Genomic DNA, 288,358 nt, shown 5'->3' on the forward strand with positions numbered 1-288,358 from the left:
TAACCCTAACCTCCCCCATCCCGTACCCTAACCTCCCCTCTCTGCAGCCTAACCCTAACCCCCCTCTCTGCAGCCTAACCCTAACCTCCCTCTCTGCAGCCTAACCCCCCTCTCTGCAGCCTAACCCTAACCTCCCTCTCTGCAGCCTAACCCTAATCCCCCTCTCTGCAGCCTAACGCTAAACTCCCTCTCTGCAGCCTAACCCTAACCCCCCTCTCTCTGCAGCCTAACCCTAACCTCCCCTCTCTCTGCAGCCTAACCCTAACCTCCCTCTCTGCAGCCTAACCCTAACCCCCCTCTCTGCAGCCTAACCCTAACCTCCCTCTCTGCAGCCTAACCCTAACCTCCCTCTCTGCAGCCTAACCCTAACCCCCCCTCTGCAGCCTAACCCTAACCTCCCTCTCTGCAGCCTAACCCTAACCCCCCCTCTCTGCAGCCTAACCCTAACCCCCCTCTCTGCAGCCTAACCCTAACCCCCCCTCTCTGCAGCCTAACCCTATCCTCCCTCTCTCTGCAGCCTAACCCTAACCCCCCTCTCTGCAGCCAAACCCTAACCTCCCCTCTCTGCAGCCTAACCCTAACCCCCCCTCTCTGCAGCCTAACCCTAACCTCCCCCATCCCGTACCCTAACCCCCCCTCTCTGCAGCCTAACCCCCCCTCTCTGCAGCCTAACCCTAACCCCCCCTCTCTGCAGCCTAACCCTAACCCCCCCTCTCTGCAGCCTAACCCTAACCCCCCCCCTCTCTGCAGCCTCTCTGCAGCCTAACCCTAACCCCCCTCTCTGCAGCCTAACCCTAACCCCCCTCTCTGCAGCCTAACCCTAACCCCCCTCTTTGCAGCCTAACCCTAACCTCCCTCTCTGCAGCCTAACCCTAACCCCCCTCTCTGCAGCCTAACCCTAACCCCCCTCTTTGCAGCCTAACCCTAACCTCCCTCTCTGCAGCCTAACCCTAACCCCCCTCTCTGCAGCCTAACCCTAACCCCCCTCTCTGCAGCCTAACCCTAACCTTTCTCTCTGCAGCCTAACCCTAACCTCCCTCTCTGCAGCCTAACCCTAACCCCCCTCTCTGCAGCCTAACCCTAACCCCCCTCTCTGCAGCCTAAGCCTGACCTCCCCCATCCCGTACCCTAACCCTAACCTTCCCGAAGTGTGCCTAAACCTAACCCCCCTCCCGCACGCTTAACCTACGCCGTCAGTACATACTTACCTTCGGGACCCTGACTGTCGGGATATCATCATCGGGATCCTGACCTCCTCTGTATTCCTGTGACAGTATTCTGGCAGCTGGCGGGATTCCGGCGTCTGTATGGCTGCCAGGATCCTGAGCGCATACCCCCCTGAGATGTGCTCACTGTACACATCTCAGGGATGCAGGTTAGTGCATTTGCGTGAAGCGATTGCATATTGTTTTGCTAATATCGCACCCAGATTGCGTTGTATATATAAGCAATGATAAATAGGCCCCTTAAACAATTTTAAATGTCTATACTGTCAGCAAAACAGACACGATCTAGGGTATAACTGCAATTTATCTTATTACCCATAAAGCACAGCTCCCCCGTATACTCGCATCCCAGGCTAGCCCCCCCATCCCGCCATTCCGCATCCAAGGCAATTTTGCTAGTACTTTATAATAAATTGCATCTCAGCTGGTTTCAGGACCTTGTACCTTTAAAAGGCAAAGCAGATGCTGTGCCCCCCTCTGTCACCCTCCTCTACCCTCCCCTCCTCCTCCTCCTCCTCCTCTCCTTGTCTCCAGCCGGAAGGGGGATGTGATGCAAAATCACAGTCAAACTTTTGGAAGATCTCTCAGGTTATTACAGAAAGCGAAGAAAGGAACTTAACAGACCAAAAACAAATACAAAAAGGCGCTTTGAGGACCACTAAAGCCCAAATCCATACAGAGAAGTCACAGACAGGACTTGTGGAGATCCCCAGGACATCTGAACTCCGCTTTCAGGTCAGTTTTCCAAGTTTTTGCGGCTGCCTTGGTGCTGCTGTGTGATCAGGATGACAAACACTGATCTGTGTGCGGGGACAGGGCAATGTGGAACAATGGTCAGGGTGGAATCAAACAACAATTGTTAAGAGTAACAAAAAGTAACATGCTGGATTTTTCTGCGGAAAGTTGAATTCTTTGGTCCATTTTCTTTTTTCTTGGTGGGTAAAAGTTTTTGCTGTTAGACCTCTAAGGTTCTGTACAGGAGAAACCTGGAGAGCGAGCGTTTATTATATACATGCACTTGGATGTACGATATAACTTTCTGCGAAACATATGTTGGAAATGGGGGGGGGGGGGGGGTGCTGTGTTGTGTTTAGCACAGTAATGACAATTGTGTTACCTGTGGCTGTGTGCTGTATTTGGAACCTGGGGGAATACAGTATGCATTGTATAGCAAGATTATGCCTTTGTTTATCAACGAGTGATAAATTTCACTGTGAGTGATACATTGCACCAGCCAATCAGCTCCTAGCTTCCATATCACAGGCTGGGTTTGAAAAATGACAGTTAGGAGCAGATTGGCTGGTGCAATTTATCACTCACAGTGAAATTTATCACTCATTGATAAATAACGGCATTAATCTTCAATTATGTCCCATATAGTATATATCTGATTGATGGGGCCTTATTCTGGGATCTGTGAGTTACAACGGCCACTCGCAGGCTGATCTTGCGCACTACGGGCGAGCACCGGCAGGCACCGTGATTGGCCACAGATGGTGTGATTGTAGCTTGTGAGAGACCAACTGTGGTCATTGCATGGCGGCACAGTGGTTAGCTTTGCTGCCTCAGAGCACAGAGGTCATAGGTTAGAGTCCAACCAGTTTGTGATATGTGTGGAGTTTGTATGTTCTTCCTGTGTCTGCATGAGTTGACTCCAGGTGCTTCACTTTGCTCCCGCTAACCCAAAGCATACTGGTGGATGAATTGGCTTTTGGAAAAAATTAACCCAAGTGTATGTGTACACGTGGTAGGGAATATAGATTGTAAGCTCCTTTGGGGCAGAGGTTTAAAAATAAAAAAATCCCTGTAGCAGCGAAACTGTTTGCTCTGTGGCGTATCTCTGACGCAAATGAGTAAAGACTTTTGCGCCTGTCTACCTTATAGACGGCAGCCAATCAGGATCGCTCTTTCATTACATTTATTCTATTCGTATTGTAAAATCGCTGAAAAATACGCCACAAAGTGGTGACTTGACCATGTCGCACTCTAGTAAGTTCCCCTCTGAGCGTCTGCGTTATTCCAGAAATGGTTAAATATGATTTATTTTGGCAGGAAATGGGCTGAATGCCAATCTACGTCCCGGACATATAATGTTCCCTGGCAATGGGAAAAGGACTTCACATGATTTTTATACACTACAAAATGACCTGTGTAAACAATACCGCGCTGAGGTAGTGAGGAAGAGAGGAGGAAGCCTGAGGATCTGAGAGACAGTGAGGGCAGGAAGGAGGGCATCTGTGAGAGGATACTCATGAGCATTGCAAGGAGTAAATAGATGAGGGATAATCGTAACAATGATTGGGAGCAGGGTTAGGGCTGATCATGGTCACATAATTTGCAACGCGGTGCTTCTCTGCAGAGCAAATGAACCGCAAATGCACTAGGCCAAAGGAGGGGACCGACCACTTCCAGGTCGGCCGATGACCTCACACAGGGCCCTGATGGTGTTGACGGCCCAGGGTTGTTGCTGTGAGCTCACAAGTCTTGCAGATGGACCCAGCCATCCAAGCTCTGGGGTTGGACACAATTGGCATATACAGTAGATAAAACAGACACTAATATATGAGGTTATCGTCGTTGCTAGTATCAGGAATACAGCCTGAAATGACTGGGCCTCGACGCAGCGTCATCAGTGGTCTCTGACAATGCTCCATGGAAACACACAGCAGTTCAACTACATGCAGATCTGGCAGCCATCTTTACGGGCATTTATCTAGTACGTTTTGGATTCTGTAAAATGATAGGTAGAAGTTTATTGGTTGCTATAGACAACTTCGCCACATGTGCATAGGTTTGAAACATCTCCCCCTAGGTGTTCACAGTAGTAACTGCACCTAAGAGCAGGGACATGACCAGCATAGTGGATGATGGGGCAGAGCTAGGCCCCAATCATTTATGTGCCCAATAGTCAACGCAACTGTTGCGATGGCTACAATTCCGCCAATGCATGTACTAATAATTGCAATTTATAAATATAGTGAATATTGGCATTCAGGTCAAATAGGAACTGTTAAGTGTTATGATGGGCGCTTTATGGCATGTGTCATGTAGTACAGTATGTTATGAGGTAAATGATTGGTTGCTATGGGCAACTTCTTCACCTGTCCTCTTTAGATGGTTTGATACATCTCCTCCACGATATTGTATAATCATTCTGGGCGGGATGTACTAATGTACATCGCCGCCCTGCGCCACGATGCTGATCGCATATGTACTAACATATGCGATCAGCATTGCGGAGGACAGCTCTTCCGATAAGAGCTGTCCTCCGCGATGCGCAGCGGCAGCCTGACTTCCGGGATTCGTCCCCAGGAGTCAGTCTGCGCATGCGCGGGGTGACGGGGACGGCCGCAGGGCATGCTGGGAGGGATCCGATCGGATCCCTCACACAGCGCCGCGGAGAGAAGCCCATAGGCTTCTATGGACGTACGCCAGCTAAAGCTGGCGTACCCCGCCGCGGCGCTGTCCTGCCGGCCGGGGGTTAGTACATCAGGAAAATGCGGTAAACAGGGAGTTTACCGCATTTTCCGCTTAGTACATCCCGCCCTCAGTTCCTAGTTTCGTGTGGATTGGAAGAGAAACCTAAAAAATGCGCCTGGCGGAAAAGTTTAAAGTTCTACATGAAAGATATGGACCATAGATGACAATTAGTCTTGTGCATTTCAATTTAGTGGTAAGGCTGGGGCCACACAGTGCGGTACAGCGCGTCCCACTCGGCAGGAAGGAGCCAGCACATGGACCCCTATCCGGCCACCCACACATAGGCGGCGGTGCATGCTGCGGTTGAGCCGGATGACAGGAGGACCTGATTTCAAGGAGAACACATACATTTGAATGTATGTGTTCACACAGTGCGGCTGTGCCGCACTGTGTTCTCCTTTAAATCCGGTCGTGGCACTGGCCGGGTGCCGTTCTGCGGCATCCGGCGAAAAGTGTGAATCCACATAGCGTTTTTTCGATGCACCCGGGTCCTGCAAAACGGGTCCTGAGAAAAAACCCTATATGTGGCCCAAGCCTAAATACTTTATGGTAATTTGCTGACAGGCGGCACTATTACGTTGCAGCCAGCGCAGCGTGTTTTACAAAGCAATTAAAATCTGTGTGCAGAATCGTTCCTGTCCATGTTTACAATATATGGGGTATATTCAATAAGAGTCGGGTCCATTACGACATGCAGCTGTCAGCGGCTGTGGGGGGAGCAGCGGGGAGAGCAGCGGAGGAGGAGGAGATGGAGCGGAAGAGAGGAGGAGACGGGGGAGGAGAGGAGAAGACGGGGGAGCAGCGGCTGCAGCAGCGTAACTGGAGGCTCACGGCAGCATCCACCCGTCTCCAGCAAGCGGAAACGGGGCTAAAACCTGTCAGGTTTGGCCCCCGCTTCCGGCAATGCACGCTGATCGGCGGCTTCAGCGCGCATTCCGACAAGTCGGGTTTCCCGACTTGTTGGAAAAAACAGGGCCGTAATGAATAGGTCGGAACCCCTTCCGACCTAAAACTGTCGGAAGCTGACGTCTTTCTGACAAGACGGCAGCTTCCGACAGTTATTGAATATACCCAATAAACTTGGAAAATATATACCCAGCTTATAAATCATTGTAAGGTCTCTTTTAATAGCGCAGATAAGTTTGGAATCTGGACATATTGTCCTACCTGCCAGGACTAACACGGTTCCCCTGGGAGGACTCAGCCACTTCCCTCTGCTGACACATAACTCAGTGCAGCCACCACAACCATCCAGGGCTGTAATCTGAGTGAATGGAAACCTGTCCCCCTCTGCCAGCTGCTTAGGTCAGGCATTTTAACAAGGCCACAAGCCTAAAGTGGTGAAGATAGACGCTAACTGAGAGCCTCTATCTCATCCAGGGACGGTCTGGCAGCAATCAGCCGCCGAGGTTTTGTATGGAATGTAACAGTCCCGATTGCTTAATAAATAGTAAAATGCCTTTTTCTAAAAATAAAAAAAACAAGTCAATAAGCATTTTATGTTAATCGCATATAAAGTTAATTCTCCCATGGCGTTCCCTTTGTGCCTGTCCACCTTATTGCAACACTGCTATTCCAGACTAGTCGCTGACTAACGGCTTACTGAAGGTTGCAAGCTACTGGCCTATTAAAATGAGCAATCAAGGAACCAATAGCGCCTTTCTAAACTAAACGATAATATCGCTACTTGTAGTGTCATTCTGCGGATTTGCTGACAGGAAGTCTGCGGTGCGTTGGGAAATAAATTCCCCTAAACTAATATTTTTATTCATATGCTTCTGAAGCAAACCTAAATGTAAATGCATTTACCCTATCATGTCAGTAGTTCTTTTGGATATGCCAACCTGTCGTCTTACATTAGCCGTCCATTATTGGTCAGAACTGGTTGTCCCATCTTTAGCCTTTGAGTGATAAAACTAATTGTGAATGATAAAACTTGCATATGCAAAATGGTGCTCCAGCCAGTCAGCTCCCAGTTGTCATTTTTCAAACATGACAGGAGCTGAACACCTGACAGTTAAGAGCTGATTGGCCGAGGCACCATTTATCGTACGCAACACGTTTTATTATTCACAACGAGTTTTAGCACTGGTTGATAAATGAGCCCCATCGTGTATGATAAAAGGTACGCAGACCAATCATCTCCTAACTATTATGTGTTTGAAAAATGACAGTTGGAAGCTGATTGACTGGAACACCATTTATCATATGCAACGCAACTGCCACTGGCAAGGAAGTCCAGGAACAGAGCATTTTGTACCTAATGGAATGGGTCGTGTTGGAGAGTATGTTGCTATGGGAAACGCCTCCACTTGTCCTTTTTAGCAGGTCTGATACATCTCCCCCGCCCCCTCCCCCCCAAAGTCTGACTTAAAATTGCATGCATATAGCAGAGTGGACAGGCCCCCATCTGACTTACGGCAACCCTATATAGTATGCGTAAAACTGTTTCCATGACAACAGAGATACTTTTCTGTGACCAATTATTCAACTCATGGCAGCCATTGCTCATACTTGCTCTGAGTGCACCAGTTATTTGTATAGCGCCAGCATCTGCCGTTGCGCTTTACAGTTGGGAACCAAACTAATAAAACGAGACTGGGAAATAACACAGACAGACAGTGAGGTAAGAGGGCCTTTCCCAAAAGCTCACGATCTATAGAAAGTGCAGCTATTCCATTCTTTAGCGTAATAGACAGAGCCTGGATTACTGACAGACCAGTAAGTGCCTGTAGCCGCAGTCCCAGCATTCCTGCAGCACTTTCTCTCATTTGATGAACACTCGGACTTGCTGTGCACCTGAGAAGTACCTCAGGATGACTGGAATACGTTAAATTTTTTTGAATGCATTTATTTGTTAAGCCCCACTGTGAGCCCCGGCTGCCGGTGCTTTCTTTCCTTTTGTCCTGAGTCCAGGAGCTTTTGTGTCAGGGGGAGGCGGAGGGGGAGAAGTCCTGGATGACTGAACACAGAACTAAGCTGATGATCTGGTCAGCACGGAGAGTTCAGGCCTGGTACAGGACACTAAAGACTACAAGCACTTCAACAGCGTGACCATTTCTGCACAGTGTGGTGGTGAAGTTCCAGAACTACCCGGTCGAATCACATTATTATGACCACTTGACGTCGGCAGCGCGTAGCCCATGAAGTATGTCACGTGTCGTGCGCTGGCTTGGTGGGTATATAAGGTGTGCGATAGGCAGACGTTGCTGATTAATGGGGCGATTTATCCAAGATGCAAAAGGGGGTGATTATCGGCTTTCTGGCCAAGGGCGGCGGTATTTCTGACACATCGCAGTGTGTGACCTGTCCGCGTACTGCTGCGGTGAAGATGTATCGTGACTGGACAAATGGCACCATTGTGAATCACCGACGTGGAAACTGCGGAGCACCACGTGCCGTTGATGTGAGAGGTGAAATGTCGGCTACGAAGGTGCGTGAGGGCCAACCGACACGCTACGGTGGAGCAGCTCACCGTCAGAATGAACCTGGGGGCTACCAGACGTGCGTCTAATACGACAGTTCAGCCGTCTAGCTGCTGTCCGTGCGGCACACGGCGGTTACTCTGGCTATTAGCTGGTGGTCATAATAATGTGACTCCACCGTGTACATCAACATTCTGCAAACTTATTATAGTCAGTCATTGATGAAATACTTGGTGCAGCCAATAATAAATAGTATATGTTATTCATGAGGGGTGTGGTATGGAAGGTAGATAGTAACTAGGTCAACAGTGTCTAGGTCGACCACTATTTGTCGACAGTAACTAGGTCGACAGGGTCTCTAGGTCGACAGGGTTCTTAGGTCAACATGGTCTAAGTCGACAGGTCAAAAGGTCAACATGAGTTTTTTATGGGGGGTTTGTGTCGTTTTCTTCGTAGAGTGACCGGGAACTCCAATTAGTGCACCGTGTCCCCTCGCATGGCAAGCGAACTTCGGGCAAGGTGCCTCGCTACGCTCGGCACAGATTACCGTTCCCAATTGTAGTCCACGTGGATCGTTAAGTATGAAAAGGTTAAAAAAAAAGAAAAAAATTGTGAAAAACTCATGTCGACCTTCTGACCTGTCGACCTAGAACATGTCGACCTAAAAACCCTGTCGACCTAGTAACCATCGACCAATAGTGGTCGACCTAGATAGTGTCGACCTAGTTACTGTCGACCTAGAGACCGGACCCCAGTCATGAGATATTGTATAAGGAGACACAGGTGTAATTCACAGGATGGTTCCTAGCCATGGCACGATGGGGGTCTGGTCTTGCGCCCTGGCCCTTGTAGGCAGTGCAGCGCCTCTCAACCCCCTGCAAAACAGGCCGAATGTCCTAATCGTGTCTCCAAAAATTGGGACTGTTCTGACAAAAGCAGGACAGCTACATAGGGGTCCATTTATAAAAAAATATTTGCGGCTGGGTGTTTTTGGGGGGATTAGCTGCAGATTGATCAATTTCCGCAATGCGGATCCCCGTAGCTACTGCTATGTGAAGATGGCGGTCGTCCGTTGTAGCCTATGGAACCATCCCCGGAAATGTCCAATGTGCGGTGGGCGGTGCCGGCGGGTCGGGGGATCGGGTATTGCTGTGCCAGATGTTCACGTGTTCCCGGAACACTGACACGGATTCAGCTTCAGTGTATGACCGCAATCCCGCATAGCAAAGACAGACAATAAATCTTCTATCTTTATTATTCGGGGACGATCACTGAATCCCGGACATAACCCCCAGCTGAAAGGATTTGACCTTATTTTCTTTAACCCTCGATGTGATGGCCTTACAGACGTCTGGAGTGTAAACTTTTAACCACTAGGTACATGCACACACAAGCAGTTAAAATTCACACTGTTTATTATAAAGTTAACAAGAGTATATAAGACAATGCATATGGGTGGAACTGACAAGTGTAAAAGGGCTCATTGGCTTAGGGGTAGGTGCCTGGGTGGGGTACGTAGGGGTGGTTAATACTTGACATAACATAATTGGATATAGCAGTTGCCAGGCAGATGTTATATATGTTGCATCAGGCGAAACTTAACAAAGGATCTTTTAGTAACACACAGAAGTAGAAAAAGCAGGTTTCATCTAGTAGAGAGCTGACCTTGGATGCCAGACCCACACAAGCCTGGTATCTGTATGAGAGACAAAGGCATCTAACACAGGGCAGCAGCATCCATTGCAAACACATAAGAGTTCATAAAGCATGTTTTAACCCTTCACTAGGGAAATAGAAATATTCACTTTTACACTGTAATTATTATAAGGAAACTGATCATATAAAAAGTAATATGTACAAAGACAGAAGAGGTAACCCTTCAATCCCCTCTTAGAATCATGATTATTATATGACATGATTCTTGAGTGAGGCTCCTTTCTTGTTTCTCCAGTTCTTGAGATATTGGACATAATCGTCGGGTCCCTTACTATCAGAGGAGGTGACAGGACTGGTGGTTATGTCATAATACATCAGGGCCTTATCAATGCCTTTGGAGGTAAGTTTCTTTCCACAGGGAATTACACAATAAACTATAATGCCTACAAGAATTAAAGTTACAAGTATGAATATGCTTATTTGCACAAGAGCCAGTTTCCAATTTTCAAACCATCCAAAATATTGGCTCCATGGGTTATCAATACCTGAATTTTTCTTAAGTTCTATGGATAAGGTTTCTAACTTGTTTATGGCTAAAGTAACCTTACCATTGGGACCAGTGTTGTCAGGAATATATGTACAACAGCCTTCCACCTTACTAATGTAAACACATGTACCGCCTTTTTCTGCTAGGATCATGTCAAGGGCCATTCTATTTTGGAATGTCATTTGGGAAGTGGCTTCTAGCTGTTCAGCTATACCTTTAAGAGCATCTTTGGTATCATTAACAAATCTTTGTTGATTATAATATATATAATTAATCCAGGCTACGTTTTTATTTACAGTTTCCCACATATGTAATAAATGTCGCCTAATGATCTAGTTTGGTTGACTAAAACAGTTGTTCTTTTATTTGCACAATACCCTGGTGGGAAGGTTTTTAAATTTCTCCCTGTTGTGGTGTTAGATGTATAACAAGTGTAGTTTCCAGGATATATGGTTATGGTGCTTCCTGGGTTGGGATTTTTTGACAATATGGGATATTCCCTTTTCCACATTTCGCACTGACTGTCATTTGTTTTGGTGTCATTAAAAAGGCTGAAAAAAACAATTTTCTTGTTCTAGGGGTATATTAAGGGGCACTGTACCTAGGTGGGGCCTAGATTTGCCACAGACATAACAGTTGCTTTTATTGTGTTTGTTAGCACTATACTTCATCCATTCCAACCAAAAATTAATGTCAGAGAAACCAGTTTCAATAGCTAGGGTGTCTTCAAAGGTAGGGTTAGTAATAGCCACCATATCTTTAAAAGTGGCAATATGGGGCTTTAAAGGTTTGTTTTGGGGAGCAATTTTAGGCTGGTATTTTGGGTTTTTATACATATCCCATAAATAAAACATTTGCCTTGCACTATAATACCCTGCTTGCCACCATATACCAAGTACATAAGTCTCATTGTCGCTTCTGCTAGGGTTCACTATGTTTAGTCTAAACCTGTATGAATTTGGGCCTTCATCCATCTTATGAATGGATAGTCTAGAAAGTAGGGGTACTCCATATTTGCTCCATCTATTCTTTGCAAACGATGGGCCATATTTCCAATCTACTCCTGTATTCCACCCCACAGCTTCCCAGGAATTACAATTAGATCCATAATATCTATTGTCATAGTACCATTCGTCAGTAACACAAATATATACTGTCTCAGACATTCCTGATTTCCTCCTTTGTTGTATATAATATTTGTCATCAGCAATTTTGGGGAACATAAAATAGTCAAGGATATATGTGGCTACGTGTGTATTGGAGGAATTGTACCACAAGGTGGGGATCCCATTAGTCTGTGTAATATCAACCTCACATATTGTGTGGTGAGTGAGGGCCAGTAGGGCTATCAAGGTAGTCCCCAGGATAAAGATAGGGGACAGGTTCCTCATCTTCTTCTGTTCTTCTTTCTTCGCTAGGTGGGAGGTCAGGGCTGTCTGCCCCGGTTCGTACCTCACTGGAATCACTTGCTTCCCTCTCTAGGTCTGGTCTAGGAACCTTTTTTTTTACTCGGGATGCATGGATCCAGGTAGGACTTTCCTCTGTCAGGACTGCTGTTCGGGTAACTGCTACGACCTCTGTCTCTGGACCATAGGTGAAGTCTCCTGGGCTCTTGTTCCTGGGGAGCACCTTCACCACGACTCTGTCTCCGACTTTAAAGGGGTGTGTAGGTTCCTGTGGATTCAAAGGGTTTTTACAAACAACCTCATGTTCAATTTCATTCAGTTTTGTTATCAGGGACCTGACATACTCTTCTCTGATGAGTTCTAGATCTCCCTCCTGTATTACTAGTGGTTTCTTAGCCCAGGGTGTAGGAAAAGGCCTGCCCATTAGTATTTTAAATGGGGAGTAACCTAGAGTTTTCTGTGGGGTATTCAAGATGCTGGTGTTTAGCTTTATTAGGGTTGTTCCTGAGGCAAGTGATGCATCTGCTAACATACTGGTCCACAAGTGATTTGGCATTAGTAACATAAAAATCACTGGTTAGTAGGAGGAGTGTTGTGGCTTCACCACGGTGACCAACACCACGGCACTGGGCAACGAGCAAAGGGGCACTGGACTGGGGTATACAGGGTTTCCCCTCTTTGCAGATTAATCCTGATTTAGGATTTTTTCTGCAGAATTGGGTAAGTCCAGTCGGAGAGATCAGTATTAGTCGCAGCAGCTTGAAGTTGAGTGAGCAGATGGACGTTGTCAAGGGAGGGACATGCTCTAGTGAGTGCAATGAGTTCTGCAGCTTGCGCGGACTGATAAGGTATTGGTAGGGTTTCCAACACAGTATCAGGGAGGGTGACAATGGCATAGCCAGCCTGGTATGTATTGTCATTGGGCCTACTACAGGAGTCGTCAACAAAAACAATGTCTGCGCCTGGTATGGGAACGGGAGACATGTCAAGTCTGGGAGAAGTTTCAGCTTCAATGGAAGCAGCACAGTCATGTAGGTCGGGTGGTTCATCCTCGGGACCTTTCAAGCCTAAAAGGGCATTGAGAATGGGTGCAGGGCCAGAAGAACCAGCAGTGTACTTAATGGTAAGGGTAGGGTTACTCAAAAGGAGTACTTCATATCCACTAAGGCGTTGTGCTGACATGTGCTGTGTGTAAGCCTTTAAGTATTGCCAGGACATCATGTGTGGTGTGGAGTACTGTGATGTGGCCTAAAGTGAGGGTAGTGGCCATTTCTGCAACCATTGCACAGGCTGCCAAAGCCCTGAGGCAGGCAGGCATACCTTGTACAGACACTGGCATGACTTTGGAAAAAAAATGCCACGGGGCGCAACTTCCCTCCATGAAACTGTGTGAGCACCCCCGCCATGGTTTTACAATTGTCCCTTGCATATAGATGGAAAGGTAGTACATAACTGGGGAGGCCAAGTGCCGGACTTTTCATCAACATACATTTTAAACTTTCATATGCAGTTAACATTTCTTGTGACCATTGTACAGTTTTAGGTTTGTCCTTCAGTGTGGCTTGTCTCAAAATGTTATCACAATAAGAGCAATCAGATATCCACTGTCTGCAGTAATTTACCATACCCAGGAAGGACAGTAGTTCCTTCTGGGTAGTTGGGGTGACCAGGCCCAATACAGACTGTATGCATTGTGGACTGACTTTTCTCTCTCCCTGAGTGAGCACAAAACCTAAGTAATCAACATGCTTTTTACACCATTGCATTTTTATTTTGGACACCTTGTGTCCACATTCACAAAGCCAGTTTAGTAATGAAACACCATCCTCTCGGCAGGCCTCCTCAGTTTTACTACAGAGCAGCAGATCATCTGCATACTGTAGCAGGACTGAACCATGGTGAGGTTGCCAGGGCCTCAATGTGGCCTGGAGACAACAGGTGCGTCAATAATCTGCACCAGGTAAGTTGTTTACCCTCAAAAGAAAAGGCAAAAGTAATTGTGTCTGTGAATCTACAGGTATGCTGAAAAAAAAGGCATTCTTCAACACTCAGAAAATCTGTAAGAGAAGAACGCAGCATCTGCAGGGATTGCAGAAATGAGTGAGTTTACATCTGGAACAATTGGTGCAATTGGGACAATTAACTGATTGATCGCTCTGAGATCCTGTACAAATCCCAAACTACCATCAGCTTTGGCAACAGGGTTCACAGGAGTACATCCCTGTATAAGTCAGAACACAAAACACTGGCTGCTGCACCGCTGTCCACTAAAAAGGGAATTTTACTTCCATTTATAATAAGTGGCAGCAGAGGTGAATCTCACTATGACGGGAGAGTTGAATAAAGGCTGGGATACCCTCCTCCGGGCCCCGTCAGTGCGCGGGGTCTTTGGAATGTTCCCTGACTGCGGGGTTGGTTCTGTCTGTCAAAGCGTCTGGAGCTCTGATAGTTATGAGTGGGCGCAGGTTTCTTTTTACAAGCTACAGCGACAGGCAAAAAAAACACAGGCAAAAAAAACTTCCTTCATATGTGTATAGCTGCGTCCTTTGCAAGTTTTGCGTAAATAAGATATACAGCCATCGAGGGTAATGGTGGGCTTGGGACAGTGTTTTACTATTATCTAAACTCTGGGTTATTGGTGCGTTAGGGATAGAGCTAGTGGACGCACCCTCCAGCAGTGAAGTTGGAAGCGATCCCATTTAGTGTGAAAGGGTTACTGCTGCCAAGAGATCTGTGTCTCTGAGCGCAGGATACATTGGAATGCAAAAGGGGGGGGGGGGCGAGAGGGATTTCAAAGACTTACAATTCCTCTGCAGCTTCGCTTCTGTGCTATTGGAAACTGACATTTTTTCTTAAATCTCCATATAGAAAAGGTAATTACTGCCTTCCCGTAGGAATGGGTCCCGTCCTGCTTTCTCTGTCCATCCCGCTAAATTATCCACCCATGGGTTAACTAAATAATACTCTGAGGTAGAGTTACGGGCAACATACATCCTGCATGTCTCACCAGGGAGGGGCGGGGGATATGCAGTTTTTTTACTCTGACTAGAGCCCATTGTCAGACAGTAATATAAATCAACAGTACAACTTTTAAAAGAAAATTATCTAAAATATACGACACTCTACTTATACATAGGTCCCTCCCATAGTAAAAATGCAATCTACACCAGCTTTCTACGCAATTTCCACAACAACCCACAACTGTCTATGCAATATCACAACAAAAATGCAGTTTACAAAAAAAACCTTCTATGCAATTTCACAACAAAAAGACTTTCTATGAAATTTCACAACAAAAAAAATGCAATTTACAAAAACTTTCTATGCATGCATTAGCTAACACCAGTTAATTAGTCGTTGACAATATCACAATATTATCTGTATAATGAGAACATGAAATCTTTTGACGGGTACGCTTACCTTCGTACAAGATGTCAGAAAAAATACAGCGTTTTAGACAGGAAGCAAGAAAAGTGTTTGAGTAAAGATATCTGGCAGACGAAAACTTACCAGCCGTCTGGACCAAATATAAGAACTTATCTCACTACAAACATACAAAAATATATATAGGCGATCAAATCGGGGTATTCTCTACGTTACGTATAGACTCCCAGGTCTATTTTAAGTATCCCAGATACTAACGTCTTTGGAGAAGTGCGCTCGGACCCCTGGTCCCTTCTCAGACGTATCTTTAAGTCCCAGACATTAAAGATTCTATGGTATCCCTGATACCTGTTTTAAAAACTTCGTAATATTAAGTCCCGGACTTAAATATTACCTTGTCACGTGTTCCCGGAACACTGACACGGATTCAGCTTCAGTGTATGACCGCAATCCCGCATAGCAAAGACAGACAATAAATCTTCTATCTTTATTATTCGGGGACGATCACTGAATCCCGGACATAACCCCCAGCTGAAAGGATTTGACCTTATTTTCTTTAACCCTCGATGTGATGGCCTTACAGACGTCTGGAGTGTAAACTTTTAACCACTAGGTACATGCACACACAAGCAGTTAAAATTCACACTGTTTATTATAAAGTTAACAAGAGTATATAAGACAATGCATATGGGTGGAACTGACAAGTGTAAAAGGGCTCATTGGCTTAGGGGTAGGTGCCTGGGTGGGGTACGTAGGGGTGGTTAATACTTGACATAACATAATTGGATATAGCAGTTGCCAGGCAGATGTTATATATGTTGCATCAGGCGAAACTTAACAAAGGATCTTTTAGTAACACACAGAAGTAGAAAAAGCAGGTTTCATCTAGTAGAGAGCTGACCTTGGATGCCAGACCCACACAAGCCTGGTATCTGTATGAGAGACAAAGGCATCTAACACAGGGCAGCAGCATCCATTGCAAACACATAAGAGTTCATAAAGCATGTTTTAACCCTTCACTAGGGAAATAGAAATATTCACTTTTACACTGTAATTATTATAAGGAAACTGATCATATAAAAAGTAATATGTACAAAGACAGAAGAGGTAACCCTTCAGGGGGCCATAGAATATAATGGATTCCTACAGAAACCTATGGGGACGACATTTGCTAACATAAACAGGAGAACCTTAGTGGTTATCTCCGATAACCGCTGTGGTGCCCCATTACTAAATAGCCCAAAAGTGCAGCAGTTCCTCAGAAATGGCTGATTTCTGTGGCTCTCCTGCTTTCTTGGGCCTTATAAACAGCCCCCTCTGTCCTCAATATGTTCAAGAGGCTGGATCCCATCTCTTTCCTGCCTCTTGACCTTGTTTGCATGTTTTGGTGAGGATGTCTGGCTTGGGGAGGGGATTCCTGTGGTTAAGGGGGTCATCTGGGGAGCTTGTTAATCTGCTGTGTCCTTGTGTAAGTGCCTCACCCCCTATCCTGTACACAGACAGCGTTCGCCTACTTCCAGATGTCCTTCATCCCTGATAAATTCCTTGGTGCCACAAGGCCCACATGTAAGAGCGTTGCTGAAGCTGCATGGTAAGGGGCCTGGCAGGCGTTGCAGACCCATCGGGCCCACGTCAGAGCTCAGGCCATCATGTGACATTGGGCGGGTACACCTCTCCAGCTGATGAATGCAGCCATGGCATCAGGCATAATTGTACACATTACGATTTGGCACTGAGGTAGTTATTAGTCTAACCCAGTTTTATTCATATGTTTTGCTCCCACTCCACCCCTCCGGTCTGTGGGGAGTGAAGGATTTGATTAATAAGTGAATATCTTATTGTTTGCATAGCTCATGTCCTAACCTCATGTGTGGACTGTGCATTCCATACATTGTGGGAGTGTCCAGAAGTGAAAGGGTTACATCCACGCAAAAGCCTATTTGTTACCCTACTGTCTCCCAAGCATCATGTGGAAACGACAGAGATATTTTGTGCGTTAGACAAACTAGCGCTGCAGACAGCATTCCCCATTATTATTAATGAGGACTAATGGTCAGGTCATGTTGGGTTGTAGTGTCCTATGTCTGTATAGGGTGTAATAGATGTATTATGGTCATGGCCAGTGGTCAGGTCATGTTGGGGGTGTAGTGTCCTATGTCTGTATAGGGTGTAATAGATGTATTATGGTCATGGCCAGTGGTCAGGTCATGTTGGGGGTGTAGTGTCCTATGTCTGTATAGGGTGTAATAGATATATTATGGTCATGGCCAGTGGTCAGGTCATGTTGGGGGTGTAGTGTCCTATGTCTGTATAGGGTGTAATAGATGTATTATGGTCATGGACAGCGGTCAGGTCATGTTGGGGGTGTAGTGTCCTGTGTCTGTATAGGGTGTAATAGATGTATTATGGACATGACCAGTGGTCAGGTCATGTTGGGGGTGTAGTGTCCTATGTCTGTATAGGGTGTAATAGATGTATTATGGTCATGTCCAGTGGTCAGGTCATGTTGGGGGTGTAGTGTCCTATGTCTGTATAAAGTGTAATAGATGTATTATTTTCATGGCCAGTGGTCAGGTCATGTTGGTGGTGTAGTGTCCTATGTCTGTATAGGGTGTAATAGATGTATTATGGTCATGGCCTGCGGTCAGGTCATGTTGGGGGTGTAGTGTCCTATGTCTGTATAGGGTGTATTAGATGTACTATGGTCATGGCCAGTGGTCAGGTCATGTTGGGGGTGTAGTGTCCTATGTCTGTATAGGGTGTATTAGATGTACTATGGTCATGGCCAGCGGTCAGGTCATGTTGGGGGTGTAGTGTCCTGTGTCTGTATAGGGTGTAATAGATGTACTATGGTCATGGCCAGCGGTCAGGTCATGTTGGGGGTGTAGTGTCCTATGTCTGTATAGGGTGTAATAGATGTATTATGGTGATGGCCAGTGGTCAGGTCATGTTGGGGGTGTAGTGTCCTATGTCTGTATAGGGTGTAATAGATGTATTATGGTCATGGCCAGTGGTCAGGTCATGTTGGGGGTGTAGTGTCCTATGTCTGTATGGGGTGTAATAGATGTATAATGGTCATGGCCAGTGGTCAGGTCATGTTGGGGGTGTAGTGTCCTGTGTCTGTATAGTGTAATAGATATATTATGGTCATGGCCAGTGGTCAGGTCATGTTGGGGGTGTAGTGTCCTATGTCTGTATAGGGTGTAATAGATGTATTATGGTCATGGGCAGTGGTCAGGTCATGTTGGGGGTGTTCAGTGGTCAGGTCATGTTGGGGTTGTAGTGTCCTATATCTGTATAGGGTGTAATAGATGTATTATGGTCATGGACAGCGGTCAGGTCATGTTGGGGTGTAGTGTCCTGTGTCTGTATAGTGTAATAGATATATTATGGTCATGGCCAGTGGTCAGGTCATGTTGGGGTTGTAGTGTCCTGTGTCTGTATAGGGTGTAATAGATGTATTATGGTCATGGCCAGTAGACAGGACATGTTGGGGTGTAGTGTTCTATGTCTGTATAGGGTGTAATAGATGTATTATGGTGATGGCCAGTGGTCAGGTCATGTTGGGGATGTAGTGTCCTATGTCTGTACAGGGTGTAATAGATGTATTATGGTCATTGTCAGTGGTCAGGTCATGTTGGGGGTGTAGTGTCCTATGTCTGTATAGGGTGTAATAGATGTATTATGGTCATGGCCAGAGGTCAGGTCATGTTGGGGGTGTAGTGTCCTATGTCTGTATAGTGTGTAATAGATGTATTATGGTCATGGCCAGCGGTCATGTCATGTTGGGGGTGTAGTGTCCTATGTCTGTATAGGGTCTAATAGATGTATTATGGTCATGGCCAGTGGTCAGGTCATGTTGGGGGTGTAGTGTCCTATGTCTGTATAGAGTGTAATAGATGTATTATGGTCATGTCCAGTGGTCAGGTCATGTTGGCGGTGTGGTGTCCTATGTCTGTATATGGTGTAATAGATGTATTATAGTTATGGCCAGTGGTCAGGTCATGTTGGGGTGTAGTGTCCTATATCTGTATAGGGTGTAATAGATGTATTATGGTCATTGTCAGTGGTCAGGTCATGTTGGGGATGTAGTGTCCTATGTCTGTATAGGGTGTAATAGATGTATTATGGTCATTGTCAGTGGTCAGGTCATGTTGGGGGTGTAGTGTCCTATGTCTGTATAGGATATAATAGATGTATTATGGTCATGGCCAGTGGTCAGGTCATGTTGGGGTGTAGTGTCCTATGTCTGTATAGTGTGTAATAGATGTATTATGGTCATGGCCAGCGGTCATGTCATGTTGGGGGTGTAGTGTCCTATGTCTGTATAGGGTGTAATAGATGTATTATGGTCATGGCCAGTGGTCAGGTCATGTTGGGGGTGTAGTGTCCTGTGTCTGTATAGTGTGTAATAGATGTATTATGGTCATGGCCAGCGGTCATGTCATGTTGGGGGTGTAGTGTCCTATGTCTGTATAGGGTGTAATAGATGTATTATGGTCATGGCCAGTGGTCAGGTCATGTTGGGGGTGTAGTGTCCTATGTCTGTATAGGGTGTAATAGATGTATTATGGTCATGGCCAGTGGTCAGGTCATGTTGGGGGTGTAGTGTCCTGTGTCTGTATAGGATATAATAGATGTATTATGGTCATGGTCAGTGGTCAGGTCATGTTGGGGGTGTAGTGCCCTATGTCTGTATAGGGTGTAATAGATGTATTATGGTCATGGCCAGTGGTCAGGTCATGTTGGGGGTGTAGTGTCCTATGTCTGTATAGGGTGTAATAGATGTATTATAGTTATGGCCAGTGGTCAGGTCATGTTGGGGTGTAGTGTCCTATATCTGTATAGGGTGTAATAGATGTATTATGGTCATTGTCAGTGGTCAGGTCATGTTGGGGATGTAGTGTCCTATGTCTGTATAGGGTGTAATAGATGTATTATGGTCATGGCCAGTGGTCAGGTCATGTTGGGGGTGTAGTGTCCTATGTCTGTATAGGGTGTAATAGATGTATTATGGTCATGGCCAGTGGTCAGGTCATGTTGTTGTGTAGTGTCCTTTGTCTGTATAGGGTGTAATAGATGTATTATGGTCATGGCCAGTGGTCAGGTCATGTTGGGGGTGTAGTGTCCTATGTCTGTATAGGGTGTAATAGATGTATAATGGTCATGGCCAGCGGTCAGGTCATGTTGGCGGTGTGGTGTCCTATGTCTGTATATGGTGTAATAGATGTATTATAGTTATGGCCAGTGGTCAGGTCATGTTGGGGTGTAGTGTCCTATGTCTGTATAGGGAGTAATAGATATATTATGGTCATGGCCAGCAGTCAGGTCATGTTGGGGGTGTAGTGTCCTATGTCTGTATAGGGTGTAATAGATGTATTATGGTCATGGCCAGCGGTCAGGTCATGTTGGGGGTGTAGTGTCCTATGTCTGTATAGGGTGTAATAGATGTATTATGGTCATGGCCAGTGGTCAGGTCATGTTGGGGGTGTAGTGTCCTATGTCTGTATAGGGTGTAATAGATGTATTATGGTCATGGCCAGCGGTCAGGTCATGTTGGGGGTGTAGTGTCCTGTGTCTGTATAGGTGTATTATGGTCATTATAGGTGTATTATGGTGTATTATGGTCATGTTGGGGGTGTTGTGTCCTATGTCTGTATAGGGTGTAATAGATGTATTATGGGCATGTCCAGTGGTCAGGTCATGTTGGCGGTGTGGTGTCCTGTGTCTGTATATGGTGTAGTAGATGTATTATAGTTATGGCCAGTGGTCAGGTCATGTTGGGGTGTAGTGTCCTATGTCTGTATAGGGAGTAATAGATATATTATGGTCATTGCCAGCAGTCAGGTCATGTTGGGGGTGTAGTGTCCTATGTCTGTATAGGGTGTAATAGATGTATTATGGTCATGGCCAGCGGTCAGGTCATGTTGGGGGTGTAGTGTCCTATGTCTGTATAGGGTGTAATAGATGTATTATGGTCATGGCCAGTGGTCAGGTCATGTTGGGGGTGTAGTGTCCTATGTCTGTATAGGGTGTAATAGATAGATGTATAATGGTCATGGCCAGCGGTCAGGTCATGTTGGGGGTGTAGTGTCCTATGTCTGTATAGGGTGTAATAGATGTATTATGGTCATGGCCAGTGGTCAGGTCATGTTGTTGTGTAGTGTCCTTTGTCTGTATAGGGTGTAATAGATGTATTATGATCATGTGTAGTGTCAGGCCATGTTGGGGGTTGTAATAGCTGCCTTAAATCCTTGATGTCTCCGGATCTTGCATCATGGTACCCATGGCATGTACTGTATGAATGATAAGCAGATAATTCCTTATAAAGAACTTCTAGACCAGACCAACAAATATTCTGATAGCACCTGAGGGCATGGCATGGAGAAATAGGATTTCCGCACAGGACACAGCTCTGAGGGCAGACAGCCTTCCCAAGTGTTTATTGCCTCTGCAGTAATTGTCATGATTAATGGTGTACACTGTACCCCATAGGCATTTTACCAGAGGACAGGGCCTGTTCCACAATCTACTATGAAGACTCCGATTCCACATTTCCTACTACAGGAAAATGGTGGTGGCGCCATTTTCTCAGTGATCTCTGCAGCATTAGCAAAAAGGTAAGTATAGTAGTGTAGGGGTGAGTAGTGTGGTCCCCACTTGACTCAGGGGCCCCTTTGTTCACCGCTCACCCTACTCCCATTATAGGTACGCTCCTGGTGGGTGTAGTATGTTATGCCGGCGGTCGGGTTCCCAGCAGCCAGCATACCGGCACCGGAATTCCGACCGCCGGCATACCGACAGCTGGTCGAGCGCAAATGAGCCCCTTGCGGGCTCGCTGCACTCGCCACGCTGCGGGCACAGTGGCGCAATACGCGCATCACGCTATCTATTCTACCTCCAGGGGGGTCGTGGACCCCCAAGAGATAGAAAAGCTGTCAGGTGAGGGGTGATGGTGCTGGGAAAGGGGTGCAGGGTCAGAGGCGGAACTAGCGGTGGTGCTAGGGAGCACCAGCTAAAATCTTGCCTAGGGCATCATATTGGTTAGAGCCGGCTCTGCCCTACCCCCCACCCCCCCACCCCCACTCCCGGCATTTTGACCTTTTGGGATCCATCCACCAGTATTGTAAATGTCTGGGTTCTGACCGTCACTTCAGCACTTGTTCTCTTCAAAAGCGTTGATACACTTCCCCCAGTGACAGCTGAGTGCTTATATTAGCTTGTACGCACTTGTCCCCAGTTGGTTACTGTCAGGCCCGCCATTATGTTCCAGGCCCTGGTAGTAGAGGAGACGTATCTGCTGCCCGTTGCTAATGCCAATGTCCTCTGCCTCACTCCGGGGGAGATTTTTTCAAAGCTTGGAAAGAGGTAAAGCTGAGAGAGATAAAGGGGGGTATCCAATGCTGCGAAGAAGCAATTTTTCATGATGTTTCTCCGATGTTTCACCCTTTTTCACATTTTTTTTAAATAAATAATGTTAATACATTTGAAAAATGACAGTTAAGAGCTGATTAGTTGGCACTGTATCTCTCACAACTTTATCTCTCTCCAAACTCCACCCACCTTTTGCACAAAGCATAGAAATGGGGCGTGTTCACGTTCCGGGGGTGTGGTCATACATCATGGTGCGCTGCTACCTTCTCGATTCAAATACCCTGGGCACAGTCAAGATGGAGGGACAGAACCCTCAAATCTGGATGGACCCCATTGTATGGGCAGATGGGATTTAGGACATTTTTTACCTCAATAACACACTTTTATATTCACATATGAACCATAAAGGGGAACGATCAATATCTACTAATCAGTCCTGGGTTACTCAGCTTGGTCCTCAAGGAACCGAACAGTCCAGGTTTTAGCTTAAGCACATGTGACTTACTGTCATTAAAACCTCACTCAGTTTGATTATACATCTGAGCTCAAGCATGGACTTCCTTAAAACCTGGACTGTTAGGGAGCCTTGAGGACTGGCCAAAAGCTACCAATAAGCTTTGAGGAAGCATTTATCATGTACACTCTATAACAGAGGTTCTCAAACTCGGTCCTCGGGGGCACACACAGTGCATGTTTTGCAGGTCTCCTCACAGAATCGCAAGTGAAATAATTAGCTCCACCTGTGGACCTTTTAAAATGTGTCAGTGAGTAATTAATACACCTGTGCACCTGCTGGGTTACCTGCAAAACATGCACTGTGTGTGCCCCCGAGGACCGAGTTTGAGAACCTCTGCTCTATAACATGGTAGGTAGTTTCTGATTGGTTGCTACAGGCAACGGCTCCAGTGGTCCACTTCTCCACTCTTTTCACTGCTTGGTACTTCAACCCCAAATTTTGGGAAACCCCTAAATCAATCCAATTTTGGATGCGTGTATTTCTGTTTCAACCGTTTGTGGGGCAGAAGGATAAAATAAGTGACGGGAATTATATTTCTGCACTGTACTATTTCATTCATTCCCTTTATATGGTGATGTGAGACCTAAGTATGTTTGCAAAGCAGAAATCCCTCAGCTAGCAAATAAAGACACTGCAGCAAATCCGATGACTTCATCTATTATTACCGCCTCCTCTCCCCCGTCTGCCCGATTATTTCCCCCGCAGACTTCAAATGTAAATGGACCCTAATAACTTTACGAATGCAGTGAGAAAACAAAGAGAGCGACCACAATATGAAATGCCAGCTCCGTACACTAGCACTTCTTGAGTGCCTTCCAAGATCGTCTAATCCTGCACACGGAATACTCTGGGAGCACATTCTTTGTATTCAATACGTTTTCTGCTCTGACAAATATGTGTCTCTAAATAAACGCCATACAGATACACCATACAGATTTTTGGTTATCGCCGGAACGTCGCTACTCTCCTCTTCCACTCAATTTTCACGGAACTGTGCTCATCTCAACTAAAATCCCTTGATAATATCTCAGGGCTGTAACTAGGGGGGAAGCGAGCGATTCTGTAGCCCAGGGTACCAGTTCTTGGCTTGCAGATACCCTGCAGCCAGTACTCCTGCACCCTGAAGCCTGTACATCCTAAGGACGCTCCAGGCAGTGCTGTACCTCCTGGTGGCAGTACATGTTTGGGGTGAAGGGGGCACAAAATTGCCCTGCTCCGGCACTGTGATAGCTTTGTGGCGCAGTGACCTTGCATTCATTAATATAATAAATCATATTAAATATTACAGATCGCATTAAGGATCAAGATATTTTGCTAAACTCATATACAGTAACTGAAGTGACGGCATGTGTGCAGGAGGTGGGGGTTTAGGTGCAGCTTAGTCTGATGCAAGCCCTACTGGTAACGTACAGCTACAGAGCAGGACGCAGACATATCTGGTTTTCTGAGCCACCACAGAGCATGGAAATCATGCTTCCAAAAACCACAGTCATTTTTTTTTTTATATTACCTCTGTCTCTTTTAGATTCCCTGTTACATTTTTTCACCCCTTCCCTATAACGCAGGACGGAGCGATGGACGAAGATCTATTTGCCACGGGAGATTCCATTTCCGTGGTAACTATCGTTACGTATCGCTGCACATCACTGCGATGGGCGTAGTTTACCATTCTCAGCTTCAGTACAAGCCTCGGCGAAAACACTGCTCCTGATCAGAGGTTTTCTTCCGCCCACTTCCGGTGAAGGGTTAAAGTATAATGTTGGAAGATAGTCATGATGATTTGGCCCAGAGGTGATCCAGGAAAGCCATTTATAGCAAACCTAACACCATCCTAAGATGGCGTTACCAAGCCTTCCAATAGACTTTGAATTATCAGAAAATAGCATTAATCTGTTTTTCACCTCACACAGACGTGATAGGGGCTCATTTATCAAACGTTATTTGCGGCTATGTCCCTGAAAACACCCGTTTTGGGGGGCTATCCGCAAATACCATGTATCCCTCCATTTCTGCCCGCAGTCGCATCCCGCATAGGTTTCTATGGGGGATGCGATGCTGCCTGATGTATCGTGCCAAGGCTAACCGTGCATGCGCAGAAGGCCAGACGCGCACTCTGCACATCACAGAGACTGGTTCCTTTCAGAGCCTGTGCCGGGTGATACTTATAACCGAAGTGATTACATTCTGCAATGCGATCCTGGGCGCTAATATCGTGCACAGATCACGCTGCAAATGCGATCATGTAATGCGCACGCAATGGCCCAAATGAGGCTTTTAAAATTGTGCACATAGGAATTTGCCCCGTGGATTCAATTGTGTGCAGTGCAAAGGGCAGTGAACAGAAACCTTAGCTTGACATCGCAGACTGCTAAATAAACTTGAAAGTGTGGGGGTGGATTATAAAATAGTTAAATGGATAAGAACCTGGTTGCAGGATATGAAACAGACAGTTGTAGTAAATGGAGTGCAATCTATGGAGGGAAATGTTACCAGTGGAGTACCCCAGGGATCTGTACTCGTACCAGTTCTCTTTAATATCTTTGTAAGTGACATTGCAAATGGTATTGAAGGGAAAGTATGCCTTTTTGCAGATGATACAAAGATATGCAACAGGGTAGACACACCAGGAGGGGTCAAACAAATGATTGATGACTGTTAGGGTCTCCTGCCCTTTGCTGCCACGTCGTCATGGCAACCGGGAGACAAGTGCTAGCGGAGTAACCTGAGCACAGCTGATACTCCGGTTCGGGTCTTTTGCTGTGCAGTGGTTACAGGCTTTGTGCACGGCAGGGGATCCAGTGCTGGTTTTTGTGCTCACAGTCTGTGAGGTCTGAGTGGGGCGTGGACAGCACCTGCTATATAAACCCTCTTCTCAGGTTAAGCAGATGCTGCTGAATCTTTGTTTGTTAGTCAGTTCCTGAAAGTTAGCCAGTACTGTGTAGCTTTGTATTTGTTTGTTGCTTACTGCAAATAGGCCTTGGGATTTGGTACTACACTCTGCCAATCCAGACCTAGCAGTAAGACTGGAGTCAGTCGTTTAACTTGCTGGGGTTCTTTTGCTACTCTGTGAACTTAGCAAGTTTGCGGCTGTATTCTCAGACTTGCCTGCCAAAATCCTTTCTCACTGTGCAAGGTGTTCAGGTGTCAGTTTAGTGGCAGTAAGCTGAACCAGTGCACTGCAAGTGAGGACTAGGATTGTGGAGACTCTCCTTGTGTCTATTATTCCATCTCTGACCAAGGAGTTTACTGCCACACCCGTTGGTAACCCTTTAGGGTTTTGCTGTTGCCCTTAGCAACAGCATTTCGGGTTCTCTACGTATTAAAACACAACATCTCGCTTCTTTCCATCTGAGCATTCCTAATACTAGGGAGACACCCAGTTTCTTAGCCTCTGGGCTTCTCTGTTCACTTTGTGTTGATTTTGTTACCCTATCACCTTCTGTGTACGTAATGTCATATTCCCCAGTCTGTCTGTGAGTTCATTTGTTTTGCATCCCTCTCCATTCAGACACCAGTACATTCCTGCAGGCACTGGTGTGCATAACAATGACCTACTGTAGCTAGGCTTGAAAAATGGTCAAGAACATGGCAACTACAGTTTAATGCTAAAAAAATGCCAAATCATGCACTTGGATCTCAAAAACCCAAAGGCTGAATATACTTGCCTACTTTTGAAAAAGCATTTCTGGGAGATTGTGAAAGTAACAACTAAAAGCGTGGGCGCGTACTGCTACATTGGAGAGGCGTGTTATGAAAATGACTTATATCCAAATGTTAATAGCCCCAAACTTAGTAATATCTGTTTGCTGAAGAAAAGACACTGATATTTTGCAGGATTTGTTTGTGTATTGTGTTTTACGAGAGGTTCCGTATACTGTAAGTGGCCTCAAGAAACCTTATTTAAAAAGCATGTAGCCATAGGGATCATTGTGCCTTATACCAAATGCAGGGAAATGGCGCTGACTATCCCATTTGAATGTATGTAACTCTGATTTATTTTTTCCTCCAAGAATGTAACAGCTACATACTGGTGGTAAGGTGTAATCAGGGAGATTGCTGGTCTATTCAGGGAGTGAGGGAGATTGCTACTATTTCAGGGAGTCTCCTGCACAATGAGGGAGGGTAGGCAACTATGTATCAAGGGTACTATAATGGAAACTACTGAGGAGGAAAGGGATTTAGGAGTCACTATTTCAAGCAACTTAAAGGCAGGAAAGCAATGCAACAAAGCAATGAGAAAGGCAAGTCAGATGCTTGGTTGCATAGGGCGAGGAATCAGTAGTAGGAAAAAAGAAGTGATAATGCCACTGTATAGGTCATTGGTACGGCCCCATCTGGAATACTGTGTCCAGTTCTGGAGACCCTATCTCCAGAAGGATATAAATACATTAGAGCAGGGGTGTCAAACTCAAATTCATCGGGGGCCGCATCAGCAGTTTGGTCCCCATCAAAGGGCCGGTTGTATCTGTAGGTCTATCCAAAATTTACCGCTCCACCTGCCTTATATGTGCCCAGCCATCTGCCCCCTTTTAAAGTGCCCAGCCATGTGCCCCCTTTTATAGTGCCCAGCCATGTGCCCCCTTTTATAGTGCACAGGTCCCCATTTTACACATTGCGGCAGGCACAGGTCCCCATTTTACACATTGCGGCAGGCACAGGTCCCCATTTTACACATAGCGGCAGGTACAGGTCCCCATTTTACACATTGTGACAGGCACAGGTCCCCATTTTACACATAGCGGCAGGTACAGGTCCCCATTTTACACATTGTGGCAGGCACAGGTCCCCATTTTACACATTGTGACAGGCACAGGTCCCCATTTTACACATAGCGGCAGGTACAGGTCCCCATTTTACACATTGTGGCAGGCACAGGTCCCCATTTTACACATTGTGGCAGGCACAGGTCCCCATTTTACACATAGCGGCAGGTACAGGTCCCCATTTTACACATTGTGACAGGCACAGGTCCCCATTTTACACATAGCGGCAGGTACAGGTCCCCATTTTACACATTGTGGCAGGCACAGGTCCCCATTTTACACATTGTGGCAGGCACAGGTCCCCATTTTACACATTGTGGCAGGCACAGGTCCCCATTTTACACATAGCGGCAGGTACAGGTCCCCATTTTACACATTGTGACAGGCACAGGTCCCCATTTTACACATAGCGGCAGGTACAGGTCCCCATTTTACACATTGTGGCAGGCACAGGTCCCCATTTTACACATTGTGGCAGGCACAGGTCCCCATTTTACACATTGTGGCAGGCACAGGTCCCCATTTTACACATTGTGGCAGGCACAGGTCCCCATTTTACACATTGTGGCAGGCACAGGTCCCCATTTTACACATTGTGGCAGGCACAGGTCCCCATTTTACACATAGCGGCAGGTACAGGTCCCCATTTTACACATTGTGACAGGCACAGGTCCCCATTTTACACATAGCGGCAGGTACAGGTCCCCATTTTACACATTGTGGCAGGCACAGGTCCCCATTTTACACATTGTGGCAGGCACAGGTCCCCATTTTACACATAGCGGCAGGTACAGGTCCCCATTTTACACATTGTGGCAGGCACAGGTCCCCATTTTACACATTGTGGCAGGCACAGGTCCCCATTTTACACATTGTGGCAGGCACAGGTCCCCATTTTACACATTGTGGCAGGCACAGGTCCCCATTTTACACATAGCGGCAGGTACAGGTCCCCATTTTACACATTGTGACAGGCACAGGTCCCCATTTTACACATAGCGGCAGGTACAGGTCCCCATTTTACACATTGTGGCAGGCACAGGTCCCCATTTTACACATTGTGGCAGGCACAGGTCCCCATTTTACACATTGTGGCAGGCACAGGTCCCCATTTTACACATAGCGGCAGGTACAGGTCCCCATTTTACACATTGCGGCAGGTGGTGGAAGGAGGGAGAGAGAGAGAAAGAGAGGAAGGGAGAGGGGCTGACTTACATTTGAAGCAGTTCTCGACGCTCTTCAGCCGCCTCTCCCTCCTCGTCTGCGCGGCTCCCTTCTCCCTCCTCCGACGGGGTTTCGTTGAATGACGCGTTTGCGCCGTGACGTCACGACGCAATCGCGTCATTCCGCGAAACCCCGCCCCCCCCGAGCTGGGCACTCGGGAGAAGGGGGTTTCATGGCGGCGGCACCGCGGGCCATCAGACGAGGTCTGGCGGGCCGGATTTGGCCCGCGGGCCTTGTCTTTGACACCCCTGCATTAGAGAGTGTACAAAGAAGGGCAACTAAAATGGTGCATGGCCTACATCACACAACATACCCAGAAAGGCTAAAAGATCTTAACATGTATAGTTTGGAGGAGAGAAGGGAAAGGGGGGACATGATAGAAACTTTCAAATATACCAAAGGTTTTAACAAAGTTCAGGAGGGAAACATTCTTCAAAGGAAGAGAAGTATTAGAACTCGAGGACATACACTGAGACTGGAGGGGGGGAGGTTCAGGGGAAATTTAAAGAAAAATTACTTCACAGAAAGTGTAGCGGATAAGTGGAATAGCCTCCCATCAGCTAAGACTGTAGAGCAATTTAAACATGCTTGGGATAGACATATTAATTAGAGATGAGCGCCTGAAATTTTTCGGGTTTTGTGTTTTGGTTTTGGGTTCGGTTCCGCGGCCGTGTTTTGGGTTCGAACGCGTTTTGGCAAAACCTCACCGAATTATTTTTGTCGGATTCGGGTGTGTTTTGGATTCGGGTGTTTTTTTCAAAAAACCCTAAAAAACAGCTTAAATCATAGAATTTGGGGGTAATTTTGATCCCAAAGTATTATTAACCTCAAAAAACATAATTTACACTCATTTTCAGCCTATTCTGAACACATCACACCTCACAATATTATTTTTAGTCCTAAAATTTGCACCGAGGTCGCTGTGTGAGTAAGATAAGCGACCCTAGTGGCCGACACAAACACCGGGCCCATCTAGGAGTGGCACTGCAGTGTCACGCAGGATGTCCCTTCCAAAAAACCCTCCCCAAACAGCACATGACGCAAAGAAAAAAAGAGGCGCAATGAGGTAGCTGACTGTGTGAGAAAGATAAGCGACCCTAGTGGCCGACACAAACACCGGGCCCATCTAGGAGTGGCACTGCAGTGTCACGCAGGATGTCCCTTCCAAAAAACCCTCCCCAAACAGCACATGACGCAAAGAAAAAAAGAGGCGCAATGAGGTAGCTGTGTGAGAAAGATAAGCGACCCTAGTGGCCGACACAAACACCGGGCCCATCTAGGAGTGGCACTGCAGTGTCACGCAGGATGTCCCTTCCAAAAAACCCTCCCCAAACAGCACATGACGCAAAGAAAAAAAGAGGCGCAATGAGGTAGCTGTGTGAGTAAGATTAGCGACCCTAGTGGCCGACACAAACACCGGGCCCATCTAGGAGTGGCACTGCAGTGTCACGCAGGATGGCCCTTCCAAAAAACCCTCCCCAAACAGCACATGACGCAAAGAAAAAAAGAGGCGCAATGAGGTAGCTGACTGTGTGAGTAAGATTAGCGACCCTAGTGGCCGACACAAACACCGGGCACATCTAGGAGTGGCACTGCAGTGTCACGCAGGATGTCCCTTCCAAAAAACCCTCCCCAAACAGCACATGACGCAAAGAAAAAAAGAGGCGCAATGAGGTAGCTGACTGTGTGAGAAAGATAAGCGACCCTAGTGGCCGACACAAACACCGGGCCCATCTAGGAGTGGCACTGCAGTGTCACGCAGGATGTCCCTTCCAAAAAACCCTCCCCAATCAGCACATGATGCAAAGAAAAAGAAAAGAAAAAAGAGGTGCAAGATGGAATTATCCTTGGGCCCTCCCACCCACCCTTATGTTGTATAAACAAAACAGGACATGCACACTTTAACCAACCCATCATTTCAGTGACAGGGTCTGCCACACGACTGTGACTGATATGACGGGTTGGTTTGGACCCCCCCCAAAAAAGAAGCAATTAATCTCTCCTTGCACAAACTGGCTCTACAGAGGCAAGATGTCCACCTCATCTTCACCCTCCGATATATCACCGTGTACATCCCCCTCCTCACAGATTATCAATTCGTCCCCACTGGAATCCACCATCTCAGCTCCCTGTGTACTTTGTGGAGGCAATTGCTGCTGGTCAATGTCTCCGCGGAGGAATTGATTATAATTCATTTTAATGAACATCATCTTCTCCACATTTTCTGGATGTAACCTCGTACGCCGATTGCTGACAAGGTGAGCGGCGGCACTAAACACTCTTTCGGAGTACACACTTGTGGGAGGGCAACTTAGGTAGAATAAAGCCAGTTTGTGCAAGGGCCTCCAAATTGCCTCTTTTTCCTGCCAGTATAAGTACGGACTGTGTGACGTGCCTACTTGGATGCGGTCACTCATATAATCCTCCACCATTCTATCAATGTTGAGAGAATCATATGCAGTGACAGTAGACGACATGTCCGTAATCGTTGTCAGGTCCTTCAGTCCGGACCAGATGTCAGCATCAGCAGTCGCTCCAGACTGCCCTGCATCACCGCCAGCGGGTGGGCTCGGAATTCTGAGCCTTTTCCTCGCACCCCCAGTTGCGGGAGAATGTGAAGGAGGAGATGTTGACAGGTCGCGTTCCGCTTGACTTGACAATTTTGTCACCAGCAGGTCTTTCAACCCCAGCAGACCTGTGTCTGCCGGAAAGAGAGATCCAAGGTAGGCTTTAAATCTAGGATCGAGCACGGTGGCCAAAATGTAGTGCTCTGATTTCAACAGATTGACCACCCGTGAATCCTTGTTAAGCGAATTAAGGGCTGCATCCACAAGTCCCACATGCCTAGCGGAATCGCTCCGTGTTAGCTCCTTCTTCAATGCCTCCAGCTTCTTCTGCAAAAGCCTGATGAGGGGAATGACCTGACTCAGGCTGGCAGTGTCTGAACTGACTTCACGTGTGGCAAGTTCAAAGGGCATCAGAACCTTGCACAACGTTGAAATCATTCTCCACTGCACTTGAGACAGGTGCATTCCATCTCCTATATCGTGCTCAATTGTATAGGCTTGAATGGCCTTTTGCTGCTCCTCCAACCTCTGAAGCATATAGAGGGTTGAATTCCACCTCGTTACCACTTCTTGCTTCAGATGATGGCAGGGCAGGTTCAGTAGTTTTTGGTGGTGCTCCAGTCTTCTGTACGTGGTGCCTGTACGCCGAAAGTGTCCCGCAATTTTTCTGGCCACCGACAGCATCTCTTGCACGCCCCTGTCGTTTTTTAAAAAATTCTGCACCACCAAATTCAAGGTATGTGCAAAACATGGGACGTGCTGGAATTTGCCCATATTTAATGCACACACAATATTGCTGGCGTTGTCCGATGCCACAAATCCACAGGAGAGTCCAATTGGGGTAAGCCATTCCGCGATGATCTTCCTCAGTTGCCGTAAGAGGTTTTCAGCTGTGTGCGTATTCTGGAAAGCGGTGATACAAAGCGTAGCCTGCCTAGGAAAGAGTTGGCGTTTGCGAGATGCTGCTACTGGTGCCGCCGCTGCTGTTCTTGCGGCGGGAGTCCATACATCTACCCAGTGGGCTGTCACAGTCATATAGTCCTGACCCTGCCCTGCTCCACTTGTCCACATGTCCGTGGTTAAGTGGACATTGGGTACAACTGCATTTTTTAGGACACTGGTGAGTCTTTTTCTGACGTCCGTGTACATTCTCGGTATCGCCTGCCTAGAGAAGTGGAACCTAGATGGTATTTGGTAACGGGGGCACACTGCCTCAATAAATTGTCTAGTTCCCTGTGAACTAACGGCGGATACCGGACGCACGTCTAACACCAACATAGTTGTCAAGGACTCAGTTATCCGCTTTGCAGTAGGATGACTGCTGTGATATTTCATCTTCCTCGCAAAGGACTGTTGAACAGTCAATTGCTTACTGGAAGTAGTACAAGTGGGCTTAAGACTTCCCCTCTGGGATGACCATCGACTCCCAGCGGCAACAACAGCAGCGCCAGCAGCAGTAGGCGTTACACGCAAGGATGCATCGGAGGAATCCCAGGCAGGAGAGGACTCGTCAGACTTGCCAGTGACATGGCCTGCAGGACTATTGGCATTCCTGGGGAAGGAGGAAATTGACACTGAGGGAGTTGGTGGGGTGGTTTGCGTGAGCTTGGTTACAAGAGGAAGGGATTTACTGGTCAGTGGACTGCTTCCGCTGTCACCCAAAGTTTTTGAACTTGTCACTGACTTATTATGAATGCGCTGCAGGTGACGTATAAGGGAGGATGTTCCGAGGTGGTTAACGTCCTTACCCCTACTTATTACAGCTTGACAAAGGGAACACACGGCTTGACACCTGTTGTCCGCATTTCTGGTGAAATACCTCCACACCGAAGAGCTGATTTTTTTTGGTATTTTCACCTGGCATGTCAACGGCCATATTCCTCCCACGGACAACAGGTGTCTCCCCGGGTGCCTGACTTAAACAAACCACCTCACCATCAGAATCCTCCTGGTCAATTTCCTCCCCAGCGCCAGCAACACCCATATCCTCCTCATCCTGGTGTACTTCAACACTGACATCTTCAATCTGACTATCAGGAACTGGACTGCGGGTGCTCCTTCCAGCACTTGCAGGGGGCATGCAAATAGTGGAAGGCGCATGCTCTTCACGTCCAGTGTTGGGAAGGTCAGGCATCGCAAACGACACAATTGGACTCTCCTTGTGGATTTGGGATTTCAAAGAACGCACAGTTCTTTGCGGTGCTTTTGCCAGCTTGAGTCTTTTCAGTTTTCTAGCGAGAGGCTGAGTGCTTCCATCCTCATGTGAAGCTGAACCACTAGCCATGAACATAGGCCAGGGCCTCAGCCGTTCCTTGCCACTCCGTGTGGTAAATGGCATATTGGCAAGTTTACGCTTCTCCTCCGACAATTTTATTTTAGGTTTTGGAGTCCTTTTTTTTCTGATATTTGGTGTTTTGGATTTGACATGCTCTGTACTATGACATTGGGCATCGGCCTTGGCAGACGACGTTGCTGGCATTTCATCGTCTCGGCCATGACTAGTGGCAGCAGCTTCAGCACGAGGTGGAAGTGGATCTTGATCTTTCCCTAATTTTGGAACCTCAACTTTTTTGTTCTCCATATTTTATAGGCAGAACTAAAAGGCACCTCAGGTAAACAATGGAGATGGATGGATTGGATACTAGTATACAATTATGGACGGACTGCCACGGTTAGGTGGTATAAAAAAACCACGGTTAGGTGGTATATATTATAATAATAATACAATTATGGATGGACGGACTGCCTGCCGACTGCCGACACAGAGGTAGCCACAGCCGTGAACTACCGCACTGTACACTGGTTGATAAAGAGATAGTAGTATACTCGTAACAACTAGTATGACACTATGACGACGGTATAAAGAATGAAAAAAAAACCACGGTTAGGTGGTATATATTATAATAATAATACAATTATGGATGGACGGACTGCCTGCCGACTGCCGACACAGAGGTAGCCACAGCCGTGAACTACCGCACTGTACACTGGTTGATAAAGAGATAGTAGTATACTCGTAACAACTAGTATGACACTATGACGACGGTATAAAGAATGAAAAAATAACCACGGTTAGGTGGTATATATTATAATAATAATACAATTATGGATGGACGGACTGCCTGCCGACTGCCGACACAGAGGTAGCCACAGCCGTGAACTACCGCACTGTACACTGGTTGATAAAGAGATAGTAGTATACTCGTAACAACTAGTATGACACTATGACGGTATAAAGAATGAAAAAAAAACCACGGTTAGGTGGTATATATTATAATAATAATACAATTATGGATGGACGGACTGCCTGCCGACTGCCGACACAGAGGTAGCCACAGCCGTGAACTACCGCACTGTACACTGGTTGATAAAGAGATAGTAGTATACTCGTAACAACTAGTATGACACTATGACGGTATAAAGAATGGAAAAAAAACCACGGTTAGGTGGTATATATTATAATAATAATACAATTATGGATGGACGGACTGCCTGCCGACTGCCGACACAGAGGTAGCCACAGCCGTGAACTACCGCACTGTACACTGGTTGATAAAGAGATAGTAGTATACTCGTAACAACTAGTATGACACTATGACGACGGTATAAAGAAAGAAAAAAAAATACCACAGTTAGGTGGTATATATTATAATAATAATACAATTATGGATGGACGGACTGCCTGCCGACTGCCGACACAGAGGTAGCCACAGCCGTGAACTACCGCACTGTACACTGGTTGATAAAGAGATAGTAGTATACTCGTAACAACTAGTATGACACTATGACGACGGTATAAAGAATGAAAAAAAAACCACGGTTAGGTGGTATATATTATAATAATAATACAATTATGGATGGACGGACTGCCTGCCGACTGCCGACACAGAGGTAGCCACAGCCGTGAACTACCGCACTGTACACTGGTTGATAAAGAGATAGTAGTATACTCGTAACAACTAGTATGACACTATGACGACGGTATAAAGAATGAAAAAAAAACCACGGTTAGGTGGTATATATTATAATAATAATACAATTATGGATGGACGGACTGCCTGCCGACTGCCGACACAGAGGTAGCCACAGCCGTGAACTACCGCACTGTACACTGGTTGATAAAGAGATAGTAGTATACTCGTAACAACTAGTATGACACTATGACGACGGTATAAAGAATGAAAAAAAAACCACGGTTAGGTGGTATATATTATAATAATAATACAATTATGGATGGACGGACTGCCTGCCGACTGCCGACACAGAGGTAGCCACAGCCGTGAACTACCGCACTGTACACTGGTTGATAAAGAGATAGTAGTATACTCGTAACAACTAGTATGACACTATGACGGTATAAAGAATGAAAAAAAAACCACGGTTAGGTGGTATATATTATAATAATAATACAATTATGGATGGACGGACTGCCTGCCGACTGCCGACACAGAGGTAGCCACAGCCGTGAACTACCGCACTGTACACTGGTTGATAAAGAGATAGTAGTATACTCGTAACAACTAGTATGACACTATGACGACGGTATAAAGAAAGAAAAAAAAATACCACGGTTAGGTGGTATATATTGTAATACAATTATGGATGGACGGACTGCCTGCCGAGTTCCGACTGCCGACACAGAGGTAGCCACAGCCGTGAACTACCGCACTGTACTGTGTCTGCTGCTAATATAGACTGGTTGATAAAGAGATAGTATACAATACATACAACAATATACTACTATACTGGTGGTCAGGCACTGGTCACCACTAGTCACACTGGCAGTGGCACTCCTGCAGCAAAAGTGTGCACTGTTTAATTTTAAATTAATATAATATTATGTACTCCTGGGGGCTCCTGCTATAACAACCTGCAGTGCTCCCCAGTCTCCCCCACAATTATTATAAGCTTTGCCTTTTATACATTGATGTGCAGCACACTGGGCTGAGCTGAGTGCACACAGACTGAGTCACACTGTGTGACTGGCTGCTGCTGTGTATCGTTTTTTTTCAGGCAGAGAACGGATATAGCAGAGAACGGATATATTATATTAAAATAAATAAAAGTTAACTAACAACAACTGCACTGGTCACTGTGGTAAACTCTGTCTGACTCTGCACAATCTCTCTCTCTCTTCTAATCTAATTTCTAATGGAGAGGACGCCAGCCACGTCCTCTCCCTATCAATCTCAATGCACGTGTGAAAATGGCGGCGACGCGCGGCTCCTTATATAGAATCCGAGTCTCGCGAGAATCCGACAGCGTCATGATGACGTTCGGGCGCGCTCGGGTTAACCGAGCAAGGCGGGAGGATCCGAGTCTGCTCGGACCCGTGAAAAAAACATGAAGTTCGTGCGGGTTCGGTTTCAGAGAAACCGAACCCGCTCATCTCTAATATTAATATCAATACTAAGAATTAAGGTTCAAAAAGGGTTGAGATTACCTAAAGGATAGACTAGATGGGCCAAGTGGTTCTTATCTGCCGTCAAATTCTATGTTTCTATGTTTCTACTTTCTATGCTATAAAGACGTGGTGGGAGAGCACGGAATAACAGTATGCCTAAGCTAATACATAAAAGTGATAGAAAGGTTGGAAAACTTTTTTTAAAATTTAAACTGCACGATTTTATTTTAGATTTAATTTCCGCCGTGCGGTTTTACAGGAGCAGACAAAAGAAGGAGCCGCTGCTCTCTCTCTCCAAACTGCTTATCCATCTGTAATTGCATCACCCTCTCCTGTAACAATGGCCTCTTTCAAGTAACCTTTAATGAAATAAATCCAAAACTAAGTTTGTGTTGCCAGTAGATGGTGTAATTAATAGAAGTGATAGAATGTAATCTGAGGCTGGTTTCCTTCCTGTGCCATGCCAACCATCATTCACAGCCATTGTGTTCTTCTCCTCATGTCTGTAGCGGTCTTACTTATAAATGGCTGTAGTAACAGATAACCACTACTACGGGGCAAAGGCTTCTGGGAAACAGGATAATAAACGTGTGTGCCCTCAGGATGTGAACGAGATCCTGTCTATAGTGGAACAATGCAGATACGTGTCAGACCTACAGTACGTGACATTCTGGCTGCACTGTAATATAACAGACAGGGCATATGATATTTCTGTACATGGGCATTTATCATTCCGTGAAGATATATAGGGGCACAGTGGCGTAACTAGAAATTTTTCTCCCCCAAGCCAAAAAATCCTTCGGCGCCCCTTCCCCCATACACCCCGTAAGTGGCACTAGCAAAGGTAGAAAAATGCGCGCGCCACAGGCGCGCGCTGACAAAAAGGGGTGTGGCTTTGTTGAAATGGGCGTGGCTTTGCGTGGAGGGCGTGGCATTGCAGGAAAAGACTACCTTATACCCCAGTTTTGCAACCTGCACGCCCAGACGTTGGCCACCACAGGAAAGAAAAATAATCCTGATTCATGCCCCTTACATTATTTGTCATTTTTCCTCCTTATAGTAATGCCCAGTGTACATTATTCCACATACTGCAATGGCCCTTAGACATTATGCCACACACAATCAGTGATCGCGCTGAGCCAAAAAAAAAGTGGGTCCCAGGGACCCTTCACTTTTAAAAATTGGGGTCCTACCGGTCTTTTTCTGGGTCCCATCGGAATGAAGGTTCTTATTAATTTTAATCTTGTTTGGACACTACAAAAGTGTTGCAAGATGGGGGGGATGGGGTGACAATGCTGCTGGGCTGTGTAGCATGCAGGACACCCTGCACCAGAGCTGTAACTAGACATTTTGGTGCCCTTAGGCAGAAAGTGAATTGGTGTTAGACCACTTAGACCATAAAGAACAGGTAGTGCGCGCCGTAGGCGCGCTGCAAAATTTTAGGGGCGTGGCTTCATAGGGAAGGGGCGTGGCCACATAACAGTGTCAATTCACATTACACCACACAGTAGTGGCGCTTATACACATTGCACCAGGTAGAACCTCCTATGCACACTGATCCAGGTAGATCACGTCATACACTTTGCTCCAGGTACAGCACGTCATACACTTTGCTCCAGGTACAGCACGTCATACACTTTGCACCAGGTACAGCACGTCATACACTTTGCACCAGGTACAGCACGTCATACACTTTGCACCAGGTACAGCACGTCATACACTTTGCACCAGGTACAGCACGTCATACACTTTGCACCAGGTAGAGCACGTTATCATACACATTGCCGCTAGGTAGAGCAAGTTATCATACACATTGCGTCAGGTAGAACACGTTATTATACACAATGCGCCTGGTAGAGCACGTTATTATACACAATGCGCCTGGTAGAACACGTTATTATACACAATGCGCCTGGTAGAGCACGTTATAATACACATTGCACTAGGTAGAACACGTTATTATACACAATGCGCCTGGTAGAGCACGTTATTATACACATTGCACTAGGTAGAGCACGTTATCATACACATTACGCCTGGTAGAGCACGTTATTATACACATTGCACCAGGTAGAGCACGTTATCATACACATTGCGCCAGGTAGAACACGTTATCATACACATTGCGCCAGGTAGAACACGTTATCATACACATTGCGCCAGGTAGAACACGTTATCATACACATTGCGCCAGGTAGAGCACGTTATCATACACATTGCGGCAGGTAGAACACGTTATTATACACATTGCGCCAGGTAGAACACTGAGGCACATTGCAGTAACCACTCACTTATCACCTCCAGTTGCACGAAGGGGCCGTTTGACACAAGTGGCTTCGCCCCCAGCAGCTACTCACTGACACTTACCATTTTTTCTGACAGCACAGTGCAGTGAGTGCACTGGCACAAGTAGCCAGCCTGCGCCTGTAGTAGCCGCAGCCTGGAGGAGCTCTATGTGAAATCGCAAGCAGAGGCTGTTCTCTGGCAAGAAGGAGCTCGTCCAATCGCTTCCCCTGACGGGCTGGCCACTGCTAAATATACCGATAATCAGTTCCAACTGTGTCAAAGTAGTGGAGCCCCAGGTGCAATGGGAAAGTCAGTGTCACTGCACAGTTGTACTGATTACTGGTATATTTAGCAGTGGCCAGCCCGTCAGGGGAAGCGATCGGAGGAGCTCCTTCTTGCCAGCCTCTGCTTGCGATTTCACAGATAGCTCCTTCATGCTGCGGCGCCGGCTGGCTACTTGTGCCAGTGCACTCACTGCACTGTGCTGTCAGAAAAATGGTGTCAGTGAGGCCCTGACACTCTGAGCGGCCTCACATTGCACACACGGAGCTTGCAGCCCCCGGACATCCCGCATCTGCACCAGCTACTCCAGGTGAAGCGGGGCGATGCAGCACTGTCTACTGCTTACCTACAGCGGGAGCTGTGCAGCCCGGCCGGCTCCTGCTGGAAGGTAGTTGTCGGGTCTCGGTGGGGCGTTGAGCGGGTCCCGGGTAGGGGGGTGGCGGCGGGCAGCACCGGAGCTGTACTCCCAGTCGCAGAGGAGGGTGCTGGCGGCAGAGCGGCAGTGGAGCCGGATGAGCGGGGCCAGTCTGTCAGCCCTGCAGCACAGATTCATGTGCTGGCGGGAGCAGGATTCAAAGCGGAAGATGCTGCAGGCTGTGATTGGATGGAGACTACAGGAGGTGATTGGCCGAGGAAACAGCCAGTCACCTCCTGCATTCCGCTGATAGGCTTAACACATGCAAACACATATTCAGATGAGCGCGTCCTGTGGGACCCGCTCATCTTCTAAATGTGAGTCCCGGGCGGCTGTTTCTGGGTAAAATACGCGCCATAGCGCGTTTTTGTGATCACTGACAATAATGCACATGACACAATATGCACACACCGTAATGCCCCCTACACATTATGCCACACACCGTAATGCCCCCGACACATTATGCCACACACCGTAATGCCCCCGACACATTATGCCACACACCGTAATGCCTGTGACACATTATGACAGGAATCGCAATGCCCGTTATACATTATGCTACACACTGCTATGCCCCTGATACATTATAGCACATACAATGTCTGTGACACAATATGACACACACCACAATGATCCTGAGACATTATACCACATACTACAATGCCCGTGACATAGTATACAACACACCGTAATGCCAGATACATTATGACACACACTGCAATGTCCGTGATACATTATGCCACACACCGTAATGCCCATTACACATTAAGTTCTACAGTAAGGCTTCCAATTACTTTTAAATTACCTGCTCGTTGCCAGGGGTTTCATGCTCTTGGTTCCATGCACGGTGCCAGGATGTCATGCTCGTTGCCAGGGGTTTCATGCACTGGGTGTCATGCTCGTTGCTAGGGGGTAGTGCTTGTTGCTAGGGCCGTGCTCCCAGTGCCACATATGCTCCCAGTGCCAGATATTCCCCCACAGTGCCAGGTATATGCACCCAGTGCCAGATATTCCCCCACAGTGCCAGGTATATGCACCCAGTGCCAGATATTCCCCCACAGTGCCTGCTTCCCCCCCCAGTGCCAGGTATATGCCCCCCCAGTCCCGGGTATATGCCCCCAGTGCCGGGTATATGCCCCCCCAGTGCCAGGTATATTCCCCCAGTGCCAGGTATATGCCCCCCCAGTGCCAGGTATATGCCCCCCCAGTGCCAGGTATATGCCCCCAGTGCCAGGTATATGCCCCCCCAGTGCCAGATATTCTCCCACAGTGCCAGATATTCCCCCCCAGTGCCAGGTATATGCCCCCAGTGCCAGGTATATGCCCCCAGTGCCATGTATATGCCCCCAGTGCCAGGTACATGCCCCCCCAGTGCCAGGTATATGCCCCCAGTGCCAGATATCCCCCCCAGTGCCAGATATCCCCCCCAGTGCCTGGTATATGCCCCCAGTGCCGGGTATATGCCCCCCCAGTGCCAGGTATATGCCCCCAGTGCCAGGTATATGCCCCCCCAGTGCCGGGTATATGCCCCCAGTGCCAGGTACATGCCCCCAGTGCCAGATATTCCCCCCCAGTGCCTGCTTCCCCCCCAGTGCCAGGTATATGCCTCCAGTGCCAGGTATATGCCCCCCCAGTGCCAGGTATATGCCCCCCCAGTGCCGGGTATATGCCCCCAGTGCCAGGTACATGCCCCCCAGTGCCGGGTATATGCCCCCCCAGTGCCAGGTATATGCCCCCAGTGCCAGGTATATGCCCTCAGTGCCAGGTACATGCCCTCAGTGCCAGGTATATGGCCCCCCAGTGCCAGGTATATGTCCCCAGTGCCGGGTATATGCCCCAGTGCCTGCTCCTCCGGCCCCCCCCCTATGTGTTGGAGGGACACGAGCGCATCGCGCGTCTCTCCTGTGTCCCTCCTGGCTCTCCCCCAGCTGTCTAATAAAGGAAGTGCCGTTCGTGAGCCAATCAGAGCTCACGAACGGCACTTGCTTTGTTAGACCGGCCGGGGGAGAGCCAGGAGGGACACAGGAGAGACGCGCGATGCGCTCGTGTCCCTCCAACACATAGGGGGGGGGGCCGGGGGAGCAGGCACCGCAGGGAGGGAGAGCCGGAGAGGAGATCGCAGATTGACATGCGGACGCTCGTCCGCATGTCAATCTGTTCTAAATCAGTGGCGCCCCCGCAGCTCCTCGCCCCCAAGCCACCGCGAGGACTGCGGGGGCAGTAGTTACGCCACTGTAGGGGCATAAGAATGGCAAGAAGCGATGTGTTCTCCTCAACTGAAAACAGTACATGTATGTAATGTGCAACATTGTATGGGGCGGGTGGTCTTCAGTATCCCGACAGCCGGCATACCGACACTTTTTCTCCCTCGTGGGGGTCCACGCCCCCCCTGGAGGGAGAATAAACCGTGCCCGCAAGGGGCTCATTTGCGCTTGCCACACTGTCGGTATGCCGGCGGTCGGGCTCCCGGCACCGGTATGCTGGTCGCCGGGAGCTCGGCCGCCGGCATACCATACTACACCCGTATGGAGCACGCACACATCAGCAAGCCATATCTCCCAACTCAACTGGAATAGGGACAAAGTTATTGATTTGTTGCACAGATGGAAGATATGTTATAAATACTGCGTGCAAAGAGATATGAACTTCCTGCTACCTCCATTCCCCTCCTCACATCATGTCACTGCACATGCAGCCCTGTCCTCACTAACACATAACTCATCTCACCTCCTGATATACTCTGTGCTGCTGGAGGAGCCTGCTCCTCCTACTATATAACTCTCAGTCTGTGGCTTCCTGCTGCCTCCATTCCCCTCCTCACATCATGTCACTGCCCCTGTCACATGCAGCCCTGTCTTCACTAACACATCACCCATCTCCTGATACACTCTGTGCTGCTGGGTGACCCTGGTCCTCCCACTATATAACTCTCAGTCTGTGGCTTCCTGCTGCCTCCATTCCCCTCCTCACATCATGTCACTGCCCCTGTCACATGCAGCCCTGTCTTCACTAACACATCACTCATCTCCTGATACACTCTGTGCTGCTGGGTGACCCTGGTCCTCCCACTATATAACTCTCAGTCTGTGGCTTCCTGCTGCCTCCATTCCCCTCCTCACATCATGTCACTGCCCCTGTCACATGCAGCCCTGTCCTCACTAACACATCACTCATCTCCTGATATACTGTGTGCTGCTGGGGACCCTGCTCCTCCCACTATATAACTCTCAGTCTGTGGCTTCCTGCTGCCTCCATTCCCCTCCTCACATCATGTCACTGCCCCTGTCACATGCAGCCCTGTCCTCATTGACACATCACTCATCTCCTGATATACTCTGTGCTGCTGGACACCCTGCTCCCCCCACTATATAACTCTCAGTCTGTGGCTTCCTGCTGCCTCCATTCCCCTCCTCACATCATGTCACTGCCCCTGTCACATGCAGCCCTGTCCTCACTGACACATCCCTCATCTCCTGATATACTCTGTACTGCTGGGGACCCTGCTCCTCCCACTATATAACTCTCAGTCTGTGGCTTCCTGCTGCCTCCATTCCCCTCCTCACATCATGTCACTGCCCCTGTCACATGCAGCCCTGTCCTCATTGACACATCACTCATCTCCTGATATACTCTGTGCTGCTGGACACCCTGCTCCCCCACTATATAACTCTCAGTCTGTGGCTTCCTGCTGCCTCCATTCCCCTCCTCACATCATGTCACTGCCCCTGTCACATGCAGCCCTGTCCTCACTGACACATCCCTCATCTCCTGATATACTCTGTACTGCTGGGGACCCTGCTCCTCCCACTATATAACTCTCAGTCTGTGGCTTCCTGCTGCCTCCATTCCCCTCCTCACATCATGTCACTGCCCCTGTCACATGCAGCCCTGTCCTCATTGACACATCACTCATCTCCTGATATACTCTGTGCTGCTGGACACCCTGCTCCCCCACTATATAACTCTCAGTCTGTGGCTTCCTGCTGCCTCCATTCCCCTCCTCACATCCTGTCACCGCCCCTTTGTGCTTCTGTGTGCTGTGAGCAGGTGTGTGCAGGAGAGTTCCATCAGTGGTAGCTGTGATATCGTGCTACAGGGAGTTTCCCTGCTGGCTTCCCCAGGGGATGGATCCTCCTGGGGGAGAGAGCTCCCAGAGTGCAGGCCATGGCTCAGGCCCTAAACCAGCAGCCAGACTAAAGACTTCCGGTGCCCTGACAGATTGTGCGGCTGGCCAGTCGGGGACATCCAGAAGAGGCAGCAGTGGCAGTGCTAATGGTGCGGATTCAGTGAGGCAACTGAAGTCACAGTCAGTTCCCCATAACATACCGGAGGGTGCTGCTCTCCTGTGTGAGGAAGCACAGGATCGAGCGGTGGCGGCTGCTACCTGCCCTGTTGGTGTGGCTCTAGTGAAGGAACTAGAGCCTTCAAATCCCCCCAAACTGTCCGAGGGTGCTCCCCCATGTGCCGTAACATGGGGTGGAGTGGCAGCAGCCGCTGTCTGCCCTATGGACAGTGAAGTAGTGGGGGAGGGGATGAAGCCCTTTGATGCCAAAGAGAATGTGCCTGAGTCTCCTGGAAGTACTGATGATGAGGAAGAGACTTTTGACAGCCTCAGTGTGGAGGAGCTGCAGAAAGAATCAAAAAGAATAAGTGCAAGAATCGCTGATAAGAAAAAGAGAAGATACTCTTGCTTTAAATGGGAAAGACCTGTGCTGAGAGAAGCCATCAAGTCACTTTCTAAAGACCTGGAAAAGGTAAAAAGCAAGATGCATGAAAAGCGGCAAGAGAGAAAAGACAAAGAAATGGCAGCACAAGCAGCAGTGCAAGGGTTACCTGACCAAGCAGCAGAGCATGAGTTACCTGATCAAGCTGCAGCTCAGGTGTTGCAAGTGTCTATGCAGATGAGCTCTCAGGAAGCAGACGGGTGTGGTGTCCAGAGCATGATCACAGAGGCTCCAGTGCAGACAGAAAGCAGTGCACACCCCGGCCTACTGACTGATCTGGAGACTGACAGTGGTGTGCAGGAGAATGCAGGTTTGCCGGTCCATGCGGGATCAGAGGTGCCTACCACATCAGCAGCAGCTCAGCTTGGTCCTGCTCCCCCAGCAGTGGGGCCTCCTTCTGTAGTGATGGCTGCCATGGATGAGCTTGAGGAAGAGGAAAAGCGCACAGACTTCCAATTGCGCATGGAGGTAATTAAAGCAGAACTAATGTTGGCCACAAATGCAGAGAAAATAAAGTTAAAGGTTGGTGTACAAAGTAAATTGGCAAATGTCAGTAATGTGCCAGTGACTGGGGAGGCTCTGGGGGTTAATGCTGGTGGGGACACTGTGCAATCCTGCAGTACAGCACAGGGTATGCCAGCACTAGATAAAAATACTCTATCAGACGGTGGTAAAGACATTATTCAGTCTGTATATGGACAGATGGCTGCCCCAGCCAGGGTCAAGGCTGCTGCTGAATTGATTAGCCAGGAACAAAAGAGGCGCGAAGGGTTAAGCAATATAAATGTGGTTAATGCAAATGCTATTGGAAATGTGAATGAACAGCCTGTTCCCGGTACAATGTCTTATTCTAACGTGGCTGCAAGGCCAAATGTTATTAATAATGTGTCACCTGTAATGGTCGGGCCTGGTCAGGTCAGTAAAAGAAGAAATCTGTTACAGTTTAAATGGGCAGGAACAGGTGAAGTTCCCACTAAAGAAGTGTTCCTACAAATGATTTTCAGCCTTGGGTTCCATGCCTCGGATCTGTATGCCTGCATCCATCCAGTTAAGACGCCAGATTTTGATGTGAGCTTCCAGTCCTATCAGGGACTGCAGACGTTTTGGACGAAGTGGCAGGCATGCAGATCCGTGGCACCCTACAGTAGTTACAAAACAAACTTGGTCACTAAACAGGATAAAGTTAAACTGACAATCTTGGTTAGGAACGAGTCAATTCCAGCCCAGGATATATTGTTCTGGTTATCCAGATTCTGTACTGTACAGTCCAACTTGATCAAGGTTGGTTTTACAATGGGAGTTTGGGGGGGAGCGTGGTCAGCCATGGTCCAATTAAAAAGTACAGACAGAGGTTTTATACATGTGCCTTCTGCTGCGTATATAGGCCGAGACCGAGTTCAATGTTTTTATTCAGGGCAACCCCGCACCTGCTTCAAATGCGGGGATTTTCGACACATGAGCAGTGATTGTAATGTTACCAAATGTACATTATGTGGGAAAATCGGACATGTTTCCAGGGATTGCAGTAATGTTAAATGTAATTTGTGTGGTGAGGATGGCCATCCTTACAGCAGGTGCCCCTGGGAAAGTCACAATATGGAAAGTGAGAGAGAGCAGAGTGAGGAAACAACTAGGAATAAGAATGAAGGTCAGGGAAAAGAACAGGGACCAGTTTTTGTGGGAGTAAGGACACGGAGTTCTGTAGACAAGGAAGATGCCTTTCAAATGGTGAAAAACGGTAACAATAAAAAAAAGAGAAAAGGTGATGATGAGCAGGTAATCCTTACTAACAGATTTGATGTGCTTTCCACTGATGAGGAAGAGGAGGGTGAGGTGGCAAGGAATGGTGGGGAACCAATTTTTGTACCCAGAGTGAGTAAAAGAAAAGCAAAACAGAATAAAAAAACATCTGAAGGGGTAACTATTGAAAAGGGTAAAAGTAAAAGAAGGAAAAAGAAAAAACAAGTACTGGTAGAAGATGATAGTGGAGAAAGCGGAGGAGAGGAGGTACAGGAGGGTCTAGAATGGGACCCCATGGGCACAGAGTTGGTGGAAAAAGAGGTGGCCAAGGATTCAGAAGTTGGAAACGGGCATACTCCTATTGATGAAATGGTAATAGAGGAGACTCAAGAGGTAGAGGAAGAAGAGATTAACATGGACTCTTCTGGTTCAATAATTAAGCCGAGTGGGGCACCTGCATGTGATTCACTGGGGGTTCCAGGCTTGACACACAGGTCTGAGCGTAAACCACCAGATCCTGGACCCTCACAGAGTAAGGATGGCCTGTCCCAAGGGTTAGGCAAGGGGGATGGCATGTTGGGTGTCATTGGGGAGAGGGAAACCCCTCCCAAAGGGAAAGAGACACAAGGGTCCGGGTCTTCAAATATGGGGTCAGGGAAAGATGTAAAGGAAAAGTGAGCAAGGTTCTGCTTCTATAACCAAAAGAAACATGGATCCCCAACCCATACGATGTGCCACCATTAATGTGGCTTCCGTAATTTCCGAACGTGCTCGTTTTCTGGCCTTTGATTTTTTCAATACGATTGAGATTGACTTTTTATTTTTGCAAGAGACTAGAATTACTAAGTTGGACACTCTCCATAAGGTGAAGCGTGAGTGGAGGCGTGGGCCTTCTTACTGGTCTCTTGCGGCCGAGCCGTACGGTGGGGTGGCAGTACTTTTTACTGGTATGGTAACCGTGCACAAGGTTATAGAATTACAGGCAGGTAGGTGTATGATTTTGGATGTCAACCTGAGGGGACATGACCTGAGACTCAATAACATTTATGGGCCACAGTCTTCATGGGACAGGAAATGTCTCTTCAGGGAGATAAAACCGTTCCTTTTTACGGCCCAGCAGATTGTCTTTGGAGGTGATTTCAACACCATTATCAGGCCAAAAGACAGGGGAGGTTCAAGGACAACACTGGGTCCTGATTCCAATTTTTTAGTTAGCATGGTTAGACAGGCCGGTCTGGTGGATGTGCATGTTCGCCATTTCCCAGACCTCACGGGTTACACCTATTTTAGTGGTAGTCGTAGGTCTAGGATAGATAGGTTTTTTGTTAAGGGAACTTCGAAAACTTTGCCTCCAGAGGTAAAGCTAGTAGAGTTCTCTGATCACGCTTTTCTCTCTATTACTTTGAATGCTTCAAAAGCTACTCAGAAAGGACGGGGCCTATGGCGCTTGAGCTCTGAGCTCCTAAAGGAAGAAAGGGTTAGACAATCCTTTAGAGACTTCTTTCAATCCCAGGAAACACTTTTGGAGGCGGGTTGGAGTAGATCTGAGTGGTGGGAAGATACTAAAAAGAGAATTCGGAGACTCTTCAGTAGGCTGGTAGCAAAAAAGAACTTGATAAGACGGAATATCTATCAGAACCTGAGAAGGAAATTAGATTTCTTAATCTCTGAGTGTGGAGATAGTGGGGAAATCTCCCAGGTGAAGGCTCAGATGAAGGAATATCAGTATAACCGGCTGGATTCCTTGGTTCTGGAGAGGGATTTTGGAAAGTACCACTCACCTGATCCCTACCAGAGCTGTGGAAAATCAGTTGAGGTGAAGGAGGTGAGGGGTCTGTATGACAGACAGGGTGTCCTTCAAGAGGACAAGGAAGGCATCCTGAATGTTATTGGATCCTATTACTCCGATCTTTTGTCTGAGCAGCCACTTATCAGAGAGAGGATGGAAACATTTCTAAGGGAGACTCCTGATCTTCGTAACCCAGATGCCTCTTTTGAAACTTTGGGTAATAATGTGACAGCAGAGGAAATCAGGAAGGCGATTGATGGGTTAAATTTAAAGAAGTCTCCAGGCCCAGATGGGTTAACATCTGAGTTTTATATAGCTTTTGCAGACCTCTTGATTCCCCGCCTTGTAGAAGTATATAATGAGTGCCTGGACGAGGGAATTCTCCCTCCTTCTATGAGGTTATCTGCTCTCATATTGTTGTCCAAAGGTAAGGATCCATCTCGCATTGAGAACTGGCGCCCCATCGCCCTTCTCAATACAGATAGAAAGATTTTGGCAAAAGTACTTTTTAATAGGTTGTTGGAATTTTCTGAACAACTGCTTTCTCCATCTCAGCACTGTACTGTGAAGGGCCGCAGCACCTTTAGTGCAGTCCTTGGCGTCCGGGAGGCCATAGAGCGGTGCCGTGCTGAGAAATGGGGAAAGTACTTGCTGGCATTAGATCAGTCTAAGGCTTTTGACCGAGTAAATCATGAGTACCTGTGGGCCTTGCTTGAAAGGTATGGTTTTCCAGTCAGGATGGTGAATTGGCTAAGAACAATATACAGTCAGGCCGAGAGCTTCCCACTTGTTAATGGTTGGGTGGGTCCTACCTTTGGCGTGAGCTCTGGTGTTCGTCAGGGATGCCCCCTGAGCCCCCTTCTATATGTATTCGCGATCGATCCCTTCATCAGAAGGGTAGAGAACGGTGCAGTGGGAGGAGTGCAGCTGGGACCGGAGTTCCCTCTGAAGGTAGTGGCTTACGCAGATGATGTCACAGTGGTTCTGTCATCAGTGGCAGAGGCACGTGAAGTAGAAAATCTCATCTGTGAATACTCTGAAGCTTCATGCTCCAGAATAAACCATGAGAAGTGTGACGTTTTCTGGATGGGGGAGGAAGGCGAGGAATTCTGCCTTCCGGACAGCCTCCCCCTGGCCAGTTCACAGATAAAGATTTTAGGCATCTGTTTCGACCATGGTGACTATGCCACTCTAAATTGGGAGAGAACTCTGGAAAATGCTGCCCGGAAAGTAGAGAGCTGGAAGAGATGGAAATTCTCTTACAGGGAAAAGGTTGACTTGTGCAAAACCTACCTGATCCCGATCTTTCTGTACGTCAGCTATGTGTGCTTCTTGCCTCAATCTTTATGGACCAAATTGAACTCTCTGTTCTTTATGTTACTTTGGGGGAACAGAATAAATATCGTCAAGAGGGGCATCACTTATAAGTCGAGGAAAGACGGGGGTTTGAGTATGGTCAACCCTGTGGTCTTTTTTGTAACAACCTTTGTAAAACTTAATTTTGGGAGCCTACTGTTAGAGACTCCCCCTCGATGGGCAAGTGGCTTTGAGATCTGGGTGTCTCCCTTCCTCAGGTTTTGGTTAGAAGGGGGCCAAGTGAAGAGTCCCCAAATTCGGCATGGGTATCTCCCGATCTACGTTATCCAGTGCTTGAAAGTGATAAAGCGTTGGGGACTGGAAGTGGGGGAAGTCAAAAGTCTTTCCAGGAAGGAGTTGGGGGAGAGGATTTTGCGAACCCACTTTCATGTTCCGCTGTCACTAAGGGATTGCCCGAGTGATGTCGCTTCAGCAGGGTTGGCTCTGATTAATTCGGAGAGAATACCGCTGAAGTTCAGAGATATTGCTTGGCTTTCTTTCCACGGGAAGCTTTACGTAAAGGGGAACATGATGTGGAGAAATGCCAGTGATCGTGGTTGTCCACGGGAGGAATGTCTAGGGGAGGTGGAGACAATGGACCATTTCTTCATCAGGTGCCCCTTTAACGTAGAAATTTACAAGAGAGTTTCAAGAGCTTTACGTATCCCGTGCCTTTCGGGGCTTAGTTACCCTGAGTGGGCTTATGGAGCATTCAAAAGATATGGTAGATTTAATTTGACCACCATTTTTTTAGTCAGTTTAGCAGTTAGATATCACACTTGGATGGCACGGTGTCAGGTGTCCATAAGAAATAAAGTCCTTCCCTGTGAAGTGGTGGTGGATTTAATTCTGCACGAGGTGGAAAGGATGATGGTCCTGGATAAGGAGAGGATGGATGCTGTCAGCTGGTCTCGTTGGTGGGGCCACCTGAAACCCCCTTGAGTGGGTGGTAGAAGTCCTCTCTAAATCTAGCTTTAGGGTCTTTTCTTCCTTTCACATCCCATAGATTTTGAGTACTTTCATGTTTTGTGGAATAGGTTTGCATACATTTAACTAGATTTGCTCAGTTTTTCTTAAACATAAGTGTGTAGATTTGGGTGGAGTGTTGGTGAGGGTGGTGGTTGGTTTGGAGTATTATTTCTGAATATTTATATATACAGTGTATATTATTTATTCAAGGGATGTAAATTTGAGTTGTTTGTTAATCATCATTATTATTATTATTATTATTATTATTTTGTATAATGTATTTATATATTTGTTTTATTCTGTATATATTGTAAATTTTGATGCAAGTTTTAAATAAAAAACATTTCCTGATATACTCTGTGCTGCTGGACACCCTGCTCCCCCACTATATAACTCTCAGTCTGTGGCTTCCTGCTGCCTCCATTCCCCTCCTCACATCATGTCACTGCCCCTGTCACATGCAGCCCTGTCCTCATTGACACATCACTCATCTCCTGATACACTCTGTGCTGCTGGACACCCTGCTCCCCCCACTATATAACTCTCAGTCTGTGGCTTCCTGCTGCCTCCATTCCCCTCCTCACATCATGTCACTGCCCCTGTCACATGCAGCCCTGTCCTCACTGACACATCCCTCATCTCCTGATATACTCTGTACTGCTGGGGACCCTGCTCCTCCCACTATATAACTCTCAGTCTGTGGCTTCCTGCTGCCTCCATTCCCCTCCTCACATCATGTCACTGCCCCTGTCACATGCAGCCCTGTTTTCACTAACACATCACTCATCTCCTGATACACTCTGTGCTGCTGGGTGACCCTGGTCCTCCCACTATATAACTCTCAGTCTGTGGCTTCCTGCTGCCTCCATTCTCCTCCTCACATCATGTCACTGCCCGTCACATGCAGCCCTGTCCTCACTGACACGTCACTCATCTCCTGATATACTCTGTGCTGCTGGGGACCCTGCTCCTCCCACTATATAACTCTGTCTGTGGCTTCCTGCTGCCCCCATTCCCCTCCTCACATCATGTCACTGCCCCTGTCACATGCAGCCCTGTCCTCACTGACACGTCACTCATCTCCTGATATACTCTGTGCTGCTGGGGACCCTGCTCCTCCCACTATATAACTCTCAGTCTGTGGCTTCCTGCTGCCCCCATTCTCCTCCTCACATCATGTCACTGCCCGTCACATGCAGCCCTGTCCTCATTGACGCATCACTCATCTCCTGATATACTCTGTGCTGCTGGGGACCCTGCTCCTCCCACTATATAACTCTCAGTCTGTGGCTTCCTGCTGCCCCCATTCCCCTCCTCACGTCATGTCACTGCCCCTGTCACATGCAGCCCTATGGGGCCCATTTATCAATAATCACATTGGCAATGTGATCTGGCCACAATATTAGCGCCCAAAATGACATTGCAGGATGCGATTATACCGCCCAGATGCACACGGAGGGATAGGGGCTCATCTCCGCAATGTGTTCACTTCAGTCCCACGACTCCTGCTCATGCGCGGTGGCCAATGCCGGTATTGTTTGTGAATTGTAGCCCATAGGCTACAACAGACTAACGTCATCGTAAAATGATTCGTATTATTATTAAAGCAGATCTGTAAGAATGTTATATACAGTAATCCGTTTATATAAGACAAATAGAGAGGAAAGGTGTTGTGTCTGTTATATATACAGATTTGTCCTTTTACATTGTGGCTTTAGTCACGCCAAATAGCCCCTCTCGGAACGCCAGGCCCTGGGCGACTCGGTTGCACCAAAAGTCTTTCTTGCTCAAAATGTGCGTCTTATTCTTATTTAAAAAAAAAAACGAATGTGAGTGACAAAACTGTACATGACAATATAATAAATGGTGCTCCGGTCGATCTGCTTCCAACTGTCACTTTTCAAACACATGCCAGTTAGGAGCTGATATGGCTGGGGCACCATTTATCATACCCAATGAGTTTTATCATTCACAACGAGTTTTGTCACTTGTTGATAAATGAGCCCCTAAATCTGTGTAAGAAGTGCTCCGATGCAGCTGTGAGAGGGCAGCGGGTTGCGGGGGACGGGGGCAGTTGCTTGCCCCCACTCCCTCGGTCGGCGGCGGCATTGCGGCGGGTCCCGAGTGCGGAGGGGCTTGCATCCGTTGGGATTCAAGCCCCTCCAATCGCGGCACGGAGCGGCGCCGGGCGGGAGCCAATCAGGACATGCCGCGACGAGCCAATCGAGGCTCGTCGCGTCATAGCTCCGCCCCCTCCCAGCGTCTTATAACAGACGCGGCGGAGCGGGAGCAGTCAGTCGGCGCCGGGGACGGAGCAGAGAAGAGCTCCAGAAGAAAAAGAAGAAAGAAGACGGCGGCGGTGCCCGGGAAGCGGCAGAAGCGGCGGCGGCGGCGACGACGACGACGACGAGAGCGGCCCGGAAGCGGCAAAAGAAGACAGAAGAGGTCACAGCTGGAAGAACCTGTCTACGCCCGGAAAGAGGACGAAGACGTCGGAACGGCCAGGACAGAGGAGCCCACCGGAAGTCCCGGCGGAGAGTGCCGCGGTGTGTGGGAAGCGAAAGAGCTAACGAAGCTCCCCACCGCGGCCTCTCCCAACGGCCCGGTAAGCGGCCTCGCGCCGAGCCTCCTACCACTAGACCACCGGGTGTTCGGGCACTAGGCCCGTGGGCATGGTCAGGCCCTCTCGGCCTGTGGGTAGTTAGTCGGGCCCCTCCGGCCCGTGGGCACCGAGTCGGGTCCTCCTGGCCCGTGGGGCATATTGTTGAGTCCTTGTGGCCAAGTGGGACGAATAAGGTGACCCTGGGTATTAGGCCCAGGTCACCCAACGGGCGCCAGTTAGGCGGGCACTAGGCCCGGGGCGCAAGCCAGGCACTAGGCCTGTGGGGCATTAGGGTATTACAAGGTGACCCGGTAACAGACCCACCAGGGGAGGAGAACACCATCGGGCTGTTGACCTAATAGGTGGAACCCCGTGCCTTGCGTACCTCGACGAGTGTGCTGTGCGGCCGCTCGGCGGGGTGCGCTGTAGGTGAGGCGCGGAGGGTCGGCTGACCCTCGCGTCGGGTGTACGCTCCCAGGTGGGTAAGGACCGTGGGGAGTGGGGCCTCACCAGGAGGGGCAGCAGAACCTGTGACGGACCGGATGACAAGGTACTCCTCATAATAAATGTATTCGCATTTGAACTTGCACTTGCTTGACCTGTTAGTGATTAGGAGACGTAGCCGGCCCAATAAGTTGTAGTTTCTAACAATTAGGCTCAGTTTGTTGTTAGCCATTGTTTAGTTGTAGGGAGGTTGCTGTCGTCCTTTTTCCCCAGGAGCGGAGGGGCGCTTCAAGCAAGCTGACAAGATTGCCTGCGTAAGTACTAATTGTGAGTTGTGTATTTGTCCGTGTCGAGCGCCGGTTGCAGGATCCCGCTAGGCCTAGCGGACCCGCTCACACCTCGGTGCGCAAGTGCCAATAGGTGATGATTGGGTAGCTGAGGCCCACGGGCCGATGATGACATTCACCTAATCGGTGGACGTCGCAGCTGCCCCGGTGTGCCACCTATTCCCTGGAGGGAACCAGTGGCCCCGCAGTAAGACTGTTTCTTGTCCTTTTCTAGCCGTCGAGTTCCGGCTGGGCCACGGCGGGGAGGGCTCCGAAGAAGCGACCCCAGAAGCCCAGGTTGAGGGCAGCGCATAAGACGTATACAGAGGTAAGCAGGGATTTACTTGCACGGGCGCAGACTTCGTACCATATACTGATCCGCTTACACAGCGGCTGCGGCTTTTCCTCACGCCAAGTCCTATTGTGCTTCAAACCAATTCCTGTACAGTCATAGTCGCAGCCCGGCGTCCCTGGTAGACTGTGAGCGGCTTTTCAATGATTATGCGATGTGTATAACACACGGTAAGCGTCTCAATGGCACCGGGCGCCTCGCGGCGTATGGCCACTTATCCTGGACAAGTCTTCAGCTACCACACATGTTGTGCTGGATTTCTGTTCGCACTGGTGCGCGGAGAAGGCGCAGAGAGTCTCCGTACCCCCCACCCCTCCGCATTCACACAGTGTTGTCACGGAAACGGCAACAGAGCAAATCGTAACTTCCAATCTGTCTTTCCAGAGGTCTTTTGTAACAGAATCTGTCTTGGCGTCAGTCCCCGGTATTCATTTCTCTCCTGTGCCTAATGTGGTTACTCTGACCTGCTCTGAACCGCCGCCTCGCTGCGCCTCGCAGATAAAGCCTGTTATTCCTGTCTCTCCTCCCCTCACTGCGCCTAATGGCTGGACTCGTTACCCAGTAATTCATTAACAACCCACCCATGTGATGTGTGAGAGAAAGTCGGGCCTGTCTTCATATTACAGCCTGTCTCACATCTCCAGGGTTTAATGATTTGTCTGGATATGTCCCAGTTTTTTTAGTACTGACCTACTGTGAGGTAAAATCTCCCTGTTGTCGCTGGAAAATATATAATTACGCTGGCAAGAGGAAATGATAATACTTTATGTCATTTCATATAACTGGTGTGAGGGAAATGTACCACCCAATCAGCCCCTGTCATGTAACAGGCTGTGTTTGAAAATGACAAGAGCTGATTGGTCGGTACTTTATCTCTGTCTACTTTATCTCCATCCAAAGTTTATTAAATAGACCCCGTAGTCTGTAAACTGATAGTTAGGAGCTGATTGGCTGGTACTTTATCTCTCTCCCATTTTATCACTCTCCAAGCTTTGAGAAATCTGCTCCTTAACAGAACATGAATATAAAAACATATTATATGGCTGCACGTTGCAGATCCTTGTATGCTAGTAAACTGCCTTTCCCAGGTAGTGTCTGTGTACCAGTCTCATGTGGTACCCAATGGTATCTCAGTATATACCAGTGTCCTCTGGTACTCTGGAGACTCCTATACCAATGCTACACAAAAAAAAGCCATATGTGTCGACTATTGCCACGTTGACCTTTTGACCTGTCTGCCTTTCACATGTAGACCTTTTGACACTGTCGACATTTTTCATCCTGCCGACCTGCTGACTGTCTATGTAGACAGTGTCTCTCCTAGTCCGGATGCCCATCGTTCCTGTGTACCCATTAGTATAATGGTGGTGGATGTCATCTGTACAGGGTCGGCACCCGGGCTGTGTCGCTGGCTGTAATGCAGGCAGCACCGGGGAACTACTGTGCTACTCTCTGATTGGCTGAGAAAATGACAGGGCTCTGTAGCGAGTCTCCAGGGACGCAGTAAACTGAACTTAGGGGGTCATTCCGACCCGTTTGCACACTGCAATTTCTCGCAGCCGTGCGACCGGGTCTGAACTGCGCATGCACGCGGGCGACAATGCGCAGGCGCGTCGGGCGACGCCCGTCGCCGTGGAGCGACGGACCTTACGAAGAAGCCGTTTGCAGCCACGAACGCAAGAAGATTGGCGGACTTGGGCGGCAACTCACCGTTTTCGAGGAGTGTCCCAGCCGTTGAAGAGGAGGGTACCTGACGCCAGCTCCAAGCCGTCACATCGCAGCGGGCAAGTAAGTCCTGAGCTGTGCAGAGACTGCTCTCTGCACAAGCGATCGCTCTCCTGCACAGCGATTACCCCCTCCCCCTGTAGGCGGCGATTACCTGTTCGCAGCAGTGCAAAAATAAGAATTTACTTACCGATAATTCTATTTCTCGGAGTCCGTAGTGGATGCTGGGGTTCCTGATAGGACCATGGGGAATAGCGGCTCCGCAGGAGACAGGGCACAAAAGTAAAGCTTTCCGATCAGGTGGTGTGCACTGGCTCCTCCCCCTATGACCCTCCTCCAAGCCAGTTAGGTACTGTGCCCGGACGAGCGTACACAATAAGGGAGGAATTTTGAATCCCGGGTAAGACTCATACCAGCCACACCAATCACACCGTACAACTTGTGATCAAACCCAGTTAACAGTATGATAACAGAGGAGCCTCTGAAAGATGGCTTCCTAAACAATAACCCGAATTAGTTAACAATAACTATGTACAATTATTGCAGATAATCCGCACTTGGGATGGGCGCCCAGCATCCACTACGGACTCCGAGAAATAGAATTATCGGTAAGTAAATTCTTATTTTCTCTATCGTCCTAGTGGATGCTGGGGTTCCTGAAAGGACCATGGGGATTATACCAAAGCTCCCAAACGGGCGGGAGAGTGCGGATAACTCTGCAGCACCGAATGAGAGAACTCCAGGTCCTCCTTAGCCAGAGTATCAAATTTGTAAAATTTTACAAACGTGTTCTCCCCTGACCACGTAGCTGCTCGGCAAAGTTGTAATGCCGAGACCCCTCGGGCAGCCGCCCAAGATGAGCCCACCTTCCTTGTGGAGTGGGCCTTTACAGATTTAGGCTGTGGCAGGCCTGCCACAGAATGTGCAAGTTGGATTGTGCTACAGATCCAACGAGCAATCGTCTGCTTAGACGCAGGAGCACCCATCTTGTTGGGTGCATACAATATAAACAACGAGTCAGATTTTCTGACTCCAGCTGTCCTTGCAATATATATTTTTAATGCTCTGACAACGTCCAGTAACTTGGAGTCCTCCAAGTCACTTGTAGCCGCAGGCACTACAATAGGCTGGTTCAGATGAAATGCTGACACCACCTTAGGGAGAAAATGCGGACGAGTCCGCAGTTCTGCCCTGTCCGAATGGAAAATCAGATATGGGCTTTTGTAAGATAAAGCTGCCAGTTCTGACACTCTCCTGGCCGAAGCCAGGGCTAGTAACATGGTCACTTTCCATGTGAGATATTTTAAATCCACCTTTTTTAGTGGTTCAAACCAATGAGATTTTAGAAATTCCAAAACCACATTGAGATCCCACGGTGCCACTGGAGGCACCCAGGAGGCTGTATATGCAGCACTCCCTTAACAAAAGTCTGGACTTCAGGAACTGAAGCCAATTCTTATTGAAAGAAAATCGACAGGGCCGAAATTTGAACCTTAATAGATCCCAATTTGAGACCCATAGACAATCCTGATTGCAGGAAATGTAGGAATCGACCCAGTTGAAATTCCTCCGTCGGAGCACTCCGATCCTCGCACCACGCAACATATCTTCGCCAAATGCGGTGATAGTGTTGCACGGTTACTTCCTTCCTTGCTTTAATCAAAGTAGGAATGACTTCTTCCGGCATGCCTTTTTCCTTTAGGATCCGGCGTTCAACCGCCATGCCGTCAAACGCAGCCGCGGTAAGTCTTGAAACAGACAGGGACCCTGCTGAAGCAAGTCCCTCCTTAGAGGTAGAGGCCACGGATCTTCCGTGATCATCTCTTGAAGTTCCGGGTACCAAGTCCTTCTTGGCCAATCCGGAACCACTAGTATCGTTCTTACGCCTCTTTGCCGTATAATTCTCAATACTTTTGGTATGAGAGGCAGAGGAGGAAACACATACACCGACTGGTACACCCAAGGCGTTACCAGCGCGTCCACAGCTATTGCCTGCGGATCTCTTGACCTGGCGCAATACCTGTCCAGTTTTTTGTTGAGGCGAGACGCCATCATGTCCACCATTGGTCTTTCCCAACGGGTTACCAGCATGTGGAAGACTTCCGGATGAAGTCCCCACTCTCCCGGGTGAAGGTCGTGTCTGCTGAGGAAGTCTGCTTCCCAGTTGTCCACTCCCGGGATGAACACTGCTGACAGTGCTATCACATGATTCTCTGCCCAGCGAAGAATCCTTGCAGCTTCTGCCATTGCACTCCTGCTTCTTGTGCCGCCCTGTCTGTTTACATGGGCGACTGCCGTGATGTTGTCCGACTGGATCAACACCGGTTTTCCTTGAAGCAGAGGTTCTGCCTGGCTTAGAGCATTGTAGATTGCTCTTAGTTCCAGAATGTTTATGTGAAGAGACGTTTCCAGGCTCGTCCACACTCCCTGGAAGTTTCTTCCTTGTGTGACTGCTCCCCAGCCTCTCAGGCTGGCGTCCGTGGTCACCAGGATCCAATCCTGTATGCCGAATCTGCGGCCCTCCAATAGATGAGCACTCTGCAACCACCACAGAAGAGATACCCTTGTCCTTGGAGACAGGGTTATCCGCTGGTGCATCTGAAGATGCGACCCTGACCATTTGTCTAACAGATCCCTCTGGAAAATTCGTGCATGGAATCTGCCGAATGGAATTGCTTCGTAAGAAGCCACCATTTTTCCCAGGACTCTTGTGCATTGATGTACAGACACCTTTCCTGGTTTTAGGAGGTTCCTGACAAGCTCGGACAACTCCGTGGCTTTTTCCTCCGGGAGAAAAACCTTTTTCTGGACCGTGTCCAGAATCATCCCTAGGAACAGCAGACGAGTTGTCGGCATTAACTGGGATTTTGGAATATTCAGAATCCAGCCGTGCTGTTTTAGCACTTCTTGAGACAGTGCTAATCCCCTCTCTAGCTGTTCTCTGGACCTTGCCCTTATTAGGAGATCGTCCAAGTATGGGATAATTAATACGCCTTTTCTTCGAAGAAGAATCATCATCTCGGCCATTACCTTTGTAAAGACCCGAGGTGCCGTGGACAATCCGAACGGCAGCGTCTGAAACTGATAGTGACAGTTTTGTACAACGAACCTGAGGTACCCCTGGTGTGAGGGGTAAATTGGAACGTGGAGGTACGCATCCTTGATGTCCAAGGACACCATAAAGTCCCCTTCTTCCAGGTTCGCTATCACTGCTCTGAGTGACTCCATTTTGAACTTGAACTTCTTTATGTACAGGTTCAAGGACTTCAGATTTAGAATAGGTCTTACCGAGCCGTCCGGCTTCGGTACCACAAATAGAGTGGAATAATACCCCTTTCCCTGTTGTAGAAGAGGTACCTTGACTATCACCTGCTGAGAGTACAGCTTGTGAATGGCTTCCAAAACCGTCTCCCTTTCGGAGGGGGACGTTGGTAAAGCAGACTTCAGGAAACGGCGAGGCGGATCTGTCTCTAGTTCCAACCTGTACCCCTGAGATATTATCTGCAGGATCCAGGGATCTACCTGCGAGTGAGCCCACTGCGCGCTGAAATTCTTGAGACGACCGCCCACCGCCCCGAGTCCGCTTGAGAAGCCCCAGCGTCATGCTGAGGCTTTTGTAGAAGCGGGGGAGGGCTTCTGTTCCTGGGAAGGAGCTGCCTGTTGGTGTCTCTTCCCCCTTCCTCTGCCTCGTGGCAGATATGAATATCCCTTTGCTCTCTTGTTTTTAAAGGAACGAAAGGGCTGCGGTTGAAAAGTCGGTGTCTTTTTCTGTTGGGGAGTAGCTTGAGGTAAAAAGGTGGATTTCCCGGCTGTAGCCGTGGCCACCAAATCTGATAGACCGACTCCAAATAACTCCTCCCCTTTATACGGCAAAACTTCCATATGCCGTTTTGAGTTCGCATCGCCTGACCACTGTCGCGTCCATAAACTTCTTCTGGCCGAAATGGACATAGCACTTACCCGTGATGCCAGTGTGCAGATATCCCTCTGTGCATCACGCATATAAAGAAATGCATCCTTTATTTGCTCTAAAGACAGTAAAACATTGTCCCTATCCAGGGTATCAATATTTTCAATCAGGGACTCTGACCAAACTACTCCAGCACTGCACATCCAGGCTGACGCTATAGCTGGTCGTAGTATAACACCTGTATGTGTGTATATACTTTTTTGGATATTTTCCATCCTCCTATCTGTTGGATCTTTAAGTGCGGCCGTCTCAGGAGAGGGTAACGCCACTTGTTTAGATAAGCGTGTGAGCGCCTTATCCACCCTAGGAGGTGTTTCCCAGCGCGCCCTAACCTCTGACGGGAAAGGGTATAAAGCTAATAACTTCTTTGAAATTAGCATCTTTTTATCGGGGGCAACCCACGCTTCATCACATACATCATTTAGTTCTTCTGATTCAGGAAAAACTATAGGTAGTTTTTTCACACCCCACATAATACCCTGTTTAGTGGTACCTGTAGTATCAGCTAAATGTAACGCCTCCTTCATTGCCAAAATCATATAACGTGTGGCCCTACTGGAAAATACGGTTGATTCGTCACCGTCGCCACTGGAATCAGTGCCTGTGTCTGGGTCTGTGTCGACCGACTGAGGCAAAGGGCGTTTTACAGCCCCTGACGGTGTTTGAGGCGCCTGGACAGGCACTAACTGATTGTCCGGCCGTCTCATGTCGTCAAACGACTGCTTTAGCGTGTTGACACTATCCCGTAATTCCATAAATAAAGGCATCCATTCTGGTGTCGACCCCCTAGGAGGTGACATCCCCATATTTGGCAATTGCTCCGCCTCCACACCAATATCGTCCTCATACATGTCGACACACACGTACCGACACACAGCAGACACACAGGGAATGCTCTTAACGAAGACAGGACCCCACTAGCCCTTTGGGGAGACAGAGGGAGAGTTTGCCAGCACACACCAAAAGCGCTATATATGACAGGGATAGCCTTATAACAAGTGCTCCCTGTATAGCTGCTTTATAATATAATTTTTTGCCACTATTTTGCCCCCCCTCTCTTGTTTTACCCTGTTTCTGTAGTGCAGTGCAGGGGAGAGACCTGGGAGCCGTCCTGACCAGCGGAGCTGTGTAAGGAAAATGGCGCTGTGTGCTGAGGAGATAGGCCCCGCCCCTTTTCCGGCGGGCTCGTCTCCCGCTCTTTAGTGTATTCTGGCAGGGGTTAAATATCTCCATATAGCCCCGGAGGCTATATGTGAGGTATTTTTTTAGCCAAATAGGTTTTCATTTTGCCTCCCAGGGCGCTCCCCTCCCAGCGCCCTGCACCCTCAGTGACTGCCGTGTGAAGTGTGCTGAGAGGAAAATGGCGCACAGCTGCAGTGCTGTGCGCTACCTTTAGAAGACTGAGGAGTCTTCTGCCGCCGATTCTGGACCTCTTCATGTTTCAGCATCTGCAAGGGGGCCGGCGGCGAGGCTCCGGTGACCATCCAGGCTGTACCTGTGATCGTCCCTCTGGAGCTGATGTCCAGTAGCCAAGAAGCCAATCCATCCTGCACGCAGGTGAGTTCACTTCTTCTCCCCTCTGTCCCTCGTTGCAGTGATCCTGTTGCCAGCAGGACTCACTGTAAAATAAAAAACCTAAGCTAAACTTTCTCTAAGCAGCTCTTTAGGAGAGCCACCTAGATTGCACCCTTCTCGGCCGGGCACAAAAATCTAACTGGCTTGGAGGAGGGTCATAGGGGGAGGAGCCAGTGCACACCACCTGATCGGAAAGCTTTACTTTTGTGCCCTGTCTCCTGCGGAGCCGCTATTCCCCATGGTCCTATCAGGAACCCCAGCATCCACTAGGACGATAGAGAAAAATAGGTGCAACCAGGTCGGAATGACCCCCCCCCCCCCGCCCCCTTAATCAGCTCTCTCCCTTTTCAGTGGGGAGGGATCGCGGTGGGAGATGGTGCAGTGGGTACGTGTTCGTCTGTGTGGGTTGGCAGGGCTGAATGGTCTCCGTTGTCTCTGGAGAGGTGCCAGGCTGAGGAGTGGCGCATTATTCGTCGCTCCCTACGGCAGTTAGCAAAACAAAGACTTGTCTAATTCTAAAACCAATTCTGTCTCCGGCGCGATAATCGTCTCTCTAAATACAGTGTAAGAGCCAGGGGCGGCCATTTATCATATCCCGCAGTTTAAATTAGATTATCAACTAAATTCACATAGAGATAATGGAAATTTTCACTCAAATGTAATATAGCTCTCAAGTGTTGAATAGCTAGACTTTTTTTGCAGCTCACTAACGCCATCTTGAGATGGCATTACCTATGCCCAGCAATGGGAGACCACCAAGTCGGGCAAATCTTGGTGTGCCTATTACTGGGTCCCCTAGCAAGGAGCGTATGGCTGCCGGTGATAGGGAGAAAAGGGATGTAGTCATGTGACCGCCGGTCACATTACCGACCCCTACATCCCACCCGCTCCAAATCCCGACAGTCGGGACTATTTCCACTTGTGGGTGTCCACGACACTTGTAGAGTGGGAATAGAACCTGCAGTGTGGCTAGCACAGCGAGCCCGCAAGGGGGCTTCGCTGCGCTCGCCCCACCCTGCCGTCATTCTGCAGCCGGGATCTTGGCGTCGGGATGCTGACCGCTGTGATCCCGTCCGCGGGTAAAGCCATACCCAACCCCTGTGACATGCGGCGATACAGAACAGACCCATGACCCACTGAACCACCTGATGCAGTTTGCTCATTGATCTTAGTAACCTGAGTTGTGGGACGAACATTTTCAAACTTATGGCAGAATGTTGTGAGCAACCTCTCAATGATTTTCAGACTCTGCAGAGCCATTTTGACACTCAAGGAAAGGTAACATGACACACCCTCTACATATTTCTGTCCAGTGCCATTTCTAACGACTACATGTTACGGATTGGGTTCGGGTGACCGGCGTTTGGGATCCCGCTGGTCACCATACCCCCAGCCGGGATCCAGATTACCTGTGAGGGGGGGGGGGGGCGAGCGGAATGAAGCCCCTTGCGGGCTCGCCACAGGTTCCTTTCCCACTCTATGGGTGTCGTGGACCCCCACGAGTGGAAATAGTCCCTGTTAGTCAGGCTGTGGAGCGATCAGGATTCCGACATCACTATAGCCCCCATCTCCTATATAATAGCCCAGATCTGTGACTCTGTGCCTGTGTGTATAACGTTGGGCGTGGCTAGGAGCTCTCATTGGGTTAGCAGCAGGTCTATCACACCCAGTCCACAGCTGATTGGGCGAGAAACGCCCTCCCACACAGGTTACATCCAATGGGAGGCTCTGCCCTTTGGCTGCTGTGTGTTCCCAGAGCAGGATTACCAATGGGGCTGATGGAGCTGCAGCTCCAGGCCCACACCCCAAAATAGGCCCACTGCATCTGCAGCAACATACCCTCCAACAATCTACACATAAAAATCGCTACAAATTCGGAAAAGGGGCGTGGCCACTGGTTAATTGGCATGGTCACGCCCCTTTTCTATACTTTCAATGGAAGTTTTGAGAGCCACAAATCTGTACAGACCATAAAAAAAAGGGACTGTACCTGCCAAAAAGGTGCAGCTGGAGGGTATGCCACTGCATCTGCTGTAGATAGGGGGAAGTAAAATCCCTTTACTGCAGTGTCCTATGTCCTGCTGCCAGTCCACCTGCCCCCTCCGCCATCAACAATCCCCACTCCCTAGCCGCGGCGCAGGTGGAACAAAAGCTGCTGCGGCCACCGGCATAGATGTGTATGAAAGCGGCGCAGCGGAAGGCTTTCATAGTCCTCCCTGCGCCGCATACTCTCTGAGCCCCGGAGCCTCCTCTGCGCGTGATGTCACAGAACTGCCTCCCCGCCACAGCCGCGCCCAGATCCCCAGAGGCCCTGACTCCACAACACAGCACCTGGGCTGCCGGCCTGGAAGCCCCGAGATGGCTAATTTAACGGATAGAGTGGGTGATATCGCGGAGGGTAATGTCTGGACGCTGAATCAATGTAAAAGGTGACAGTGCTGTGCAGTGCAGTGGGTGTGCAGTGTCACTGACACTGCACAGCACTCTCACCTTTTACATTGATTCAGCGAGTCAGTCAGTTCTGCCAGCCAGTCACTATTGTTAGCGCCGGTGTCCCAACGCGCTGTATTACAGGGAAGTACATGCACTGAATAAACTACAGCTCTCAGCAGCCCTTAGCGCCGAAGCATTCCGGCACTAAGGGCTGCTGGGAGCTGTAGTTTATTGAGTGCATCTTCCCTGCAATGCGGCGCGTTGGGACACCGGCGCTAACAATAGTGACTGGCTGCTGTGCGACTCTCCGGGAGAGCCACTGCCAAAGGGAGGACAGCAGCTTAGCTGCTTCCAGGAGGAGAAGCAGGAGAAGCATTACCCGCCCCTCCCCCACTCACAGTACCTCCAGGCCCCATCCGCCGCACCCCCACACCATCCCTCCAGCACCCGCGGTGTCTCCGGACCGCCTCCCCCATCCGCAGCACCCCACCCCTCCCCCATCTGCCGCACCAGCGCACCCGCCCCTCCCCCACCCGCGGCACCCCCGCAACCGCTCCTCCCCCACCCGTGGTGGCTCCGGAACCCAACCGCGGCACCCACCCACCCTCCCCCACCCGCGGCACCACCGCACCAACCCCTCTCGCACCCGCAGCACCCCCACAACCGCCCCACCTGCGGCACCCCCGGACCCCGTCCGCGTCTCCCCGCACCCGCCACTCCTCCAACCACAGCACCTACTAGGTGATTCATCAGGCCCTGCGTGCGCTGTTCACGCCGTTGCAAGGGGCTTTGACCCCTTAACCATTGCACGCCCTATGTCCGTGTAATATTTAACCACTCACACAATTATGATTGAAGGTAATACTCCATATAATACAAATATTGCACGCCACAAGGGCATGCAAGGGTTAAGGGGGCGTAGCCCCTTATGACGGTGTGAAGAGCGCCCGTAGGGCGTGATGAATCACCTAGTATAACAATATTAGCTAAAACACTGAAGACGAGACAGAACAACCAGAAGTCATGTCTCCGGGTGATGGACGTGGCTGTGACAGGGACACATTTGTCCTCTGCTGGACCACACATGGAAAGGAACGATCTGACTTTGTGTAATGTGCCCCTGACCAGAGAATTCCTTCATACGACAATAATAATAACATTGCAGTTGTTTATATGAGCTGAATAAACTCATTCATTTGTTGATAGAATAGCGACGTCCGGGAACAGCTACATAAATGTTTTATGCCTGTCCTTTTGTAAACACACAAGCCGCGACTGTGCGCGGATTATTGCAGCCGCCCGGGTCCCGGGAGCACATTGTCCTGTCCTGATATTTCACCCAGCAGCAATATAAATGAACAGCAGAAAGCCGTATACACCCATAGAAGGCTATGCAGCTACAGTGCTGTGATACCGCTGCCAAAGCAGCCACAGTCAACAGACCTTTAATTGCATGGCAACCTTCTGCGCAGGCCGAAGCCTCAGCCGGATTGATGAGGCCACTGTTCCACGTACAGTCATTAAGCGGTGATACTCAGCCGCAGACATGGCGGGTGCATATACTGTAGCTGCGACCATTGCTTGGTATGTTTTCTCTCTTGCCTGGCCTCTTTGTAGGAACTGCGGCAGGCCGGTTTGCGTGACCCCAGGGGGTGGCTAATTAAGTATGCAAAGTGGTCAGTCCTCTGGAAATAAATAGTAGGCCGCCCAAGATGGCTGCCTCACCTGGTGCTCTAATGGGCTGGGAGAGCAATCTGTGGAAGGAGCAATGCTGTATTGTGTATTGGCCCTCATTCCGAGTTGTTCACTCGTTCTTTTCCTTCGCATCGGTGCGATTTTCCGCTAACTGCGCATGCGCAATGTTCACACTGCGGCTGCGCCAAGTAAATTTGCTAAGAAGTTTGGTATTTTACTCACGGCATTACGAGGTTTTTTCTTCGTTCTGGTGATCGTAGTGTGATTGACAGGAAGTGGGTGTTTCTGGGCGGAAACTGGACGTTTTCTGGGAGTGTGTGAAAAAACGCTGCAGTTTCTGGGAAAAACGCGGGAGTGGCTGGAGATACGGAGGAGTGTCTGGGCGAACGCTGGGTGTGTTTGTGACGTCAAACCAGGAACGAAACTGACTGAACTGATCGCAGTGGCAGAGTAAGTGTCGAGCTACTCAGAAACTGCTAAGAAGTGTCTATTCGCAATTCTGCTAATCTTTCGTTCGCAATTCTGCTAAGCTAAGATTCACTCCCAGTAGGCGGCGGCTTAGCGTGTGCAATGCTGCTAAAAGCAGCTTGCGAGCGAACAACTCGGAATGAGGGCCATTGTCTGTATCTGCAGGGGTGTGGTGCAAAATGGCCGCATTCAGTCAACATGGAGTCACTATATTTGACAATGTCAACATTTCGTCCATGTTGATATTCTGAATGTCGACATTCAGACCATGCCAGCATTCTGGTGCCGACATTTTGACAGTATATATATACATCCAAGATTACTATTTTTTCTCAGTTATTACTATTTTTACTTATTATTATTATTATAATTATTTTATTGTTATTAGTAAAATAAAAAATAGAACAAACTCTAAATTAATGTATATTGTAAAATATACCGTCGTAGTATATTCTTTTCCTCATACTAGCCTACTTTTGGGATCCTCTTGGGGCGATCCATATGACAAGCGCAGTGGGCGTGGTGAGCGATTTGTGTCACCATGATGCTGGTATCACCCAGTGGGATGAACCCAATCGCCCTAAATCAGATGCTGACGCAAAGCGACCATTGTACGCACATTGGTCGATTTTTTTTTTTTTACATCGCATGCATCTGACCCATAGTGCGCAGGTGCAGCGGTTGAATTGCAATGGTGGTTGCACCGAAGAATTAGTCACAAAGTGGGTGTCCCTATGCTCAACTTAGCTTCTGCCCATATTAGCATATAATCGCAATTGCGTACGGCAAAGGACAGCCACGAACAACCGCACCTCAAACAGGCCCCATGTGCAGCAGTGTTGTTAAGCCCCCCGGTTTAAGTCGTTCCGCAGTACTTTGCTGACTCCCAGCTAGCACACTGTGGGGTAAATTTACTAAGGTGGGAGTTTTTAAGAACTGGTGATGTTGCCCAGAGCAACCAATCAGATTCTACTTAACATTTATCTAGCTGCTTTTAGAAGATAATAGATAGAATCTGATTGGTTGCTATGGGCAACATCACAGTTCTAAAAAAAACTCCCACCTTAGTAAATTTACCCCTGTGTGTGTACCAATGCCCATGCTGGCCGGTACACCGCCAGTGCTGAGCGTAATGACACATGCAGAGTTCTTTCTGACAGGATCCATCTCCGACACCCACTTTCTGCTCGCTAGTTAATGAGCGGCTGAAGTTTCATGAAACGCTGCCATTAGGGGATTAGAGTAACATCTTATATAAGATATCGGATGGGAGCAGATTTATTAGCCGGATTAGCAGTGAGCTTTGCACTATGGCCCTCATTCCGAGTTGTTCGCTCGGTAATTTTCATCGCATCGCAGTGAAATTCCGCTTAGTACGCATGCGCAATATTCGCACTGCGACTGCGCCAAGTAATTTTACAATGAAGATAGTATTTTTACTCACGGCTTTTTCTTCGCTCCGGCGAACGTAGTGTGATTGACAGGAAATGGGTGTTACTGGGCGGAAACACGGCGTTTTAGGGGCGTGTGGATAAAAACGCTACCGTTTCCGGAAAAAACGCAGGAGTGGCCGGAGAAACGGGGGAGTGTCTGGGTGAACGCTGGGTGTGTTTATGACGTCAAACCAGGAACGACAAGCACTGAACTGATCGCAGATGCCGAGTAAGTGTGGAGCTACTCTGAAACTGCTAAGTAGTTTGTAATCGCAATATTGCGAATACATCGGTCGCAATTTTAAGATGCTAAGATACACTCCCAGTAGGCGGTGGCTTAGCGTGAGCAACTCTGCTAAAATCGCCTTGCGAGCGATCAACTCGGAATGAGGGCCCATGTACTTCAGAGGCCCAGCGCTTTCCTGCACGAGAGCAAAAAGGTTCCTCTCCTGGCTCTCACATCATTGATCCTTTGCAGTCAGCGAGAGGCTGCTCCGGCCGGTGGCGTGATACAGAGATAGACGCAGAACAGACTGCGTCTTTGGACGCAGCAGCGTTGTGTAAAAATGCTAATGCAGCACCTGCCATGCGAGTTCTGCGTCCGAATACGCAGCATTGGATCACCATGGCGACCATCGGTGCTGTAGGCGAGACAGGTCAGGCTGCAGGGTGCAGGTATGCTTTTATCAGTGACCCCGGCTGTGTAAACACAGGACAGCTGCCAAGTCCTCATGTCAGGAGGGGGTAAGAAACCTCAAGAATGTTTGTATTGGACAGCTGAGGCCGCCTGATATAACCACTGAGCGGGGTGTATCTGAGTGTACACAGTGTGAGTCTGGGGGAAAGTGACTGCCATGTTATCCTGCCGGCCACACACCGTCACGCATCATGCAGCTTGCCCAATATTGCTGCGTGTGTGGCAGACGGGCACTGACGATGTTGCCTGTCACATCTATGTACACGCTGGGGTTCATTTGTGTTGTCATCAGCCCAGTCTCCTACCAGTATGTGTTTGGAGCGTGGGAGAAAACGAAGCACACAGAGGAAACCCACTCAAACACCGGGAGAACGTGCAAACTCCACACAGATAGGGAATTGGTCAGGAACTGGGCCACTGCACCAACCGATCTGCACTGGGCGGTTTAAGAGAGGAGGGGCCCGTGTCCAGTCTCCGTGTGGGCCCCTCCTCTTCAGCAGCAGCGCTGAAGACTCCTGCAGCTGGCTTTGGGCTACACTTTACTGCGCATGCGCAGGGCTCCAGGAAAATGGCGCCCGCGCTTTGTTCCCGGGACATTGCTACTGTGCAAATCACCAGGAAAATGGCGGCCACTCCATTTTCCCTGTGATTTCTGTCTCATACATGCCGACATCCTGGCTGTTCTCTCCGGGAGAGAGCAGCCGGGTCGGCTCAGCAGGGGAGCGGGGCAGGGCTAAGACATGCATAGGGGGTGGAGCGGACGCAGGGCGTGGGTGGGGTTAGTAATGCACATCATTTAAGCCACGCCTCCTGCTCTGTAATGCCGCGATTACCGGCATTATACAGCAGGGGGCGTGGCTATGATGACGCGATTCAGCAAGAATCGCGCCATCGACTGCCGGGACTTCCCACTTTACTAAGTGAGCGGCCGGGCAGGGGGGCACCTGAAAAATCGGGAGACTTGCCTGCCCTTCCGGGGGGCTGGGAGGGTCACCCGATTTTCGGGAGCCTCCCGATCGTTCCGGGAGAGTAGGCATGTATGTTCTGTCTGCAGTGCTGGCAGGGACTCCGGGGTATAATTATATGGATGCAGGGTGTGCCCTCCAGGAGCACATCCAGCACTCATCATAGATACGCCAACTTGTTTTGTTTGCTTTACTTACAAACATGAATCTGGCCCTGTGTCACATGACAGGCGCTGTATACCGCACCACATGGTGACTAGCCATTGGACACCTATCCAGGAACACGTCCATAGATATTTCTCCCCGTCAGGGCCCCGTTTCCTGGAGCTGAGTGATGGGCTGTGCTGTGGCTTGACTCAGTTATATCCAAGCTTACTTTCCTTTGTCTTTATGACGGGCTTCCAGCTGAGCCCAGGCCCGACGCCAGCCGGACTCTGCAGAGCTGGGATGGGAACCTCCTGGCTTGTCCTGTGTGAGTTACAGGTCTCTTCGCCATAAGGGCGGTGCCATGGGCTGCGGTTATGCAGGTTACAGCACCTGTTTTACATTCTGGAACAGAACAGGCGCCAAGGCCAAAGGTCAAATGAGTTTTTCTATCAAACAGAAAAAATATCGATTTTAATATGCTTTTAATAAGAAAAAAATTATAAATATTGTTTTTCTTATTTATTGCATCTTCTATTCCCATCCTGAGATGGCGATAGTATGGTCAGGCAGCCAGGCTTTGTACGTAGAAGTGATCACCCTATAGCCCGAGGCCGAGCCATGGCTAGCAATGGCAATACCCGGCAGTAGCCATTGTAGGCTGAGGGAGTCGTGGTAAATTCGTGAGAAACCCTATCCTATGGGGAACATTTACTAAACAGTGATAAGAGTGGAGAAGTGAGCCAGTGGAGAAGTTGCACCTATCAACCAATCAGCAGCTCTGTACTCTGTATCATTTTATAGTATGCAAATTATAGATGTTACTTCAGTGCTGATTGGTTGCCATGGGCAACTTCTCCACTGGCTCACTTCTCCGCTCTTATCACTGCTTAGTAAATGTCCCCCATATGTCACTGGATTCAGGTCTCTGCTGCCCTGCATCAATAGGCCCCTGACCGTTGAATCTGAACTTTGTTGCTGTAGACATCTGAGTGCTTTGGTAAATAAGCTGGAGAGGGCACATAAGCGCATGGGCTTGTGGGTAATGGACAGACTGGTGGATAAGAGGTGAAGAAGTAGATCATTCCTTGATTGACAACATCGTTTCTGCAAGGTAGCCTATCAGGGTAGAGGGGAGGGAATAGTGGGATTAGTATAGTCAGGAAAGAGGGTGGGTCCCGGAGTTACTCGCCTTTCCTCCCTCACGCCCCTTTTTTGTCTGCCTTGCTTGGCGTGTCTGTGTTGTTTGTAGTTTGACGCTGGCCTTGTGTTTGTGGGATAGCATTGCTTAATTTCAGGATTGTGAGGCATCTTCCCTGTTGTAGTAGTGCGAGGGGTCCTGCTCTTGTGAGGGGATAAAGGCAGTGTCGCTGAGCATCGTCCATCTGGCTCAGCAAGGAGAGGTGTACTGTTTTACTAGATGAAATGACCTTTAACTGCCAATTGTTGTATTGTTGTTTTAGTTGGAAAGGGTATGGGCGGGGGTAAGAAAGTAAAACCTCATTTGGGGGTATTGTTAGTTAGACCAAGCCATGCAGAAGTTATCAGCTGATTTGTGGCTTAAGAGAATGCACAACATATGTACTGAGGGCTGTAATTAGTGGTGAGCGAGCGTTGCCACCATCCAGGGCCAGGACCTAGGGGGATGTACTGTCGCTGGCTAGTTGCACCTGCATTTGGCACGCTCCAGATGGCCAACTTCTCCCTGGTCCAAGTGGCAAGCTGCTGCAGAGCTGTCTGGTATGTGTTTTGGACGCTCCAATAGCTCAGCTACTCCCTGGTCAGGGGGCACCGTCCCTTGTTTGACATCATGACATCACATGTTTGGGGGAAGGGCCGGCAGAGGGCACATCTTTGCCCTGCCACGGACCTGTATGTATGTACCAGGTATTGCATGGTTAATGTGGTTCCTTAACATAAATCAGCAGCAAAACCCAAAAGTGGAAATGTTTAGTCACACACCTGCCGCATTTCCCTTATAGCCGTTGGCCATCTCCAGTACTTTTGTGCTATTTATACATGCCACGCTCTGTCCTATCTTAAATCCATCGTGCAGATTAATGTGGCCGCGAATTCCATTCTGCGCATATCACATAATATTTTCATGAAGCGAGCTCCCGTTTCCTGTAGAAACAGCATTGTGCCGATGTTGGTGGTCATTCCGAGTTGTTCGCTCGGTAATTTTCTTCGCATCGCAGCGATTTTCCGCTAATTGCGCATGCGCAATGTTCGCACTGCGACTGCGCCAAGTAAATTTGCTATGCAGTTAGGAATTTTACTCACGGCATTACAAGGTTTCTCTATCGTCCTAGTGGATACTGGGGTTCCTGAAAGGACCATGGGGAATAGCGGCTCCGCAGGAGACAGGGCACAAAAAGTAAAGCTTTAGGATCAGGTGGTGTGCACTGGCTCCTCCCCCTATGACCCTCCTCCAAGCCTCAGTTAGGTTTTTGTGCCCGGCCGAGAAGGGTGCAATCTAGGTGGCTCTCCTAAAGAGCTGCTTAGAAAAGTTTAGCTTAGGTTTTTTATTTTACAGTGAGTCCTGCTGGCAACAGGATCACTGCAACGAGGGACTTAGGGGAGAAGAAGTGAACTCACCTGCGTGCAGGATGGATTGGCTTCTTTGGCTACTGGACATTAGCTCCAGAGGGACGATCACAGGTACAGCCTGGATGGTCACCGGAGCCTCGCCGCCGGCCCCCTTGCAGATGCTGAAAAGAGAAGAAGGTCCAGAATCGGCGGCAGAAGACTCCTCAGTCTTCTTAAGGTAGCGCACAGCACTGCAGCTGTGCGCCATTGCTCTCAGCACACTTCACACGGCAGTCACTGAGGGTGCAGGGCGCTGGGGGGGGGCGCCCTGGGAAGCAATGTAAACCTATTTTTTGGCTTAAAATACCTCACATATAGCCTCCGGGGGCTATATGGAGATATTTAACCCCTGCCAGAATCCGTTAAAGAGCGGGAGACGAGCCCGCCGAAAAAGGGGCGGGGCCTATCTCCTCAGCACACAGCGCCATTTCCTCACACAGTTCCGCTGGTCAGGAAGGCTCCCAGGCTCTCCCCTGCACTGCACTACAGAAACAGGGTTAAATCAAGAGAGGGGGGGCAAAATTTGGCGAAATTGTGATTTTATAAAAGCAGCTATAAGGGAGCACTTATTATAAGGCTATCCCTGTAAAATATAGCGCTTTGGTGTGTGCTGGCAAACTCTCCCTCTGTCTCCCCAAGGGGCTAGTGGGGTCCTGTCCTCTATCAGAGCATTCCCTGTGTGTGTGTGCTATATGTCGGTACGTGTGTGTCGACATGTATGAGGACGATGTTGGTGAGGAGGCGGAGCAAATTGCCTGTAATGGTGATGTCACTCTCTAGGGAGTCGACACCGGAATGGATGGCTTATTTATGGAATTACGTGATAATGTCAACACGCTGCAAGGTCGGTTGGCGACATGAGACGGCTGGCAAACAAATTAGTACCTGTCCAGGCGTCTCAAACACCGTCAGGGGCGTTAAAACGTCCTTTTACCTCAGTCGGTCGACAGACACAGACACGGACACTGATTTCAGTGTCGACGGTGAAGAAACAAACGTATTTCCCTTTAGGGCCACACGTTACATGTTAAGGGCAATGAAGGAGGTGTTACATATTTCTGATACTACAAGTACCACAAAAGAGGGTATTATGTGGGATGTGAAAAAACTACCTGTAGTTTTTCCTGAATCAGATAAATTAAAGGAAGTGTGTGATGATGCGTGGGTTCCCCCCGATAGAAAATTATTGGCGGTATACCCTTTCCCGCCAGAAGTTAGGGCGCGTTGGGAAACACCCCTTAGGGTGGATAAGGCGCTCACACGCTTATCAAAACAAGTGGCGGTACCGTCTATAGATAGGGCCGTCCTCAAGGAGCCAGCTGACAGGAGGCTGGAAAATATCATAAAAAGTATATACACACATACTGGTGTTATACTGCGACCAGCGATCGCCTCAGCCTGGGTGTGCAGAGCTGGGGTGGCTTGGTCGGATTCCCTGACTAAAAATATTGATACCCTTGACAGGGACAGTATTTTATTGACTATAGAGCATTTAAAGGATGCATTTCTATATATACGAGATGCACAGAGGGATATTTGCACTCTGGCATCAAGAGTAAGTGCGATGTCCATATCTGCCACAAGATGTTTATGGACACGACAGTGGTCAGGTGATGCAGATTCCAAACGGCACAAAGGTGTATTGCCGTATAAAGGAAGAGGAGTTATTTGGGGTCGGTCCATCGGACCTGGTGGCCACGGCAACTGCTGGAAAATCCACCGTTTTTACCCTAAGTCACATCTCTGCAGAAAAAGACACCGTCTTTTCAGCCTCAGTCCTTTCGTCCCTATAAGAGTCATATCTGCCCAGGGATAGAGGAAAGGGAAGAAGACTGCAGCAGGCAGCCCATTCCCAGGAACAGAAGCCTTCCACCGCTTCTGCCAAGCTCTCAGCATGACGCTGGGACCGTACAGGACCCCTGGATCCTACAAGTAGTATCCCAGGGGTACAGATTGGAATGTCGAGACGTTGCCCCCTCGCAGGCTCCTGAAGTCTGCTTTACCAAGGTCTCCCTCCGACAAGGAGGCAGTATGGGAAACAATTCACAAGCTGTATTCCCAGCAGGTGATAATCAAATTACCCCTCCTACAACAAGGAAAGGGGTATTATTCCACACTATATTGTGGTACTGAAGCCAGAAGGCTAGGTGAGACCTATTCTAAATCTAAAAAAAAATTTGAACACTTACAAAGGTTCAAATCAAGATGGAGTCACTCAGAGCAGTGATAACGAACCAGGAAGAAGGGGACTATATAGTGTCCCGGGACATCAGGGATGCTTACCTCCATGTCCCAAATTTGCCCTTCTCACTAAGGGTACTTCAGGTTCGTGGTACAGAACTGTCACTATCAGTTTCAGACGCTGCCGTTTGGATTGTCCACGGCACCCCGGGTCTTTACCAAGGTAATGGCCGAAATGATGATTCTTCTTCAAAGAAAAGGCGTCTTAATTATCCCTTACTTGGACGATCTCCTGATAAGGGCAAAGTCCAGGGAACAGTTGGAGGTCGGAGTAGCACTATCTCGGATACTGCTACAACAGCACGGGTGGATTCTAAATATTCCAAAATCGCAGCTGTTCCCGACGACACGTCTGCTGTGCCTAGGGATGATTCTGGACACAGTCCAGAAAAAGGTGTTTCTCCCGGAAGAGAAAGCCAGGGAGTTATCCGAGCTAGTCAGGAACTTCCTAAAACCAGGAAAAGAGGCTTCCTACGAAGCAATTCCATTCGGCAGATTTCACGCAAGAACTTTTCAGTGGGATCTGCTGGACAAATGGTCCGGATCGCATCTTCAGATGCATCAGCGGATAACCCTATATCCAAGGACAAGGGTGTCTCTCCTGTGGTGGTTACAGAGTGCTCATCTTCTAGAGGGCCGCAGATTCGGCATTCAGGATTGGATGCTGGTGACCACGGAGGCCAGCCCGAGAGGCTGGGGAGCAGTCACACAAGGAAAAAATTTCCAGGGAGTGTGATCAAGTCTGGAGATTTTTCTCCACATAAATATACTGGAGCTAAGGGTAATTTTATAATGCTCTAAGCTTAGCAAGACCTCTGCTTCAAGGTCAGCCGGTATTGATCCAGTGGGAAAAACATCACGGCAGTCGCCCACGTAAACAGACAGGGCGGCACAAGAAGCAGGAGGGCAATGGCAAAAACTGCAAGGACTTTTCGCTGGGCGGAAAATCATGTGATAGCACTGTCAGCAGTGTTTCATTCCGGGAATGGAAACTGGGAAGCAGACTTCCTCAGCAGGCACGACCTCCACCCGGGAGAGTGGAAACTTCATCGGGAAGTTTTTCCACATGATTGTGAACCGTTGGGAAATACCAAAGGTGGACATGATGGCGTCCCGTCTGAACAAAAAACGGGACAGGTATTGCGCCAGGTCAAGAGACCCTCAGGCAATAGCTGTGGACGTTCTGGTAACACCGTGGGTGTACCAGTCGGTGTATGTGTTCCCTCCTCTGCTTCTCATACCTAAGGTACTGAGAATTATAAGACGTAGAGGAGTAAGAACTATACTCATGGCTCCGGATTGGCCAAGAAGGACTTGGTACCCGGAACTTCAAGAGATGCTCACAGAGGACTTATGGCCTCTGCCGCTAAGAAGGGACTTGCTTCAGCAAGTACCATGTCTGTTCCAAGATTTACCGCAGCTGCGTTTGACGGCATGGCGGTGGAACGCCGGATCCTAAGGGAAAAAGGCATTCCGGAAGAGGTCATTCCTACCCTGGTCAAAGCCAGGAAGGAGGTGACCGCACAGCATTATCGCCACATGGGGCGAAAATATGTTGCGTGGTGTGAGGCCAGGAAGGCCCCACGAGGAAATTTCAACTCGGTCGATTCCTGCATTTCCTGCAAACAGGAGTGTCTATGGGCCTCAAATTGGGGTCCATTAAGGTTCAAATTTCGGCCCTGTCGATTTTCTTCCAGAAAGAATTGGCTTCAGTTCCTGAAGTCCAGAAGTTTGTCAAGGGAGTATTGCATATACAACCCCCTTTTGTGCCTCCAGTGGCACTGTGGGATCTCAACGTAGTTCTGGGATTCCTCAGATCACATTGGTTTACAACCAGTCAAATCTGTGGATTTGAAGCATCTCACATGAAAAGTGACCATGCTCTTGGCCCTGGCCTGGGCCAGGCGAGTGTCAAATTGGTGGTTTTTTTCTCAAAAAAGCCCATATCTGTTTGTCCATTCGGACAGGGCAGAGCTGCGGACTCGTCCCCAGTTCTCTCCCTAAGGTGGTGTCAGTGTTTCACCTGAACCAGCTTATTGTGGTGCCTTGCGCCTACTAAGGACTTGGAGGACTCCAAGTTGCTAGATGTTGTCAGGGCCCTGAAAATATAGGTTCCAGGACGGCTGGAGTCAGGAAAAATGACTTGCTGTTATCCTGTATGCACCCAACAAACTGGGTGCTCTTGCTTCTAAGCAGACTATTGCTAGTTGGATGTGTAATACAATTCAGCTTGCACATTCTGTGGCAGGCCTGCCACAGCCAAAATATGTAAATGCCCATTCCACAAGGAAGGTGGGCTCATCTTGGGCGGCTGCCCGAGGGGTCTCGGCTTTACAACTTTGCCGAGCGGCTACTTAGTCAGGGGCAAACACGTTTGTAAAATCCTACAAATTTGATACCCTGGCTAAGGAGGACCTGGAGTTCTCTCATTCGGTGCTGCAGAGTCATCCGCACTCTCCCGCCCGTTTGGGAGCTTTGGTATAATCCCCATGGTCCTTTCAGGAACCCCAGCATCCACTAGGACGATAGAGAAAATAAGAATTTACTTACCGATAATTCTATTTCTCGGAGTCCGTAGTGGATGCTGGGCGCCCATCCCAAGTGCGGATTATCTGCAATACTTGTACATAGTTACAAAAATCGGGTTATTATTGTTGTGAGCCATCTTTTCAGAGGCTCCGCTGTTATCATACTGTTAACTGGGTTCAGATCACAGGTTGTACAGTGTGATTGGTGTGGCTGGTATGAGTCTTACCCGGGATTCAAAATCCTTCCTTATTGTGTACGCTCGTCCGGGCACAGTATCCTAACTGAGGCTTGGAGGAGGGTCATAGGGGGAGGAGCCAGTGCACACCACCTGATCCTAAAGCTTTACTTTTTGTGCCCTGTCTACTGCGGAGCCGCTATTCCCCATGGTCCTTTCAGGAACCCCAGCATCCACTACGGACTCCGAGAAATAGAATTATCGGTAAGTAAATTCTTATTTTTTTCTTCGTTCTGGTGATCGTAATGTGATTGACAGGAAGTGGGTGTTTCTGGGCGGAAACTGGCCGTTTTATGGGTGTGTGTGAAAAAACGCTGCCGTTTCTGGGAAAAACGCGGAAGTGTCTGAAGAAACGGGGGAGTGTCTGGGCGAACGCTGGGAGTGTTTGTGACGTCAAACCAGGAACGAGACTGACTGAACTGATCGCAGTTGCCGAGTAAGTGTGGAGCTACTCAGAAACTGCTAAGAAGTGTCTATTCGCAATTCTGCTAATCTTTCGTTCGCAATTTTACTATGCTAAGATACACTCCCAGTAGGCGGCGGCTTAGCGTGTGCAAAGCTGCTAAAAGCAGCTTGCGAGCGAACAACTCTGAATGAGGGCCGTTATGTGCTAATTCTGATATCATCCTGAAACCCCCAAAAAAATTACAACTAAGGTAGCAGGACAGTGCAGGAGGCTTTTAGTGGCCATCCAAGTATTGGAGCCTGCTAAACGGTATCCAGTGGTTGATTTTTGCAGGTTATATAGATGATGGATATTGACAGCCAGCAGGTGTATTTCAGCAAATAAAAGTGTCTATTAAAGTGTATCTATAGTGATTTTTAGCGTGTATATGTTAATTTGTAAAAAGTAGAAGGTTAGAATTCCCTTCCCTATTAATACAACACCCAACACACATGTCCCTCATCATTATAACCCTTTCCCAACAATAAAACACTCAATATACAGGTCCCTCATCATTACACCCTTTTCCCATCAATACAACACTCAATATACATGTCCCCCATCATTACACACCTTTCACATCAATACTGCACCCAACATACATGTCCCTCATCATTACACCACTTTCCCATCATTACAACACCCAACATACACGTCCCACATCATTACACCCCTTTGCCATCAATACATCACCCAACATACATGCCCCCCATCATTACACCCCTTTCCCATCAATACAACACTCAACGTACATATCCCTCATTATTACACCCCTTTGCCATCACTACAACACCCAGCATACATGTCCCTCAACATTACACCCCTTTCCCATCACTACGACACCCAACATACATGTCCCACATCATTACACCCCTTTCCTATCACTACAACACACAACATACATGTCCCTCATCATTACACCCCTTTCCCATCACTACAACACCCAACATACATGTCCCACATCATTACACCCCTTTCCTATCACCACAACACCCAACATACATGTACCTCACCATTACACCCCTTTCCCATCACTACAACACCCAACATACATGGTCCTCATCATTACACCCCTTTCCCATCACTACAACACCCAACATACATGTCCCTCATCACTACACCCCTTTCCCAACACTACATCACCCAACATACATGTCCCTCATCAATACACACCTTTCCCATCATTACATCACCCAACATACATGTCCCTCATCATTACACCCCTTTCCCATCACTACAACACCAAGCATACATGTCCCTCATCATTACACCCCTTTCCCATCATTACATCACCCAACATACATGTCCCTCATCATTACACCCCTTTCCCATCACTACATCACCCAACATACATGTCCATCATCATTACACCCCTCTCCAATCATTACATCACCCAACATACAGTACATGACCCCCATCATTACACCCCTTTCCCATCAATACTACACCCAACATACATGTCCCTCATTACACCCCTTTCTCATCAATATAACACCCAACATACATGTCCCACATCATTGCACCCCTTTCCCATCACTACAACACTCAATATACATGTTCCCCATCATTACACCCCTTTCCCATCAATACAACACTCAATATACATGCCCCCATCATTACACCCCTTTCCCATCAATACAACACTCAATATACATGCCCCCCATCATTACACCCCTTTCCCATCAATACAACACTCAATATACATGGCCCCATCATTACACCCCTTTCCCATCAATACAACACTCAATACACATGTCCCTCATCATTACACCCCTTTCCCATCAATACAACACTCAGTACACATGTCCCTCATCATTACACCTCTTTTCCATCATTACATCACCCAACATATAGTACATGTCCCACATCATTACACCCCTTTCCCATCAATACAACACTCAATATACATGTCCCCCATCATTACACCCCTTTTCCATCATTACATCACCCAACATACATGTCCCCCATCATTACACCCCTTTCACATCAATACAACATTCAATATACATGTCCAACATCAGTACACCCCTTCTCCATCATTACATCACCCAACCTACATGTCACCCATCATTACACTCCTTTTCCATCAATACATCACCCAACATACATGGCTCTCATCATTCCCCCCCTTTCCCATCGATACTACACCTAACATACATGTCCCACATCATTACACCCCTTCCCCATCAATACAACACCCAACATACATGTCCCTCATCATTACACCCCTTTCCCATCATTACATCACCCAACTTACAGTACATGTCCCTCATCATTACACCCCTTTCCCATCAATACATCACCCAACATACATGTCCCCCATCATTACACCCCTTTCCTATCAATACTACACCCAACATACATGTCCCTCATCATTACACCCCTTTCCTATCATTACATCACCCAACATACATGTTCCTCATCATTACACCCCTTTCCCATCAACACAACATCCAACATACATGTCTCTCATTTTTACACCCCTTTCCCATCAATACTACACCCAACATACATGTCCCTCATCATTACACCGCTTTCCCATCAATACAACACCCAACATCCATGTCCCTCATCATTACACCCCTTTCCCATCAATACATCACCCAACATACATGTCCCTCATCATTACACCCCTTTCCCATCAATACAACACTCAATATACATGTTCCCCATCATTACACCCCTTTCCCGTCAATACAACATTCAATATACATTTCCCACATCATTACACCTCTTTTCCATCATTACATCACCCAACATACAGTACATGTCCCCCATCATTACACCCCTTTCACATCAGTACAACACTGAACATACATGTCAAACATCATTACACCCCTTTCCCATCAATACAACACCCAACATACATTTCCCTCATCATTACACACCTTTCCCATCAATACAACACTCAATATACATGTCCCTCATTATTACACCCCTTTCCCATCAATACAACACTCAATATACATGTCCCCCATCATTACACCCTTTTCCCATCAATACAACACTCAATATACATGTCCCCCATCATTACACCCCTTTCCCATCAATACAACATTCAATATACATGTCCCACATCATTACACCTCTTTTCCATCATTACATCACCCAACATACAGTACATGTCCCACATCATTACACCCCTTTCACATCAATACAACACTCAATATAAATGTCAAACATCATTACACCCCTTCCCCATCATTACATCACCCAACCTACATGTCCCCCATCATTACACCATTTTCCCATCAATACATCACCCAACATACATGGCTCTGATCATTACACCCCTTTCCCATCATTACATCCCCCAATATACATGTCCCTTATCATTACACCCCTTTCCCATCAATACAACACCCAACATACATGTCCCACATCATTATATCCCTTTCCTATCAATACTACACCCAACATACATGTCCCTCATCATGACACCCCTTTCCCATTATTACATCACCCAACATACATGTTCCTCATCATTACACCCCTTTCCCATCAATACAACATCCAACATACAGTACATGTCCCTCATCATTACACTTCTTTCCCATCAATACTACACCCAACATACATGTCCCTCATCATTGCACCCCTTTTCCATCATTACATCACCCAACATACATGTTCCTCACCATTACACCCCTTTCCCATTATTACATCACCCAACATACATGTCTCTCATTATTACACCCCTTTCCCATCAATACTACACCCAACATACATATCCCTCATCATTACACCCCTTTTCCATTAATACTACACCCAACATACATGTTCCTCATCATTATACCCCTTTCCCATCAATACAACACCCAACATACATGTCCCTCATCATTACACCCCTGTCCCATCACTACAACACCCAACATACATGTCCCTCATCATTACACCCCTTTTCTATTAATACTACACCCAACATACATGTTCCTCATCATTACACCCCTTTCCCATCACTACAACACCCAACATACATGTCCCACATCATTACACCCCTTTCCTATCACTACAACACCCAACATACATGTACCTCACCATTACACCCCTTTCCCATCACTACAACACCCAACATACATGGTCCTCATCATTACACCCCTTTCCCATCACTACAACACCCAACATACATGTCCCTCATCACTACACCCCTTTCCCAACACTACATCACCCAACATACATGTCCCTTATCAATACACACCTTTCCCATCATTACATCACCCAACATACATGTCCCTCATCATTACACCCCTTTCCCATCACTACATCACCCAACATAAATGTCCCTCATCATTACACCCCTTTCCCATCACTACATCACCCAACATACACGTCCCACATCATTACACCCCTTTGCCATCAATACATCACCCAACATACATTTCCCTCATCATTACACCCCTTTCCCATCAATACATCACCCAACATACATGTCCCTCATCATTACACCCCTTTCCCATGACTACAACACACAACATACATGTCCCTCATCATTACACCCCTTTCCCATGACTACAAAACCCAACATACATGTCCCTCATCATAACACTCCTTTCCCATCAATACAACACTCGACATACATGTCCCCCATCATTACACCCCCTTTCCTATCAATATAGCACTCAACATACATGTCCCCCATCATTACACCCCTTTCCTATCAATATAACACTCAATATACATGTCCCCCATCATTACACCCCTTCCCATCAATACATCACCCAACATACATGTCCCTCATCATTACACCCCTTTCCCATCACTACAACACCCAACATACATGTCCCTCATCATTACACCCCTTTCCCATCATTACATCACCCAACATACATGTCCCTCATCATTACACCCCTTTCCCATCATTACATCACCCAACATACAGTACATGTCCCCCATCATTACACCCCTTTCCCATCAATACTACACCCAACATACATGTCCATCATCATTACACCCCTTTCTCATCAATATAACACCCAACATACATGTCCCACATCATTACACCTCTTTCCCATCACTACAACACTCAATATACATGTTACCCATCATTACACCCCTTTCCCATCACTACAACACCCAACATAAATGTCCCTCATCATTATACCCCTTTCCCATCACTACATCACCCAACATCCATGTCCCTCATCATTACACCCCTTTCCCATCACTACATCACCCAACATACATGTCCTTCATCATTACACCCCTTTCCCATCACTACATCACCCAACATACATGTCCCTCATCATTACACCCCTTTCCCATCATTACATCACCCAACATACAGTACATGTCCCCCATCATTACACCCCTTTCCCATTAATACTACACCCAACATACATGTCCCTCATCATTACACCCCTTTCTCATCAATATAACACCCAACATACATGTCCCACATCATTACACCCCTTTCCCATCACTACAACACTCCACATACATTTCTCACATCATTACACCCCTTTCCCATCACTACAACACTCAATATACATGTCCCTCATCATTACACCCCTTTCCCATCAATACAACACTCAATATACATGCCCCCCATCATTACACCCCTTTCCCATCAATACAACACTCAATATACATGTCCCTCATCATTACACCCCTTTCCCATCAATACAACACTCAATATACATGCCCCCATCATTACACCCCTTTCTCTATCGTCCTAGTGGATGCTGGGGTTCCTGAAAGGACCATGGGGGATAGCGGCTCCGCAGGAGACAGGGCACAAAAAGTAAAGCTTTAGGATCAGGTGGTGTGCACTGGCTCCTCCCCCTATGACCCTCCTCCAAGCCTCAGTTAGGTTTTTGTGCCCGGCCGAGAAGGGTGCAATCTAGGTGGCTCTCCTAAAGAGCTGCTTAGAAAAGTTTAGCTTAGGTTTTTTATTTTACAGTGAGTCCTGCTGGCAACAGGATCACTGCAACGAGGGACTTAGGGGAGAAGAAGTGAACTCACCTGCGTGCAGGATGGATTGGCTTCTTTGGCTACTGGACATTAGCTCCAGAGGGACGATCACAGGTACAGCCTGGATGGTCACCGGAGCCTCGCCGCCGGCCCCCTTGCAGATGCTGAAAAGAGAAGAAGGTCCAGAATCGGCGGCAGAAGACTCCTCAGTCTTCTTAAGGTAGCGCACAGCACTGCAGCTGTGCGCCATTGCTCTCAGCACACTTCACACGGCAGTCACTGAGGGTGCAGGGCGCTGGGAGGGGGGCGCCCTGGGAGGCAATGTAAACCTATTTTTTGGCAAAAAATACCTCACATATAGCCTCCGGGGGCTATATGGAGATATTTAACGCCTGCCAGAATCCGTTGAAGAGCGGGAGACGAGCCCGCCGAAAAAGGGGCGGGGCCTATCTCCTCAGCACACAGCGCCATTTTCCCTCACAGAAAGGCTGGAGGGAAGGCTCCCAGGCTCTCCCCTGCACTGCACTACAGAAACAGGGTTAAAACAGAGAGGGGGGGCACTAATTTGGCGTTAGAAATATATAAAAAGATGCTATAAGGGAAAACACTTATATAAGGTTGTCCCTATATAATTATAGCGTTTTTTGGTGTGTGCTGGCAAACTCTCCCTCTGTCTCTCCAAAGGGCTAGTGGGTCCTGTCCTCTATCAGAGCATTCCCTGTGTGTGTGCTGTGTGTCGGTACGTGTGTGTCGACATGTATGAGGACGATGTTGGTGAGGAGGCGGAGCAATTGCCTGTAATGGTGATGTCACTCTCTAGGGAGTCGACACCGGAATGGATGGCTTATTTAGGGAATTACGTGATAATGTCAACACGCTGCAAGGTCGGTTGACGACATGAGACGGCCGACAAACAATTAGTACCGGTCCAGACGTCTCAAAAACACCGTCAGGGGTTTTAAAACGCCCGTTTACCTTAGTCGGTCGACACAGACACAGACAAGGACACTGAATCCAGTGTCGACGGTGAATAAACAAACGTATTCCTTATTAGGGCCACACGTTAAGGGCAATGAAGGAGGTGTTACATATTTCTGATACTACAAGTACCACAAAAGAGGGTATTATGTGGGATGTGAAAAAACTACCTGTAGTTTTTCCTGAATCAGATAAATTAAATGAAGTGTGTGATGATGCGTGGGTTCCCCCCGATAGAAAATTATTGGCGGTATACCCTTTCCCCGCCAGAAGTTAGGGCGCGTTGGGAAACACCCCTTAGGGTGGATAAGGCGCTCACACGCTTATCAAAAAAAATATCATATAAAAGTATATACACACATACTGGTGTTATACTGCGACCAGCGATCGCCTCAGCCTGGATGTGCAGAGCTGGGATGGCTTGGTCGGATTCCCTGACTAAAAATATTGATACCCTTGACAGGGACAGTATTTTATTGACTATAGGCCCTCATTCCGAGTTGTTCGCTCGTTCTTTTTCATCGCATCGCAGTGAAAATCTGCTTAGTACGCATGCGCAAAGTTCGCACTGCGACTGCGCCAAGTAACTTTACTATGAAGAAAGTATTTTTACTCACGGCTTTTTCTTCGCTCCGGCGAACGTAATGTGATTGACAGGAAATGGGTGTTACTGGGCGGAAACACGGCGTTTTAGGGGCGTGTGGCTGAAAACGCTACCGTTTCCGGAAAAAACGCAGGAGTGGCTGGAGAAACGGTGGGAGTGCCTGGGCGAACGCTGGGTGTGTTTGTGACGTCAACCAGGAACGACAAGCACTGAACTGATCGCACAGGCAGAGTAAGTCTGGAGCTACTCTGAAACTGCGAAGTAGTTTGTAATAGCAATATTGCGAATACATCGGTCGCAATTTTAAGAAGCTAAGATTCACTCCCAGTAGGCGGCGGCTTAGCGTGAGCAACTCTGCTAAATTCGCCTTGCGACCGACCAACTCGGAATGAGGGCCATAGAGCATTTAAAGGATGCATTTCTATATATGCGAGATGCACAGAGGGATATTTGCACTCTGGCATCAAGAGTAAGCGCGATGTCCATATCTGCCAGAAGATGTTTATGGACACGACAGTGGTCAGGTGATGCAGATTCCAGACGGCACAAAGGTGTATTGCCGTATAAAGGAAGAGGAGTTATTTGGGGTCGGTCCATCGGACCTGGTGGCCACGGCAACTGCTGGAAAATCCACCGTTTTTACCCTAAGTCACATCTCTGCAGAAAAAGACACCGTCTTTTCAGCCTCAGTCCTTTCGTCCCTATAAGAGTCATATTTGCCCAGGGATAGAGGAAAGGGAAGAAGACTGCAGCAGGCAGCCCATTCCCAGGAACAGAAGCTTTCCACCGCTTCTGCCAAGCTCTCAGCATGACGCTGGGAACGTACAGGACCCCTGGATCCTACAAGTAGTATCCCAGGGGTACAGATTGGAATGTCGAAACGTTTCCCCCTCGCAGGCTCCTGAAGTCTGCTTTACCAAGGTATCCCTCCGACAAGGAGGCAGTATGGGAAAAAATTCACAAGCTGTATTCCCAGCAGGTGATAATCAAATTACCCCTCCTACAACAAGGAAAGGGGTATTATTCCACACTATATTGTGGTACTGAAGCCAGAAGGCTAGGTGAGACCTATTCTAAATCTAAAAAAATTTGAACACTTACAAAGGTTCAAATCAAGATGGAGTCACTCAGAGCAGTGATAACGAACCAGGAAGAAGGGGACTATATAGTGTCCCGGGACATCAGGGATGCTTACCTCCATGTCCCAAATTTGCCCTTCTCACTAAGGGTACCTCAGGTTCGTGGTATAGAACTGTCACTGTCAGTTTCAGACGCTGCCGTTTGGATTGTCCAAGGCACCCCGGGTCTTTACCAAGGTAATGGCCGAAATGATGATTATTCTTCGAAGAAAAGGCGTCTTAATTACCCCTTACTTGGACGATCTCCTGATAAGGGCAAAGTCCAGGGAACAGTTGTAGGTCGGAGTAGCACTATCTCGGATACTGCTACAACAGCACGGATGTATTCTAAATATTCCAAAATCGCAGCTGATCCTGACGACACGTCTGCTGTGCCTAGGGATGATTCTGGACACAGTCCAGAAAAAGGTGTTTCTCCCGGAAGAGAAAGCCAGGGAGTTATCCGAGCTAGTCAAGAACCTCCTAAAACCAGGAAAAGTGTCAGTGCATCATTGCACAAGGGTCCTGGTAAAAATGGTGGCTTCCTACGAAGCAATTCCATTCGGCAGATTTCACGCAAGAACTTTTCAGTGGGATCTGCTGGACAAATGGTCCGGATCGCATCTTCAGATGCATCAGCGGATAACCCTATATCCAAGGACAAGGGTGTCTCTCCTGTGGTGGTTACAGAGTGCTCATCTTCTAGAGGGCCGCAGATTCGGCATTCAGGATTGGATGCTGGTGACCACGGAGGCCAGCCCGAGAGGCTGGGGAGCAGTCACACAAGGAAAAAATTTCCAGGGAGTGTGATCAAGTCTGGAGACTTTTCTCCACATAAATATACTGGAGCTAAGGGTAAATTTATAATGCTCTAAGCTTAGCAAGACCTCTGCTTCAAGGTCAGCCGGTATTGATCCAGTGGGAAAAACATCACGGCAGTCGCCCACGTAAACAGACAGGGCGGCACAAGAAGCAGGAGGGCAATGGCAAAAACTGCAAGGACTTTTCGCTGGGCGGAAAATCATGTGATAGCACTGTCAGCAGTGTTTCATTCCGGGAGTGGAAACTGGGAAGCAGACTTCCTCAGCAGGCACGACCTCCACCCGGGAGAGTGGAAACTTCATCGGGAAGTTTTTCCACATGATTGTGAACCGTTGGGAAATACCAAAGGTGGACATGATGGCGTCCCGTCTGAACAAAAAATGGGACAGGTATTGCGCCAGGTCAAGAGACCCTCAGGCAATAGCTGTGGACGTTCTGGTAACACCGTGGGTGTACCAGTCGGTGTATGTGTTCCCTCCTCTGCTTCTCATACCTAAGGTACTGAGAATTATAAGACGTAGAGGAGTAAGAACTATACTCATGGCTCCGGATTGGCCAAGAAGGACTTGGTACCCGGAACTTCAAGAGATGCTCACAGAGGACTTATGGCCTCTGCCGCTAAGAAGGGACTTGTTTCAGCAAGTACCATGTCTGTTCCAAGACTTACCGCAGCTGCGTTTGACGGCATGGCGGTGGAACGCCGGATCCTAAGGGAAAAGGCATTCCGGAAGAGGTCATTCCTACCCTGGTCAAAGCCAGGAAGGAGGTGACCGCACAACATTATCACCACATGTGGCGAAAATATGTTGCGTGGTGTGAGGCCAGGAAGGCCCCACGAAGAAATTTCAACTCGGTCGATTCCTGCATTTCCTGCAAACAGGAGTGTCTATGGGCCTCAAATTTCGGCCCTGTCGATTTTCTTCCAGAAAGAATTGGCTTCAGTTCCTGAAGTCCAGAAGGTTGTCAAGGGAGTATTGCATATACAACCCCCTTTTGTGCCTCCAGTGGCACTGTGGGATCTCAACGTAGTTCTGGGATTCTTCAAATCACATTGGTTTAATACCAGTCAAATCTGTGGATTTGAAGCATTTCACATGAAAAGTGACCATGCTCTTGGCCCTGGCCTGGGCCAGGCGAGTGTCAAATTGGTGGGTTTTTTCTCAAAAAAAGCCCATATCTGTTTGTCCATTCGGACAGGGCAGAGCTGCGGACTCGTCCCCAGTTCTCTCCCTAAGGTGGTGTCAGTGTTTCACCTGAACCAGCTTATTGTGGTGCCTTGCGCCTACTAGGGACTTGGAGGACTCCAAGTTGCTGGATGTTGTCAGGGCCCTGAAAGTATAGGTTCCAGGACGGCTGGAGTCAGGAAAACTGACTTGCTGTTATCCTGTATGCACCCAACAAACTGGGTGCTCTTGCTTCTAAGCAGACTATTGCTAGTTGGATGTGTAATACAATTCAGCTTGCACATTCTGTGGCAGGCCTGCCACAGCCAAAATATGTAAATGCCCATTCCACAAGGAAGGTGGGCTCATCTTGGGCGGCTGCCCGAGGGGTCTCGGCTTTACAACTTTGCCGAGCGGCTATTTAGTCAGGGGCAAACACGTTTGTAAAATCCTACAAATTTGATACCCTGGCTAAGGAGGACCTGGAGTTCTCTCATTCGGTGCTGCAGAGTCATCCGCACTCTCCCGCCCGTTTGGGAGCTTTGGTATAATCCCCATGGTCCTTTCAGGAACCCCAGCATCCACTAGGACGATAGAGAAAATAAGAATTTACTTACCGATAATTCTATTTCTCGGAGTCCGTAGTGGATGCTGGGCGCCCATCCCAAGTGCGGATTATCTGCATTACTTGTACATAGTTACAAAAATCGGGTTATTATTGTTGTGAGCCATCTTTTCAGAGGCTCCGCTGTTATCATACTGTTAACTGGGTTCAGATCACAGGTTGTACAGTGTGATTGGTGTGGCTGGTATGAGTCTTACCCGTGATTCAAAATCCTTCCTTATTGTGTACGCTCGTCCGGGCACAGTATCCTAACTGAGGCTTGGAGGAGGGTCAAAGGGGGAGGAGCCAGTGCACACCACCTGATCCTAAAGCTTTACTTTTTGTGCCCTGTCTCCTGCGGAGCCGCTATCCCCCATGGTCCTTTCAGGAACCCCAGCATCCACTACGGACTCCGAGAAATAGAATTATCGGTAAGTAAATTCTTATTTTCCCATCAATACAACACTCAATACACATGTCCCTCATCATTACACCCCTTTCCCATCAATACAACACTCAATACACATGTCCCTCATCATTACACCCCTTTCCCATCAATACAACACTCAATACACATGTCCCTCATCATTACACCTCTTTTCCATCATTACATCACCCAACATATAGTACATGTCCCCCATCATTATACCCCTTTCCCATCAATATAACACCCAACATACATGTCCCTCATCATTACACCCCTTTCCCATCAATATAACACCCAACATACATGTCCCACTTCATTACACCCCTTTCCCATCAATGCAACACTCAATATACATGTCCCCCATCATTACACCCCTTTTCCATCATTACATCACCAAATATACATGTCCCTCATCATTACACCCCTTTCCCATCAATACTACACCTAACATACATGTCCCTCATCATTACACCCCTTTCCCATCATTACATCACCCAACATACAGTACATGTTCCTCATCATTACACCCCTTTCACATCAATACAACACTCAACATACACGTCCCCCATCATTACACCCCTTTCCTATCAATATAGCACTCAACATACATGTCCCCCATCATTACACCCCTTTCCTATCAATATAACACTCAATATACATGTCCCCCATCATTACACCCCTTTCCCATCAATACATCACCCAACATACATGTCCCTCATCATTACACCCCTTTCCCATCACTACAACACCCAGCATACATGTCCCTCATCATTACACCCCTCTCCAATCATTACATCACCCAACATACAGTACATGACCCCCATCATTACACCCCTTTCCCATCAATACTACACCCAACATACATGTCCCTCATCATTACACCCCTTTCTCATCAATATAACACCCAACATACATGTCCCACATCATTACACCCCTTTCCCATCACTACAACACTCAATATACATGTTCCCCATCATTACACCCCTTTCCCATCAATACAACACTCAATATACATGCCCCCATCATTACACCCCTTTCCCATCAATACAACACTCAATATACATGCCCCCCATCATTACACCCCTTTCCCATCAATACAACACTCAATATACATGGCCCCATCATTACACCCCTTTCCCATCAATACAACACTCAATATACATGTCCCCCATCATTACACCCCTTTTCCATCATTACATCACCCAACATACATGTCCCCCATCATTACACCCCTTTCACATCAATACAACATTCAATATACATGTCCAACATCAGTACACCCCTTCTCCATCATTACATCACCCAACCTACATGTCACCCATCATTACACTCCTTTTCCATCAATACATCACCCAACATACATGTCTCTCATCATTACACCCATTTCCCATCATTACATCACCCAATATACATGTCCCTCATCATTCCCCCCCTTTCCCATCGATACTACACCTAACATACATGTCCCACATATTACACCCCTTCCCCATCAATACAACACCCAACATACATGTCCCTCATCATTACACCCCTTTCCCATCATTACATCACCCAACTTACAGTACATGTCCCTCATCATTACACCCCTTTCCCATCAATACATCACCCAACATACATGTCCCCCATCATTACACCCCTTTCCTATCAATACTACACCCAACATACATGTCCCTCATCATTACACCCCTTTCCTATCATTACATCACCCAACATACATGTTCCTCATCATTACACCCCTTTCCCATCAACACAACATCCAACATACATGTCTCTCATTTTTACACCCCTTTCCCATCAATACTACACCCAACATACATGTCCCTCATCATTACACCCCTTTCCCATCAATACAACACCCAACATCCATGTCCCTCATCATTACACCCCTTTCCCATCAATACATCACCCAACATACATGTCCCTCATCATTACACCCCTTTCCCATCAATACAACACTCAATATACATGTTCCCCATCATTACACCCCTTTCCCGTCAATACAACATTCAATATACATTTCCCACATCATTACACCTCTTTTCCATCATTACATCACCCAACATACAGTACATGTCCCCCATCATTACACCCCTTTCACATCAGTACAACACTGAACATACATGTCAAACATCATTACACCCCTTTCCCATCAATACAACACCCAAAATCCATGTCCCTCATCATTACACCCCTTTCCCATCAATACATCACCCAACATACATGTCCCTCATCATTACACCCCTTTCCCATCAATACAACACTCAATATACATGTCCCTCATTATTACACCCCTTTCCCATCAATACAACACTCAATATACATGTCCCCCATCATTACACCCTTTTCCCATCAATACAACACTCAATATACATGTCCCCCATCATTACACCCCTTTCCCATCAATACAACATTCAATATACATGTCCCACATCATTACACCTCTTTTCCATCATTACATCACCCAACATACAGTACATGTCCCACATCATTACACCCCTTTCACATCAATACAACACTCAATATAAATGTCAAACATCATTACACCCCTTCCCCATCAATACAACACCCAACATACATGTCCCTCATCATTACACCCCTTTCCCATCATTACATCACCCAACATACAGTACATGTTCCTCATCATTACACCCCTTTCACATCAATACAACACTCAACATACACGTCCCCCATCATTACACCCCTTTCCTATCAATATAGCACTCAACATACATGTCCCCCATCATTACACCCCTTTCCTATCAATATAACACTCAATATACATGTCCCCCATCATTACACCCCTTTCCCATCAATACATCACCCAACATACATGTCCCTCATCATTACACCCCTTTCCCATCACTACAACACCCAGCATACATGTCCCTCATCATTACACCCCTTTCCCATCAATACATCACCCAACATACATGGCTCTGATCATTACACCCCTTTCCCATCATTACATCCCCCAATATACATGTCCCTTATCATTACACCCCTTTCCCATCAATACAACACCCAACATACATGTCCCACATCATTACATCCCTTTCCTATCAATACTACACCCAACATACATGTCCCTCATCATGACACCCCTTTCCCATTATTACATCACCCAACATACATGTTCCTCATCATTACACCCCTTTCCCATCAATACAACATCCAACATACAGTACATGTCCCTCATCATTACACTCCTTTCCCATCAATACTACACCCAACATATATGTCCCTCATCATTGCACCCCTTTTCCATCATTACATCACCCAACATACATGTTCCTCACCATTACACCCCTTTCCCATTATTACATCACCCAACATACATGTCTCTCATTATTACACCCCTTTTCCATCTATACTACACCCAACATACATATCCCTCATCATTACACCCCTTTTCCATTAATACTACACCCAACATACATGTTCCTCATCATTACACCCCTTTCCCATCAATACAACCCCCAACATACATGTCCCTCATCATTATACCCCTTTCCCATCAATACAACACCCAACATACATGTCCCTCATCATTACACCCCTTTCCCATCAATACAACACCCAACATACATGTCCCTCATCATTACACCCCTTTCCCATCAATACAACACCCAACATACATGTCCCTCGTCATTACACCCCTTTCCTATCACTACATCACCCAACATACATTTCCCTCATTATTACACCCCTTTCCAATCAATACAACACCCAACATACATGTCCCTCATCATTACCCCCCTTTCCCATCACTACAACACCCAACATACATGTCCCTCATCATTACACCCCTTTCCCATCAATACAACACCCAACATACATGCACCTCATCATTGCACCACTTTCCCATCACTACATCACCCAACATACATGCACCTCATCATTACACCACTTTCCCATAACTACATCACCCAACATACATGTCCCTCATCATTACACCCCTTTCCCATCAATACAACACCCAACATACATGTCCCTCATCATTACACCTCTTTCCTATCACTACATCACCCAACATACATGCACCTCATCATTACACCACTTTCCCATCACTACATCACCCAACATACATGTCCCTCATCATTACACCCCTTTCCCATCAATACAACACCCAACATACATGTCCCTCATCATTACACCCCTTTCCTATCACTACATCACCCAACATACATGTCCCTCATCATTACACCCCTTTCCCATCAATACAACACCCAACATACATGCACCTCATCATTACACCACTTTCCCATCACTACATCACCCAACATACATGTTCCTCATCATTACACCACTTTCCCATCACTACATCACCCAACATACATGTCCCTCATCATTACACCCCTTTCCCATCAATACAACACCCAACATACATGTCCCTCATCATTACACCCCTTTCCTATCACTACATCACCCAACATACATGTCCCTCATCATTACACCCCTTTCCCATCAATACAACACCCAACATACATGCACCTCATCATTACACCACTTTCCCATCACTACATCACCCAACATACATGTTCCTCATCATTACACCACTTTCCCATCACTACATCACCCAACATACATGTCCCACATCATTACACCTCTTTCCCATCAATACTACACCCAACATACATGTCCCTCATCATTACAGCCCTTTCCCATCAATACAACACCCAACATACATGTCCCTCATCATTACACCCCTTTCCCATCACTACATCACCCAACATACATGTCCCTCATCATTACACCCCTTTCCCCTCACTACATCACCCAACATACATGTCCCTAATCATTACACCCCTTTCCCGTCACTACATCACCCAACATACATGTCCCTCATTATTCATTACCAGTTCCGGGCAATATGTTGACATCCATTGTCACTTGAATCTGTCGACCTTTTGACCAAAAGGCCGACTGGTTGAAATAGCTGACATGACAATGGTCAACACAACATACAATCAACACAAGTTTTTTTTTTTTTTTTTAAGGGGGTGGGTTCTACTTTTTCATACTTTACCATCCATGTGGACTACAATTGGGAATGGTAACCCGTGCCAAGCGCAGCGGGTAGCTGAGCCATGCCCCTTGCCTGAAGCATGGTGAGTGAATGCAGTACACCCACTGGGCTTTCTTCTGCTGAAACCTACAAACTGACACCACAAAAAAATACAAGGCTTGTGTCAACCTTTTCATGTGTCACCCATTTACGTGTGTCGCCCATTTGTGTTTGTGTCGACCCTTTTCCCATTTCAACTTTGTGCATGTCCAACATTTGGGATCCACTTAGACATTGTCGAACTTTTCATTGTCGACCTATTATATGGGAAGCGATAGGTTGTTCCCATGGGTGGATATACCTGCTTGTCTTACAGAGTATGTGGAAGAGGGTGGGGCTTAGTGTCTCGTCAGGGGAGGAGCTAAGGTCCGTTCCCCCTGCATCAGCTAAAAACAGACAACATTGCTGAGTCTGCCGCCGAGGGCTGAGACCCATCAGATATCTGCCATTGGTGGCAAACCATCGATGGTTGTTATCCACAAAGTGCCACCCCTAATTCATAGACTTGACATTATCTTCAAGCTTGAACTACACTGATAAAACCCAACTTCTGGTTGGTTACTGTGTTCACATCAAGCTACAATCTTGGTATAATAAGGATAAAAAATGCAATATTTATTACTTGAAATGATTTATTGCATTTTCTTGTGTTCCCTATAAGGTGGATATGTGCTGAGCTACGGGTTCCAGTGGTGATGGTGACCCTGTGGTTTAGCTGATGATTGGTTCCACCTTTAAGAGCAGTGTTTATTTGTTCCTCTTACAATCAGCCTTTACTACATGCTCTTGGTATTCTACGTATTCACAGGGACAGAAACATACTGGGAATATTTCTGTGAAATTATCGTTCATTAATCATTGCCTGCAGCTGTTTACCATTAAACAGTGAGTACAAGCTACCTTGTAGCTACTCCGGGGCCCCTGTGTAGAAGACTTCAAGCTTGTTCCATGGTCCCAGCATCTATCTGTTTTGTTTATGCCATTATATTTGTATGCCGTAATATAGGGGGTCATTCCGAGTTGATAGCTCGCTAGCTGTTTTTAGCAGCCGTGTAAACACTATGCCGCCACCCACTGGGAGTGTATAGTAGCTTAGCAGAAGTGCGAACGAAAGGATCACAGAGCGGCTACAAAATAATTCTGTGCAGTTTCAGAGTAGCTTCAGACCAACTCAGCGCTTGCGATTACTTCAGACTGTTTAGTTCCTGTTTTGATGTCACGAACACGCCCTGCGTTCGCCAAGCCACGCCTGCGTTTTTCCTGGCACGCCTGCGTTTTTTCGAACACTCCCTGAAAACGGTCAGTTGACACCCAGAGACGCCCACTTCATGTCAATCACTCTGCGGCCAGCAGTGCGACTGAAAAGCTTCGCTAGACCTTGTGTGAAACTACATCGTCCGTTGTGAAAGTACGTAGCACGTGCGCATTGCGCCGCATACGCATGTGCAGAAGTGACGTTTTCTGGCATCATCGCTGCGCAGCGATCATTTTCATCTAACGATCAACTTGGAATGACTCCCATAACCCATATTGCATGGCTAAGGGGAGTATACTGTTAGATGCGATAATCCACTTTAGCGCGAAAAACCGGACTTTTACCGCAAATCACCATACCATTAGCAGAGAAAACTTTTCCCACAATAATTTATCACAAATTACACTTCACCTACTCTGAGCAGGTGATAAAGTTGGGGAAAATCCCTATTTTAAGGTAAAAATGGCGGACTTTGGTTCAAAACCCCCGGGACACCTCCCCCCCTCCCCTTCCTAATGACTAATTTTTAATTGGACAATAATGACGTCCGTTTTGGAGTGAAAAAGTGATGGAATTTGGGGTTCAAGGTATAGGATAGATAGATTGGGGTGTTTTGTGATTGGGACAAGTGTTTTTAGGCTTGCAGGTGGGAGTAGTCGGTCTGTTTTACATTTTGTTTTTTTAAAGTCCCATAAAATTACCCAAATATATACTTATACCCATTTTTATGTACTCCGAATACAATTTGAGAACTTATTTTGCTGAAAAAAACTTGCTTTTATATTTCCATTAAAAAAAAAAATGCATTTAACAAGCATGTGACCGAATTTAAGTACCCCAAACATATTTAATATGACCTATAATACACTTCTATACTGTTGTCCTATGCTAGTTTAGCATTTTTTGAGGTACAGGCTGATTACCCCATTTTGACCCTGATTTCACACTTCTTTTTTTTTCCGCTCGTGTCACGTTTTCGCACCGTGGCTGCAGATCATCAGCATCATCAATGCGCGTTCTACACGAGGGTCCGCAGGAAAACATGAGATAGTCTTCCTGCAGGCGCATATTCTTGTGCATTCAGGTCTACATGAACCCTTCTACCGGTGTGTCCTCGCTAACTGTTACTTAAGTCGGCTTAAACAGCCCTTCTCGGCGTGCAAAGGTCCTGCGCAACTCAGCCGACGAAAATGTGCATCTTATTCACATAATTATAACACAGAGAAGTGACAGCGCTACGTTGCTAGCGTGCACTGATCAACGCTGTGTGCGACTTTTGTACATGTGTGCGCGGCTGAGTCTATAGGGGGACAGTGATAAAAGTGGAGAAGTGAGTCAGCGGAGAAGTTGCCCATGGCAACCAATCAGCTGGTCTGTATACGTTTTATAGTATGCAAATTATAAATGTTACGTCAATGCTGATTGGTTGCCATGGGCAACTTCTCCAGTGGCTCACTTCTCCACTTTTATCACTGCTTAGTACATGTAAGGCGCAAAATGTATAGAAAAATACGGGGCCTAATTCAGATTTGATCGCTGGGCAGCCATTTTTGCAGTCCTGCAATCAGATAGTCGCCGCCTACAGGGGGAGTGATTTTTCGCTGTGCAAGTGTGCGGTCGCATGTGTAGCAGAGCTGATTTTGTGCAGTCTCTGCGCAGCCCAGGACGTACTCTGCCAGTGCGATCACGTCAGGCTGATCGGGGGCCGGAGCTGACGTCAGACACCTTCCCTGAAAACGCTTGATCCCGCCTGCGTTTTTCCGGAAACTCCCTGAAAACGGTCAGTTGCCACCCACAAACAGCCTCTTCCTGTCAATCTCCTTGCGAAAAGCCCGTGCAGTGCGGTGCATACGCATGCGCAGTGTAAAAACGCACAGCAGCAATCGGTTCTGAATGACCCCCACGGTCCGCTACTCATCTCAGAGACATGCCGGACGTTTCTTGCCATTTGATGTACGGACAATCAAGAAGCGGTAATGCGCCATCTGAAATCAGTCACGTAACTGACAGGCTCCCCTGCACGACTGCAATGTTACTCTCAGAGGGGGTATGTGTTCCCTGGCTCCAGATGTTATAAAGGCCTGGTTTAATTGGTGTCCAACATATAAAGGAAAAATCAGCCGCATTAACACGCTTTAGCCGTGCCGTAAGTGAGGCATCTAGTCAAGTCCTGCAAGTTATGTCTTTAGCTTGGCGCAGGGGCACTGCGTGTGCCAGCGGGTGGACAGCAGGCACCAATTTTCATATAACAGCCTTGTTCTCATACATTGGCGTATATATCAAGCCTGGGAGAGAGATAAGGCGGAGAGAGGTAAAGTACCAGCCAATCAGCTCCTGGTTGTCATGGTTTGAAAAATGACAGGAGCTGATTGGTTGGTACTTTATCTCTCTCCACATCATCTCTATCCCAGGCTTGATACATCTTCCCCTGTATAGAGTCCCGGCATTCTATGGAGTGCATGGATTTACACTGTCATTTCCGTACAGTCGGAGGTATTCATACAACGAGTGCACTCGTCAGCTGTGTTGTTGCCCCAAGTGACGAATCAGATCTCAGCTGCCATTATTGTAGTGCGTTTTTTGGAAAATGAAAGCCCACATCTGATTTGTTGAGCAACACAGGGTTCCTGCGTACCCACTTTCATTAAGGTCCACCACGGTTAACCCAGGAACTAGATGGTAAAGGCGTGGAAACATGAAATACTGAGGGCCAGGGCCTTCATTGTACAGAGACTGTTCTGAGGAGAGCACAGATGTCTTTTTGGTTTATAAATCCCATGTTTTCTGTAATTAAAATGTGATGTCCAGATTTATGATAATCAGGCCCCTCAGTTTCCCCAGCAAAACCATCCCTGGAACTACTTATCTCCACCAGATGGACAGCAAGGAGCGGAGCTGATTGGAGACACCGGGAGATGCACATCTGGTCATCATAACACATTATACAGCAGATGGCCATTACTGACCTCAGCCTGTGACCCGCATCAGTCACTGTGCAATCGGTCTTCTCGCTACCTGGGGAGACCAAGTAGAGGTTATGACGCTACTGAGGCATGAGGCACTTGCGGAGTATTGGTTTAGCCTCCGTCACATTTCAATGCTATCTTTCCACAGATAGTAAAAAAAAAATTGGACCATTCTTCCTAACATTTTGGACCCCCTCTTCGGGAGATCTTGGAGGAGAAGTCCAAAGGGCCCTACACACTTAAAGATATAAATGAACGATATGAACGTTCTCATTCATTAATGAATGAGAACTCGTTCATATCGTTCAGTGTGTGTAGGCACCAACGGTGAACGATGCGCGGCCCCGCGCTCGTTCATCGTTGGTGCCGGGTCACTTATGCATGCAGGATAATATGGACAATCTCGTCCATATAAGCATGCACTGCTATGGAGCCGGGTGATGGGGGGAGTGAAGAAACTTCACTCCCCCCGTCACCTCCCCCCGCCGCCGGGTAGCCCTTCGGCCGTATCCGCCGTCGGGCAGCTCGGTGAATGTGTAGGGGGCACAAGTGTGGGGGATGTGATGGAGCTATTCATGTCATTACGGTACTTGCATCCCGCCTCACAGCAGGGTTAGGTCCATGACTGCATAACTGTCTTCATCAGGCCTCACCCACCATCACCCAATTACAGATTTAGTGTCTTTTACACAGCAGAGGTGTGGCCTGATGACACAAATTACCTCATCATCGCTCCGCCTACCTCACAAGAATGGATCCGGGACTGGGGGCGGACAAACAAATATTGATTGGGCCACAACACGGCAAAATACTGGTTGTAGATGAGGCCCAATCAAAACAATTTAAACAAAGATATATCTTTCACTAAATGACTTCCTCTTATAAATGGAAAATGTTTTTGGTTTTTTTAATTATACCTAACGCACTGTGCCTTTTTTATATTAAGGGGGACATGTACTAAGCAGTGATAAAAGTGGTGAAGTGAGACAGTGGAGAAGTTGCCCATGGCAACCAATCAGCTGCTCTGTATACTTTTATAGTATGCAAATTATAAATGTTACGTTAATGCTGATTGGTTGCCATTGGCAACTTCTCCACTGGCTCACTTCTTTATTTTTATCACTGCTTAGTACATCTCCCCCTATATGCCAAATTTAGGCTTCCACATACAGTGGCATGGATTTTCAATAAACACGAGTGGATACTCAGCATATGGCAATACCTAAGCTGCGGCGGGAAAACAGACAGGCGGCCGCGGATGCGTCCAATTTATAATCTGGCCCACTGTGCGTATAAGTGAACAACGCACAAAGCAAGCTGCTGAGCGTTAGGCTGGATTGCTGTTTAATAGCGCATTCTGCTACATGCTAAGAGGCTTAAGAACACATTCTGTGCACAGATGTCTGTCAGGTTTCTCTTACAAGAGTTTAGGATAGGGATGTAGTTATAATATAGGCACAGAAAGGTTAGAGGTTACGGAGGCAACTAAACACGGCAGCGCATAGGAAGCATGTTCATTATATGATCAGTTTACTGATGCATGTCGGCCTTTTTACGGCTCAGGTGCCTTTGCTCCCTGTCTCTCCCGCTACACACACGGTACCGAGCGAATGTCTGAAGCTTCTCTTATTAGCCGTATAAAGAATCCCAACTATGGGCCTGAAACAAATGTGCGCGCAACCAGGGGCGGATGGGAACTGAAAGTGGCCCTGGAAAAATTTGTAGATGTGTCCTCACAAGGGCTGCACTAGAGTTATACCATGTAACCATGGTGGCGGCACCACCCTTCACATGTGAACAAACAAAACAGGCCCCGCTTGCCCATCAGCCCACCGGGAATCTTTATTAAGTTTCACCTAGTGATATACTGAGTGGTTTATATATTTTTATTTTACACATTTTTAATCTATTGGAAAACTAATTTGGCAGCGCTAGATTCTGCATCAAGTGACCTGACTACATGTCCCATCCAGTAAGTCCAGGTCCTGTCAGCCGAGGCCCCCAAAGAGATCTATCTACAGCTCTGACGAAGGCTCCTCTTACGATGCAGCTCTGCAGGCCGATGGAAACTGATGTAATCCTGTAATACAACACGTACTTATATTCCAAATTGTTTTGACAGCTGAAAGGCATGACGTTATTCTCCGTCCACGGGTTTCCAGAGCTCACCCTGGCACGGCCGCCACACCCCTTATCCCAGGGCCACCAGGATAAGACAACCATTTCTACTATCAATAATCCCATTCAGCAATTGCACAAAGACTCCATCTTGGTTAGCCATGAGGGACATATACAGGCGTTGTTGGACAGTGGTACCTGCTGGCATAGACATCATTTCTACCTAGCTACTGATTGCAACTGCTCAATTGGGGAGGTGGTTAAGCTGGACCGAGATACAGTAGGTATAGAGTAGACCTTCCTTCCCCCACTCTTAGCCCACCTCAGCAGTCTAATCCCAACTGCTCCCCCAAATGGCCATATCCAAGCAGACCATTAACTCATTTCCTGAAGACTAGCCTCAACCCGACTCCCTGCAGCCTAACCGCAGCCCAACATAACCCAACCTACCTCACGCCAAGCAGACTAACCAAAACTTCCCCCCTTAGCCAAAACACCAACTTCTTGACCTGCCCCACCACTATTCCTGGCTAACCTTACTCAGCATGCCAACTCAAACCGCTGCAGCGGGCAATACCCTAGTCAAACCTACCTTGCCACCAAGCAACCTAAAACCACCTCCGCCAAAATAGCCAAACGGCAGTTCCTAATAGCTGTAACCTAACCCACTCCACAGTATCTCGAGCACATTCCCAGCAGCCAAACCTTCCCCACCACTAGAGGCCTAATACCTACCAAACACCACCAACCTCATTCTTACCCCTTGCAGCAGACAAAACCCAACCCAATAGCTTGAACTTGTTAAGGAGGAAATATCTGAATTCACTTAAACACATATAATATTTAACATCGGTGATCATTGTCCGATTTCCTTTACCTCATTAGCATATCGTTGCAGTTACTGGCAAGCAGTCGCCCACATGTAAACGTTACAAATGAATCAAAAATAGTAAATTTTATTCTTGATTGAATAATGATGCAAAATATAGAACTATTTGGGTAATTAACGGGAAACATATGAGTGCTGGTATTCTAACGAACTTTGTCGTTCCAGTGGTCCCTGTCAGTGGATGATGGCTGGAACGGCCAGCCTGAGCCTGCGTGCAGCAGGAAGTATATTTTTCTCTAACGTCCTAGTGGATGCTGGGGACTCCGTCAGGACCATGGGGATTAGCGGCTCCGCAGGAGACAGGGCACAAAAATAAAGCTTTAGGATCAGGTGGTGTGCACTGGCTCCTCCCCCTATGACCCTCCTCCAAGCCTCAGTTAGGTTTTTGTGCCCGTCCAAGCAGGGTGCAATCTAGGTGGCTCTCCTAAAGAGCTGCTTAGAAAAAGTTTTTAGGTTTTTTATTTTCAGTGAGTCCTGCTGGCAACAGGCTCACTGCAACGAGGGACTTAGGGGAGAAGAAGTGAACTCACCTGCGTGCAGGATGGATTGGCTTCTTAGGCTACTGGACACCATTAGCTCCAGAGGGATCGAACACAGGCCCAGCCATGGAGTCCGGTCCCGGAGCCGCGCCGCCGACCCCCTTACAGATGCCGAAAAGCGAAGAGGTCCAGAAACCGGCGGCAGAAGACTTTTCAGTCTTCATGAGGTAGCGCACAGCACTGCAGCTGTGCGCCATTGTTGTCACACACTTCACACCAGCGGTCACGGAGGGTGCAGGGCGCTGCAGGGGGCGCCCTGGGCAGCAATGAGAATACCTTGTTCTGGCTAAAAAATACATCACATATAGCCCCTGGGGCTATATGGATGTATTTAACCCCTGCCAGGTCTCAGAAAAACGGGAGAAGAAGCCCGCCGAAAAGGGTGCGGAGCCTATTCTCCTCAGCACACAGCGCCATTTTCCCTCACAGAAATGCTGGTGGGAAGGCTCCCAGGCTCTTCCCTGCACTGCACTACAGAAACAGGGTTAAAACAGAGAGGGGGGGGCACTTATTTGGCGATATGATTATATATATTAAGATGCTATAAGGGAAAAACACTTATATAAAGGTTGTCCCTGTATAATTATAGCGTTTTGGTGTGTGCTGGCAAACTCTCCCTCTGTCTCCCCAAAGGGCTAGTGGGGTCCTGTCCTCTATCAGAGCATTCCCTGTGTGTGTGCTGTGTGTCGGTACGTGTGTGTCGACATGTATGAGGACGATGTTGGTGAGGAGGCGGAGCAATTGCCTGTAATGGTGATGTCACTCTCTAGGGAGTCGACACCGGAATGGATGGCTTATTTAGGGAATTACGTGATAATGTCAACACGCTGCAAGGTCGGTTGACGACATGAGACGGCCGGCAAACCAATTAGTACCTGTCCAGGCGTCTCAAACACCGTCAGGGGCTTTAAAACGCCCATTTCTCTGACGTCCTAGTGGATGCTGGGAACTCCGTAAGGACCATGGGGAATAGCGGCTCCGCAGGAGACTGGGCACATCTAAAGAAAGCTTTAGGATCACCTGGTGTGCACTGGCTCCTCCCCCTATGACCCTCCTCCAAGCCTCAGTTAGATTTTCTGTGCCCGACGAGAAGGGTGCACACTAGGGGCTCTCCTGAGCTCTTTGTGAAAGTTTTAGTTTAGGTTTATTTTTTTCAGTGAGACCTGCTGGCAACAGGCTCACTGCATCGAGGGACTAAGGGGAGAAGAAGCGAACTCACCTGCGTGCAGAGTGGATTGGGCTTCTTAGGCTACTGGACATTAGCTCCAGAGGGACGATCACAGGTTCAGCCTGGATGGGTCACCGGAGCCGCGCCGCCGTCCCCCTTACAGAGCCAGAAGAGCGAAGAGGTCCGGAAAAATCGGCGGCAGAAGACGATCCTGTCTTCAGATAAGGTAGCGCACAGCACCGCAGCTGTGCGCCATTGCTCTCAGCACACTTCACACTCCGGTCACTGAGGGTGCAGGGCGCTGGGGGGGGGCAGCGCCCTGAGACGCAATAAATCGATAAAAAAACCTTATATGGCTAAAATAAATGCATCACATATAACTCCTGGGCTATATGGATGCATTTAACCCCTGCCAAAACATACAGAAAAAGGATGATAAGGACGCCGAGAAAGGGGCGGAGCCTATCTCCTCAGCACACTGGCGCCATTTTCCCTCACAGCTCAGTTGGAGGGAAGCTCCCTGGCTCTCCCCTGCAGTCACTACACTACAGAAAGGGGTTAAAAAAGAGAGGGGGGCACAAATTAGGCGCAGTATATAACAATACAGCAGCTATAAAGGGAAAAACACTTATATAAGGTTATCCCTGTATATATATAGCGCTCTGGTGTGTGCTGGCAAACTCTCCCTCTGTCTCCCCAAAGGGCTAATGGGGTCCTGTCCTCTATCAGAGCATTCCCTGTGTGTGTGCTGTGTGTCGGTACGTTGGTGTCGACATGTATGAGGAGAAAAATGATGAGGAGACGGAGTAGAGTGTCTGAAATAGTGTTGTCACCCCCTAGGGGGTCGACACCTGAGTGGATGTACTGTTGAAATTGCGTGACAGTGTCAGCTTTGTATAAAAGACAGTGGTTGACATGAGACAGCCGGCTACTCAGCTTGTGCATGTCCAGACGTCTCATACAGGGGCCCTAAAGCGCCCGTTACCTCAGATACAGACGCCGACAGGGGTACTGACTCCTGTGTCGACGGTGAAGAGACAACCGTGATTTCCAATAGGGCCACACATTGCATGATTGAGGCAATGGAAAAAGTTTACACTTTTCTGATAATATGAATTCCACCAAAAAAAAAGGGGTATTATGTTTGGTGAGGAAAAACTTCCTGTAGTTTTCCTGAATCTGAGAAATAAAATGAGGTGTGTGATGATGCGTGGGTTTCCCCCCGATAACAATTGATATTTTCTAAAAAGTTATTGGCAGTATACCTTTTCCCGCCAGAGGTTAGGGTGCGTTGGGAAACACCCCCTAGGGTGGATAAAGCGCTCACACGCTTGTAAAAACAAGGGCTCTACCCTCTCCTGAGATGGCCGCCCTTAAGGATCCTGCTGATAGAAAGCAGGAGCGTATCCTAAAATGTATTTACACACATACTGGTGTTATACTGCGACCAGCAATCGCCTCAGCCTGGATGTGCAGTGCTGGGTTGGCGTGGTCGGATTCCCTGACTGGAAATATGATATAGATAAGGACAGTATATTATTGCCTATAGAGCAATTAAAAGATGCATTTCTATATATGCAGGATGCACAGCGGAATATTTGCCGACTGGCATCAAGTATAAGTGCGTTGTCCAATTATTCCAGTAAAGTGGTCAGGTGATGCGGATTCCAAACGGCATTTGGAAGTATTGCCTTAAAAGAGGGGATGTACCCCAGGTCGCCTCTCAAAATAAGACGCCGTATTATCAGGCGCAGTCCTGGTTGGCAAGCGGACAAAAGGGTTCCTCTTTTCTGCTCGTGACAGAGGGAGAGGAAAATGGCTGCAGAGATCAGCCAGTTCCAAGGAACAGAAACCCTTTTCCGCCGCTGCCAAGCCCTCAGTATGACGCTAGGGCTTTACAAGTTCAGGCACGGTGGGGTCCCGTTCTCAGTGAATTTCAATGCGCAGTGGGCTCACTCGCAAGTAGACCCCTGGATCCTTCAGATAATATTTCAGGGGTACAAATTGGAATTCGAGACGTATTCCCCTCGCCGTTTCCAAAAGTCTGTTTTACCGACGTCTCCCGCTGACAGGGAGGCAGTTTTGGAAGCCATTCACAAGCTGTATTCCCAGCAGGTGATAATCAAGGTACCCCTCCTGCAACAGGGAACGGGGTATTATTCCACACTATTGTGGTACCGAAGCCAGACGGCTCGGTGAGACCGATTTTAAAATCTAAAATCTAAAATCTTTGAACACTTGCATACAGAGGTTCAAATTCAAAATTGAGTCACTCAGAGCAGTGATTGCAAACCTGGAAGAAGGGGACTACATGATGTCTCGGGACATCAAGGAGGCTTACCTTCATGTCAAAATTTACCCTTCTCACCAAGGGTATTTCAGGTTATGGTACAGAACTGTATCAGTTCGGACGCTGCCGTAGGGATGGTCCACGGCACCCCGGGTCTTTACTGAAGTAATGACCGAAATGATGATATTCCTTCGAAGGAAGGGAATTTTAGTTATCCTTTACTTGGACGATTCCCTGATAAGGGTAAGATCCAGGGAACAGTTGGAGATCGGTGTAGCACTATATCAGGTAGTGTTGCGGCAGCACGATTGGATTTTCAATATTCCAAAATCGCAGCTGGTTCCGACGACTTGTCTTCTGTTCCTAGGGATGATTCTGGACATAGTCCAGAAAGAAGGTGCTTCTCCCGGAGGAGAAAGCCAGGGAGTTATCCGAGCTAGTCAGGAACCTCCTAAAACCGAACCAAGTCTCAGTGCATCAATGCACAAGGGTTCTGAAAAAAATAAAAAAAAATAAAAAATGGTGGCTTCCTACGAAGCAATCCCATTTGGCAGATTCCACGCACAGTGGAACCTTCTGGACAAATGGTCCGGGTCGCATCTTCAGATGCTTCAGCGGATAACCCTGTCACCAGGGACAAGGGTATCCCTCCTGTGGTGGTTGCAGAGTGCTCATCTTCTAGAGGGCCGCAGATTCGGCATTCGGGACTGGGTCCTGGTGGCCACGGATGCCAGCCTGCGAGGCTGGGGAGCAGTCACACAGGGAAGGAATTTCCAGGGCTTATGGTCAAGCCTGGAGACATCTCTTCATATAAACATTCTGGAACTAAGGGCCATTTACAATGCCCTAAGTCAAGCGAAACCCCTGCTTCAGGGTCAGGCGGTATTGATCCAATCGGACAACATCACGTCAGTCGCCCACGTAAACAGACAGGGCGGCACGAGAAGCAGGAGGGCAATGGCAGAAGCTGCAAGGATTTTCGCTGGGCGGAAAATCATGTGATAGCACTGTCAGCAGTGTTCATTCCGGGAGTGGACAACTGGGAAGCAGACTTCCTCAGCAGACACGACCTTCACCCGGGAGAGTGGGGACTTCACCCAGAAGTCTTCCACCTGATTGTAAACCGTTGGGAAAAACAAAAGGTGGACATAATGGCGTCCCGTCTAAACAAAAACTAGACAGATATTGCGCCAGGTCAAGGGACCCTCAGGCAATAGCGGTGGACGCTCTGGTAACACCGTGGGTGTACCAGTCAGTGTATGTGTTCCCTCCTCTGCCCCTCATACCAAAAGTACTGAGAATCATAAGAAGGAGAGGAGTAAGAACTATACTCGTGGTTCCGGATTGGCCAAGAAGGACTTGGTATCCGGAACTTCAAGAGATGCTCACGGACGAGCCGTGGCCTCTACCTCTAAGAAGGGACCTGCTCCAGCGGGGGCCTTGTCTGTTCCAAGACTTACCGCGGCTGCGTTTGACGGCATGGCGGTTGAACGCCGGATCCTGAAGATCCCTACCCTGGTCAAGGCCAGGAAAGACGTAACCGCAAAACATTATCACCGCATTTGGCGAAAATATGTTGCGTGGGGTGAGGCCAAGAAGGCCCCTACAGAGGAATTTCAACTGGGTCGTTTCCTCCATTTCCTGCAAACAGGACTGTCAATGGACCCTAATTTTAGGCCCATAAAGGTTCAAATTTCGGCCCTGTCGATATTCTTCCAAAAAGAACTGGCTTCAGTGCCTGAAGTTCAGACATTTGTAAAAGGGGTACTGCATATACAGTCTCCTTTTGTGCCTCCAGTGGCACCTTGGGGATCTCAATGTTGTGTTGAGTTTCCTAAAGTCACATTGGTTTGAACCGCACTCACCACTGTGGACTTAAAATATCTCACATGGAAGTGACGAGTTAGCCCTGGTTTCAGCCAGGCGGGTGTCAGAATTGGCGGCTTTATCATAAAAAAGCCCTTACTTAATATTTCATTCTGAAAGGGCAGAATTGAGGACTCGTCCTCAAATTTTCTACCTAAGGTGGTTTCTGCATTTCACATGAACCAACCTATTGTGGTACCTGCGGCTACTAAGGACTTGGAGGATTCCAAGTTGCTTGACGTGGTCAGGACCCTGAAAATACATGTTTCCAGGACGGCTGGAGTCAGAAAATCTGACTCGCTGTTTATCCTGTATGCACCCAACAAACTGGGTGCTCCTGCTTCTAAGCAGACGATTGCTCGTTGGATTTGTAGTACAATTCAGCTTGCACATTCTGTGGCAGGCCTGCCACAGCCAAAAATCTTAAAATGCCCACTCCACAAGGAAGGTGGGCTCATCTTGGGCAGCTGCCCGAGGGGTCTCGGCTTTACAACTTTGCCGAGCAGTTACTTGGTCAGGAGCAAATACGTTTGTAAAATTCTACAAATTTGATATCTTGGCTGAGGAGGACCTGGAGTTCTCTCATTCGGTGCTGCAGAGTCATCCGCACTCTCCCGCCCGTTTGGGAGCTTTGGTATAATCCCCATGGTCCTTACGGAGTTCCCAGCATCCACTAGGACGTCAGAGAAAATAAGAATTTACTTACCGATAATTCTATTTCTCGTAGTCCGTAGTGGATGCTGGGCGCCCATCCCAAGTGCGGATTGTCTGCAATACTGGTACATAATTATTGTTACCAAAAAAAAATTCGGGTTATTGTTGTAGTGAGCCATCTTTTCTAGAGGCTCCTCTATTATCATGCTGTTAACTGGGTTCAGATCACAAGTTGTACAGTGTGATTGGTGTGGCTGGTATGAGTCTTACCCGGGATTCAAAATCCTTCCTTATTGTGTACGCTCGTCCGGGCACAGTATCCTAACTGAGGCTTGGAGGAGGGTCATAGGGGGAGGAGCCAGTGCACACCAGGTGATCCTAAAGCTTTCTTTAGATGTGCCCAGTCTCCTGCGGAGCCGCTATTCCCCATGGTCCTTACGGAGTTCCCAGCATCCACTACGGACTACGAGAAATAGAATTATCGGTAAGTAAATTCTTATTTTACCTCAGTCGGTCGACACAGACACGGACACTGACTCCAGTGTCGACGGTGAAGAAACAAACGTATTTTCCATTTGGGCCACACGTTACATGTTAAGGGCAATGAAGGAGGTGTTACATATTTCTGATACTACAAGTACCACAAAAGAGGGTATTATGTGGGGTGTGAAAAAACTACCTGTAGTTTTTCCTGAATCAGATAAATTAAATGAAGTGTGTGATGATGCGTGGGTTTTCCCCGATAGAAAATTATTGGCGTTATACCCTTTCCCGGCAGAAGTTAGGGCGCGTTGGGAAACACCCCTTAGGGTGGATAAGGCGCTCACACGCTTATCAAAACAAGTGGCGTTACCGTCTCCAGATACGGCCGCCCTCAAGGAGCCAGCTGATAGGAGGCTGGAAAATATCCTAAAAAGTATATACACACATACTGGTGTTATACTGCGACCAGCGATCGCCTCAGCCTGGATGTGCAGCGCTGGGGTGGCTTGGTCGGATTCCCTGACTGAAAATATTGATACCCTTGACAGGGACAGTATTTTATTGACTATAGAGCATTTAAAGGATGCATTTCTATATATGCGAGATGCACAGAGGGATATTTGCACTCTGGCATCAAGAGTAAGTGCGATGTCCATATCTGCCAGAAGATGTTTATGGACACGACAGTGGTCAGGTGATGCAGATTCCAAACGGCACATGGAAGTATTGCCGTATAAAGGGGAGGAGTTATTTGGGGTCGGTCCATCGGACCTGGTGGCCACGGCAACACCTGGAAAATCCACCTTTTTTACCCCAAGTCACATCTCAGCAGAAAAAGACACCGTCTTTTCAGCCTCAGTCCTTTCGTCCCCATAAGGGCAAGCAGGCAAAAGGCCAGTCATATCTGCCCAGGGATAGAGGAAAGGGAAGAAGACTGCAGCAGGCAGCCCATTCCCAGGAACAGAAGCCCTCCACCGCTTTTGCCAAGTCCTCAGCATGACGCTGGGGCCGTACAAACAGCTGCGGTGGGGGGTCGTCTCAAGAGTTTCAGTGCGCAGTGGGCTCACTCGCAAGTGGACCCCTGGATCCTACAAGTAGTATCCCAGGGGTACAGATTGGAAGTTCGAGACGTCTCCCCCTCGCAGGTTCCTGAAGTCTGTTTTACCAACGTCTCCCTCCGACAGGGAGGCAGTATTGGAAACAATTCACAAGCTGTATTCCCAGCAGGTGATAATCAAAGTACCCCTCCTACAACAAGGAAAGGGGTACTATTCCACACTATATTGTGGTACTGAAGCCAGACGGCTCGGTGAGACCTATTCTAAATCTGAAATATTTGAACGCTTACATACAAAGGTTCAAATCAAGATGGAGTCACTCAGAGCAGTGATAGCGAACCAGGAAGGGGACTATATGGTGTCCCTGGACATCAAGGATGCTTACCTCCATGTCCCAATTTGCCCTTCTCACAAGGGTACCTCAGGTTCGTGGTACAAAACTGTCACTATCAGTTTCAGACGCTGCCGTTTGGATTGTCCACGGCACCCCGGGTCTTTACCTAGGTAATGGCCGAAATGATGATTCTTCTTCAAAGAAAAGGCGTCTTAATTATCCCTTACTTGGACGATCTCCTGATAAGGGCAAGGTCCAGAGAACAGTTGGAGGTCGGAGTAGCACTATCTCAAGTAGTTCTACGACAGCACGGGTGGATTCTAAATATTCCAAAATCGCAGCTGTCTCCGACGACACGTCTGCTGTTCCTAGGGATGATTCTGGACACAGTCCAGAAAAAGGTGTTTCTCCCGGAGGAGAAAGCCAGGGAGTTATCCGAGCTAGTCAGGAACCTCCTAAAACCAGGAAAAGTGTCAGTGCATCATTGCACAAGGGTCCTGGGAAAAATGGTGGCTTCTTACGAAGCGATTCCATTCGGCAGATTTCACGCAAGAACTTTTCAGTGGGATCTGCTGGAAAAATGGTCCGGATCGCATCTTCAGATGCATCAGCGGATAACCCTATCTCCAAGGACAAGGGTGTCTCTTCTGTGGTGGCTGCAGAGTGCTCATCTACTAAAGGGCCACAGATTCGGCATTCAGGACTGGGTCCTGGTGACCACGGATGCCAGCCTGAACGGCTGGGGAGCAGTCACACAAGGAAAAAATTTCCAGGGAGTGTGATCAAGTCTGGAGACTTCTCTCCACATAAATATACTGGAGCTAAGAGCAATTTACAATGCTCTAAGTTTAGCAAGACCTCTGCTTCAAGGTCAGCCGGTATTGATCCAGTGGGACAACATCACGGCAGTCGCCCACGTAAACAGACTGGGCGGCACAAGAAGCAGGAGGGCAATGGCAGAAACTGCAAGGATTCTTCGCTGGGCGGAAAATCATGTGTTAGCACTGTCAGCAGTGTTCATTCCGGGAGTGGACAACTGGGAAGCAGACTTCCTCAGCACGACCTCCACCCGGGAGAGTGGGGACTTCATCGGGAAGTCTTCCACATGATTGTGAACCGTTGGGAAAGACCAAAGGTGGACATGATGGCGTCCCGCCTGAACAAAAAACTGGACAGGTATTGCGCCAGGTCAAGAGACCCTCAGGCAATAGCTGTGGACGTTCTGGTAACACCGTGGGTGTACCAGTCGGTGTATGTGTTCCCTCCTCTGCTTCTCATACCTAAGGTACTGAGAATTATAAGACGTAGAGGAGTAAGAACTATACTCGTGGCTCCGGATTGGCCAAGAAGGACTTGGTACCCGGAACTTCAAGAGATGCTCACAGAGGACTCATGGCCTCTGCCGCTAAGAAGGGACTTGCTTCAGCAAGTACCATGTCTGTTCCAAGACTTACCGCGGCTGCGTTTGACGGCATGGCGGTTGAACGCCGGATCCTAAGGGAAAAAGGCATTCCGGAAGAGGTCATTCCTACCCTGGTCAAAGCCAGGAAGGAGGTGACCGCACAACATTATCACCACATGTGGCAAAAATATGTTGCGTGGTGTGAGGCCAGGAAGGCCCCACGAAGAAATTTCAACTCGGTCGATTCCTGCATTTCCTGCAAACAGGAGTGTCTATGGGCCTCAAATTGGGGTCCATTAAGGTTCAAATTTCGGCCCTGTCGATTTTCTTCCAGAAAGAATTGGCTTCAGTTCCTGAAGTCCAGAAGTTTGTCAAGGGAGTACTGCATATACAACCCCCTTTTGTGCCTCCAGTGGCACTGTGGGATCTCAACGTAGTTCTGGGATTCCTCAAATCACATTGGTTTAAACCGCTCAAATCTGTGGATTTGAAATATTTAACATGGAAAGTGACCATGATGTTGGCCCTGGCCTCGGCCAGGCGAGTGTCAGAATTGGCGGCTTTGTCTCACAAAAGCCCATATCTGATTGTCCATTCGGACAGGGCAGAGCTGCGGACTCGTCCCCAGTTTCTCCATAAGGTGGTGTCAGCGTTTCACCTGAACCAGCTTATTGTGGTACCTGCGGCTACTAGGGACTTGGAGGACTCCAAGTTGCTAGATGTTGTCAGGGCCCTGAAAATATAGGTTTCCAGGACGGCTGGAGTCAGGAAAACTGACTTGCTGTTATCCTGTATGCACCCAACAAACTGGGTGCTCTTGCTTCTAAGCAGACGATTTCTAGTTGGATGTGTAGTACAATTCAGCTTGCACATTCTGTGGCAGGCCTGCCACAGCCAAAATATGTAAATGCCCATTCCACAAGGAAGGTGGGCTCATCTTGGGCGGCTGCCCGAGGGGTCTCGGCTTTACAACTTTGCCGAGCTGCTACTTGGTCAGGGGCACACCCTGGCTGAGGAGGACCTGGAGTTCTCTCACTCGGTGCTGGAGAGTCATCCGCACTCTCCCGCCCGTTTGGGAGCTTTGGTATAATCCCCATGGTCCTGACTGAGTCCCCAGCATCCACTAGGACGTTAGAGAAAATAAGATTTTACTTACCGATAAATCTATTTCTCGTAGTCCGTAGTGGATGCTGGGCGCCCATCCCAAGTGCGGATTGTCTGCAATACTTGTACATAGTTATTGTTACAAAGAAATCGGGTTGTTATTGTTGTGAGCCGTCTGTTCAGAGGCTCCTACGTTGTCATACTGTTAACTGGGTTCAGATCACAAGTTGTACGGTGTGATTGGTGTGGCTGGTATGAGTCTTACCCGGGATTCAAAATCCTTCCTTATTGTGTACGCTCGTCCGGGCACAGTATCCTAACTGAGGCTTGGAGGAGGATCATAGGGGGAGGAGCCAGTGCACACCACCTGATCCTAAAGCTTTATTTTTGTGCCCTGTCTCCTGCGGAGCCGCTAATCCCCATGGTCCTGACGGAGTCCCCAGCATCCACTACGGACTACGAGAAATAGATTTATCGGTAAGTAAAATCTTATTATAATGAATATAGGCCCAGATTTATCAATGCTTGGAGAGTGATAAATAGCAAATACTCCTTATTTTGTGGGATGAAAAAGGTCGACAGTGTCAAAAGGTCAACAGGTTCGAAAATGTCGACATGGCAATGGGCAACACGTGTTTTTTTAGGGGTTTCACATTTTTTCCAACTTTTGCTTGGTTTATCAGCCACGTGGACTACGATTGGGAATAGTAACCTGTGCGAAGCATGGCGAGTCGTGCGAGGGGATACAGTGTACAAATTTTGGTTCTCGTCACTTTACGAAGATAACAACATAAAAAAAACCTCGAAAAAACTCACGTCGACCTTTTTCCATGTCAACCTATTTCAGGTGTCGACCTAGTCACTGTCGACCAATAGTGGTCGACCTAGTTACTGTTGACCCAATGATCCACACCCTTGTGGGATTGGTAGGACTGAGCTCTGTGGGACAGTTGTTACCAAAATAAAGAAAACTCTGTCAGGTTTCGTGCTGGTGTGACGAAGTGGCTGGCCCACCTTCCCGCCTTATCCACGGAGACCCACCTGAAGGAAATGGCGCCTTCTAATACATTCAGTCAGTCAGGGAGCATTTGTGGGAGGTAACGTGGGAGTGGCGACTCCAACGCAGGGAGTGTCACAGCTTTTACTGCCAGCGGCCATGTTTTGACTCATAAATCCTATCTTTAAAAATAAAAACAACAGCACAATATCTTAACAACAACAAAAAAATAACCAGAGTGACAGCTTTTGTGTGACAGATTGTTGTGCAAGTACAAACATTTCATAATACCTCAGTATTTCAACATCTGCTTGCTAATGAGTGCCAGCTGCATAATATGTAAGGAATACTCACAGTTCTGGTTTATGTGACATCTGCGGGTGTAGGAGAAAACAGCTAAAATGGAGGACGCTCCCGCGTCTAAGTTATGTTATGACCTGTAAAATCCTCCTGATTGCATCATGTCACACTCAGCGGCCTCTGCCCCTGGAATCTATGGACTGTGAGAGACAGAAGAGCGGACGCACAGCAGTGTTCTGTAAGATGCCGCAGTGTAATATCTGAGTGAAGAAAAGGGGAATGAAGCCGAGAAGCCGAAGATATATGGAGAGAGATAAAGTGCCAGCCAATCAGCTCCTAGCTTAGGCTGTGTTTAAAAAATGACAGAAGTTGGTTGGTACTGTACTTTATCTCTCTCCAAGGCTTAGTAAATAGACCCCATAGAACAAATATAGTATATGAATTGGGGGTCTATTCATGAAGCAGTGAAAAGTGTGGATAAGTGAGCCAGTGGAGAAGTTGCTTATGGCAACCAATCAGTGTTGAGGTAACATTTATAAAGTGCATTCTATGCAATTATACGTAGCAGCTGATTGGTTTCCATGGGCAACTTTTCCACTGGCTCACTTCTCCACACTTTTCACTGCTTCATGAATAGACCCCTAACTGGGAAATACAGTATAGACTTAACTGTATCGCTGTACGGTATGGATTGGGTATAACCTTATATGCACTGGCGTATATATAATTGGTTGAGTGTATACAGGCCCATGAGCCAAGGTGGGTCCCCTGTGCCACACACTCTCCACCCAGAGCAAACTAAGGTGCTGGCAGCTCCATCTTTATTGATGTCTTCAGAAAGATGGCTTTTTCATACTTAACGATCCACGCGGACTACGAGCTGTGCAAGGGGACACGGTGCACTAATTGAGGTTCCCGGTCACTGTACGGAGAAAACAACACAAAAAAAACATAAACTCATGTCGACCTATTGACTTGTCGACCTATAACAAGTCGACCTAAAGACCCTGTCGACCTACTTACTGTCGACCAATAGTGGTCAACCTAAACATTGTCGGCCTAGTTACCATCGACCTTACATACCACAACCGTGCTTTTTTTGTATAAACAATTGGGAAAGCTGACCTTAATTTTGGTGGCTTCAGATGTTAGACATATAGTAGAATCCGGATCTAGGGGGGTAATTCACAGTTGCTCGTAGCTGTGCTAAAGCACACTGACATGAGGGGGACGCCCAGCACAAGGCTAGTCCGCCCCGCATGTCAGTCCCTGCCCCGTCGCAGAAGTACAAAAGCATCGCACAGTGGCGATGCTTTTGCACTTCAGGAGTAGCTCCCTACCAGCACTGCTCCTGCGTGCTGGCCGGGAGCTACTCGTCACCCCCGGCACGGTCCGGCCACGCCTGCATTGGCCGGACCGCGCCCCCTAAACGGCGGCTTAACGCCGCCGTCCCACCCAGCAACCGCCTCTGCCTGTCAATCAGGCAGAGGCAATCACTAGCTAAAGACAGCTGTTGGCTGTCTGGCATGCGCCGGCGCACTGTGGCGCCCTCGCATGCACAGTCAGACCCGATCGCTCCTGTGCGAAAACGCACAGCAGCGATCGGGTCTGAATTAGGCGCTAGGTCAGTGGTTCCCCAACTGTGTGCTGTGTCACCCTGAGGTGCCTCAGGAGTCAGGACACTTGCAGGGGTGCCCCGGGTTACTGGTCCAAGACAAATTCAAATTATTTATGGTCAATGTAATAGGAAAAAAACAGTGCTGGTGGCTTCCGATCAGACAATAGGTGGACAAACAGAAGTGAATCCTGTCCCTCACAACACAACTGAACATTACTTTGGTTTGAATTTATTTTTTTTCCCTGAATTTCTCAATAACAAACTTTTGGCCTAGGGGTGCCCTGAAATAAAATTGTGAGGGGTATATTTACTAAAGGTCGATTTTGTGTTTTCCACCGATATTTGGTCGATTTTCATAGACAAACGCAGGGGGAAGGGGGTTCCGGTTGCCTGGAAACCCCCCCTCCTCTTGGCAAGTGGCTCAAAGTATGACAATAATAGAAATAGTATATAAAACGATTACTAGAGCTGCCACCACATCATGTAGTTTAAGGGACAGAGTAGAGCTGCTGTACATGCCCAGTCGTAGCAGCTTCTTCAACTATGTTTACTGTGTGTGTGGGTTTTGAGCCCTCATTCAGTGCACTGGACCAGAGAGCAGCTACCAAGAAAAAGAGACAGGAGCCTTACTATGATGTGGGAGAATGTGTGCTTAGAAAGTGCAGTACTGGTTCTATTATGTTTGTGCATTTATTTATTATAGTATGTTTAACCTTTTCCAGACCACTTATCTTATTTATATTGAAATATGTTTGATACAGCCTATACTATAGATCACCTATACTGTATTCCATATTCCGATGAGTGGGATATTGCAGATTGCATTTGGAAACCTCCCTCTAGAAATCCTGCGTTTGCCACTGATTTTGCATATTGGCGATTTACTAGGTAAAATTCGACCAAAAAATAGATTTTTGGTAAATATGGTATTTTTCCAGGTTGATGTTGGTCGATTTTACATAGATTTTCAGCAAATATTCCCCAGATACTCTAGGGCTTCCATAATTCCATAATGCTCTACAATCGAGAACTGAACTTACTGTATGACCTCAGTACTGTGATGCAGTAATACTAACCACTACGCCGTCTGCACTTGTAGTGTGATTATTGTGGAAATATAGAACTGTTTGTTGTAGTTGTAGTAGAGCTGACCGCATGCTCTTCTTAGTTATCAGGTATTTTTTGTGAAAGGAGACTCGAAGGGGGATCTAGTATCTACCATGTCCTACAGTGGGATTACTATCATGGAGTCCACTGGGAAATATACCTCTTTCTCCCTATCATAATCACATACTTATCATATATCGCCTATTCTAATACTTTTGGAAGGAAGTTTGACATCTGAGCTGATGTAATATTGTGATGTTAAGTCGTTTTATCATATATATATATATATATATATATATATATACTGTTATCTAATGTTGTTCTCTTTTTTTTTTTTTTTTTTTTTTTTTTTTTTTTTTTAGGAAGTCCCCAGATCAAAGTATTGGTTGGCAAACGTTACGGTTTCCCATCAGATCTATCCCAGCGAAGTGATCTTTATTATGAAGATGAGGAACTAACAAGAGAAAAAGGTATGTATGATGTTCAGGCTGCTGGCAACACCTGGTTCAAAATCTGAATAGATGGCACTGCCAGGTTAGAGGACAGAAGATATCGAGATATACAGCTAAGAGAAGACATACTGTGTTTGGCAATTTTGCCGTATTCTACCTGAGAGCCTGTTATTATATTTGTGTGTGCCATCCTCGGTTGTCAAAATTGAAAAGAGAGCTTATAATGCCCACCTCGGATAAGAAGGACATTAAAGTAATGACCAGCTAGAGGACATGTTGTAGTTGGTTATGAAAGAGAGAGATACTGTAAAAAGAGGAAACGAGAGAGTGACACCTTACCAAGTGGCCAGTCAGAGGACATGGGAGCTGGTTGTAGTTGGTTAGTTGAAGTCTCAGGCAAAGAGGAAGAATATTTGAGATGGTAACACGAGAAAGATAGAGAAGAGAACCTACTAAGTGGCCAGTCAGTGGCATCACTGGGCAGTTTGACCCAGCACTGTCTTATTTCCCTCACCACCAGATTGCTGTGGTTTGTACCTGTGAATTACTACTATCATTACCTGTGTACTGGGCCGGCCAAACCTTGATCACGTTTCTGCTCACATTCCTTTGCCATCATTTTGGCTTGTTTGCCTGTGCTCCACTTCTGCCTGCACTGACCATTGCTTGTTTCTGGTTCCTTCCCCTCTGGCACCAACTTATCTGGTACCAGATCCTCCACAGAATAATCAGGACCTTGGAGACCACAATTGCAGCTTCTGTTCTGACTTTGTCGGTTATTCCTTTGAGGCAAAACCTGGACTCTTCAGGTTATAAAAGTTCTCCAATATCAGGTTCAGGATCTGACCAGCTATGTCTGCAGTTGAACATATGAAAACATAGATATACAGCAGAAAATACAAGAATTGTATGTCTATCCTGACCCTCCTGTTACTCCTACTTATCACTGTATCCATACTTCAGCAGCAACTAATGGGGTTCCTGAACTAGTGTGGTTCCCACTATACTCTTCCTGTTTCTCCTCTGAGATAAAGTGTGTTGGATGGTTCTGATGTTCACAGATGGGGCTATGGCCTGGGCACCCACTTTTTTTGTACAAGACAGCCAGAACTGGATTAAGGTGTATGTATGGGGTTGCACATGGGGCAAGAACCCACAACATCATTTCTGGATGATCTCATTGAGGGAGTCATTTCTGGAGACAGACAAAGACAATGCTCTGAAGCTCTGTCCTGACAATGTCAACAGCACAATGCTAAACCTCAGGTCTCAGAAGATAAACTCATCAAGAGACTTGCGCAATAAATGTATCATCAATCAATGTACTTCATCGTATCACACAACCTCCACTCCACATTGTAGCAACATAAAGATAAGATGGCCGTGATTCATCCCCACCCTTCTCTGGTGGTAATAATTGTATACATTTAAAGTATGCAAGTTACAACCACATCCTGACCAGGTCCACAGCATCACCTACTATGTTGGAAGCTGCTGGCGGTTCACCTCTCAGTTATGGCCCCTCTTAGTTGCAGCCCCATCACTTTTGAGACAGAAGAATCTCTTTTCATCTGATCTCTTCCCACACAGTTTCCAGGTTCTAGTTGGCAATCCTTGGCTTATTACTCAGATTCCCACCACTGATTGGAAGACAAAGGCTTGGAAATCTCCTTCAGTATCCCACCACCAAATGTGTCATCATGGCAGAAATTGATAGACTGCCTCCTCATCATGAGTACCAAGATGTCCACCGTAAGAAAATTTCCAATCAGTTATCTCACCAATGACCTTATAACTAGAGATGAGCGGGTTCGGTTTCTCTGAATCCGAACCCGCACGAACTTCATGTTTTTTTTCACGGGTCCGAGCGACTCGGATCTTCCCGCCTTGCTCGGTTAACCCGAGCGCGCCCGAACGTCATCATGACGCTGTCGGATTCTCGCGAGACTCGGATTCTATATAAGGAGCCGCGCGTCGCCGCCATTTTCACACGTGCATTGAGATTGATAGGGAGAGGACGTGGCTGGCGTCCTCTCCATTTAGATTAGGAGAGAGAGAGAGAGATTGACCTGAGGCTGATACTGTAGAAGAGAGTGCAGAGTTTAGTGACTGACCACAGTGACCACCAGCAGTGCAGTTGTTTTATTTAATATATCCGTTCTCTGCCTGAAAAAAACGGTACACACAGTGACTCAGTCACATACCATATCTGTGTGCACTGCTCAGCCCAGTGTGCTGCATGCCTGCATCATCTATGTATATATTATATATCTGACTGTGCTCAGCTCACACAGCTTATAATTGTGGGGGAGACTGGGGAGCACTGCAGTGCCAGTTATAGGTTATAGCAGGAGCCAGGAGTACAAGACAGTCACATACCATATCTGTGTGCACTGCTCAGCCCAGTGTGCTGCATCATCTATGTATATATTATATATCTGACTGTGCTCAGCTCACACAGCTTATAATTGTGGGGGAGACTGGGGAGCACTGCAGTGCCAGTTATAGGTTATAGCAGGAGCCAGGAGTACATATTATATTAAAATTAAACAGTGCACACTTTTGCTGCAGGAGTGCCACTGCCAGTGTGACTGACCAGTGACCTGACCACACTGACCACCAGTATAGTTAGTAGTATACTATATTGTGATTGCCTGAAAAAGTTAAACACTCGTCGTGTGACTTCACTTGTGTGGTGTTTTTTTTTTTTATTCTATAAAAAACTCATTCTGCTGACAGACAGTGTCCAGCAGGTCCGTCATTATATAATATATATACCTGTCCGGCTGCAGTAGTGATATATATATATATATTTTTATATCATTATTTATCATCCAGTCGCAGCAGACACAGTACGGTAGTTCACGGCTGTAGCTACCTCTGTGTCGGCACTCGGCAGTCCATCCATAATTGTATACCACCTACCCGTGGTTTTTTTTTCTTTCTTCTTTATACATACATACTACTACATCTCTTTATCAACCAGTCTATATTAGCAGCAGACACAGTACAGTACGGTAGTTCACGGCTGTGGCTACCTCTGTGTCGGCACTCGGCAGTCCGTCCATAATTGTATACCACCTAACCGTGGTTTTTTTTTCTTTCTTCTTCATACATACATACTACGACATCTCTTTATCAACCAGTCTATATTAGCAGCAGACACAGTACAGTACGGTAGTTCACGGCTGTGGCTACCTCTGTGTCGGCACTCGGCAGTCCGTCCATAATTGTATACCACCTACCCGTGGTTTTTTTTTTCTTTCTTCTTTATACATACATACTACTACATCTCTTTATCAACCAGTCTATATTAGCAGCAGACACAGTACAGTACGGTAGTTCACGGCTGTGGCTACCTCTGTGTCGGCACTCGGCAGTCCGTCCATAATTGTATACCACCTAACCGTGGTTTTTTTTTCTTTCTTCTTCATACATACATACTACGACATCTCTTTATCAAGCAGTCTATATTAGCAGCAGACACAGTACGGTAGTTCACGGCTGTAGCTACCTCTGTGTCGGCACTCGGCAGTCCGTCCATAATTGTATACTAGTATCCATCCATCTCCATTGTTTACCTGAGGTGCCTTTTAGTTGTGCCTATTAAAATATGGAGAACAAAAATGTTGAGGTTCCAAAATTAGGGAAAGATCAAGATCCACTTCCACCTCGTGCTGAAGCTGCTGCCACTAGTCATGGCCGAGACGATGAAATGCCAGCAACGTCGTCTGCCAAGGCCGATGCCCAATGTCATAGTACAGAGCATGTCAAATCCAAAACACCAAATATCAGTAAAAAAAGGACTCCAAAACCTAAAATAAAATTGTCGGAGGAGAAGCGTAAACTTGCCAATATGCCATTTACCACACGGAGTGGCAAGGAACGGCTGAGGCCCTGGCCTATGTTCATGGCTAGTGGTTCAGCTTCACATGAGGATGGAGGCACTCAGCCTCTCGCTAGAAAAATGAAAAGACTCAAGCTGGCAAAAGCAGTAGCACCGCAAAGAACTGTGCGTTCTTCGAAATCCCAAATCCACAAGGAGAGTCCAATTGTGTCGGTTGCGATGCCTGACCTTCCCAACACTGGACGTGAAGAGCATGCGCCTTCCACCATTTGCACGCCCCCTGCAAGTGCTGGAAGGAGCACCCGCAGTCCAGTTCCTGATAGTCAGATTGAAGATGTCAGTGTTGAAGTACACCAGGATGAGGAGGATATGGGTGTTGCTGGCGCTGGGGAGGAAATTGACCAGGAGGATTCTGATGGTGAGGTGGTTTGTTTAAGTCAGGCACCCGGGGAGACACCTGTTGTCCGTGGGAGGAATATGGCCGTTGACATGCCTGGTGAAAATACCAAAAAAATCAGCTCTTCGGTGTGGAACTATTTCAACAGAAATGCGGACAACAGGTGTCAAGCCGTGTGTTCCCTTTGTCAAGCTGTAATAAGTAGGGGTAAGGACGTTAACCACCTCGGAACATCCTCCCTTATACGTCACCTGCAGCGCATTCATAATAAGTCAGTGACAAGTTCAAAAACTTTGGGTGACAGCGGAAGCAGTCCACTGACCAGTAAATCCCTTCCTCTTGTAACCAAGCTCACGCAAACCACCCCACCAACTCCCTCGGTGTCAATTTCCTCCTTCCCCAGGAATGCCAATAGTCCTGCAGGCCATGTCACTGGCAATTCTGACGAGTCCTCTCCTGCCTGGGATTCCTCCGATGCATCCTTGCGTGTAACGCCTACTGCTGCTGGCGCTGCTGTTGTTGCTGCTGGGAGTCGATGGTCATCCCAGAGGGGAAGTCGTAAGCCCACTTGTACTACTTCCAGTAAGCAATTGACTGTTCAACAGTCCTTTGCGAGGAAGATGAAATATCACAGCAGTCATCCTGCTGCAAAGCGGATAACTGAGGCCTTGACAACTATGTTGGTGTTAGACGTGCGTCCGGTATCCGCCGTTAGTTCACAGGGAACTAGACAATTTATTGAGGCAGTGTGCCCCCGTTACCAAATACCATCTAGGTTCCACTTCTCTAGGCAGGCGATACCGAGAATGTACACGGACGTCAGAAAAAGACTCACCAGTGTCCTAAAAAATGCAGTTGTACCCAATGTCCACTTAACCACGGACATGTGGACAAGTGGAGCAGGGCAGGGTCAGGACTATATGACTGTGACAGCCCACTGGGTAGATGTATGGACTCCCGCCGCAAGAACAGCAGCGGCGGCACCAGTAGCAGCATCTCGCAAACGCCAACTCTTTCCTAGGCAGGCTACGCACACATTCCAGAATACGCACACAGCTGAAAACCTCTTACGGCAACTGAGGAAGATCATCGCGGAATGGCTTACCCCAATTGGACTCTCCTGTGGATTTGTGGCATCGGACAACGCCAGCAATATTGTGTGTGCATTAAATATGGGCAAATTCCAGCACGTCCCATGTTTTGCACATACCTTGAATTTGGTGGTGCAGAATTATTTAAAAAACGACAGGGGCGTGCAAGAGATGCTGTCGGTGGCCAGAAAAATTGCGGGACACTTTCGGCGTACAGGCACCACGTACAGAAGACTGGAGCACCACCAAAAACTACTGAACCTGCCCTGCCATCATCTGAAGCAAGAAGTGGTAACGAGGTGGAATTCAACCCTCTATATGCTTCAGAGGTTGGAGGAGCAGCAAAAGGCCATTCAAGCCTATACAATTGAGCACGATATAGGAGGTGGAATGCACCTGTCTCAAGCGCAGTGGAGAATGATTTCAACGTTGTGCAAGGTTCTGATGCCCTTTGAACTTGCCACACGTGAAGTCAGTTCAGACACTGCCAGCCTGAGTCAGGTCATTCCCCTCATCAGGCTTTTGCAGAAGAAGCTGGAGACATTGAAGGAGGAGCTAACACGGAGCGATTCCGCTAGGCATGTGGGACTTGTGGATGGAGCCCTTAATTCGCTTAACAAGGATTCACGGGTGGTCAATCTGTTGAAATCAGAGCACTACATTTTGGCCACCGTGCTCGATCCTAGATTTAAAGCCTACCTTGGATCTCTCTTTCCGGCAGACACAAGTCTGCTGGGGTTGAAAGACCTGCTGGTGAGAAAATTGTCAAGTCAAGCGGAACGCGACCTGTCAACATCTCCTCCTTCACATTCTCCCGCAACTGGGGGTGCGAGGAAAAGGCTCAGAATTCCGAGCCCACCCGCTGGCGGTGATGCAGGGCAGTCTGGAGCGACTGCTGATGCGGACATCTGGTCCGGACTGAAGGACCTGACAACGATTACGGACATGTCGTCTACTGTCACTGCATATGATTCTCTCACCATTGAAAGAATGGTGGAGGATTATATGAGTGACCGCATCCAAGTAGGCACGTCACACAGTCCATACTTATACTGGCAGGAAAAAGAGGCAATTTGGAGGCCATTGCACAAACTGGCTTTATTCTACCTAAGTTGCCCTCCCACAAGTGTGTACTCCGAAAGAGTGTTTAGTGCCGCCGCTCACCTTGTCAGCAATCGGCGTACGAGGTTACATCCAGAAAATGTGGAGAAGATGATGTTCATTAAAATGAATTATAATCAATTCCTCCGCGGAGACATTGACCAGCAGCAATTGCCTCCACAAAGTACACAGGGAGCTGAGATGGTGGATTCCAGTGGGGACGAATTGATAATCTGTGAGGAGGGGGATGTACACGGTGATATATCGGAGGGTGATGATGAGGTGGACATCTTGCCTCTGTAGAGCCAGTTTGTGCAAGGAGAGATTAATTGCTTCTTTTTTGGGGGGGGTCCAAACCAACCCGTCATATCAGTCACAGTCGTGTGGCAGACCCTGTCACTGAAATGATGGGTTGGTTAAAGTGTGCATGTCCTGTTTTGTTTATACAACATAAGGGTGGGTGGGAGGGCCCAAGAACAATTCCATCTTGCACCTCTTTTTTCTTTTATTTTTCTTTGCGTCATGTGCTGTTTGGGGAGGGTTTTTTGGAAGGGACATCCTGCGTGACACTGCAGTGCCACTCCTAAATGGGCCCGGTGTTTGTGTCGGCCACTAGGGTCGCTAATCTTACTCACACAGTCAGCTACCTCATTGCGCCTCTTTTTTTCTTTGCGTCATGTGCTGATTGGGGAGGGTTTTTTGGAAGGGACATCCTGCGTGACACTGCAGTGCCACTCCTAAATGGGCCCGGTGTTTGTGTCGGCCACTAGGGTCGCTAATCTTACTCACACAGTCAGCTACCTCATTGCGCCTCTTTTTTTCTTTGCGTCATGTGCTGATTGGGGAGGGTTTTTTGGAAGGGACATCCTGCGTGACACTGCAGTGCCACTCCTAAATGGGCCCGGTGTTTGTGTCGGCCACTAGGGTCGCTTATCTTACTCGCACAGTCAGCTACCTCATTGCGATTCTTTTTTTCTTTGCGTCATGTGCTGATTGGGGAGGGTTTTTTGGAAGGGACATCCTGCGTGACACTGCAGTGCCACTCCTAGATGGGCCAGGTGTTTGTGTCGGCCACTAGTGTCGCTTAGCTTAGTCATCCAGCGACCTTGGTGCAAATTTTAGGACTAAAAATAATATTGTGAGGTGTGAGGTATTCAGAATAGACTGAAAATGAGTGGAAATTATGGTTTTTGAGGTTAATAATAATATGGGATCAAAATGACCCCCAAATTCTATGATTTAAGCTGTTTTTTAGTGTTTTTTAAAAAAAACACCCGAATCCAAAACACACCCGAATCCGACAAAAAAAATTCGGTGAGGTTTTGCCAAAACGCGGTCGAACCCAAAACACGGCCGCGGAACCGAACCCAAAACCAAAACACAAAACCCGAAAAATTTCAGGCGCTCATCTCTACTTATAACCTATTGAATATCTACCAGGAACTGTGATACCTTTCAGGTGGTGTTTCTTTGCTCTCAGAACTGGGTTTAAATGTTTTTAAGAAATACGTAAAGTAAAATACAGCTAAAGGGTGTACCTTTTCCCTCAGCATTTGCGGCTGGAGCAGCTTTATTTTTTTGTGGATAAAAAATATGGGAGAATATGAGGAGCTTAATAAAGTATCTGCTAAGAATCTACTGGATATCGTCTTCTGTGGATCCCTGAATTAATGGAAGGATTGTAATCTGCAAAGGACATTACGAAACCTGATTTTTAAGTGATCCAATCCAAACTTGATCCACATTAGAGTAGAAACATAGAATTTGTCTGCCCCTTTTTAGGCCAAGTGGTTCTTACTTCTTATCTGATGTCAAACTCTACAGAATGAGTGGGAGACCACTTTCTGGGCCCATAATGAGTACTATAAATATCTAGTGATGCCCTTCTGCCTCTGTAACACCCTTGCAACATTCCAGCACTTTGTTAACAAAGTCTGTGCACCAGATTGTGATGGTCTATCTTGATGAAATCCAATTTCATGGATGCATCGGGATCAGTACTAAATGCTGCCGTCCGGAATCCCGGCAGTCGAAACGCCGCTTTGCTCGCCACGCTGCGGGCACGGTGCCTCGCTACGCTCGGCACACTATTATATTCTCCCTCTATGGGTGTCGTGGACACCCACGGAGGGAGAATATGTCGGGATTGTGGCGGTCGGGATTCCGGCGTTGGTATTTCGACCGCCGGGATTCCGGCCGGCGGCATCTTGACCGCATCCCGATGCATCATGTCTCTGGAAGGCCTGTGTATGTATCCAAGGAAGGGAATGGCTATATAAACCCAGCATGTGAGTGTTTATCATGATAGCTATTGTGGATTATCTAACTACTGACTTGATTTCGGCTTTCTTATGTATCCGCTACTTTTCTACTTACACTGGCCTTGGCTTGTTCCTAATCTCTTCCATGGTGGCAACTGGACTCCTGATACCCTGGATGAATAGATGCTAATGGTTAGTTTGCAATTGGAATAGTAATATTGGCAGATGCCTTCATGTTGGTAGGTATGTAGCGGATGTGAGCAAGGAACTTAGTCCACATGTTGACTCCAAACAAGAATAGGTGTTATTGAAAATAACAGGATACAGGTGATAGAAGATAAACAGCAGTCAATATGATAAGGTATCCTGGGCTAAGTACTGTACAGCTGTACAGCACCGTAACACTCCAATAACAGAGTGAAAGGCTTGGGCATATGCACACCCTGTTATAGAGCCAAGTAAACAACATGCACCTGCAGTCTAATCAGCCTGACCTTTAAGTCTGGTGACTCAAACTTGTGATGTTATTGTCCCTGCTGAGCCATGCACAGTGACACTCAGCTAAGAGACAGCTTGTAACGTTTAATCATTTAACATGTCAATAAGTGATGGAAGACTAGAGTTGGTTGGTTGGTTGGTTGGTTGGTTGGTTGGTTGGTTAGTTAGAAGATTGAAAATGTAGCAGTTGATATTGAGAAGGTGGAATAACTGGTAATGATTATGTATCAGGATAAAAGCATGTAGCAGTTAATGATGAAGAGCTGCCAGTGAAGAGACTATGATCTGTTCTATGCTTATTGTGAATATAAATGGCATTTAATCCCTATATTTACATCAGTGTTATACAATTGTGCAATATATTGTGTTATATTCATGGGAACTGGGCATGGTGCCATAGAGCAGCCGTATACTGCATGTCTCACTAATCCCCATCACCAAGCCTGCGGTATACACATTTCTTCTCTCTCCCCTTTATCTCAGACACTTTATGTAGTCAACATTATATCTCCAGTAACCCTCCAGGCTTTACGTCTCATATGCGCTTTGATAGCAGACAGCCCAGTAGCCATGTCGGCAAATATCTTACCCGTTGAAATTATGCCCAGGGTTCAAGTTTAGGGCCACATTACCTGCATGAGTTTTATATTTTTTAAATGGCAAACTCATAGACAAAGGAACATAATCAGATATTTGTGGGCCGGGGGCCCCATAGTAAAGGTTTGTAAGTGCCCCTATGTTCCGTCTAATGCTGAAAGACTCTTATATTCACATTGGGCTTTGACAGAGAAGGCCGACCACCCTCAACTGAAGGCCCTATTTTAGTAGCACCCCCTGGTAGTTGTGCCCTTGCACAGATATATTATACGCCAGGAAAGGTAAGGAGCCGACATTAACATCTTCTACCCAACGCAGATACAAGGCAGTCAGGTCTTTTTAGACTTATTACCGCAATGAACCCAGAAAAGCAGCCAATCAATGTAGAGCAGCATTATCAGCTGATCAAGTGGGACAGTGACCTCATCAGAACTAGTGTTAGGTCATCATCCAACTGCATTGCATTTGTGCGAAATGGTGGTTTATTATTTCGTTTTGGGGAGGCATGGTTGGTACAGTGGTTAGTGTTACTGCCTCATAGCACTGAGGTCATGAGTTCAATTTGAGGTCATGGTCGATCTGTGTGGAGTTTGTATGATCTCTTACCGTGAAGTATTTTTGTTCTCTTATGCATTAGTTTATTCAAAACTTACCTATACAGTTACAGTACAGTATGTCATACTAACAGTGTTCAAGAAAAGCATACTTCCTCTCTATTCTTCTGGCAGATAGCCTGTTGCTAAAATTGCACAACCAAGTAGTGCACTAAATTGCACATTGCTATTGCAGTAAATTGTACTATCCTATTGCATTAAATTGCACTCTCCTATAACACTAATTTGCAGTATCCTGCTACACATAATTGCACTATCCCATTGCACTAAATTGTACTATCCTACATCACTAAATTGCACAATCCTATTGCACTAAATTGCAGAAACCTGTAACTCTTTAGTATACTATCCCATAACACTTAAGTTGTACTATCCTATTGCACTAAAGGGGGTCATTCCGAGTTGTTCGCTCGTTATTTTTTTCGCTACGGAGCGATTAGTCGCAAACTGCGCAGGTGCAATGTTTGCAGTGCGCCTGCGCCAAGTAAATTAGCTCAAAAGTTTGGTATTTTGCTCACGGCGTAGCAAAGTTTTTTCATCGTTCTGCTGATTGACAGGAAGTGGGTGTTTCTGGGCGGAAACTGACAGTTTTTTGGGAGTGTGCGAAAAACGCAGGCGTGTCAGGGAAAAACGCGGGAGTGTCTGGAGAAACGGGGGAGTGGCTGGGCGAACGCTGGGCGTGTGTGTGACGTCAAACCAGGAACGAAACTGACTGAACTGATCACAGTGTAGGAGTAAGTCTCGAGCTACTCAGACACTGCTAAGAAATTTCTATTCGCAATTCTGCTAATTTTTCGTTCGCAATTCTGCTATGCTAAGATACACTCCCAGTAGGCGGCGGCTTAGCATGTGCAATGCTGCTAAAAGCAGCTAACGAGCTAACAACTCGGAATGAGGGCCAAAGTGCACTATCCTATTGCACTTAATTGCACATTCCTATTGCACTGCACTGCACTATCCTGTATCACTAAATTGCACAATCCTATTGCACTAAATTGCAGAATCCTATAGCACTGCATTGCACTATCCTATAGCTCTTTAGTGTACTATCCTATAACACTAAGGGGGTAATTCAGACCTGATCGCTGGGCAGCAATTTTTGCACCGCTGCGATCAGATAGTCGCCGCCTACAGGGGAGTGTTTTTTTCCTGTGCAAGTGTGTGATCGCATGTGTAGCAGAGCTGTACAAACTGATTTTGTGCAGTCTTACTCAGCCGCGGCGATCACTTCAGCCTGTCCGGGACCGGAATTGACGTCAGACACCCGCCCTGCAAACGCTTGGACACGCCTGCGCCTTTCCAAACACTCTCAGAAAACAGACTTTGCCACCCACAAACGCCTTCTTCCTGTCAATCTCCTTGCGATCGCCTGTCCTTTCGGAAATTTTGCATCATCCCCGTTGCTGCGGTCCATCGCACCTGCGCATTGCGGTGCATGCGCAGTTCAGATCTGATCGCAGGCTGTGAGAAGACAGCCTAGCGATCAGGTCTGAATCGGCCCCAAAAATAAGAATTTACTTACCGATAATTCTATTTCTCATAGTCCGTAGTGGATGCTGGGGACTCCGAAAGGACCATGGGTAATAGCGGCTCTGCAGGAGACTGGGCACAAAAGTAAAAGCTTTAGGACTACCTGGTGTGCACTGGCTCCTCCCCCTATGACCCTCCTCCAAGCCTCAGTTAGGATACTGTGCCCGGACGAGCGTACACAATAAGGAAGGATTTTGAATCCCGGGTAAGACTCATACCAGCCACACCAATCACACCGTACAACTTGTGATCTGAACCCAGTTAACAGCATGATAACAGAGGAGCCTCTGAAAAGATGGCTCACAACAAATAATAACCCGATTTTTGTAACAATAACTATGTACAAGTATTGCAGACAATCCGCACTTGGGATGGGCGCCCAGCATCCACTACGGACTACGAGAAATAGAATTATCGGTAAGTAAATTCTTATTTTCTCTGACGTCCTAGTGGATGCTGGGGACTCCGAAAGGACCATGGGGATTGTACCAAAGCTCCCAAACGGGCGGGAGAGTGCGGATGACTCTGCAGCACCGAATGAGAGAACTCCAGGTCCTCCTCAGCCAGGGTATCAAATTTGTAGAATTTAGCAAACGTGTTTGCCCCTGACCAAGTAGCTGCTCGGCAAAGTTGTAAAGCCGAGACCCGTCGGGCAGCCGCCCAAGATGAGCCCACTTTTGGAATGGGCTTTTACAGATTTTGGCTGTGGCAGGCCTGCCACAGAATGTGCAAGCTGAATTGTACTACAAATCCAACGAGCAATAGTCTGCTTAGAAGCAGGAGCACCCAGCTTGTTGGGTGCATACAGTATAAACAGCGAGTCAGATTTTCTGACTCCAGCCGTCCTGGAAACATATATTTTCAGGGCCCTGACTACGTCCAACAACTTGGAATCCTCCAAGTCCCTAGTAGCCGCAGGTACCACAATAGGCTGGTTTAAGTGAAACGCTGAAACCACCTTAGGGAGAAATTGAGGACGAGTCCTCAATTCTGCCCTGTCCGTATGAAAAATTAGGTAAGGGCTTTTATAGGATAAAGCCGCCAATTCTGAGACACGCCTGGCTGAAGCCAGGGCTAACAGCATTACCACTTTCCATGTGAGATATTTTAAGTCCACAGTGGTGAGTGGTTCAAACCAATGTGATTTTAGGAACCCCAAAACTACATTGAGATCCCAAGGTGCCACTGGAGGCACAAAAGGAGGCTGTATATGCAGTACCCCCTTGACAAATGTCTGAACTTCAGGAACTGAAGCTAGTTCTTTTTGGAAGAATATCGACAGGGCCGAAATTTGAACCTTAATGGACCCGAATTTTAGGCCCATAGACAGTCCTGTTTGCAGGAAATGCAGGAAACGACCCAGTTGAAATTCCTCTGTAGGGGCCTTCCTGGCCTCACACCACGCAACATATTTACGCCAAATACGGTGATAATGTTGCACAGTTACATCCTTCCTGGCTTTGATCAGGGTAGGGATGACTTCATCCGGAATGCCTTTTTCCTTCAGGATCCGGCGTTCAACCGCCATGCCGTCAAACGCAGCCGCGGTAAGTCTTGGAACAGACAGGGTCCCTGCTGGAGCAGGTCCTTTCTTAGAGGTAGAGGCCACGGGTCTTCCGTGAGCATCTCTTGAAGTTCCGGGTACCAAGTCCTTCTTGGCCAATCCGGAGCCACGAGTATAGTCCTTACTCCTCTCCTTCTTATGATTCTCAGTACCTTGGGTATGAGAGGCAGAGGAGGGAACACATACACTGACTGGTACACCCACGGTGTTACCAGAGCGTCCACAGCTATTGCCTGAGGGTCCCTTGACCTGGCGCAATATCTGTCCAGTTTTTTGTTGAGGCGGGACGCCATCATGTCCACCTTTGGTTTTTCCTAACGGTTCACAATCATCTGGAAGACTTCTGGGTGAAGTCCCCACTCCCCCGGGTGGAGGTCGTGTCTGCTGAGGAAGTCCGCTTCCCAGTTGTCCACTCCCGGAATGAACACTGCTGATAGTGCTTTCACATGATTTTCCGCCCAGCGAAGAATCCTTGCAACTTCCGTCATTGCCCTCCTGCTTCTTGTGCCGCCCTGTCTGTTTACGTGGGCGACTGCCGTGATGTTGTCCGACTGGATCAACACCGGCTGACCCTGAAGCAGAGGCCTTGCCTGACTTAGGGCATTGTAAATGGCCCTTAGTTCCAGGATATTTATGTGAAGTGACGTTTCCATGCTTGACCACAAGCCCTGGAAATTTCTTCCCTGTGTGACTGCTCCCCAGCCTCTCAGGCTGGCATCCGTGGTCACCAGGACCCAGTCCTGAATGCCGAATCTGCGGCCCTCTAGAAGATGAGCACTCTGTAACCACCACAGGAGAGACACCCTTGTCCTTGGAGACAGGGTTATCCGCTGATGCATTTGAAGATGCGATCCGGACCATTTGTCCAGCAGATCCCACTGAAAAGTTCTTGCGTGGAATCTGCCGAATGGAATCGCTTCGTAAGAGGCCACCATTTTTCCCAGGACCCTTGTGCATTGATGCACTGACACTTGGCCTGGTTTTAGGAGGTTCCTGACTAGGTCGGATAACTCCCTGGCTTTCTCCTCCGGGAGAAACACCTTTTTCTGGACTGTGTCCAGAATCATCCCTAGGAACAGCAGACGTGTCGTCGGAATCAGCTGCGATTTTGGAATATTTAGGATCCACCCGTGCTGTCGTAGTACTACTTGAGATAGTGCTACTCCGACCTCTAACTGTTCTCTGGACCTTGCCCTTATCAGGAGATCGTCCAAGTAAGGGATAATTAAGACGCCTTTTCTTCGAAGAAGAATCATCATTTCGGCCATTACCTTGGTAAAGACCCGGGGTGCCGTGGACAATCCAAACGGCAGCGTCTGAAACTGATAGTGACAGTTCTGTACCACAAACCTGAGGTACCCTTGGTGAGAAGGGCAAATTGGGACATGGAGGTAAGCATCCTTGATGTCCAGAGACACCATATAGTCCCCTTCTTCCAGGTTCGCTATCACTGCTCTGAGTGACTCCATCTTGAATTTGAACCTTTGTATGTAAGTGTTCAAGGATTTCAGATTTAAAATAGGTCTCACCGAGCCGTCCGGCTTCGGTACCACAAACAGCGTGGAATAATACCCCTTTCCCTGTTGTAGGAGGGGTACCTTGATTATCACCTGCTGGGAATACAGCTTGTGAATGGCTTCCAATACCGCCTCCCTGTCGGAGGGAGACGTTGGTAAAGCAGACTTCAGGAACCGGCGAGGGGGAGACGTCTCGAATTCCAATTTGTACCCCTGAGATACTACCTGCAGGATCCAGGGGTCCACTTGCGAGTGAGCCCACTGCGCGCTGAAAATCTTGAGACGGGTCCCCACCGTGCCTGAGTCCGCTTGTAAGGACCCAGCGTCATGCTGAGGACTTGGCAGAAGCGGGGGAGGGCTTCTGTTCCTGGGAAGAGGCTGCCTGCTGCAGTCTTTTTCCCCTTCCTCTGCCCCGGGGCAGATATGAGTGGCCTTTTGCCCGCTTGCCCTTATGGGGACGAAAGGACTGAGCCTGAAAAGACGGTGTCTTTTTCTGCTGAGAGGTGACCTGGGGTAAAAAGGTGGATTTCCCAGCCGTTGCCGTGGCCACCAGGTCCGATAGACCGACCCCAAATAACTCCTCCCCTTTATACGGCAATACTTCCATATGCCGTTTGGAATCCGCATCACCTGACCACTGTCGCGTCCATAACCCTCTTCTGGCAGAAATGGACAGCGCACTTACTCTTGATGCCAGAGTGCAAATATCCCTCTGTGCATCTCGCATATATAGAAATGCATCCTTTAAATGCTCTATAGTCAATAATATACTGTCCTTGTCCAGGGTATCAATATTTTCAGTCAGGGAATCCGACCAAGCCACCCCAGCACTGCACATCCAGGCTGAGGCGATTGCTGGTCGCAGTATAATACCAGTATGTGTGTATATACTTTTTAGGATATTTTCCAGCTTCCTATCAGCTGGTTCCTTGAGGGCGGCCGTATCAGGAGACGATAACGCCACTTGTTTTGATAAGCGTGTGAGCGCCTTATCTACCCTAGGGGGTGTTTCCCAACGCGCTCTAACCTCTGGCGGGAAAGGGTATAATGCCAATAATTTTTTAGAAATTAGCAGTTTTTTATCGGGGGAAACCCACGCTTCATCACACACCTCATTTAATTCATCTGATTCAGGAAAAACTACGGGTAGTTTTTTCACACCCCACATAATACCCTTTTTTGTGGTACTTGTAGTATCAGAAATGTTCAAAACCTCCTTCATTGCCGTGATCATGTAACGTGTGGCCCTACTGGAAAATACGTTTGTTTCCTCACCGTCGACACTGGAGTCAGTGTCTGGGTCTGTGTCGACCATCTGAGGTAACGGGCGCTTTAGAGCCCCTGACGGTGTTTGAGACGCCTGTACAGGTAATAACTGATTTGCCGGCTGTCTCATGTCGTCAACAGTCTTTTGTAAAGTGCTGACACTATCACGTAATTCCTTCCATAAGACCATCCAGTCAGGTGTCGACTCCCTAGGGGGTGACATCACTATTACAGGCAATTGCTCCGCCTCCATACCATTTTCCTCCTCATACATGTCGACACAACGTACCGACACACAGCACACACACAGGGAATGCTCTGATAGAGGACAGGACCCCACTAGCCCTTTGGGGAGACAGAGGGAGAGTTTGCCAGCACACACCAGAGCACTATATATATATACAGGGATAACCTTATATAAGTGTTTTTCCCTTATATAGCTGCTGTATAGATTTATCTGCCAAATTAGTGCCCCCCCTCTCTTGTTTTACCCTGTTTCTGTAGTGCAGGACTGCAGGGGAGAGTCAGGGAGCTTCCCTCCAACGGAGCTGTGAGGAAAAATGGCGCCAGTGTGCTGAGGAGATAGGCTCCGCCCCCTTCTCGGCGGCCTTTCTCCCGCTTTTTTAAGGAAAAATAGGCAGGGGTTAAATGCATCCATATAGCCCAGGAGCTATATGTGATGTATTTTTTGCCATATAAGGTGTTTTTATTGCGTCTCAGGGCGCCCCCCCCCCAGCGCCCTGCACCCTCAGTGACCGGAGTGTGAAGTGTGCTGAGAGCAATGGCGCACAGCTGCGGTGCTGTGCGCTACCTTATTGAAGACAGGACGTCTTCTGCCGCCGATTTTCCGGACCTCTTCAGTCTTCTGGCTCTGTAAGGGGGCCGGCGGCGCGGCTCTGGGACCCATCCATGGCTGGGCCTGTGATCGTCCCTCTGGAGCTAATGTCCAGTAGCCTAAGAAGCCCAATCCACTCTGCACGCAGGTGAGTTCGCTTCTTCTCCCCTTAGTCCCTCGGTGCAGTGAACCTGTTGCCAGCAGGATTCACTGAAAATAAAAAACCTATACTTAAACTTTTTACTAAGCAGCTCAGGAGAGCCACCTAGTGAGCACCCTTCTCGTTCGGGCACAAAAATCTAACTGAGGCTTGGAGGAGGGTCATAGGGGGAGGAGCCAGTGCACACCAGGTAGTCCTAAAGCTTTTACTTTTGTGCCCAGTCTCCTGCGGAGCCGCTATTCCCCATGGTCCTTTTCGGAGTCCCCAGCATACACTAGGACGTCAGAGAAATTGCACTATCCTATTGCACTAAAGTGCACTATCCTATTGCACTGCATTGCACTATCCTATAACTCTTTAGAGTATTATCCTATAACACTAAATTGCACTATCCTACTGCACGAAATTGCAGAATCCTGTTGCACTGCATTGCAGTATCCTATAACTCTTTAGTGTACTATCCTATAACACTAATGCTGGGTACACACTGGCAGATATATTGGCCAATCAGTTGGTTGGCCAATATATCTTTTGCTGATCTGCAGGTGTGTACAAGCAATATGTCTGTGAAAGGCGTCTTTCACAGATATATTGCATCTGCTGTGCAACACAGCAGATGACCAATATATCTGCAGATATATTAGTGCATCTTTCAGTGTGTATGAACAATCCCCATTTGTATATATAGCTGCAGATAGATTTAACAGCAAATATATCTTTAAGATAAATTGGCGCATCTTTCTGTGTGTATGAGCAACCACCATCTGCAGATATATCTGCAGATCGATTGAACTGCAGATATATCTGCCAGTGTGTACCCAGCTTAAATTGCACTATCCTATTGCACTAAAGTGCACTATCATATTGCACTTAATTGCACTGCATTACACTATCCTGTATCACTAAATTGCAGAATCCTATTGCACTAAATAGCAGAATCCTATTGCACTGCATTGCACTATCCTATAACACTAACATGCACTATCCTATAACACTAAATTGCATTGTCCTATTGCACTACATTGCAGTATCCTATAACACTACATTGCAGTATCCTATAACACTAAATTGCACTATCCTATTGCACTTAATTGCACATACCTATTGCACTGCATTGCACTATCCTATAACACTAACTTGCACTATCCTGTAACACTAAATTGCACTATCCTATAACACTAACTTGCTCTATCCTATAACACTAAATTGCATTGTCCAATAACACTAACTTGCACTATCCTATAACACTACATTGCAGTATCCTATAACACTAAATTGCACTATCCTGTAACACTAAATTGCAGTATCCTATAACACTTAATTGCAGTATCCTACAACACTACATTGCACTATCCTATAACACTTAATTGCACTATCCTATAACACTACATTGCACTATCCTATAACACTTAATTGCACTATCCTATAACACTACATTGCACTATCCTATAACACTACATTGCACTATCCTACAACACTACATTGTACTATCCTATAACACTACATTGTACTATCCTATAACACTAACTTGCACTATCCTATAACACTAAATTGCACTATCCTATAACACTACATTGCACTATCCTATAACACTACATTACACTATCCTATAACACTACATTGTACTATTCTATAACACTACATTGTACTATCCTATAACACTACATTGCAGTATCCTATAACACTAACTTGTACTATCCTATAACACTACATTGCAGTATCCTATAACACTACATTGCACTATCCTATAACACTACATTGCACTATCCTATAACACTACATTGCACTATCCTATAACACTACATTGCACTATCCTATACTACTATATTGTACTATCCTATAACACTACATTGCAGTATCCTATAACACTAACTTGTACTATCCTATAACACTACATTGCAGTATCCTATAACACTACATTGCACTATCCTATAACACTACATTGCACTATCCTATAACACTACATTGCACTATCCTATAACACTACATTGCACTATCCTATACTACTAAATTGTACTATCCTATAACACTACATTGCACTATCCTATAACACTACATTGCACTATCCTATAACACTACATTGCACTATCCTATAACACTAAATTGTACTATCCTATAACACTACATTGCACTATCCTATAACACTACATTGCACTATCCTATAACACTACATTGCACTATCCTATAACACTAACTTGCACTATCCTGTAACACTACATTGCAGTATCCTATAACACTTAATTGCACTATCCTATAACACTACATTGCACTATCCTATAACACTACATTGCAGTATCCTATAACACTAACTTTTACTATCCTATAACACTACATTGCACTATCCTATAACACTAACTTGTACTATCCTATAACACTAAATTGTACTATCCTATAACACTACATTGCACTATCCTATAACACTACATTGCACTATCCTATAACACTACATTGCACTATCCTATAACACTTAATTGCACTATCCTATAACACTACATTGCACTATCCTATAACACTACATTGCACTATCCTACAACACTACATTGTACTATCCTATAACACTACATTGTACTATCCTATAACACTACATTGTACTATCCTATAACACTACATTGCACTATCTTATAACACTAACTTGCACTATCCTATAACACTAACTTGCACTATCCTATAACACTAAATTGTACTATCCTATAACACTACATTGCAGTATCCTATAACACTAACTTGTACTATCCTATAACACTACATTGCACTATCCTATAACACTACATTGCACTATCCTATAACACTACATTGCACTATCGTATAACACTACATTGCACTATCCTATAACACTACATTGTACTATCCTGTAACACTACATTGCAGTATCCTATAACACTACATTGCACTATCCTGTAACACTAAATTGCAGTATCCTATAACACTACATTGCAGTATCCTATAACACTACATTGCACTATCCTATAACACTACATTGCACTATCCTATAACACTAAATTGCAGTATCCTATAACACTACATTGCAGTATCCTATAACACTAACTTGCACTATCCTATAACACTACATTGCAGTATCCTATAACACTTAATTGCACTATCCTATAACACTACATTGCACTATCCTGTAACACTAAATTGCAGTATCCTGTAACACTACGTTGCACTATCCTATAACACTACATTGCACTATCCTATAACACTACATTGCACTATCCTATAACACTACATTGCACTATCCTATAACACTACATTGCACTATCCTATAACACTACATTGCACTATCCTATAACACTACATTGTACTATCCTATAACACTACATTGCACTATCCTGTAACACTACATTGCACTATCCTATAACACTACATTGCACTATCCTATAACACTACTTTTTACTAAGCAGCTCAGGAGAGCCACCTAGTGAGCACCCTTCTCGTTCGGGCACAAAAATCTAACTGAGGCTTGGAGGAGGGTCATAGGGGGAGGAGCCAGTGCACACCAGGTAGTCCTAAAGCTTTTACTTTTGTGCCCAGTCTCCTGCGGAGCCGCTATTCCCCATGGTCCTTTCGGAGTCCCCAGCATCCACTAGGACGTCAGAGAAATTGCACTATCCTATTGCACTAAAGTGCACTATCCTATTGCACTGCATTGCACTATCCTATAACTCTTTAGAGTATTATCCTATAACACTAAATTGCACTATCCTACTGCACGAAATTGCAGAATCCTGTTGCACTGCATTGCAGTATCCTATAACTCTTTAGTGTACTATCCTATAACACTAATGCTGGGTACACACTGGCAGATATATTGGCCAATCAGTTGGTTGGCCAATATATCTTTTGCTGATCTGCAGGTGTGTACAAGCAATATGTCTGTGAAAGGCGTCTTTCACAGATATATTGCATCTGCTGTGCAACACAGCAGATGACCAATATATCTGCAGATATATTAGTGCATCTTTCAGTGTGTATGAACAATCCCCATTTGTATATATAGCTGCAGATAGATTTAACAGCAAATATATCTTTAAGATAAATTGGCGCATCTTTCTGTGTGTATGAGCAACCACCATCTGCAGATATATCTGCAGATCGATTGAACTGCAGATATATCTGCCAGTGTGTACCCAGCTTAAATTGCACTATCCTATTGCACTAAAGTGCACTATCATATTGCACTTAATTGCACTGCATTACACTATCCTGTATCACTAAATTGCAGAATCCTATTGCACTAAATAGCAGAATCCTATTGCACTGCATTGCACTATCCTATAACACTAACATGCACTATCCTATAACACTAAATTGCATTGTCCTATTGCACTACATTGCAGTATCCTATAACACTACATTGCAGTATCCTATAACACTAAATTGCACTATCCTATTGCACTTAATTGCACATACCTATTGCACTGCATTGCACTATCCTATAACACTAACTTGCACTATCCTGTAACACTAAATTGCACTATCCTATAACACTAACTTGCTCTATCCTATAACACTAAATTGCATTGTCCAATAACACTAACTTGCACTATCCTATAACACTACATTGCAGTATCCTATAACACTAAATTGCACTATCCTGTAACACTAAATTGCAGTATCCTATAACACTTAATTGCAGTATCCTATAACACTAACTTGCACTATCCTGTAACACTACATTGCACTATCCTATAACACTTAATTGCAGTATCCTACAACACTACATTGCACTATCCTATAACACTTAATTGCACTATCCTATAACACTAACTTGCACTATCCTGTAACACTACATTGCACTATCCTATAACACTTAATTGCAGTATCCTATAACACTACATTGCACTATCCTATAACACTATTGCACTATCCTAAAACACTAACTTGCACTATCCTGTAACACTACATTGCAGTATCCTATAACACTTAATTGCACTATCCTATAACACTACATTGCACTATCCAATAACACTACATTGCAGTATCCTATAACACTTAATTGCACTATCCTATAACACTACATTGCACTATCCAATAACACTACATTGCAGTATCCTATAACACTAACTTGTACTATCCTATAACACTACATTGCACTATCCTATAACACTAACTTGTACTATCCTATAACACTAAATTGTACTATCCTATAACACTACATTGCACTATCCTATAACACTACATTGCACTATCCTATAACACTTAATTGCACTATCCTATAACACTACATTGCACTATCCTATAACACTACATTGCACTATCCTACAACACTACATTGTACTATCCTATAACACTACATTGTACTATCGTATAACACTACATTGCACTATCCTATAACACTAACTTGCACTATCCTATAACACTAAATTGCACTATCCTATAACACTACATTGCACTATCCTATAACACTACATTGCACTATCCTATAACACTACATTGTACTATTCTATAACACTACATTGTACTATCCTATAACACTACATTGCAGTATCCTATAACACTAACTTGTACTATCCTATAACACTACATTGCAGTATCCTATAACACTACATTGCACTATCCTATAACACTACATTGCACTATCCTATAACACTACATTGCACTATCCTGTAACACTACATTGCACTATCCCACAGGTTCTCAAACTCGGTCCTCAGGACCCCACACAGTGCATGTTTTGCAGGTCTCCTCACATAATCACAAGTGACCTAATTAGCTCCACCTGTGGACCTTTTAAAATGTGTCAGTGAGTAATTAATACACCTGTGCACTTGCTGGGTTACCTGCAAAACATGCACTGTGTGGGGTCCTGAGGACCGAGTTTGAGAACCACTGCACTATCCTATACTACTAAATTGTACTATCCTATAACACTACATTGCACTATCCTAAAACACTACATTGCACTATCCTATAACACTAAATTGTACTATCCTATAACACTACATTGCACTATCCTATAACACTACATTGCAGTATCCTATAACACTTAATTGCACTATCCTATAACACTACATTGCACTATCCTATAACACTACATTGCAGTATCCTATAACACTAACTTGTACTATCCTATAACACTACATTGCAGTATCCTATAACACTAACTTGTACTATCCTATAACACTACATTGCACTATCCTATAACACTAACTTGTACTATCCTATAACACTAAATTGTACTATCCTATAACACTACATTGCACTATCCTATAACACTACATTGCACTATCCTATAACACTACATTGCACTATCCTATAACACTTAATTGCACTATCCTATAACACTACATTGCACTATCCTATAACACTACATTGCACTATCCTACAACACTACATTGTACTATCCTATAACACTACATTGTACTATCCTATAACACTACATTGCACTATCCTATAACACTACATTGTACTATTCTATAACACTACATTGTACTATCCTATAACACTACATTGCAGTATCCTATAACACTAACTTGTACTATCCTATAACACTACATTGCAGTATCCTATAACACTACATTGCACTATCCTATAACACTACATTGCACTATCCTATAACACTTAATTGCACTATCCTATAACACTACATTGCACTATCCTGTAACACTAAATTGCAGTATCCTATAACACTACGTTGCACTATCCTATAACACTACATTGCACTATCCTATAACACTACATTGCACTATCCTATAACACTACATTGTACTATCCTATAACACTACATTGCACTATCCTGTAACACTACATTGCACTATCCTATAACACTACATTGCACTATCCTATAACACTACTTTTTACTAAGCAGCTCAGGAGAGCCACCTAGTGAGCACCCTTCTCGTTCGGGCACAAAAATCTAACTGAGGCTTGGAGGAGGGTCATAGGGGGAGGAGCCAGTGCACACCAGGTAGTCCTAAAGCTTTTACTTTTGTGCCCAGTCTCCTGCGGAGCCGCTATTCCCCATGGTCCTTTTCGGAGTCCCCAGCATCCACTAGGACGTCAGAGAAATTGCACTATCCTATTGCACTAAAGTGCACTATCCTATTGCACTGCATTGCACTATCCTATAACTCTTTAGAGTATTATCCTATAACACTAAATTGCACTATCCTACTGCACGAAATTGCAGAATCCTGTTGCACTGCATTGCAGTATCCTATAACTCTTTAGTGTACTATCCTATAACACTAATGCTGGGTACACACTGGCAGATATATTGGCCAATCAGTTGGTTGGTCAATATATCTTTTGCTGATCTGCAGGTGTGTACAAGCAATATGTCTGTGAAAGGCGTCTTTCACAGATATATTGCATCTGCTGTGCAACACAGCAGATGACCAATATATCTGCAGATATATTAGTGCATCTTTCAGTGTGTATGAACAGTCCCCATTTGTATATATAGCTGCAGATAGATTTAACAGCAAATATATCTTTAAGATAAATTGGCCCATCTTTCTGTGTGTATGAGCAACCACCATCTGCAGATATATCTGCAGATCGATTGAACTGCAGATATATCTGCCAGTGTGTACCCAGCTTAAATTGCACTATCCTATTGCACTAAAGTGCACTATCATATTGCACTTAATTGCACTGCATTACACTATCCTGTATCACTAAATTGCAGAATCCTATTGCACTAAATAGCAGAATCCTATTGCACTGCATTGCACTATCCTATAACACTAACATGCACTATCCTATAACACTAAATTGCATTGTCCTATTGCACTACATTGCAGTATCCTATAACACTACATTGCAGTATCCTATAACACTAAATTGCACTATCCTATTGCACTGCATTGCACTATCCTATAACACTAACTTGCACTATCCTGTAACACTAAATTGCACTATCCTATAACACTAAATTGCATTGTCCAATAACACTAACTTGCACTATCCTATAACACTACATTGCAGTATCCTATAACACTAAATTGCACTATCCTGTAACACTAAATTGCAGTATCCTATAACACTTAATTGCAGTATCCTACAACACTACATTGCACTATCCTATAACACTTAATTGCACTATCCTATAACACTAACTTGCACTATCCTGTAACACTACATTGCACTATCCTATAACACTTAATTGCAGTATCCTATAACACTACATTGCACTATCCTATAACACTATATTGCACTATCCTATAACACTAACTTGCACTATCCTGTAACACTACATTGCAGTATCCTATAACACTTAATTGCACTATCCTATAACACTACATTGCACTATCCTATAACACTACATTGCAGTATCCTATAACACTAACTTGTACTATCCTATAACACTACATTGCACTATCCTATAACACTAACTTGTACTATCCTATAACACTAAATTGTACTATCCTATAACACTACATTGCACTATCCTATAACACTACATTGCACTATCCTATAACACTACATTGCACTATCCTATAACACTTAATTGCACTATCCTATAACACTACATTGCACTATCCTATAACACTACATTGCACTATCCTACAACACTACATTGTACTATCCTATAACACTACATTGTACTATCCTATAACACTACATTGCACTATCCTATAACACTACATTGCACTATCCTATAACACTAACTTGCACTATCCTATAACACTAAATTGCACTATCCTATAACACTACATTGTACTATTCTATAACACTACATTGTACTATCCTATAACACTACATTGCACTATCCTATAACACTACATTGCACTATCCTATAACACTAACTTGTACTATCCTATAACACTAAATTGTACTATCCTATAACACTACATTGCACTATCCTATAACACTACATTGCACTATCCTATAACACTACATTGCACTATCCTATAACACTTAATTGCACTATCCTATAACACTACATTGCACTATCCTATACCACTACATTGCACTATCCTACAACACTACATTGTACTATCCTATAACACTACATTGTACTATCCTATAACACTACATTGCACTATCCTATAACACTAACTTGCACTATCCTATAACACTAACTTGCACTATCCTATAACACTACATTGCACTATCCTATAACACTACATTGTACTATTCTATAACACTACATTGTACTATTCTATAACACTACATTGTACTATTCTATAACACTACATTGTACTATCCTATAACACTACATTGCAGTATCCTATAACACTACATTGCAGTATCCTATAACACTACATTGCAGTATCCTATAACACTACATTGCACTATCCTATAACACTACATTGCACTATCCTATAACACTACATTGTACTATCCTGTAACACTACATTGCAGTATCCTATAACACTACATTGCACTATCCTGTAACACTAAATTGTACTATCCTGTAACACTACATTGGAGTATCCTATAACACTACATTGCACTATCCTGTAACACTAAATTGCAGTATCCTATAACACTACATTGCAGTATCCTATAACACTACATTGCAGTATCCTATAACACTACATTGCACTATCCTATAACACTACATTGCACTATCCTATAACACTACATTGCACTATCCTATAACACTACATTGTACTATTCTATAACACTACATTGCAGTATCCTATAACACTAACTTGTACTATCCTATAACACTACATTGCAGTATCCTATAACACTACATTGCACTATCCTATAACACTACATTGCACTATCCTATAACACTACATTGCACTATCCTATACTACTAAATTGTACTATCCTATAACACTACATTGCACTATCCTATAACACTACATTGCACTATCCTATAACACTAAATTGTACTATCCTATAACACTACATTGCACTATCCTATAACACTACATTGCACTATCCTATAACACTACATTGCACTATCCTATAACACTAACTTGCACTATCCTGTAACACTACATTGCAGTATCCTATAACACTTAATTGCACTATCCTATAACACTACATTGCACTATCCTATAACACTACATTGCAGTATCCTATAACACTAACTTGTACTATCCTATAACACTACATTGCACTATCCTATAACACTAACTTGTACTATCCCATAACACTAAATTGTACTATCCTATAACACTACATTGCACTATCCTATAACACTACATTGCACTATCCTATAACACTACATTGCACTATCCTATAACACTTAATTGCACTATCCTATAACACTACATTGCACTATCCTATAACACTACATTGCACTATCCTACAACACTACATTGTACTATCCTATAACACTACATTGTACTATCCTATAACACTACATTGCACTATCCTATAACACTAACTTGCACTATCCTATAACACTAAATTGCACTATCCTATAACACTACATTGCACTATTCTATAACACTACATTGTACTATTCTATAACACTACATTGTACTATCCTATAACACTACATTGCAGTATCCTATAACACTAACTTGTACTATCCTATAACACTACATTGCAGTATCCTATAACACTACATTGCACTATCCTATAACACTACATTGCACTATCCTATAACACTACATTGTACTATCCTGTAACACTACATTGCAGTATCCTATAACACTACATTGCACTATCCTGTAACACTAAATTGCACTATCCTATAACACTACATTGCACTATCCTATAACACTAAATTGCAGTATCCTATAACACTACATTGCAGTATCCTATAACACTACATTGTACTATCCTATAACACTACATTGCACTATCCTATAACACTACATTGCACTATCCTATAACACTACATTGCAGTATCCTATAACACTACATTCCACTATCCTATAACACTACATTGCAGTATCCTATAACACTACATTGCACTATCCTATAACACTACATTGCAGTATCCTATAACACTACATTGCAGTATCCTATAACACTACATTGCACTATCCTATAACACTACATTGCAGTATCCTATAACACTACATTGTACTATCCTATAACACTACATTGCACTATCCTATAACACTAAATTGTACTATCCTATAACACTACATTGCACTATCCTGTAACACTAAATTGCAGTATCCTATAACACTACGTTGCACTATCCTATAACACTACATTGCACTATCCTATAACACTACATTGCACTATCCTATAACACTACTTTGCACTATCCTATAACACTACATTGCACTATCCTATAACACTACATTGCACTATCCTATAACACTACATTGTACTATCCTATAACACTACATTGCACTATCCTGTAACACTACATTGCACTATCCTATAACACTACATTGCACTATCCTATAACACTACATTGTACTATCCTATAACACTACTTTTTACTAAGCAGCTCAGGAGAGCCACCTAGTGAGCACCCTTCTCGTTCGGGCACAAAAATCTAACTGAGGCTTGGAGGAGGGTCATAGGGGGAGGAGCCAGTGCACACCAGGTAGTCCTAAAGCTTTTACTTTTGTGCCCAGTCTCCTGCGGAGCCGCTATACCCCATGGTCCTTTCGGAGTCCCCAGCATCCACTAGGACGTCAGAGAAATTGCACTATCCTATTGCACTAAAGTGCACTATCCTATTGCACTGCATTGCACTATCCTATAACTCTTTAGAGTATTATCCTATAACACTAAATTGCACTATCCTACTGCACGAAATTGCAGAATCCTGTTGCACTGCATTGCAGTATCCTATAACTCTTTAGTGTACTATCCTATAACACTAATGCTGGGTACACACTCGCAGATATATTGGCCAATCAGTTGGTTGGCCAATATATCTTTTGCTGATCTGCAGGTGTGTACAAGCAATATGTCTGTGAAAGGCGTCTTTCACAGATATATTGCATCTGCTGTGCAACACAGCAGATGACCAATATATCTGCAGATATATTAGTGCATCTTTCAGTGTGTATGAACAATCCCCATTTGTATATATAGCTGCAGATAGATTTAACAGCAAATATATCTTTAAGATAAATTGGCGCATCTTTCTGTGTGTATGAGCAACCACCATCTGCAGATATATCTGCAGATCGATTGAACTGCAGATATATCTGCCAGTGTGTACCCAGCTTAAATTGCACTATCCTATTGCACTAAAGTGCACTATCATATTGCACTTAATTGCACTGCATTACACTATCCTGTATCACTAAATTGCAGAATCCTATTGCACTAAATAGCAGAATCCTATTGCACTGCATTGCACTATCCTATAACACTAACATGCACTATCCTATAACACTAAATTGCATTGTCCTATTGCACTACATTGCAGTATCCTATAACACTACATTGCAGTATCCTATAACACTAAATTGCACTATCCTATTGCACTTAATTGCACATACCTATTGCACTGCATTGCACTATCCTATAACACTAACTTGCACTATCCTGTAACACTAAATTGCACTATCCTATAACACTAACTTGCTCTATCCTATAACACTAAATTGCATTGTCCAATAACACTAACTTGCACTATCCTATAACACTACATTGCAGTATCCTATAACACTAAATTGCACTATCCTGTAACACTAAATTGCAGTATCCTATAACACTTAATTGCAGTATCCTACAACACTACATTGCACTATCCTATAACACTACATTGCACTATCCTATAACACTACATTGCACTATCCTATAACACTAACTTGCACTATCCTGTAACACTACATTGCACTATCCTATAACACTTAATTGCAGTATCCTATAACACTACATTGCACTATCCTATAACACTAACTTGCACTATCCTGTAACACTACATTGCAGTATCCTATAACACTTAATTGCACTATCCTATAACACTACATTGCACTATCCTATAACACTACATTGCAGTATCCTATAACACTAACTTGTACTATCCTATAACACTACATTGCACTATCCTATAACACTAACTTATACTATCCTATAACACTAAATTGTACTATCCTATAACACTACATTGCACTATCCTATAACACTACATTGCATTATCCTATAACACTACATCGTACTATTCTATAACACTACATTGTACTATCCTATAACACTACATTGCAGTATCCTATAACACTACATTGCACTATCCTATAACACTACATTGCACTATCCTATAACACTACATTGCACTATCCTATACTACTAAATTGTACTATCCTATAACACTACATTGCACTATCCTATAACACTACATTGCACTATCCTATAACACTAAATTGTACTATCCTATAACACTACATTGCACTATCCTATAACACTACATTGCACTATCCTATAACACTACATTGCACTATCCTATAACACTAACTTGCACTATCCTGTAACACTACATTGCAGTATCCTATAACACTTAATTGCACTATCCTATAACACTACATTGCACTATCCTATAACACTACATTGCAGTATCCTATAACACTAACTTGTACTATCCTATAACACTACATTGCACTATCCTATAACACTAACTTGTACTATCCTATAACACTAAATTGTACTATCCTATAACACTACATTGCACTATCCTATAACACTACATTGTACTATCCTATAACACTACATTGCACTATCCTATAACACTACATTGCACTATCCTATAACACTACATTGCACTATCCTATAACACTACATTGCACTATCCTATAACACTACATTGCACTATCCTATAACACTACATTGCACTATCCTATAACACTACATTGCACTATCCTATAACACTACATTGCACTATCCTATAACACTACATTGCACTATCCTATAACACTACATTGCACTATCCTGTAACACTACATTGCACTATCCTATAACACTACATTGCACTATCCTATAACACTACATTGCACTATCCTATAACACTACATTGCACTATCCTATAACACTACATTGCACTATCCTGTAACACTACATTGCACTATGCCATTGCAGTGTAACCCATAAAAAATGTGCTTTCTTTACTTTAACTTGCACTAGACCAGGTGTAGGAAACCTGTGACTCTGCAGCTGGTGTGAAACTACAAGTCTCAGCATGCCCTGCCAGTTTGTGCATTGGAACTACATAAGCAGGCCTGCTTACACTACACTAGCACGGCCTGGCCATAATGTATGATACAGACGAATGCTGCTGCTCTGCACTGTACACAGTTGGAACAAAAGAGGATTTAGCTAGATGAGGTATGAGGGAGGATCTCCCCAAACACTGAGGGAGCTGCACAAAACTCAATGTTTCCCATCCAGATGCAAAATCCCAGTCCATGCAGCTAGGGAACGTGAAGAGGAAAATTCCTGGGCTCTTGTTCCCGATCCCTGCCCCCAAGTTGCGTGGTAATCAGCCACTCCAGGAATTTTCACTGGCACTGAATGGATCCAGCTGGGCCTTGGGCCAGGCATGCATCTCATCTGGCTCAGGGAAGTTTTCCGGAAAGAAGTTTAAGTGCAGTGGGGGAGGAGGTTACAATAACTTTCTGATGCAGGAGGGACTTTAACCCCTCCAGGTCTCCGTAAAGGAGAAACCATTACTATTAATCCGGAGAGCTGCAGTTGTGTCATCAACGCTGGTCATGTGACGGAGCGGTGCCATGTGCCGTGCGTTGCATCACAGTCTTGTACCGAATGTGCGCCGTAGTTGCAGCATTAATGCGACAAAAGTACAATGCACCAGTTCCCCGGACGCTGACGCTGGAATTGCATGCTGAAGCGGCGCACCACTTCGACGCTGACCCGGGGAGAAAGGCGAAAGATCGATACGAGTCAGAAGCGCCATGCATCCCGCCACGCAGCGTTCTTCATCTTCAGCGTTGCACCAACTCCATTGCAGAAAAAATATGAATACCAAACACCCAGAACACCATAAGACCACACACGAACACCACCCAAATGCCCACTAACACTGTTTCCATGGTAACAGGCCGCTGATTATATACTATGAGTGTGCTTTGAGGACTGTGGTTGGGAAACACTGAAAAATTGAAATTACATCTGATTGGTTGCCATAGTCAACGTCTCCACTTTATCACTCTCCAAGGCTTGATGCCTCTCCCCCTTTGGGAAAACATTGGGCTCTATTCATGAAGCAGTGAAAAGAGTGGAGAAGTGAATCCGTGGAGAAGTTGCCCATGGCAACCAATCGGCTGCTCCGTACAATTGTATAGCATGCAAATTATAAATGTTACTTCAATGCTGATTGGTTGCCATGGGCAACTTCTCCAGAGGCTCACTTCTCCACACGTTTCACTGCTTCATGACTAGACCCTCTTATCCGGCATCCATCCTGCTGCCATGTGATATCACATATATAGCCGGTGTCACAGCCGCAGATGTACGATTACAGGAAAGGACACTTTTTCACACGTTTCCGCAATATGATAATTCCTCCCCGTGTTGGAAAAAAATGTTAAAACCAGGCCTGAAAATAATACGATTAATTTACTAAGACCAAAACCAAGGACATGACTCAACTTTTCCCTTATATCCTTCCCGTAACTCATTACTTCATGTGTGACACAACCTATGTGCAGAGACTGAGCGCGGTGTAGCTATTCTAATCACTAATTCATCCGTAAAATAGCCACTTACTTTACAGTACTCAACAGTGCGCCATTTGCTGTACAGGCCTGAATTGTCAGCAGAGACGGCCATTTTGTCTGACACGTTTACACAAGCCCAGATGTAAACATTTGCATATTACACACAGGATTGCCAAACTTAGGGGGAGATTTATAAAAGCTTGCACGGAGTTAAAGTACCAAGCAATCAGCTCCTAGCTGCCATGTTACAGGCTGTATTTATATTAGTAGTCTTCCAAACACCTGTGCATATGTCAAATGGTATTGCCGGTCCCCTTCAATTACGGGGTACTCAAAGGTCCAAGGTGGTATACTGGTTAAAGTGATAATTACCACTTACCCACTTCCATAGAGAGTCAAATAGCCACAGTCTAGATGTGGTGTAAAAAATGGGTTTTGCCGGCAAAAGCAACCGGTCAAGGTACCTACTAGCGACATAATGCCAGGCCCACAGTGTCTCCCCATAAGACTGACAAGAATGTTTTGGAAGGCAAAAACAATGGCTTTTCGAGTGGATGGTGAGTTCTGCAAGCAGAGTTTCCTATAGACAGGGTCAACTCCACAGGGTCAAAAGGTCGAAAGGTAAAAGGTTGACAGTGGATAAGGTCGACTGATACAAAATGTCAACATAACAATGGTTGACACAATAGTGGTCGACACAACGCTGTTTTTTACATTTTTGGGGTGTCGCTTTGTATGTTTCATCGGGTTCGGTGTTTAATCCTGGCGGTCGGGGTTCCGGTGGTCACATGACCAACACCGCCATCTCGACAATGAAGATCTCGACTGTGGATGGGGTAGGTATTTCTACCCTTCCTAACCCCCCGGGGGTGGCAGTTAACCCTGACCCGCACCCCGATACTCACAAGGAGATATCGGCTGTCGGTCTTCCTGCATCGGTATCCTGAGTGTGTGTCGACCATTGTCATGTTGACCTGTTGAACCTGCCTACCTTAAGCACTGTCTACCTTTTACCTGTCTATTTTTTGATCCAATTGACCGAATGCATGTCTACTATATGGGGTCAACGTATTGACTACCTAGACACTGTCTAACCATATTTAAAAATTTTTTAGAAAAACCTTGTCGGCCATATGTGTCGACTATTGTCATGTTGACCTTTTGAACTGTCAACCTTAAGTACTGTGTACCTTTTTTCCTGTCAACCTTTTAACCCTGCCGACACAATGCTAGACACTGTCTATCTATACACCGGAACCCGGCCCTGAAATAGGAATTTTATTACATACCCACTTATTTATATTTATATTAGACCAAAAAAAAAAAAAAACTAAAAGAAATTGATTCGCTTCTTTTTTTCTCTCACTTCAACAACTGCTTCATAAATATTATTCTTGATATGTGGATGTAAATCTAACCCGAAAAATGTGCGTTGGCGTTTCTTGCTTTCAAATATGGGGGTTTTGTTACAAAAATAAATTGTGAAGTGAACGTTTCGCTGTCTGTGTAATTGATTTGGCATTGCCTTCGTGTGCGGGTCTGCCATGGCTGCCAACATAACATAGTTTCCAGGGCTCTGCTGCGGAGCCGGCGACTCTGTCAGGCGCGCTGCTGGCTCTGAGGGCGTCCGCACTGAAGGGTGACAGAACGGGATTATACTGTGCTGTTATGCGTTTTATAGACGCTTCCTCAATAAGTATGAGCTTATAAAGCGCTGGGAATTAGATTATACGGTGAGCATTGACTATAGCGTTATCCATACTTGCCAACTATCCCGGAATGTTCCGCAAGAGTCACATATTTCTGTGGGCTATCCCAGGTGGCCGAAACAGTGGGTAAGTTTGACGACGCGTTTCGCATCGATTGTATAAATCAGATTCTTGATGGTCTTCTTCACCGTCGCTTCAGGTACAGACTTATATAATACATGCGGGAAGCTGTTTTGATACTACCTACCAATTTCCCATGGCTGTAGTACCATATTAATATAAAACGAACTGTGTCAAATGAAATTAGTGTAAATTGATGTCACTGTCAAACAAGGCTGTATGATTATTGTATGCGATAGAACATACTCCCTATTCCTGTGCTCCCCTGACACTGCCAATCGCGCTTTCTCACACTGTCTGTGTGTGAATATTTGGTTTTCCTTGGTTTTATGCAATCATCTGCTCTCACAGAGCCTGTTACACATTTCACTCCGAGGCAGACAGATGGTAGTAATCTGCTACAGGATCTGCGATCCGCAGCTAACCCTTTCCTGGCCTTACTGTACCATAACTGCGGGGGGGCTTGGAAGCTAAATCCACCATCGTGCCCACCGACGGTTGTATCAGGGCTCTCACAGTGGGTTGGGTCTGATAGGCCGGCCGTCAAAATACCAACCGCAGCATCCCGCTGGTGAGAATCCCGACAGGCAAGGTAAGTATACTTACCTTTCTCCAATGCCCTCTAGCCCTTACCCTCCCTTACCACAGCCTAAACCTAACCCCCCCTCCCCACAGCCTAACCCTAACCCTCCCCGGGGGTGCCTAAGCCTAATTCCCCCTTCCCGCAGCCTAAACCTAACCCTCCCCGGTGGTGCCTAAACCTAATTCCCCCTTCCCGCAGCCTAAACTTAAACCCCCCCCCTCTTCCGCAACCTAACCCTCGCCGGGGGGTGCCTAAACCTAATTCCCCCTTCCCGCAGCCTAAACTTAACCCCCCCCCCCCCCCCTCTTCCGCAACCTAACCCTCGCCGGGGGTTCCTACACCTAATTCCCCCTTCCCGCAGCCTAAACTTAACCCCCCCCCCCCCTCTTCCGCAACCTAACCCTCACCGGGGGTGCCTAAACCTAACCCTCCCTTCCCGCAGCTTAAACCTACAAGTCCCAGCACACCTTGTCAACTGGATTTGCTGGGACATATAGTGCCATCACCCCTAGAGAGGGTTTTTTAACCGTATGTATGTGTGCATATGTCCCCTCGTTGTCCCTGTTCGAAACCTCCTTGTAAATCCCCCTCAGTGTTCCTGCCCGCACCATCCCTGTAACTGCCCCCTCAGTGACCCTGCCCATACACTCCTGTAATTCCCTCTCAGTGTCCCTACCCGCACCCTTCCCATAATTCCCCCTCAGTCTCCCCGCCTGCACCCTCCCTGTAATTCTCCCACAGTCTTCCTGACCTCAGCCTCACTGTGACTCCCCCCTCAGTGTCCCTTCCAGCACCCTCCCTGTAATTGCCCCTCAGTGTCCTTGACCTCAGCCTCCCTGTAGCCCCTCCCACTCATTTTCCCTACCCGAACCCTCCCTGTAATTCCCCCTTAGTGTCCCAGACCTCAGCCTCCCTGTGACTCCCCCCTCTGTGTCTCTGCCCACACCCTCCTGTAATTCCACCTCAGTGTCCCTGCCCATACACTCCCCGTAATTCCCCCTCATTGTCCCTGCCCGCACACTCCTGTAATTGCCCCTCAGTGTCCCTGACCTCAGCCTCCCTGCAAGCCATCCAACTCATTGTCCCTACCTGCACCCTGCCTGTAATTCCCCCTCAGTGTCCCTGACCTCAGCCTGTCTTAACTCCCCCCCTCTGTGTCCCTGACCTCAGCCTATCTGTAACTCCCCCCCTCTGTGTCCCTAGGTGTGGGAGGTGGGAGGCGCCAGTTCCTTACTTTGCCAGGGACGCTCAGACCCCTAGATACACCCCTGCCTACTTGTTAGAGATGTGCGGTTCTCCAGAAATCCGAATCCACCCGAATTTTGTGGATCTGAACCAAAACCTGGGCCAGTATTTACTAAAAATCCGAGTTTGTCCGATTTGTGTTTTTTTTTCTAAGTCCCAATCCGGGAATTCACTAAGCACCAATCTCGGCAGTGTTTGGACTATTCGTAATGGTTTGAATGACAACGTTCAGAAATACGAATGAATAGACCATCGGTCAAACGCGGCTGTTATTTCATAGAATACGGGCATTCACTATTCATTCGTATTTGGGTGTTAGTCTCTGAGTGCTCAAGTGCGGGTCTATTTGTTTTCGATTCGTTAAAAAAAGCAGCAAAAAAATAGACCTGCTTTTTCCAGTCGAGTTTGGATAACCATGCACGGATCAGTGAGATCTGTGCATGGTTATCTATGGGAAAGGGTCTGTTTAGTGTAAAAACTGGAAAAAAAATTGCGTGGGGTCCCCCCTCCTAAGCATAACCAGCCTCGGGCTCTTTGAGCCGGTCCTGGTTGAAAAAATATGGGGGGGGGAATGACAGGGGTTCCCCCATATTTAGTCAACCAGCACTGGGCTCTGCGCCTGGTCCTGGTTCCAAAAATACGGAGGACAAAAAGCGTAGGGGTCCCCCGTATTTTTTAAACCAGCACCGGGCTCCATTAGCCAGGTACATAATGCCACAGCCGGGGGACACTTTTATACTGGTCCCTGCGGCCCTGGCATTACATACCCAACTAGTCACCCCTGGCCGGGGTACCCTGGAGGAGTGGGAACCCCTTAAATCAAGGGGTCCCCCCCCCCTCCAGCCACCCAAGGGCCAGGGGTGAAGCCCGAGGCTGTCCCCCCCCATCCAAGGGCGGCGGATGGGGGGCTGATAGCCTTGTGAAAAAATGTGAATATTGTTTTTAGTAGCAGTACTACAAGTCCCAGCAAGCCTCCCCCGCAAGCTGGTACTTGGAGAACCACAAGTACCAGCATGCGGTGGAAAACCGGGCCCGCTGGTACCTGTAGTACTACTACTAAAAAAATACCCCAAAAAAAACAGGACACACACACCGTGAAAGTATAAGTTTATTACATACATGCACACCTCCATACATACATACTTACCTATGTTCCCACGAGGCTCGGTCCTCTTCTCCATGTAGAATCCTCGGGGTACTTGTGAAACAAATTATACTCACATAATCCAGTGTAGAATCAGACCTTTGTATAATCCACGTACTTGGCAAAATAATAAAATGGAAACCCGACCACGCACTGAAAGGGGCCCCATGTTTACACATGGGACCCCTTTCCCCGACTGCCAGGACCCCCCCTGACTCCTGTCAAAGAGGGTCCCTTCAGCCAATCAGGGAGCGCCACGTCGTGGCACTCTCCTGATTGGCTGTGTGCTCCTGTAGTGTCTGTCAGGCAGCACACGGCACAGATACAATGTAGCGCCTATGCGCTCCATTGTAGCCAATGGTGGGAACTTTGCGGTCAGCGGTGAGGTTACTTTCGGTCAACCGCTGACCGCAAAGTTCCCACCATTGGCTACAATGGAGCGCATAGGCGCTACATTGTATCTGTGCCGTGTGCTGCCTGACAGACACTACAGGAGCACACAGGCGCCCCAAGGATTCTACATGGAGAAGAGGACCGAGCCTCGTGGGAACATACAGTAGGTAAGTATGTATGTATGGAGGTGTGCATGTATGTAATAAACTTATACTTTCACGGTGTGTGTGTCCTGTTTTTTTTGGGGTATTTTTTTAGTAATAGTACTACAGGTACCAGCGGGCCCGGTTTTCCACCGCATGCTGGTACTTGTGGTTCTCCAAGTACCAGCTTGCGGGGGTGGCTTGCTGGGACTTGTAGTACTGCTACTAAAAACAATATTCACATTTTTTCACAAGGCTATCAGACCCCCATCCGCCGCCCTTGGATGGGGGGGACAGCCTCGGGCTTCACCCCTGTTCCTTGGGTGGCTGGAGGGGGGGGACCCCTTGATTTAAGGGGTTCCCACTCCTCCAGGGTACCCAGGCCAGTGGTGACTAGTTGGGTATGTAATGCCAGGGCCGCAGGGACCAGTATAAAAGTGTCCTAGTGGCTAGTGGAGCCCGGTGCTGGTTTCAAAAATACGGGGGACCCCTACGCTTTTTGTCCCCCGTATTTTTGGAACCAGGACTAGGCACAGAGCCCGGTGCTGGTTGATTAAATATGGGGGAACCCCTGTCATTTTTCCACCCATATTTTTTCTACCAGGACCGGCTCAAAGAGCCAGAGGCTGGTTGTGCTTAGGAGGGGGGACCCCACGCAATTTTTTTCAGAATTTTTAAGACTTTAATCGACTTTTTAAGGTACACAATGAAGCCCTGCACGGATCTCACAGATCCGGCCAGGATTCCTTGTGTTTTGTCAGGCAGTGTTATACTCATCACTCCCGTAAAACACTGCCTGATATTACGAATCACATCGACATCGAAAAAACGATTGTGCAAAACTCGGCAGCTTAGTGAATGATCGTATCAGGATTCAAAAAGTTGCAGTAAAATGCACCCGATACCATTCGAGTTCAAACACCCTTCAAAACGGCCAAAACACAAATCTTTGTAAATATACCCCCTGGTCTGGATTTCCTGAGAAGACCCGATCCAACAGAGTCCCGCTTCGGATCTTCCCTAAATTCTGAATTTCGGAATTAGGATTTTAAATCTGAATTTCGGGTTCTGGATTGTAAAAATTACATGGTTTCAGCTGTTTTTATCAATTTTAATCAATGATTGTCGATTTTTTTTTTTACATTGATATTTAACCGAACCAAAACACGTGAGGGTGGTTTTTCCAAAAACAAGACATCATGATGATGGATTAGAACCAAAGCCAAGGAGGTCTGCGCACATCTCTACTGTTTTTGTGTTTCGTTTTTATTATTTTGATAAATGGAGGAGGCTAAGGGGGCCCTAAGTCGGTATACATTCATTTTGTCGACTTTCGTAGTGTTGACGTTCAGAATTATGACAATATCATTCATAATGTTGACATGTTCAACATATCCTCATTATGCATGTCAGCGTTAGGGTTAGGCTGCGGTTAGGGTCAGCGTTAGGGTTAGGCTGCGGTTAGGGTTAGCGTTAGGCTGCGGTTAGGGACAGCGTTAGGGCTAGGCTGTGGTTAGGGTCAGCGTTAGGGTTAGGCTGCGGTTAGGGTCAGCGTTAGGATTAGGCTGCGGTTAGGGTGAGCGTTAGGGTTAGGCTGCGGTTAGGGTCAGCATTAGGCTGTGGTTAGGGTTAGGCTGCGGTTAGGGTTAGGCTGTGGTTAGGGTCAGTGTTAGGGTTAGGCTGCGGTTAGGGTCAGCGTTAGGGTTAAGCTGTGGTTAGTGTTAGTCTACGTTTGGGGTCAGCATTAGGGTCAGGCTCGGTTAAAGTTGGGGTTGGGCTGCGGCTAGGGTTAGGCTGCGGTTAGGGTAAGCGTTAGGATTAGGCTGCGGTTAGGGTCAGCATTAGGGTTAAGCTGTGGTTACGGTTAGTCTATGGTTGGGGTCAGCGTTAGGGTCAAGCTGCAGTAAAAGTTAGCCTCAGGCTGCGGTTAGGGTTAGGGTGCGGTTAGGATCAGCGTTAGGGTCAGTGTTGGGTTTAGGCTGTGTTTAGGGTGAAGTTAGGGTCAGCGTTAGGGTCAGACTGCAGTTAGGGTTAGCGTTAGGTTTAGGCTTTGGTTAGGGTGCAGTTAGGGTCAGCGTTGGGGTCAGGCTGTGGTTAGGGTCAGTGTTAGGGTCAGACCGCGGTCAGGGTTAGGCTGCAGTTAGGGCCAGCATTAGGGTTAGGCTGCAGTTAGGGTCAGCTTTAGGCTGTGGTTAGGGTTAGGCTGCAGTTAGGGTCAGCTATAGGCTGTGGTTAGGGTTAGGCTGTGGTTATAGGGTTAGTGTTAGCGTCAGAGTTAGGGTCAGCATTAGGATCTGGCTGCAGTTAGGGTTAGCCTGCGGTTAGGGTCAGCGTTAGGGCTAGACTGTGGTTAGGGTCAGCGTTAGGGTGCAGTTAGGGTCAGCATTAAGGTCAGAGTTAGGGTTAGGCTGCGGTTAGGGTTAGGCTGCGGCTAGGGTTAGCGTTAGGGTCAGCATTAGGGTTAGGATGAGGTTAGGGTCAGGCTGCAGTTAGGGTCAATGTTAGTGTTAGGTTGAAGTTAGGGATAAATAGTAAGGTTGAAATTCCCACCCTTGACATATTGAACATGTCGACTTTATATCAGTGTCAGCATAATGAATGTCAACATGTGAATGCCCACTTTTAGTCCCTGTCTACATTCACAACGTCGAGATTCAGACCATGTTGACATTATTGCGTCGATATGCTGTCACGATGACTGTCACTCTAACTCATATACCACACCTCCTGAGCAGTACGTTTCCTAGGACCCTATGGGGTCTCAATCTGTCTCCTTCTCTCTATAAACCAGTTAGACGCAGAGGCGGCAGACATTTTTTTTTGGCTAAACAAATTGATATTATGGATATAAAAGCTCAAACTATTCAAACCTCTTAGACATTTATTCCAATTTGAACAATTAAAGAGGCTCCCAGTTGCTTGAAGTATAATTACAATGCTGGGACCCCACTGATTAGGAATAGGCCCCTTAGAGACGATTCAGCACATCAGTCCCACTTGAAATCAATGTGCAGCAAATGTGTGCGCCTCTCTTCGTGACAGGGCAGTCTGTTAATTAGCAAACTAAATAATCACCTCTACTTTGCCTAAGAGATTGGTGCAAATTTGAACTTGGAATGCCAATGCGCTCACAGATTTTTTTACTTTCCATCATAGACCAATTCCACTATGGAACTAGAAATTTATTTGTGGTCTGAGGTGAATATTGGTTGTCATTCCGAGTTGTACGCTCGTTGCCGTTTTTCGCAACGGAGCGATTAGGTGGAAAATGCGCATGCGCATGGTACGCAGCGCGCATGCGTTAAGTAATTTAACACAAAACTTAGTAGATTTACACAAGCTCGAGCGACGTTATTTCATCGTTTGAGTGATCGTAGTGTGATTGACAGGAAGTGGGTGTTTCTGGGCGGCAACTCTGCGTTTTCAGGGAGTGTGCTAAAAAAACGCAGGCGTGCCAGGTAAAAACGCAGGAGTGGCTGGAGAAACGGGGGAGTGGCTGGCCGAACGCAGGGCGTGTTTGTGACGTCAAACCAGGAACTAAACTGACTGAGCTGATCGCAATCTAGGAGTAGGTCTGGAGCTACTCAGAAACTGCAAGGAATTATTTAGTAGCACTTCTGCTAATCTAAGATACACTCCCAGAGGGCGGCGACCTAGCGTGTGCAATGCTGCTAAAAGCAGCTAGCGAGCGAACAACTCGGAATGAGGGCCATAGTGCAGAATAGGTTAAAAATGTCAGTTATCTGTGAAAGCCTCCACCCTCCATGCTGACCACGCACTGGCCAGCAGAGGTCGCAATGTGTTTCCTGGCAGCAACACTTTCCTGTAGATCTCTGTCCCGCACTTTTCTATATGCTGGGAACGTCCGCTGTAAAAAGATTTATAAGAGTTTAACATATGGGTGTGAGATCATGTGTGAGACATTTGCTATGTCTTACATGCAATGTAACAGCAGCAACCTGGCATAAACTGAATAAAACACAGCCGGATTATTCGACCTAGACTGACAGGGTAAACGTTACAGATTACCTCGGACTGCTCACATATGCACAATGAAAGCAGCCATTTTGTGGTGGGAACCAATATTAAACATACTTACCTCATTTTTCTTCCGGGAGAGGCTACTATAGTTCATGTAGTCCTTTTTTGCCCCTTCATAATGGGTTAATCCCCATCGGTTAAATAATACATCTATAACTTGGCTACACCGTGTCCTGGCTCCAAACCCATAGCTCTAATGAATAGCTTGAGAAACGTTTACAGATTGCCGTAAATATCTGATTACTTACACATCAGCAAAAACCCGTCTTAAAATACATTTGCCTTTTATAGCTGAGCAAAGATTAATGTAACTGTCCGGTACAAGACGTTTAACTGCTATGTTGTCCCAGCTGACCTATGAGGACAATATGGCCGACCATAGCACAGGTTTATTAAGGTTGTGCAACCCTTAACGTTACGGACAGACTGATATAGGGCCTGGCAGTGAGGGGAGCCCAGTCACTCTTAAGGTCCCATACATGCAGATTGTTACGCCCCAGCCCAAAACTTTACAAGTTACGCAAGAGTGACTCTGAACTGGACAATATGGCGATGATACTGGCCAAGGGAAGGTGGCCGTATCATGAGGCACCAAGCAAGATTACTGTGCCGGGCCTATGAGCATTCTCCTGACCAAACATTCTAAAGACGACAAGTACAGTTGTTGCCTATGGCAACAATTCATATTCTAGCTATCAATTTAAAGGGCGATATTCAATTGTTATATCGCGCCCAATCTCCTATCTAAAGTGACAGGAGATTGCGGGCGATATTCAATTAATCTTTGTTATCACGGCTATTGCGTTCATGGAGGTCGAGTTTAGCTGCTTTATGCTCCTCCGTCCATGGGGTTAATTTACTAAGATAGGAGTTCTATTTAAGATGGGATGTTACCCATAGCAACCAATCAGATTCTACTTCTCATTTATCTAGCACCTTCTAGAAGATAATACCTGGAATCTGATTGGTTGCAATGGGCAGCATCCCATCTTAAATAGAACTCCCATCTTAGTAAATTTACCCCCATGTCGGAGGCTAACAGAGTCTTCAGAGGAAACAAGGCACATGAATGAATTTGGTGCAGAAGTAATTACATTAAATACTTGTAATGGGTTATAACAGTGGTTCCCAAAGTGGTCTTCAAGGACCCCCAACAGTCCAGGTGTTAAGTATGTCCATGCTTGGCCACAGGTGACTTCATCAAGTACCTCAGTCAGTTGGATTAAGCCATGGATTTCTGTAAAACCTGGACTGTTGGGGTCCTTGAGGACCGAGTTTGGGAACCACTGGCTTATAAATAACCACCAGCCAGTCGGCAGCCCCCGGTCACCCAGAGCTCACACCAAGTGGTAGGATTGGCCAGAGTGCAGACATCTTGAGAGATGTTCTCCTTCATGATCATGAACCTTACATCAGATATCTTCAGCTCTGATACGCTGCTGGAACTACTGTATTGCTCCTATATTTGTGAATGTTAAAATAGTTATTTTTGTATACTGTAGGTCAACCAGTATTGTAAGTATACTAGTCCTAGTTTGCTTCTGTAGTATGAAAGATCTCAATCATAGTTCTACCTCCAGACGTAGGTCTCCATACTAAATAGGCCCGGCCAGGCCAAGGGTTTCCAAGAGTCAAGTTTTGAATTCCACCTTTTCCCAAAGTAATTGGAATTGTTCAGTGGAGCATTTAGGAATGTGAGGCATAGATCCTCTGTCAGTAGCTAATCTTGCTCCTAATGCTGCTAAACCATTATGACTTCTTCAGCGAGTTATATTACACAACAGCTGTTTTCCCAGCAGACATTTCAACCTGGCCAGTGTATTTATTTATCCGCCCTCTGGAGAGAGGCGGCGTTCTGCTAGAATAGCGTCACTTCCATCAGCAGCAGCTGACCGGTGCACCTTCGCCATTCGCAGAGACGGGTTATTCTGGAATGTTTCTTGTTTCAGAATTTATACCTGATGTACCATAGATTCCTCCTGCATAAAACTTGCGTTCTCCTGTGTCTGACAGATGGCCTGTTCAGATGTTGGTCATCAGAAATAAGAATTTGAAAAGTTTGCATGGTTAAGTAACCACTAGAGGTATTTTTCCATTCAAGGAGGAACATCGGTAGTGGTATGATCTGCCTCACACTTGCTTATTGATACAGTATATGACCTTTCGCCCATGGAAAATAGAGTGGTGGGTCATTACTTACAGTCTCTAGTGGTACCTGAATTCAGAATCTACAGTATATTATGTCTGCGTTGACCCATTTGAGTCCTACAAGCTATCATGGCAAAGGTTGGCCGCCATGGTTAGCAATTATCGATGGCTTCCTCCCCTAGGTTGATGGGTTCATCATCGCTGAGGGAGATCCGATGGTAAAAGTCCAATTGATTCTCTGTACTGTGTATGGAGACAAGAAAAAAAGGAAAAATATTACAATTACAATTGTTTAACCATCTATGGTTACTACCTTATGGGTAAAAACCATTGACCATTGCTGATTAATCTGTCAATGGACAACCCTAACCATGGCTCTTCTGTAGGGTCCTATGGACCTGTGATGATGAAGCACTATTGAATGTATATGGAAGAACAGAGTCTGTCATGACACCATTTGCTAAAATACTCTGTGCTGCTTTCAGCAACCTAAAGCTCTGATTAGCTGCAGGTTGTGCTGATTTTATCACTTCATCTCCTACACATCCCTGTGTTCCCAGTTCTGAAGTTGCCAATAGCAAACAAACAGATTCTTGCTACCATTTTATACACTATACTAGGAAAACGATAGTTACAATCTGGTTAGTTGCTGATTAGTTGTTATAGGTTTGTTACATGTCCCCCCTTGGTCATTAGAGTTGTAAATGCAGGGGTGAAAGTCACCAGCAAACGCTGAGAAGGGCAAAGCCTTATATCCATCTGGGAGATTAGCAGCAGGATTCACTCCTGTCCAGTTGAGAGATTAGAAGCAGGCATCACTCCTGTCCATTTGAGAGATTAGCAGCACGCATCACTCCTGTCCATTTGAGAGATTAGCAGCATGCATCACTCCTGTCCATTTGAGAGATTAGCAGCATGCATCACTCCTGACCATCTGAGAGATTAGCAGCAGGCATCACTCCTGTCCATCTGAGAGATTAGCAGCAGACATCACTCCTGTCCATCTGAGAGATTAGCAGCAGGCATCACTCCTGTCCATTTTAGAGATTAGCAGCAGGCATCACTCCTGTCCATTTGAGAGATTAGCAGCAGGCATCACTCCTGTCCATTTGAGAAATTAGCAGCAGGCATCACTCCTGTCCATCTGAGAAATTAGCAGCAGGCATCACTCCTGTCCATCTGAGAGATTAGCAGCAGGCATCACTCCTGTCCATTTGAGAGATTAGCAGCAGGCATCACTCCTGTCCATTTGAGAGATTAGCAGCAGGCATCACTCCTTTCCATTTTAGAGATTAGCAGCACGCATCACTCCTGTCCATTTGAGAGATTAGCAGCAGGCATCACTCCTGTCCATTTTAGAGATTAGCAGCAGGCATCACTCCTGTCCATTTGAGAGATTAGCAGCAGGCATCACTCCTGTCCATCTGAGAGATTAGCAGCAGGCATCACTCCTGTCCATCTGAGAGATTAGCAGCAGGCATCACTCCTGTCCATCTGAGAGATTAGCAGCAGGCATCACTCCTGTCCATTTGAGAGATTAGCAGCAGGCATCACTCCTGTCCATTTGAGAGATTAGCAGCAGGCATCACTCCTGTCCATTTGAGAGATTAGCAGCAGGCATCACTCCTGTCCATTTGAGAGATTAGCAGCAGGCATCACTCCTGTCCATCTGAGAGATTAGCAGCAGGCATCACTCCTGTCCATCTGAGAGATTAGCAGCAGGCATCACTCCTGTCCATATGAGAGATTAGCAGCAGGCATCACTCCTGTCCATCTGAGAGATTAGCAGCAGGCATCACTCCTGTCCATTTGAGAGATTAGCAGCAGGCATCACTCCTGCCCATCTGAGAGATTAGCAGCAGGCCTCACTCCTGTCCATCTGAGAGATTAGCAGCAGGCATCACTCAATCACTCCCTGCCCTTATAGCGTTTGAGTTGACTGGAAAACTCATTAACTTCTCCTTTGTGGCCATTGTTTTGCTTCTCTTTGTAATAAGCTCTGCTGTAAATTTACATTATAAAGCACCCGTCCACACCCAGATTTATGGCATATATCAAGTTTCACCCAATTCACTTCCCTCCTCGTTATGGCAAAACCATCATCCAAATGCGAGATGACACAGTGTTTTTTCTCTCTCTAGCAATCTGCGTCATGCGCGGACCTTCACTAATCACTTGCATGTGACATAAACAGAATGAGAGAAAACAGAGCCAGAAGTACATCCCGTGCATGCACCTAACCCAGATAAATGCCATCATGGATGGGTTATGTCTTCTCTCTTGGAGGCTGCACAAAAGCCTCTGCCATGGACTATTGGATACTGTGACTGTGATTATAGGAACAGATGGACTACAAGATATTTATGCACAGAGCAGTAGAAAAGTCACCCAGTAACTGATGCTCTAATGCAATGTAGTATGATATTAGAAAAGGAGCTCGAGTGACAGCACACATGGCACAAACACTGGATTTAGGGGTCTATTCATGAAGCAGTGAAAAGAGTGGAGAAAAGGACCAGTGGAAAAGTTGCCTGTGGCAACCAATCAGCTTTGAAGGAAGCCTTTATCAAATGCATCCTATAAAATGTAAGGGAGATGCTGATTGGTTGCCATGGGCAACTGCTCCACTAGTCTGTTTCTCCACTTTTTTCACTGCTTCATGAATATAGGGGGCTATTAGACATGCCGAGCAGAAGTGTGTCACTGGACATGTCAGTAGCATTCCTATTTTCCCTCATGCAACAGTGGAAAAAAGTATGAATTGGATTACATTACCCTTAAACTTCCTTATTCACATGTGAAGCAGATGACAAATATGCAGCCCCACACACAGGTTTCTCTGTGTTACTTACTGACATTCATGTGACCATCCCATTCTGCAGATTTTGAACAATGCCATACTATAGGTCCAAGGTGACCAAATCTTCTATGCCAGAGTTCCAATGGCTGTGACTCACTAGTCATTGCATTGCAGTGCAGTTTATCAAGGACATATAATTGCTGACACCAGGGGGTAAATTTACTAAGATGGGAGTTCTATTTATGATGGGATGTTGCCCATAGCAACCAATCAGATTCTACTTCTCATTTATCTAGCACCTTCTAGAAGATAATACCTGCAATCTGATTGGTTGCTATGGGCAACATCCCATCTTAAATAGAACTCCCATCTTAGTAAATTTACCCCCTTGTGTCTGTAAGGATAATTGTCCAACTTCTGTTTCTCACAATGCGCTTTCCTAATTAACTCTGTGGTCTCTCTCTTCTAGGACACTGATGGCAGTAGGATTTGTTCCCATCTCTGGTACACAAAATACATTTTGTATTTCTGTGACTTTTGTTCCTGATACAATTCTCAATCGGGTTTTAATTGTCCCAACATTTGTGGCTGTCAACGTTTGATTGCCAATTCCTTTGATTGTGATAGTGTCACACTGAGCTTGGTGAACCACTCATTACAGCTGAAATCAAGGGCGTAGCTACCATAGGTGCAGGCAGTGCAGCTGTTTTGGGGCCCAGAGCTGAGAGGGGCCACCTTCCCTGTCACAGTTACATGTGTTATATACAGGGTGTAGCTACCATAGGTGCAGGCAGTGCAGCTGCTATGGGGCCCAGAGCTGATAGGGGCCACCTTACCTGTCACATTTACATGTGTTATATACAGGGTGTAGCTACCATAGGTGCAGGGAGTGCAGCTGCTATGGGGCCCAGAGCTGAGAGGGGCCACCTTCCCTGTCACAGTTACATGTGTTATATACAGGGTGTAGCTACCATAGGTGCGGGGAGTGCAGCTGCTATGGGCCCAGAGCTGAGAGGAGCCACCTTCCCTGTCACAGTTACATGTGTTATATACAGGGTATAGCTACCATAGGTGCAGGGAGTGTAGCTGCTATGGGCCCAGAGCTGAGAGGGGCCACCTTCCCTGTCACAGTTACATGTGTTATATACAGGGTATAGCTACCATAGGTGCAGGGAGTGTAGCTGCTATGGGCCCAGAGCTGAGAGGGGCCACCTTCCCTGTCACAGTTACATGTGTTATATACAGGGTGTAGCTACAATAGGTGCAGGGAGTGCAGCTGATATGGTGCCCAGAGCTGAGAGGGGCCACCTTCCCTGTCACAGTTACATGTGTTATATACAGGGTATAGCTACCATAGGTGCAGGGAGTGCAGCTGCTATGGGCCCAGAGCTGAGAGGGGCCACCTTCCCTGTCACAGTTACATGTGTTATATAAAGGGTGTAGCTACCATAGGTGCAGGGAGTGCAGCTGCTATGGGGCCCAGAGCTGAGAGGGGCCACCTTCCTTGTCACAGTACATGTGTTATATACATTTTTTGCCATTGGGTAGTATGTAGAGATGAGCGCCTGAAATTTTTCGGGTTTTGTGTTTTGGTTTTGGGTTCGGTTCCGCGGCCGTGTTTTGGGTTCGAACGCGTTTTGGCAAAACCTCACCGAATTTTTTTTGTCGGATTCGGGTGTGTTTTGGATTCGGGTGTTTTTTTCCAAAAACACTAAAAAACAGCTTAAATCATAGAATTTGGGGGTCATTTTGATCCCAAAGTATTATTAACCTCAAAAACCATAATTTACACTCATTTTCAGTCTATTCTGAATACCTCACACCTCACAATATTATTTTTAGTCCTAAAATTTGCACCGAGGTCGCTGTGTGAGTAAGATAAGCGACCCTAGTGGCCGACACAAACACCGGGCCCATCTAGGAGTGGCACTGCAGTGTCACGCAGGATGTCCCTTCCAAAAAACCCTCCCCAAACAGCACATGACGCAAAGAAAAAAAGAGGCGCAATGAGGTAGCTGTGTGAGTAAGATTAGCGACCCTAGTGGCCGACACAAACACCGGGCCCATCTAGGAGTGGCACTGCAGTGTCACGCAGGATGGCCCTTCCAAAAAACCCTCCCCAAACAGCACATGACGCAAAGAAAAAAAGAGGCGCAATGAGGTAGCTGTGTGAGTAAGATTAGCGACCCTAGTGGCCGACACAAACACCGGGCCCATCTAGGAGTGGCACTGCAGTGTCACGCAGGATGGCCCTTCCAAAAAACCCTCCCCAAACAGCACATGACGCAAAGAAAAAAAGAGGCGCAATGAGGTAGCTGACTGTGTGAGTAAGATTAGCGACCCTAGTGGCCGACACAAACACCGGGCCCATCTAGGAGTGGCACTGCAGTGTCACGCAGGATGGCCCTTCCAAAAAACCCTCCCCAAACAGCACATGACGCAAAGAAAAAAAGAGGCGCAATGAGGTAGCTGACTGTGTGAGTAAGATTAGCGACCCTAGTGGCCGACACAAACACCGGGCCCATCTAGGAGTGGCACTGCAGTGTCACGCAGGATGTCCCTTCCAAAAAACCCTCCCCAAACAGCACATGACGCAAAGAAAAAAAGAGGCGCAATGAGGTAGCTGACTGTGTGAGTAAGATTAGCGACCCTAGTGGCCGACACAAACACCGGGCCCATCTAGGAGTGGCACTGCAGTGTCACGCAGGATGTCCCTTCCAAAAAACCCTCCCCAAACAGCACATGACGCAAAGAAAAAAAGAGGCGCAATGAGGTAGCTGACTGTGTGAGTAAGATTAGCGACCCTAGTGGCCGACACAAACACCGGGCCCATCTAGGAGTGGCACTGCAGTGTCACGCAGGATGTCCCTTCCAAAAAACCCTCCCCAATCAGCACATGATGCAAAGAAAAAGAAAAGAAAAAAGAGGTGCAAGATGGAATTGTCCTTGGGCCCTCCCACCCACCCTTATGTTGTATAAACAAAACAGGACATGCACACTTTAACCAACCCATCATTTCAGTGACAGGGTCTGCCACACGACTGTGACTGATATGACGGGTTGGTTTGGACCCCCCCAAAAAAGAAGCAATTAATCTCTCCTTGCACAAACTGGCTCTACAGAGGCAAGATGTCCACCTCATCTTCACCCTCCGATATATCACCGTGTACATCCCCCTCCTCACAGATTATCAATTCGTCCCCACTGGAATCCACCATCTCAGCTCCCTGTGTACTTTGTGGAGGCAATTGCTGCTGGTCAATGTCTCCGCGGAGGAATTGATTATAATTCATTTTAATGAACATCATCTTCTCCACATTTTCTGGATGTAACCTCGTACGCCGATAGCTGACAAGGTGAGCGGCGGCACTAAACACTCTTTCGGAGTACACACTTGTGGGAGGGCAACTTAGGTAGAATAAAGCCAGTTTGTGCAAGGGCCTCCAAATTGCCTCTTTTTCCTGCCAGTATAAGTACGGACTGTGTGACGTGCCTACTTGGATGCGGTCACTCATATAATCCTCCACCATTCTATCAATGTTGAGAGAATCATATGCAGTGACAGTAGACGACATGTCCGTAATCGTTGTCAGGTCCTTCAGTCCGGACCAGATGTCAGCATCAGCAGTCGCTCCAGACTGCCCTGCATCACCGCCAGCGGGTGGGCTCGGAATTCTGAGCCTTTTCCTCGCACCCCCAGTTGCGGGAGAATGTGAAGGAGGAGATGTTGACAGGTCGCGTTCCGCTTGACTTGACAATTTTGTCACCAGCAGGTCTTTCAACCCCAGCAGACCTGTGTCTGCCGGAAAGAGAGATCCAAGGTAGGCTTTAAATCTAGGATCGAGCACGGTGGCCAAAATGTAGTGCTCTGATTTCAACAGATTGACCACCCGTGAATCCTTGTTAAGCGAATTAAGGGCTGCATCCACAAGTCCCACATGCCTAGCGGAATCGCTCCCTTTTAGCTCCTTCTTCAATGCCTCCAGCTTCTTCTGCAAAAGCCTGATGAGGGGAATGACCTGACTCAGGCTGGCAGTGTCTGAACTGACTTCACGTGTGGCAAGTTCAAAGGGCATCAGAACCTTGCACAACGTTGAAATCATTCTCCACTGCACTTGAGACAGGTGCATTCCACCTACTATATCGTGCTCAATTGTATAGGCTTGAATGGCCTTTTGCTGCTCCTCCAACCTCTGAAGCATATAGAGGGTTGAATTCCACCTCGTTACCACTTCTTGCTTCAGATGATGGCAGGGCAGGTTCAGTAGTTTTTGGTGGTGCTCCAGTCTTCTGTACGTGGTGCCTGTACGCCGAAAGTGTCCCGCAATTTTTCTGGCCACCGACAGCATCTCTTGCACGCCCCTGTCGTTTTTTAAAAAATTCTGCACCACCAAATTCAAGGTATGTGCAAAACATGGGACGTGCTGGAATTTGCCCATATTTAATGCACACACAATATTGCTGGCGTTGTCCGATGCCACAAATCCACAGGAGAGTCCAATTGGGGTAAGCCATTCCGCGATGATCTTCCTCAGTTGCCGTAAGAGGTTTTCAGCTGTGTGCGTATTCTGGAAAGCGGTGATACAAAGCGTAGCCTGCCTAGGAAAGAGTTGGCGTTTGCGAGATGCTGCTACTGGTGCCGCCGCTGCTGTTCTTGCGGCGGGAGTCCATACATCTACCCAGTGGGCTGTCACAGTCATATAGTCCTGACCCTGCCCTGCTCCACTTGTCCACATGTCCGTGGTTAAGTGGACATTGGGTACAACTGCATTTTTTAGGACACTGGTGAGTCTTTTTCTGACGTCCGTGTACATTCTCGGTATCGCCTGCCTAGAGAAGTGGAACCTAGATGGTATTTGGTAACGGGGGCACACTGCCTCAATAAATTGTCTAGTTCCCTGTGAACTAACGGCGGATACCGGACGCACGTCTAACACCAACATAGTTGTCAAGGACTCAGTTATCCGCTTTGCAGTAGGATGACTGCTGTGATATTTCATCTTCCTCGCAAAGGACTGTTGAACAGTCAATTGCTTACTGGAAGTAGTACAAGTGGGCTTACGACTTCCCCTCTGGGATGACCATCGACTCCCAGCGGCAACAACAGCAGCGCCAGCAGCAGTAGGCGTTACACGCAAGGATGCATCGGAGGAATCCCAGGCAGGAGAGGACTCGTCAGAATTGCCAGTGACATGGCCTGCAGGACTATTGGCATTCCTGGGGAAGGAGGAAATTGACACTGAGGGAGTTGGTGGGGTGGTTTGCGTGAGCTTGGTTACAAGAGGAAGGGATTTACTGGTCAGTGGACTGCTTCCGCTGTCACCCAAAGTTTTTGAACTTGTCACTGACTTATTATGAATGCGCTGCAGGTGACGTATAAGGGAGGATGTTCCGAGGTGGTTAACGTCCTTACCCCTACTTATTACAGCGTGACAAAGGGAACACACGGCTTGACACCTGTTGTCCGCATTTCTGGTGAAATACCTCCACACCGAAGAGCTGATTTTTTTGGTATTTTCACCTGGCATGTCAACGGCCATATTCCTCCCACGGACAACAGGTGTCTCCCCGGGTGCCTGACTTAAACAAACCACCTCACCATCAGAATCCTCCTGGTCAATTTCCTCCCCAGCGCCAGCAACACCCATATCCTCCTCATCCTGGTGTACTTCAACACTGACATCTTCAATCTGACTATCAGGAACTGGACTGCGGGTGCTCCTTCCAGCACTTGCAGGGGGCGTGCAAATGGTGGAAGGCGCATGCTCTTCACGTCCAGTGTAGGGAAGGTCAGGCATCGCAACCGACACAATTGGACTCTCCTTGTGGATTTGGGATTTCAAAGAACGCACAGTTCTTTGCGGTGCTTTTGCCAGCTTGAGTCTTTTCAGTTTTCTAGCGAGAGGCTGAGTGCTTCCATCCTCATGTGAAGCTGAACCACTAGCCATGAACATAGGCCAGGGCCTCAGCCGTTCCTTGCCACTCCGTGTGGTAAATGGCATATTGGCAAGTTTACGCTTCTCCTCCGACAATTTTATTTTAGGTTTTGGAGTCCTTTTTTTACTGATATTTGGTGTTTTGGTTTTGACATGCTCTGTACTATGCCATTGGGCATCGGCCTTGGCAGACGACGTTGCTGGCATTTCATCGTCTCGGCCATGACTAGTGGCAGCAGCTTCAGCACGAGGTGGAAGTGGATCTTGATCTTTCCCTAATTTTGGAACCTCAACATTTTTGTTCTCCATATTTTAATAGGCACAACTAAAAGGCACCTCAGGTAAACAATGGAGATGGATGGATTGGATACTAGTATACAATTATGGACGGGCTGCCGAGTGCCGACACAGAGGTAGCCACAGCCGTGAACTACCGCACTGTACTGTGTCTGCTGCTAATATATAGACTGGTTGATAAAGAGATAGTATACTCGTAACTAGTATGTATGTATAAAGAAAGAAAAAAAAACCACGGTTAGGTGGTATATACAATTATGGACGGGCTGCCGAGTGCCGACACAGAGGTAGCCACAGCCGTGAACTACCGCACTGTACTGTGTCTGCTGCTAATATATAGACTGGTTGATAAAGAGATAGTATACTCGTAACTAGTATGTATGTATGTATAAAGAAAGAAAAAAAAACCACGGTTAGGTGGTATATACAATTATGGACGGGCTGCCGAGTGCCGACACAGAGGTAGCCACAGCCGTGAACTACCGCACTGTACTGTGTCTGCTGCTAATATATAGACTGGTTGATAAAGAGATAGTATACTCGTAACTAGTATGTATGTATAAAGAAAGAAAAAAAAACCACGGTTAGGTGGTATATACAATTATGGACGGGCTGCCGAGTGCCGACACAGAGGTAGCCACAGCCGTGAACTACCGCACTGTACTGTGTCTGCTGCTAATATATAGACTGGTTGATAAAGAGATAGTATACTCGTAACTAGTATGTATGTATAAAGAAAGAAAAAAAAACCACGGTTAGGTGGTATATACAATTATGGACGGGCTGCCGAGTGCCGACACAGAGGTAGCCACAGCCGTGAACTACCGCACTGTACTGTGTCTGCTGCTAATATAGACTGGTTGATAAAGAGATAGTATACTACTAATATTATATACTGGTGGTCAGGTCACTGGTCACTAGTCACACTGGCAGTGGCACTCCTGCAGCAAAAGTGTGCACTGTTTAATTTTAATATAATATTATGTACTCCTGGCTCCTGCTATAACCTATAACTGGCACTGCAGTAGTGCTCCCCAGTCTCCCCCACAATTATAAGCTGTGTGAGCTGAGCAGTCAGACAGATATATAATATATATAGATGATGCAGCACACTGGCCTGAGCCTGAGCAGTGCACACAGATATGGTATGTGACTGACTGAGTCACTGTGTGTATCGCTTTTTTCAGGCAGAGAACGGATATATTAAATAAACTGCACTGTGTGTCTGGTGGTCACTCACTATATAATATATTATGTACTCCTGGCTCCTGCTATAACCTATAACTGGCACTGCAGTAGTGCTCCCCAGTCTCCCCCACAATTATAAGCTGTGTGAGCTGAGCAGTCAGACAGATATATATAATATTATATATAGATAATAGATGATGCAGCACACTGGCCTGAGCCTGAGCAGTGCACACAGATATGGTATGTGACTGAGTCACTGTGTGCTGTGTATCGCTTTTTTCAGGCAGAGAACGGATTATAAATAAAAGTGGTGGTCACTGGTCACTATCAGCAAAACTCTGCACTGTACACTACTGAGTACTCCTAATGCTCCCCAAAATTAGTAAATCAAGTGTCTCTCTAATCTATTCTAATTCTAAACGGAGAGGACGCCAGCCACGTCCTCTCCCTATCAATCTCAATGCACGTGTGAAAATGGCGGCGACGCGCGGCTCCTTATATAGAATCCGAGTCTCGCGATAGAATCCGAGCCTCGCGAGAATCCGACAGCGTCATGATGACGTTCGGGCGCGCTCGGGTTAACCGAGCAAGGCGGGAAGATCCGAGTCGCTCGGACCCGTGAAAAAAAACATGAAGTTCTGGCGGGTTCGGATTCAGAGAAACCGAACCCGCTCATCTCTAGTAGTATGTAGGGGTCCTTTCAAACTTTTTCCTTGGGGCCTACAATATATCTAGGTATGCCCCTGCACCTGCTCATTGTAGTGTGGCATAAAATGAACTGGAGGGCATTTTAATGTTATATAATATGAACCGGGGCACTGTAATAAGGTACAATATGAACGGGGAGCACTATATATCATAATGTGAATTGGGGGTACTGTGCGGCATAATGTGTACTGGGAGCTCTGAAATGTGACATAGGGTGAACTTAAGCACTACTGCGATTCATGAAAGAAACTAGGGCACTACTATGGGTCATAACATTAAATAAAGCTCTACTATGGTTCAGAAAATGAACTAGGGCACTATTACAGGGCATAAAATTTACAGCTGCTGCAGAGAAGTGTCTCTCTAGAACAGTGATTTTCAACCTTTTTTTTACTCGCGGCACACAGAACAATATTTGAAAATTGCCAAGGCACACCATCAGTTCCCCACAGAAAAAAACATAAAACACACATTGGCCCTCACAGTAAAAAAAATAATCCACACATACATTGTTTTATTTCTGTGTAGGCCAATCATTGCTCCCCACATAAATCATGTTGCTCACACATAAATCAATCACATTTCTCCCCACATAAATCCTATTTTTCCCCACAGAAGAAATAACATAACAAATATTAGCCCCTACCGATCAGCTGTCCTACTCCCTGTCCCTCAGTGGCGGGGGTTGTTCATAGTGGAGTGCTGCGAATACTGAGCAGCGGGCGGTCGGGCAGTTGTGGATGTGGGTGGGCAAGGAAAGCTGTGGATGCAGGCGGGAACTGGAAGATGTGTACGCAGGCGGGTGGGCTGGCTGGGTGGTGAGACACGGTTGCCGTGATCTATGATATCACACCGCCGCATCTTCAAAGCATAGGTCATGGCCGGAGCACGACTGATCCTCTAAGAAGAGCCCGGGCCAACAGTTCACTCTGAAGGTACAGGAAGCGGCTCTGGCTCCGCGGCACACCTTGCAACTGGTCGCGGCACACTAGTGTGCCACGGCACACTGGTTGAAAAAGCCTGCTCTAGAAGCATTGGGATGGGTCCCCTTCAAAATGTTGCTATGGGGCCCACAAAGTTCTGGCTACGCCCCTGCCTGAAATGTATTGTTGTACCTGAATCAATATACCAAAAATCATGTCTGTGGCTATCTGCAGCACTCAGAGCCAACTCATCTTTGTCATTACAATTCTGATTCTGCACAGGATTCATTTTTCTCTGCTTACAGTTTATTGCTTTTGTGGCCTATATTGTGACAATTATCAAACTTAAACATACATTTTCTGAACCTCTCACTTTGTTTGTAAATTGTAATGCAGTCTCAGCATTTGACTCACAGAGTGCATGTTTCTGAAACTGTAGTAGCTTTGCTCTTTACTGTGTCATTCTCAAGTCTCTAGCTGACATTTTCCCATGAATTATGGAGGATACGTGTTGCTTCACACTTAAACCTGTGGTACTCTGGCCTGTGACTATCTGCTGGACCCTGCAACAGCAATATCATCGGTAAAAGCAGTAGGTCTTTTGGAGCTCAGGGGGGGAGGTCCATCTCCCACTATGCCACTCTACACAGTAAGAAGATGGTGTTGGGTAACACTTGCTGCCATCTTGGTAAGGGAATGAAGCATCATTCCCGGAGAAGCCATGTTGGAGACTGTGCAAAAGCACTCTCCTATACTCGCCAAGTCACTGGTCATCCTCTCCTACATGGCATCAAGACAATATATACAAATATGAGGTCAAAATCTACAGAGTCTGAATTCCATGCATTGCTAACCTCCTCCTATCACCCAACATATCAATAGGGAAATGCCCATATGGGCGAGAGGGTGAGAAGGCCAGTGAGAAAGTCTGTTGTACCTGTGAGGTTAGTGATATGCTGTGGCCCCCACTGTTCTCATAGGGATCCAGGCAGCATGGATGGTGTAATGGTTAGCATTGCTGGCTCACAGCACTGAGGGGATGGGTTCGATTCCCACATGGCCCTAACTGTGTGGAGTTTGTATATTCTCCCCGTACTTGCGTGGGTTTCCTCTGGGTACTCCGGTGTCCTCCCACACTCCAAAACTATACTGGTAGGTTGATTGTCTCCCAACAAAATGAACCCTAGTATGTAAGTGTGTGCGTGTACATGTGGTAGGGAATATAGATTGCAAGGTATATTCTGATGGGCACTGATATAAATGGCCAAATATTCTCTGTAAAACGCTGCGGAATATGTGTGCGCTATATACATAACTGCTAATAAATTTGTAAATCTTCCTATTCAGTCCACAGTCACAATAATCAGACTAATATTATCTCAAGAGAATAAACTACTTTGTTTCGGAGTCTCTAGAATTCCCTTGTGACTGATTACTATAAATAATATAGCTGATTATGTGAAGGCTCATTTCAATTAGAGATGAGCGGGTTCGGTTTCTCTGAATCCGAACCCACCAGAACTTCATGTTTTTTTTCACGGGTCCGAGCGACTCGGATCTTCCCGCCTTGCTCGGTTAACCCGAGCGCGCCCGAACGTCATGACGCTGTCGGATTCTCGCGAGGCTCGGATTCTATCGCGAGACTCGGATTCTATATAAGGAGCCGCGCGTCGCCGCCATTTTCACACGTGCATTGAGATTGATAGGGAGAGGACGTGGCTGGCGTCCTCTCCGTTTAGAATAGATTAGAGAGACACTTGATTTACTAATTTTGGGGAGCATTAGGAGTACTCAGTACAGTGCAGAGTTTTGCTGATAGTGACCACCAGTTTTATTTATAATCCGTTCTCTGCCTGAAAAAAGCGATACACAGCACACAGTGACTCAGTCACATACCATATCTGTGTGCACTGCTCAGGCTCAGGCCAGTGTGCTGCATCATCTATTATCTATATATAATATTATATATATCTGTCTGACTGCTCAGCTCACACAGCTTATAATTGTGGGGGAGACTGGGGAGCACTACTGCAGTGCCAGTTATAGGTTATAGCAGGAGCCAGGAGTACATAATATATTATATAGTGAGTGACCACCAGACACACAGTGCAGTTTATTTAATATATCCGTTCTCTGCCTGAAAAAAGCGATACACACAGTGACTCAGTCAGTCACATACCATATCTGTGTGCACTGCTCAGGCTCAGGCCAGTGTGCTGCATCATCTATATATATTATATATCTGTCTGACTGCTCAGCTCACACAGCTTATAATTGTGGGGGAGACTGGGGAGCACTACTGCAGTGCCAGTTATAGGTTATAGCAGGAGCCAGGAGTACATAATATTATATTAAAATTAAACAGTGCACACTTTTGCTGCAGGAGTGCCACTGCCAGTGTGACTAGTGACCAGTGACCTGACCACCAGTATATATAATATTAGTAGTATACTATCTCTTTATCAACCAGTCTATATTAGCAGCAGACACAGTACAGTGCGGTAGTTCACGGCTGTGGCTACCTCTGTGTCGGCACTCGGCAGCCCGTCCATAATTGTATATACCACCTAACCGTGGTTTTTTTTTTCTTTCTTTATACATACATACTAGTTACGAGTATACTATCTCTTTATCAACCAGTCTATATTAGCAGCAGACACAGTACAGTGCGGTAGTTCACGGCTGTGGCTACCTCTGTGTCGGCACTCGGCAGCCCGTCCATAATTGTATATACCACCTAACCGTGGTTTTTTTTTCTTTCTTTATACATACATACTAGTTACGAGTATACTATCTCTTTATCAACCAGTCTATATTAGCAGCAGACACAGTACAGTGCGGTAGTTCACGGCTGTGGCTACCTCTGTGTCGGCACTCGGCAGCCCGTCCATAATTGTATATACCACCTAACCGTGGTTTTTTTTTCTTTCTTTATACATACATACTAGTTACGAGTATACTATCTCTTTATCAACCAGTCTATATTAGCAGCAGACACAGTACAGTGCGGTAGTTCACGGCTGTGGCTACCTCTGTGTCGGCACTCGGCAGCCCGTCCATAATTGTATATACCACCTAACCGTGGTTTTTTTTTCTTTCTTTATACATACATACTAGTTACGAGTATACTATCTCTTTATCAACCAGTCTATATATTAGCAGCAGACACAGTACAGTGCGGTAGTTCACGGCTGTGGCTACCTCTGTGTCGGCACTCGGCAGCCCGTCCATAATTGTATATACCACCTAACCGTGGTTTTTTTTTCTTTCTTTATACATACATACTAGTTACGAGTATACTATCTCTTTATCAACCAGTCTATATTAGCAGCAGACACAGTACAGTGCGGTAGTTCACGGCTGTGGCTACCTCTGTGTCGGCACTCGGCAGCCCGTCCATAATCGTATATACCACCTAACCGTGGTTTTTTTTTCTTTCTTTATACATACATACTAGTTACGAGTATACTATCTCTTTATCAACCAGTCTATATATTAGCAGCAGACACAGTACAGTGCGGTAGTTCACAGCTGTGGCTACCTCTGTGTCGGCACTCGGCAGCCCGTCCATAATTGTATATACCACCTAACCGTGGTTTTTTTTTCTTTCTTTATACATACATACTAGTTACGAGTATACTATCTCTTTATCAACCAGTCTATATTAGCAGCAGACACAGTACAGTGCGGTAGTTCACGGCTGTGGCTACCTCTGTGTCGGCACTCGGCAGCCCGTCCATAATTGTATATACCACCTAACCGTGGTTTTTTTTTCTTTCTTTATACATACATACTAGTTACGAGTATACTATCTCTTTATCAACCAGTCTATATATTAGCAGCAGACACAGTACAGTGCGGTAGTTCACGGCTGTGGCTACCTCTGTGTCGGCACTCGGCAGCCCATCCATAATTGTATACTAGTATCCAATCCATCCATCTCCATTGTTTACCTGAGGTGCCTTTTAGTTGTGCCTATTAAAATATGGAGAACAAAAATGTTGAGGTTCCAAAATTAGGGAAAGATCAAGATCCACTTCCACCTCGTGCTGAAGCTGCTGCCACTAGTCATGGCCGAGACGATGAAATGCCAGCAACGTCGTCTGCCAAGGCCGATGCCCAATGTCATAGTACAGAGCATGTCAAATCCAAAACACCAAATATCAGTAAAAAAAGGACTCCAAAACCTAAAATAAAATTGTCGGAGGAGAAGCGTAAACTTGCCAATATGCCATTTACCACACGGAGTGGCAAGGAACGGCGGAGGCCCTGGCCTATGTTCATGGCTAGTGGTTCAGCTTCACATGAGGATGGAAGCACTCAGCCTCTCGCTAGAAAAATGAAAAGACTCAAGCTGGCAAAAGCAGCACAGCAAAGAACTGTGCATTCTTCGAAATCCCAAATCCACAAGGAGAGTCCAATTGTGTCGGTTGCGATGCCTGACCTTCCCAACACTGGACGTGAAGAGCATGGGCCTTCCACCATTTGCACGCCCCCTGCAAGTGCTGGAAGGAGCACCCGCAGTCCAGTTCCTGATAGTCAGATTGAAGATGTCAGTGTTGAAGTACACCAGGATGAGGAGGATATGGGTGTTGCTGGCGCTGGGGAGGAAATTGACCAGGAGGATTCTGATGGTGAGGTGGTTTGTTTAAGTCAGGCACCCGGGGAGACACCTGTTGTCCGTGGGAGGAATATGGCCGTTGACATGCCAGGTGAAAATACCAAAAAAATCAGCTCTTCGGTGTGGAGGTATTTCACCAGAAATGCGGACAACAGGTGTCAAGCCGTGTGTTCCCTTTGTCAAGCTGTAATAAGTAGGGGTAAGGACGTTAACCACCTCGGAACATCCTCCCTTATACGTCACCTGCAGCGCATTCATAATAAGTCAGTGACAAGTTCAAAAACTTTGGGTGACAGCGGAAGCAGTCCACTGACCAGTAAATCCCTTCCTCTTGTAACCAAGCTCACGCAAACCACCCCACCAACTCCCTCAGTGTCAATTTCCTCCTTCCCCAGGAATGCCAATAGTCCTGCAGGCCATGTCACTGGCAATTCTGACGAGTCCTCTCCTGCCTGGGATTCCTCCGATGCATCCTTGCGTGTAACGCCTACTGCTGCTGGCGCTGCTGTTGTTGCCGCTGGGAGTCGATGGTCATCCCAGAGGGGAAGTCGTAAGCCCACTTGTACTACTTCCAGTAAGCAATTGACTGTTCAACAGTCCTTTGCGAGGAAGATGAAATATCACAGCAGTCATCCTACTGCAAAGCGGATAACTGAGGCCTTGGCATCCTGGGTGGTGAGAAACGTGGTTCCGGTATCCATCGTTACTGCAGAGCCAACTAGAGACTTGTTGGAGGTACTGTGTCCCCGGTACCAAATACCATCTAGGTTCCATTTCTCTAGGCAGGCGATACCGAAAATGTACACAGACCTCAGAAAAAGAGTCACCAGTGTCCTAAAAAATGCAGCTGTACCCAATGTCCACTTAACCACGGACATGTGGACAAGTGGAGCAGGGCAGGGTCAGGACTATATGACTGTGACAGCCCACTGGGTAGATGTATGGACTCCCGCCGCAAGAACAGCAGCGGCGGCACCAGTAGCAGCATCTCGCAAACGCCAACTCTTTCCTAGGCAGGCTACGCTTTGTATCACCGCTTTCCAGAATACGCACACAGCTGAAAACCTCTTGCGGCAACTGAGGAAGATCATCGCGGAATGGCTTACCCCAATTGGACTCTCCTGTGGATTTGTGGCATCGGACAACGCCAGCAATATTGTGTGTGCATTAAATCTGGGCCAATTCCAGCACGTCCCATGTTTTGCACATACCTTGAATTTGGTGGTGCAGAATTTTTTAAAAAACGACAGGGGCGTGCAAGAGATGCTGTCGGTGGCCAGAAGAATTGCGGGACACTTTCGGCGTACAGGCACCACGTACAGAAAACTGGAGCACCACCAAAAACTACTGAACCTGCCCTGCCATCATCTGAAGCAAGAAGTGGTAACGAGGTGGAATTCAACCCTCTATATGCTTCAGAGGTTGGAGGAGCAGCAAAAGGCCATTCAAGCCTATACAATTGAGCACGATATAGTAGGTGGAATGCACCTGTCTCAAGTGCAGTGGAGAATGATTTCAACGTTGTGCAAGGTTCTGATGCCCTTTGAACTTGCCACACGTGAAGTCAGTTCAGACACTGCCAGCCTGAGTCAGGTCATTCCCCTCATCAGGCTTTTGCAGAAGAAGCTGGAGGCATTGAAGAAGGAGCTAAAAGGGAGCGATTCCGCTAGGCATGTGGGACTTGTGGATGCAGCCCTTAATTCGCTTAACAAGGATTCACGGGTGGTCAATCTGTTGAAATCAGAGCACTACATTTTGGCCACCGTGCTCGATCCTAGATTTAAAGCCTACCTTGGATCTCTCTTTCCGGCAGACACAGGTCTGCTGGGGTTGAAAGACCTGCTGGTGACAAAATTGTCAAGTCAAGCGGAACGCGACCTGTCAACATCTCCTCCTTCACATTCTCCCGCAACTGGGGGTGCGAGGAAAAGGCTCAGAATTCCGAGCCCACCCGCTGGCGGTGATGCAGGGCAGTCTGGAGCGACTGCTGATGCTGACATCTGGTCCGGACTGAAGGACCTGACAACGATTACGGACATGTCGTCTACTGTCACTGCATATGATTCTCTCAACATTGATAGAATGGTGGAGGATTATATGAGTGACCGCATCCAAGTAGGCACGTCACACAGTCCGTACTGGCAGGAAAAAGAGGCAATTTGGAGGCCCTTGCACAAACTGGCTTTATTCTACCTAAGTTGCCCTCCCACAAGTGTGTACTCCGAAAGAGTGTTTAGTGCCGCCGCTCACCTTGTCAGCAATCGGCGTACGAGGTTACATCCAGAAAATGTGGAGAAGATGAAGTTCATTAAAATGAATTATAATCAATTCCTCCGCGGAGACATTGACCAGCAGCAATTGCCTCCACAAAGTACACAGGGAGCTGAGATGGTGGATTCCAGTGGGGACGAATTGATAATCTGTGAGGAGGGGGATGTACACGGTGATATATCGGAGGGTGAAGATGAGGTGGACATCTTGCCTCTGTAGAGCCAGTTTGTGCAAGGAGAGATTAATTGCTTCTTTTTTGGGGGGGGTCCAAACCAACCCGTCATATCAGTCACAGTCGTGTGGCAGACCCTGTCACTGAAATGATGGGTTGGTTAAAGTGTGCATGTCCTGTTTTGTTTATACAACATGTGGGTGGGAGGGCCCAAGGACAATTCCATCTTGCACCTCTTTTTTCTTTTCTTTTTCTTTGCATCATGTGCTGATTGGGGAGGGTTTTTTGGAAGGGACATCCTGCGTGACACTGCAGTGCCACTCCTAGATGGGCCCGGTGTTTGTGTCGGCCACTAGGGTCGCTAATCTTACTCACACAGCTACCTCATTGCGCCTCTTTTTTTCTTTGCGTCATGTGCTGTTTGGGGAGGGTTTTTTGGAAGGGACATCCTGCGTGACACTGCAGTGCCACTCCTAGATGGGCCCGGTGTTTGTGTCGGCCACTAGGGTCGCTTATCTTACTCACACAGCGACCTCGGTGCAAATTTTAGGACTAAAAATAATATTGTGAGGTGTGAGGTATTCAGAATAGACTGAAAATGAGTGTAAATTATGGTTTTTGAGGTTAATAATACTTTGGGATCAAAATGACCCCCAAATTCTATGATTTAAGCTGTTTTTTAGTGTTTTTTGAAAAAAACACCCGAATCCAAAACACACCCGAATCCGACAAAAAAAATTCGGTGAGGTTTTGCCAAAACGCGTTCGAACCCAAAACACGGCCGCGGAACCGAACCCAAAACCAAAACACAAAACCCGAAAAATTTCAGGCGCTCATCTCTAATTTCAATATTTTGCTTTTGTTCTGTCAGGTATTTTTCTAGATAGATAGACAATGATGAAGAGACTAGATGGATAGATATGCATGAATGATACTCAACGGCCACTTTATTATGTACACTTTGCAACACCTTGCAAACATGGTCAAGAGGTTTAGTTTTTGTTTGGACCAAACATCAAAATGGGAAAGAAATGTTATCTAAGTCATTCTTTGTGTTTCATAAACTGTCGATTTTTCTGGGCTTTTCATGTACAGCAGTCTTTAGGGTTTACAGAAAATGCTGCGCTCAACAAAGAGACATCCGGTGAGATGTTAATGAGAGAAGTCAGAAGAGAATGGCCTGCAGAGAGTAGACACCCAGATAGGCTTGGGACCTTGAGGAAACTGTGGTGTTACTGATGGTGAGGGAGAGGTGAGGACGAGGTGTTGACTCTGGGAAGAGTGAAGATGATAAACTCTGGATTGGAAATGTTGAACTTTAGGTAGCATGAGGACATCCATGTGTAGACAGCAGAGAGACATTTGGTTACACCAAGATATTACAGTAGTGGAGGAGAGATGGATTTGTTGGGTTACTGAAGTGAGAAGGTACTTCAAGAGAAGAGGTATAAAAGGGGCGATTTATCAAAGCTTGGAGAGACACAGTACCAGCCAATCAGATTCTGTCATTTTACTGTGGTAGAAAAATGATAGAAGCTGATTGGTTGGTACTTTACCTCTCTCCCTGTTATCTTACCAATATTTGATCAATCTCCCCCATAGTGAGGAAAGCAGAGGGCTAGGAACATAGCCTGGTGGCACCCATTGGAAGAAGGTGGGAGCGGAGGGATGTACCATTGTTAGAGACAATGAGGTAAACGTAGAACATGATCCCAGAAGGAAATGTGGGGCTGATACATGTTTGTAAGTAAAGCAAAAAAAAGCAAGCAACTGGGAAATGCCATGTTGCGCTGCAGGTGGGGCAAATGTAACATGTGCAGAATGAGTTAGATGTGGGTGGATATCGGAGTGCCAGGTAATGCTCTCCAACCTCGCCCTGACTGAACAAAGGACTAAAGCATTATAGTTTTCCTGAAAAAATGTATCATCAGTCTTCACTCCGTGATTGCTCTGATAAGAATTATTATACACTGAATAATAAAAGCCGGCTTTACATGCCCTAGGCGTCCGCCAGGCTCCCCCCCCCTCCCCCAGTTACTGTGCCCGTCACATAACAAGTAACAGGAGCGCAGTAATATAGAGGGATGAGCAAGGCCCGTGTATACAGATGATTACATATGTTTTCTATTATGGCCGCTCACGAGATCTTTCCAGGAATTTAAACCCTCCAAACATTAAAATCTTCAGAAAAACAAGAGGAGGAGGATTGCGCATAATCTCTTCATAACAAAGGTTGGAAAAGATGAATGATTATTCCTTAGATAGCATCATTCCGATCCAGGGACCCTCAACCACCAGGGTAAGCTATTTCTTATATAGGATCTGGTAGGAGGAATTGTAGTATGTAGTATGGTGACCTATAATCTAAGGTGGGTATTATATCATGGTTTCCTAGAACAGTGGTTTCCAGACTCGGTCCTTAAGGAACCCTAACAGGCCAGGTTCTTTTAAGTAATAATAATGAATAATAATTTGATTGATATAGCGCTCTTTCTCCAACAGGACTCAAGGCACTTAAGTATACTCATGCTTGGCCACAGGTGAATTAATTAGTACCTCAGCCAATTCACTTTAACCATCTGTGCTGAGACATGGCTATCTTGAAAACCTGCTTTGTTAGTCTGCCTTGAGGAGCAAGTTTGGGTGCCGCTGTCCTAGAACATTCGTGATCATGTTCATTTTCTCAGCATTTTTTAGACGCGTGATGCATCTAAACTAATAGAATTAGAATTTTACTGCTTTTAGTACGTAACAGGAAGCTTCGGGCTTTGCCACGATTCAGGACACAACTCTGTCCCAGCGTTTTGTTGAGGAATAGCTCACAACTTCATCTGGGTGTGGGATAGTCTTCAGCGAAACGCGTCAGTTGCAAAAGTTTGGGATTACCAGTGGACAGATCTTTACAACATCCGCAGCTGAAGCATGAAAATACGATATATACGACTTTGGGTGGATTTCTTCATGAAAAAGATGAAACCTGTTTGGTGGTAAGGGTAGCAGTATACTTATACACTTCCCCGGGGGACTTATCTTGTACTGCAGTCCCAGTTTAAATACCTACAGTATGGTGATGATACCAGTAGTATGATGAAGCCACCAGTGATTGGCGGATGGCATATTGACTCCGCTTGATAAATGATCGCTAGAAGTTGATTGATTACAATGAGCAACACAAACACAAGACAAAGGTTTTTGCCATTTCATTTGGAGCACAAATGTGTCAAAATCTAGTAAAATGAGAATATTCTGGGATACATCAGTGCAGGGTGATATGGATATAAATCAGGGACGTTGTAGCATTGTCACGCCATAGTGATTCCAATTTTAAATAGCTGCGTTGCGTTATTTTGACGGCTGAGCCTGTAAAGTGTGACGGGGGAACGGCCTCCCCCATTCACCCCCATAGTATGCATAGTCAGCCCACCTGAGCGTATTCTATTTCGCCATATGATAAAAACTCTATGGGGCTTATTCAATTGTACGCTCATTTTTAAAAATCCCCACAGCACTGCGTTTTTCCCCGCAGCCGCAGGCTTTTTCCAATTCAATTGAAGGTGAGAAAATGCACCGCTGTGACTTGGGAATCAGGACTTGCTCTGGAACCCCTGCAAATCCCTCCAATGACTAATTAAGCAACTGGAAGTTTCCAAATAGCTTAATTAGTCCTTAATTACTCACCTTCTGAAGCATTGTCTTCTTTCTCCAGCCTGTCTGGATGCGGTTTTCTGCAGCAGCGGTGTACGTAAATATGTGTGAGTATGCGTGAGACCCCTATCAGGTCTGTGATCCCCGATGTGTGTGTATGATCCCCTCGCCGTGTGTGTGTGACCCCCTCCAGTGTGTATCAATTCTCTCCTCCCAGCAGGCCACTCCTCCTAATTCTAATTGGATACAGCCGGTATCGGGAGCGCGCATACCTGCGGTAATTTAGAATTGGGTGCGAGGTCCGTGAGGTTTTTCTTGCGGGCAAAACCTCACGTCCAGTTGGACCCCCCCCTATGAGGTTTATGTAAAAACTCTAGGAGATTATAGGGTGCCAGTCTTTAGCAGCACAATTATGGCAATCTAGATTTAAAGCGGCATTCAGTTAACCCCTTCAGTGGCATGCCCGAAAAATTTCCGGGGCCAGCTGCGCTGTGCAGACAGGCAACCACGTAAATTTTCCGGGGCATGCCACTGCTCCCCCTGCCTCCACGTTACACACCGCTCGGCCGGTGGACTTTGAAGAATGACACGATCGCGTCATGATGCGTCATGATCCGCAATACTCCACCATCCGAGCGGAGTATAAGGGAGGAGGAGAGAGGGTGCGGGGGGGGAGGATTTCAGTACTGGCGGGCTAGTGCATGCCAGAAAATGCTACCCGGAGGATAGCCATCGGTGGGTTATCCATCGATGGTCATCATCGATAGATAACCTCGATGGTGTAAAACCATCTGGAATGGATCCATCAACGGTTTTACCCATCGATGGTCATCCCTGCACTACTGTACACATTAGAAACAGGGGGCGTGGCTTAGTGGGTGTCAGGGGGCGGGGCTATGCTCCTTGCCCTGACACTTTGAGAAAAAAATAATAATAAAAAATGTTGGTAGCACTGAACCATGGATGGCGGGAAACCACCTGGTTCTCCCCCATCGATGGTAAAAGTATCCGCCATCGGTCATAGGCCATCGATGATTTTGAATGGTCGATGGCCATCCCTAGCTACACCTAGGCAACGAGCATTTCCCGTGGCAACGAGCATGTATCCCAGAGCATAAAATCCCTGGCAAAAAGCATGACACAGTGCGTGAAACCCCTGGCAATGCGCAATAAAACCCCTGGCAACGCACAGGCAAAAAAAAAAAAAAACTACCATGGGAGGTGTGACCAAATTCCAAAAAGTCACCACTGAAGGGGTTAAAAGGTTGGAACCAGCCGTTTCACTTATTTTGCCATTTCTGGAATTGCTGGAATTGCGCTGCTTCCAATAACTCTGACCCTACACATAATGTCCTATGACCTTCCAGCCGGAAGATCGCAGCGTTCTAAAATCCTAATGTGTGCTGAGAGACAGCGATGAAATGAATGACGTAATATCATTAATATGTGTCCAAGTTTTCAGGAGAGATTAATTTCTTTCCCAATAATAAACAAGATTAGAAATATTGCAATTGCCTTCAGATACCGTGTATCTCATGTTAGGTTTTGCTGCCCCCTACTGGTTTCAAAGTATTTTGCACCCTGAAAATTAATTTGGAAAGGAATACACCAAGGGGTTTATTTACTAATATTCGTGTTTGTGCCGTTTTTAAAGGAGTTTGATCTCGAATGGTATCGGGTGCATTTTCCTGCAACTTTTTGAATCCTGATACAGTAATTTACTAAGCTGCCGAGTTTTCAACATTCGTATTTTCCGATGTTGTGTGCATTCTGAGAAGTGCAGAATGGGTTAAAAAAAAAATTTGCGTGGGGTCCCCCCTCCTATGCATAACCAGCCTCGGGCTCTTTGAGCCGGTCCTGGTTGTAAAAATACAGGGAAAAAACTGACTGGGGTTCCTCCATATTTAAACAACCAGCACCGGGCTCTGCGCCTGGTCCTGGTGCCAAAAATACGGGGGACAAAAAACGTAGGGGTCCCCCCAGGGCCGGTGCTAGAGTGTTTGGCGCCCCCCTGCAAATAATAAATTTGCGCCCTCCCATCCGTAAAAAAGGGATAGCGCGCACTGCAAAAAGGGGTGTGGCCACACAAGGAAGCGGCGTGACCACAAAGGTACCCACAATTCAAATTACGCCACACAGTATTACAATCTTATGCACATTAACCCAAACGTAGTGCCCCTGATTCATATTATGCCACATAATAGTGCCACTTATTCACATTTAAAATCGATGACAAGGCCAGTTCTAGATCTTGAAGACCTCAGGGCAATAGTTTCCTCTGGCCATGCTCAGAACAGGGACAGTGCGCGCCTAAGGCGCGCGCAAAAAGTTTAGGGCCACAGAATAGTGCCAGTTCACATAACCCCGCACAGTAGTGTCCATTAGTCACATTACACCACACAGCAATGTCCGTTAGTCATATTACACCGCACAGTAGTGTCCGTTAGTCACATTACACCGGACAGCAGTGTCCGTTAGTCACATTACACCACACAGCAGTGTCCGTTAGTCACATTACACCACACAGCAGTGTCCGTTAGTCACATTACACCACACAGCAGTGTCCGTTAGTCACATTACACCACACAGCAGTGTCCGTTAGTCACATTACACCGGACAGCAGTGTCCGTTAGTCACATTACACCACACAGCAGTGTCCGTTAGTCACATTACACCACACAGCAGTGTCCGTTAGTCACATTACACCACACAGCAGTGTCCGTTAGTCACATTACACCGGACAGTAGTGTCCGTTAGTCACATTACACCACACAGCAGTGTCCGTTAGTCACATTACACCGGACAGTAGTGTCCGTTAGTCACATTACACCGGACAGCAGTGTCCGTTAGTCACATCACACCGGACAGCAGTGTCCGTTAGTCACATTACACCACACAGTAGTGTCCGTTAGTCACATTACACCACACAGCAGTGTCCGTTAGTCACATTACACCACACAGCAGTGTCCGTTAGTCACATTACACCGGACAGCAGTGTCCGTTAGTCACATTACACCACACAGCAGTGTCCGTTAGTCACATTACACCACACAGCAGTGTCCGTTAGTCACATTACACCACACAGCAGTGTCCGTTAGTCACATTACACCGGACAGTAGTGTCCGTTAGTCACATTACACCACACAGCAGTGTCCGTTAGTCACATTACACCGGACAGTAGTGTCCGTTAGTCACATTACACCGGACAGCAGTGTCCGTTAGTCACATCACACCGGACAGCAGTGTCCGTTAGTCACATTACACCACACAGTAGTGTCCGTTAGTCACATTACACCACACAGCAGTGTCCGTTAGTCACATTACACCACACAGCAGTGTCCGTTAGTCACATTACACCGGACAGTAGTGTCCGTTAGTCACATTACACCGGACAGCAGTGTCCGTTAGTCACATTACACCGGACAGCAGTGTCCGTTAGTCACATTACACCACACAGTAGTGTCCGTTAGTCACATTACACCGGACAGCAGTGTCCGTTAGTCACATTACACCGGACAGCAGTGTCCGTTAGTCACATTACACCACACAGTAGTGTCCGTTAGTCACATTACACCACACAGTAGTGTCCGTTAGTCACATTACACCACACAGTAGTACCCTTATACACCTTATGCCATACAGGAGAGCCGCTATTACATGTTACGCCAGAGTAGAGCTCATTATACACATTATGCCAGGTACAGCCCATTATACACATTATGAAGGTCATTGAGACCCCACTGCAATGGCGGCCCTCAGCGCAGTTTGCCAGTGCAGCAAACTGTGCATGCACAGTGGGATGAGGCCACACACATTGCGGTCACTTCCCCAATGGATGCGACCACAAAGTGATTGATAGGCGACAGCGTAGTGGAGTTAAGTTGTTGCTGGGGTGAAGCTGGAAAAATGGGGGCAGGCCGGGACGTCACACGCAGCCGCTCCCCCCAAAAAATAGCTGCTGACCAGGCTACACTGCCAGTGGTCAACCTTAGATCAGATGCATCCTCAATCAAATTTCGGATGCATCGGGAGGCGACACCACACATGCTGGGCGGCCTTGCCTTGTGCTGGGCGGCCCTCAGCATGTGCAGAAATGAACGCAGATCCGGCTGCCTATGCATCCATCTGCGTTCATCTTTGAATGACCCCCTATGCCAGGTACAGCCCTCATTCCCTCCACAGTGCAGCCCCGTTACCTGCAGGAGGTCCCAGCTCAGGCGCTGCTCCTCCTCTTCCTTCTCTGCCTCCGGTTTCTTGCAGGCTCTGTTACTTCAGCAGCAACGGCTGTAGGATGTCGGTAGTGATGCCGAGGGGAGGGGGGGGGGATTTGGAGGGAGCGGGTGCTAATTACCCGGGCCTGGGACTTAGCCTGGTCTGCAGCACTCCCACCACCATCCCTCTTTACTAGGCAGCACTGAGCTGCATAAGGCTCTCATCCTGGGAGCACAGCACATGCTGCTAATGCTGAGCCTCTGCCTGTTCCTGTACAGGTGGGGGAGGTGGGGGGTGGGGGAGGGAGTGATCACACTAATCACCCTCCCACACCGAAATGACCCTGGCTGAGGGGCTGAGGGCTGGGGGCACAGGGATCATCAGGCACTATAAAGATCTCTTTGTTTTTACGTTTTCCATAAGGGGGCATGGCTACGCCTCCCGCGATTAGGTCACGCCCCAAATACAATTCGGAGCGGCGGCAGCGCAGCTGTGAGAGGGGTGAGTATGCACAGTGCGCGCTGCCTGCTGCAGTCTCACTCTGGAGGAGGAGGGGGAGGGAGCCGCGCTACCCGCTGCCAGCGCCGCTACCTGTCATCCAGTCTGACAGGCACAGCGGCTGCCGGCAGCAGCAGGGTAGCAGAGCAGGGAGAGCGCCTCTTCACCTCAGCGCCTCCCTGCATTGCATACCCTTGCTGAGCGGGTAGCGCCGGCTCTGGGTCCCCCGTATTTTTTACCACCAGCACCGGGCTCCACTAGTCAGAGAGATAATGCCACAGCCGGGGGACACTTTTATATTGGTCCCGGCGGCCCTGGCATTAAATCCCCAACTAGTCACCCCTGGCCAGGGTACCCTGGAGGAGTGGGGACTTCTTAATTCAAGGTTAAGTGGGGCCACCCACAAGAGTGACCCCACTTAACCTCGCGGTCTAACGCAGACTGCAAAGTTCCCACCATTGGATATAATGTAGTGCCGCTACGCTACATTGTATCCACAGTGCTCCGCCTGACTGACAGTGCAGGAGCGCATGACGTGGCGCTCCCTGATTGGCTGAAGGGACCCTCTTTGACATGAGTCACGGGGGTTCCCGACATGGATCCCCTTTCAGTTCGTGGGTCGGGTGAGCGTTTTGTTTTTTGCCAAGGTCCTGGATTATAACTCTTAAGAAGAGGACCAATCTACACCGGATTCTTTGTAAGTATAATTTTATTTACAGGTACCCCTGGATTCTACTGGAGAAGAGGACCGAGTGCTTCGTGTCAACATAGGTAAGTATGTGTGTATGTAAGTGTGCATGTATGTGCATTAACCTTTTACTTTCACGGTGTCTGTGTTTTGTTTTTATTTGGGTATTTATTTGTAGTAGAACTACAGGTATCAGCAGGCCCGTTTTTTCCCTGCATGCTGGTACTTGTGGTTCTCAAAGTACCAGCTTGCGGGGGAGGCTTGCTGGGACTTGTAGTTCTGCTACAAAAACAATATTCTTTTTTTACATAAAAGGCTATCAGCCTCCCATCCACCACCCACGGATGGGGGGGGACAGCCTCGGGCTTCTCCCCTGGTCCTTGGGTGACTGGAGGGGGGGACCCCTTGATTTAAGGGGTCCCCACTCCTCCAGGGTACCCCGGCCAGGGGTGACTAGTTGGGGATTTAATGCCAGGGCCGCCGGGACCAATATAAAAGTGTCCCCCGGCTGTGGCATTATCTCTCTGACTAGTGGAGCCGGCGCTGGTGGTAAAAATACGGGGGACCCCTACGTTTTTTGTCCCCCCGTATTTTTTGCACCAGGACCAGGCGCAGAGCCCGATGCTGGTTGTTTAAATATGGGGGAACCACAGTCAGTTTTTCCCCCTGTATTTTTACAACCAGGACCGGCTCAAAGAGCCCGAGGCTGGTTATGCTTAGGAGGGGGGACGCTACGCAAATTTTTTTTTACATTTTTACACTAAACAGACCCTTTCCCATAGATAACCATGCACAGATCTCACTGATCCGTGCATGATTATCCAAACTCGCCAGGAAAAAGCAGGTCTATTTTACCGAATCGCAAAAAAATACAACCGCAATTGAGCATTCAGAGACAAACACCCAAATACGAATGAATAGTAAATTCCCGTGTTATATGAACAAACAGACGCGTTTGACCAATGGTCTATTCATTCGTATTTCTGAACTTTGCCGTCAAAACCATTACGAATAGCCCCAACACTGCCGAGATTTGCACTTCGTAAATTCCCGTGTTGCCCCTTAGAAAAAAAAAAAACGGACAAAATCGGAACTTTAGTAAATAAACCCCCAAAAGAGAATTTGTGCCCCAATAATGTTTTATTGAGATCCCTAAAGACACAGTGGTCATATTTCTCTACAGGCTTATATTATGCTTTCTCAGTCTGTCTACCCCCCCATTTGCATAGAATGCCGCTGATCTTAGGGAGGAGCTACAACAATGAAGATGGTGGCGTTTCTGGTACATTTTTCTGTACTTCTGATAACATGCTCATGAGAATCTGCTGCTTTATTTTGTTATTTTCCCTTTGTATTGGGCTAATAATGTATTTTTGGTGCTGGGTGAATTAAAGTATTCTTGAAGTTGTATTGGGCAGCACGGATGGTGTAGTGGTTAGCACTATTGTCTCACAGCATTGAGGTCATGGGTTCGACTCCTACCATGGCTCTAACTGTGTGGAGTTTGTATATTCTCCCCGTACTTGCGTGGGTTTCCTCCGGGTACTCCGGTTTCCTCCCACACTCCAAAAATATACTGGTAAGTTAATTGGCTCCCAACAAAAATTAACCCTAGTGAATCAGACTTACCTACATTTTGGCTGCTCTCTGCGGGAGAGAGCAGCCAGGTCAGCTCAGAGGGCGGGCAGGGGAGGCTGTGACGTCGTGGAGGGGGTAGAGAAAGGGCGGGGTCATGGCGATGCCTCTTTTAAGCCACGCCCCCCGCTCTGTAATGCCGCGATCACCGGCATTACACTGCAGGGGGCGTGGCTATGATGACGCGATTCAGCAAGAATCGCGTCATCAACTGCCCGGACCGCCCACTTTACACACTAAGTGGGCGGACGGGCAGGGGGGTCCCCACGAATCGGGAGACTTGCCTGCTCTTCCGGAGGGCCGGGAGGGTCACCCGATTTTCGGGAGCCTCCCGGCCATTCCGGGAGAGTAGGCAAGTATGTAGTGAATGCGTCTGTGTGTACATGTGATAGGGAATCTAGATTGTAAGCTCCTCTGGGGCAGGGACTGATGTGAATGGGCAAATATTCTCTGTACAGTGATGCGGAATGTTTGTGCGCTATATAAATAACTGGTAATAAATAAAAATAATTGTTGGTCATAGGCTGTTGAGCTAAGGTGCCATTGCTTATCTTCTATTCCTCTAGTGCAGCGGTGGCCAACCAGTGGCTCTTGAGCCGCATGAGGCTCTTTCTTTATTTAAATGTGGCTCCCAACACTCTAAATCATGTGACCACAACAGATACAGAAACTGCTACACTCCAGCCAGACATGCAGCAGGACTACAGGGACTGAAAATTGAAGGAGCCAGATACTAGAGGTGAGACACCCACTGGCAAACAGAGAACATATTAGGGGCTGCAGCAATGGCACGACTTGGTGGGGGAACTTTAGTGACACATGAGGGTGGGCTAGTGACAGAAGGCGGAGCTGTCTGGAGTGACACAGAAGGGTCCTGGCAGGAGTGACACATGGAGGAGCTGACTGGAGTGATGAAGGAAATTGCTGGAAGTAGTGACACATGGGAAAGCTGGCTGGAGTGACATAGAAGGGTGATAGCAGGAGTGACACATGGGAGAGCTGGCTGGAGTGACATGGGGGGTGCTGGCAGGAGTGTCACATGGGGAACTGGCTGGAGTGACACATGGGGGGACTTAAGTTTATTATGTGAATCTGGATTTTTCAATTATTTTATGTGAAAGTGGCTTTTTCAATGGATCTGACCTTAATTTTTTTTATTTTATGTCGTTCTAGCTTTTTCAATGTATTTTATACCAGGGGCGTGGTCTAGCAGGCACAAGGCCACATTCCATTTTTGCATGTGCGCCTTCGGCTTGATGTCGGCTCCTTGACGTACCTAACAAGGTTTTTTGGCTCTTTGTCACTGACTGGTTGGCCACCTCTGCTCTAGTGGAACAATCTCCTGGCAAAATGATTGGAGTGGAGTAGCCTTGTGAGAAAGAGATATATGTGACGTCATTGTTATGGTGTAATTGAGCGCTTGTAATTTGAGTCCAAAAGCGGACGCATCTAGGAATTTTAACAGTATCTATTGACCTGTTTTGGACCCTTAAGTGCAAGCAGCGGTATAACAGGATGGCAATGTGCCCTGTGCCGGCCCTGCCACCTGAGTGCATGAAGTCATGACGTCGCGTAGAGGGGCGTGGGGGGTGGGGGGGGGGCAGGGCGCCAGCACTGGGAAGGGCACTAAGGCCCTCATTCCGAGTTGATCGCTAGCTGCCGTTGTTCGCTGCGTAGCGATCATTTTAAAAAACTGCAAATCGGCGCATGCGCCGCAATGCGCACGCGCAGTGTACAGGTTCAAAGAGCATGGTGGTTTTGCACAGGTTCTAGCGACGCTTTCAGTCGCACTGGCGGATGCAAGGAGATTGACAAGAAGTGGGAGTTTCTGGGTGTCAACTGACCGTTTTTTGGGAGTGTTTGGAAAAATACAGGCGTAGCCGGGTGTTTGCTGGGCGGGTATCTGACGTCATTACCGTGTCACTCGTCGCGGCAATCATCGCACAGAATAAGTAACTACAGGGCTGGTCTTGTTCTGCACAAAATGTGTTTGCAGGCGCTCTGCTGCACAGGCGTTCACACTCCTGCAAAGCGAAAGTACACTCCCCCGTGGGCGCCGACTATGCGTTTGCACGGCTGCTAAAAGTAGCTCACGAAGCGATCAGCTCGGAATGAGGGCCAAAGTGTCTGTACAGACTGCAGCGTCCAAATGACGCTCCATGCGGGACCGCAGCAGCGATACAGGCACACTGCTAGCCAGAACCAAGAGCCGTTGGGTCAGCCCTGGCCCCGTTTGCCACCCCTAGTTACAGCCCTGAGTGTAAGTCTACTTATGACGTTTGTGCCTGTGAACGGAAAGGACAGAGGGCTTGTGCAAACGAAGCTGTACAGACACTCGCATTAGCATATGGTAGTAAATATGGCTGCCGTGGCCATCTGCGCATGCGGCCACTTTGCGTACAGCCCAGAACCAGGTGCGCTGTTCTTGAACCAAATGGTTCAAGGTTTCCCCGCCTAATGAACAGGGTGAGTTTCAAAAGTAAAACGTACACAGAGACATCGGTCCTTTAATCTCTTAGCCTGGTAAAATCTGCTGCATGCGGCTATATGGTCAGCGGCTTTCAGGCAGTAGTGTTCATTCTAGCACCCTGCACCTTTCAAAATCCATGCAGTTCTTCTTTCCTGCCTGGGGTGTCACTCTCTGCTCTGGTGCTTCACTCTGGTCTGTATCTCAGCACTGAAATACAGACCAAAGTCTGCTAAGAAGCACCAGAGCAGAGAGCGACACCTCAGGCAGGAAAGAAGAACTGCATGGATTTTGAAAGGTGCAGGGTGCTAGAATGAACACTAAGGCAGCGAATGTTGTGTCTGGCTCATAGTCTGTGTTTCTGACTGGTCATAGGCGACCGCTAGATCTGTGTGCTAATAACTTCCCCCTCTCTCATTACAGAAATGTAGCTGAGTGGAGTCCACGGCTGAGAAGACTAGAACTGGAAAGCCGGCGGAGCCTGTATACCCCCGGGCTCCGCAGGATGTATCTCTGCCTCCTGCTGCTGACGCTTCTGACTGGACGCTCCACCACAGAGGTTATCCCCGGTGAGAACTCTGCCTGGGGTGTATGACACCCATGGAACAGTCTGTTACTGTATGGAAACACTTCGCCTGTTCCTCTATAGCAGGGGATGAATCCTGTGGCACCGCAGCTGTAGCTGGACTACAAATCCCAGCCTGCCCCCTGGGAAGTGTAGCTCTACAACAGTTGGAGAACCACAGGATGTCTTTGTCTGCCCGAGAGGTTTGACTCCTGTCCCAGCCTTGGGCAGATTTCGGATGCAGAGCCAACCGCTTTCTGCAGAACAGTTGAGCGTAAGAGGCCGATATAGAGTTTTATTTCATATAATGCACATAAATGGTGGACTTTTCCTTCTAGTTATGAGTTGACCATTGATGCACCTTAGTATTATAAAGATCTGCAAGTCCCACTTTGGAATCCCGGATTAACGGTCCTTGTTTCCATGGAGCAGTCTTAATTCTAGCAGTCAGAGAAGGTCTGTCCTCTTGCTCAGTTTGGGAGAACTGGGATGTGATTGGATGGACCGGGATATGACCTCTATGATCCCAGTTGCCCAATAAGGAATGTTGGCAGGTGCACAGTAAGACTTATACCACACAAGAGGACCATTAAGCCAGGAACGCAATAATCTAGGATCTGCATTGATTCCGTGTGGTCATTATAATACTACACAAGATATTTATTACAGGCGTTGTATAGAGATGACAGAAATATGTATACAAATGACGGGGGGCTGGTGTGGTGATGCCCCCTGTGACGTCTCCTTTCTTTTCTGCCTTTAGCACTATGTCGCTATGCCCTGGGGATGCATGACAAGACGATACGTGATGAAGACATCACTGCTTCCAGCCAATGGTATGACTCAACGGGGCCCCAGTATGCAAGGTATGAAATAAACTTTACACATATTTATTGTGTATATATTTCTCATACGTCCTAGAGGATGCTGGGGACGACATCAAGACCATGGGGTATAGACGGGATCCGCTGGAGACATGGGCACTCTAAAGACTTTTCTTTGGGTGTGAACTGGCTCCTCCCTCTATGCCCCTCCTCCAGACCTCAGTTTTAGAAATGTGCCCAGGCAGACTGGATGCACTCTGAAGAGCTCTACTGAGTTTCTCTGAAAAGACTTATGTTAGGTTTTTTTATTTTCAGGGAGATCTGCTGGCATCGGACTCCCTGCTTCGTGGGACTGAGGGGGCAGAAGCAGAACCAACTTCCTCAGAGTTTCATGGCTCTGCTTCTGGCTGACAGGACACCATTAGCTCTTGAAGGGTACTGAACGCTAGCCGTGTCTAGATGCTCACTCCCACAGCACGCCGTCACCCCCCTCGCAGACCCAGAAGTCAGAAGACAGGTGAGTATGAGAAGAATGATCTTCTATCAAGTAAGTGACGACTGAGGTGCGGTGTGGCTGGCGGGAGCGCAGCGCGCCATTGCTGCCCACACACACAGGCACTGCAGGGTGCAGGGCGCGGGGGGGAAGCGCCCTGGGCAGCAAGAAATATACCTCAAACTGGCTAAAAGGGGGCATAAGATGCCACTGGCACAGCCCTACCCCACGCCAGTATAATTAGTATGATAGATACTGAGTGTAAGGAAGCACCATTGCGGGGGCGGAGCCTCTTCCTCAGGCAGCCAGCACACTGCTCAGCGCCATTTTCTCTCTCTCCTCAGGCTGCAGAGAACACGCTGGTCCTCTCCTCCACTTTTGACAAGTACAGGGTGCTATTAAGGGGGGGCACAAAGCGATTGTGGTGCATTTTAATAGTGTGAATTAATGTTTAAAAGCGCTGGGATTGTGAACTGGCTGCTCCTATCCTGTATCCCTCTGACAGATTTTACTGTGGGTCTGTCCCCAAATAAGTCCCAGTGTGTCTGTGAGTGTGCTGTACACGTGTGAGGCATGTCTGAGGCAGGGAGTTCCTCCCCGGAGGAAGCCATTTTAGGGACACAGAGTTGTAATGTGGTGGCGCTACCGGCACACCAAGAGCCTGCATGGGTGAAAGAGATACGTGACAGTATGCATCTGATTAACCGAAGATTAGATAAGTCTGAATCTAAGGCTGCATGCTGGAGAAAATCTGTGCAAGATGTGATTTTTCAGGATGCTGTTATTCCTTATGCGGGCGGCCCCCCTGGGTCACATAAGAGACCGTTTGCGAATGTTGTAAACGCTGATACCGACATGGACTCTGATTCTTGTGTCGACGATAGTGACTCCAGAGAGATAGATCATAAATTGCCAAAAAGTATACAATATATGATTGTAGCTATAAGGGACGTGTTGGAGGTTACAGAAAGCACTCCTGTACCTCAGGAGAAGGCTTATTTATGTAAGGAAAAGAAATCCAAAGTCACGTTCCCTCCTTCACATGAACTAAATGCTCTGTTTGAAGGGATGTGGGTGAATCCAGATAAGAAATTTCGTATTCCCAAAAGGATTCAGATAGCTTACCCTTTCCCAGCTGAGGACAGGAAAAAATGGGAGTCACCCCCTGTGTTAGACAGTGCGCTTTCCAGGTTGACAAAGAAGGTAGTTCTCCCTGCTCCTGGCACGGCTTCTCTTAAAGAGCCGGCAGACCGCAAAATGGAAACGACATTGAAATCCATTTATGTTACCAATGGTACACTGCTCAGGCCCACTATTGCCTGCGCATGGGTGAGCCGCGCTATTGAAAAATGGTCAGAAAGCGTGTCAACAGAAATTGACACGATTGATAAAGATGAGATACTCCTTAAGTTAGGGAATATCAAGGACGCTGCCGCCTACATGCTGGAAGCAATGAAGGATATTGGACTCTTGAGTTCACAAGCCGCTACCATGGCAGTATCGGCTAGGCGGGCGCTGTGGATTCGCCAGTGGAACGCGGATGCAGATTCCAAAAGAAACATGGAGGCGCTCCCATATAAAGGTGAGGCCTTATTTGGCAACGGCCTGGATGCGTTAGTCTCGGTGGCTACCGCAGGTAAGTCGACATTTTTGCCCTCTGCGCCTGCGCCGGCAAAAAAGACCTATCACCCGCAAATGCAGTCCTTTCGGCCCAATAAATACAAAAAGACGAGCGGTTCCCCCTTCTTTGCAGGTAGGGGAAGGGGAAAGAAGCCCACAGCGGCTCCAGGTTCCCAAGAGCAGAAGTCTACCCCTACTTCTGCAAAATCCTCAGCATGACGCTGGAGCTCCCTTGCGGGAGGCCGCTCGGGTGGGGGCACGTCTCAAACTTTTCAGCCAAGGTTGGATTCTGTCTGGCCTGGATCCCTGGGTATTGCAAATAATATCCCAGGGATACAAACTGGAGTTTCAAGACGTTCCCCCATGCCGATTTTTCAAATCGACCTTGCCAGTTTCTCCGCCAGAAAGAGTAGCAGTAACAGCGGCAATCCAAAAGTTATGTCAAGACCAGGTCATAGTCCTGGTACCGTTGTCACAACAAGGGCGGGGGTTTTATTCAAGCCTCTTTGTTGTTCCGAAGCCGGACGGCTCGGTCAGACCGATCCTAAATCTAAAGGATCTGAATTGTTATCTGAAAAGGTTCAAGTTCAAGATGGAATCACTTCGAGCGGTGATTGCCAGTCCGGAGGAGGGGGACTACTTGGTGTCAGTGGACATAAAGGATGCTTACCTGCATGTTCCCATTTATCCTCCTCACCAGGCTTATCTGAGATTCGCGGTTCAGGATTGCCATTACCAATTCCAGACGTTACCCTTTGGCCTCTCCACCGCACCGAGGGTATTCACCAATGTGATGGCGGAGATGATGGTCATCCTTCGTCAAAAAGGAGTCAATATAATTCCTTATCTGGATGATCTCCTGATAAAGGCGAGATCCAGGGAGCAGTTGTTACAAAACATATCACTCTCTCTGTCAATACTCCAACAACACGGGTGGATCATAAATTACCGAAAGTCACAATTGGAACCGACGACAAGGTTGTCTTTCCTCGGGATGATTCTGGACACAGAAGTTCAGAGAGTTTTTCTCCCGGTGGAAAAGGCTCTGGAAATCCAGAAGATGGTAAAACAGATATTGAAACCATCAAGTGTGTCGATCCATCAGTGCATTCGGTTGTTGGGGAAGATGGTGGCGGCCTACGAGGCCATACAATTTAGCAGGTTCCATGCCAGAGTATTCCAGTGGGACCTGTTGGACAAGTGGTCGGGTCACACCTACACATGCACCGAAAGATAATCCTGTCGTCAAAAACCAGGATTTCGCTCCTGTGGTGGTTACACAGCTCTCACCTACTAGAGGGACGCAGGTTTGGGATTCAAGACTGGGTCCTGGTAACCACGGATGCGAGTCTCCGAGGCTGGGGAGCAGTCTCTCAGGGAGAAAACTTCCAAGGACGTTGGTCACATCAGGAAGCCTGCCTTCACATAAACCTACTGGAGCTAAGAGCCATTTACAACGGCCTTCAACAAGCAGTACATCTTCTTCAAAACCGTCCCGTACAGATCCAGGCGGACAATGTAACAGCAGTCGCGTACATAAACAGGCAGGGCGGAACGAAAAGCAGAGCGGCAATGACAGAGGCTACAAAGAACCTCCACTGGGCAGAAAAACATCTACAAGCTCTGTCGGCAATATTCATTCCGGGAGTAGACAACTGGGAAGCAGACTTCCTCTCCATCCAGGAGAGTGGGGCCTTCACCAGGAAGTCTTCGCAGAGGTGACAAGTCTTTGGGGAGTTCCTCAAATAGACATAATGGAGTCTCGCCTCAACAAGAAGCTTCAGAGATACTGTTCCAGGTCGAGAGACCCGCAAGCAGTAGCAGTGGATGCGCTAGTGACCCAGTGGGTTTTCCCACCAGTGTATGTCTTCCCTCCACTTCCGCTGATCCCAAAGGTACTCAGGATCATAAGAAGAACAAGGGTTCGAGTAATCTTCATTGCCCCAGACTGGCCAAGGAGGGCTTGGTACCCAGATCTTCAGCAGTTGCTCATAGAGGATCCTCTGCCTCTTCCTCCTCGTGAGGACCTGCTGCAGCAGGGGCCGTGCGTGTACTAAGACTTAACGCGGCTACGTTTAACGGCATGGCTGTTGAGCGCCATATCCTAGCCAGGAAGGGTATTCCCATGGAAAGTCATCCCCACCATTTTTCAGGGCAGAAAGGGAGCAATGTCGAAACATTACCACCGTATTTGGAGAAAATATGTCTTGGTGTGAATTCAAGAAAGCTCCTACGGAAGAGTTTCACTTAGGGCGTTTCCTCAATTTTTTGCAGGATGGTGTGGAGGCGGGCCTCCGATTGGGATCAATCAAGGTTCAGATTTCGGCCTTGTCAGTGTTCTTCCAAAAACAATTGGCCTCTCTTCCAGAGGTTCAGACCTTCGTGAAAGGGGTTCTTCACATCCAGCCTCCATTCGTGCCTGCAGTGGCACCATGGGACCTTAACGTGGTATTGCAGTTCCTTCAATCGGATTGGTTTGAGCCTCTACAAAAGATAGAGTTGAAGTTTCTTACTTGGAAAGTGGTGATGCTTTTGGCTTTGGCATCTGCAAGACGAGCCCTTACCTGATCTTCCATGAAGATAGGGCAGAGTTGAGGACTCGACAACATTTTCTTCCGAAGGTGGTGTCATCTTTCTACATGAACCAACCTATTGTAGTGCCAGTTGTTACCGACACACTCACTGAGTCAAAAGCTCTAGATGTGGTTAGAGCTTTGAAAATCTATGTTGCTAGAACAGCTCGTATACGGAAAACAGAGGCTCTGTTTGTCCTGTATGCTCACAACAAGATTGGGTGTCCTGCTTCTAAGCAGACTATTGCACGTTGGATCAGAAATACGATTCAGCAAGCTCATACTACGGCTGGATTGCCGTTACCGACGTCGGTAAAGGCCCACTCCACTCGGAAGGTGGGCTCATCCTGGGCGGCTGCCCGGGGGGTCTCGGCATTGCAACTTTGCCGAGCAGCTACTTGGTCAGGGTCAAACACATTTGCTAAGTTCTACAAGTTTTTGACACCTTGGCTGATGAGGACCTAAAGTTTGGTCAATCGGTGCTGCAGGGTCATCCGCACTCTCCTGCCCGTACTGGAGCTTTGGTATAGACCCCATGGTCTTGATGTCGTCCCCAGCATCCTCTAGGACGTATGAGAAAACAGGATTTTGATACCTACCGGTAAATCCTTTTCTCCTAGTCCGTAGAGGATGCTGGGCGCCCGTCCCAGTGCGTACTTTGCCTGCAGTTTAGTTATTAGAGTTACACAAGTTGTGTTATCTTAGTTTTCAGCATGTTGCTGCAATTGGTTCATGCCTGTTGGCGTGTGTTATGTTGAATGCCATGTGTGCGGCATGGTTGAGGGTGTGAGTTGGTAGATATCTCACCACTAATTTAAGTAAATCTTTTCCTCGAAATGTCAGTCTCCCTGGGCACAGTTCCTACAACTGAGGTCTGGAGGAGGGGCATAGAGGGAGGAGCCAGTTCACACCCAATGAAAAGTCTTTAGAGTGCCCATGTCTCCTGCGGATCCCGTCTATACCCCATGGTCTTGATGTCGTCCCCAGCATCCTCTACGGACTAGGAGAAAAGGATTTACCGGTAGGTATCAAAATCCTGTTTTTATTGTTGTGAGACCGCCTGCTGTAATTCTCAGTTATGTTTTTGGTTTTGTCAATGATGTGAATATCTCAAAGCCTTAAATAATAGGCCAGTCTGAGTATTTCCACCTGGGCCAATCAGAGCATTTGGACATTCACAGGACTAGACCCACCTGGGCCAATCAGAGCATTTGGACATTCACAGGACTAGACCTATTAGAGCATTCACAGAACTAGACCCACCTGGTCCAATCAGAGCATTAGGGCATACACAGGACTAGATCCACCTGAGCCAATCAGAGCATTAGGACATTCACAGGATTAGACCAACCTGGGCCAATCAGAGCATTAGAGCATTCACAGGACTAGACCCACCTGGGCCAATCAGATCATTAGGACATTCACAGGACTAGACTCACCTGGGCCAATCAGAGCATTAGGGCATTCACAGGACTAGACCAACCTGGGCCAATCAGAGCATTAGGGCATTCACATGACTAGACCAACCTGGGCCAATCAGAGCATTAGTGCATTCACAGGACTAGACCAACCTGGGCCAATCAGAGCATCAGTGCATTCACAGGACTAGACCAACCTGGGCCAATCAGAGCACTAGAGCATTCACAGGACCAGACACACCTGGGCTAATCAGAGCATTAGGGCATTCACAGGACCAGACACACCTGGGCCAATCAGAGTATTAGGGCATACACAGGACCAGACCCAACTGGGCCAATCAGAGCATTAGAACATTCACAGGACTAGACCAACCTGGGCCAATCAGAGCATTAGAGTATTCACAGGACTAGACCCACCTGGGCCAATCAGAGCATTAGGGCATACACAGGACCAGACCCAACTGGGCCAATCAGATCATTAGGACATTCACAGGACTAGACGAAACTGGGCCAATCAGACCTTTAGGGCATTCACAGGACTAGTCCAACCTGAGCCAATCAGAGCATTAGGGCATTCACAGGACTAGACCAACCTGGGCCAATCAGAGCATTAGAGCATTCACAGGACCAGACCCACCTGGGCCAATCAGAGCATTGGAGCATTCACAGGTCTAGACCCACCTGGGCTAATCAGAGCATTAGGGCATTCACAGGACCAGACCCACCTGGGCCAATCAGAGCATCAGGGCATCCATAGGACCAGACCCACCTGGGCCAATCAGAGCATTAGGATATTCACAGGACCAGATCTACCTGGGCCAATCAGAGCATTAGGGCATTCACAGGACCAGACCCACCTGGGCCAATCAGAGCATTAGGGCATTCACAGGACTAGACCCACCTGGGCTAATCAGAGCATTAGGGCATTCACAGGACTAGACCCACCTGGGCCAATCAGAGCATTAGGGCATTCACAGGACTAGACCCACCTGGGCCAATCAGAGCATTAGATCATTCACAGGACTAGACCCACCTGGGTCAATCAGAGCATTAGGACATTCACAGGACTAGACCAACCTGGGCCAATCAGAGCATTAGGACATTCACAGGACTAGACCAACCTGGGCCAATTAGAGCATTAGTGCATTCACAGACTATACCAACCTGGGCCAATCAGAGCATTAGGGCATTCACAGGACTAGAACCATTAGAGCATTCACAGAACTAGACCCACCTGGGCCAATCAGAGCATTAGGGCATTCACAGGACAAGACCCACCTGGGCCAATCAGAGCATTAGGGCATTCACAGGACTAGACCCACCTGGGCCAATCAGAGCATTAGATCATTCACAGGACTAGACCCACCTGGGCCAATCAGAGCATTAGGACATTCACAGGACTAGACTCACCTGGGCCAATCAGAGCATTAGGGCATTCACAGGACTAGACCAACCTGGGCCAATCAGAGCATTATGGCATTCACTTGACTAGACCAACCTGGGCCAATCAGAGCATTAGTGCATTCACAGGACTAGACCAACCTGGGCCAATCAGAGCATTAGTGCATTCACAGGACTAGACCAACCTGGGCCAATCAGAGCACTAGAGCATTCACAGGACCAGACACACCTGGGCTAATCAGAGCATTAGGGCATTCACAGGACCAGACACACCTGGGCCAATCAGAGTATTAGGGCATACACAGGACCAGACCCAACTGGGCCAATCAGAGCATTAGAACATTCACAGGACTAGACCAACCTGGGCCAATCAGAGCATTAGAGTATTCACAGGACTAGACCCTCCTGGGCCAATCAGAGCATTAGGGCATACACAGGACCAGACCTAACTGGGCCAATCAGATCATTAGGACATTCACAGGACTAGACGAAACTGGGCCAATCAGACCTTTAGGGCATTCACAGGACTAGTCCAACCTGAGCCAATCAGAGCATTAGGGCATTCACAGGACTAGACCAACCTGGGCCAATCAGAGCATTAGAGCATTCACAGGACCAGACCCACCTGGGCCAATCAGAGCATTGGAGCATTCACAGGACTAGACCCACCTGGGCTAATCAGAGCATTAGGGCATTCACAGGACCAGACACACCTGGGCTAATCAGAGTATTAGGGCATACACAGGACCAGACCCAACTGGGCCAATCAGAGCATTAGAACATTCACAGGACTAGACCAACCTGGGACAATCAGAGCATTAGAGCATTCACAGGACTATACCCACCTGGGCCAATCAGAGCATTAGGGCATTCACAGGACTAGACCAACCTGGGCCAATCAGAGCATTAGAGCATTCACAGGACCAGACCCACCTGGGCCAATCAGAGCATTGGAGCATTCACGGGACTAGACCAACCTGGGACAATCAGAGCATTAGAGCATTCACAGGACTAGACCCACCTGGGACAATCAGAGCATTAGGGCATTCACAGGACTAGACCAACCTGGGCCAATCAGAGCATTAGAGCATTCACAGGACCAGACCCACCTGGGCCAATCAGAGCATTGGAGCATTCACAGGACTAGACCCACCTGGGCTAATCAGAGCATTAGGGCATTCACAGGACTAGACCCACCTGGGCTAATCAGAGCATTAGGGCATTCACAGGACTAGACCAACCTGGGCCAATCAGAGCATTAGTGCATTCACAGGACTAGACCCACCTGGGCCAATCAGAGCATTGGAGCATTCACAGGACTAGACCCACCTGGGCTAATCAGAGCATTAGAGCATTCACAGGACTAGACCCACCTGGGCCAATTAGAGCATTGGAGCATTCACAGGACTAGACCCACCTGGGCTAATCAGAGAATTAGGGCATTCACAGGACCAGACACACCTGGGCTAATCAGAGTATTAGGGCATACACAGGACCAGACCCAACTGGGCCAATCAGAGCATTAGAACATTCACAGGACTAGACCAACCTGGGACAATCAGAGCATTAGAGCATTCACAGGACTATACCCACCTGGGCCAATCAGAGCATTAGGGCATTCACAGGACTAGACCAACCTGGGCCAATCAGAGCATTAGAGCATTCACAGGACCAGACCCACCTGGGCCAATCAGAGCATTGGAGCATTCACGGGACTAGACCAACCTGGGACAATCAGAGCATTAGAGCATTCACAGGACTAGACCCACCTGGGCCAATCAGAGCATTAGGGCATTCACAGGACTAGACCAACCTGGGCCAATCAGAGCATTAGAGCATTCACAGGACCAGACCCACCTGGGCCAATCAGAGCATTGGAGCATTCACAGGACTAGACCCACCTGGGCTAATCAGAGCATTAGGGCATTCACAGGACTAGACCCACCTGGGCTAATCAGAGCATTAGGGCATTCACAGGACTAGACCAACCTGGGCCAATCAGAGCATTAGTGCACAGGTTCTCAAACTCGGTCCTCAGGACCCCACACAGTGCATGTTTTGCAGGTCTCCTCACAGAATCACAAGTGAAATAATTAGCTCCACCTGTGGACCTTTTAAAATGTGTCAGTGAGTAATTAATACACCTGTGCACCTGCTGGGTTACCTGCAAAACATGCACTGTGTGGGGTCCTGAGGACCGAGTTTGAGAACCACTGCATTAGTGCATTCACAGGACTAGACCCACCTGGGCCAATCAGAGCATTGGAGCATTCACAGGACTAGACCCACCTGGGCTAATCAGAGCATTAGAGCATTCACAGGACTAGACCCACCTGGGCTAATCAGAGCATTAGGGCATTCACAGGACTAGACCCACCTAGGAATACTCAGGACTAGACCCACCTAGGAATACTCAGGACTAGACCCACCTAGGAACACAATGCTGATGTCCTAGCACAGTAGATTCCTTAGTTGTGCAGTAAATGTAAATGCAGTAATAAATATTTGACATTCTCTCACGTTATAGCAATGTATCTACATGTATTTGGAAGGGCAGTGCATGCAATAATATCTACCGTATATACTCGAGTATAAGTCGACCCGAATATAAGCCGAGGCACCTACTTTTCCCCAAAAAAACTGGGAAAACTTATTGACTCGAGTATAAGCCTAGGGTGGGAAATGCAGCTCTAGCCGTACACAGCCCTCATACGGCCAGATATGCCCCCCAGTGCCAGATATACCCCCACAGTGCTAAATATGCCCCCATGGTGCTAGATATTTGCCCTCATAGTGCCAGATATGCCCCCACATTGCCAGATACACATATTCCCCCACAGTGCCACATATGCCCTCATACTGCCAGATAATCCCCCACAGTGTCAGATATGCCCCCACAGTGCCAGATATGCCCTCATACTGCCAGATAATCCCCCACAGTGCCAGATATGCCTTCATAGTGCCAGATATGCCCCCACAGTGCCGCATATGCCCTCATACTGTCAGATAATCCCCCACAGTGCCACATATGCCCTCATACTGCCAGATAATCCCCCACAGTGCCACATATGCCCTCATACTGCCAGATAATCCCCCACAGTGCCACATATGCCCTCATACTGCCAGATAATCCCCCACAGTGCCACATATGCCCTCATACTGCCAGATATGCCCCCACAGTGCTACATATGCCCCCACAGTGCCAGATACCGTATGCCCTCATAGTGCCAGATATGCCCAGCCCCCAACTACCCCACGACAACCCCCCCCCCCCCCCACTGACACACCCGCGCTCCAGCCCGTAGCCCGTCTCTACTCACCATCAATGATGACGGGGCACGGGAGTACAGGCAGCGGCAGGCGGTGCGGGCAGCGGTGGCCGGCCTTGGGACGGAACGCAGCGGCTGAGGAGGCGGGCGGCTGAGGAGGCGGTCAGCGCGGCGGTGCTTTAGCGAGCATGGAGAGGGAGAAGGATGGCTGCAGCAGCGTCACTGGTGGATGCACCAATTACAGTGCGCTGCTGCGGCTCCCGAGTCCCCCTCCCTCCCTCCTCCTCCTCCTCCTCAAATGGCTTCTCCCTGCGCTCTGCTCCTGCACATGACTCCCGGGAGCATCACTCGAGTATAAGCCGAGGGGGAGCTTTTTCAGCACAAAAAATGTGCTGAAAAACTCGGCTTATACTCGAGTATATACGGGTATGTTCCTTTAATTTCACGTTAACTGTCCCAGTGCAGGCAGCCTGCTTATACCATGCCAAGAAATGACGTAATGAGTAATTGAATGTTTGGAAGATTGAGATGTCTGCTCAGAGGAATGATGTCACTGGATTTTACACATTTCCCTGCAGATCCGCCTGAGGCTCAGCTACAGACATGAACAGCGAGCGTTAGTGAGACTTAGGGGTATATTCAAGTAAGGTCGAAACTGCCGTCTTGTCGAAGAGACGGCAGTTTTCGACTTTTTTAGGTCGGAAGGGGTTCCGACCTATTCAGTCCCCAGCTTTTTCATTCGACAAGTCGGGGAATTCGACTTGTCGAATAGTACGTGAATCGGCGGTATAGCTGCCAAGTGAGGTCCCGCTTGCTGGAGCCGTGAGGTCTGGCGGCTGTACCACATCCTCCTGCAGCGCTGCTGTCCCCCGTCTGCCCGCGGCTGTCCCGTCTCCCCGCTGGTCTCCCCCCTCTCCGGTCCCTCATCTCAATTCGACTTTTTTAAAGTCGAATTGAGATGGCCATTGAATAGCCCTTGTCGGATCCATTCCGACAAATGCATGTCGGAATGGATCCGACCTCAATTGAATATACCCCTTAGTGTACAGTTTTATATAAACATCATACTGTGTATTGTACATTATCTGCTTTCTGTACGGCACACACTTCTGCCTACAGTAGTTTTATGAAACATCTACCTGGCTAGTGGCATCCAGCACAGTTCCATTGTTTGTCTCCTCTGAGCCCTGCTGTTAGTTGATAGATCCCAGAAATTTCAATACTATTATTCGGGAAAGTCTCTTTGCTGCCACTGGATAAGGGACGTATCTGTATCACATTACACCGGGGGGGCCTAATCCCTTATCCCGCCATAATAATGGAGTACAGGAGAGGCCTCGCAGCATTGATTCCAGAATTCCCGGGCACCCTCACCTGTGGGCCCCGGAATGACCACGCCACTTGACATGTATATACGTACTGGAGGCGGGTTCCTTGTCTAAACCACAGTATTTACAGAAGGCCGCTTTGACCTCTAAATAATATCCGCCATTGATCTCCGGTCTGTTTCTACACCCCGATCACGCTGAGAACCCACCACAATATATTATATGGAAAGTGCAACATTTCGATTTACCAATCCCGGGATTGAATCCCGGCCAATTCTAGGCCTAAATCCTGGGATCTCGCCAATCCTGATCCCGGGATTAGCCACCCTAGTGTAAACCTTTGTTAGTGAAGTGATTGGTGTAATATATAGAAAAAATATTGGAACCAATCTCACAACTGTTTATTTGTAAAGTACATTTGCTGATTATGAGGCTTATGTACTAAAACCCCGTACACACGGCGGAGATGTGTGCTGAGCAATATAGCACAGACGCTCAGCGCACATCTCTCTCCCCCCGCTCAGCACACAGCGCTGAAGTGAGCGATGTGCTAGATTGTAATTATGAAGCCAGCTGTGAAGCCAGCATGGATATCCTTAAAACCTGGACTGTAATGGCGGAGTTTGGGAAAGGTATTTCTTCTGAGGGTGACGATTGTGGTTACATTCATCAGCATTAGCCTATAATTACCATATCTGGCTCCAAAGGCTGGTGGTCTTCCCTCAATCACATTGACAAATGCAAACAAAGTTATAAGCGCACATCTCATTATGGGACCTATTCACCAAAGGGATATTGCAGGAAATTCCCCAGAAACAGTCACATTTGGGGGAAACCTACAAAAACTAGGTATCCCCAGGATTCAAGAAGGGGAGATCGCACGGATATCTCCAATATCTGCTGCAATTCCTCTATTTCCGCTTGGAAAAGCAGCAAACTTGACCCTGATTATTATCGCCATCTTTAAATGGCATTAGCCATTGTAGCCCATGGGCTAGACACATCGGAAAATGTATCGGGAGAGGGATCCGAAGTGTCCCGGATAATGTTCCCATCCCAATTGCCTCACTACGTTACACACTCAGTGCCCATCCCCATGAGTCAAAAAGTAATTATTAGCGGTGAGTGCTATGCTGACTACCTAAACTTTTAGATCCATTGATACATAAGCAGCACTATCAGGTATTGCGATGGGGTGGGGGTGGGGGGGCATTAGCAGGTGACAGGGGTGCTATTGACATAATGTACGTCTTTATGCTAAGGTTGACTTAGTTGTAAGCCTGTCTCACTCTGATAGATCTGACGATGAATGTAAGTTTGTGTACATGGTGGGATGGGGAAGAATTATACAGGTCCAACCCTACGCAACGCTGGATTCCAATAATAGATGATGAGCCCGGACAGTGGTTGTGACCTGACTTTATTGCTTCCTTACTTTCCAACAGGCTGCAGAAAGAGGAAGGTGACGGCGCTTGGTGTCCGGCAGGCCTACTGCAACCGGAGGATGTGCAGTACTTGCAGATCCATCTACACAAGCTGTACTTCATCACCCTGATTGGGACTCAGGGCCGCCACGCTCGTGCCACGGGGAAAGAGTTTGCCAGGTCTTACCGAGTAGACTACAGCAGGAATGGAGAGCGGTGGCTCTCATGGAAAGACCACAAGGGAGATCCGGTAGGAGAAGTTCGCATTTGCCTGCACTGGCATCAAACTTTCATACAGTGTGTTTTGCCGATAGATACTGTAGGTATAGGATAAACACCGTTGACATATAGGATGAAAGCCAATGGCCATACCATAAAAGCTATAATTTGAAAGCCATTGACATGGAGGATGATAGCCAATGGCCATACCATGAAAGCCATAAAATGGAAGCCATTGACATATAGGATGATAGCCAATGACCATACCATGAAAGACAAAGAATGGAAGCCATTGACATATAGGATGATGAAAGCCAATGGCCATACCATAAAAGCCATAAAATGGAAGCCATTGACATATAGGATGATAGCCAATGGCCATACCATGAAAGCCATAGAATGAAAGCCATTGACATGTAGGATGATAGCCAATGGCCTTACCATGAAAGCCATTGACATGTAGGATGATAGCCAATGGCCATACCATGAAAGCCATAGAATGAAAGCCATTGACATATATGATAATAGCCAATGGCCTTACCATGAAAGCCATAGAATGGAAAACATTGACATGTAGGATGATGAAAGCCAATGGCCATACCATGAAAGCCATAGAATGGAAGCCATTGACATATATGATGATAGCCAATGGCCTTACCATGAAAGCCATAGAATGGAAACCATTGACATGTAGGATGATGAAAGCCAATGGCTATACCATGAAACCCATAGAATGGAAGCCATTGACATATAGGATGATGAAAGCCAATGGCCATACCATAAAACCCATAGAATTGAAACCATTGACATATAGGATGATGAAAGCCAATGGCCATACCATGAAACCCATAGAATGGAAGCCATTGATATATAGGATGATGAAAGCCAATGGCCATACCATGAAACCCATAGAATGGAAACCACTGACGTATAGGATGATGAAAGCCAATGGCCATACCATGAAAGCCCCAGAATGGAAACCACTGACGTATAGGATGATGAAAGCCAATGGCCATACCATGAAACCCATGTGGTAGCTGTAAGATCAAAGCCATATGGACAAATAAGTGGGACTCCCCTTCCCAGCTGACTAGGACATGTGACAGCCGTGTACTTCCTAGATTAGGCAAAGAAGGCACAATCCTGTCTTCCCGTACGAGTACAAGTTATTCTTCTCTAGCGTACACCATGGGCGGGTACAGAACTTCATTGCGTAGGTCAACAAAAACATAGAACAAACAGAAAAAACAGTCTTTACAAATTCTACGACATCCCGTGCGAATCTTATAACCGCAGAAAGGCCCTGAATCGTCGACGTGGCCTAGGGATGAGTGGCTGGCCGCTTATCCTTGGCATAACTTCTGATTATACCCATAGAGTCAGGGAACACTGACCTTGCTACGCCTGACTAACCAGACTTCCGAGACTCTAATCAAAATGTTTGTTTTTCCTTTCACTAATTAATGTGCTGATGGAGAGAGAATAATGGGTGGTGCGGAGAATCTAAATAAGTTACTACGTTGTTACAAAGAGCAATTCAACAAAAAAGTGATAAATAGACTGATATACAGAATATGCAGAAATACTGCAAGATGAATAGAGATATATTACATAAATAGTTTACAGTATGAGAGATAGATCAATGGTTGATAGATAGATAGATAGATAGATAGATAGATAGATAGATATGAAATAGAGAAATATGATAGATAGATAGATAGATAGATAGATAGATATGAAATAGATAGATAATATAAAGATAGATACATATGAGACATACGATAGATAGATAGATAGATAGATATGAAATAAAGAAATATGTTAGATATGAAATAAATAGATAGATAGATAGATATGAAATACAGAAATATGTTAGATAGATATGAAATAAATAGATAGATAGATAGATAGATATTAGACAGATAGAGATCGATATTAGATAGATAGATAGATAGATATTAGACAGAGATTGATATTAGATAGATAGATAGATAGATAGATAGATAGATAGATAGATAGATAGATAGATAGATATGAAATAAAGAAATATGTTAGATATGAAATAAATAGATAGATAGATATGAAATAGATAGATAATATAAAGATAGATACATATGAGACATACTATAGATAGATAGATAGATAGATAGATAGATAGATATGAAATAAAGAAATATGTTAGATATGAAATAAATAGATAGATAGATATGAAATACAGAAATATGTTAGATAGATATGAAATAGATAGATAGATAGATAGATAGATAGATATTAGACAGATAGAGATCGATATTAGATAGATAGATAGATAGATAGATAGATAGATATTAGACAGAGATTGATATTAGATAGATAGATAGATAGATAGATAGATATGAAATAGATAGATATATATGAGATAGATAGATAGATAGATAGATAGATAGAAAATAGAGAAATATGATAGATAGATAGATAGACAGACAGATAGATAGATATGAAATAATAAGAATTTACTCACCGGTAATTCTATTTCTCGTAGTCCGTAGTGGATGCTGGGTACTCCGTAAGGACCATGGGGAATAGACGGGCTCCGCAGGAGACTGGGCACTCTTTAAAGAAAGATTAGGTACTATATCTGGTGTGCACTGGCTCCTCCCTCTATGCCCCTCCTCCAGACCTCAGTTAGGGAAACTGTGCCCGGAAGAGCTGACATTACTAGGAAAGGATTTGGAATCCAGGGTAAGACTCATACCAGCCACACCAATCACACCGTACAACTTGTGATAACTATACCCAGTTAACAGTATGAACAACAGCTGAGCCTCATTCAACAGATGGCTCATAACAATAACCCTATAGTTAAGCAATAACTATATACAAGTATTGCAGAAGTCCGCACTTGGGACGGGCTCCCAGCATCCACTACGGACTACGAGAAATAGAATTACCGGTGAGTAAATTCTTATTGTCTCTGACGTCCTAGTGGATGCTGGGTACTCCGTAAGGACCATGGGGATTATACCAAAGCTCCCAAACGGGCGGGAGAGTGCGGACGACTCTGCAGCACCGAATGAGCAAACTTAAGGTCCTCCTCAGCCAGGGTATCAAACTTGTAGAATTTTGCAAACGTGTTTGATCCCGACCAGGTAGCAGCTCGGCAAAGTTGTAAAGCCGAGACCCCTCGGGCAGCCGCCCAAGAAGAGCCCACCTTCCTCGTGGAATGGGCTTTTACTGATTTAGGATGCGGCAGTCCAGCCGCAGAATGTGCAAGTTGAATCGTGCTACAGATCCAGCGAGCAATAGTCTGCTTAGAAGCAGGAGCACCCAGCTTGTTGGGTGCATGCAGGATAAACAGCGAGTCAGTTTTTCTGACTCTAGCCGTCCTGGAAACATAGATTTTCAGGGCCCGGACTACGTCCAGCAACTTGGAAGCCTCCAAGTCCCGAGTAGCCGCAGGCACCACAATAGGTTGGTTCAAATGAAACGCTGATACCACCTTAGGGAGAAATTGGGGACGAGTCCTCAATTCTGCCCTGTCCATATGGAAGATCAGATAGGGGCTTTTACATGACAAAGCCGCCAATTCTGACACACGCCTAGCCGAAGCCAAGGCCAAAAGCATGACCACTTTCCACGTGAGATACTTCAACTCCACGGTCTGAAGTGGCTCAAACCAATGTGATTTTAGGAAATCCAACACAACGTTGAGATCCCAAGGTGCCACTGGAGGCACAAAGTGGGGCTAAATATGCAGCACTCCCTTAACAAACGTCTGAACTTCAGGCAGTGAAGCCAGTTCTTTTTGAAAGAAAATAGACAGGGCCGAAATCTGGACTTTTATGGATCCCAATTTTAGGCCCATAGTCACTCCTGACTGTAGGAAGTGCAGAAATCGACCCAGCTGAAATTCCTCTGTTGGGGCCTTCATAGCCTCACACCAAGCAACATATTTTCGCCATATGCGGTGATAATGTTTTGCTGTCACATCCTTCCTAGCTTTTATCAGCGTAGGAATGACTTCAACCGGAATGCCCTTTTCCATCAGGATCCGGCGTTCAACCGCCATGCCATCAAACGCAGCCGCGGTAAGTCTTGGAACAGACAGGGCCCCTGCTGCAGCAGGTCCTGTCGGAGCGGCAGAGGCCAAGGGTCCTCTGAGATCATTTCTTGTAGTTCCGGGTACCAAGTTCTTCTTGGACAATCCGGAACGATGAGTATAGTTCTTACTCCTCTCTTTCTTATTATCCTCAGTACCTTTGGTATGAGAGGAAGAGGAGGGAACACATAAACCGATTGGTACACCCACGGTGTCAGTAGAGCGTCCACAGCTATCGCCTGAGGGTCCCTTGACCTGGCGCAATATCTTTTTAGCTTTTTGTCGAGGCGGGACGCCATCATGTCCACCTGTGGCCTTTCCCAACGATTTACAATCAGCTGGAAGACTTCTGGATGAAGTCCCCACTCTCCCGGGTGGAGGTCGTGCCTGCTGAGGAAGTCTGCTTCCCAGTTGTCCACTCCCGGAATGAACACTGCTGACAGTGCTATCACGTGATTCTCCGCCCATCGGAGAATCCTTGTGGCTTCTGCCATTGCCATCCTGCTTCTTGTGCCGCCCTGTCGGTTTACATGGGCGACCGCCGTGATGTTGTCTGACTGAATCAGCACCGGCTGGTTTTGAAGCAGGGGTTTTGCTTGGCTTAGGGCATTGTAAATGGCCCTTAGTTCCAGAATATTTATGTGTAGGGAAGTCTCCTGACTCGACCATTGTCCTTGGAAGTTTCTTCCCTGAGTGACTGCCCCCCAACCTCGGAGGCTTGCATCCGTGGTCACCAGGACCCAGTCCTGAATGCCGAATCTGCGGCCCTCGAGAAGATGAGCACTCTGCAGCCACCACAGCAGAGACACCCTGGCCCTCGGGGACAGGGTGATCAACCGATGCATCTGAAAATGCGATCCGGACCACTTGTCTAACAGATCCCACTGAAAGATCCTTGCATGGAACCTGCCGAAGGGAATTGCTTCGTAAGAAGCTACCATCTTTCCCAGGACTCGCGTGCAGTGATGCACCGACACCTGTTTTGGTTTCAGGAGGTCTCTGACCAGAGATGACAACTCCTTGGCCTTCTCCTCCGGGAGAAACACCTTCTTCTGTTCTGTGTCCAGAATCATACCCAAGAACAGCAGACGCGTCGTAGGAACCAGCTGCGACTTTGGGATATTCAGAATCCAGCCGTGCTGTTGTAGCACTTCCTGAGATAGTGCTACTCCGACCAACAACTGCTCCATGGACCTCGCCTTTATAAGGAGATCGTCCAAGTACGGGATAATTATAACTCCCTTCTTTCGAAGGAGTATCATCATTTCGGCCATTACCTTGGTAAATACCCTCAGTGCCGTGGACAGACCAAACGGCAACGTCTGGAATTGGTAATGGCAGTCCTGTACCACAAATCGGAGGTACTCCTGGTGAGGTGGGTAAATGGGGACATGTAGGTAAGCATCCTTGATGTCCAGTGATACCATATAATCCCCCTCTTCCAGGCTTGCAATAAACGCCCTGAGCGATTCCATTTTGAACTTGAACTTCCTTATATAAGTGTTCAAGGATTTCAAATTTAGAATGGGTCTCACCGAACCGTCTGGTTTCGGTACCACAAACATTGTGGAATAGTAACCCCGTCCCTGTTGAAGGAGGGGAACTTTGATTATCACCTGCTGGAGGTACAGCTTGTGAATTGCCGCCAGTACTACCTCCCTTTCCTTGGGAGTAGCTGGCAAGGCTGATTTGAGGTAACGGCGAGGGGGAGACGTCTCGAACTCCAGCTTGTATCCCTGAGATACCACTTGTAGAACCCAGAGATCCACCTGTGAGCGAACCCACTGGTCGCTGAAGTTCCGGAGACGGGCCCCCACCGCACCTGGCTCCACCTGTGGAGCCCCAGCGTCATGCGGTGGACTTAGTGGAAGCAGGGGAGGATTTTTGTTCCTGGGAACTGGCTGTCTGGTGCCGCTTTTTCCCTCTACCCCTGCCTCTGGGCAGAAAGGACGCGCCTCTGACCCACTTGCCTTTCTGAGGCCGAAAGGACTGTACTTGATAATACGGTGCTTTCTTAGGCTGTGAGGGAACCTGAGGTAAAAAAGTCGACTTCCCAGCTGTTGCTGTGGATACGAGGTCCGAGAGACCGTCCCCAAACAATTCCTCACCATTATAAGGCAAAACCTCCATGTGCCTTTTAGAATCAGCATCACCTGTCCACTGCCGAGTCCATAATACTCTCCTGGCAGAAATGGACATTGCATTAATTCTAGATGCCAGTCGGCAAATGTCCCTCTGTGCATCCCTCATATATAAGACTACGTCTTTAATATGCTCTATGGTTAGCAAAATAGTGTCCCTGTCAAGGGAATCAATGTTATCTGACAGGGAATCAGGCCATGCTGCTGCAGCACTACACATCCATGCTGAAGCAATAGCAGGTCTCAGTATAGTACCTGAGTGTGTATACACAGACTTCAGGATAGCCTCCTGCTTTCTATCTGCAGGCTCTTTTAAGGCGGCCGTATCCTGAGACGGCAGTGCCACCTTTTTTGATAAGCGTGTGAGCGCCTTGTCCACCCTAGGGGATGTCTCCCAGCGTAACCTATCCGTTGGCGGGAAAGGGTACGCCATTAGTAACCGCTTAGAAATCACTAGTTTCTTATCTGGGGAACCCCACGCTTCTTCACACAATTCATTTAACTCATCAGATGGGGGAAAAGTCACTGGCTGCTTTTTCTCCCCAAACATTTACCCTTTTTTGTGGTAACCGGGTTAATGTCAGAAATGTGCAACACATTTTTCATTGCCGTAATCATGCATCGGATGGCCCTTGTGGATTGTACATTTGTCTCATCCTCGTCGACACTGGAGTCAGACTCCGTGTCGACATCTGTGTCTGCCATCTGAGGTAGCGGGCGTTTTTGAGCCCCTGATGGCCTCTGAGATGCCTGGGCAGGCGCGGGCTGAGATGCCGGCTGTCCCAAAGCTGCGTCATCTAACCTTTTATGCATGGAGTTGACACTGTCGGTTAATACCTTCCACATATCCATCCACTCTGGTGTCGGCCCCGCAGGGGGCGACATCACACTTATCGGCACCTGCTCCGCCTCCACGTAAGCGTCCTCATCAAACATGTCGACACAGCCGTACCGACACACCGCGCACACACACACACACACACACACACACACACACACGGAATGCTCTGACTGAGGACAGGACCCCACAAAGTCCTTTGGGGAGACAGAGAGACACCAGAGCGCTATATAACAGAGGGATTTACACTAGTACAAAGTGAATTTTCCCCCAATAGCTGCTTATTATCACAATTGCGCCTAAATTTATGTGCCCCCCCTCTCTTTTTTACCCTTTCCGTAGTGTATACTGCAGGGGAGAGCCTGGGGAGCGTCCTTCCAGCGGAGCTGTGAAGAGAAAATGGCGCCGGTGTGCTGAGGAAGATAGCCCCGCCCCTTCAGCGGCGGGCTTCTCCCGCTTTTTTAATAATATTTATGGCGGGGGATTAGGCACATATACAGTTTAGAACTGTATTATGTGCATTTTGCCAAGTAAGGTATACAAATTGCAGCCCAGGGCGCCCCCCCCCCCCCCCCCCCAGCGCTCTGCACCCACCAGTGACCGGAGCGTGTGGTGTGCTGTGGGAGCAATGGCGCACAGCTGCAGTGCTGTGCGCTACCTTATTGAAGACCGGAGTCTTTAGCCGCCGATTTTCTCTGGAATCTTCCGTCTTCTGGCTCTGCAAGGGGGACGGCGGCGCGGCTCCGGGAACGGACGATCGAGGTCGGGCCCTGTGTTCGATCCCTCTGGAGCTAATGGTGTCCAGTAGCCTTAGAAGAACAAACTAGCTGCAAGCAGGTAGGTTCGCTTCTCTCCCCTAAGTCCCACGTAGCAGTGAGTCTGTTGCCAGCAGATCTCACTGAAAATAAAAAACCTAACAAATACTTTCTTTTTTAGTGAGCTCAGGAGAGCCCACTAAGTGCATCCAGCTCTGGCCGGGCACAGATTCTAACTGAGGTCTGGAGGAGGGGCATAGAGGGAGGAGCCAGTGCACACCAGATATAGTACCTAATCTTTCTTTAAAGAGTGCCAAGTCTCCTGCGGAGCCCGTCTATTCCCCATGGTCCTTACGGAGTACCCAGCATCCACTAGGACGTCAGAGAAAGATAGATATATATGAGACAGATAGATAGATAGATAGATAGATAGATAGATAGATAGATAGATAGAAAATAGAGAAATATGACTATATCACTCTCCGAGGCTTGATAAATCTGGGCCTTTTTTGTCTTATTGACCGTATCCTATACGTTATCCCGGCAGGTTATTAAAGGAAATATGGACGCTTATGAGGTGGTCCTGACTGACCTGAGGCCGCCAATCATCGCCAGCCACATCCGAGTGATCCCGGTCACCAAGGTCCCGATGACGGTCTGTATGCGGGTGGAGCTGTACGGCTGCGTGTGGTACGGTAAGCAGGACCATGATGCTTTGCTGCTGGTTACACTCATCCGGCCATTCTATATTGTGATCAGTAACGTACAATATGTAGAGTAAGTGAGCAGAAACCTGGCCAGTCATCAGTAGTCGGCGTCTCCGCGCACATCAGCTGCATTAAAGAAAAAGATATATAAATAACTAGATCTCAGCGAGTAAGAAGCATTGCCGGGATCTCATGGCCAGACCAGTCAACAAAACACTTTTATTTCAGCGATTGATTGCGCACTGTTTCCTGGCGCATACAGGGGGAGATTTATCAAAGCTTGGAGAGAGATAAAGTACCAGCCAATCAGCTCCTAGCTCCACTTTATCTCTCTCCATAGCGATTCATTACATTACCATGCATGCGTTATATTGCTCTGCCCCAACCCCTCCCCCTGGCCACACCCTCTGGCGGACAGCAGGCGAAAACTGAGGGGCTAATTCAGGTTGGATCGCAAATAGCGATCCAACCGGAATTTTTACGATCGCCCTGCGGGTGCATGCCCAGACCCCATCTTGCACATGCGCCCGCATTTACGGCGGGCGCCCCACAGAAAATGCAAATGCCTCTGACTGGAAGGAGGAAGGGGGGGGGGGGCGCGGCAATGCTTTGTTTCCAAGGCGGAGATGTAGTGTTGTGGGGGCTCAGCGTAAAAACGGTGCAGCAAATGGGGGGGGGGGGTGGCGTGGGCATGATGGGGCGGCTGCGTGACATCACACAAAGCCGATGCAATCACTAAAATGGCGGCGGGCCTCCCGGCAGGAGGTTGCCCTATTTTTAGCAATCCCGCTGACATTGCTGTGCGACCGCAATATCAGCGTGGTCGGGGGGCGATTAGCATGCTAGGCGGTTCTGCCCTGCGATGGGTGGCTCCCAGCATGCAATCCTTTCTGAATCAGGTCCGGAGACCCGTCAGGGACAAGCATGGAGCAATACGGCCAAATGTGCGTCTCTTTCCTCCATACCTGCCTTGAGACACAGCTTCCCCCTGCTAATACTAGTGTGTTACTGTCAGGTTGCTGCACACCATGTTTGTTGCATTTGTGCGTGCCGTCCTCCTGATGTTCTGTCTGTGTTACAGATGGCCTTAAATCATACAGCATTCCCGAAGGGGAGACCTTCATGGGACCTTCGCACAAGACTGCCTATCTGAATGACTCTACGTACGACGGATACCTGGAGAAAGGGTACATTCATTCATTTATTAAATCTCATTGCTGGTAAATATAACAATCCTTAATAGTGCGCATGTCCCAACTACATATCACCGTAGTGCATTTAATGCATCAGGGTCATTTGTCCCATAACCTGAGAGACACATTGCATTTGTCACAGCTCCCTGTGCCACAAACACGCAACAAATGCAACGCGTGGCCCGCCACATATTTATCATGCTTCTCCTTCACAACTGGTGCAACTTGTTCCAAATTCTGACGCTAATAGGGGGCTTGGCTATGACCGTGCAGTACCGAATTTGCAATATATTTAATTTAAAATTGACCGTTTTTGAGTCATTTTCGTGATGTTTCCAATACCCCAAAAGAGGCGCAATATCAATTCACATATAGAGGGTCATTCCGAGTTGATCGCTGGCTAGATAGTTTTAGCAGCCGTTCAAACGCTATGCCGCCGCCCACTGGGGAGTGTATTTTAGCTTAGCAGAAGTGCGAACGCATGTGCAGCCGAGCTCTGCAAAACCAGTTTGTGCATTTTCAGAGTAGCTCTGAACCTACTCAGCGCTTGCGATCACTTCAGCCTATTCGTGTCCGGATTTGACGTCACACACCCGCCCAGCCACGCCTGCGTTTTTCAGACACGCCTGCGTTTTTGCAAACACTCCTTGAAAACGGTCAGTTGACACCCAGTAACGCCCCCTTCCTGTCAATCTTCTTGCGGCCGCCAGTGCGAAGGAAAACTTTGCTAGAACCTGAGCACAACCACAAAGAGCTTTGTACCCGTACATCGCGCGTGCGCATTGCGGGGCATACGCATGCGCAGAAATGCCATTTTTTCCACCTGATCGCTGCGCTGCGAAAATCGGCAGCGAGCGATCAACTCGGAATGACCCCCATAGATCTGACATAGGGAGTGGGTACAAAAAATATTTAGTTTGCTATATCTATAGAGGTCATGTAGGGAAGCAGAACACTCAAGAGCTACCGTATTTCTGCTGTTCGCTGGTTCTACAGAGCATTCCCTGGTGTTTTAAGTCATTATCCTTGATTTTGGACTTAATTTTATGCATGAGGATTTTTACTCCTGGCCACAGGGATCTTTGAGTGGAACCCCATCCACATATCAATATGAACAGTAACTCCCCCCCACCCCGGTTGCTCCGTGCAGAGGTAAAGCAGGGATCCAGTGTACGTGACTCGTGTGGAACATTGGTGCAACCATGAAGCAGATTGTTAGTACTGAGCGGGGTTATACATGGGAGCCTGCCGTTCCAATGTGACTGTGTGTCTGCAACGCAGGCGGCTGTTCGACGGTCTGGGGCAACTGACCGACGGCGTACTCGGACAGGACGACTTCATCCAGAGCCACCAGTATCGCGGTTGGCCCGGCTTTGATTATGTCGGCTGGAAAAATGAAAGTACTCGCAACGGATACGTGGAGATAGAGTTCCAGTTCGACAGGCCGAGGAACTTCACTTCAATGAAGGTAAATGAATCTACTGAGGTAAGCAAGGTCTACCTGTGCTCGGTTACCAGTCGGCCTTATGCGTGGAACCCCGTAGGGTCACTTACAGGGCACACGAGGAACCGGGCAGACAGATAGGAACCAAACACATACATATGCAGGGAAATACAGCTGGTAGGGAAAAAGTCCAGGGTCAAGGAGATGTAGCCATCTTCTAAGGAGGACAGGTGGCATGGACACTCTTACAGTATATCAATGTAAGACCATCACATCTCAGACACATTCCTTCATTTTTATCCACATGGATTTTATTTCCGTCTGTCTGGTTCCTCATCAGAGCATCATAGTGGTGTAGTGCTCAGCATTACTGCCTCACATCTGTGTGGAGTTTATATGTTTGTGCAAGTTTCCCCCCAGGTGCCCCAGTTTCCTCCCACAATCCAAAAACATACTGGTAGGGTTAATTAGCTCCTGACAAAAATGAGTCCTAATGGGTATGTGTGTCCTTGTGATAGGTGATATAGATTGTAAGCTCCTTTGGAGCTGGGGCTGTATGTCCACTGCTAAATATTATCTATATAGCGCTGCGTAATATACAGTATGTGTGCTATGATAAAATATATATAACGTAATAAAATTAGAAGTCACACATAAACAGTTATAATGTACGACATAGGAAAGCCGCCTGTTTTTGGTTAGTTGTCCGTGCCTGGCCCTCAATGGGGCACCCCGGGTCCTGCGTCAGTAATTAGTCTGGTCTTCTCGACAGGTGCATTGCAACAACATGTTCACCAAAGGGGTGAAGATTTTCCAGAGGGCGGAGTGCCTCTTTAAGTCCCGGCAGCAGTCTGACTGGGAACCGGAGGCGGTGGGGGTGGTGACTGTGCTGGATGACAAGAACCCCAGTTCCAGGTTCGTCGTTATCCCCTTGCAGCAGCGAGTGGGGAGCTTTATCCTATGCCGGTTCTACTTTGCCGACACGTGGATGATGTTCAGCGAGATCTCCTTCCAATCAGGTAAGACGTGTGAGTGTGTATATTGTCATATTATAGCGTATTGTATGTCTGGGAGGGGGCAGATTGGCTGCGGGTGAGTACGGCTTGATGTGATAGGTGTACACTATATACCCCTCCGGAGTAGGGAATGTGATATACATATAACAGACAACAGGCAGAACATATGATGGGGCGATGGGAGAGGGCTATGTGATTATATTACTGAATATTAGGAAATAAGTAAATGAGATATTATGTATAATATATCGTACATCTTTCATTAGAAAAATGTTCACTGTTCTTATTGTCTCCTCCCCATAAAGACATGGACATTGCAGTGCCCACCAGTGTCACTCTGCCCCCCACTACTGCCAGGGTCTCTACCACTGAGAACCCCTTCCTGAACACAACCGAATGGAAATCTGGTGAGTGACACTCAGACCTGTCTACCTATGTACTCAACTCACAGCTGCCTATCACCTCCAACTCACAGCTGCCTATCACCCCCAACTTACAGCTGCCTAACACCTCCAACTCGCAGCTGCCTAACTATCACTTCCAACTCATGGCTGCATAACTATCACCTCCAACTCGCAGCTGCCTAACACCTCCAACTCGCAGCTGCCTAACTATCACCTCCAACTCACAGCTGCCTAACACCTCCAACTCGCAGCTGCCTAACACCTCCAACTCGCAGCTGCCTAACTATCACCTCCAACTCACAGCTGCCTAACACCTCCAACTCACAGCTGCCTAACACCTCCAACTCGCAGCTGCCTAACTATCACTTCCAACTCATGGCTGCATAACTATCACCTCCAACTCGCAGCTGCCTAACACCTCCAACTCGCAGCTGCCTAACTATCACCTCCAACTCACAGCTGCCTAACATCTCCAACTCACAGCTGCCTAACATCTCCAACTCACAGCTGCCTATCACCTCCAACTCACAGCTGCCTAACACCTCCAACTCACAGCTGCCTAACTATCACCTCCAACTCACAGCTGCCTAACTATCACCTCCAACTCACAGCTGCCTATCACCTCCCACTCACAGCTGCCTATCACCTCCAACTCACAGCTGCCTAACACCTCCAACTCACAGCTGCCTATCACCTCCAACTCACAGCTGCCTAACTATCACCTCCAACTCACAGCTGCCTAACTAACACCTCCAGCTCACAGCTGCCTATCACCTCTAACTCACAGCTGCCTAACTATCACCTCCAACTCACAGCTGCCTAACTATCACCTCCAACTCACAGCTGCCTAACTAACACCTCCAGCTCACAGCTGCCTATCACCTCTAACTCACAGCTGCCTAACTATCACCTCCAACTCACAGCTGCCTATCACCTCCAACTCACAGCTGCCTAACTATCACCTCCAACTCACAGCTGCCTAACACTTCCAACTCACAGCTGCCTAACTATCACCTCCAACTCACAGCTGCCTAACTATCACCTCCAACTCACAGCTGCCTATCACCTCCAACTCACAGCTGCCTAACTATCACCTCCAACTCACAGCTGCCTAGCTATTACCTCCAACTCACAGCTGCCTATCACCTCCAACTCACAGCTGCCTAACTATCACCTCCAACTCACAGCTGCCTAACACTTCCAACTCACAGCTGCCTAACTATCACCTCCAACTCACAGCTGCCTAACTATCACCTCCAACTCACAGCTGCCTAACTATCACCTCCAACTCACAGCTGCCTATCACCTCCAACTCACAGCTGCCTAACACTTCCAACTCACAGCTGCCTAACTATCACCTCCAACTCACAGCTGCCTAACTATCACCTCCAACTCACAGCTGCCTATCACCTCCAACTCACAGCTGCCTATCACCTCCAACTCACAGCTGCCTAACTATCACCTCCAACTCACAGCCGCCTAACTATCACCTCCAACTCACAGCTGCCTAACACTTCCAACTCACAGCTACCTATGACCTCCAACTCACAGCTGCCTAACTATCACCTCCAACTCACAGCTGCCTAACTATCACCTCCAACTCACAGCTGCCTAACTATCACCTCCAACTCACAGCTGCCTATCACCTCCAACTCACAGCTGCCTATCACCTCCAACTCACAGCTGCCTAACTATCACCTCCAACTCACAGCTGCCTAACTATTACCTCCAACTCACAGCTGCCTAACTATCACCTCCAACTCACAGCTGCCTAACACTTCCAACTCACAGCTGCCTAACTATCACCTCCAACTCACAGCTGCCTAACTATCACCTCCAATTCACAGCTGCCTATCACCTCAAACTCACAGCTGCCTATCACCTCCAACTCACAGCTGCCTAACTATCACCTCCAACTCACAGCTGCCTAACTATCACCTCCAACTCACAGCTGCCTAACTATCACCTCCAACTCACAGCTGCCTAACTATCACCTCCAACTCACAGCTGCCTATCACCTCCAACTCACAGCTGCCTAACTATCACCTCCAACTCACAGCTGCCTAACACTTCCAACTCACAGCTGCCTAACTATCACCTCCAACTCACAGCTGCCTAACTATCACCTCCAACTCACAGCTGCCTATCACCTCCAACTCACAGCTGCCTATCACCTCCAACTCACAGCTGCCTAACTATCACCTCCAACTCACAGCTGCCTAACTATTACCTCCAACTCACAGCTGCCTATCACCTCCAACTCACAGCTGCCTAACTATCACCTCCAACTCACAGCTGCCTAACACTTCCAACTCACAGCTGCCTAACTATCACCTCCAACTCACAGCTGCCTAACTATCACCTCCAACTCACAGCTGCCTATCACCTCCAACTCACAGCTGCCTATCACCTCCAACTCACAGCTGCCTAACACCTCCAACTCACAGCTGCCTATCACCTCCAACTCACAGCTGCCTAACTATCACCTCCAACTCACAGCTGCCTAACTAACACCTCCAGCTCACAGCTGCCTATCACCTCTAACTCACAGCTGCCTAACTATCACCTCCAACTCACAGCTGCCTATCACCTCCAACTCACAGCTGCCTAACTATCACCTCCAACTCACAGCTGCCTAACACTTCCAACTCACAGCTGCCTAACTATCACCTCCAACTCACAGCTGCCTAACTATCACCTCCAACTCACAACTGCCTAACTATCACCTCCAACTCACAGCTGCCTATCACCTCCAACTCACAGCTGCCTAACACTTCCAACTCACAGCTGCCTAACTATCACCTCCAACTCACAGCTGCCTAACTATCACCTCCAACTCACAGCTGCCTATCACCTCCAACTCACAGCTGCCTATCACCTCCAACTCACAGCTGCCTAACTATCACCTCCAACTCACAGCCGCCTAACTATCACCTCCAACTCACAGCTGCCTAACACTTCCAACTCACAGCTACCTATGACCTCCAACTCACAGCTGCCTAACTATCACCTCCAACTCACAGCTGCCTAACTATCACCTCCAACTCACAGCTGCCTAACACTTCCAACTCACAGCTGCCTAACTATCACCCCCAACTCACAGCTGCCTAACTATCACCTCCAACTCACAGCTGCCTATCACCTCCAACTCACAGCTGCCTAACACTTCCAACTCACAGCTGCCTAACTATCACCTCCAACTCACAGCTGCCTAACTATCACCTCCAACTCACAGCTGCCTATCACCTCCAACTCACAGCTGCCTATCACCTCCAACTCACAGCTGCCTAACTATCACCTCCAACTCACAGCCGCCTAACTATCACCTCCAACTCACAGCTGCCTAACACTTCCAACTCACAGCTACCTATGACCTCCAACTCACAGCTGCCTAACTATCACCTCCAACTCACAGCTGCCTAACTATCACCTCCAACTCACAGCTGCCTAACTATCACCTCCAACTCACAGCTGCCTATCACCTCCAACTCACAGCTGCCTATCACCTCCAACTCACAGCTGCCTAACTATCACCTCCAACTCACAGCTGCCTAACTATTACCTCCAACTCACAGCTGCCTAACTATCACCTCCAACTCACAGCTGCCTAACACTTCCAACTCACAGCTGCCTAACTATCACCTCCAACTCACAGCTGCCTAACTATCACCTCCAACTCACAGCTGCCTATCACCTCCAACTCACAGCTGCCTAACTATCACCTCCAACTCACAGCTGCCTAACTATCACCTCCAACTCACAGCTGCCTAACTATCACCTCCAACTCACAGCTGCCTAACTATCACCTCCAACTCACAGCTGCCTATCACCTCCAACTCACAGCTGCCTAACTATCACCTCCAACTCACAGCTGCCTAACACTTCCAACTCACAGCTACCTATGACCTCCAACTCACAGCTGCCTAACTATCACCTCCAACTCACAGCTGCCTAACTATCACCTCCAACTCACAGCTGCCTAACACTTCCAACTCACAGCTGCCTAACTATCACCCCCAACTCACAGCTGCCTAACTATCACCTCCAACTCACAGCTGCCTATCACCTCCAACTCACAGCTGCCTAACACTTCCAACTCACAGCTGCCTAACTATCACCTCCAACTCACAGCTGCCTAACTATCACCTCCAACTCACAGCTGCCTATCACCTCCAACTCACAGCTGCCTATCACCTCCAACTCACAGCTGCCTAACTATCACCTCCAACTCACAGCCGCCTAACTATCACCTCCAACTCACAGCTGCCTAACACTTCCAACTCACAGCTACCTATGACCTCCAACTCACAGCTGCCTAACTATCACCTCCAACTCACAGCTGCCTAACTATCACCTCCAACTCACAGCTGCCTAACTATCACCTCCAACTCACAGCTGCCTATCACCTCCAACTCACAGCTGCCTATCACCTCCAACTCACAGCTGCCTAACTATCACCTCCAACTCACAGCTGCCTAACTATTACCTCCAACTCACAGCTGCCTAACTATCACCTCCAACTCACAGCTGCCTAACACTTCCAACTCACAGCTGCCTAACTATCACCTCCAACTCACAGCTGCCTAACTATCACCTCCAACTCACAGCTGCCTATCACCTCCAACTCACAGCTGCCTATCACCTCCAACTCACAGCTGCCTAACTATCACCTCCAACTCACAGCTGCCTAACTATCACCTCCAACTCACAGCTGCCTAACTATCACCTCCAACTCACAGCTGCCTAACTATCACCTCCAACTCACAGCTGCCTATCACCTCCAACTCACAGCTGCCTAACTATCACCTCCAACTCACAGCTGCCTAACTATTACCTCCAACTCACAGCTGCCTATCACCTCCAACTCACAGCTGCCTAACTATCACCTCCAACTCACAGCTGCCTAACACTTCCAACTCACAGCTGCCTAACTATCACCTCCAACTCACAGCTGCCTAACTATCACCTCCAACTCACAGCTGCCTATCACCTCCAACTCACAGCTGCCTATCACCTCCAACTCACAGCTGCCTAACTATCACCTCCAACTCACAGCCGCCTAACTATCACCTCCAACTCACAGCTGCCTAACACTTCCAACTCACAGCTACCTATGACCTCCAACTCACAGCTGCCTAACTATCACTTCCAACTCACAGCTGCCTAACTATCACCTCCAACTAGTGCATAATCCCCGGCTATTCCATGAACATCTCTTCTTATAACAAAATTAATTATTATACAGTTCCTGTCCTTCCTCCAATCAGTGATTTTGGAGGAGATATATCAAGCAGTGGAGTAGTGCACCAGTGGAGAAGTTGCCCATAGTAACTAATCAGTAGCTACCTAATATTTTAGTCTGTACTTGATAAATTCTAACTCAGTGCTGATTGGTTGCTATGGGCAACTTCTCCACTCTTCACTGCTTGATACAACAAGCCCTGAGTTCTCCCTCGTAATCCTTGTGTTTTCACCGATGCTGCCTTCCTAATCTCTGTCATTGCTATAGATATATTTCCACATATTTAATATATCACCTGGATCCGCTGAACCAAACATCTTGAGTTCAAAATCATCGATGTTCTATGCCCGATGTTAAATACTTTGAGGGGGAAACCAAATGGTTTCCCGCCATCGATGGTACAGAACCATCAGATTTGTTTTTTTTTTTCTATAAGTGCCGGACACGAAGTATAGCTCCACCCCTGATACATGTGAAGCCACACCCCCAGGCTGTGATTGGCCCACAGCACCTTGAATAGAACAGCAGGGATGACCAGCGATGGCTCCCTTGCAGATTGTATTATACCATTGAAGGTATACATCAACAGTACAATCAATGGTGACCATCGATGATTAACCCACCGACGGCCATCCATGAAGCAATGTTCAGCTGCGCTCTTCACCGTATATTATACATGGCTAGCTTCCTATGCACAGCTATTAGCGATGTTACTGGTCACGGGGTGATATCACCCGACCGTTCCGGAGGCACTTTGTGGCCACTGCAGATAACTGAATCTCCCCGGAGACAGATTGGTAATTATTCTGTACAAATAACACATCCCAATATTAGCTCGTACTGTACATTATATAATAGATAGGAAGCTCCATAGACCAGTGATACTGGAATACAATGATCCTTGACCTCTTCTGACCTTTCTCAATCTATACGACTGACCTTGACCTCCGTGGGATAACAGCCCCCTCTCATTGCCCCTTCTGCCCTCCAGAAACCACTTTCCCCTCCACCCTGAGCAGGCAGCTGGAGAAGAGCGACGAGTCAAAAACGTCCGTTCTGATTGGCTGCTTGGTGGCGATAATTCTTCTGCTCGTCGTCATCATAGTTCTGATTCTGTGGAAACAATACATACAGAAGAGACTGGAAAAGGTAACGCATCCCGATCACAGACTGATGAACACCCCATAGTGCCCTTAGCAACATACGGGTTTCGGGCCTTCTTTCCCTTCCCCATATTCCAAACCTTCCCCCCCCCCCCCCCCCAAAAAAAAAAATGTTCTGCAAAGTAGCCGGGAACGGACATACCTCCCAGCCTTCCAGCCCGCAGGACATTGCTGCCTCATAAGGGTGGTGGGACAGGGGGCCTTTACAGTATGGCTTGCACCCTGCATGGTGGTGGGGGGGGGGATGCTATTATTTTGGTTGGTTTGGTGAAAGGAAATGACTGGCTCCTTCTGCATGGGGCGCACAAATCACAGACGCTTTTATTGTCACCGCGCAATTTAGAGTGGAGCTCAGACGCGTGGACATCCCAACTCTAAATCTGCCGGCACGTTTTAAATTTGCCCCTTCTGCAGCGTTTTTACCAAAATTGCCCCTTCTAGCTGCATTTACCTCCCGTCCCTAATTAGGGTGCTGCTGTATATAGACAGGGAAAACCAGCGGCAGTGCGGAGAAAGACAGGGTTCAGTTCTAAATGCTGATAATAAATGTGTATTGCTCACTGCACACAGACATTAATCAGAATCGCAGTGTCATCATGTGACCTGAATGTGGGGAGCTAATAGACCGTCCCCGGCCTAACCACATAACCCCTGGTGTACAGACATGTAAAGTAGGGGCTGCCTTGTCTGCCATCGCTGCAGGATATCATTATAGCACTGACAATAACGTCCCTGGGGTATATAAAGAATTCCCCCATAAACCCTGGTAGTTATATTGCATATGTATCAGGACGGCAATTACTGTGCGTCGAGATTACATCGGCGTCAGGAGCGGCTGGGGCAGGTTTGCAGCAGTCACCTGGTTAGTATTTGTATTTCCCGGATAAGGGTGACCCATAGTGTCATGATACTGTATGGGGGATATGTACTAAGCAGTGATAAAAGCGGAGAAATGAGCCAGTGGAGAAGTTGCCCATGGAAACCGTTCAGTATGCAAATTATAAATGTTATGTCAATGCTGATTGGTTGCCATGGGCAACTTCTACACTGGCTGACTTCTCCACTTTTATCACTGCTTAGTACATGTCCCCCTGTATGTCATATAGGGGGTCATTCCGAGTTGATCGCTAGCTGCCGTTGTTCGCTGCGTAGCGATCAGTGTGAAAAACGGTCAATCTGCGCATGCGTATGCTCCGCAATGCGCACGCGCGTCGTAGGGGTACAAAGTCCATTGTGGTTTTGCACTGGTGCTAGCGACGACTCCAATCGCACAGACGGCCGCAAGGTGATTGACAGAAAGAGGGCGTTTCTGGGTGTCAACTGACCGTTTTCAGGGAGTGCTTAGAAAAACGCAGGCGTGTCGGGGAAAACGCAGGCGTGGCTGGGCGTTCGCTGGGCGGGTGTGTGACGTCAAAAGCCGTCCCTCCGTCGTTGGAATCAACGCACAGGATAAGTAACTACAGGGCTGGTCTTGTTTTGCACAAAATGATTTTGCAGGCGCTCTGCTGCACAGGCGTTCGCACTTCTGCAAAGCGAAAATACACTCCCTGGTGGGCGGCGACAATGCGTTTGCACGGCTGCTAAAAACTGCTAGCGAGCGAACAACTCGGAATAACCCCCATAGTTTCTATACCGACAGAATAATGAGATCCGTTATATACATTAGACCAGTGTTTCCCAGCCTTGGACCTCAGGGCACACTAAAGGGGCCTACACACTGGGCGATGTTTTCGACCATCGATATTATCGACCAACGGTATTATCGATGGTCGATTTTTACTACACACTGGACGACATCGATGGTCAATTTGGACGATATGCGAGTACATACATCTATATCGTCCAAACTGACAGGCATGTATCAACGATGAACAATTGCGGGCACCCAATCCACACTGAAAGATATGAACGATTTATAGTTTGTTTATGAACGATATCGTTCATATCTTTCAAGATATCGCCCAGTGTGTAGGCCCCTTAACAGTTCAGGTTTTAAGGATATCCATGAGATGGTTAAATCCAAATAACTGAGGAACTAATTAAGTCACCTGAGCTCAAGCAAGGCTATCCTGAAAACCTGGACTGTTAGTGTGCCTCGAAGACCAAGGTAGGGAAACACTGAACTACAGTATAAATAAAATTACTCAATCCGCCCCTATTCAGACTTATAAAAAAAAGAAACTTATTTCTGAAAACTATTTTTGCTGATTGTATTTATTTCTTCACCACTGGGCAGCAGTGTAACCTGCCTGGGGGGAGACTAACGCAGTTTCTCATCTACTTCTGTCCATCAGGCCCCACGTCGGATCCTGGAAGAAGACGCAACCGTCCGCCTGTCCTTCTACAGCTACACCATCGGCAATACCAATCAGACACAAATCCACCAGTCCAACCCCACCTACGAGAGGATCTTCCCCCTGGATCTGGACTACCAGCAGCCGACCAAACCGCTGCGGAAGCTCCCAGAACTGTCCCAGAGCGCAGAGGATTCAGGTGAGGGCACTGGTCCTGTTTCTAGTGACCGACACTCCAGCACCAGTGGCTTATAGATAAGGGCCCTTGGGGTATAGACAATCTGAGCTGGGCGGGCCCTGACTGTGCAAGCACTAGCACCGCTGTTTAGTAGATATTGGCTGCATCCTGTTCCGGGAAGGCTGCGCAATGATGTCATCACACGGTCCTTCCGATTTAGAAAGTCTCCTATAACTTCTGAGACGTAAATACAACTTTGAAACCTTCATTATTGTATTGATTTGAATTTCTGTATCCTTGGCTCCCACGTTTATTTGTAGCCTGCAGCGGAGACTACGCGGAGCCAGACCTGACCAAGTCCACGCCACACCAAGGCTTCCAGAACAGTGTGCCGCACTATGCAGAGACGGATATCGTGAATCTCCAGGGGGCGACCGGGAACAACATGTACGCTGTGCCGGCCCTCACCGTGGACTCGCTCACCAAGAAGGACATCAGCGTCGGAGAGTTTCCACGCGACCAGTTACGGCTGAAGGAGAAGCTCGGGGAGGGACAGTTTGGGGAGGTAGGCGATACAGGACAGGTGTTCCTGATTTACTGCGCTGCACAGGTTCTGCGTAGTAACTGATCTGCAAATCCTGGCAGTATGCTTCTCTTCTTTCTCCCTGTAAATATGTATAAGGAGGCCTAATTCTGAGTCCAATGATATTCCATGTATAATGAGTGAGACCTTAAAATCCAAACGACTATTCACTCTGGGCCTGATACACAGGCGGACAGAAACTGATGTTGGTGCAGTTGAATGATTATTTGACGCTGCACAATGGCCAAAATATTCTGGAAACTCCTACTGGTTACCCCGAGTGTACGCATAATGCTACTGTTGTATATGTGAGAAATGGTAACACAACTTGGCAGGCAGTACTAGCCACCTACCTGGTCACCGCCCACGAATGCCCATCATTATTAAACAACATTTCTAATACCATCCGTCTGGATTGCAACTGCACCTTTGTGCATACACTGTGTAGCGCACGCCCTGTAGGAGTTTTTAGGAATTTTTGCTCAAATTGCAAATACTCGCTCAACTGTGTGAACGTCAGTCAGCATTGCGTGCAGTTTGCGTGCTGTTTGGAATCAGGCATAATGGGAAAAAATGAAATATCCTCGAAAATTACGATGACTTTAGAAACAGGCAATGGCGGGCAACCAGGCATCACACATTGGCTATACTAGTCAGCTTTTTGGAGACGCTTACAGTATGTAATAAGAAATGACTACTTGCAGGTCACCATTGGGATACGTTTGGCTCGTTTATCTCTGAAGGCAATGGGGCGGGTTGTGGTGGGGGCTAGGCCGCGTGGGGGTGGGGTTCGGCGGTGTTAGGGTTAGGCACTGGGTTAGCCCTAGCTGAGTTCCCCGGAGGGTTGGGGGGAAGGGAGAGCGGTAAAATACTTACCCCCGTCCACTGTCGGGATTCTCACTGTGGGGATGCCCCGGTCGGTCATATCCGCTGACCTTTCATACCTAACCCGCCCCCATTGCCTCCAGTGATAAATAGACCCCTAACTGTTACTCCTTTACCGAGATGTTAATGGAGCGCAGTACATGATTTTAGCCTGCAGATGTCACTGTTGCAGTTACTGTCTATAAAAAGTGTTTGGCCAACAGCAAAAGCTCTTCCGTATGCAATAACTTAAATTGAAGTTGCGACACCTGTACACTATATGAAGCATGTTACATATTTATTGGCAATACTTCTGTGATGAAACCTCAGTACAGCTGTATGGGGGTTCTTCAGAGCTGGACGCAGATCTTGCTTCCCCAGCAAGACTGCCCAGCATGTGTATGGCGCCACCCCACAGACGCATCGATTTAAGGTTGACCCCTGGCTGCACAGCCTAGCTGCATTAGCAGGCGGTCCGGCGCCATTGTTTTTGTTGCGTTTGCATGTAACATCTTCCGACATGCCCCTGTTTTGCCCGCTACACCCACCCGCAATGCTGTGTCGCTGCTCATCCAACACCCGCCGCTGTCAATCCTTCCGGGATGCGGCCGCATAGTGAAGGGTCGTTCACACGCACTGTGGCCGGCGCATGTGCGCAGACCCCTTGGATGCGGCCGCTGCATGTGAACGCTTGGCTGTCTCCAGGTCTGAATAGACCCCTATGTAATTAATACCGTGAGATTAATCGCCCAGAGAAAAAAAGGAGCTCATACTATTATTTGATCTGAGCCCTCAGTGGCGGGAATTGGCTAGAACCTCTTGACTTTTTTAATTGCTTTTCCCACTAAACTCAAGGGGACGATGTTTATACTGGTCATAGCGTCCCCAATTAGCCACTTTAACAAGGTTTGCGTCAATATTCAGGATGACACATAACAAATGAAAATCACTGAATGAAGCCAATGGTTCTCCTTATATCTATTTTATAATCTGTTCTCTTGTAAAAAAAAAAAAAATATTAATGTAATGGGATCCAACCTTTCCGTTTTCAGTTCCATGCGCAGGCTTTTACCCTGAGGCTGGTCTGGCGATGCAGAACGTTAACCCTTTACCACCCTAGGCTAGTGTCTCCGGCCGGGGCTCTGGCAATGCGACCATGAATAATTTTTTTTTTCTTAGTTATCGCCGCAATAAGCAGCATTTAAATAAAAATAAAAAAACACCCGTCAGCTGCGATCACGTACGCAGAGAAACATGGTTCCTGCGTGGCTACTGCCGCGGCCAGTCTGCATAGCCGTAGACCTACTTGAGCAGTTTACGTTCCTCGTCGTTACACGTAGACTGGGAATGTGTACGCAATTGTGTGATGGTTGGGGTGCGCGTTCCTGCTTCATTTGCTAACATTGGCGGCTTTGTAGCCTAGAAAATCACAATTGCATTAGCGTATAACTCTGAACCAGACCCTACTACTGCCGTATCATACACCATCCGTGTTCTCTCTGAGCAGGAAATGTTTGTAAGTAAGAGAGAACACAGGAAACGTTCTCTTCTCTGGGTGAGTAATCACAGGAGATAAAGGCCCAAATGTATTAAGCATCACAAAGAGATAAAGTGGAGACGGATAATGAAAGATAAAGTAGCAGCCAATCAGCTTCCTAACTGCCATGTCACAGGCTGTGTTTGACAAATGACAGTTAGGAGCTGATTGGCTGGTACTTTATCTCACTTTAGCAGTCTCCACTTTATCACTTTTTAAGGCTTAATACATTTGGGTCTTAATCTCATGACTGGCAATTTCCAGCGCATTTAACGGGGTGTAGTATGGTATGCCGGCGGCCGGGGCTCCCTGCGACCAGCATACCGTTGCCGGGATCCCGACCACCGGCATACCGACAGTTTGGCGAGCGCAAATGAGCCCCTTACGGGCACGGTAGCGCACTAAGCATGCCACGCTATTTATTCTCCCTCCAGGGGGGTCGTGAACCCCCAAGAGGAAGAAAAAGTGTAGGTATGCCGGCTGTTGGGATTCCGGTGCCGGTATACTGTGCGCCGGGATCCCGACAGCCGGCAAACTGAAGACCACCCCATTTAACGGGCTGCAGTCATGGGCAATGCTCATTCTGGGCCTGGATGCACTGCCAGTGGCGGATGCAGTGGAGCGACTTTTTCTGCGCATTTGTTGGTGTCGCACTGCCCATGCATCCAGATAACGGTCTTAATTCAGCAAGGGTTATAGTTGTGTGAAAGCTCACTAGCATGCAGGGGGGGTCGGACGCATGAAATGCATGGTACCGGTAGCCCCCTAGCTGCGAAAGCAGACGGCTATCTGTAACCTTTTGGATAGCAGCGGCAGCATGTGACGTAACGCAACTGCCGCAGCCCGCCCCGTAAGTCATCTGGACACGCCTGCGTTGTCTGTACAGCGCCCCCCCCCCAACGCTGCCCCAGAAACGCGACGCCCCCTCTCGCTCCGAGAACGCCTCTACCTGTCAATCAGGCCGAGGCGTTCGCCTATGTGAGATGCCCTCCCATGTCAGTGTGTGCGCACGCACAGTGCGGCTTCTGCGCGTGCGCACACTGTAAGGGGGCTTCAGCATGCGAGCGCATCGCAGATGCGTTCCATGCTGAGTCGGGCCCAACGTGCGCAGTCAGGTTTGCACGGTCTGAGAAATGTAGTGGGAGTTCCGGAGTAGTGACAGGGAGGTGGCTTATTGCACGCACAGAAAAGCTCCGTCTTGTGGCGCATCACTGAAAGCGATTGCGTACGTTTAACCGCTCACACAGAATCAGCCCCATTTTGTTCTATTTAGCTACAGATTGAATCTTAGTCGTATTTCAATTTTCTAACCAATTACTCACTTCTCCATTAACGTTACTAAATAAGCTTGCCTGATATTTACCTTCCTAGTGTCCTATTCCAGGTTCACCTGTGCGAGGTGGAGGGACTGGAGGACTTCCTGGAAATGTCCGCGCAGGGGTGCGGTAACCAGCCCGTCCTGGTGGCGGTCAAGATGCTGAGATCTAACGTCACCAAAACCGCCAGGTGCGTGATTTATGCTTTCTGAATAATCAGCTGTGTCCTGTGTCTTTGTACAACTGCAAGTGGACCCACTGCTAAAGGTTGTGTCAACTGTAAAAACTATATAAACTGCACCCGCTTCATCTGAGTCTGCAGCCTCCATATTCACCACTCCTCTTCCTGTCACCCCTAGGAATGACTTCCTGAAAGAGATTAAGATCATCTCCAGACTCAAGCATCCGAACATCATCCGCTTGTTGGGCGTCTGTATCCAGGACGACCCACTTTGTATGATAACAGAATACATGGAAAATGGGGACCTCAACCAGTTCCTTTCCCAGAGAGAGATCCGCAGCCAGTTCACCACTGCCAACAACATCCCGTCTGTCAGGTGAGCCCATAGTTCTAAGTCCCGGGGTATGGACTCATTGGGGGTCATTCCGAGTTGATCGCTAGCTGCTTTCGTTCGATGTGCAGCGATGGAGCAAAAATACAGCACTTCTGCGCATGCGGCGCAATGTGCATGCGCGACGTACTAATACAACGAACGATGTCGTTTCACACAAGGTCTAGCGAAGCTTTTCAGTCGCACTGCTGACCGCAGAGCGATTGACATGAAGTGGGCATTTTTGGGTGTCAAATGACCGTTTTCAGGGAGTGTTCGAAAAAATGCAGGCGTGCCAGGAAAAAAGCAGGCGTGGCTGGGCGAACGCAGGGCGTGTTTCTGACATCAAAACAGGAACTGAACAGTCTGAAGTGATTGCAAGCGCTGAGTAGGTATTGAGCTACTCTAAAATTGCACAAAATAATTATCCCGCCGATCAGCGATCCTTTCGTTCGCACCTCTGCTAAGCTAAAATACATCCCCAGTGGGCGGCGGCATAGCGTTTGCACGGCTGCTAAAAACTGCTAGCGAGCGAACAACTCGGAATGTCCACCATTGTTCTTGGATGGCATTAATGAACTCATATCTTTCCCAATCATCGGTAATGAGTGTGAGATTTATATATTTTGTTTGTCTAGGCAAGAGCTACTATGCTTAAAATATAGTGAAGAAAATGCTAATATTGCCTCTAAACAAAATACCTTTGTACTACTACCTGTATCCCATTGCCCCCATGTTATTGGTTTTATGCATTTCATAGTCCCATTACATCCTGATGTAAATGTATGTTTGTTGACTTTCTGGATGGAACCAGATAACGTTGAATGATGTGGGCACGGGGGTTCGGCACCCTAGGACAGGTGCCAGGTCGGGGAACCACCAATCTCATTGGGTGTCTGAAGACTGACGTGTCCTCCCATGATCTTACTAAGGTCTGATGTCGCTATTGCTCTCTGTTATCTCTTCACGCAGCCTGCACAACCTCTTGTACATGAGCACTCAGATTGCCTCCGGGATGAAGTATTTGGCCTCGCTGAACTTTGTACACAGAGACCTGGCGACGCGCAACTGCCTAATGGGGAACAACCACACTATTAAAATAGCAGATTTCGGTATGAGCCGGAATTTATACAGTGGAGACTATTACCGTATCCAGGGCCGAGCGGTGCTGCCTATCCGCTGGATGGCCTGGGAGAGTATTCTCTTAGTAAGTTCCTGATGAAGGTTCCTAAGCTGCGTCACATGCTGACTGTACTGCCGCCTGTTGCCTTTCCGCCATGTACTAACCCCAGCTCTGTACCTGCAGGGAAAGTTCACCACATCCAGCGACGTCTGGGCGTTTGGCGTTACCTTGTGGGAGATGTTCACGCTGTGTAAAGAACAACCCTACAGTGTTCTATCAGATGAGCAGGTCATTGAGAATACGGGGGAGTTCTTCCGGGACCAAGGGCGACAGGTAAGGACCTCGACCAAGTGCCAGCGGCCCATAGCCAGAGGCCCATATCACTTATAGAATTATAAAGGCTGACAATAAACTACCGTATATACTCGAGTATAAGTCGACCCGTATATAAGCCGAGGCACCTAATTTTACCCCAAAAACCTGGGAAAACTTATTCACTCGAGTATAAGCCTAGGGTGGGAAATGCAGCTCTAGCCGTACACAGCCCTCAGTGACAGATATGCCCTCATACTGCCAGATATGCCCCACAGTGCCAGATATGCCCCACAGTGCCAGATATGCCCCACAGTGCCTGATATGCCCCACAGTGCCTGATGTGCCTGATATGCCCCACAGTGCCTGATATGCCCCACAGTGCCAGATGTGCCTGATATGCCCCACAGTGCCAGATATGCCCCACAGTGCCAGATATGCCCCACAGTGCCAGATATGCCCCACAGTGCCTGATATGCCCCACAGTGCCAGATGTGCCTGATATGCCCCACAGTGCTAGATACTTACCCTCCGTCGCTCCCGCGCTGTCTTCTGAATGAGGGACACAGAGAGCGCAGCGCGCGGCTCTCCTGTGTCCCTCCTGCATCTCGGGCGGCAGCGGCGTGTGTTAAAGGAAGTGCCGGTTCGTGCACTTCCTTTAACACTCAGACGCCGCTGCTGCTGGAGATGCGTGGCTCTCCTGTGTCCCTCAACGCTGACTCGATTATAAGCCGAGGTGGCTTTTTCAGCACAAAAAAACGTGCTGAAAAAGTCGGCTTATAATAGAGTATCTACGGTAAGTAAATTATGCTTTTTTAAACTACAGTATATAATTTCAACATGACAGTTCAAGCTGGATCCGGTCTGAAGATCGACAATGTTTAGGTCGACAGTCACTAGGTCGACATGGATGGAATGTCGACAGGGTTTCTAGGTCGACATGTGCTAGGTCGACAGGTCTAAAGGTCGACATGAGTTTTTCACATTTTTTTTTTCATACTTATCAATCCACGTGGACTACGATTGGAACGGTAAAGTGTGCCGAGCGAAGCGAAGGCACCGTTCGCTCGCCATGCAAGGGGACGCGGTGCACTAATTTGGGATCCCGGTCACTCTACAAAGAAAACGACACACAAAAAAATTAAAAATCCTCATGTCAACCTTTAGACCTGTCGACCTAGCACATGTCGACCTAGAAGCCCTATCGACCTTCCATCCATGTCGACCTAGTGACTGTCGACCTATAGGGGTCGACCTAAACATTGTCGACCTAGACACTGTCGATTTGATGAACCACACCCGTTCCAGCACAGATAAGTATTGTCAGGAATAGAAGAGTTCTGCAAAACAACCCAGTGTCAAATTATAGAATTAGCAATAAGAGTTAGGTTAATGTGTCCATAAATATGTAAAAGTATAAAAATGTTGTGAGGAAATGGCAATACAATTTATGACTGACCATGTGGCCCTCTGGTGGCTGGTCATTATTATGCAGTCATGATGGTGGGCCTATTCCTAAGTGAAGTCCTGGAACTGTAGTCCCATCTGCCCGATTGTTACTCTGGCCCTGGGGTCAGGTCAGGGTTTGAAGACTCTCTATATATATAATCTACTGTATGTTATTTCCGCTTTGTGTTCCTTGTAGATCTATCTCTCCCAGACGCCTCTCTGCCCCAGTCCCATCTTTGACCTGATGATGAAATGTTGGAGCAGGGACATAAGCGACCGGCCCACCTTCGAGACCATCCACCATTTCCTGATAGAGCAACTGGATTCCATTGTGTAACCTGTAACAGAACAGTCCGAACAACACGTAACCTGAAGAAGCAGGTTCTTGCTGTTTCCAACTCATCTGGAGCTACTGTATACTGGACATGACCTTAGTTTTCTAGATGTAGACATAGAAGGACCAAGAGACGATGTTCTCCTGTGGCGCTGGTAGACTTCCCGGAGCCCCACCAGACATCTCGGCCCGCTAAAGGGTCCCAGCCCCCTGCAGTTGACACAGCTGACCCGGGGGTGAAGATGCAAGGTTGCACCTCCCTAGAAGGGGAGAAACCAGCTGGGATCGAGGACTGGAAAAAAAAAAAAAAGATGTGAGACGTAGGACAGTTTTCCACTAAAATGTGCCACTGTATTCTATGTGTATATACGTGTACACGCGTGTACGGGCTGTGTGCTTCCATGTCTCATGTGATCTTATTGCCAATACACAGATCCAGAACAATCACATATAATATCCATTTAGCCATATCACCTTTAGGCTGAACTGTTCGTACATAAAGATAATAGTTGGAAGTCACTAATATGTGATGGGACGCATGTGCCGTAATCGCAACCGGTGGTTATTGGCTCCCCCAATAATCGCAGCCGGTGGTTATTGGCACCTCCCTAGAATGCCACCATCTGAAGTTTATCCATTCATGAACATGGGACAATTAGGAAAAAAAGATAATAAGTTAACAATTAGGAACAGATATTAACTGCACAGCCACAACATAAATCTATTAACAGCACTCTATTCCCATAATTTTATTTCCCCTTTGTGTTTTTCTATTGTAAATAAGACTTTATATTACTTCTATACTTGTGTAATTAAGTTTCTGGCAGATTCACTAGTCTGCAATTGTTTATGTCCCTGTCCCACAGTCCCCTTCTCTCCCCCCCTAGAGCCCTGCTGTCAGTCTTATCCAATGTTCCTGTCCTCCCACAGTACTGTTAGCTATGGGGGTGGGCTAGTCGCTGGTGAGGGTCTGGCGGCCAGCCACCGGCCGTTACAGATCTCTAAGTGTTATCAAAACTGTACAAAGAGATAACACAAACCCGTATCTACTGTACTAACGGATGTTCTGTATACTAGGCAATAATAAAGGGAATTTTTGGAGGTTAGAGTGCCTTGAAACCTGGCTTTAGCATACCACTGTTGTCCCGAAGGACTGTATTTGCTGTACTTGTACAGATGTGGTAACAAATGACTAACGCTTACTTTTAACCTGGTGCAAACAGCGCAAATGCAGTTAAATTGATAGCAACCAATAAAATATTAGCTTTCATAAGTCTAACCTGCACTAGACTGACCCCTGACAAAGCTGCTATCTTATTGGTGGCTGGTTGTTGTAGCATATATGTGCTTTTTTTACACCATGTAAATACATTACACTTTAAATAGTTATTATTAAATGAATATTTTTTATTTTGTTTATGTCTTTTCTTAGTTTTCTAGTTAGTACGGTGAAATAATGTGTTTTATGTAGACATGTGAAAGACTGCAAGTTTTCTTCTTACAAACCGTGCGTTGCTAGTTTTTGAGCAACCTTGTAGGATGGGACGGCTGGGTAAAATAGGCGCTGCGCATAAGTCTCCGAGATGAGAGTGAATCAAAACTTTTTTTTTCTACATGACAGATCTAAAATGTAAAATATTTTTTTTATTGTCTGGCAATCATAGTTACTACTGTAGATGTCTGCATTCCGCTGCAATATATTATAGGGGGTTGTACACTTACAGACATCGCCTTGTAATAAAACATATCCCACCCGAGGAGCCCAATATTAGCTGAGAGAAGGGTTCTGCCCAATTGCCTGCAATAAACTCTCCATAACCCTGAAACAGAACTAGGCCATGCAGTAGCAAAAGCTGCGTCTCTTAGCTCCATGCAGCCGCCGCGTTTCCAGGAAGGTGGGCTTTCACATTCGCTATACAAGGGGGTCAGGGAGTTTCAATTAAATGGGCGACATCTTTAAGTAATTGCATTGTAACCCTTATATGTCATCTCCCAATGGTATCCTTTTAGTAGGAAAGTCCTGCATTTTCTGCACATAAAAGGGGAGTGGTCTGCTGGATTTTGAGTGTGGTTACTTAAATCGGGGGCTTGGCTAGTTTGGCCAGAGCATGCACCTGGAAGATCATGATCAGCAAAGTCAGTCTCCGCCCTCTTATTTATTTTGTAACATTTTCATCTTACATCTGTTATTAAATAATACCACATAATCCCATTATATACGCGGTGCCTTGCTGAGTCATATTGTGTAAAGATAAAGCATTGGCTTGCTCAAGACCTACTGGAATTTTAGGGGGTCATTCCGAGTTGTTCGCTCGCAATCTGATTTTTGCAGATTTGCTCACGCTAAGCCGCCGCCTACTGGGAGTGAATCTTAGCTTCTTAAAATTGCGAACGATGTATTCGCAATATTGCGATTACACACCTCGTAGCAGTTTCTGAGTAGCTCCAGACTTACTCGGCATCTGCGATCAGTTCAGTGCTTGTCGTTCCTGGTTTGACGTCACAAACACACCCAGCGTTCGCCCAGACACTCCCCCGTTTCTCCAGCCACTCCTGCGTTTTTTCCGGAAACGGTAGCGTTTTTTCCCACACGCCCATAAAACGGCCTGTTTCCGCCCAGTAACACCCACTTCCTGTCAATCACATTACGATCGCCAGAACGATGAAAAAGCCGTGAGTAAAATTCCTAACTGCATAGCAAATTTACTTGGCGCAGTCGCAGTGCGAACATTGCGCATGCGCACTAAGCGGAAAATCGCTGCGATGCGAAGATTTTTACCGAGCGAACAACTCGGAATGACCCCCTTAGTTCAGAACATTAGGTTTCCCCAGCTTCAAGCTCTCTGCTCTCCTTTTCAGCCAGGCCTTTATATCATCATGCAGAATTGCTGACTTTTGTATCATGGGATGCAGCCACAACCTGCTGTCTGGTTTACTACTGTATCCAAAGCAGAGAGCAAATCATCTTGTCTAATGACATAACATAATCTTCTGCCCATATTTTGGCAGCCGTGGAGTTTAGCCAAAAAATAGGTAGAGTTTCACCCCAAATTGTCTATTTCTTGGCAGGCGGTAGTGTTAGGGGGGCTTTATTACGGGGTCTCAGATGACACTGTAATAAAATGTCTGCAGGCACAGAAATTCTCTTTAAAGTAAATGCTTACGTCAAGATGTATCAAACTTTGGAGAGAGATACGCCGGAGAGAGATAAAGTACCAGCCAATCAGCTCCTGCCATGTTACAGCCTGTGTTTGAAAAATGACAGGAGTTGGTTGGCTGGTAATTTATCTCACTCCACTTTATCACTCTCCAAGGTTTGATCCATATCACCCTTAGGGAAACGGGTGTTGTTGAGCAAATAAGCTGCAAATATTCAATGATAACTGGGCCCCTGAGGAAGAAGTCAGAAAATACCAGTGTATGTCCCTGGATAGCAAGCGTGATGTGATCTGCAGAGTATATCCATGGTAATCTGTCAAAGTGGGTAGTTATAACGGGACAATGTTCTGCAGATCTCTCGAAAGCTTAATGATGCCATCTGCAATTTCTCATGAACATTGTACAACCTAGAGGATGGCTGCCTACACCAAGCCTCATTCATGAGGTGTAAAGAGGCTGAGGATAGAGCAAAACCCACTCTGGTAATGTCAAATGCCCCTACTTGGTCTGGTGAACCCCATCTCTGCCAGAGCATGCTGGTTTGTGGCTGTTTTCTGAGGCTGATAAGAGCTGTGCGGGGTGTGTGCGCTGCCAGTGAGGTACAGAGAGGGTGCACCGTTGTCACTAGCTTTGTGCGCTGCCAGTGAGGTACAGAGAGGGCGCACCGTTGTCACTAGCTTTGTGCGCTGCCGGTGAAGTACAGAGAGGGTGCACCGTTGTCACTAGCTTTGTGCGCTGCCGGTGAGGTACAGAGAGGACGCACCATTGCCACTAGCTTTGTGCACTGCCGGTGTGGTGCAGAGAGGGTGCACCATTGCCACTAGCCTTGTGCGCTGCCGGTGAGGTACAGAGAGGACGCACCATTGTCACTAGCTTTGTGCACTGCCGGTGAGGTGCAGAGAGGGTGCACCATTGCCACTAGCCTTGTGCGCTGGCAGTGAGGTACAGAGAGGACGCACCATTGTCACTAGCTTTGTGCACTGCCGGTGAGGTGCAGAGAGGACGTACCGTTGTCACTAGCTTTGTGCGCTGCCGATGAGGTGCAGAGAGGGTGCACCATTGCCACTAGCCTTGTGCGCTGCTGGTGAGGTGCAGAGAGGGCGCACCGTGCACTGAGGTGCAGAGAGGACGCACCATTGTCACTAGCTTTGTGCACTGCCGGTGAGGTGCAGAGAGGGTGGACCGTTGTCACTAGCTTTGTGCGCTGCCGATGAGGTGCAGAGAGGGCGCACCGTTGTCACTAGCTTTGTGTGCTGCCGGTGAGGTGCAGAGGGGGGCGCACCATTGTCACTAGCTTTGTGCGCTGCTGGTGAGGTACAGAGAGGGTGCGCCGTTGTCACTAGCTTTGTGCACTGCCGGTAAGGTACAAATAGGGCGCACCGTTGCCACTAGTTTTGTGCTCTGCAGGTGAGGTACAGAATGGGTGCACTGTTGCCACTAGCTTTGTGCGCTGCTGGTGAGGTATGGAGAGGGTGCAACGTTGTCACTAGCCTTGTGCACTGCCGGTGAGGTACAGAGTGGGTGCACTGTTGCTACTAATTTTTTGCTCTGCCGGTAAGGTATAGAGAGGGCGCACCGTTGTCACTAGCTTTGTTCGCTGCTAGTGAGGTATATAGAGGGTGCACTGTTGCCACTAGCTTTGCGTGCTGCCGGTGAGGTAGGGAGAAGTCACACTTTTGTCACTAGCCTTGTGCGCTGCCAGTGAGGTGCAGAGAGAGCGCACCGTTGCCATTAGCTTTGTGCGCTGCCGGTGAGCTGCAGAAAGGGCGTACCATTGTCACTAGCTTTGTGCGCTGCCGGAGAGGTGCAGAGAGGACGCACCGTTGTCACTAGTTTTACAAAACACAACAAATATGTTTTACTTTGCATATTTTTGCAATGCTCGATCCAGTGAAAACCCATGCTCACTTCTCCCTGGTTACAGTGCTTGTGTCTTCTCACTTTTATTGTTGATTTAAATGCTTTTATTTTCCTCCCACACTGGATTCTTATTTGTTATTGTCTTACACATGAATGTTATAAGGTCATTTAAATGGTAAAAAAATAAATATAATATGTTATGAGCTGGAAAAGTGGTGGGTGGGAGGGCAGGGTCTGTGTGTTGTTATACTGTACTACTGTCACTCTGTAGATAATCTGTATTTACCTGTAGCCAGACTGGACTGAAGTGCAATGAAATCTGTATTGCCAAATAAATGAGCCTGATCTGTGGACATCCGGGTCTTGGTCTTTGTCTTTTTGCTCATCTCACTGATCTCTGCCTACCTGTGAAACTATCATATGTTGCCAATCAGCCGGGTGGTTGGCATATCTACTGGTACTTCTCTCATGTCAGTGGTGCATGGATGCCGCCATCTTGATTTCTATCAGCTGACACTCTGTTCTTCAGTTGCAAGCTACTGTGAGATCAGCTGACTATAGCAGCCTATCAGAGGGCAAACTATTTAAGGCTTCTCTGGAGTACAGGCCAGTGCCAGAACAACTTCACTCCTGTGACCTGCTACTGGCTCCCAGCCACTACTGCTTGGCAGGGCCGTTTCTAGACAATTTGGCTCCCAGTGCGAGATTTAAAAATGCCCCCCCCCCTCCCCTCCATATAGCCGTAAAAAGAAAAAGCAGGCGCGCGCCTCCGGCGCGCGCGCTCCCGACAAGGGTGTGTGGCCTGATTAAAATGGGTGTGGTCTCATTAAAGTGGGCGCAGCCTCGTCTGATATCATCACACCCACCACAGGGGAAAAAAAATAAAAATAAAAAAAGTCCCCTTTTTACACATTACAGCAGGCAAGTGTCCCCATATTACACAGCGCGACAGGCAGGTGTCCCCATTTTACACAGCGCGGCTGGCAGGTGTCCCCATTTTACAAAGTGCGGTAGGCAGGTATCCCCATTTTACACAGTACGGTAGGCAGGTATCCCCATTTTACACAGTGCGGCAGGCAGATATCACCATTTTACACAGTACGCAGGCAGGTGCCCCCATTTTACACAGTGCGGCAGGCAGGTATCCCCATTTTACACAGTGCGGCAGGCAGGTATCCTCATTTTACACAGTCCGGCAGGCAGGTGTCCCCATTTTATACAGTGCGGCAGGCAACCCCATAGGCAGGTGTCCCCATTTTATACAGTGCGGCAGGCAACCCCATAGGCAGGTGTCCCCATTTTATACAGTGCGGCAGGCAACCCCATAGGCAGGTGTCCCCATTTTATACAGTGCGGCAGGCATCCCCATAGGCAGGTGTCCCCATTTTATACAGTGCAGCAGGCAACCCCATAGGCAGGTGTCCCCATTTTATACAGTGCGGCAGGCAACCCCATATGCAGGTGTCCCCATTTTATACAGTGCGGCAGGCAACCCCATATGCAGGTGTCCCCATTTTATACAGTGCAGCAGGCAACCCCATATGCAGGCAGGTTTCAAGTGGGGGGGAAGGAAGAGGCAGAAAGAGAGAGAGGATACTTACATCTTCCCGCTCTTCGGTCCCGCCGCCTCACGTCCCTCGCGCCGGCCGCCTCCTCCTTCCATGCGTATCTCCTTATCTCCTCTCCCCGAGCGCTCCTGCTCGGGGGGCGGAGTTTCACGGAATGACGCGTTTGCGTCGTGACGTCACGACGCAAACGCGTCATTCCGTGAAACTCCGCCCCCCGAGCAGGAGCGCCTGGGGAGAGGAGATAAGGAGTCACAAAGTGCCGCGGCGGGCGCCCCGTGCGGTTGCACGGCTCGCCCGCCGCTAGAAACGGCACTGCTGCTTGGAGTATACTGGTGCCTAGCATATCCCTGTTTGCTGTTCCTGACTCCAGCCTGCAATTACCGGCATTCATTCTACACAGGTCACATCAGCCTGCAATCACCTGTATTCATTCTACACAGGTCACATAAGCCTGCAATCACCTGTATTCATTCTACACAGTGCACTTCAGCCTGCAATCACCTGCATTCATTCTACACAGTGCACTTCAGCCTGCAATCACCTGCATTCATTCTATGCAGTGCACTTCAGCCTGCAATCACCTGCATTCATTCTACACAGTGCACTTCAGTCTGCAATCATCAGTATCCAATCTACTCAGTACACATCAGCCTGCAATCACCAGTATCCATTCTACGCAGTGCACTTCAGTCTGCAATCACCAGTATCCATTCTATGCAGTGCACTTCAGTCTGCAATCGCCAGTATCCATTCTACGCAGTGCACTTCAGCCTGCAATCACCTGCATTCATTCTACACAGTGCACTTCAGCCTACAATTACCTGCATTCATTCTACACAGTGCACTTCAGCCTGCAATCACCTGCATTCATTCTTCACAGTGCACTTCAGCCTACAATTACCTGCATTCATTCTACACAGTGCACTTCAGCCTGCAATCACCTGCATTCATTCTACACAGTCAGTGCACTTCAGCCTGCAATTACCTGCATTCATTCTACACAGTGCACTTCAGTCTGCAATCACCTGCATTCATTCTACACAGTCAGTGCACTCTATTTTGCAAACTCCATTCCACACAGTGCACTTCAGTCTGCAATCACCAGTATCCATTCTACCCAGTGCACTTCAGTCTGCAATCATCAGTCTCCAATCTACACAGTACACATCAGTCTGCAATCACCAGTATCCATTCTACGCAGTGCACTTCAGTCTGCAAACATCAGTATCCAATCTGTGCAGTACACTTCAGTCTGCAATCACCAGTATCCATTCTACGCAGTGCACTTCAGTCTGCAATCACAAGTATCCATTTTACACAGTGCACTTCAGTCTGCAATCATCAGTATCCAATCTACGCAGTGCACTTCAGTCTGCAATCACCAGTATACATTCTACGCAGTGCACTTCAGTCTGCAATCACCAGTATACATTCTACGCAGTGCACTTCAGTCTGCAATCATCAGTCTCCAATCTACGCAGTACACTTCAGTCTGCAATCACCAGTATCCATTCTACGCAGTGCACTTCAGTCTGCAATCACAAGTATCCATTTTAAACAGTGCACTTCAGTCTGCAATCATCAGTATCCAATCTACGCAGTGCACTTCAGTCTGCAATCACCAGTATCCATTCTACGCAGTGCACTCTACTTTGCAAACTCCATTCCACGCAGTGTACTACAGTCAGCAGCATCAATGCAATTATTATTTCCTATTTATACTCTGCATTCCCCACTGCATATCAGTCTGTACTACACTACCCGTAGTCCTCAATTCTCTCTACCTCAGGAGTAGCCCCATCAGGCCTCCGAGGTTCCTAAATAATCCAAGTACCCAATCCGAACCTCCAGTTCTTGATTTGAGGTTACAAAATCATAAGAGACCAGACACAAGTCTTACATTCGTGGTGCAAACAATAAGATGTTAGGAGGTAGAGCCCTTCATGAATGCGACATACAATAAGCTGGCTGAGGTGTAACACACAGCGGCAGAGGGTCACAAAGAGGACGCAGAATCCATACTCATACGAAACCACCCGGCTTACCGGCGCTTTATCTGTTTGTTGTTGTAATAACTGTGGTGAGATCAAAGTTGTTACACAACGTCTATCCTACTACATCGGGTGTTGCAAAGTGTTTCTATGTCGCTGTCAATAGCGTTCTTTTGAAATTTTGAGTCTTAATCCTCTGACATCGCCCAGGAATATGTACAAAGATCTTAATGATCATGTTACTCAATTGTGCAAAAATACACAAAAAGAAAAAGATGTTACTGTACTGATTGATAATACTCATCCATCACCATAGGGCGCGACTTAAGTACCAGGGATTTTATGTACAAGGAAAACAAGTCAGAAACTGTGGATACAATACATTCTCTGCGTCGGTAGTCACTCTTCCGACGGCTGGAGCAGAGATGAGTGAAGCGGGGTATCAGGGCATTTTATAAAGGTACAAAGTTGCAGCCGTACAGTCCTCGGGTTCCTTCTTTGCTGTTCCAGTCCACGTAATGGCAATCTACAATGGCAATTCATTATGCTCTGTGCCGCCAGCCAGAATGCCGACTAACAGGGGCTATCCCCACCAGTGGGTGTCCAGGACACCCACAGAGTCGGAATAGATCCTGTGGTGAGCACAATGAGCCCGCAAGAGGCTCCGTTGCGCTCGCCCTCCACTCCCTGCCGGCTTTCTTGGCGGACGGGATCCCAGGGTCGGTATGCTGACCTCTGGGAACCCAACTGCCAGCATATCAGCCCCAACCCGACCATCGCAACCAATCAGGTTCTAGCTATCATTTTCTGGAAAACAATAGACAGATGATAGCTAGAATCTGGTATGGGCAACACCACCACTTGTCTGTTTTAGAACCTTCAGTAAATCTACCCCTAAAACGGTAAACTGAAGGCATTTCATATGTCTGTTGGAATTTAAACTGTAGACAAAGTCAGAATACATTGAGAGGCAAGGGTTAATAATATAAAGGGTGTCCCCGTTTTATGGTCCAATTTGTGTGATCCTATTACAGTTAAAGGGGGGGATTTGGGGATTGAGTTGCTGGTTTCTAATAGTGATTCCTAGTTTCCAGTTTGCTTTATTTTGCGGGAAAGAATTGTAACCGTGGTTCTCTTGAAGGTCTGGAGGTGCTCTCCCCACCAATACACAGGTTTAAGCTCATTTTGCCCTACTGGTAGTTCTGGTGGACCTTTTTGTGTTTAATTGCCTGAGGGGTTTGGATACCTTGAGCAATGGGCTGGCAGTTGAACCCATCTAAGCCCTGAGTTGTTGGTGATGGGCTGACAGTTAGACCCCCATGTAGGCATTAAGTTGTTGGTGATGGGCTAGCAGTTAGACCCCCATGTAGGCATTAAGTTGTTGGTGATGGGCTGGCAGTTTGACCCCCATATAGGCATTGAGTTGTTGGCGATGAACTGCCAGTTGGCCCACATGTAAGCCTTGAGTTGTTGGTGATGGTCTGGCAGTTAGACCTTCATATAGGCATTGAGTTGTTTGTGATGGGCTACTAGTTGGCACCCATCTAAGCCTTGAGATGTTGGCGATGGGCTGGCAGTTGGCCCCATCTAAGCCTTGAGTTATTGGTGATGGGCTGACAGTGGGCCCCATCTAAGTATTGAGTTGTTGGTGATGGGCTGACAGTTGGCCCCATCTAAGTATTGAGTTGTTGGTGATGGGCTGACAGTTGGCCCCATCTAAGTAGCGAGTTGTTGGTGAAGGGCTGGCAGTTGAACCACATCTACGTATTGAGTTGTTGGTGATGGGCTGGCAGTTAGACCCCCATATAGGCATTGAGTTGCTGGCAATGGGATGGCAGTTTGACCCCCATATAGGCATTGGGTTGTTGGTGATGGACTGGAAGTTGGCCCCCATGTAAGTCTTGAGTTGTTGGTGATTCGCTGGCAGTTAGACCTTCATATAGGCATTAAGTTGCTGGTGATGGGCTGCTAGTTAAACCTTCGTATAGGCATTGAGTGGTTGGCAATGGATTGGCAGTTGGTCCCCATGTAAGTCTTGAGTTGTTGGTGATGGGATGGCAGTTAGACCTTCATATAGGCATTGAGTTGTTGGTGATGGGATGGCAGTTAGACCTTCATATAGGCATTGAGTTGTTGGTGATGGACTGGCAGTTGGCCCACATGTAAGCCTTGAGTTGTTGGTGATGGGCTGACAGTTGGCCCAGATCTTTCCTGTTATCTGTTATCATTTTATCCTTTTTCCTGTTATCTGCCCGCTGCTCGCTTCTCCAGTTATTCACTGAACTTTGTAAATTTGAACACAGGTGCCCACACACAATCAATAGAATCCAAGTGGGGAATGGCGAAATTTAAGAACAAAACCCGTTGAAGCACTCCATAGGGGCATGTTGGATTCGTACCTATGTGAATTAAAGTGGAGGGGAAGAAGACAATACTGTGTGTAGGGCCATTCTTTCAATAAATAACATTTGGCTATACCTGACACTTTAGCGCCAGGGTCCACGTAATGTCACGATGGCCCTGCCAGAGCATATGCAGAGGGACACGTACGGACGGTGAAGCCCCATTTGGACTCTTTGTTCTACCACTGGAAGAAAGCATCACCCATTCACTTTCATGTACCCAAGCATACCTTCCTTTTGGAAAGCTGTGATTTCCCGGTCATAGAATTGCAACGTTCTAAAATGTCTCCCTCATCTTGGGACAAATTCTCAGGTTAAGTCAACAACTAATCCAGAACCCAGAGTGGGTGGCCTATAGCCCCGGTAAGATACGGCTTCACTCCGGTTCCAGGCTGTGTAACACATCGTGTACAATCAATGTTAAAATTTTGTTTGGTTTATTGTTGTAAAAGATCGTTAAGCTAAGGGCAAGCCACCAAGTGTTGTGCAATGTGCAATTAAAGTGTACCAGCCACCCTCACGTTCCACCACAGTGTTATCTTAACACATGTGAAGCATGTTTAGGGAAGGCTGTGTGATACAAACAGAATCACACCTACTGTACATTTCATCTTCTCACCTCACAAAAGCTGCAGCACAGGAAGCCTTCTGTTTTTTAAAACCACTAGATCGTCTGCTGTGAATCGTTGGTTCCTAAGCAACGGTTGTGAGGTAAAATGATGTTTCAGTAACAGTGCTATGGTTGGATCGTGATTTTTACCCCGTTAAAATAATATGGAGCTGATCACACATCACGGGTATATTTTCGATATGGGCCTTGGCTCTGCTATCAAAAATAAATCTTCTGCGCGTTTGCGGTCTGGCACATGAGCCCACTGCGCAGACAGCAGCTCAGAGCAGGAATCCCTCCTCCTCCAGTCATGTGGCCACGCCCCCTGTCACGGTTTATTCACCTCCAATACTGGGAGATTTGTTTTTTTACTGGGGTCCGAAAAACCCTTTCCATTCAGGGGTATGCAAAATAAATGCCTGTCAGTCGGGTTACAAACTAGTTTTGGAAGTGGAAGTTCATACAGACATAGGTGGGATTTGGGACTTTTGTGGGGACTGGGGCTGTTAACATATCCTCTCTCTTCTTGTGGTAAGCGAGCCACGGTAGTCTCAGAAATGAGGGGGTTTATTTACTATTTGTTGAGCAGAGCCCCAACTGTGTGGGAGGACACTAGGGGGGGAGGGGAGGGCCGCGTATGCCTCAGGTCCCAGATTTGAAGGGGCGACGTGATGGTCGGAGACAAAGTGGAAAGCCCATGGTGAGTTGGAAACATGCTGTGGTAGAGGTAAGCTTCAGAGGGTAGGCCAGGGACGGATTAAGGGTGGGTGGGTGCGCAGTATCCCCGGGCCCCCCTCTCTCAGGGGGTCCCCCCAGATGGAGCTCCCTGAACTCATCTTTATCCGATGTCCGGTCCGGTGATTGTGACTGGGCGCCATGCCCGTGGCAATGGACTTAATAGCAGGGCTAGAGGGACTGGGATCAAGTAACTGCCTTGCCCCGGGTGACAATAATCCTACTTTCAGCCCTGTGTTGGGTTCTAAAATCCGGCGCTTCCGATCCTGTTTATGCCTAAAACGTAAAAAGGCATTTCCTTTACTGACCGTGTTTTGCTAATAAAATCACCGTCCTTTCGATTTTGGACATAAAAACTATCAGAAGCATCAGGATGGTTGGTTTCGGTGGAGCTTTTGTCATTAGCTGCTTTTTACGTCGACAGCAGGCTGTCACACCGGGTGCAAATGCGGTTGCGTTGTTTAGTTAATATAGACTTTGGAAGCACTTCCCTTCGTCGACCTTCGCTGGACCACCCTGACAGGGGTGAGAGGATACCTGTAATACATTTTATTCTGCTAAATACTGTATAAGTCTCCGAGTCGTTACTTATATATTATGGTTTATAGGGATGAATTGATTATATAGTGTATATACACGGGACACCCCTCACACGACTGAAGGTTTAGCCTCACAATCCTTTATAAATAGTGCTCGGGGATTATAATATTTGCTCTACAGGAGCCTCCATGGAACACAAATAAAGAAAAACAAACTATAAAGGATCTGTTCCTCTGTTCGCTATCTCCCGGCCCACGCCCAGTTTCACAGATAGAGTCCATTCTTTCCTCCACCCCACCCAGAAGACCTCAGCACATAACTTATCTGATAATACATAGCAGTGAGCGAGGACCGGTGATCTGGTGTATCACAGAATGCAGGCACATGGGTAAAGCCTGCAGGAGGAGTGGACCTAGGTGCCAGGAGTCCCAGCAGACGGAGAGACTGACTGGTCCTCGTGATGGAATGAATGAGGGGGGGGGGGGGGGGCGAGGTATCAGTTCAGCAGCAGGGTTGAATGAGTTTGTTGCAGCAAGGAATCTGACAGAACAGGGCAGGGTGGACGCAACGTCACCGACACAATGCAGGAATGCTGCACTAAATCCCCAGGAACACCCCGCAGTAGGCAGCATCAGCAGGAGCTTAGTGCAGGTGTTTGCACAGCAAAGTCCGCATAGTTCAGAAATAACACAGAACAGTCCAATTGAGATGGCTGTAAATGACGGCACGTAGATTATATAGTGTCAGATAATAGACTGTATGCCGCATATCTGTAATGAAATACACACATCTCTCCTCCATATACCATGCATCGCAAGACACCCGACTCAGCTGAGACAATCTGAGAGGAGCAGCGTACTGTCCTTTTCTTATTGTGCATCATATTTATATCGCAGACGCAGCAAAACACCTCTCTCAGTGTGCGCAGGGCTGTGACCGTAACAGCACAGGTATTCGTTTTACACACGTACAAATCTAACTCTCTCTGCACATGTTATATTTGCCCCACCAGCAGTGCACATGGGGGGGGTAATTCGCAGCAGGATATTTTTTAGCAGTTGGGCAAAACCATGTGCACTGCAGGGGGGGGGGGGGGGGGGGCAGATATAACATTTGCAGGGAGAGTTAGATTTGGGTGGGTTATTTTGTTTCTGTGCAGGGTAAATACTGGCTGCTTTATTTTTACACTGCAATTTAGATTGCAGATTGAACTCACCACACCCAAATCTAACTCTCTCTGCACATGTTATATCTGCCTCCCCTGTAGTGCACATGGGCCCTCATTCCGAGTTGTTCGCTCGGTATTTTTCATCGCATCGCAGTGAAAATCCGCTTAGTACGCATGCGCAATGTTCGCACTGCGACTGCGCCAAGTAACTTTACTATGAAGAAAGTATTTTTACTCACGGCTTTTTCTTCGCTCCGGCGATCGTAATGTGATTGACAGGAAATGGGTGTTACTGGGCGGAAACACGGCGTTTCAGGGGCGTGTGGCTGAAAACGCTACCGTTTCCGGAAAAAACGCAGGAGTGGCCGGGGAAACGGTGGGAGTGCCTGGGCGAACGCTGGGTGTGTTTGTGACGTCAACCAGGAACGACAAGCACTGAAATGATCGCACAGGCAGAGTAAGTCTGGAGCTACTCTGAAACTGCTAAGTAGTTAGTAATCGCAATATTGCGAATACATCGGTCGCAATTTTAAGAAGCTAAGATTCACTCCCAGTAGGCGGCGGCTTAGCGTGTGTAACTCTGCTAAATTCGCCTTGCGACCGATCAACTCGGAATGAGGGCCATGGTTTTGCCCAATTGCTAAAAAAAAATCCTGCTGCGATCAACTTGGAATTACCCCCATTGTTTTGCCCATTAGAGAACAATTTTGCTGCTGCAATCAGGTCTGAATTAGGCCCAAAGACCCCGATGAAGCACAATGGGACTTGCTGAGAAAATGCTGCAGCCGCTGCATTGGAGCACTTCTTATACAGACTCAGTCACACACAGATGTACAAAGGGGGTCATTCCGAGTTGATCGCTCGCTGACGATTTTCGCAGCGCAGCGATCAGGTAAAAAACTGGCAAAACTTCGCATGCACCGCAATGAGCAGGCGCGTTGTATGGGTATAAAGAGGATCGGTGCTGGGCGATGGATTTAGCGAAGATTTTATGGGTGTCAACTGACTGTTTTCTGGGAGTGTTTGGGAAAACGCAGGCGTGTCAAGGCGTTTGCGAGGCGGGTGTGTGACGTCAATCCCGGCACCAAAAAAGACTGAAGTGAACGCAGCGGCTGAGTAAATCCAGAGCTACTCAGAAGCTGCACAAAATGTTTTTGCTGCGTTCGGCTGGACAGGCGTTCGCACACTTGCAAAGCGAAAATACACTCCTCCGTGGGTGGCGACTATGCGTTTGCACGGCTGCTAAAAGTAGCTAGCGAGCGATCAACTCGGAATGACCCCCAAAGATCGCACATCAAACTGATCTGTGCAGTCTAGTAGTTTTGTCATTTCCAGTTGTCTTACTTCATGTGAATAAGACGCATATTTTGAGTGAGAAAGATGTGGCCGAGACGCCTGGAACATGGGGCTCCGAGAGGGGCTGAAGCCACAGTGTGAGGTGATACATCTGCATGTGCTCAGGGACAACAACTACTGTGTGTGTGTGTGTGTGTGTGGGGGGGGGGGGGGGTAAGGGTGCTGGCCGAGGGGTTTAGGGTTAGGCTGCGGGGAGGGAGGGAGGGAGGGTTAGGGTTAGGCTGCAGGGGAGGGAGGGAGGGTTAGGGTTAGACTGCGGGGAGGGGGGTTAGGTTCAGGTGACACCACAGAGGGTTAGGCTGCAGGGGAGGGGGTTAGGGTTAGGCTGCGGGGAGGGAGGGAGGGTTAGGCTGCAGGAGAGGGGGTTAGGGTTAGGCTGCGGGGAGGGAGGGAGGGTTAGGCTGCAGGAGAGGGGGTTAGGTTTAGGCTGTGGGGAGGGGGGGTTAGAGGGCCATGTAGGGAAGGTAAGTATACTTACCTTCCCCTGTTGGATTGTGATCGTCGGGATACAGCGGTCGGTATTCTGACTGCGATGCATCCCAACTACCAGCATTCCATACCCAACATGTTCTATAAGGCAGGTGCTATAGGACAGGTGATATAGGGCAGGTGAAATAGGACAGGTGATATAGGGCAGGTGCTATAGGACAGGTGCAGTGGGGCAGGTGATATAGGGCAGGTGATATAGGACAGGTGCTATAGGACAGGTGCAGTGGGGCAGGTGATATAGGACAGATGCTATAGGACAGGTGCAGTGGGGCAGGTGATATAGGGCAGGTGCTATAGGACAGGTGCAGTGGGGCAGGTGCTATAGGGCCGGTGCTGTAGGGCAGGTGCTGTAGGACAGGGGCAGTGGAGCAGGTGATATAGGACAGATGCTATAGGGCAGGTGCAGTGGGGCAGGTAATATAGGACAGGTGCTATAGGGCAGGTGCAGTGGGGCAGGTGATATAGGGCAGGTGCTATAGGGCAGGTGCAGTGGGGCAGGTGATATAGGGCAGGTGCTATAGGACAGGTGCAGTGGGGCAGGTGATATAGGACAGATGCTATAGGGCAGGTGCAGTGGGGCAGGTGATATAGGGCAGGTGCAGTGGGGCAGGTGATATAGGACAGGTGATATAGGACAGGTGCAGTGGGGCAGGTGATATAGGACAGATGCTATAGGGCAGGTGATATAGGGCAGGTGCTATAGGACAGGTGATATAGGGCAGGTGATATAGGACAAATGCTATAGGACAGGTGCAGTGGGGCAGGTGATATAGGGCAGGTGCTATAGGGCAGGTGCAGTGGGGCAGTTGATATAGGGCAGGTGCTATAGGACAGGTGCAGTGGGGCAGGTGATATAGGGCAGGTGCTATAGGACAGGTGCAGTGGAGCAGGTGATATAGGACAGGTGCAGTGGAGCAGGTGATATAGGACAGGTGCAGTGGGGCAGGTGCTATAGGGCCGGTGCTGTAGGGCAGGTGCTGTAGGACAGGGGCAGTGGAGCAGGTGATATAGGACAGGTGATATAGGGCAGGTGCATTGGGGCAGGTGATATAGGACAGGTGATATAGGACAGGTGCAGTGGGGCAGGTGATATAGGACAGATGCTATAGGGCAGGTGCAGTGGGGCAGGTGATATAGGGCAGGTGCTATAGGACAGGTGATATAGGGCAGGTGATATAGGACAAATGCTATAGGACAGGTGCAGTGGGGCAGGTGATATAGGGCAGGTGCTATAGGGCAGGTGCAGTGGGGCAGTTGATATAGGGCAGGTGCTATAGGACAGGTGCAGTGGGGCAGGTGATATAGGGCAGGTGCTATAGGACAGGTGCAGTGGAGCAGGTGATATAGGACAGGTGCAGTGGGGCAGGTGCTATAGGGCCGGTGCTGTAGGGCAGGTGCTGTAGGACAGGGGCAGTGGAGCAGGTGCTATAGGACAGGTGCTATAGGGCAGGAGCAGTGGGGCAGGTGCTATAGGACAGGTGCAGTGGAGCAGGTGATATAGGACAGATGCTATAGGGCAGGAGCAGTGGGGCAGGTGCTATAGGGCCGGTGCTGTAGGGCAGGTGCTGTAGGACAGGGGCAGTGGAGCAGTTGATATAGGACAGGTGCTATAGGGCAGGAGCAGTGGGGCAGGTGCTATAGGGCCGGTGCTGTAGGGCAGGTGCTGTTGGACAGGTGCAGTGGAGCAGGTGATATAGGACAGATGCTATATGACAGGTGCAGTGGGGCAGGTGATATAGAGCAGGTGATATAGGACAGATGCTATAGGGTAGGTGCAGTGGGGCAGGTGATATAGGGCAGGTGCAGTGGGGCAGGTGATATAGGGCAGGTGCAGTGGGGCAGGTGATATAGGGCAGGTGCTATAGGATAGGTGCAGTGGGACAGGTGCTATAGGACAGGTGCAGTGGGGCAGGTGATATAGGACAGGTGATATAGGACAGATGCTATAGGACAGGTGATATAGGACAGGTGCTATAGGATAGGTGCAGTGGGGCAGGTGCTATAGGATAGGTGCAGTGGGACAGGTGCTATAGGACAGGTGCAGTGGGGCAGGTGATATAGGACAGGTGATATAGGACAGATGCTATAGGATAGGTGATATAGGACAGGTGCTATAGGATAGGTGCAGTGGGGCAGGTGCTATAGGGCAGGTACTATAGGACAGGTGCAGTGGGACAGGTGATATAGGACAGATGCTATAGGATAGGTGCAGTGGGGCAGGTGATATAGGACAGGTGATATAGGACAGATGCTATAGGGCAGGTGCTATAGGACAGGTGCTATAGGATAGGTGCAGTGGGACAGGTGCTATAGGACAGGTGCAGTGGGGCAGGTGATATAGGACAGGTGCTATAGGATAGGTGCAGTGGGACAGGTGATATAGGACAGGTGCAGTGGAGCAGGTGCTATAGGGCAGGTACTATAGGACAGGTGCAGTGGGACAGGTGATATAGGACAGATGCTATAGGGCAGGTGCAGTAAGGCAGGTGCTATAAGACAGATGCTACACAGTAGGTAAGGTGATGATGACATTGACCAGGGTGCAATTGTTGCCCATGTAGGGGCAGGTACATACATCTGCATATGTGCAGAATTAAACTATTCTTCCATGCAGTAATTTAGGGGTGCCACTTGCTGGGGGTGGCACAGCAGATTCCCCTGCACCAGAGCTCTGCTCGGCTGATAGCCACATGAGGCCGAGTGTTTTTTACTACTTATTTTTTTAATTTGCAACTGGAAACGGGGGAGGGCAATGAGCAGTAACTTTGTGGTGCGGGAGGTGGTGGCTGTCTGGAAGGAGGGGGGAGGGCAATGAGCAGTAACTTTGTGGTGCGGGAGGTGGTGGCGGTCTGGAAGGAGGGGGGAGGGCAATGAGCAGTAACTTTGTGGTGTGGGAGGTGGTGGGGGTCTGGAAGGAGGGGGAAGGGCAATGAGCAGTAACTTTGTGGTGCGGGAGGTGCTGGCGGTCTGGAAGGAGGGGGGAGGGCAATGAGCAGTAACTTTGTGGTGTGGGAGGTGGTGGGGGTCTGGAAGGAGGGGGAAGGGCAGTGAGCAGTAACTTTGTGGTGCGGGAGGTGGTGACGGTCTGGATGGAGGGGGGAGGGCAATGAGCAGTAACTTTGTGGTGCGGGAGGTGGTGGCTGTCTGGAAGGAGGGGGGAGGGCAATGAGCAGTAACTTTGTGGTGCGGGAGGTGGTGGCGGTCTGGAAGGAGGGGGGAGGGCAATGAGCAGTAACTTTGTGGTGTGGGAGGTGGTGGGGGTCTGGAAGGAGGGGGAAGGGCAATGAGCAGTAACTTTGTGGTGCGGGAGGTGGTGGCGGTCTGGAAGGAGGGGGGAGGGCAATGAGCAGTAACTTTGTGGTGTGGGAGGTGGTGGGGGTCTGGAAGGAGGGGGAAGGGCAGTGAGCAGTAACTTTGTGGTGCGGGAGGTGGTGACGGTCTGGATGGAGGGGGGAGGGCAATGAGCAGTAACTTTGTGGTGCGGGAGGTGGTGGCTGTCTGGAAGGAGGGGGGAGGGCAATGAGCAGTAACTTTGTGGTGCGGGAGGTGGTGGCGGTCTGGAAGGAGGGGGGAGGGCAATGAGCAGTAACTTTGTGGTGTGGGAGGTGGTGGGGGTCTGGAAGGAGGGGGAAGGGCAATGAGCAGTAACTTTGTGGTGCGGGAGGTGGTGGCGGTATGGAAGGAGGGGGGAGGGCAATGAGCAGTAACTTTGTGGTGCGGGAGGTGGTGACGGTCTGGATGGAGGGGGGAGGGCAATGAGCAGTAACTTTGTGGTTCGGGAGGTGGTAGCGGTCTGGAAGGAGGGGGGAGGGCAATGAGCAGTAACTTTGTGGGAGGTGGTAGCGGTCTGGAAGGAGGGCAATGAGCAGTAACTTTGTGGTGCGGGAGGTGGTGGCGGTCTGGAAGGAGGGGGGACGGCAATGAGCAGTAACTTTGTGGTGCGGGAGGTGGTGGCTGTCTGGAAGGAGGGGGGAGGGCAATGAGCAGTAACTTTGTGGTGTGGGAGGTGGTGGGGGTCTGGAAGGAGGGGGAAGGGCAGTGAGCAGTAACTTTGTGGTGCGGGAGGTGGTGACGGTCTGGATGGAGGGGGGAGGGCAATGAGCAGTAACTTTGTGGTGCGGGAGGTGGTGGCTGTCTGGAAGGAGGGGGGAGGGCAATGAGCAGTAACTTTGTGGTGCGGGAGGTGGTGGCGGTCTGGAAGGAGGGGGGAGGGCAATGAGCAGTAACTTTGTGGTGTGGGAGGTGGTGGGGGTCTGGAAGGAGGGGGAAGGGCAATGAGCAGTAACTTTGTGGTGCGGGAGGTGGTGGCGGTCTGGAAGGAGGGGGGAGGGCAATGAGCAGTAACTTTGTGGTGTGGGAGGTGGTGGGGGTCTGGAAGGAGGGGGAAGGGCAGTGAGCAGTAACTTTGTGGTGCGGGAGGTGGTGACGGTCTGGATGGAGGGGGGAGGGCAATGAGCAGTAACTTTGTGGTGCGGGAGGTGGTGGCTGTCTGGAAGGAGGGGGGAGGGCAATGAGCAGTAACTTTGTGGTGCGGGAGGTGGTGGCGGTCTGGAAGGAGGGGGGAGGGCAATGAGCAGTAACTTTGTGGTGTGGGAGGTGGTGGGGGTCTGGAAGGAGGGGGAAGGGCAATGAGCAGTAACTTTGTGGTGCGGGAGGTGGTGGCGGTATGGAAGGAGGGGGGAGGGCAATGAGCAGTAACTTTGTGGTGCGGGAGGTGGTGACGGTCTGGATGGAGGGGGGAGGGCAATGAGCAGTAACTTTGTGGTTCGGGAGGTGGTAGCGGTCTGGAAGGAGGGGGGAGGGCAATGAGCAGTAACTTTGTGGGAGGTGGTAGCGGTCTGGAAGGAGGGCAATGAGCAGTAACTTTGTGGTGCGGGAGGTGGTGGCGGTCTGGAAGGAGGGGGGAGGGCAATGAGCAGTAACTTTGTGGTGCGGGAGGTGGTGGCTGTCTGGAAGGAGGGGGGAGGGCAATGAGCAGTAACTTTGTGGTGCGGGAGGTGGTGGCGGTCTGAAAGGAGGGGGGAGGGCAATGAGCAGTAACTTTGTGGTGTGGGAGGTGGTGGGGGTCTGGAAGGAGGGGGAAGGGCAGTGAGCAGTAACTTTGTGGTGCGGGAGGTGGTGACGGTCTGGATGGAGGGGTGAGGGCAATGAGCAGTAACTTTGTGGTGCGGGAGGTGGTAGCGGTCTGGAAGGAGGTTGGAGGGCAATGAGCAGTAACTTTGTGGGAGGTGGTAGCGGTCTGGAAGGAGGGCAATGAGCAGTAACTTTGTGGTGCGGGAGGTGGTGGCGGTCTGGAAGGAGGGGGGAGGGCAATGAGCAGTAACTTTGTGGTGCGGGAGGTGGTGACGGTCTGGAAGGAGGGGGGAGGGCAATGAGCAGTAACATTGTGGTGCGGGAGGTGGTGACGGTCTGGAAGGAGGGGGGAGGGCAATGAGCAGTAACTTTGTGGTGCGGGAGGTGGTAGCGGTCTGGAAGGAGGGGGGAGGGCAATGAGCAGTAACTTTGTGGTGCGGGAGGTGGTGACGGTCTGGAAGGAGGGGGGAGGGCAATGAGCAGTAACTTTGTGGTGTGGGAGGTGGTGGGGGTCTGGAAGGAGGGGGAAGGGCAGTGAGCAGTAACTTTGTGGTGCGGGAGGTGGTGACGGTCTGGATGGAGGGGGGAGGGCAATGAGCAGTAACTTTGTGGTGCGGGAGGTGGTAGCGGTCTGGAAGGAGGGGGGAGGGCAATGAGCAGTAACTTTGTGGTGCGGGAGGTGGTAGCGGTCTGGATGGAGGGGGGAGGGCAATGAGCAGTAACTTTGTGGTGCGGGAGGTGGTAGCGGTCTGGAAGGAGGGGGGAGGGCAATGAGCAGTAACTTTGTGGTGCGGGAGGTGGTGGCTGTCTGGAAGGAGGGGGGAGGGCAATGAGCAGTAACTTTGTGGTGCGGGAGGTGGTGGCGGTCTGGAAGGAGGGGGGAGGGCAATGAGCAGTAACTTTGTGGTGTGGGAGGTGGTGGGGGTCTGGAAGGAGGGGGAAGGGCAGTGAGCAGTAACTTTGTGGTGCGGGAGGTGGTAGCGGTCTGGAAGGAGGGGGGAGGGCAATGAGCAGTAACTTTGTGGGAGGTGGTAGCGGTCTGGAAGGAGGGCAATGAGCAGTAACTTTGTGGTGCGGGAGGTGGTGGCGGTCTGGAAGGAGGGGGGAGGGCAATGAGCAGTAACTTTGTGGTGCGGGAGGTGGTGACGGTCTGGAAGGAGGGGGGAGGGCAATGAGCAGTAACATTGTGGTGCGGGAGGTGGTGACGGTCTGGAAGGAGGGGGGAGGGCAATGAGCAGTAACTTTGTGGTGCGGGAGGTGGTAGCGGTCTGGAAGGAGGGGGGAGGGCAATGAGCAGTAACTTTGTGGTGCGGGAGGTGGTGAGGGTCTGGAAGGAGGGGGGAGGGCAATGAGCAGTAACTTTGTGGTGTGGGAGGTGGTGGGGTTCTGGAAGGAGGGGGAAGGGCAGTGAGCAGTAACTTTGTGGTGCGGGAGGTGTTGACGGTCTGGATGGAGGGGGGAGGGCAATGTGCAGTAACTTTGTGGTGCGGGAGGTGGTAGCGGTCTGGAAGGAGGGGGGAAGGCAATGAGCAGTAACTTTGTGGGAGGTGGTAGCGGTCTGGAAAGAGGGCAATGAGCAGTAACTTTGTGGTGCGGGAGGTGGTGGCAGTCTGGAAGGAGGGGGGAGGGCAATGAGCAGTAACTTTGTGGTGTGGGAGGTGGTGGCGGTCTGGAAGGAGGGGGGAGGGCAATGAGCAGTAACTTTGTGGTGCGGGAGGTGGTGGCGGTCTGGAAGGAGGGGGGAGGGCAATGAGCAGTAACTTTGTGGTGCGGGAGGTGGTGACGGTCTGGAAGGAGGGGGGAGGACAATGAGCAGTAACTTTGTGGTGTGGGAGGTGGTAGCGGTCTGGAAGGAGGGGGGAGGGCAATGAGCAGTAACTTTGTGGTGCGGGAGGTGGTGGCGGTCTGGAAGGAGGGGGGAGGGCAATGAGCAGTAACTTTGTGGGAGGTGGTGGGGGTCTGGAAGGAGGGGGGAGGGCAATGAGCAGTAACTTTGTGGTGTGGGAAGTGGTGGGGGTCTGGAAGGAGGGAGGAGGGCAATGAGCAGTAACTTTGTGGTGCGGGAGGTGGTGGGGGTCTGGAAGTAGGGAGGAGGGCAATGAGCAGTAACTTTGTGGTGCGGGAGGTGGTGGCAGTCTGGAAGGAGGGGGGAGGGCAATGAGCAGTAACTTTGTGGTGTGGGAGGTGGTGGCGGTCTGGAAGGAGGGCAATGAGCAGTAACTTTGTGGGAGGTGGTGACGGTCTGGAAGGAGGGGGGAGGGCAATGAGCAGTAACTTTGTGGTGTGGGAGGTGGTGACGGTCTGGAAGGAGGGGGGAGGGCAATGAGCAGTAACTTTGTGGTGTGGGAGGTGGTGACGGTCTGGAAGGAGGGGGGAGGGCAATGAGCAGTAACTTTGTGGTGCGGGAGGTGGTGGCGGTATGGAAGGAGGGGGAAGGGCAATGAGCAGTAACTTTGTGGGAGGTGGTGGCGGTCTGGAAGGAGGGGGGAGGGCAATGAGCAGTAACTTTGTGGTGCGGGAGGTGGTGGCGGTCTGGAAGGAGGGGGGAGGGCAATGAGCAGTAACTTTGTGGGAGGTGGTGGGGTCTGGAAGGAGGGGGGAGGGCAATGAGCAGTAAATTTGTGGTGCGGGAGGTGGTGGGGGTCTGGAAGGAGGGAGGAGGGCAATGAGCAGTAACTTTGTGGTGCGGGAGGTGGTGACGGTCTGGAAGGAGGGGGGGAGGACAATGAGCAGTAACTTTGTGGTGCGGGAGGGGGTGGCTGTCTGAAAGGAGGGGGGAGGGCAATGAGCAGTAACTTTGTGGTGCGGGAGGTGGTGACGGTCTGGAAGGAGGGGGGAGGACAATGAGCAGTAACTTTGTGGTGTGGGAGGTGGTGGCTGTCTGGAAGGAGGGGGGAGGGCAATGAGCAGTAACTTTGTGGTGCGGGAGGTGGTGGCGGTCTGGAAGGAGGGGGGGAGGGCAATGAGCAGTAACTTTGTGGGAGGTGGTGGGGGTCTGGAAGGAGGGGGGAGGGCAATGAGCAGTAACTTTGTGGTGCGGGAGGGGGGGGGGGTCTGGAAGGAGGGAGGAGGGCAATGAGCAGTAACTTTGTGGTGCGGGAGGTGGTGACGGTCTGGAAGGAGGGGGGAGGGCAATGAGCAGTAACTTTGTGGTGCGGGAGGTGGTGGCGGTCTGGAAGGAGGGGGGAGGGCAATGAGCAGTAACTTTGTGGTGCGGGAGGTGGTGGCGGTCTGGAAGGAGGGGGGAGGGCAATGAGCAGTAACTTTGTGGTGCGGGAGGTGGTGACGGTCTGGAAGGAGGGGGGAGGACAATGAGCAGTAACTTTGTGGTGCGGGAGGTGGTGGCAGTCTGGAAGGAGGGGAGAGGGCAATGAGCAGTAACTTTGTGGTGCGGGAGGTGGTGGCGGTCTGGAAGGAGGGGGGAGGGCAATGAGCAGTAACTTTGTGGGAGGTGGTGGGGGTCTGGAAGGAGGGGGGAGGGCAATGAGCAGTAACTTTGTGGTGTGGGAGGTGGTGGGGGTCTGGAAGGAGGGAGGAGGGCAATGAGCAGTAACTTTGTGGTGCGGGAGGTGGTGGGGGTCTGGAAGGAGGGAGGAGGGCAATGAGCAGTAACTTTGTGGTGCGGGAGGTGGTGGGGGTCTGGAAGGAGGGTGGAGGGCAATGAGCAGTAACTTTGTGGTGCGGGAGGGGGTGAGGGTCTGGAAGGAGGGGGGAGGACAATGAGCAGTAACTTTGTGGTGCGGGAGGTGGTGGCGGTCTGGAAGGAGGGGGGAGGGCAATGAGCAGTAACTTTGTGGTGCGGGAGGTGGTGGCGGTCTGGAAGGAGGGGGGAGGGCAATGAGCATTAACTTTGTGGGAGGTGGTGGGGGTCTGGAAGGAGGGGGGAGGGCAATGAGCAGTAACTTTGTGGTGCGGGAGGTGGTGGGGGTCTGGAAGGAGGGTGGAGGGCAATGAGCAGTAACTTTGTGGTGCGGGAGGGGGTGAGGGTCTGGAAGGAGGGGGGAGGACAATGAGCAGTAACTTTGTGGTGCGGGAGGTGGTGGCGGTCTGGAAGGAGGGGGGAGGGCAATGAGCAGTAACTTTGTGGTGCGGGAGGTGGTGGCGGTCTGGAAGGAGGGGGGAGGGCAATGAGCATTAACTTTGTGGGAGGTGGTGGGGGTCTGGAAGGAGGGGGGAGGGCAATGAGCAGTAACTTTGTGGTGCGGGAGATGGTGGCGGTCTGGAAGGAGGGGGGAGGGCAATGAGCAGTAACTTTGTGGTGCGGGAGGTGGTGGCGGTATGGAAGGAGGGGGAAGGCAATGAGCAGTAACTTTGTGGTAGGTGGTGGCGGTCTGGAAGGAGGGAAGAGGGCAATGAGCAGTAACTTTGTGGTGCGGGAGGTGGTGACGGGCTGGAAGGAGGGGAGAGGGCAATGAGCAGTAACTTTGTGGTGCGGGAGGTGGTGGCGGTATGGAAGGAGGGGGAAGGCAATGAGCAGTAACTTTGTGGGAGGTGGTGGCGGTCTGGAAGGAGGGAAGAGGGCAATGAGCAGTAACTTTGTGGTGCGGGAGGTGGTGGCGGTCTGGAAGGAGGGGGAGGGCAATGAGCAGTAACTTTGTGGGAGGTGGTGGAGGTCTGGAAGGAGGGGGGAGGGCAATGAGCAGTAACTTTGTGGTGCGGGAGGTGGTGGGGGTCTGGAAGGATGGAGGAGGGCAATGAGCAGTAACTTTGTGCTGTGGGAGGTGGTGGGGGTCTGGAAGGAGGGGGGAGGGCAATGAGCAGTAACTTTGTGGTGCGGGAGGTGGTGGCGGTCTGGAAGGAGGGGGGAGGGCAATGAGCAGTAACTTTGTGGGAGGTGGTGGGGGTCTGGAAGGAGGGGGGAGGGCAATGAGCAGTAACTTTGTGGTGCGGGAGGTGGTAGGGGTCTGGAAGGAGGGGGGAGGGCAATGAGCAGTAACTTTGTGGTGCGGGAGGTGGTGACGGTCTGGAAGGAGGGGGGAGGACAATGAGCAGTAACTTTGTGGTGCGGGAGGTGGTGGCTGTCTGGAAGGAGGGGGGAGGGCAATGAGCAGTAACTTTGTGGTGCGGGAGGTGGTGACGGTCTGGAAGGAGGGGGGAGGACAATGAGCAGTAACTTTGTGGTGTGGGAGTTGGTGGCTGTCTGGAAGGAGGGGGGAGGGCAATGAGCAGTAACTTTGTGGTGCGGGAGGTGGTGGCGGTCTGGAAGGAGGGGGGGGGGCAATGAGCAGTAACTTTGTGGGAGGTGGTGGGGGTCTGGAAGGAGGGGGGAGGGCAATGAGCAGTAACTTTGTGGGAGGTGGTGGCGGTCTGGAAGGAGGGGGGAGGGCAATGAGCAGTAACTTTGTGGTGCGGGAGGTGGTGGGGGTCTGGAAGGAGGGAGGAGGGCAATGAGCAGTAACTTTGTGGTGCGGGAGGTGGTGACGGTCTGGAAGGAGGGGGGAGGGCAATGAGCAGTAACTTTGTGGTGTGGGAGGTGGTGGCGGTCTGGAAGGAGGGGGGAGGGCAATGAGCAGTAACTTTGTGGTGCGGGAGGTGGTGGGGGTCTGGAAGGAGGGGGGAGGGCAATGAGCAGTAACTTTGTGGTGCGGGTGGTGGTGGGGGTCTGGAAGGAGGGGGGAGGGCAATGAGCAGTAACTTTGTGGGAGGTGGTGGGGCTCTGGAAGGAGGGGGGAGGGCAATGAGCAGTAACTTTGTGGTGTGGGAGGTGGTGGGGCTCTGGAAGGAGGGAGGAGGGCAATGAGCAGTAACTTTGTGGTGCGGGAGGTGGTGGCGGTCTGGAAGGAGGGGGGAGGGCAATGAGCAGTAACTTTGTGGTGCTGGAGGTGGTGGGGGTCTGGAAGGAGGGGGGAGGGCAATGAGCAGTAACTTTGTGGTGCGGGAGGTGGTGAGGAGTGAGGCTAGTGGTCCGAAAGCATCAGGACTGACCTGACACGAATAATATTGTGCCTAAGGGCGGCTTGACCCCCAAATTTGCCCCCAATTGCCGGTGTTTAAACATTGCGCCCCACAACTGAAACCCCCCCTATGTGTTTAGTGATTAGCTTGCAGTATGATTTTTAATTCTGAGCACCACAGGGCAGGGAATCATTATGGAGCCAGATTAAAAAAAAAAGAACAAACAAGGGGCAATTTGGGACAAACCAGGGGGTGCAAATGCATTTATATTTTTGCATGCAGGGAACAAATACTGAGCGGCTTTATTTTCCCAGTGAATTTACAATTAAGTAAGGAATGGCCATCAACTATTAATGATTACAAATCATCGATAGTTGATGGCAGTTGTCAAATAGTTTTACCATCGATGGCAGAGAACCAATAGTTCTTCACTATTTACGGTAGAGACACTACGATGGTTAATCCCACCCGCTTAATGCAGCATGGTTTTCCTAAGGTGCAGATAACTCCTTTATTATTTGCTCCTGACTCTGAATAAGACGTTACAGTACACGCCTCGCACACCCGATAAACCATCTGCACCTGGTCCCCACAGCAATTAGCGCCATGGCGACGAATTTGCATCGGGATCATTAACTGAGAGCGGCTCCCACGAGTATTGCTAGAATTGCTGTGTGAAAGGTTCCCTCACACCTCACACACCTGCATCCAGTTATCCACAAGCTGTTACTGTAGTCAGTAGTAGAAGGATGCGATGAACCATGCTACGCCTGCAGAGATCTCCGCAACCTGCGCTAAATGTGTCTTTCTCTTCAGCGCATTTTACGCTGGCATTTTTGTGGCAAAATGCGTCCAACTGTACATCAGGCCCAACTACGGAAATTATAGCTATGGGAAAAGGTTATTCATAGCTACCAATCAAATCGCTGCCCTCATCTGAAACTACAGAATACTGATAACCGATTGGTCGCCGTGGGTAAGGTCACATGCGCTTCTATGAATGCCCCCCCACTGTTGTGGGCAATAAGCAGACAGCTTGGACTGCAGACACATTAGTCCCCGGTTGGCTATCCTACTGCAGGACTGGCAACAAGGGGCCTAATTCAGAACTGATCGCAACAGCAACATTTTTCTCTAAAGGGCAAATCCGTGTTGCACTGCAGGTGGGGCAGATGTGCAGAGAGAGGTAGATTTGGGTGGGTTATATTGTTTCTGTGCAGGGTAAATACTGGCTGCTTTATATTTACACTGCAATTGAGATTTCATTTTAAACACACCCCACCCAAATCTAACTCTCTCTACACATGTTACATCTGCCCCACCTGCAGTGCACATGGGGGGTCATTCCGAGTTGATCGCTAGCTGCCGTTGTTCGCAGTGCAGCGATCAGGCTAAAAATCGGCATTTCTGCGCATGCAGATGCACCGCAATGCGCAGGCGCGTCGTACGGGTACAATGAGCATCGTGGGTTTGCACAGAGTCTAACGAAGATTCCAGTCGCACGGCCGAACGCAGGAAGATTGACATGAAGTGGGCGCTTCTGGGTGTCAACTGACCGTTTTCAGGGAGTGCTTAGAAAAACGCAGGCGTGCCTGGAAAAACGCAGGCGTGGCTGGGCGAACGCTGGGCGGGCGTGTGACGTCAATAGCCATCCCTCCGTCGTTAGAATCAACGCACACGAAGAGTAACTACAGGGCTGGTCTTGTTTTGCACAAAAAGATTTTGCAGGCGCTCCATTCTTCCGGAGTCCTGCGCATGCGCTGTAGACACTGGCACTGTGCCAGAGTCTCTAGTGCTTAGTGCTCTAGCAGCGGCGGTGACGGCTATGGGAGAGGAGGGGGCCCACACACAGTCACCGATGGACGGCAGAAAGGTAAGTATAGAAGAAATGGGTGCAGTGTGGGCCCCCTCTGGACCCATTATAGATACGCCAGTGGTCTAAACCTAACCCCCCCCCTCCGCAGCCTAAACCTTACCTCCCCTATATATAAATATATATATATATATATGTCTTGTGACAGTGTCTCGCTTCGGTTTGCTCTACATACGCCTAGAGATGGGTTCTGCACTCTTTGTTCGCATCTATACTTACTACCGAAGAGGCGGAACTCTTGCAAACGAGCGTTCATAAGCAATGTTGAGTCAGGGTGTGAGGCGAATGCCACTGATTTAGAGGTGCGTCTTTTGCACCTAGTACAAGGCACGATGAGGCTGATGAATCGTAGCCTGGCACACACCCACGGGGCACCGAGAGATGAGCGTACGTACGCTTTCTATCCATACTTGCCTTTTCTGTATCAGGCTCTGTCCCTGCGGATCCACTTACCGCAAAACTAAGGGGGTAATTCAGACATGATCGCTGGGCTGCGTTTTTTTTTGCATCCCTGCAATCAGATAGTCGCCGCCTACAGGGGGAGGGGAAAAGTGCTGTGCAGGGGTGCGTTCGGATGTGTAGCAGAGCTGCACAAACTGATTTTGTGCAGCCTCTGCTCAGCCCAGGACTTACTCAGCCGCTGCGATTGCTTCTTGCTGAGCGGGGCCGGAGCTAACGTCAGACACCCGCCCTGAAAACGCTTTGACACGCCTGCGTTTGTCCGGTCACTCCCTGGAAACGGTCATTTGCCACCCACCAACGGCCTCTTCCTGTCAATCACCTTGCGAAGGCCCGTGCGTTCGGATTTTTTGTGCCTGTGCAGTGCGGTGCATGCGAAGTTCAGATCTGATCGCACGCTGTGTGAAAACGCACAGCGGCGATCAGGTCTGAATTACCCCCCAAGTGTAGAGCCGCACGTGCACCGCCGTCGAGTACCACAGTGACTCCCGCCGCGAACCCTGCCACCCTCCATTATACATCACAGCATTACCATATCTCCCAACTGTCCCGATCTTCATGGGACATGGGACAGTCCAGCTCTTTTGGGACTGTCCCGCTGTGCCACCCACGGGCCGCTGTGGGGGGGGGGGGGGGGGGCAGTTGGGAGGCGGTTGGGAGGCTCTGTCACTCGCTGCTCTGCTTAGCAGAGCAGCGGTGAATAGACGGAGACAAGAGGGAGAGCGAGCACTGGCCATGCCCCTATGGTGAGGAGAAATAGCGGCATGGCTCGCAATCGCGGCTTGACCATGAGGCAACGCCCCCTTTTCTGAGGCCATGCCCCTTTTTCCAGGATGCGCCGGGGATGCGCCGCGCAGGAGTCCCTCTTTCTGTCTCCCAAAAGTTAGGAGTTTACTGCAGCGTGGGTCACGGCAGGAACACAGAGCTCCCATGACCGGAACACTGATCAACGGAACACTGATCACCGGAACACTGATCACCGGAACACTGATCACCGGAACACTGATCACCGGAACACTGATCACCAGAAGAACACTGATCACCGGAACACTGATACACTGATCACCGGAACACTGATCACCGGAACACTGATCACCAGAACACTGATCACCAGAACACTGATCGCCGGAACACTGATCACCGGAACACTGATCACCGGAACACTGATCACCGGCCCCTGCGGCAGGTAAGGATCATTTATGTATTTTTTACTTTTTCTTTTTACACTGTGGGCTGCCTGTGCGTCCAGCGGGCAGAGAAGGCTGCGCATGAGGCAGGGAAACTTTCAAATATATGAAGGGTTTTAACAAAGTCCAGGAGGGAAACATTCTCCAAATGAAGAGAAGTATTAGGACACAAGGACATGCACTGAGACTGGAGGGGGGGAGGTTCAGGGGAAATTTGCGGAAAAATTATTTCACAGAAAGGGTAGACAAGTGGAAAAGCCTCCCATCAGAGGTGGTAGAGGCTAAGACAGTAGAGCAATTTAAACATGCATGGGATAGACATAAGGATATCCTTACAAAGAAATAAGGATCAAATAAGGTTAGTGATAAAAAATAATATAAAAAATAAAATAAAATAAGGGGCAGACTAGATGGGCCAAGTGGTTCTTATCTGCCGACAAATTCTATGTTTCTATGTTTCTATGACCCTGTGATTACGCCGTCTCCAGATAGTGTTATACTGTTATTATGACAGGGACCCCTGCGGTGATTTTTCACATTTTTCTTTTTAGGAAATTCGTCCAGATGGCATTTATCATTACAAGTATGGGAAATACCATCTGATTACTAGAAAATATGTGAATTAAAGGGTTCGGAGCAGTTTTTCACGAATACTGCTCCAAAAGCCCTTTAATACATTTCAGTGAAAGAAAACGCCCGTTTCACGTTATTTATAGTAAAAATAATATTAATATATAGTCCCCCTAGAGAGTACGGACCAGTGCTGAGTAGGTTTAGGTTAAGGCACCACTGGGGGGGGGTTGGGGTTAGGCTGTGGTAGGGGGGAGGGACAGATTTAGGCTGCTAGAAGGGAGGGTTAGTGGACATCTTGGGAGGGTAAAGGTAAGTATACAGTACTTACCTTCCCCTGTCGGTATTCTGACCGCTGTATTTAGGGTATTAGTCCCACTCGCACCGTATACACGAATAAATAATGGGGAAGACAAAGAAGGTCTATATGCCAAAATATTGCACAAGCTCTTGTGGCACTACAAGTGGCAGCATGCCCTGGCAGTTTGTGCATGCTGCCAGTTGCAGAACTATAAGCACCAGCGTGCACATTGGTTTTGACAGCGTGTAAGCATTCAGCGGGCTCCCTTGTTACCAGCTGGCTCACAGTCCCAGAGACTGTGTACAGTGGGTGGGGAGGACTGTAGGCGTGATAAGACTCACTACACGTGTGTGTGTATGTACCGTATATATATATAGGAGCTCCAGGGCTAGTGACTAGACTTCCTGTACCAGCGTGTAAGTAAGCACTAATGACAGAAGTATGCGTGCATGTACTGGATGACAGAGAGCACACAGCACACCGACAGCGTCAGCCACAAGCAGACCGTGCAGGCGAGGAGGTAAGAGGCTGCTGGTGCCATGGGTGGAGGAGGCGAGGGGCCCTGCTCAGCTGTCACACTGACATATACCTAGCCAAGCGCTGGAACAGATATTCCCTGAATTTAAATGAAATAAGGTTTGGACTCAGTGCAGAACATGTAGCGTGTATTAATTCATATATATATATATATATATATATATTAGTTACAATTATTAACATTCGTTTGTGAATTTGCTAATTATAACTATAGCTGATGGCAGTACTGCTGATAATAACATAATTATTATTGCTAGAACCTTATTCAAGTATTAATCTGTTATTGTCAGTGATCAATCTATTTAACTATTTTAATTGTACAACTTTATCAGGTCTTTTTTTTTGCAGCATGATTGGTCCAAATTCCTAAATGCATTACGGCGGCGAACGTGAATCCCTTATATTGTCGCAGTGCTCAAACCGTATTCTAAAATGTGTTATTTTAACTTATTACGTCGATTAGGTGTAATGTGCGGCCCTTTGGACCGTTAGATGGCGGCCATCATTAGAGGTAAAGGGGTCTAATTACTAAGCCTTGGATGCAGATAAAGTGCATGGAGATAAAGTGCCAGCCAATCAGCTCCTAACTGTCATTTTTCAAACACAGCCTGTGGCATGGAAGTTAGGAACTGATTGTCTGGTACTTTATCTCTCTCCAAGGCTTAGTAAATAGACCCCAAAATTGCTTATATATCCACAGCTGGGATCAGAGGAGCCTGCGGGATCCGCAGGAACATTCATTTTTATGAGCCCGAAGGAGCCAGATAATATTCAGAAAACTCTGAAAGCGGTTTTTGGACTTTGCCTGCGGGAGCCTACGCCACCATCACCCTACTACTGGCTATCGGACGAGCACCAACTGCCTCTGGCATTGCGCATGCTTAAACTCACGCATGGGCGTAAATCAACACTTCCAAGCAACAATACACTGATTAATAATCTCCTATATAATAGCCCTATTCTGTGACCTTGTGATTCATTTGCTAACGCTGGGCGGAGTCACAACAGTGGGCGGAGTTATTCAAATGAGTCACAGAGATCTGGCCAAATCTACAGGAGACCAGGAGCAGAAGCAGATAGCATGGGCATTGGGCATGGCACAGGCAGGGGTGCAGACCTCCCAGCTTTCTGCAGGAGCTTTCTCCAGGCAGAAGGAGGGAAACACACTCGGCGAAAAGGGGGCGTGGCTTCACGGGAGGGCCCCCGTTTTCGTCAGTGAGGGGGCTTGCCCAGCGCTCTGTGAGCTGCTGGCATGCCCCCAGGGGCTGATTATGAGTCCGGGGGGCACAGGGCACTTGAGACAGGGGAGCCCTATCTCATTGCTGTGCCTGCTGTGGGTTGGGGGCGTGGCCTAATCGCGGCCCTCGCGGTCACGCCCCCTTATGCAAATTCCGATTTTTATTTTTATTTTTTTTTATGGGATTTTGGCCCCTCAGCTAGGGCTAAATCCAGAGGACGTGGTCGCTCCCCCTACACACCCGCACAGGGAGAAGAAAGCAGGGAGACTGCTGCCTCCCTGCAACACCACAGACCTGCCAATATGCAGCAGCGTGTGCTGACTGTAGCACAATGCTGCCGCTGTTGCTGGCAGGACGGGGGGAGCTTCTGAGCTGGGACAGAGCTACTCCAGCCGGGGGGCCCCCTAAAACTGTGGGGCCAACGGTACGTATCCCCTGGCCACCCCCCCCCCCCTTAATCCGGCTCTGCTGCTGGAACCCCCCCCCCCCGTAATCCGTACCCCCTGATGCCCCCTCTCCCTCTGTCTCCACTATTCACCGCTGCTCTGCTAAGCAGAACAGCGAGTACAGGAGCTTTCCAACTGCCCCCCCCCACCGCCGGACACTGCGACCCGCGGGTGGGACAGCGGGACAGACCCCAAAAAATGGGACTGTCCCGCGAAAATCGGGACATTTGGGAGGTATGGGGGGGTGTGAGGGGTATGTCATACAGACAGACGGGCACCGGCTCACTGTGTGCTTGACCCCCCACATCGGCATACTCAGCAGGGTCTCTCTGGTGCGGAGGAGAGTCACCTTCTGACACACTCCACGCTTCTTAGCTGCAGTTTAGTGGGGCACCTGCCGCTGTGCAGGTTCCATACTGCCTCTGTTATCTCCAGCCCCGGCAACCCCACCGCTAGCTGCAGCGCTGCCACCCGCAGTGGAGTGCGCCCAGCTCATTCACACACTTTAGCTGGCGGGCAGCGCTGCAGAAGTCCGAGCTGCTTGCAGGCTCTGACCCACTCCTCCCTCCAGCCGCAGCGTCTCCTGGGAGCTAACCAGTCACTCCCAGTCTCCCCTTACCACAGTGCCCGGAAGCCGCGAGGTCCGCACCATGTGCATGCTATGACCCCCTCCTCCCTCCAGCCGCAGCATCTCCTGGGGGCTAACCAGTCATTTCCAGTCTCACCTTACCACAGTGCCCGGCAGCTGCGCGAGGTCTGCGGTGTGTGACTGAGGAGGGGGGGAGGGATGCGGACTGGCAGAGAAAGCAGGACTCCAGCCTGAGAGAGTCAGCCATGCCAAGTCTCCAGCAGCAGCAGATCCCAACAGGTTGGAATGGAACAGCAGCAGCCAGCAGCAGTGACTCCGGTAAGACACATCTGTCTGTCACCACTGTTTTGTCCCTAATACCAATCTCTCCCGTGCCCTGTGTTCTGTCATGTCCCTGTCACCCCTGGCCTTGCCCTGCCACCCTTATTCTGGCCCTTTCACCCTTATCCTGGCCCTGTCACCCTTATGCTGGCCCTGTTGCCCCTATCCTGGCCCTGTCACCCCTGTGCTTGCCCTGTCAACCCTATACTGGCCCCGTCACCCCTGTCCTGGTCCTGCCGCCCCTACCCTAGCCCTGTCACCCCTATCCTGTCCCTATAATTTCTGTCCTGGCCCTGTCACCCCTGTCCTGGCCCCGTCACCCCTGTCCTGGCCCCGTCACCCCTGTCCTGGCACCGTCACCCCTGTCCTGGCCCCGTCACCCCTGTCCTGGCCCCGTCAACCCTGTACTGACCCTGTCACCCCTGTCCTGGCCCTGTTACTGCATACCCTCCAACTACCTTTTATGGCATGTACAGTACCCGCAGCGCCTCCAGACCTCTCCCCAATGCACTACACCTCCGCACCTTCCCCTCCACCACATGCGGCACTCCACCCCTCCCCCACATGCTGTGCCTCCAGACCCCCTACACCACCCGTGGCTCCCACTACTCCACCCCTTCACCACCCACAGCACCTCCAGGCCCCTTCCACCATTCACCCCCCTTATACGTCTCCACCCACACCTGCCCCCCTCCACCCGCAGCATCTGCAGACACCCTCCTCCATCAGCGGTCCCCCCCTCACCCACCCCTCCCCCACCAATGGCACCCCCGCACCTGCCCCTCCACCACCTGCAGCACCTCCGGACCTCCTTTCCCATCCGCCGCAACACCCGTACCTGCCCCTACCCTACCCATGGTGCCTGCGGTCCCCTACCCAACCCCCGGCACACCCATCCCACAGCACCTCCGGAACCCTTCACCCATCCACAACATCCCCACACCTGCCCCTCTCCCACCCGTGGCACCCCTGCCCCTCCCCCACCTGCAGTGCCTCCGGACCCCTCCCCCATCTGCATCCCCAGAAAGGCATGCAAGGGTTAAGGGGGCGTAGACCCTTGCGACGGTGTGAAGAGCGCCCGTGGGGCGCGATGAAGCACCTAGTAATGAATAATTAGCGGCAGAATGAGCAGTGCTAGGTCTTGTGGGGACGGCTGTCCTTGCACCGCAGCAATACTGAATCGCCCATGTAACACGGCAGCTACACATGGTGAGCCGCACACCAAAGTATTGGGGAACCTTAGCGGCATGTTCATTATCTATATAGTTTATGTTCCGGATTCATATCTGGGCTCTTGGTGATAACATCACTTACACATATTGGGGGTCATTCCGAGTTGTTCGCTCGTTATTTTTTTGTCGCAATGGAGCGATTAGTCGCTAATGCGCATGCGCAATGTCCGCAGTGTGACTGCGCCAAGTAAATTTGCTATGCAGTTAGGAATTTTACTCACGGCATTACGAGGTTTTTTCTTCGTTCTGGTGATCGTAATGTGATTGACAGGAAGTGGGTGTTTCTGGGCGGAAACAGGCCGTTTTATGGGAGTGTGTGAAAAAACGCTACTGTTTCTGGGAAAAACGCGGGAGTGGCTGGAGAAACGGAGGAGTGTCTGGGCGAACGCTGGGTGTGTTTGTGACGTCAAACCAGGAACGAAACTGACTGAACTGATCGCAGATGCCGAGTAAGTCTGGAGCTACTCAGAAACTGCTAAGAAGTGTCTATTCGCAATTCTGCTAATCTTTCTTTCGCAATTTTAATATGCTAAGATTCACTCCCAGTAGGCGGCGGCTTAGCGTGTGCAAAGCTGCTAAAAGCAGCTAGCGAGCGAACAACTCGGAATGACCCCCATTGATCAGTACATGGGAATAAGTCAGTTTACACAGAGCCCTTATTTCTCTGCTCTGTGGTAACATGAGTGGAAGCTGCCATATTGCAGGTTCTCATAAAATGGTTATCTAATCTTGTATTCCTCCACCAGCAGTCGACATATTGTATCACCGACATAGCAGATTTATTACCTGGCTGGCCTTACCATGTCATAACGCACATTTACAGACTCATTTAGTGGGTATTTATCAAATCTTGGAGAGAGATAAAGTGTAGAAATAAAGCACCAACCAATCAGCTCCCGCTGTAACTGTCATTTTTCAAACATGGGGGTCTATTCATGAAGCAGTGAAAAGTGTGGAGAAGTGAGCCAGTGGAGAAGTTGCCCATGGCGACCAATCAGCATTGAAGTAACATCGATAATTTGCATACTATACAATTGTACGGAGCAGCTGATTGGTTGCCATGGACAACTTCTCCACAGGCTCACTTCTCCGCTCTTTTCACTGCTTCATGAATAGACCCCACAGCCTGTAACATGAGAGTTAGAAGCTTGTTAATTAGTGCTTTATCTTAGAGATGAGCGGGTTCGGTTCCTCGGAATCCGAACCCCCCCGAACTTCAGCCTTTTTACACGGGTCCGAGGCAGACTCGGATCTTCCCGCCTTGCTCGGCTAACCCGAGCGCGCCCGAACATCATCATCCCGCTGTCGGATTCTCACGAGGCTCGTATTCTATCGCGAGACTCGGATTCTATATAAGGAGCCGCGCGTTGCCGCCATTTTCACACGTGCATTGAGATTGATAGGGAGAGGACGTGGCTGGCGTCCTCTCCGTTAGAATAGAATAGATAGAGACACTTGAGTTGATTACTTAGTAATTTTGGGGAGCATTAGGAGTACTCAGAGTGCAGCGTTTTGCTGATAGTTACTAGTGACTGACCACCACCAGTTTTATTTATTATTTAATATAATCCGTTCTCTGCCTGAAAAAAAACAATACACAATCACTTACCATATCTGTGCTCAGCCTCAGTGTGCTGCATGATAATATCATCTATATGTTTATCTGACTGTGCTGAGTGCTCACTGCTCACACAGCTGAATTGTGGGGGAGACTGGGGTGCAGTTATAGCAGGAGTACAGTGCACACTTTTGCTGCCAGTGTGACTGACCAGTGACCACCAGTATATTGTCTGCCTGAAAAAGTTAAACACTCCTGTGGTGTTTTTTTTTTCATTCTATAAACGCATTCTGCTGACAGTGTCCAGCAGGTCCGTCATTCATTATATTATATAAATATTTACCTGCAGTAGTGTTATATTTTTTTTGTTTATCTCTATCATCTTTATCATCTCTATATTAGCAGACGCAGTACGGTAGTCCACGGCTGTGGCTACCTCTGTGTCGTCAGTGCTCGTCCATAATTGTATACCTACCTGTGGTGGGGTTTTTTTTTCTATCTTCTTCATACTAGTAGTTTAGGAGTCTGCTGACAGTGTCCAGCAGGTCCGTCATTATATTATATATACCTGCAGTAGTGATATATATATATTTTTTATATCATTATCATCTCTATACTAGCAGACGCAGTACGGTAGTCCACGGCTGTAGCTACCTCTGTGTCGTCAGTGCTCGTCCATAATTGTATACCTACCTGTGGTGGGTTTTTTTTTTCTATCTTCTTCATACTAGTAGTTTAGGAGTCTGCTGACAGTGTCCAGCAGGTCCGTCATTATATTATATATACCTGCAGTAGTGATATATATATATTTTTTATATCATTATCATCTCTATACTAGCAGACGCAGTACGGTAGTCCACGGCTGTAGCTACCTCTGTGTCGTCAGTGCTCGTCCATAATTGTATACCTACCTGTGGTGGGGTTTTTTTTTCTATCTTCTTCATACTAGTAGTTTAGGAGTCTGCTGACAGTGTCCAGCAGGTCCGTCATTATATTATATATACCTGCAGTAGTGATATATATATTTTTTTTATATCATTATCATCTCTATACTAGCAGACGCAGTACGGTAGTCCACGGCTGTAGCTACCTCTGTGTCGTCAGTGCTCGTCCATAATTGTATACCTACCTGTGGTGGGGTTTTTTTTTTCTATCTTCTTCATACTAGTAGTTTAGGAGTCTGCTGACAGTGTCCAGCAGGTCCGTCATTATATTATATATACCTGCAGTAGTGATATATATATATTTTTTATATCATTATCATCTCTATACTAGCAGACGCAGTACGGTAGTCCACGGCTGTAGCTACCTCTGTGTCGTCAGTGCTCGTCCATAATTGTATACCTACCTGTGGTGGGTTTTTTTTTTCTATCTTCTTCATACTAGTAGTAGGAGTCTGCTGACAGTGTCCAGCAGGTCCGTCATTATATTATATATACCTGCAGTAGTGATATATATATATTTTTTTTATATCATTATCATCTCTATACTAGCAGACGCAGTACGGTAGTCCACGGCTGTAGCTACCTCTGTGTCGTCAGTCACTCGTCATCCATAAGTATACTAGTATCCATCCATCTCCATTGTTTACCTGAGGTGCCTTTTAGTTGTGCCTATTAAAATATGGAGAACAAAAATGTTGAGGTTCCAAAAATAGGGAAAGCTCAAGATCCACTTCCACCTCGTGCTGAAGCTGCTGCCACTAGTCATGGCCGAGACGATAAAATTCCATCAACGTCGTCTGCCAAGGCCGATGCCCAATGTCATAGTACAGAGCATGTAAAATCCAAAACACAAAATATCAGTAAAAAAAGGACTCAAAAATCTAAAATAAAATCGTCGGAGGAGAAGCGTAAACTTGCCAATATGCCATTTACCACACGGAGTGGCAAGGAACGGCTGAGGCCCTGGCCTATGTTCATGGCTAGTGGTTCAGCTTCACATGAGGATGGAAGCACTCAGCCTCTCGCTAGAAAAATGAAAAGACTTAAGCTGGCAAAAGCACAGCAAAGAACTGTGCGTTCTTCGAAATCACAAATCCACAAGGAGAGTCCAATTGTGTCGGTTGCGATGCCTGACCTTCCCAACACTGGACGTGAAGAGCATGCGCCTTCCACCATTTGCACGCCCCCTGCAAGTGCTGGAAGGAGCACCCGCAGTCCAGTTCCTGATAGTCAGATTGAAGATGTCAGTGTTGAAGTACACCAGGATGAGGAGGACATGGGTGTTGCTGGCGCTGGGGAGGAAATTGACAAGGAGGATTCTGATGGTGAGGTGGTTTGTTTAAGTCAGGCACCCGGGGAGACACCTGTTGTCCGTGGGAGGAATATGGCCATTGACATGCCTGGTGAAAATACCCAAAAAATCATCTCTTCGGTGTGGAAGTATTTCAACAGAAATGCGGACAACTGGTGTCAAGCCGTGTGTTGCCTTTGTCAAGCTGTAATAAGTAGGGGTAAGGACGTTAACCACCTCGGAACATCCTCCCTTATACGTCACCTGCAGCGCATTCATCATAAGTCAGTGACAAGTTTAAAAACTTTGGGCGACAGCGGAAGCAGTCCACTGACCAGTAAATCCCTTCCTCTTGTAACCAAGCTCACGCAAACCACCCCACCAACTCCCTCAGTGTCAATTTCCTCCTTCCCCAGGAATGCCAATAGTCCTGCAGGCCATGTCACTGGCAATTCTGACGAGTCCTCTCCTGCCTGGGATTCCTCCGATGCATCCTTGCGTGTAACACCTACTGCTGCTGGCGCTGCTGTTGTTGCTGCTGGGAGTCGATGGTCATCCCAGAGGGGAAGTCGTAAGACGACTTTTACTACTTCCACCAAGCAATTGACTGTCCAACAGTCCTTTGCGAGGAAGATGAAATATCACAGCAGTCATCCTGCTGCAAAGCGGATAACTGAGGCCTTGGCATCCTGGGCGGTGAGAAACGTGGTTCCGGTATCCATCATTACTGCAGAGCCAACTATAGACTTGATTGAGGTACTGTGTCCCCGGTACCAAATACCATCTAGGTTCCATTTCTCTAGGCAGGCGATACCGAAAATGTACACAGACCTCAGAAAAAGACTCACCAGTGTTCTAAAAAATGCAGTTGTACCCAATGTCCACTTAACCACGGACATGTGGACAAGTGGAGCAGGGCAGACTCAGGACTATATGACTGTGACAGCCCACTGGGTAGATGTATTGACTCCCGCCGCAAGAACAGCAGCGGCGGCACCAGTAGCAGCATCTCGCAAACGCCAACTCTTTCCTAGGCAGGCTACGCTTTGTATCACCGCTTTCCAGAATACGCACACAGCTGAAAACCTCTTACGGCAACTGAGGAAGATCATCGCAGAATGGCTTACCCCAATTGGACTCTCCTGTGGATTTGTGGCATCGGACAACGCCAGCAATATTGTGTGTGCATTAAATATGGGCAAATTCCAGCACGTCCCATGTTTTGCACATACCTTGAATTTGGTGGTGCAGAATTATTTAAAAAACGAGAGGGGCGTGCAAGAGATGCTGTCGGTGGCCAGAAGAATTGCGGGACACTTTCGGCGTACAGGCACCACGTACAGAAGACTGGAGCAACACCAAAAACGCCTGAACCTGCCCTGCCATCATCTGAAGCAAGAAGTGGTAACGAGGTGGAATTCAACCCTCTATATGCTTCAGAGATTGGAGGAGCAGCAAAAGGCCATTCAAGCCTATACAACTGACCACGATATAGGAGGTGGAATGCACCTGTCTCAAGCGCAGTGGAGAATGATTTCAACGTTGTGCAAGGTTCTGCAACCTTTTGAACTTGCCACACGTGAAGTCAGTTCAGACACTGCCAGCCTCAGTCAGGTCATTCCCCTCATCAGGCTTTTGCAGAAGAAGCTGGAGACATTGAAGGAGGAGCTAACACTGAGCGATTCCGCTAGGCATGTGGGACTTGTGGATGGAGCCCTTAATTCGCTTAACAAGGATTCACGGGTGGTCAATCTGTTGAAATCAGAGCACTACATTTTGGCCACCGTGCTCGATCCTAGATTTAAAACCTACGTTGTATCTCTCTTTCCGGCAGACACAAGTCTGCAGGGGTTCAAAGAACTGCTGGTGAGAAAATTGTCAAGTCAAGCGGAACGCGACCTGTCAACATCTCCTCCTTCACATTCTCCCGCAACTGGGGGTGCGAGGAAAAGGCTCAGAATTCCGAGCCCACCCGCTGGCGGTGATGCAGGGCAGTCTGGAGCGACTGCTGATGCTGACATCTGGTCCGGACTGAAGGACCTGACAACGATTACGGACATGTCGTCTACTGTCACTGCATATGATTCTCTCACCATTGAAAGAATGGTGGAGGATTATATGAGTGACCGCATCCAAGTAGGCACGTCAGACAGTCCGTACGTATACTGGCAGGAAAAAGAGGCAATTTGGAGGCCCTTGCACAAACTGGCTTTATTCTACCTAAGTTGCCCTCCCTCCAGTGTGTACTCCGAAAGAGTGTTTAGTGCCGCCGCTCACCTTGTCAGCAATCGGCGTACGAGGTTACTTCCAGAAAATGTGGAGAAGATGATGTTCATTAAAATGAATTATAATCAATTCCTCCATGGAGACATTCACCAGCAGCAATTGCCTCCACAAAGTACACAGGGAGCTGTGATGGTGGATTCCAGTGGGGACGAATTGATAATCTGTGAGGAGGGGGATGTACACGGTGATGAACCGGAGGATGATGATGAGGTGGACATCTTGCCTCTGTAGAGCCAGTTTGTGCAAGGAGAGTGTGACAGGACGATACCGTACGAAAGCACTCGCAGCTTCCGCGTCCCGTTGACTGCGCACAGAATGGAAGGTCAAGCCGCACGAGGCCTGACCACATAGGGGATTCCCGCTTACCGTCAGTAACCGCCTGTTACTGACTCCACCCACTGCGCTGTGGGCGGGTTCTCGCTGCCACCACCAAACTCCTAACCTGCCGTGGCGTTTGGAACCACGGTTCTGCTCTGTATGTGCCGACGCACTGCTTTACCACACCTGCGTGGTGTCGACGAATCCCCACTAGCCACTTGCTAGGCCTCTACCGGTAGCTGGCGGAAGGCGGAGCTTGGAGACGTCAGGTGCTTCCCTGGACAGCCGGAGAACGGGGCTAGGTTTGGCCTACCCCTGTTGGTCACAAGATGAAGCAGTCTTCTTGAGGCAAAGGTGTTTTATTGCTCAAAAACCTTGAAAAAGGCTCCTCCCTATTGCTAGGGGCAACAGCATACAAATAAGATGTTTCAGCAGAAGAAGATGTTACAATACACACTCCTATGGGCCAACTGCCCTCCTTTTATCCCTCTCCAAGACCCTCTACCACAGGGGGTAAGCCCGCCCTGTGGTGTACAACCAATCAATGTTTACCCATGAGCTGTGCATGCTCTGGACTCATGCACACACAACATTGTTCCCAATGGACAGTGGGGAGTGGCCGGTCTCCTTTGTCTCTCCCATCTGGGAGAGCAGGCTACTCCCACGGTGCCGTTCAGTCTGGCTGGGGGGAAGTTTTTCCCTCCTAAACTGACTTCCAGAAACCTGCCCGGGACCCCTCTCACTGCCTGCAGCCTGGATTTGGGCTCCAGAGCTGGGCAGCCTGGCCCCCCGGTCCAGGTTTCCTGGCCACTACGGCTGATCTCCATGGAGCTCCAAGAAACCACTCAGCTTGTTTTATAGCTGAGCTGCTCCTCTTTCTCCCTGTCCCCATTGGAACTGTGAGGCTGGATGGGAAAGCATTCCGTTTTTAGGGAAAAGGTCTGGGAGAATCCATCAGCCTGCACAGCTATGGATTCCCCCCTCCTGGGACACACAATCAAGTAAGTGCATTTTATCTTTAAATACATTACATTTTTACATCATACTGTACATTTCTCTTTAAATATACCCTGAGCCTGTGCCCTGCACAGACTCTACATACTCAGGCACTGCAGTGCCTTCCCTAGCCCTGCAGCCTGCCTGCTAGGGCTCTCCCTCTCAGTGCTGGAGGTATGGGGCTGGCTTCCCCCATCCTCCAGCCTGCTTTTCTGCCTCTGGGGTTCCAGGGAGCTGGCTCTCCCTGTCCCCCCAGGGAGGCACTACTTTTGTGGCCTCGCCGCACGCAGCGGCGCACCCCCCTGTACCTAAGCCCGGCGGCCCGGGACACTTGTCCCGGCCGCCGTGACTCTGGCTTTGTTCAGCGCTGAGGCGCCAGGAGCGTAGCTCCCGGACCCCAGCGCTTCATCATCTTGATTGGCCGCCTAATGTGCCCACGCCGCTAGGGAGCCGGCTTGCCCGGTCCCCCATGAGCGGCGCTGACTATTTTGTGCCTCGCTGCAGCGTCCGGCGGGGAGCCGGGCTGCAGCGCACCCCCCTCGCTGCCCGGCAGCCCGGGACGTCCGTCCCGGCTGCCGCGGCTGGCCGCCTCCAGTGTACTGAGGCGCCGGGAGCGGAGCTCCCGTCCCCAGCACTGGCAGACCCAGAGCGCGCTGCAGCGGGAGCTGAGCTCCCAGCCGCAGCGGCTCACCCTTCTCCCCCCCCCGGCGCACACACAGCTCAGTGTGCCGGGGGGCTGTGCTCACCGCTGCCGGGAGCGGAGCTCCCGGACTCCGGCGGTGCCCATCGGAAGGCTGCAGCGGGAGCTGATCTCCCGCATGCAGCAGTCCCCGTCTCCCCCGGCGCGCACACTCCAGTGCGCCTGGGGGTGCACCGACCGCCGCCGGGAGCGGAGCTCCCGGACTCCGGCGGCCAGCGGCTGTCTCCTCTCCCCCGGCGCGCACACTCTGCTGAGCGCGCCGGGGGCTGTCCTCCCTGCCGTGGTCTCCGGAGGGGTCCGGGACCACGGCACATTTAAAATACCACTTTACACATTTTTTTACATGAATAAAACACGGCGCCTAGCGCCCATAATACAATTCAAATTTGGCGCCAAGAGCCCCTTTGTCCTTGCAAATGGCGCCGGGCACTAGGGATTAACCCCTTCAGTGCCAGGGCGGCCATTTGCCTCGTGGCTGGGGGCTCTCCGGCCACAGAGAGATTAATTGCTTCTTTTTTGGTGGGGGTCCAAACCAACCCGTCATTTCAGTCACAGTCGTGTGGCAGACCCTGTCACTGAAATGATGGGTTGGTTAAAGTGTGCATGTCCTGTTTATACAACATAAGGGTGGGTGGGAGGGCCCAAGGACAATTCCATCTTGCACCTCTTTTTCTTTCATTTTTCTTTGCGTCATGTGCTGTTTGGGGAGTGTTTTTTTGAAGGGCCATCCTGCGTGACACTGCAGTGACACTCCTAGATGGGCCAGGTGTTTGTGTCGGCCACTAGGGTCGCTTATCTTAGTCACACAGCTACCTCATTGCGCCTCTTTTTTTTCTTCTTTGCGTCATGTGCTGTTTGGGGAGTATTTTTTGGAAGGGCCATCCTGCGTGACACTGCAGTGCCACTCCTAGATGGGCCAGGTGTTTGTGTCGGCCACTAGGGTCACTTATCTTAGTCACACAGCTACCTCATTGCGCCTCTTTTTTTTCTTCTTTGCGTCATGTGCTGTTTGGGGAGTATTTTTTGGAAGGGCCATCCGGCCTGACACTGCAGTGCCACTCCTAGATGGGCCAGGTGTTTGTGTCGGCCACTAGGGTCGCTTAGCTTACTCACACAGCTACCTCATTGCGCCTCTTTTTTCTTTGCGTCATGTGCTGTTTAGGGAGTGTTTTTTGGAAGGGCCATCCTGCGTGACACTGCAGTGACACTCCTAGATGGGCCAGGTGTTTGTGTCGGCCACTAGGTCACTTATCTTAGTCACACAGCTACCTCATTGCGCCTGTTTTTTTTCTTCTTTGCGTCATGTGCTGTTTGGGGAGTATTTTTTGGAAGGGCCATCCGGCCTGACACTGCAGTGCCACTCCTAGATGGGCCAGGTGTTTGTGTCGGCCACTAGGGTCGCTTAGCTTACTCACACAGCTACCTCATTGCGCCTCTTTTTTTCTTTGCGTCATGTGCTGTTTGGGGAGTATTTTTTGGAAGGGCCATCCTGCGTGACACTGCAGTGACACTCCTAGATGGGCCAGGTGTTTGTGTCGGCCACTTGGGTCGCTGAGCTTAGTCACACAGCTACCTCATTGCGCCTCTTTTTTTCTTTGCATCATGTGCTGTTTGGGGAGTGTTTTTTGGAAGGGCCATCCTGCGTGACACTGCAGTGCACTCCTAGATGGGCCAGGTGTTTGTGTCGGCCACTTGTGTGTCGCTTAGCTTAGCCATCCAGCGACCTCGGTGCAAATTTTAGGACTAAAAATAATATTGTGAGGTGTGAGGTGTTCAGAATAGACTGAAAATGAGTGGAAATTATGGTTATTGAGGTTAATAATACTTTGGGATCAAAATGACCCCCAAATTCTATGATTTAAGCTGTTTTTTTAGGGTTTTTTGAAAAAAACACCCGAATCCAAAAACACACCCGAATCCGACAAAAAAAATTCGGTGAGGTTTTGCCAAAACGCGTTCGAACCCAAAACACGGCCACGGAACCGAACCCAAAACCAAAACACAAAACCCGAAAAATTTCCGGTGCACATCTCTACTTTATCTCTCACCAGTCTATCTCTCTCCAAGTTTGATAAATACCACTTAGGAACAACATTTGTACTGAAACACAGCAATAAATCAGGCAATGAGCTTTTACACCTACCCACCAAAGGCCACGCCTCGATCCAACCATGGCCATGCCCCTTTTTTGGGCGTTCGAGGGTCCCAAATTCAAGCCACCAAAAGCTGGGAGGCATGCTGGTTAGTTGGTACTTTATCTCCACCCACTTTACTCTCTCCAAGGCCTAGTATATAGACCTCGGTGTGTATACGACGTGTATAATGCAGCTGAAGGTACAGAAGTAGAGATTTCTGTGAAAGCAGCACAGCCCTGTTCTAGTAACCGTGGGCCCCGCCTTTGTATTTTATCACTGATCTGTAAAACTTAGAGGTTTTTGTTGTAGGAAAGGAAACACAGCCCCGTTTACATATCCGGCGCTGACGCGAGTCACAGCAGCGTGACGTAGCCGGCGGTTCTGTGGTTGCGAACCGTCCACAATACACCTGCTAGGAATGTATTTACATACTGCACACGCATGATCAATGGTGCGTGGAGTCTGTCTGCTGATTCCAGAATGTATACCACAGTCTGCACAGAGGAGTAGACATCACCATGATGTAGGGAGTCTTGGTACAAGGATGGTTTAGGGTAAATACGTCAAGACTGTGATTTATATCCATCCGGTTAATAACATCTCTCCTTGGGGGGGGGGGGGGGGGGAGCTGTATCAAGCCTTGGGGGGCCATTTATTAAGTACTGGGATTAAGACCCGATGATTAGAATTCCTTATTGGCCCTATTTATTAAAACTCTCTGTGCATGATGGCGGCTTCGATAAGAAGCCATCATGGCGAAGACCGAATAGTGATGTGATAGCGATTCACTGTTACTGCGGATTCACTGTAAAGCTTTGTCTTCTGGAGCAGGATCCAACTAGTGTGCCCTATGGGTGCACCCGGGAACGCCATTCTCAAGATGGCGTTAGCTACCAGGTGCGGCGGCTCTGAAAAGCGAAACTTGCCCAATATGTGCAGCCCTTGCAGAAAGCTTTAAACAGGCTCTCGAGACCCACTTCTTCACCAAACCCAGCCATCTCTCATCCTAACCCTCTGTTACATGCTCACTTCTACCTCTTCTGTGTCCTTGTCTGTCTGCCCATCCCCTTCAGAATGTAAGCTCTCCCGAGCAGGGCCCTCTTCCCTCATGTGCTTCTTCCTCTATTAGACTACCATCTACTCCATACTCCCTACAACGGCACCTAACCCTCGGTTTCTGACACCCTGATGATCATTTCAGGGTCATGTCCCCCGATGCAGCGATGTTTATATACAATGTAATTGTCCTGCATTGTCTTGTACTGTAAGTCGCTTTCTTCTTGTTTTGCTCATTTGTTTATGTACTCTGTTAAGCTGGGTACACATTTGCTGATAAATTAAACAATGTCGTTCATTTTGTCCTTCCTGAGCGACGTAATTTACGACTAGTGTGTACGCTGCTGAACGACGAGCGATGCACGGCCCCGCGGGTCGGTAACGACCCTCGCTGTCGGCCGTGCATGCAGCTCAATTTGGACTGTTGTCCAAAAGCTGCATGCACGGCTCAGTGTGTACGCACTACCGATGACCGCCACGGCAGGGAAGAGAACGCACTAGGCGTCGTCGCTCATAGAGCACATTGCCTAGTGTGTACCTACCTTTAGGTACCATATGGTTTCCCTCCATTGATGGCACAGCATAACCCAATGGGTTTTTTTGTTTTCCTTACAAGGTGCCGGGACACGGAGCATAGCTCCACCCCCTGACACTTGCCAAGCCCGCCGCCAGGTTCTGATTGGCCCACAAGCCAGTCAGTGAAATGAAAGAACAGGGATAACCATTGGTTGGTGAAACCATCGATGTCCATCCATTGTATAATTGTCAACCACCAATGGTCAATTGCGATATCACCATCGATGGCAACTACACCTATGGCCATCACTAGGCAGCTATGAGCTCAGCCTCTCCTCTGTGATAGGCAGAGACTGCCCGGAGCTGGTGGCATTGCAGCACTGTGGCCAATAATACTGCAAAATGCAGCACAAGGGTAGGAGCTATCAGATCTGCCTTACTGAGGGGTGTATGGCTTGGTGCAATGTCATGTGACCTATCCAGGAAGTTCCGCAGCACCCAGCTAGGAGCCACCAACATGAATGAGAAGCTGCTGGGCAAGACAGCTTAAATGCATAGAAGCATGCTGATAAGTGGCTGCTGGGGCTGGGCAAGGGGTCATAGGGCTGGCTCACTCCCTACTTCAGTTTATGGTCAGTGTTAGTATAACCATATTCCCCAGAGACCTGTTAATCACATCAGACTAGTCTATCTATTCTCATAACTGATGCAAAGAGCAATTGATTTATGTTTAAACAGCAAGGGATCTGCACTTTACTGCATATTTAGTCACTGTAGCACATTGCACAATTTGTATTAGCTATGAACTATAGTTCAACCTGAATCCAGAAGTAATAAAGACTATTTTGATTACAGAGCTTAGACTGGTGTTACTGGCCTTCAGCACACAAGGGGTTTCTGTATTTACCTGAGTTTTAATATACTCAAGTTTCCTGAGCATAGCTGCAGTATTCACTGTATAGTGGGTTCTCAAACTATAATAACAATTGGTGTATGCTGATGCTTTCAAGCATAATCTGTTGTTGAATTGACCTGCTTCTGTTTTTTAGCAGGGGTTTAAGTTTAAGTTGGTCCAGGGTCTTGCATGCTTAAAAATAGAGATTTTCTTTCTAGGGTAAGCATGAGTTTTCAATGTTTGGACCATGAGTAAGAACCTAGAGGACAAAACAGTTATTGCAGTATAGTGGGTTTTAAAAACTTTCTAGTTCTCTTTGCCCAACTTTTTTGCCTAAAACTTTCTGTTGTGACATTCTACAAGACCATGTAGACACTCAGGCTGATGTACTAAGCCTTGAAGCGAGATAAAGTGGAGAGAGATAAACTACCAACCAATCAACTCCTAACTGTCATTTTTCAAACACAGCCTGTAACATGACAGTCAGGAGCTGATTGGCTGACACTTTATCTCCCTCCACTGTATCAATCTCCAAGGCTTAATACATCTCGCCCTCAGAGAGTCAATGTTCCTGGCATCTGTAAAGCTGTTGCGACGAACAGAGTACGCAGTTGCTGAGCATGTTGCGATGGCTTTAGTGGGGGTGTCTTGGGGGATCACTTGGGGGTGGCTGCCACTCTTGCGATGCCAAGCAGTTTCGTCGCGCATTTCGACCTCATCTGAATCCGGCCCCGTGTTAATGGATGAAGCTTGCTGATGCCATGGAAAACTGTTAAAAGCACTATACAACGTCACCTTTATTCGCACACACAGACAAAGCCTTATATCTGGCTCAAATTTCTAGAAACATTTTAGACTATAAGGAGGACATTTACTAAGCACTGATATGAGCAGAGAAGTGAGCCAGTGGAGAAGTTGCCCCATCAACCAATCAGCAGCTCTGTATAATTTTATACTATGCAAATTATAGATGTTACTTCAGTGCTGATTGGTTGCCTTGAGCAAATTTTCCACTGGCTCACTTCTCCGCTCTTATCATTGCTTAGTAAATGTCTCCCTTTTGTTCAGGAACTTATCACACATTTTTGGCCCCGAAAACCCTAAAAGGTGATGAACCAGATCGAAAAATGATTTTGAAACGGTTAGGAGCCTCTCTGCTGAGGGGATGCAGTGGTCTCAGCTGTGGCACGTTAGCCCCTAGGTTACACTGCGCAGCGGACTTTCGTGCGTCTTCCTAAATGACCCAGTGTGTATATATTTTCCATTCAGAAAAATTTGCAGGACATTTTTTATGATATTTGGAAGGCAATATACTAGTAAATCCTAGAACTTGGCAGTAGTTCTACAAAATATCGATTTTCCCTTGCAGTTACGTTTGGGCATATGAATAAAGCATAGCAGAGCATATATAATGATATTACGGGCGAGCGGGCGGGAAGAGCTCTGATTCCTGTTGACAGTTTTGCAGTCACTGAACCTCAGCTGCTGAAAAACCACAAAATTCAGTTTTCAATCTTTATGCTTTCGAGTTCCACCCTATGTGTCTCAGCTATCACATCCGTAGCGGCCAAAGCTGTCAAGATCTAAATCTTGCACAGTTGTGTGAGGCATAAGGGGTAATTGTCCTAGGCCCACTTAAGGGCCCACCATTGCCCAGATAATGGGGCCAGGAGAGGTAAACTGGCCACTGGTATCTTTGTCTGCCCCACAGGCCCGTCCCCCACCATATAATGGCGCAATAATCTCCACTTCCCCGCCTACGTTACTGGGGAAGTGGTTGGGATGCGGGAGGGACGTCTACTCTCCCAGGAGCCAGGAGAATGCTCCGAGACTCACGGAAATTCCGGGAAAGTTGGCCAACGTGCACTAGCAAAGTGGGCGGTACTTTAAAGACGCGATTCGCTGCGGTTTGCGTCATTAGGCCACTGTGCCCTGCGCACTTTCCCCATAGGCAGGTAATGTAGACAAATAATAAGTTAACCGTTCAATGGGGGTCATTTCGAGTTGATCGCTAGCTGCCGTTGTTCGCAGCGCAGCGATCATGCTAAAAATCGGCATTTCTGCGCACGCGTATGGACCGCAATGCGCATGCGCGACGTACGGGTACAAAGGCCTTTGTGGTTTTGCACAGGTTCTAGCGATGTTTTCATTCGCACTGGTGGCCGCAAGAAGATTGACAGGAAGGGGGCGTTCCTGGGTGTCAACTGACCGTTTTCAGGGAGTGCTTAGAAAAACGCAGGCGTGCCGGGGAAAATGGAGGCGTGGCTGGGCAAACGCTGGGCGGGTGTGTGACGTCAAAAGCCAACCCTCCAACGTTCGAATCATCGCACACGAAGAGTAACTACAGGGC

General features: G+C 48.0%; 2 protein-coding genes and 1 long non-coding RNA gene across 3 annotated transcripts in view; 2 read left to right on the plus strand and 1 right to left on the minus strand.

The window, feature by feature from the left end:
• Nucleotides 1-1,610: 1,610 nt before the first annotated feature.
• Nucleotides 1,611-243,086, plus strand: LOC134948212 (discoidin domain-containing receptor 2-like). Its single transcript, XM_063936059.1, has 18 exons — nt 1,611-1,961; nt 116,604-116,711; nt 193,482-193,627; nt 194,387-194,489; nt 207,995-208,223; nt 216,552-216,699; nt 217,793-217,898; nt 219,186-219,372; nt 220,121-220,367; nt 220,670-220,771; nt 227,002-227,159; nt 229,468-229,666; nt 229,966-230,210; nt 234,014-234,135; nt 234,305-234,502; nt 235,469-235,703; nt 235,803-235,952; nt 237,577-243,086. The coding sequence occupies exons 3-18, from the start codon at nt 193,564-193,566 to the stop codon at nt 237,715-237,717; spliced, it is 2,634 nt and encodes an 877-aa protein (XP_063792129.1). The 5' UTR covers nt 1,611-1,961; nt 116,604-116,711; nt 193,482-193,563; the 3' UTR covers nt 237,718-243,086.
• On the minus strand, nt 9,529-16,237 carry LOC134948211 (uncharacterized). The gene is made up of 2 exons (XR_010182932.1): nt 14,544-16,237; nt 9,529-12,008 (listed from the first exon to the last, which is right to left on the minus strand). It is a non-coding gene; the product is annotated as an uncharacterized LOC134948211 (long non-coding RNA).
• A 26,278-nt stretch (nt 243,087-269,364) lies between the features above and the next one.
• LOC134948214 (uncharacterized) overlaps nt 269,365-288,358 on the plus strand; it is a 128,688-nt gene continuing 109,694 nt past the window's right edge. The window contains exon 1 of the mRNA XM_063936061.1: nt 269,365-269,470. The gene's annotated coding sequence lies outside the window, so the exon portion shown is untranslated. The remainder of the gene's footprint in view (nt 269,471-288,358) is intronic.

This window comes from Pseudophryne corroboree, chromosome 8 (genome assembly GCF_028390025.1).
Source record: "Pseudophryne corroboree isolate aPseCor3 chromosome 8, aPseCor3.hap2, whole genome shotgun sequence".
Classification (NCBI taxonomy): Eukaryota; Metazoa; Chordata; class Amphibia; order Anura; family Myobatrachidae; genus Pseudophryne; species Pseudophryne corroboree.

Coding starts and splice junctions, on each gene's coding strand:
- LOC134948212 (XM_063936059.1), top strand. CDS start 193,564: ATGTATCTCTGCCTCCTGCTGCTGACGCTTCTGACTGGACGCTCCACC. Junction 219,373..220,120: donor GGAACTTCACTTCAATGAAG/GTAAATGAATCT, acceptor TCTTCTCGACAG/GTGCATTGCAACAACATGTT. Junction 220,368..220,669: donor CGAGATCTCCTTCCAATCAG/GTAAGACGTGTG, acceptor CTCCCCATAAAG/ACATGGACATTGCAGTGCCC.